Source organism: Synchiropus splendidus, chromosome 13 (assembly GCF_027744825.2).
Source record: "Synchiropus splendidus isolate RoL2022-P1 chromosome 13, RoL_Sspl_1.0, whole genome shotgun sequence".
NCBI classification, from domain to species: domain Eukaryota; kingdom Metazoa; phylum Chordata; class Actinopteri; order Syngnathiformes; family Callionymidae; genus Synchiropus; species Synchiropus splendidus.
In genome coordinates this window covers 12,522,226-12,734,562 of record NC_071346.1, presented here as the reverse complement: position 1 = coordinate 12,734,562, position 212,337 = coordinate 12,522,226, and the positions used below count along the sequence as shown (strand labels likewise).

The 212,337-nt window shown below is 43.4% G+C and overlaps 4 protein-coding genes across 6 annotated transcripts; 2 read left to right on the top strand and 2 right to left on the bottom strand.

Moving 5' to 3' along the window:
• Positions 1-13,117: 13,117 nt before the first annotated feature.
• Positions 13,118-29,197, bottom strand: LOC128769777 (collagen alpha-5(IV) chain-like). The gene is made up of 48 exons (XM_053883751.1): positions 29,059-29,197; positions 26,863-26,916; positions 26,566-26,655; positions 26,448-26,492; positions 25,619-25,663; positions 25,099-25,161; positions 24,958-25,011; positions 24,585-24,653; positions 23,843-23,920; positions 23,548-23,601; positions 23,405-23,467; positions 22,459-22,503; positions 22,348-22,401; positions 22,233-22,274; positions 21,824-21,908; positions 21,635-21,670; positions 21,394-21,561; positions 21,226-21,315; positions 21,025-21,108; positions 20,865-20,935; positions 20,603-20,791; positions 20,365-20,536; positions 20,184-20,273; positions 20,003-20,110; positions 19,793-19,887; positions 19,413-19,563; positions 19,217-19,330; positions 18,977-19,141; positions 18,763-18,849; positions 18,541-18,678; positions 18,369-18,467; positions 18,185-18,274; positions 17,973-18,112; positions 17,736-17,862; positions 17,588-17,668; positions 17,407-17,505; positions 17,135-17,182; positions 16,874-17,056; positions 16,503-16,633; positions 16,263-16,335; positions 15,931-16,005; positions 15,715-15,843; positions 15,520-15,615; positions 14,741-14,950; positions 14,489-14,666; positions 14,296-14,410; positions 13,859-14,028; positions 13,118-13,790 (listed from the first exon to the last, which is right to left on the bottom strand). Exons 1-48 carry the CDS (start codon positions 29,128-29,130, stop codon positions 13,676-13,678), a joined length of 4,830 nt encoding a protein of 1,609 aa, XP_053739726.1. The 5' UTR covers positions 29,131-29,197; the 3' UTR covers positions 13,118-13,675.
• A 449-nt stretch (positions 29,198-29,646) lies between these two features.
• LOC128769776 (collagen alpha-4(IV) chain-like) lies at positions 29,647-44,066 on the top strand. Its single transcript, XM_053883750.1, is given in 43 exon segments — positions 29,647-29,687; positions 30,660-30,702; positions 32,881-32,952; positions 33,043-33,177; positions 33,253-33,297; positions 33,940-34,050; positions 34,239-34,304; positions 34,385-34,420; positions 34,484-34,546; positions 34,626-34,661; positions 34,730-34,771; positions 34,850-34,933; positions 35,027-35,071; positions 35,144-35,212; positions 36,045-36,108; positions 36,282-36,386; positions 36,747-36,899; positions 36,985-36,993; positions 37,068-37,157; positions 38,069-38,220; positions 38,294-38,330; positions 38,445-38,551; positions 38,628-38,811; positions 38,889-38,951; positions 39,047-39,154; positions 39,244-39,462; positions 39,544-39,696; positions 39,794-39,961; positions 40,047-40,190; positions 40,501-40,609; positions 40,905-40,996; positions 41,079-41,186; positions 41,253-41,360; positions 41,453-41,524; positions 41,667-41,795; positions 41,966-42,073; positions 42,157-42,312; positions 42,383-42,490; positions 42,777-42,923; positions 43,007-43,109; positions 43,195-43,379; positions 43,451-43,734; positions 43,809-44,066. Coding segments are annotated over 43 exon segments (4,611 nt in total).
• A 2,393-nt stretch (positions 44,067-46,459) lies between these two features.
• nyap2b (neuronal tyrosine-phosphorylated phosphoinositide-3-kinase adaptor 2b) lies at positions 46,460-67,772 on the bottom strand. Of its 2 annotated transcripts, XM_053883801.1 has the most exons (7): positions 66,974-67,772; positions 63,851-64,045; positions 59,044-59,357; positions 53,074-54,135; positions 48,979-50,223; positions 48,783-48,886; positions 46,460-47,200 (listed from the first exon to the last, which is right to left on the bottom strand). In XM_053883801.1, the coding sequence occupies exons 2-7, from the start codon at positions 64,027-64,029 to the stop codon at positions 46,913-46,915; spliced, it is 3,192 nt and encodes a 1,063-aa protein (XP_053739776.1). In that variant the 5' UTR covers positions 64,030-64,045; positions 66,974-67,772; the 3' UTR covers positions 46,460-46,912. The 2 variants fall into 2 exon arrangements, with proteins under 2 accessions (XP_053739776.1, XP_053739778.1); XM_053883803.1 differs by lacking the exon at positions 63,851-64,045.
• An 8,429-nt stretch (positions 67,773-76,201) lies between these two features.
• On the top strand, positions 76,202-198,871 carry LOC128769411 (glypican-5-like). 2 transcript variants are annotated; one of them, XM_053883102.1, is made up of 9 exons: positions 76,202-76,621; positions 88,253-88,414; positions 112,933-113,636; positions 129,208-129,371; positions 130,917-130,973; positions 132,327-132,449; positions 159,095-159,215; positions 177,116-177,257; positions 197,866-198,870. In XM_053883102.1, exons 1-9 carry the CDS (start codon positions 76,444-76,446, stop codon positions 198,051-198,053), a joined length of 1,839 nt encoding a protein of 612 aa, XP_053739077.1. In that variant the 5' UTR covers positions 76,202-76,443; the 3' UTR covers positions 198,054-198,870. The 2 variants fall into 2 exon arrangements, with proteins under 2 accessions (XP_053739077.1, XP_053739078.1); XM_053883103.1 differs by lacking the exon at positions 130,917-130,973 and having other exon boundaries at positions 197,866-198,871.
• The last annotated feature ends 13,466 nt before the right edge of the window (positions 198,872-212,337 follow it).

Here is a 212,337-nt window from a genome sequence, read left to right as displayed (position 1 = left end):
CTTTTAGATTCCACATCGCCTGTTTTCGTAGCTGCCGAGATGAAGATGTCACCGAAGTAAAGAACCGTTTTTATCTCATTCTCTTTAAGCCACTGTAAAAGCGAACCATTTTTTATGTGGCACATTTTTAAATCACCGTGAAGGAAACAAAGAACCTTTATTTACAAGTGAAGGCAGTATTCCGCTCACGTCGCCACTCTAACACTGGAGGCACCACAGTCTTGGGGCCCAGGATGAAAAATGAATGACCCCTATCTTGTCTAGTCAGTTGTCCCAGTCAGCAGACATGATTGAGTAGTGTTAGTGTGAGGGCTCTGTCGGTGGTTTTCCACACAAGCTGTCTGACAGCGCAGAGGATTCATCGCTGGCTTCTGTTGAGTGAATCACTGAAGTGGACAGGAAAGTTTCCATGACTTTTTCAAGGTCCCACAGGCTGGCTGACATTTTGGTGATGGCCTGGAGCTGACAGAAACTTGTTATTGAAGAGACTAAGCCTGTTTAATGGGTTTAGGATGCTGCCAGGGTTCTCCCGAGCAAATCACCAAATCCTTCAAATGTGCTGAATGTGGGAGATGTTCCATGTGTGCACGCTGCACTTCCCAGACGTGACCCAGCAAATTTTCAAAGTGAGAATTGAAAGCGTCATATTGCTTTTGTCTTGACACCCGACACACCACCTTCTCTCCCCTCAGGTTTCAGACCTTCCGCGAAGCCCGACCCAATAAACCCCAATAATCCTTGTACTGCTGGATTGGAATTCTCTTTGGTTCATAGCAGGCCTTCGATGTGGCGCTGCGACTCGCTCCGACAGGGCTTGTCATCTGCAAACCCTCCACTCCAATTAGCATGGTCAGCAGCCATCTTGAAGGCGCGATTAATGCCGGACGCTTCCGTCAGATTCGGTTGCAACTTCTCAGTTGCAAGGTCATGGCGGGTAATGAATCTTCCTTCTGTGTCGGATGGCAGCGAGTCGAAACCAGAATGCCTTCTGCAAGGACAGGAGGCGTTTGGCTTCATGACAGTGTACTTTTACACAATATCCCATCCCCGCTGTAACAGTGCCACCATTAAACTACTTTGACCACTTTCTGAAGTGGCGTTCATGTGATGTCATCTTGTTCTAATGGCATGTGAACTGCAGTCCTCTGCTCACACTTGTGTGTCACCCTCTTACCCTTAAGGCACCATCGCTGCAACGGGCAACATCGTGACATTTAAACAAGAAAATCGTTCCGGTAGTGGGGAAAAAGGAGGTTATAGTTACGCTGTCAAGGACTAGCAGGAGCAAATTTGAATGTCTCAAGATTCAGCAGAGTAACATCCACCCTCTGATGAAGGTCGTACAGTGAGACAGAAAGTGTAGTCTGGCTTTGCTTCATTCCACCTCAGCTTAACATTGTCTCATAGCTTGGAATCGCTTAGCATCGCTTAGCATCGCTTAGCATCGCTTAGCATCGCATAGCTTCGCTTAGCATAGCATCGCATAGCATCGCATAGCATCACATATCATCACATAGCATCGCTTAGCATAGCATCGCATAGCATCACATAGGATCACATAGCATGGCATAGCATCGCTTAGCATTGCATCGCATTGCATAGCATCGCATTGCATAGCATCGCATTGCATAGCATCGCATTGCATAGCATCGCATTGCATAGCATCGCATTGCCTAGCATCGCATAGCATGGCATAGCATCGCATATCATCACATAGCATCACATAGCATCGCTTAGCATAGCATTGCATAGCATCACATAGCATCACATAGCATCGCATAGCATCGCATAGCATCGCATAGCATCGCTTAGCATTGCATCGCATTGCATAGCATCGCATTGCCTAGCATCGCATAGCATCACATAGCATGGCATAGCATCGCATATCATCACATAGCATCACATAGCATCGCTTAGCATAGCATTGCATAGCATCGCATAGCATCGCATAGCATCGCATAGCATCGCATAGCATCGCTTAGCATTGCATCGCATTGCATAGCATTGCATAGCATCGCTTAGCATCGCTTAGCATTGCATAGCATTGCATAGCATTGCATAGCATTGCATAGCATAGCATCGCTCAAAGCACAAACACATTAAGTAGAGACCGGATCAAGGGCGTTCCTCATACCAGATACACATTGTCACGTACATGCCTACATTTGGCCTCCAGGCTGAGTCCCCGAGACAAGACAAAACAGGCATTCCATGTCTTCACCCCAAGGAAGACATCTCACTTGCACTTGTCCCTTATGACACACGTCAAATTATTCGACAACAAAAGCGACGAGAGCGTGTGCATTCACTGGGAGAGGCCGCCAGTAGAGCAATCTCAGACCATACAGGGGCTGATTCATGGTTAAAAAAACCCCACTGTGACAGAGGTTACGGTGTGAAAAAATGCTGAAAACGTGGGTGAGTGAGAATCGCGGCAGTGGTGTTGATGGTCCCACTGTAAACAACAGTATACGACGACAACATCATGACCATTGATGTGTGGGAGGTGAGGAAGTCACGAACACACACCACCATTTTCATATAAAATTCCATCCACACAGCTACAACTACTCTGTCCAATAAGAGCAGGCAGCTTCATCTTGATGTCATAGCACCAAATGTGAAACTCAGTGCCAGATGGTTCAGTCAGAGTGCATGACCCCACCCAATGTCTTTGGAAGCCACACCTCTCTGTGAAGGCTTTTTCAATGTCAAAACAAGATATCAGTGAAAGGCTGTAGGTCGACTGGTCTATTACGACGTTTTGGATCCCATTGCCAAACCTGTCCTACTGCAGTCTTCTATCCTTTAGCTGGTGCTGAACTAGATACTGAACATACAGTATCTATGAGCAAAAAAACAAAATGTCAACGCAGGATTTAGCATCTGACTTTTGGCTCAAGGTAACTTTGAGCAAGTATAATTTTCTCCAACTATCTATTGCTGTATGTGTGATGTTTTAAAGACCTTTAAGCCCTCACAGGTTTACATGTGAATAGTTCCTCCACACAGTTCAATATGCTGTCCATGTCACGACCTTTACCTCCCGATCGATGTTGTTCGGCGAGCAGGTACTAAAAGTGCAAATATGGATTGAAAACATACATTGTTGACAGAGGCAGGAGTGAACTGTGGTGGGGAGAAAAAAGTGCAATTATAAATGTGTGTGCTTCAGCATCATGGATTATCAATACTCGGCACGGAATACTGATATCTCCTGACTGCTGTGAGAGATTTAGGCTCACTTTTTCGCATGTCTCCACACAGGAAGTGCTGACTCAGCAAGGCTGTTGACTTAAATATTCAATGGAAAAGTTTCAAAAGGGAAACAGCAGGGCAAAAGTTGGGAATACACATGACCCCGGCTTACGTTGGTGCAGCGGAAGTGCTTCAGTCGCTCCAATATTCTGCTGCTTAAAAAACGAAATTGAACTTTAATCAGGAATAAAAATCTGATCAATAGTGCAAACAACTTGAGGAGGTGAGGTCTGCAATATGGTGATGTTTCATACAATACTAGCTACGTTGCAATGGAAGTATTTAATAAAAGGACTTGTGTTGTTTTTTTTTTTTTTCTCATCTTATTTTGAACCTCAAAACTCACAGTGCCAGTGTGACAAAACCACTTTAAGGGAAAAATTCACAGAGGTTCCAATATGCTGAGCCCCGAAAATCAAGCTCTTGCGGCTACGTCAACACCAACCGACGTGGCAACGTGAGTTGTGCTACTTGCATCTCTCAAGTTGCGAATAAAGTAAGTGGGTCACTCTGCTGGGGTGAGGGGTCTTCAGTTAATGGAAAGGCAAAATGGCGGATCGAAGAAGTGTTACCTTGTGAGGGAGTCTATTAAAACCGTCTTATTGTCCATCAGATCCTTCATCGGCTGGTTGAATGGCAGCCACCACTATGATTCTTTTCCATGTCAACTCTTTGAGAATTTTCCATCTACTTGTCACTGTAAAATCTAGGCTCGTAGTAGTTAAGGTGCCACAGCTTGTTTCCAAACTTGAGCAACCCAACCAGCACTTGATCCTGATCATTTGAATTCTGCCTGACACATGTTGCTTTTATTTTGTTACTGTCCCGGTTCCATGTTTCCTGTTCTGCATCTTACTCTCTCCAGCCTAGTGGCAACGCAGCTGGTGCTCATTCCACTCATTCCACCGGCAAGGATTTCTACACTCGACTTCCAGTCAGTTTGCCAGAGGGTCATTTCGTGTCCCATGGTAAAGTCCTCTCACGATGCTCCGTTCTCTTGCGACTCTGTTTATATCTCAGTTTCTCCGCGTTCTCCTCCTCATTCTCTCTTCTGTCAACTTTCTATTCTCGCTGATTGTGTCTCCTTGACTTGTGTGTGCGTGTTTGTCTCCTCGCCTTTTTAGTTCTACCATGTGGTATTTATTTCCTCGGGTGTGTGCGTGTGTTTAACCACGACCGAGCGCTTGCTGTTCATAAAAGCCTCCTGAGAATTGTTTTTCTGAGCGCGTCTTTCTGTTGTCCCCGTTCTCAGGCTTTGCATTCATTCCCCTCCCTTTGTGTTTGTCCTCCTCGCTCTGCTTCCGGTGTCGCATTCAGTTTCCAGTATTGTTCTTGAATTATTTGTGTTTTTTTGTATTAAACCTCTTAACTGCTCACCTCGTCTTCTGTTCATTGACAACTGTCCTGCACTTGGGTCAGGCTCCTTCGGCAAACATGACAGTTGCTAAAAAGACATCAAAACATAGATCTTTAGACCAAAAAACATGTTGTAAATACCTCACTCCCATATTGTAGCGTCTGCGTTGATATTACATATAAATCAGTAGCCTTTGTTGGAAAGATCGCGTTTCTGGTGAACGTTCCTTTCAATGTTTTAGTGAATTTGTCTAACAGCATTTAGGGCCTCGAACAGCACTTCTGCAAAACAGCACTGATGAAACCCAGCCGTAGCTGCTTTGAGCTGGAACTTTATATCATTACATAGATTTCAACATAAATGGTTTATTGCTCAAACATACATTAAAACATGGAATGAATGAATGTTCCATTGTCACCCGACTGGGGATGGCAGCGACTTTCTGGGTCAATACTTGGCGCAGCAAGTGTTTTAGCTCCGATCCTTCCGCACCCTAACAGTACTATCATCCCTGAAGAAGTTGCAGATGATCTCTCGCTCCATGCTTCCCCCACTCGTAAACCAAACCCCAGCGTAGTCCAACATTTTTCAGACATGCTGAATTTGTCATGTAGTGGCTGTGAGCAGCAGCATCACAGCACTAACTTCAAACCTGCTTCCTGGTGACTGATAATAAACCTGCTGCGCGCACGTGAGCGAGTCAACTGCGTGGGCAGGTAGAGCAGAAACACAAATCAGAGCTGCAGCGGAGAAGAACAGCATTAAATGTCACAGAAGATTTTAAACACTCACGATCATGTCAGATTTGGAAAAAATACAAGGCCAAGCCAGCGCCGCCGCCTGAGGGGAACTTCAGTGCTTTGTAACAAAGTCAACATCGAACACACGCTCTGTTTTGTCGCCGAGCTATTGTGTTATAAGCTCGCACCATCGGGACTGGGCTGGTTTCACGTTTCACTGCAGGAGACTGAGGAAAGACCTCAGCAGAAGTAGGCCAGTCACTCCTACTCATTAAAAATAATTGGTCTCAGTTCAATTTAAGCACAGTGATGCGTCTTTGATCTGGCGACTTCATTAGCCTGTGTGCATCATTTGCTTTCTTAGCAGCTGTTTAGCCGACACATAAGTAGATTTTGATCTGTGTTGACACGTGGATGAAGAGCGAGGAAGGAAGATTGGAGACGCAGCGATGGACGAAACGGGTTCCGATCTGCAGCGCGAGCGATGAGACCGCTGTTTCATATTTAAAGCAGTAAGAGAAAGGTTCACACACACACACACATACATGCATGGACACACACACGTGAGCTTCCGTTCAGTCGCCCACACACTTGCTTTTCTCACACTCCCCATCACTTATTCAGCAACCTCTGCTGCGTAAGAATGGAAATGGTACCAAGTTCTGTCAGCAGCCCTGGGACATTAAACGTCTCGCTGCAGATACTCTGCTGGTAAATGCATCACTACGTTGTCATTTCTCCGAATCCGTGTTTTGTTTCAGGCAGCATCTGCTGGCCACTAGACCACAGTCGGTCTGCGACACTGTTCACTGCATCGCTTTATTAGAGCGGTGATGTCTTTGTTATAAACACGATCAAATGTCTTGATAATGTCACAATGACTGAAAGGTCTGGCTCTCAGTCTCTGTTTTAATTCATCCCAACGCTCTTCTATCAGGTTCAGGTCAGGCCAGTTAAGTCCATGTCTTTATGGACCTTTCTTTGTGCACTGGTGCAGAGTCATGTTGGAAGAGGAAGGGGCCGCTCCAAACTGTTCCCTCAAGGTTGGCAGCATGGAATTGTCCGAAATGTTTCGCTATCCTAAAGCATCCAAAGTTCCTTTCACTGGAACAAAGCCCAACTCCTTTTGTTATAATTCCTCCTCCACCCAATTTCACACTTGTCCGAAATGTACCGTTCTGCTGACAACCTCCAAACCCAGACTGGTCCATCAGACTGCCAGATGGAAAAGCGTGAATCATCACTCCAGAGAAGGTGTCTCAACCACTCTATAGTCCAGTGGCAGCTGCTTTACACCACTGCATCCTGTGCTTTGCATTACACTTGGTGATGGATGGCTTGGATGCAGCTACTCGGCCATGGAAACACATTCCATGAAGCTCTCTACGTACTGTACTTGGGCTATTCTGAAGGCCACAAGAAGTTTGGAGCTCTGTAGCAATTGACTGTACAGAAAGTTGGTGACCTCTTTGCACTATGCACCTCAGCATCCGCTGACCCCTCTGCGTCAGTTTACATGGCCGACCACTTGGTGACTGACTTGCTGTTGTTCCCAAACTCTTCCATCCACACACACACATCTCCTCCTCTGCCTGTAGAGGCCCCTGCTTTTCACTGGATAAACTATGTGGACCTTTATTTTTCATGACTTGGCTTCTGAAGCTATTGTTACTGGTTATTGTTCTGGTCCTGGAAAATGTCTTTATTACTATCTTGACTTTCATTGATGAATAAAACTTGTTTTATCGTCTATATAAGGACTGACATTTCCTACTGGATATGTTGTGTGTTTTCATGTTAAATATAGGGTTGGTGAGTTGACAGATTAACTCCAAAATGGACAGATGTAATAAATTTTCATTCAACTTTCGTGTTTGGTTGGAAAGAGGAAACTTAGAAATGTTTTCATTTTGGTGATCTTCTGCTCCGTTTGGATGTACGAATTTCACCGTCATTTCTATTACAACTGGTCATGCGACTTTCCCCAGGTTAAAAAAACAAGCTCAAGCCATCTGCCATGACAAAATGTGCACTTATTTTCTTTAATATTTTGAAAGTTTATGTGGCGTTGACAGCCCTCCCGAACACCACTGACCCCTATTGCCACCTGAGCATGTTGCACTTGGCGTATATATAACCAGAAATACTGTGTATAGATTTTTAAAAATCTTGGGGGATAATCGAAATCGCAGGCGGAGGTATGTTCTGTCCCAGTGCCTTTCTAAATGACTTTTAATAAATGCTGTACAATCATTAAAATACAGACATGTAATCTGTCTGCCAATACTGTAGATGAAACTGAAATAGAATACTACATTTTTATTGAATAGCAAGATTTCTGTGGTTAAATAACAACATCATTGAGTCAACAAGAAGTCCAGGATTTCCAGTAGAAGACTCGACAGCCGACTCGGCGAGTGGTAGGCCACAACCTCAGCTCACTGCGCTTCTTCTCCAGTTTCTCCGTGGCCTCAGGATCATGGTGGAGGGCTTCATTTGCGTATTTGGAAAGCAGACTCAGGAACTGGAACAAGTTCTTTTTCTCTTCCTGCTGATGACAGAAGACAGTAGAATCAATGAGGACTATTTTTGAATGAACCTTACAATAATGTCTCGTGCTTTCAATGCTTTACCGAATGACTGAACATGGTGCAGGTGTAAAAATATATATTTTATTTTACAGGGAACTTTAGTATCCCATTTTTACTTTTTCGGTTGTGATTTCTTTCTAAGACAAATATTTATATTTAAAGCTTTTGTGGGTCAGTTTTTGGACTGTGGGAGGAAACCAGAGCATTCAATCCCTTTTCAGTCAAAGCATGTATCAACATGTTTGCGAGACAAAATGTTGGGTTGCTAACTAATGAAGATGTTGCTGTATTTCAGATTGAATACAATATATAAGGGATGCCATTTCCATCATGCATCTCACCTGTGTAGCTGTTCCTCTGTCGACTTCCTCACGCTGTTGCTCTTTAAACAGAGTCTCCAGACTCTCCACTGCAGTCATTGTCAGCAACAAAAAGGCCAAAAAATGAGCATTTAATGCCATTTTCGTGAGATTTCCCAGCTGATTCGCCTTGTTTTACACCCACCCACAATGAGCTCCTTTGATGGTCCACACTGCGACGGCGTCCGCTTTTAAAGTCTTCCTCGGGGCCCGAAAAAAGGGAGGGAGTTTATGTGCATCGGAGTTTTATGTCCCCCCAATTAAAGCAGCGTACCGTGTAATGACGCTGGCAGGAAGCGAGACGCATCTCCGGTGAGTCCTGCTGTCAACTTTCAGACGCTTGGAAAGCTTGAACAAGTCGCCGGTGTAAATGAAAAATATATATGTATGTCGGCGTCACTCTGACTAAAAGCAGAACCCTGTAACGGACGATGTTGAGCAAAGTAAGACATGGGCGTCGCTGAAGGATGGAAACAAAGATGTCATGAATCCCAAAGCACCCTGGGACGTCCAGAGGCCATAAAGGTCAACTGGTCATTTGTTACACCCGTGCGGTTTCCTTCTGTGCATCTCTTTAATGGGGTTTCTGCTCCAGTGAACTTAACAGTTCTACTGCATCTGAATCAGGACGCAACTGTAATGAACAAGGGAGCAAATGTGCTGTAATATATATGAATGTGCGAGCTATAAAAAAAGTCTTTTTACTGTTTCATTTACTCTGTAATCCAGACAATAAAGCTACAAATTAGCCACACGTAATCAGGAGAATAACAACTGCAGAGTGGATAAAATAACATTCTGCTGATTTACATCAGAGTCTGAAGGGCAGGGAGTCAATTCAAATCTCATTTTTTTGTTGCTCCAGCTTTTGCTATGAGAAAAGTGAAAAATAATTGACATTTTGTTATTTCGTTGTCACAGAAAAAATACATGTAGGTATCATTTTGAGGCTATTTCATCTCTTGAACACCACAAAAAAGTAAAGTAGATCTAGCTTTGGTGCAAGTATCAACCTCTGTCGCTGCATGTCATAGTAGACACTTTTAATCATTATTTGTTCATTTGTTTGATAAAAATGCACAAAAGCACAAATCAATTCAACATACTCACTAAGGAGAGTTTTGTCTGACCAGCACTGAATATATTTCAACCTACAAAAAGTATTTAAAACCAGAAAAGCACTGAGAACACAGACCCCTGCCAAGCAGCTCATTCAAACCCACCTTTAGATTTTTTAAAATGTATTTTATTTCTGCCTTACAGTATGTGCACCTGAGAGGTGCATGTAATTTTGTGCTTTTAGAGTTTTTTTTTTTTTTTTTTTTTAACCAGTAACATCCGACTTATGACCCACTCGACTTACGTCCACCCGTACTTACGACCACGGCCAGCAGATGCTTTTTTTTTTTTTTTAATTTTTGTATTCAATGTCTGGTACCGCATCATGTAGCAGCCCGGCATCGTGTACGACAGTTACAGCAGCACAGTATCCCAGGATCTCTCTCTCACACAGCCATCTATCACTACAGTAGTAGCTATAACCCTCGCGTCTGCTATTTTGAATGGTACGACTTACGACCAATCTGACTTAGGACCGGTTGGTTGGAACCGATCCCAGTCGTAAGTCGGATGTTACTTGTAATTACTAGAAATGAGTTAAATGGGACAACAGGTGGCAGTGCACAGCACACTCAGTTCCAGCAAGCAAGACAGTACAGCAAGCTCCCACTGCACTATATGCATGTCCTATCACAGACTGAAACGCTCACATGAATGATCACATGACCCCACTGGTGATGGTCATAAATGTAGTATTGTCAATTGACAAAATGACAACTCAAGGACAGGAAGTTGAAATATGTCTGAAGACTTAAAAAGATATTACAGATACACTAAAACATCATTTATAAAGAAAAATTAATAATGCTACGAACTTGTGCTTCACTAAATGGTAAATAAGGTATTATCAAAGTCATTTCCCCCGTATGCTTACATTAAATTATTATAAAAATATTTGTATTGACTTCTTCCACAAATGAGGTAACTGGTCTTTTGACGAAACAGTTGAACGCTGCTTTGTTTTCCCCTCACTCATTGCATGTTTTTCCAATGAGACTGAATGGTGAAGTAGGGTTACGAATGATCGACAGTGCTCGCACAGCTGGCGCAGAGGAGACTTGGCGGGTCTTCACAACGTTCGTAAATCCCGCCGAAAACACAAAATCTATTCAGAATCTAAACAAAAATTCGATCTTGATGGGTGTTCCCTGTACAAGTGAGTCACCTCAAACGCTGCATTTCACTCTGGCCCAAGACAGAGTGGATTCAAATGAATGTTAACCAAGCGTCCTTCAAACTAACATGAAAAAGCTCAGACCATATCATGGCTGGTATCAACATCTGACTTGGGATTCACACAGTGTACTGGGTGCATACAGGATGTGCTGTAAACTTAAGGTCCACGTCTCCCTGAGTCGACCTTGAGGCACATCAACCTTTCAACAAGTCGCCTCTAATGTAATTACAGAGGTGTCGGCGGCTAACACGGCTGCCTGAACAATCGGGGAGGAAGCTGCTGGGAGCAGATAATCCTGTTACTAAAGCGCCGCAGAGCGCGAGCGCTGCAGCCCGCACAGACGACTAGCTGTCTGGCTTTGAGAGACACTTCTAATTCAAGGTGGCGTTCGTGCTCCGCAACTAGAGTTTTAATTAGAAGCTCGTAAGGTGTCAAGGATGGAAACATGACAGAAACATGGCAACTTAAAAACATTTCCCTTCATATTTGATGTCCCAGCTACATAAAGCAGCTTAGGGTGATTTGAATGCCCAAAATAGGATTTAGATTTCAAAGGGATTCTCTTCAATTGATCCAACTGCCTGGTGCCTTCAGGTGTTTTCACTCACGCCTTGAATAAGACATTAGCTGTCACAATATGGGGAGGACGGGAGGAAGGAGTCAGCAGAGACTGGGATAAGAGCAAGACAGCTGCCAAGACAAATGGAGAACAACGTGAATGAATAGATCTGAGTTGGACTTCACCAACAACAAAAGTAAGTCGACTGAAGGTCCATTTATGCTCCCGACCAACAATGTTGGAAACAGGACAGGATCACATCCTTCTGTGCGTTCTTTATGTTCGTATTGCTGTTCACCAATATATCCACCAGGGGGAGCAGCCCACAGTCTAAAGTTTATGACTAGAACAAACTCCATTACCAACATGGTGACTGCAGCAGAGATATCGGTGATGTACCTCTTGCACAAAAGATGAAAATGGAGGTAGCGTTGTAGGAGGCAGTGAGCAACACTGCCCACACAGTTTCCGGTGGCACTGCCCCGTTTGCGTTGTAGAAACGTGCAGAAATACGGACAAAATGAATGCAGAGCACGGACAGAAGAATGGGCCCGAATACTGACCAGAAGTCGAAATTGAGAGACATAAAATCTTACCCACTGCATCCAGTTATATTTTTGGGATTTCAGTTCATTTTTTCTGAGCCGAACCTAGTATTTTTACGAACTAGATTATTCTAGCTAGCTGTTAAATATCAGAATGATATTTAATGCTTGGGCAGACACAAACTTCCTCTTGCTTAACCTGAAACATTCCAGCGTAATCCAAGTTCTAGTTTAAATATGTGTTGATTTCTTTTTTCCCCCATGTCTTCTTTGACTGTTCTTGGGCCACCAACCGAAGTTTTTGTGATTTCATTGTCGTAAGATGACATGCTGACGATTCCTTCTATTGTTGCTGTATGTCGGTCACAATCTTCTCCAGCTATATCTGTGATTTTTCCAGGAGCGTTATGCAACACATACGTTGGTCAAACTTGGGATCAAATTTGACGAAACATGCTTCTCCAAGTCCATGTGTGTCGGGAATCAGGAAGAAAAACAAATGACACGGACGACAGTCTCAGCAGACCTTCATAAGAACCGCACTCTGATGTGTGAAAAGTTGAGGCAAAGATAAAGGTATAAAATAAATGACTGCTTTGGTCTTATTATTAAAACAACAAAATATTTTCATATTAACGGCTACAGTGAAAAAAATATTTGGAACAGTGCCCCGCACAGAATTCTCCAAAAGGGGAAAAAAAAAAGACAGCAATGTACCCCTTAACGGTGTTTTTTTTTTTTTTTGTTCCAACCAATAAGGGACACCTTTTTACCAAACAATCGCTGTCTGCTTTGTGGTTGGGTTGGAGCTAAAACCTGCACCCATGTGGCCCTCTGAAGACCAGTTTGAGATCCTGTCTTGAAGAGATATGCAGATTTTTTTTAATGCTTGACGGAAGTGAAGGGGATGGCACGGCCCTCTGAGGAGCAATGATCAGATAATAGCGACAGTGTTGGGGTAAAACTGAAAAATAGCTGTGTGGTTCTCAAGTGCACAACAAAGGACAGAAAGAAAAAGAGGGGCAGGAAATCTCTTCTTGTCTGCCGACTGCCTTGTCTCGCCAGTGCTTAGAGTGACGGAACGTTCTATTACAAAGTGGAAAAGGAATGGAAAAAGGTCACCCAAAAGCAGCACAGGACCGGAGGTTAAAGTACAGTGAAAATATTGAGAAAGAAAGAAAAGTGAGACCGACAACCAAAAAGGACATTCTCGCATCAACCTTCAGTGTCTGACTCAATCTCTTTATTTGGTGCCTGGACTGAGGTTGGCACTGGACAGCATTGACTTTCTAAAATCTAAACTTGCAAACTGAAGAAGCAAAAAAAACTCTATTCACCACTGAGACAACATCCGTCATGGAGTCACTTTCCAAAACACTTTATTATTATTTATTGTAGCCGTGATTTATTAGTGGAAATATTTTCACACTCAATTTAACAATTGGTAGTCGCTGGAAACAATGTAGCGTCGACAAGTGAGTCACTTCTAGGATGCGAAGCATGACAACTAAAGAATGAGCGGGAAGCCTGCTGTGTTTTTTTTTCATTCTCAAGCGAGTCATAGAGGAACATGTCACGTCATTTACAACGGGTCACACTGACGTGACTGGTACGTGAATGGAAAGTTGACTCTATAAAAATGAAAGGGCAACATGACAGTGACACACATTGCTAGGTGGCAACACAGGTATCCTCACTTAGCCTTCAAACATATTAGTTAGCATATCACAATTGTTTATTGTCACATTTCATTTGGCGCTGGCTGCAGTCAACTCTTTAACTAGTGATCAAATACTCATTTTAGTTTCAACATTTTTGTGCTACTTGACTTGCTTCATGTGATTCGCTGCAAGAAGTGAATCACATTTCAATAGTGCTTGTACTAGTATGGACATGAATACTCTGTGTAGGGAAGTCTCAGTGCAGGGTCTGGAACTTACGTTTGATACCTAAAAATGCCTATTTTCCCTTCAGTTGTCTCCGCGATTGTCGTCTGTATCTGACTGCCAGGTTTTCCTGCAGACTCTACACCGACTAATGATGCTCCGAAGAGAAGGCCCCTTCACCGTCTGAGGAGTTGGTTTGCTGTTCAGAAGTAAAGAAAGCATGAATCCCTCATGCTGTTCCTCTCGAAAGGCAAAGGAATGGTTTACCTGAACATTATGGGGTTGACAGACGCCAGCCAGTAACTGTAGGAGTCGGGGTAATAGTTACACGTTCCCCTGCCGTGGCACTCGATGAAAGGGACTTGACGGAAATGTTCAAGACAAGAACCTGGAGAAATGAGAGGCTGGGCTGATCCCTCTGCTCCAGCTCCCGTTTGCTAAAATGAAAATTTGAATCATGAAGTTCAATGAATAAGACACACAAAAGTGCCTTCTATCCTGCCTTCTTTATCTTCACTGACCTTGATTCCTATGGAAAACTAACATTTCTCTCTGCGTACTCTTCTTTTCTCCACCACTCTTCTCCTCATCTACCCCCAACTCTGTCCTCACCTCACCGCCATTCCAAACTACCCAGCTTTGTCCTCCTCTCGCCTCCTGCGACTCGCACCTCTCATGTTGAATAGTTCTATTCATTCATTTACCATGACAAATGAGTAACCAGCCCAGAGTGACTCCCATCCTTGCGGGCATACTGGAACCAGAGTTGTCTGACTGTGGACCGCAATGACATTTGAGGTAGCTTCGCACACTGAGCATCTGAAACATAAACATATGGGAGATTATTTCATGTTTATCTTCCAACTTTTTTCGTCATCCATATCAGTGCATTCCCACCTGCTGATGTAACTGGCTAACCCCGCCCCTGAGATGGACACCATGTTGGGAGGCAGGGGCGCCTCGGTCGACAACCAGTAGGAGTAGTCGTTGCGGGAAGCATAGCGACAGTTGGATTCCGTGTCACAGAACAGATAGGGCATGGTGGAAAATCTGGCCAGGCAGCTCCCCATGGCTCCTAAGAGACAGTTAATATAACATCACCAGCAACTGTCACAGAGACACTAACATCTGGAGACGGTGCTTCCTTACCGAGGTCCTGACCGTGCGCTCTCTCGTTCCCGTTTATGAAGAGGAGGGAATAGCCCGAGTACAGGAGGCTTGTGCCCTGAGGGCAGACAGGAACGTGCACGCTTTGGCTGTGACGGGCGATCAAGAAGGTGCCGACATGACCATGACCTCCTCTACCAGGCAAGCCTGGAGGGCCTTTAGTGCCGGGGGCTCCGGGACGTCCTGGTATACCTGCAAAATCCCAACAAACACAAGGATTAACCTGACCTGACAAATATGAACAGATACATTTCCAGGATCTCTTCTCTTCTTGAATCCCACACAACTGGAAAAAGATGGGCAGATTTTTCCTACCGTACTGTGCAGTTCTCTGTTTCTTTTCAATTTCTTTAACTATGTTCATATGTGTTATTCATCTCCATGTGTGTTGTGGTTCAGGTTTTGTTCATCAGTTCTGATCATGTTCTGATGATCACTGCCGGTTCAGTGAGTTCCTCAAGTTCTCCTTCCTTTCTTTTTCATATCTAGTCTATTTTTGTAAAATTTTACTCTCTGTGCTTCCAGTCACCGCCCTTACTGTTCACCTCACTCACTTATGTTACATAACATAAATAGGTTTGACTTCATTTAAATGTGACCATGATGAGTTGTCATTCCTTGGATTTATTTATGTATTTTTTTATTTACAGTAAATAGCCTTAAAGAGTGAGTCTATACAGCGCACATGACAACCACAGACAATCCGGCAAACAACAAAACACATGACATTAGTCTGGACTTTATGATTAACATGCATATACCTGGTAGCCCTGGTGTTCCTTTGTTTCCTTTGTGGCCTGTGAATCCTGGAGGTCCACCTGGACTTCCACCTTGAACACCTTTCAAACCTGGTGAGCCTAAAACACAAGCACTCCACTTTAAGAAATGAGCAAATGAATGAATAGTTTCCATTTCAGCATCCCGTAACAAAAAAAATACAGTGTATATCAACTGACCTGGTCGGCCTGGTGGTCCTGGTGATCCAATTGCACCAGGGGGTCCTCGAACCCCAGTGGGTCCTCGATTACCAATGGAAGTCCCATTTTCATATATCACTTCCCCATATGTCGGTTCACCTTTCCGCCCTGTTGGTATGACGTACAGATGACACACTCTGAATATTGTATTCATGGAACAGAATTCATTTTAAGCATAAAATGGCTCCGGCATACCTGGTGGTCCTGGAAAACCTTTTATACCCGGCCTCCCTGGAGAGCCAAAACCAAATCCAGGGTCTCCTTTCTCCCCTGAAATAGAGCGCTAAATGGTGATCGAATATCTGGTAGACCCTCATAACACATTCCAGCCCTGCTCCTCTCCAACCTCTGTCGTCAAAAGACATTCCTATATATCTGCCTTGTCTTCCCATTCCAATAAATCTCAGTTAAAGGAGCATAAATCACTTTTGCAGGGCTTTTTTCTCTGCTGTGAATGATGTGCCTCTCTCTCAGAGATGGCGCCTAATCTATAGGCGATAGTAGGGTGATTTATGACTATAGATTACCAGGGGGTCCATGGAATCCAGGGGGACCCGTATCACCGACTGGTCCTGGATCTCCAAGTTGGCCTCGTCCACCCTTGAAGAAGCAAATCAGACATGAAGGTCCAATATCAGATATAAATGCATGAAGTAAAGTGTTAAGTATGATTAAAATACTCGCGCTACACAAGAGTGTCTCTTTGCTCACCGCTGGTTGAGAAGTCTTATGTCTGAACTACTTAGCTTATTTGTTAGAATACTTACAGGTTGTCCTGAAAAACCTGGATCTCCTCGCGCTCCTTCGTATCCTGGACTTCCCGGGAGCCCTGGATCACCTACATTTCCCTTCAGTCCAGAAACAGTGGGTCCTGGTGGTCCAGGAGGTCCAGGATTACCTGCACAAGGAAATGGAGTTGAAGTCTGCTGAGGCAGCAAGCGATGCCAAAACCGAAACAAAACATTGATTCCAATGCAGAGAAAATGGGCCTAACATGGCATTTACATTTATCTTAAGACTATGCTACTATATGAGACATAAGGCAATTGAGAATTACTGTACATTTTTTTTTTACATCTGTACCATTTTATTTTGCCAGCAAAACACAGCAAAATATGATTATTTGGCGCATCCTCACCTCGCCTGCCAAGATTCCCAGGTGGGCCACGATCTCCTTTTAACCCAGGAGCGCATCGACCTTCCCTACCAGGTGGTCCTCTTGGACCGGCCACTCCAGGTGGGCCGTATGATCCCTTATCACCTGTTGGACCAGGGCTACCGATGCTAATGTAGCCTGGAGGACCGGGAGTCCCTTGGGGTCCTGAAAGTGGAGAATGATGTGTATATAGTGGATAACATTGGTAAAAGGTTGAAGTAATGCCATTGACATTTGATTTACCTGGTGCACCTGGTGGCCCTCGGTCCCCAGGTGTTCCGCCAGTCACATCTGGTTTGGAAATGAATGGTATTTTTTATTAGTTGAGGTACAGAGGAGAATGTGTTGGATGTGAACCTTCACAAGCCACTAGCCTAGTCACACTTGAAGTACAAAGCACTGATACTGACTTTATTTAACAAAGTGGTTTAGGTCACCTTGGCAAGGTATGGACGTGCTTCACAACGTGACCATGTCATTGAACTGTACTTCAAACAGCTTAATCTATTTCTTACATGTGTCTCCTTTCTGCCCAGGGGGTCCTGGAATTCCATCTCTGCCTTGGTTTCCTTTGGGACCTGGATAACCAGGGCCACCGCTTGGGCCTTGGTTACCTGAGGGAAGTAGCAATGTTTACAAAGAGCATGTTCTGTACGTTGCGGATTGAATTTGTTCAAATGCAACAGTCTAGTTTACCTGGTGGGCCAGGAGGTCCTGGGTACCCTTTTGGTCCTTGAGGCCCATTTGAACCTTTAGGACCTCCATAGCCAGGTAGTCCTGAAAATGTGTTGGTATGGAGATATAGAACATTCGTAGGTAAAGAACATGAATCTGCAAAGCTAACCGTTTGGCCCAACTGGTCCTCGGTTTCCCTTTGCTCCTTCATATCCAGGGGGACCTGCGCCCCCACCATAGCCAGGTTGGCCCTTCTCACCCTTCATGGCATTTGTGTCACTTGAGCCTGGTTCTCCCTGAGAACAAGGAGCAACAGAATATTTCTCAAAATCAGCCGCAGAAAAATAATGAATTTATCTATCTATGACTTTCTCTATCGCTCTATAATTTATCAATTTCTCAAAACCTTTTGACCAGGGGGTCCAGGAAGTCCATATCCACTGTAATTTGGCCCTCCCTTTTCTCCTTTGAGACCAGGCAGCCCAAATGAACCGGGTGAACCGGGGTCTCCTGGCCTGCCGGGGTCTCCTTTGTGTCCTTTATGCCCTATTTAGCTTGAAATGGTTAATCTCACAAGTCACAACTGTACATTCATGTCCTTGTTTGTATAGCTTGTACCTGGATGTCCTCTGAAACCTGGGTCCCCTGGAGCCCCAGGAGGACCTGTTGTTCCTTCTGATTCATCGAAACATGGATCTCCTGGTGGGCCTTTAAACAAAAACATCCGGCAATTCAGCACGTGTGGACTAACCTTTATTTGTAGTGTATTTGTTGTGTAAAGAGATAAAAGATCTGACCACACCTCTATGTCCAGGCAACCCTGGTGTTCCTGCTCTCCCTCCACCTCCCTTTAACCCACTATTTCCAGGGTTTCCAATTGGTCCGTCATGACCATGGGAGCCTAGACAGTGGAATATATCAACTCAAGAACAAAAAAGACGAGACACAGTGAAGTATTTTAGACGTTAGCTTACCTGGTGTACCTGCATCGCCTGGGGGCCCCTCAATCACCAGTGCTTCTGAGTAAGGGCCGGGCGGTCCCCTTGGACCTGGATCTCCAGTTGATCCTGGCAATCCAATCAAACCACTGACCCCATCTCGGCCAGGGTCACCTGAAACAACCAACATTTAGTTTTTGACTTGATACCTAACTCCAGAAGTTACTATTGGCGTCCATGGAATCTTTCTTTTATCACCTCTGGGGCCTGGTGGTCCAGGACTCCCAGGCAAGCCCTCTGAGCCATATCCTGGTAGTCCATCAGGACCAGGGTCTCCTCTCGACCCTGGAAATTAAAACACTGGTTACTGGACATCCCTGATGTTGTGAATGTGAATGACAGTAAATATGTATGAGCTCTGATTTGTTATCTATCCCATTTAAATAAGGTATCATTTTGGTTCAGGAGAAACCTGATCTGCCAGGAATCCCACGTTGTCCTTTCTGGCCTTTCTGTCCATGGGTTCCGCGTGCACCTTTCAGTGAGGCCCCTGGGGGACCGATTTCGCCAGTCGGGCCCATCTGACCCAACCCAGGTGGCCCTCGGATTCCCTTCTCACCGGGCTGCCCCTTTTCTCCTGGTTGAATATTGAAACTCAAATGAATTCAAAAGGAAATATTCAAATGTTGCAACTTATATCAGCCACACCAACCTGGAAGTCCAGAACATCCTGCAGGTCCTGCTAACCCAGGCGCTCCAGGAATAGCCCCTTCACATGAGCCTTCATCACCAGGCAGTCCACGGGGACCAATGAATCCCTTTGAACCTGAGTAGTTTCAAATGAAATGATCAAAAAAAAAAGAAAAGAATTGGTGGTCGATTATTTCAGTGATCATGAGTAATAGTACCTTTCTCTCCTGGTGGACCAGCTATCCCGGGAAATCCTGGTGTTCCAGGCAGACCGGGCTTGCCAGCATCACCAACTGGCCCGCGCACACCAACTTCACCAGGACTTCCTTCAGGTCCTGGTGGTCCACCCCCACCAGCCCCTCCATCACCCTTAAATTGAGGTAAAGTTGATGCTGTTGTGTATATAACAACACAGCCAAATACACTCATTCTCACTACACTGAATGCCATGGAGCACTGCGGTGAATTGTGAATAAGAGGAGTAAGTTTTAACACATTTGTTTCTGAAAACCTATTTATTGGACCTTGAACTATGTGTGCCATTTCTTTTTATCATGATCCAAATTGGACGTAGTAACAGCAAAAAGTCATGGAAAACCTTTAATCCTGGAGGCCCTGGAAGCCCGGGCTGACCTGGCCGTCCAGGTGGACCTCGACCAGGTTGTCCCGGTTGACCTGGTTGGCCCTTTTCACCTACAGAAAAGGTATTTTTTAATGTTCATCTTCACATAACCATAGAAACACAGACTGCACCTTTCTCAAATGAAAGTTAGAAACACACAAAGGCTCAATGAAAACAAAAGGCTACCTTTATCCCCCGGGAGTCCAGGTCTTCCAATTGATGAAGTGCCGCCTCTGTCTCCCTTATAACCTGGAAAACCTGGCCGGCCTGGGGTACCTGGTACTCCGTCATTGCCTGAATGGTTATGGCCGACACCAATAATGAAACACTATTTACTAAACATTGCACACACTCTATGAGGACATACCTGGTCTTCCCGGTAAACCAGGCAAACCTGGAAATCCTTTAGGTCCTGGTATTCCTACTGAATGAACGTGACCTGGCTCTCCCTTCTGGCCTATCCAGTGATGAGAGAATGAGAAATGGAGGCTAGTCTGAGCCATTCCAAGTCATTATACTCCCATATCTGTAAACAGGATTTTGTTTACCCGGAACTCCAGGGCTGCCAGGGAAGCCAGGAACACCTAAATCTCCTTTACGTCCTTGCGTTCCCACAGGTCCATATCCCACTGGCCCAGGGTGACCAATGGCACCCTCACTGCCTGGGCGCCCAGGGGGACCTGGAAATCCTGGGTCTCCCACCGCACCAGGTTGGGAATACTGCAAAGCAATTTCCTTTTGAAGTCGCGTCTTGTTGACAATAATAGAAAACAAAAAACTACTCACAGCATCTCCAGGTAGACCTCGATTACCTTTTGGACCTGCTAAACCAGGTGACCCAGGAAGTCCTGGGAATCCAGGTCTACCAGGCTGGCCTTGGTCTCCTTTCACCCCCTTGATACCTGGCGTGTGAAATGAAAAGGAGTCTCCTTTTGGTCCAGGTGCACCTGGAACTCCTGGAATTCCAGTTTGACCCTTCACAAAAACAAAGCATCTGTTTTCATATCAAAGGCCCTCAGTAGAGATAAATAAATATGAGGATATCTACCGGGGTTCCAGGGGGACCAGTCTGTCCTGGATACCCTCGATCGCCTTTTCCTCCTGGTCCTCCATTATGTCCTGTACAAGATTTGTTTTCAACATCATAATACTGTATATTAAAAAACAAAAACTAAAAACAAGAAGTTTTCCATGAGTGGGTGCTGTACCAGGGATGCCAGGTGGACCAGGGGGGCCCGGCAGTCCAGGTACACCTGGTCCAGAGCAATGATAACAAGGTTCTCCTTTTTCCCCTGCAGACAGTACAATTCAGAGCTGAAAATAAAGGACTGACCAAGACTGCAAAAAGAACGTGAAATTAAAGAAATTGCCGCCATTCATTTTGAGTTCTCCCGTGGTCAATTCCAAACCTTTAACTCCGAAGGTTCCATCATACCCCATCGGGCCAACGGTACCCCTCACGCCCTTCAAGCCAGGCACACCTTTGGTGACCCTGTTACCTAAAAGAATATTTAAAAAATGTGACTGATCACAGTCATGGTTGTCACTCTTTCACAGGTTTAGATGATTCCTCATACTCCTGTCTTCAGGTGGTCCTGGTGGCCCGATGTCTCCTTGAGGCCCAGGATCGCCAGGATCCCCATCTAATCCTCTGATTCCTGAGAAGACGTCACCCGGTTCCCCAGGGTCTCCTTTTGGGCCTGGGAAGCCAGTGGGGCCTGGCAAATAAATGCCAGTTCCATCGCCTGCACGTTACAAAGCAAGGCATGCTGAGAACGGATGAGATTTGTTTTGAAAATGAGCATGTTTTCTTCAAACCTGGTGGTCCATCAGGCCCCGGATACCCCACTTCACCTGAAACCACCAAGGAAAAACTTGAAATTTAACATGAATGTTTTGCATCTTCATATGATTTCTAATGAAGAAAGAAAAGTGCTATCAACTCCACCAAGTCATTTGTACACACATTGTACTTTAACAGCTTCATACTCCCAATACTTCATCTACCTTGTGGTCCAGGTCGACCGGGTGGACCTGGGCGACCTGGATCTCCTTTGTATCCTTTAAGTGGTTCAGTCAAAGCATCCAATATCTAAACAAAAAGCAAGTTTACAGTAGTTGTATGAAGTCATTTCAACTTCTAAACAAACCATTCAGATTTCATTGGATTCGGTAAGATGCCCTTTATCGGTCCTACTCTTAAAACTGTTGTTTTCTGCCTCAGGTTGGCTGGGTTTTAGTCCCAGTTGACAAAACGTTCTGTGAGGAGTTCATTGACAGCCATAGCTTTCAGTAGCAAGTTCTTTAAAGTTCAATATATATTGACATTGCTCATGATTCATGTGGAGATGGAATGGAAGTGAGTGCACCTGATCAGCGGTGATAATGGCCATCAAAGCCAAGAGAAGATACTCACTTCTCCCGGGGGCCCAGGGATACCAGGGTTACCCTTCTCCCCCTAAATAACAACACACATTTATGATGAAAATAAGTGATTCTTCTTGATCTTGATCTTGAGGTGCTTCCCAGACCATCACTCCTGGTGGCCCTTGATATCCCGGTTCCCCTCTGTGCCCTGGTCTTCCCTAAAGAGAGCTTTTGTGAGCTGGACCTCCTCACCAAGTCAGCAACAGACTGCATACCCTGTATCCGTGTTGACCAAGGTCGCCGTCCTTTCCTTCCTTTCCCTGCATGCAGAGTAAAGGACGGCTGTTAGGACATTCTACTGGGAGTCCATTTACTTGGTTGTACTTTCCAGGAGAGGACATGGGCCCCGGGTGATCACTCATTTATTTTCCCATTATAAGGTCCTTTGTGTTGGGCCACATTACAAGCCAGTCATCAGAAAAGCAGCTTGGACTGAAGGGGAAAAGACATTCCAAAACCTATTATCCCTGCAAGGAATGTGACCGAGACGATAATAAATAAATAATCTGAACTACTCATCGCATTTATTTGAAAGGGAATGAGGAAATGCGAAAAGAAAACTAATATATTTTTATATATATTTAGAAAATCCCAAAAGCTAAAACCCTGAATTGGCTATTGATCATGGCCTATGACTAATGCGTGTTAAACCCGAAGCCCGTGTGCTGATTCTGGCACGCCACATTCTGTAATATGCTCATGCGAGTTTTAAATTCGTTTCAGTTAAAAGTCCACAAATCTCCCAATGCATCCGATGTTGCAGCCTCTCAATTTTAACAGGCTGTTTTCCACACGCGTTCCTCACAAAACAAACTGTTAAAAGAGTGAAGGACTGTTATGTAAATATTAGTTTTCATTTAGTTTGAATGTATATTGAATGCTGGTTCTGGATCAATTCGATCCATAGTTGACCATATTCATGTTTCTTAAATGACTAAAATGTTTATATTTATTTATTTTGTTTCTCATTATTGACACACGAAAAAGATGATAGAATTTAATTCCAATTCTGCTGCTCTTTCTCTCCATTCAAGGGACGTTTTAGTATTTTTTTTTCGCGAATGCTGCCACCTGCTGGTCATCTCTTTTATTCATTTATGTGGTCGGTTATAAAGACAATAAGGGATGCTGCATTTTTCAGAGAGTATTTCCTCTTCTCACCTCTGGACCTGGGACTCCTCGCTCGCCCTTTTGACCTTTTATTTGACCACCATAGCTCTCTCCCTGAGGAGAACAGAGGGAAGACCCAGACTGCGTCATGGACCAATAAAAAACCCACAAAAATATGTAGTTACAAAACTCACTGGGGCGCCTTTGCAGCCTTTTTCGCCGAAATCGCCTTGTTCTCCTTTAACTCCCTGCACAGCAGAGAGACAGAGATTTTCAAGTAGTTATGGATCAGTAGCTGTGAAGATTGAAGTTCCCCTTGTCAGCCTTTTGAAATGCATTGCATTCAACTTCTAACTGAAGGTTTCATTTCAGCGACGCATCAAGTAGAAGGTGGTGTGTTTGGATCGAAACAAACACCAGCTCAGTCTCATGATGGATGAGAGACGGATGAAAAATGTGAATTCCATCTGTTGTTGTGTAGTGTTTGACCTTCAACAAAAGGCTGTCTGAGAAGTAGTCCTTGACCCGGCCTGGTGGCCCAGGTGGCCCTCGTGGTCCTTCATGGCCCTGCAGCAAAAATACATTCTTCAATACATTTTTAAAAAAAATAGTGATTGTTCAGGTCAACAGATATAGCAGATTACATTTTTTTTGTTTTGTTTTTTGAATTTCATACAGTACTGAAATTGGTTCAGGTAAATACTTTCTTGTGTGGAATATTTACATCACTCATGTTAGGTAATCCTGAACATGTTCACCTTTCTTCCCTGAGGTCCAGGTAGGGCATTGAAGCCTTCTCCACCCTGTGTGAAGAAATATTGCACAATATTTCTCATCACTATAGCAACGAATGTGATATGATCACAACACAGAGTGGTACTAATACAAGCCTTTGATCCAGGAAATCCTGGGTCACCATGATGTCCCTGTCAACAGAACATGAGCAAAAGTGAGCAGGAGGTTGGAGGGAGACCCATGCACTTCAGAGTTGGTACCAGCATTTCTGACTTCACTATTCCAAATCGCTGTCCAATAAACCATATACGGTCAAATTTATTAGCTATGTGTTTTCAATAGAGTTCAGTATTTAAATGTAAAACTTACAGCTGCGCCTCTTGGTCCTCTTTCTCCTTGTTGACCAGGCTCTCCAGGAACTCCCAGAGACCCCTAAAACCAAAGTGAAATCTCATTTTTTTTAGTTTGAAGAAGTGAGATTTTAATGCTGGTGTACCGTTCTTCCCCGTTTTCCAGGAGGGCCTGGTGGGCCTGGTGTTGCAATCTCTGATGGCCAAGAATCCCCCTAGATTTCAGGAGCGAAGGTTTGACATGTATGTTACAACATTGTGGTCAGAACTCTATCGTTCTCTTTTCACTGTCGGTTCATGAAGACAAAAAATATGGGGTTTGTGTGTTAACTTGGTGAATACGCTGGTGTCCATGCCTCCATAAGATGGTGGGAATTAAGTTGAAAATATCATTTCTTCCAATACGTTTCTGAAAAAATATCAATTACCCTCAGTCCTGCTGGTCCTGGTATGCCCTTTAAATTAAAAATAAATCAATCAATAAAGAAACAAGAGTCGAAATTCATGTTTACAACTTACAGGGAATCCATCAAGACCATACTTTCCAGGAGCACCACGAGGTCCGTCATCTCCCTGATGTTCGATACATAGATTTTTTTTAAAGACCAACTGCCAGGGAATCAATGTTTTAAAAAAAAGAAAAACGTGAGAAGGACTTACATGAGTTCCATTGCAGCCTGGAGCTCCAGGGAGTCCTGGGGGGCCTTGTATTCCTGGCTGACCCTATAGAAAGCACAATAGAGTTTCCTGTGCTGCGTGAGGTGTTTAGCATGTAGCTGGTTAAAACACAGCCTCACAGTCGTTTCAACAAACTACGCTACATCCCCCATAGAAATGTAGTTTAAATGTTGCTTTAGCAAATCCTGATACCGACAAATTATGACTGCAAAGTAGCTGCATTGACATTCAACATGACATATTGCTCAAAGGCAGCCAGTATTTGATTTAAGGAACGTATTTCAAGACATGAGTTGGAGTCATTATAGTTATTATTTTAGTTATGCAATGAAAAAAAAAAAAAGAAATTTATGAGAAAATATGTCATGTTCCTCAAGAAAATGATAGTTACTAGTTTATAGTAGTTTAACTACAAACATACGACTGCAGTGTAGACTGCAATGAATGCAGTTATGGCAAATTGTTGTGAGAATCTTGTACTGTAAATACAAATGCATCTCACCGGGAAACCATGAGAGCCAGCAAATCCGTCTTTTCCTTCAGGACCCTGTTAGAAGAGATGAGAACAGACGTCAACAGGGAGGGAAGTCCTACTTCTAATCACGTGACCTTCCACCAGCGATGAGGCCAATATGTAACCCTGAAGCTCACCCTGAGGAAACGTTCCGTGACTGAACGCGCACAATTTAGGTTTTCAGTCTCTAAATCTGAATCACTTGGTCACAAAAAATCTTGGTTTATTTGAGCAGCAAACTTATGTATTTATATAAAATAAACCAGCACATAAAATATGGCAGACGCTAATTCATTTGCTCTGAAATATTGACTTGTTACTATCATGACGTAACACAATGCTGACTTGTCAATTTATTTATTTATTTTCTTATTTTGCATCGGTTTCTACTTTGCGACGCAGCTCAGCAACCTCATAAGGTGATCGGATTATTATACGGCACAGATATGAAACACCCAGGTGTCAGTATTCTAATGGCTTCAAGTGACCATCCTACTTCTGACACCACATTGTGAAGTGGGATAACTCTGATTTTAGATGGGAAAAACCTGAACACAGACCTCATCACTATCAAGCTGCCGCTTTGCTTTGGAATTAGGTTCCTGTCCTCAGCCTTGTGAGAGTTCGATTTCCTGTCTAATACAGTGCTGTACCATATGTATACATCACAGGCTGTTGCGCTACATACTTTAAAATCAGAAGTCAACATGTTTCCTTGTCTAAACGGTTACGTTTTCACATGTCATATACTTTTTTAAGTGTTACTTCTAAAGTGTTGCACATCAGGTTTTGCAGTTTTGTCAGAGCTTTTTGTTACCGGATCCCCTGCTGCTCCTGGAGGTCCTGCAGGCCCGATGTTCCCCTTTTGAAAGCAAATTCACGATGAATATTGATCCTTATGTAGTTCTGAATACTCTTTGCTGACGGTTCCGTACCTGTAGCCCTTTTGGGCCGGCATGGCCATCAGGTCCAGGTCTGCCCTGTGGTCCAGGTGGACCCTGAGATCCTGGAAAACCCCTGTCTCCCTGCACATGAGGGAGAGACCCAGGATCACATCCATGTATTTCCCTGTACATTACAGTGTCAGACAGTATAGCAGTGGTTTGATAGGCCTCAATGACGTGTCACGTCCTCACAATATCAGTGCAAATTCTATTGTCACACGCTGTGGATGACCTGAACAATTCGAATGCTGAGCGAACCTGAATCCCCCTGCAGGCTGATGCACTCACCTTGCTGCCTTTTACTCCAGCACAATGACATCTCGATCGCCCGTTGCAAACACACTGAGAAAGAATAGTGTCCGTCAGAAATACGAAACATTATTCTGACTAAATATCTTTCATCAAAAACAAATCAATTCAGAGTGAACTGCAGAGTGAACTGAAATAGATGATCAAAGCTAAAAAGCAAAAAAGTTTCAAACAGACCTTAGGAGGACTTAAAACTGCTTTTTTTGTGCTGGAGGTGAGGAACCAAAGCTTCATGACTTCATTTTTTATATCATTTTGTCATTTAGTATATTTCTATTTTTTTTAAATTTACAATATTTTTATTATCCTTTATATTTGCTCATCTTGCTTGTGTCATGTGAGTTCAAAGTGTTGAAGATTAATGCAACTTGGAAATTAACAATGTGATTTTTGAGCGTCGGAGCTCAAGTTTTCCTCTGTTTTCACAGTTTTATTTATCCACAACAAGCAGGGAATTTGTGTTTTTGCTGCGATGACTTTTTTCCACTGATGGTCTGCAGACTGGGTCACCAAATAGAGTTCAGTTTAAATTCAAGTCATTGGTTTGTGATTCATCTGGAGCGTGCAACAAATTCAGCACCTGTTCTTAAGTTTATCTGAGCCACTTGCTGACGTTCCACCTTGCCATATTTGTCTGCAGCTGGCAGTGTTTTATTCTTGTGCCTCTGGAAACCTGCTGCTGCTGCTGCCTCTCCTCCTCTCCACTCTTCTTCCACTCTCCCCTCACCTTGCCTGAACTCCTCATCCTCAGCTAACCCGCATCTGTCTTCAATAATCCATCATAATCTGTCTGGAGTTGAGAGCATTTCATTTCTGTTCTTCACAGAACTGAGCAGGGAAACTATATATAAGGGGCCACACGATGTTGTGAGTGTTGAACAATAGGCTTTAAACAAGGAGATCATCAGAAAAAGTGGAATAACTCCATGCCATTACTCAAAGATTCTCTCTATAAATCATAAAAAACTTTTCAAGTGATGAATATCCTGGGAATAGAACTGTGGATAAATCATGTGACTATGATATGACAGATTTATGTTCTTCATTCATCCCACTAAATCTGAGTTAATGCCAAATTAATCGCATGTATTGCATCTGTTGTGAATGTAACTTAAAAGTAGATGTCAACACATTGTTTTCCTCTTGCAAACAGTTGTTTACCACAACAATCCAACATCACAGACGCTGTCAAGAACAGTCTTTAGAATAAACTCAGAGGCTCTGAAGAGGCTCAAAAACATGATAAAAGCACAACATTGTCAACATTAATATCCACTCTGGTGCTGATAAAATCCCTCCTTTAAGTTAAACTTCCTTTAAATGAAACTTCCTTTAAGTTAAAATTGAGAACCAATGTGTGATTAATTTGCTCTTAATCGTGAGTTTATTTTAGTTTTGCGCGATTCATTGAGATGAATAATTTCACTCTATTGACAACCATGATCAAGGCACATGTTTTCACCCCAATATCTTTATATTATTCACTTGTTTTGATGGACAGGGAATCATGGTAAATTGAGTGTTACACATTAAAATAAACATTTTAAATTTTTTAAAACTCAAATTTAACTATCAATAACTGTGGAGTAAAAGACTCAAAATGGGCAAAAGTGTATATATTGTGCATTTCTTTTAAAATGGTGTTAAATAGCAAAGACTGGTGGGAAAAAAAATTGCAATATCTTTTGAGCTCATGAGGCAAGCGAGCTTTTGGAAACCTCTGGATTCTTCCTCCACTTCCACTAACAAACTCAGTCAAGACCTTTTACTCCCACCTTTTTTCCGGACCTCCTATTAAAGGCCCACCAACAGTGCAACACACTGTACACACTTGACTGCAGCTTTAAACAAACCCTTCCTGGATGCAAGATGTTTGAAGAGCCCTGCAGTTACAAACACACGCCTCTATTTATAAAGTTTAATCCGCAAAGGCATTAGACCCAAATATGCTTTTCATTATGATAAACAATGTTTGCCTTCTTCTTTATTTTCACTTTATTTTAATGAGGTTTAAACAGCGTAAGCTGCTGTCCACAGCTTTGCAGAAGTCAAACTGCAAAAAGAACAGAATGGAAAAAACAGTTTTTGCATTTCAGGTCACAGCAGAAAGTGATGTTGAGGAAGTAATGCTGTGCCTGTGTTTGGTCGTCTAAAATGAGGAGAAAAATGTCTTACGTTTTTGGCTTCACAGCCCATCAGCGCCGCAGCAGCCACCAGCAGAGCAACAAGAATCACTCCTCTCGCCATGATCTCCCCGTCACATAGTCTGCATCCTTATCATCCGCCGGCCGCGCTGGATGATGCTAAACTGTCCGCATCCTCAGCCGAGTCCCCAGCTGTGACCAAGCATCTTAATGGAATGGAAAGCAAAAAGTTGTTTAACTTGACCCCAGAGAGGACGGCGTCCGCCAGCATCCAATCATTTCCTCCTTCCTGAATCTCTTGACTGTGACACAAACAGATACTAAAGAGCTCATGTGGCTTTTTACGGACCCAGATGAGATGGAGGAGAATGGGTTTCGATCTCGCCGGTGGAAATCCTGCTGAGGATCAGTCTTCATGAGGAGCCGTCCGATCATCTGAGTTTGGGTGAGTTGTAAAACCTCCTGTGAATATTAGGTGTCATGTCATGTTTTTGTTGTATGAGAAAAATCATATTTTCTTTCTCAGTTTTTAAGTGTTTTTAAAATTTGTAATGATATTTAAGTGATATTTTTGTCACCACAGGGGGTAGCAGTGAGGCTGAACTTTCTGCCTATGAAGATGGGGTCCATAATTCCTGCAGTGGTTAGTTTCATCCTCAGGTAAGACAAGTGCACGATAAGCTTTAAACCACACTCATTCCTTTATCTTCCATTCTTTGGTTATATTATCACTCCTCAATACTTTCATGGCTGTGAGAAGTTCGTTCAGAGCTTAAGAGTTTTCAGAGTCAACTACTTTGACTTTTGGGTCAAAGTGAGAGACAATGTTTTAACATGTTTCAGCTGCTTCTATTGTTTGAATTATGGCTCTGTCCCTCAGTAGTAAGTGGGTCTCCTGTATCCACCCTGCACGTCACTGGTTGTCCAGCTCTTTCCAACAGCATCACTCTCTCTACATGTCCAAAAGTCCAACCTTCTGCTTCTGGAAAAGGCAGAATCTAGGTGGACTCAATGAATAGTGAATCCAGTCCAACTGAAGACCAACTTGCTTACAATCAAAAACCAGGGCGCAAACCATCCTCAGTTGTTGCAGTGCATTCTGGGACTTCTATGTTTTCTACTGTACATGAAGACACTTTTTAACCACTGTTAAGATTTTCAGTTCATCTATCGTGCCCTGCCCAGTGGAGACTTCACATCCCAGCTCTTGTAAATCTGTTTAGAGGATTACAAACACCCTTTTAGTGTGTTTACGCACATTTCCAACACATCTGGATGTGCACATTCCAATCAGGCAGATGATGATCATAAACACACAGATTTATTTTCACAGTTTTTTTGTTGAGCAAAGGAATATACTTGGCAAAAAAAAAAAGTTTTGACTGACTAGATAGAAAGAGTGGAGCATGAGGCTTCATTCATGGCCACCATTGAAACCCATTCAGCAACTTTGGGATGTGCTGGAGAAGGCAGTGACTCAGGCTCTTCGTCGTCTGTAAAAGATCTGGGTGAAAACCAAATGCAAGAAGATAAATCTCAAGATGTTGCAAGAGCTCACTGACACAATGCCACAGTGAAAGTGTTAAAGTAATATTCATCAGATAAAAGACCTGATTCATCTTCTTTTCCCAGGTGGAGTCTGGTCCTTCTCATCTTTGTTCAAAGTCTACAGACTGTAAGATCCGTCTCTCAATCACACATCACCACCATTGTGCTAAGCGGTAGATTTGCATTTGTCTTTTCTATTTTTCTTCCATGTCCTTTCAACACTGTTGCTGTTACTTTTAATAACAACGCATTGTGTGTGTAAGTCATGATGGGGTGTTAACCGTTGCTCTCGGGGCAGTAGCTCATTTGTTATTTACAAATATGCGGCTGGGACGCGATAAATACTCGAACCCAAGATGTCACACGTACAGACGGTTTTGGCTTCGGTTCTCCAAGCAAATCCTTGAATCCACTTGATGCACCTGGGAGATATATGGTTGGATTACACGGTGTTTACTTCTCTGCAGGCAACATTTACTGAGAAAAATCGTCAGAGGTTTCCTAAATACTTAAAATATGCTGCGTGCTTGCCAGTGGTGTCTGGATGGAATCCTGGTCCAGTCACTCAGGGACAAGTGTGAGGACGTCCGGGGGTCCACACTCAGCAATCCTTCTCTAGGTCCTCGGAATTAGGATGGAAAGCACTCTGAGAGCGCAGACCTCTGCCAAGCACCATTTGCATTGTAGTCTATTGTTGTAGTCTAGACCAGGGGTTCTTAACCTTTTTGATCTTGGGACTCACCTTTTCCAGAACAAATGGGTCCATGGCCCACTGAAGGAATAGAACTGATTCATAACTGTGACTACTGATTTCTGGTTTCGCAATGACTGATTTCATTTGTGTTCAACAACCAGACATGTAAACAAAACCAAACCTAGTCAAATGACCTGAAACCTTCATCAGCACACAGATATTTGTCACTGAAAAGTCCAACCAGCAGCAGAACCAGGTGCAAGTCGTGTTCATCAAATTTACTAAAGAAAAAAACAGAAGAAAAAAATATCCTTGATGCAAACTGTTGAGTAAATTTGAAAAACTGTACATCATGAATAAAATTCGGAATAAAATAAATACAGTGGTAACTCGGTTTTCGAACGTCTCGGAATTCGAACAAATCGGAGTTCGAACCAAAATTTCGAGATTTCTTTGCTTCGGATTTCGAACGAAAATCCAGAACTCGAACGCCCCTGAAAAAAGTCGGAAAAATCATAGCGTGTGCAGACCGATCAGCTGACCCACGACGCACTTTGTTATTGTGTATAACGCAGCCTCTGTATGCAGACGTGTCCCGTTAGCTACATTTACTGACTGTTTTTTCTTCATATTGAGGTGTAAAACCTTTCCTGTCTCCGCACTGGACCGTGGTAGAGTGTCACAGGGGAGGTGCTCGCTCTCGACACTCTACATTCACATTCATTGTGGTCGAGAACCGAGGAGCCACTGTATAATAAAACGTCTAAATATCATAAAACATTTTCTTTTTCTTCAATAAACTCTAAAGAAGCGAAGCAAAGTGTAAATGAAAGTATTGCTATTTAATGTTTTACTTTTAGTTTTCAAAACTGCTCCAACAGGTCATGAACAGTGTTTACTGTTGGGGGCGCCATCACTTTCTTTATCATTTTTTTCTTTTCAAGAACTTCTCCATAGTTGGTAACGCTCACAGATTTGCAGCTGTCAAGTCAGTTCAGTGACACACTACTGCCACCACATGTGGCTCATGTATTAAAACTGAGCGTCTCATGACCCAGAGGTGTAAAACAAAAACGTCTAGGGGCCCTCAAGGGGCCCAACCATGGGCCTTGGCCCTGTAGTTAAGAATCACTGGTCTAGACCACACCACATGAGGCCAAGACAATATAGAGACTGGAACGTATCAAGACAAGATAAGACCAAGATATTTGAAGGTCAAAACTGAGATAAAACCAAGTCTAGACTGATCCACAAATGAGCCGCAGTGGATGCAGGTTCACATTGGTTAACCAAGCAGGTGTCAACTAAAACAGGCATCATCTAAATGTTGAATTGCTTCAGCTTCATAATCTCCAAGTCCTATTCGTAGGAGGCCTCAGTGCAACTCGATCACCCCTGAAAACAAGGCAACTCGACTTGGTTGTTGTTTTTAAATGTTCCACCCAGTTGAGGTTCTGATGGAAGTGTGTCCCTGGGAACTTCTTTTCTGGATCTACAATTTCACCTGAGCTGTCTTCCTGTTTCTCTCACACTCCTCATTCATTTTATGAACATTATTTATGAATCAAACATGATATTTTAATAGTTTGTAAGGCTCTTTTATTGCTTCAGGGTGAAATCAATGAGCCATGCCATGGAAGGAACTGCAGTGTTTGCCAGTGTCTTCCTGCTAAAGGTGCACGGGTAGGAATCAGGTTCCTTCTTTCAGTTTTTGTCGTGAAAAAAAAAAAAGGAAAAAATGTGAATAGTACAAACACCTTCTTCCATCTGCAGGGGGCTCCCGGGAAGACCGGGTCTCAAGGACCCCGCGGGGTGATGGGTCCGTGGGGACGTGCAGGACCTCCAGGGGAGAAAGGTAGAAGAGGAGCAGAAGGATCCCCAGGTCCAGAGGGGCCGAAGGGTGACCGTGTAAGAACATCATAAGCCTGAAATGATCATGTTTAAATGTTTTGATCTTGACAAAGGTCTTTTCTTGTTTTCAAGGGTCCATCTGGTGTCTCCGGCTTTGTTGGTAATGATGGGCTGCCGGTGAGTGAAATCCTGGTCATTTCTCCAGTGTATGTTGAACATCATATTTACAATCTATAACTTAGGATTTTATTTTTATTTCAATTTTGTTTTGTCTTAATTATATAATAATAATAATAATAATAATAATAATAATAATAATAATAATAATCCCCCTCTTGTGTACAATGTGCCACACTTCTACAGTGTTTGTTTTTCAGTGGAATGTTCAGTCTAATATTGCAAACATTTTACACTGTCACTTTCTGATCGTCTGGGGATTCAACGTTTTATGACTGTCAACGGAAGCTTTTCGACAAGAGCGATGGCTCAGGACACATGTGAATAGTTGAGTCGCACTCCCTCTAGCGGCCTTGACTTGAAACATAAAGGGGTTGGACAAAACAATGGAAACATCTTAAAGCTAAAAAAGCTTTAAGGTGTTTCCATTGTGTTGTCCAACCCCCCTTATGTGTTGCACGGACGGCATGAAAAAGAGACAAGGCTTGACCATTGAATTCAGTCAAATATAATGATCCAAATAAGCCATGTAAACCACAAGGAGTGAAGACAAAAACATTGCAGTCTAATCTGACCATTGCTGTCTTCATGCTTTGTTCATTTCCAACATTATTTAAAACAATAAATGTTTTTCAGGGCCACCCTGGACCAGGTGGAGAGCCCGGTCTCCCTGGGGTGGATGGATGTAATGGGACAAGGGGGAAGCCTGGGCCTCCTGGTCTTCCTGGTTTGGATGGTCTTCATGGTCAACCAGTCAGTTCCGATCAGTTGTTCATTCATTCCACATATTCCTGTCATAACAACTATGACGCTGCACTAAAAACCAGTTAAAATGAATCCTCATAAGTGAAGCGCTTCCCAAGTTTTTCACAGAGGTGGAATATAACTCACAAAAATCAAAGAAGTAACCTTTAACCTTCATCCAATGTTATTCATTTCAGGGCTTACGTGGAGCTAAAGGTATTAAAGGAGAGCCGGTGTTCAACACTGGAATACCAGGGCCACGCGTACGTTCAAAACAATCCTTCTGCAAAACATTCCCTGAGTTTTGTTTCTGATACGAAGGTTGTCTCTTATCTACTTTAAGGGCCCTCCTGGTCCAGAGGGAGCCCAGGGTCTGCCCGTAAGTTGAAGGTCTTAACTGTTGTCTATAGCAAATCCAACAGTCTGTACTTTCTAAATTTAGGGACCAAAGGGAGTTGTTGGTCCAAAGGGCTACTTTGGCCTTCCAGGACCTCATGGACTCAAGGTGATCACCATAAATATTCACTGCTAAATACACATGTCCAGATATCCTTATTATAAAACATGAATATGTTTGTGATCAGGGCTTCAAAGGAGCTGACGGCGTGAGGGGAATTCCAGTAGGTCACACTCCAGAACACCCGTCACTGTCTAGAGCACTAATGCTAATCCAGGGTTTTTGCTGCAGGGAGATCCTGGACGTTCGCTGCCTGGTCTTCCAGGTGAAGATGTAAGTGTTCCAACTTCACGTTAGACAACAGCTGCAGTATGATGCCGGTGCCAAGAGTCACTTTTATACCTCTCCTAGGGGGAGCAAGGCTCACCAGGCCCACAGGGACCTGAGGAGGTGGTAGAGTACCCCATCGGTGTTCTTCCACCTAAAGGTTACAAGGTAGATGCCCCACTTTCATTTTCAAATCATTCCATTTCACACGATTATATTCATTCTTGCATTAAGATCTTTCTGCTCTCATGCGCCCACTAGGGAGAACAAGGGTCTCCAGGACCATGTGGACCGAAAGGCTTAAGTGTGAGTTGATTTTTAAAAAATAAAAACATCCTCAGTGCATTCAAACAACTTTAGCAAAGTTACCTTTTACAGGGGCCAAACCTGGGCTTCATCCAAGGGATGAAAGGAGAGCAAGGGATTCCAGGATTGCCAGGGAGGAGAGTAAGTGACACTGACATATGTGACCGATGTATGAGAATCGTCAATGACATACATAGAAATTCTCTTCACGGAAGTGGAAAGACAGATCCATTATGAATTCAAAGCACATGTTTGCAGACCATGTATTGCCTGCTGTCCTTCAGGATGCACAACCTCTCGACACCTGAGACACATCTTCCATAATTGTAGAATATTTTTTTTGTTTTTATTTCGCATCTTTATGGTAGCTTGATGTATTATTATTATTATTTTTCTAGTTTAGTTTAGCATCCTTACAGTTAATCCTCAAATGTGGAATTTCATACAAAGACTAATTCAAGTTTCAACTCCAACATTTATAATTCAACATGTACATATATTTAAATGGCACTTTGCAGGGATGTGAGTCATGTAGATGTTTTTTATTAATAGCCAGTGACATTGAAAATATCTTGAATATACAGGATATGGCTTAGCTCTATGTTTTATAAAACATTAGTTTGTGAAAAAAAAAAAAAAAAATGTATTCACTGTTTTCCCATTTTGAAGGGTGACCAAGGAGTTCCTGGACGTGATGGTGCTTTTGGCCTGGAGGTAACATAATATATGATTTATTGCAAGATTTGATCATGATTTTTTAAATATGTATTTAAGGGACCAACTGGTGACAGAGGACATCCGGGGTTTCCTGGAGGACGGGGGTTAAAGGTGATACACATAGAAAATATTTTTCCTCTAGCTGTATTAAAGAAAGAATGTGTTTTTTTTAATATTAAATCGAAAATGTTTTTTTTTTAAATATATTTTTCATCAGGACACATACTTCATCTTGTGTATCTGCTGTCTGTTACAGGGTTACCAAGGGGAGCCTGGACTTCCTGGACCTCATCTATTCATGAAAGGCGGCGATTTAAGAGGCAAGAGTGGAAAGGATCAACGTTCTGTCCTTCTTTTTGCTTTTCTTTTTTTTCTCTAAAAACTCAAAATGTGATTCATTGTCGGTGGCGTACCAGGTGTCATATACCTGGTAAACAGTTTGGATGAACACCTTCTACTTTTTCTGCTCCATGACTTGTTAATGTTATGATAGGTGCTCGAGGAGACATGGGTGACCCTGGTCCACCTGGATCTCCTGGTGATCCTGGCTACAGAGGCCCACCCGGGCCCCGAGGGTCCCCTGGATTATCAATAGCAGGTATCAGTTGATCATTTTACTTCGTAGATAAATCAATGACAGATCATGTGATCAATTCCTGGTGACAGATCGACTACATTTCAGTAGTCGATAACATGGCACTACAATGCTCGTTCTGTTCCGACGCATCGCATCACACTTATCCTCGTGTTTGAATCGTAAAGAAAATAATGATGAGTGATTGTCGATTTGGTCTCACTGGCAGCATCTAGAGGGCAAAAACTACTTTAGCTACTAACCATCAAATATGTATTACAATAATCATGTTGCATTTTAAATATACATTTTAATCGGGTATGTAAATGCATATATGAAATAGCTGTTGATATCTGTTCAACTCGGATGTTGTATTCTTTCTAGGTCAGCCGGGTCCCCGGGGCCCACCCGGCCCTAAAGGTCTTAAGGGAGAGCCAGGATATTTTCACAACTTAATAGATAATCCACTGCCTGGACTGAAGGGAAACAAAGGTCTTCCTGGACACAAAGGAGTCACAGGCCTCCCCGGTGCTCCAGGTGATCTTTGCATGCACGGAATACTGACATGTTTATCAAACTCCCTGACACCTTCTTTTACTATTTCCTCATGGGCTCCGCATAGGATGTGGAGGTGAGTCTTACGAATGGTTTAACAAAAGAGTCTGAAGAAAAGAAGTCGAAACTGTCAACTTCTGGATCCCATAGATTACATCTGTGAGCCTGGTTACCCTGGTGATCCTGGGGACAGGGGGCCCAAAGGTTCTAAAGGCAGCAAGGGACTTATGGGAGTCAAAGGTAATGTTGATCTGTTCTGTGTTACTTTTAAAGTAACACAGAACAGTAACAGTGTCTTCTTCTTCTTTTCCTTTCGGCTTCTCCCTTCAGTGGTGGCCACAGCGGATCATCCTCCTCCATCTCACCCTGTCCTCTGCTTCCTCTTCTCTCAAACCTACAGACCTCATGTCCTCCTTCACCACCTCCATCAATCTCCTCTTTGGCCTTCCTCTCCACCTTCTGCCTGGCAGTTCCAACCTCAACATCTTCCTACCAATGTACTGGCTATCTCTCCTCTGTACACGTCCAAACCATCTCTTTCTGACTTTGTCTCCTAAACACCTGACATGTGCTGTCCCTCTGACATACTACTTCCTGATCTTATCCATCCTGCTCACTCCCAGAGAGAACCTTAGCATCTTCACCTCTGCTACCTCCAGCTTTGCCTCCTGTCTTTTCCTCCACAAAAGACCTGGGGAAGCCTTGTTAAATGTCAACAAGTCTACTGCCACCTCTCCTAAACACTTCCACACCTGCACAGATACATCATCAGGATCCACTGCTTTTCCACTCTTCATCCTCTTCAACACCCTTTTCACTTAAGCCTTACTAATCTTTGCTATGCCCTGCTCTACGATGGCCACTCCTTCTACTGTTTGTTCTCACTCATTTTCCTCATTCATCAGCTCTTCAAAGTGCTCTTTCCATCTCACCAACACACTTCTGTTATCAGTCGAAATGAACATAACACTTTTTTCACCTTGAAAAACTGGCCTGGCTATCCACCTTTTTTCTGAGCATCCTTCCATCTGCATCATTTTTCGTCTGGACAGATAAAGTGCTGAGGTTGGCAGATTCTCAAACGCAGTGAAACCATGAAGAAGAGACACGTCCATATCTCACAGCTTGACTTAAACTTGTCTTTTTCACAGGCTGTCATGGGGAGTGTCATTGCAGCTCTGCTGGTGCACCCCCTGGGCCACCCGGTCCTCCTGGATACCCAGGATCTCCAGGGATACCTGGGCAGAAAGGAGTAATGGGGGATCCTGGATTAAATGGAGGAGATGGACCGACAGGGCCACACGTGAGAACATTCTAATGTCTAGTTAATTATAGTCACCAACTGCAAATTCAGGTAAGATTTTCATTGGTCACAGGGCTTCAGGGGACCCCCTGGCTTGAAAGGTCGCAAGGGTCATAAAGGGGACTCTTATGTTACTGATGCTAAAGGTAAATGGAAGATGATTTTGTTTTTCCACGAAGATTGTGTGTGGTTGATTTGTTGGTAAAATCATTTCACTTCTTTAGGGAACAAGGGTGACCCTGGAGATTCAGGATACCCTGGATCACCAGGCTCTAAAGGACGACCGGGACCAGATGGACCGCCAGGCCTTGTTGGAGATCGTGGAGTGCCAGTAAGTTTTTTTTTTTCTTCATTCATTTTACTTCAGTCAGCAGGAAATTGCCCATTAATATCAATCCGTGTATCAGGGGTCTGGATATTCTGGAGTGCCAGGTCCTAAAGGTGTTTATGGCTTGCCTGGACCAAAAGGGCGTCCAGGCCCAACAGGACCACCAGGTCCAGGTCTACCAGGCCCTCCAGGACTGCATGGTATGCAAGGAAGTCCTGGCTATCCCGGCCCTCCGGGTATTCCAGGAAGACCAGGTCCTCCAGGTAGGAGAGAATTTTGACACTTAGATGCTGCAATGGTTTATTGTGAAATTGAAAATGTCATTATCTTTACTGAACAGGTGAAACTGATGTCTGCTGCGATGACCCTGTTGTTGGATTACCTGGTTCGCAGGGAGACCCAGGTGCACCAGGTGAAATACATCTATCTATCTCTCTTGTGATATTATTTTGGAAAAACGAGTATTCCTTTCGAGTTTATTATCTATGTCTAATGCAGGGAATCCAGGTGCACCTGGCAGACCTGGTCATTCTGGAAACCCAGGGCCACCAGGACGAAAAGGCATGAAAGGCGATGATGGTGAAATTGGGGGAACAGGAATACCAGGTTAAAGAGAAAAATATTCAGGTTTTCAAGTTTGAGCTAGAAATGAAACAGTCCTTTTCCTTCTTTCACTCACATTCTGATATGATCAGGACCACGGGGAATAACTGGGGATCCAGGAAATATTGGTCCCGATGGAATTAGTATAGAGGGACCTGGAGGATCCCCTGGACTTCCTGGACCACCTGGATTGAAGGGCATCAGAGGAGATGTATATAGTTCCTTGCCTGGTGTACCTGGTCCCCCAGGTCCGCCAGGTGCGGTCGGTTGGAAAGGATTTCCAGGCAGTTCGGGAAATCCTGGATACCCAGGTAACTATCCATGACATTTTGATGGTAGTAGTACAAATAAACCCATCAAAAATGTAAATCTTGGAACTGAAGGCACACCAGGACAACCAGGTCAGCCAGGCAGAAAAGGAGGACGAGGTGACAGTGGTGATCCAGGCGTCACTGGTATTCCAGGACCACCATGCACAACATATCTTAAAGGACTTCCTGGTCCACCTGGGCCCCCAGGACATCCAGGACCAGGAGGACCACCAGGTGACAGCATGGTTAAACTGAAACTAAATTGTTTCTTACAGGACAGTAGCCTGATTCATGAGTCACCCAAAACACGCCATTACATGATGTGTTTCAGGTGTTATTGGTCAGAAGGGTTTAAAGGGAGATATTGGTCAACCTGGTTATGGACAAAAGGGCCCTAGTGGTTATCCAGGTCCTCCAGGAGAGCCTGGGGTACCTGGTGACAATGGATATTTTGGCCCACCCGGAGATCCTGGTGACGCTGGCTGGCCTGGACAAAAAGGTGAATCCAAGTCACCTGCAAGAGCAGATTATTTTTTAGTTGACTTCATGCACATTTAGGTTTAAGACTGTGTTCTTGTCTTCAGGTGAACTGGGATACCATGGTAAAGGTGGATCCAGAGGGTTACCAGGCTTTCCTGGACCTCCAGGACGTGAGGGAAGAAAGGGAGGACTGGGTATTGATGGGAATCCCGGTCTCCCAGGACAACCAGGATATCCTGGCAACAAAGGTATTTATCCAGTCCACATATAAACTTGCGTGGTTCACTATCTTCACCTTACTGATGGGAATAAGTAAGAGACCAAGTAAATAAAATAAGTAAATAGAAATTAAATTCCATCTCACTCTGTCCATTCAGGGGTACGTGGTCCAATCGGCATTGAAGGTCCATTAAGAATTGTAAATGCTACAAAAGGAAAACCAGGACCACCAGGAAGAAGAGGACAGCCTGGCAAAGATGGACCTCGAGGTACTACTACTGTCCTCTGAAGATCAAAATGTAGTATTGTAATGACCAGGGCATTTATTTTTCACCAAAGGTTTCAAGGGCCAGAGAGGGTTGCCTGGCGATCAAGGAACTGACGGTTGGCCGGGTCCTCCAGGATCAAAAGGCATTGCTGGGAGTTCATGCATTAGAGCAAAGCCTGGGTATCCAGGAACACGTGGACCTAAAGGATTCTCTGGTCCACCGGGATATGCTGGGCAATACGGGGAACCAGTAATTTCTATTGCTTTTTGCTTCAATGAAATTTGAGTCAAAGTTAATCTGGCTCTTCCCTGCAGTTGAGAAGTTTGTATCAATATTCCACTGTCTTACATAGGGGGACGTTGGACTTACTGGACCACCAGGAAACTATGGCCCAAAAGGATATCCTGGTGCTAAAGGTATGACAGTATAATGGAAAGTATGATAGAAGAATTGTCTACCTGTGTGACTGAGAAGTGAGAAAACCTTTTTAGGTGAGCCAGGAGAATCATTTGGAGGACCTGGACCTCCAGGACCTAAGGGATTGCCAGGGGAAAATGGACATTGGGGTGAGTTCATTAAGTTCGGGTTGGGAATTGGGGTTGGGGTGCGATTATGTTTCCTCTAATATCATCTCTTTCCTTTACTCAGTTCCAAGAGGGGTACCAGGAGATCCAGGTGATCCAGGACCAACAGGAAGACCTGGGCAACCTGGACGGCCGGGTAATTCCGGAGATCCAGGAAGAAATGGAGGGCCAGGTCAGGACAGGCCAGAAACTATAAATTGATAGCATTTTGATAGCCTTTCATTCATGCCATCGACAGGGTTTCCTGGACCACCTGGTCCACCAGGACAACCAGGCCATCCAGGGATTAAAGGTGATCTAGGGGGTGTGGGATCACAAGGACCACCTGGGCCATATGGACCCACAGGTACTGGAATCGTTGTTTGAAATATTGGAATGATCCATAGTTATCATATTTATTTATTTAATACTTCAATATTCCAATTTTCCCAATTTCAGGCCCCCCTGGTCCTCCTGGTATCGATGGTCTGGATGGTCTAAGGGGTCCTCAGGGGATGAAAGGAGCAAGTGGTAAAAGGAACTCTAATAATAATAATCATAATAAAAATAATACCTCCATAATATTTCATTAGTTATCACTTTTATATGTCAAAAATAAGTGTGTTTCAGTTCTGTCCATACTGAGTTAATGTGCCAGTTTGACCACTTTTAGGAAGCATCATTCCAGGCCCTCCTGGACCAGATGGTTTCCCTGGAAGAAAAGGTTCTAGGGGTCACCCTGGATCACCTGGAGGCAGTCTGCCTGGACCAAAAGGCATACGTGGCCCAGATGGAGAGCCAGGTATCTTTCTCCTTTTATAGAAATATAAACTTTAGATGTCTTCATGCACAAGCTGGTGGAGAAATCAAAATGCCACCTATAATTACATGTGACTATCCAGGTGCTCTCAAGTCACATGACACCAATGAGAAGTGTCAGTTGTCACATTGTAAACCTCAAATTTTCTTCAGGTCTTCCAGGCATCCCAGGTGAACCCGGTTACCCAAGCCAGCAATGCCATTTTCCAAGTCCAGGACCTCCGGGGGATGTTGGAATAGAAGGTTATCCTGGTCCTGAAGGTGCACCTGTCTAGGATATTTGAGAATTCAACTTTAGGATATAGCACCATACAATTTTGCAGCATGTCTTTGCTTCCGTGTAGGTCCTCCTGGGGCTCCAGGCCCTCCAGGTGGTTTATATTTCTCAAAAGGGGACCCTGGACCAAATGGCGCTCCGGGATATCCAGGCCGCAAAGGGGAGAAGGGCCTTTTAGGACCACCTGGATCTCAAGGCTATCCAGGGTTTCGTGGGCCAAAAGGTAATTCTAACATATGTTACTGTTAGGGTTTTGAAATTCTCTCTGAAAGATTAGACATGTTTTTTTGCAGGTGTGAGAGGCTTTGATGGCCCCAGAGGTCCTCAAGGTCATCGTGGTCAGAATGGTGATCCTGGGCCAAGTGGTCGAAAAGGAGCAACTGGGCCACGTGGGGACACTGGTGAGTATCATTGTGATGTCACAGAAGTCCTGCCAGGGAAAGACCTCAGATGATGCCATAACAAGCTGGGTTGACCTTGGATGTCATACTGGAAGTCTTGGTTTATAGTTATGGCTAAATAAAATGATCCGTACATTGTCCCTGCCTTTAAAATGAGGCATGCTGCCACATATGCCTTGAAGTTGTATGTACAAAGAACCTTGGTAGGATTCGAAATTCCAAAAATAATATGGTGTGTGGTTACTTCTTTGTTTTGTGATACAATCTCACCTTTCAACTTGCGCAGGAGCTAGAGGTGCACGTGGTGATTCCATACCCGGAATCCCTCAGCTAACTCCCTTTGGAAGTCCAGGACCTCCCGGTTTACCAGGACCTTTAGGATTTCCTGGTAATGTTGGTCCACCGGGATCCCCTGGACCAAAAGGCAAGAAATGTTTAATGTAGTTCTTATGTGGTGATTCAGGTGTTGTGTGATTTCATACTTACATGCTTCTCCAGGATTAAAGGGTCCAGTAGGATCTACGGGCCCCCCTGGCCCACCTGGCCCTGATGGTCGTGATGGCCCTCGAGGCGACCAGGGCAATGGTGGGCAGCCCGGCTTCATTGGACCTCAGGGTTAGTTATCAAGTCATTTAACCTTTGCTCTTTCAATAAGATACCCATTTATTTTTAATATTCATTTCACGCCGCCTCTATCCAGGTAGTCCTGGTCCACCAGGTGACCCCGGTGCACCAGGCCATGGATCTGTGCCCAGCTCAGGTTTCCTATTAGTGATACACAGTCAGTCAGTGACGGTGCCACTTTGTCCTGTTGGTACAAGTCTACTGTGGGTGGGTTACAGTTTAGTCTACCTCGAGGGTCAAGAGAATGCTCATATCCAAGACCTTGGTACGTGTTCTTCCTCATATGTTAATTTCTGTTTCTCAAGAAAAAAAAAACATTGCATCCCTCCCTGACAGGTCAAGCTGGCTCCTGCTTGCCTGTGTTTTCCACAATGCCGTTCTCCTATTGCAACAAGGCTGCGTGTCACTACTCTGGGCGGAATGACAAATCTTGCTGGCTTTCCACCACTGCTGCCATACCCATGATGCCTCTCTTCGGACAAGAGATCAGTTCCCACATCAGCCGCTGTGTTGTGTGTGAAACACGCTCACCTGCCGTGGCTTTTCATAGTCAGGATCACAGAGTTCCTGCGTGTCCCTTTGGCTGGCGGAGCCTTTGGACGGGATACTCTTTTCTCATGGTTCGTATTTATATATTTTGAGCATTTAAAATGAAGCCTTATCTGATCTGCTCCTGTTCGGTTTCTATCCCTAGAACACTGGAGCCGGTGACAACGGTGGCGGCCAGTCTCTTGCTTCCACTGGGAGCTGTCTGACAGACTTCCGAACTCACCCTTTCGTAGAGTGTCAGGGAGCACGTGGTTCATGCCATTACTTTGCAAACCTCTTCAGTTTTTGGCTCACCACAGTAAATGAGTCAGAGCAGTTCAGAACCCCAGTGTCCAGCACTATTAAAGCGGCTGAGCAGCAGCGGCGCAAGGCCAGCCAGTGCCATGTCTGCCTCAAAAACTGACCCTGTAGAACATGACTGTGAGACAGTCAGGAAGCGTCTTGGCCATGGTCCATTCCGAGTGGCTTGCACTGGTCACAGGGCTCCATATGCAACACCCTCCGTCATAGTCATGGTTGGTGCCTAGCTAGCTAGTCAGCTGTCAATTTGAGAACATAAAAGCAAAACACACAGCTGTGTAATATTTAATGTTTGCTCCGTAATTGTAAGTTACAGTTATATTTGTCATATTTCGCTCACTTCTTCATCTTTAAACTTGACCCCAAGGTTTATTTTGGTTGTATGAGCTTTATGTGTTGAGTAATTTCAATAAAGGCAAGTGGACTTTCTTCAGAATCTCTTCAGATACAACTATATGACCTGTGAAGAGCACAAACATCTGAGAGTGTCATGTAGACAGGATAAGAAAGTGCCTCTACAATAGCACTTGTATGAAGTACATCATCGAATGGAGTAAAATAACAGGCTGCAAGATGAACAGAACAGAATCTTGTGTCATTTTGTTAAAATATTTACTAACTTTTTGCATTGCCTTCTGTTACGCCCCAAGATAAATAGTGTTAGGGATACCCAGAACAGGTTGCTAGTTCTTCACAGACCATCACTTAAATACAGCTTTCTTAGTCACTTATTGATTTCTGTTTGGACTGGACCACATTTATTTCCTCATTAGTTTTGGTACAGCTGGTATTCCATAATTCAAATGGTGCATATAGAAGTATTTCTATGTGCCCTTTCAAATCGACGCAGGTCTGGATTCTATCCATCCAGCCCGTTTGTCTGAGCTCATGTAGATGCCTCACAACAGAGTAAAGTACTTTCTCGAGTTTCTTCTCATTTTGTAAACACAGAATACGACACACCCTCTGATGATGTCATGTATTCAAAAGCTCAAACCAACTTCTGGTGGTTCCAGCTGTTTCCAAGTTCTGAATCAGTTCTTCTCCTGGACTGAACGCGCCGGCTTGTTCAAAATTGCCTTTGGGAACCTGAACATCCCGGTGTGAAAGACCTCTACAGTGACTGAGAACATCAAGAATGAAAGCTATCAACAACATTTCAAATGCTAATGGATGGATTAAATACTGTACAGGGGAATAAGCTGAGTTTTAAGTTGTGGATAGAGAACTGAACTCAACACACGTCGGATGTTTCAACTTCATATTTATTTACTTTCTCCACGGAACCCAAGTGACAATCAGAATACATTACTCTTTTCCGCAAACTTGTTTTTCCCTTTTCCATTTTTTGTTACACAAAACAAGAGAACACTCAGTGCAATAAGACAGAGGACTCTGACGGTGTGGTGCTCTCTCTAACTTTTTCACAGTGCACATTTATACACAAGAAAGATTGTACATCATCATTGTTACATTTTCAAGCTTCACCCACCAAGAATGTGGCTCGAGCAAAGTGAATATCTTCAAACAATCATATATTTTTTTTTCACTATTAAACTTGCATACAGTGTCGCTTGGCACACACTCTTTCTCCCTGACGCACACGCACGCACTCACACACAGACTTACAAACAGGTACAACACAAACAGACCTCTGTAGCGTTGACTCTCACCAGAGTGGGGGTACTGCACTTGCGCTGGGTGAGCTCATGCGTCAAGCCCAGCCTATTTTGGCAATGTGGACATTGCATTTCATTGTGCAAAAAGGAAACTGATTTCGGTGAAATAAGTAAGAGGCTGAGGTAGAGGGGAAGCGCAGCGGGGCGGGACGTCTGGTGGATGATTGTTGCTAGTGCAGATTTTATTCCTCAAAGCCAAAGCAGATTTATTTCCAGGCTCTGGTGCAACCCCCTTACTTCTGTTGCAATGTTGTAGGTCCTTATACAAATTAAACTTTACAAACTAAATCTGGATAATCATCAAATGTGTTTTGTTTTTGTTTGAACTCCCTACAAGCTGTTAAAAACTACAAAGCTCTCACTTTGTTAAATTCCATTTCAAAAATATATATCTAAAGCATAATCATGGATCAAGTGAATATGGCTCTTATAATCTGCTGTTAAAATGAAGAAAGGTTGTAAAAGCTCGGGTGTTGATTGTACAGGCTGGATGTTGGCGTCAAGTATTTACACGGTGTAATGGTGCTTGCAGTGTGCAGGGGCAAGGTAAGGTCACTGGTGTTCACCAGTTATTGCCACCGAGCCCGTATGTAACATGTGCAACCGCACCATTTGCTTCCTGTAGCATGCTTTGGCTAGTTTGGGAACCGTCATTGTGGTGTGCTGTACGTTCTCATGTACGACCCCATCCCACCCACTTTGTGTACATCGGTATACTCCTCCAAATACGACTCCAAGAAGACAACAACACATCTCACGATTCAAATTACACAGCATCGGATCCAGAATGCGAACAGCTTTGACTCCTTCACTGGTGAAAATGTCACACGGAATACACTGTCGGTTTATGTGACGTTGGCGTGGCGAGTTTTTTTTTTTTTTTTTTTTTTTTTTTTTAGAAGTATGCTACAGGACTTGTATTTGATTGGTGATGCTAAATAAACCCAAAGAAATACATTAGATTGAATCTACGTCTACTATACATCATTTATGCTGCTTGTAATTCCCATGTGATTTAGAAAATATCTATTCATCAAATATCTATTCTACTAATTATATTACAAGAATCCAGTCACGGGAAATATAAAAATATCAAATATCACCAGCAATGATAAGAAAACATGAACACCTGAACAAGCAGATATATTGCTATGGTCACCACCATTGTCCTTTGACATCAGCGAGCGTCGCCCCCTCTTGTGCTGACAAAAAAAACGGGGCAAGGGGAGCATGATTTTTTCGGATTCTGTGGCAGGGTGCTGAAGACGTGTTAGATAGCTGTGTCCCAAAATACGGTTTTCTGCGTGGGGTAAGGAGGAGGTCGGATCTTCTTGGCCCCGCTGTTCTTGCTCCAAGGTGGGAGCACGGCGGCGCTCTCCAGCTTGCACTGGCTCCTCTCCTGCTGTCGCTCTTCATGCTTGTCTGTCGGAGAAGGCCTCTCCTGGAATTTCTGCAGGTGGGGATGTTGTCTGGAGCATATCTCCATGCAGAGGGTGCGCTTCCTCTCAATCTGCTCCAACATGGTTGTGTCGCCGCACATCCAGGGCATCTGAGGCATCTGTGGATGGCAGATGTTGTTGTTAGAAGACCGTTCACAAGCATATTGCTTTCACTTGAAGAAGACTTTTTCGTGCCCTTGTTTTTGCGGTGACTAGAATAAACCACAAATAGTTAAAGTATAAAAACATTATATAAAACAAGTATATTCTATATAAAAAGTATACATTAACAATATTATTATTGTTATTTAATGTAATTTATTTTCCCATTTTCTGAGGTATTTCTTTCATACCATTTTTATTACATTTTACTTTGTATTTATTTAATTTAGTTTTTTGGTTTGGACTTCTCTATTTCCCCATTTCCATTCATTCCAGAAGTCAGTCAACATGACACACTTGTTTTGACTGATCAATTTTGACTTCAACTTTGAGTCAAGACACTGGGAGAAACTGTACTCCAGTCTCCAAGTAGTTTAGACGGTCTTACTGTGAGAATGTCAACTTCACAGAGACTCCTTAAAATAAGCAAGCAAGCAAGGAAATCCCTTTCAGAATAGACATTGCAATATTCCTCCAGATCAGGTCGACATATGTGGCATGCTCTTTGGCTTTAAGATATTGCACTTCAAATGCATTCAGGTTGGCTTACTGGAGATAAAGGGTCGAGGAAAAACAGCGTTAAAAAATAGTTTTTCTTCTTCATTCGGCGGACAAAACACCAAAACGACGTTCTTTTATTTTCCACTTGAATGTTGTAGTAGCAGCTCTCGGACTGCGGGTGGCGCTGTTGACAAGGCTTATTAGATAACTCTCCGAGTGCAGCCATGGACGACAGGTAAATAAAGAACGGTGCTTTTATTGATATTTTTTTTTTAATCTAAAAAATACATCTTTGTGCATTTTAGTGTATTGGTGAAGTGTGTGCTTTTACTTGTTTAGGGATGCTAGCTGCCTCAGCTAGCTTAATAGTGACGTTACCTTTTATGAAATCAAACAACTTAAACTTGACTTTTTTTCTAGACTTACTTTCGTCAATATTACACTTAATTTCCTTTTTCTGTTCACTACTGCCTTTAATCCTACTTGAAATATTTGCTCTTGGGTCTCAGTTTTTAATTTGTGGTTCACGCAAAACCGTAGGTTTTTATGTAAGCCACATCGTGTTTTGTTTCAATGTATCACTTTTGTATTTTCAATTCATCTTTAAAAGTGAAACACTTTGTTGGGTTGCATGTTTGAAATGTGTGAAAGATTTAAATTAAGTTTGGTTGTTTGATAGGTGGTTTACAGTGATCTTTTGCAATCAATAATTTAATTATTTTGCCACATTATAACACTTGATGAAACAACAGAGTGTCATGCTTTATTTTCTAGTTTATTTTGCAATTTATTCTAATATATACTCTTTTATATATTTGACTTGCCATTCTTACATGTGCATTTATTTCCCTATTCCTTAATACTGTCGATATTTATTGATTCATGTCTTGTCTCTAGTATATTTGCCTCAAAATATAAATAAAAATGAATTTAATATATTTATTTATCAGGATTATTCCCTCTATTTCTTCCCAAATACCTCTCCTTGTAATTGTATTGTTGTCAGTCTGAGTCAATAATTCATGTGCGTTTCAGTACCTGGCTGTGATGTGATTCTGTAGCTCTTCTTTGTGGTGTTCCCTTCGGGGACGGATTGGCTGGCATTGAAGGCGAGCGAACATACTTTGGTGCTGTTTTCAAATCTGCAGGAAGAAAAAGACACTAACAGTTCAAGGCAGAACTGCAACTGACTTCACTTTACACCGTGAAGTATGTTTTGACTTCAAACACTCACCACTTCCAGCTCCCACAGTCATCGGAGGACTGCCGGAAGATCTGTGGTGCGTAGGCGTTGTGGTAGAAGAATGGTGGCCTGACACTGTGCTTCCGTTTCTGTCATGCGTTTTTGATTGGTCTGTGCTGAAGCTTGGCTTCTTGTCTCGACGGGGCGTGCCGTCAGACCGGTATCCTCGCTCTTTATCACCTGCGTACTCCTTCGCGGTTGGGCTTCTGGTGTTTTTGACATCGTAGTGATGATTATCAGAGCCGTTAAGGCTTCGGTCTTTACTGTCTCTCCGGACTTCCAGACCTGTACGACTCAGGTCTTTACTATCCTGCCTGGGGAGCAGTGGAGGAGGGTGGTCCCCGCTGCTTCGATCTCTTCCGTCATGCTTGGACTCAGAGATAAATCCTCCCCTGTCCTTGCTGCTCCTGGATGTTTCTTGCCTGGGAATGATCTCTGGGGGTTGGTCTATCCTCCCGTTATGCCTGTGCTCGCTTTCATTCCTGGCTCTTTCTTTGCTGTCCTGCCTGGGCAGTAAGTCGGGGTGATGCTCTTTACTATCGTACCTAAATTCCACCCCAGCCCTCGCTCTGTCCTTGCTATCTTGCCGGGGGAGAAGCTCCGGAGGTCTGTCTCTGCTTTCATGTTTTGAGTCCAAGCCATTCCTGACTCTCTCTTTACTGTCCTGCCGAGGTATAAGTTCTGGCGGCTGCTCCAGAAGCCTCTCCCTGCTATCATGTCTGTTTTCTAAACCATTCCGGGACCTCTCTCTGCTCTCTTGTCTCGGCAACAGCTCCGGGGGTTGATCCAGAAGTCTGTCTTTGCTGTCTTGTTTCAGCAAAGGCTCCATACCGTGACCTGTTCTGTCCTTGCTATCTCTCCTCGGCATCAGCTCCCCGTTGCTAATCCCTCTGTCCTTAGAGTCTCTCCTTGCCAATGGGATGGGATCTGCTGAGCTCCTGTCCTTTGAATCCCGCCTCACAAGGATGGGTTCCACGCCGCCGCATCCCTGGTCCCTGCTTTCCTTCCGGAGAGACGGCCCTTCTATGTCACCCTTCTGTTCTTTGCTGTTACGCCTGTGAGAGAGTGACTCTGCAGTGCCGGATCGCTCCTTGTCTTTTTCTCTGTCCCTGCGGTGCGAGGACTCCTTGCTGTGCCGATCCTTTGACTCCCGCTTCGACTCCTTGCTGTGGCTGTGACTGTGGCGGTCTTTGCCTTCGCGCCTTGACTCACTGTGAGACTTGCTTTTGGCTTCAGCTGTAAAAATAAAACGACACCCATCAATAAATATTGGACAAAAATAGTGAACAACCATGTGTATAACTGATCTATTCTAAATGTACAGTACTTGGTTCAATGTGAAGTGGGAGATGTGCGTTACTCAAACTGTCCACTAGATGTCCTCCGCCTCTGCTATACTGGCATTCTCTTCTTTGGACGCTGAGCAGTTGTTGGAACACATGAATTATCTGCTGCTCAGTGCCATCGTGTCTGACCCGCGGCAAATCTTGGCTGTCATTTGACTGAGGCTAAGACACCGTCAATGGATCTCACTCACTCACTCCTTCCATGGCAAGCATGCAGAGACCGACTTACAGTGACTGTATGTGCCACTGACCTTCATGTTAACTTGCATTAATAATGACTGAACTATGAATGTATATTAAGCCTGAATTACACTGTGTCAGGATGTACAGTGGGATGTAACCTCAAGACCAGTTGGTGAGACCAAGTGGTGAAAAGGAATGGAGATAAATTGATATGGTTTATCACTTTTTGAGTGGTATAGTTCGGGGTTTTGTGGTACTAAATGAGCTTCTACCTCTTCTCACGTTGTAATTGCATCTATATTTTTTCCCAAGTTTTAAATTCCCTGCATAAAACAGGCAATTCCACCACACATTCACATCCTTTGACATTTTTCTGTTGGAGAAAATCTTCCTTATAGAGTCAAAGTGATCTTGTACATGGAAAAAGCATTAGGAGATCTATAGTATTTATCTGTCTATATGAGGCACCGTGTGGGCGTGTGTTTATTTTCGACCCAGTATTTCCCGTATACGTGGTTCAACATACAGGATCTCCCCTGTCAAGCCGCGCATGAGTCATACATGTTATTAGAATCCGTGCTCCTGTATGTGTGAACGAGCGTGAGCCGGTTGAGCAGCTACCCACTAGGTAAGTGGGTCAAGCTCGGCTGTTGCCGTTTCCGCCCGCTGAAAAAATCTTTCAGGTGCATGTATTAAGTATTTACCACGTGAGGTGTGAACATCTTACTACAACACTAATAAGCAGCAGCCGACCCAAGGGTGGGATAAAAGTGTGAAGTGCCATATGGGTCATGCATATTTCATTGAAAAGCCTTGTTATTAGAGGCTCTGTACAGAGCACGTATACAAATTGTTGACATAAGAACGTCTCACCGCTGGGATTTTGACAGAGATGCAAGATTCAGTTACCATTACAACTCACATCCAAGTCGGCCAATTCACTTCCAGCTTCTGCTCTTCCCGTCTGCTACAGCTATGCGATTGGCTTTGTCACTAGTGGAGTGCAGGCCGATTGGACAGAAAAAGGAGCGTGTGAATCTGTGATCAGGTGCGGGTATGAGCGCAGTGCTCATCAGGAGCTCATTGCTCAGTCTGACATGCCGCCGTGTTCTCATTGGCTGCGCAATCCAAAGGGAGGAAAACTGCAAATAAGAAACAAGGATTTCCTCTTCTTCTGCTGTTGCTATGTTGTAGTTGCTAAGAGGACTCGGATGCACTTTTGTAAATTAGCTTCAAAAGGCACTTGGATGGGATTTTCTTTTTTATTTCATATGCGTAAATGATCCCTCGGCATCATTACTATAGATATGAAATCTCCTTTTTTAAATCGTGAAAATGGAAGACCTTTATCAAAAGTAAACTTTATGTCTGGATTCCCATTATCATCTTATTTGTATTGAAGAAACTATAAGTTTATGTGTGCAACATTAAATCAACGTATGTTTTTATAAATCTAAATAACGTAGTGAGCACAAATCTAAATACAATGTGCTATGTAACGCAGTGACAAATCTGTATTTAAAACGGGATTGTTAATCCTGCTGGATTGAAAGTGAACCGTTAATGTGTGTTTAAACCCGACAATTTCACTTTCTATTGATTCTGGCTGGGCGCAGGGGCGCTCAGTATTTAAAGATGGTGTTTACATATTTAGAAATAATGCTGTCGGGTGGACTAATGCCACGAGAGGGTTTGACAGGACTGCTGTCTGCTCAGGCCTCTAATCTCCTCAGATTTAACGATAGGATCTGTATCAGACTTGGCTCCCCGGGTCCAGATTAAACCAGCACAAGGGTGTAGACGGAGACACCAACATGGGCACGCCGCTGTTGAAAGTGATTCATTTGGCGTATAGCCTCCTAATTTACTCGCCACTCTGCGCACTGATGCAAATAGAGCTGGGTTACGACTGATAAGGAAAGAAAGATACTTTGTTTGCATGGGCTTCTTTGTCTGTAGCAATTTGGAAAGCATTTCATTTGCAGTGTCCACTGAATACTGAACCGTTCTGTCCTCTAAGTTCTTTTACTCTGACTGTCCCCCAGTAATTTTGTACAAGTTAAACCCAACTGCTGTTATTTTGTATGAGCTACTTTCTTTGCTGACATTTTTTTGGACCTAAAACACATTACGCCAGATGAGTCAGATGCTTATAAATCTTAAAACCTACTGACTATAGGACAATGGATGCAGGGGATGTCTGCGTCACATTTAAATCTTGTGTGTACTTCTAGATAATTCCAGATGTGCCTCATAACAGATCGCTTGTTGATGCCTGAGGCTTTCAGTTGAGTCCAACATGTTAAATAACAGAAAAATACAATCACTCATGAAGGACCGACCCACATCCTCAAGTTCAACTGAAAACAGTCTGTTTTTGAACGTCACAAAATGGAGAGAAAACACCTTGCTTGCTAGCCTTGGACTCTGAAGTTCATTTGGACAATAGTCAATTTGAGACACCTTTAGAGTGAGTGTGTGTTGTAGGCTGTGATTTCAAACCTTTGACCAAACTGGTCTTAACAAAATTCAATTGCATCGGTGTGAAATAACTTACTCTCTCCAGGCTCTTTGGATTTCCGTCCACTGCTGTTTTTCTTCAACATGTTCCTGCCTGTTGTGAACAGATTGGTCAGTTCGTCCAGTGGACTGGTGGGTGTTCGTGAACGTCCAGTTGACACATTCTGCATTGACCCGTGTAGACGTCCCACACCGTCATGGGGTGGGGAACCTTTCCCGTGCGGTGTGGCAGAGGCACTCCGGGGTAGACCTCCAGGGAATGGCATCGAAGCATCGAATGGAGGTGTGCGCATAAGGCTCAACGGGGTGAGACAACGTCCCATGCTGACCGGCGACGGGCAAGCGGAGTGGCTGCGCTGATATGATGAGGATGAGGAAGATTTGTAGAGTGTGCAGGGTAAAGGGGGAGCTGAGGAGCGTCCGGAGACAGTTAGGGTCGGGGTGGCGGTGAGCTCCCTGCGGAGGTGTGCTGAACTCGGGGGCTCATTTGAAGAAGTGGGGGACTTGCTGTATGATTGGTTCTCCAGCATGGGAAGTTTGGTGACATCTAGAGGGGTGAGGGGTGACTCGTCTGAGTTGGGCGAGCACTGAGCAGGTGCTGGAGGGAAGACCAGCAGTGGAGGTCGGTGCGTGAGCAAATTTGGAAAAGGTGCCGGAATGTCGCAGAGAGGAATGTTTCGAGGCGTGGAGCAACGGCTCAGAGGTTCAGGGTCGTATGGTGCAGGAGTGGGGCACGCCGAGCGACATCCAACAGGGTCAGTCCGGTACTCCATGTCGTCGAGCGCTGGGTACTTCATCTCTTCATACACAGACTCTCCCGGCTCTTCGTCCTCACTCTTTAAAATTTCCCTGGAGCCGACGTCGATGCCGCCCATCTCTATGTAGACGGGCTCATCTTCACAGTCGTCCGTCGGGCTCTCGTCACTTTGCGGCGGAGAGGAGTTGCGTTCAAGGGGTGATGTGACGTGGTGAAGAGGTTTTGGTGGGCCTCCGTGGGTCTTGATGTAGGACTCATCGAAGGAAACACTGAGCTGTGTGTTGGGGTTCCTTTTGGGTTTGGGCGGCGGCACCCTCCTGCAGTCCTCGCTGCAATCTTGAGCTGAAAAAAATCAGTCACACAGTTATTTTAAAGGGTATATTGCATGTCTTGTAATATTTTGCTTTCTATATATTTGGTTCAAAACTAGAGGGATACATTTTGACTCATTGTTCACAACGTATAGGGCGAGAGATTATAGCCGACGCTATGGATTTTGTCTGACTTTTGGTCCGCTGTCATCAGTTTTCCCTTCCTCACACACAGGTGTGACAGGCGGTGTGGACAACTATCGATGAAGTTTTCACTCTATCCCAATGGCTGCTAGAAGATGGCGAGGGAGTCCATCTTCTCCTTGACTCAAAATGTCTGGCTATCCTTTTGATTTGGATTAGCTCCATTGCTCGAGGAAGTGAGGCAATCCTTGTGAACTGAAACAAATATAGTCATCAGCACATATAACTCTCATGGTCTCAATGTGGCTTAATGTGGCCATGTAGGTCAGATGTAGGTCACGGTGTTTTGCTGAGAGCAGTATCTTGAGTCAGAAATGTGGGAATAGTTGAGGCATATGCATGTTTGTAGGTCACATATACGGCAGTAGAGTATTGTATCTAGGTCACACACACACACAGTGTGGAGCTTCTTTCTGATAGTGGTGACGTAGCACTGCAGAGCGAATCTCTTTAGATGTGGTGCATTGACGTTGGTTTGCAGCCGTATACAGTGGAAGGGGGTATTATAATAAATTCCTGCTCTAATAACGGTTTACGTGTTCTCTGTGAATTTGTGGGTCAGGGAATCAGATGTGTTTTGTCCGTGTCCCGGTACGTGGTTGGTCGTAGTGAGGAGTTAAGCGACAGACCTCGTCTGAAATCTGCAGGCGGCAGGTTTTACACTTTTAATAATTCAGCCCACAGATGGCCCAGACGTACGCATCGACTTCCCGTAACTGTATGACTCACCAACATCCAGACATGCTTGCGTGCTCATTCACACACACCACCGTCCACGTCTCAGCACGTTGTTGTAGCAGAATTAGGACAAGCATATGCGCATTTCATGCCACGCAGTCAAATGAATTGAATCGGTATCGGTCTAAACGTTGACTATGACGCTTTTGTTATGATTTCACAACATTATTTCATGCACCTAGCTCAAGGAGGAATGGCCAAGGAGCTATCTGGTGGCTTGTCTAATAAAGTTGAATTTGTGCTGTGGTCCGTAACTCCTGGGAAATATATGTCTTATGAGGGGCTTGGATGATATTGAACAATGGCTGCTTTGCTGGATTTGGAAAGACAAGAAGAAGAAGTTTGTAGCCTTTGCTCTTTAGTGTCAAATGTGGAAGTAGTACACTGAAAACAGTGAATGCATTTACACCACATCACAACATACTTTTAGTGTCTACTTGGTGGTAAGTTTGTGAGCCAGTACCATGTTCTGCAAACACGTACAATACACTTTGTGAGAAGATGGAATCTACAGGCAAATCGCAACTGTTTGTGGACTTCAGCTCTGCTTTTTAACACGGTTCTTCCTGCTCTGCTTGAACACAAGCTTCGCCATCTCAACGTGCCTGACTGTCTCTGACACTCGGACCCTCAACATCGGGTCTCCACAGGGCTGTGTTCTCTCTCCATGCCTCTTCTACACCAACTGCTGCACCTCCAGCCACAAGTTTGTGAAGCTTGTCAAGTTTGCAGATGACACCACCATCATGGGGCTCATCTCAGATGGAGATGAGTCGGCTTACAGGAGGGAGGTGGAGCGGCTGGTGTCCTGGTGAAGCCACAACAACCTGGAGCTGGACACCCAGAAGACAGTGGAGATGATCATGGACTTCAGGAGAATCACAGCTCCTCCGTCCCCTCTCATGTTAGCTGGTTCGCCCATTCCTATTGTGGACTCCTCCTACTTCCTGGGAACCACCATCACCAAGGACCTCAAATGGGAGCTCGCCATCAGGTCCCTCATCAGGAAGGTCCAGCAGAGAATGTTCTTCTTGCGGCAGTTACGGAAACTACGACTGCCGACAAGTTGCTGCTGGAGTTCTACAGAGCCATCATCCAGTCCATCCTCACCTCCTCTATCACCGTCTGGTACAACAGCGCCACCTCCAGGGACACGAGCAGACTGCAGCACATCGTACGTTCTGCTGAGAAGGTGATGGGTTGCAGCCTGCCACCTCTTCAGGACCTGTATGTCTCCAGGACCCAGAGACGTGCAGGTCGGATCAGAGCCGATCTTTCTCACCCTGGACATGGACTGTTTGTTCCTCTTCCCTCTGGCAGGAGGCTGTGGCCAATTCAGACAAGAACCTCCCGTCACAGGAGCAGCTTCTTCCCCTGGACTTTGTGATCAGCCTTTGTTGTCTATATTTTACTTTTTTATTTTATTTTATTGTTGTTTTTGTTTATGACAGCACTTCAGTCCAAAGCACTTTCCTAGTTGCTGGGATGACCTTGGCAATAAAGCTGATTTTGGTTCTTCTTCTGATTCTGAACTGCGTCGTGCTTCCATTGTAGCTGGGAGGTGATCTGAATAGTCGTCATTAAGTTATGGAGCACAAAAGCTCCCGTGTGAGCATTTCTCTTCCATGAGACGCTGTTCTAAACAGCCATTTGCACATGTGAGGAGCATAAAAGCTCAACTTCCAACAACATGTGTAGGTGTGCTGTGAAACCTTCTTTCACAGTGCTTCTCCTGCATTGCAGAAGCAACGTGGGCCAAGTTCCATGCTCTGTCACTAATCCCAATTTAAGACTGCAGCACAATCCCAGCTTCCGTTACGTAATTCACATTGCCTTTTCTCACGTTTGTATGATAAATGTTTTTCTCAGTCAAACTTGAGAACGGTTGTACTTTTGTGGAAACATGAATTCTCTTACAACCCTTGGTGTGAATGCAGTTAGCTGAAAACAGTTGCACTGACTCAAAATTCCAATCCCAAGTGGCGTGTGCTGGGATTTCCTCGTTTTCTTTCTCTCATTCGTGTACTTTTATATTCAAGTTACTGCAGTGGGTGGGTTTCATTGTTATTTACTAGTTGTCATGGTCACGAGATTTAAAAAAAAGTCTGCATTGTTTTTTTTTTTTCTGTGCCTCTTCATTTGCAAGGCTCCACAGATTTGTGGTGCAGATCCGTTTCAGCACCACTGTTGCTTCCATCCAAACATCTTGTACACCTCATCTCTTCCCTCACTACTGCTCCCTCCCCCCTCTCCCCTTGCGTTGAATGTGTTTACCCGCAGCAGCCCCCCCCCCCTTCTCTTGGGGAGGCAGAATCTAGGTCAATCACTCCTCCTGAATGAATTCTACTCAGACAAGCTCCTCCCCTTCCCGCTACCGCACCAGCTACACCGCATGCAGCCCTCCTCTCATGCAGGGACACCCCCACAGTCGCGCTCCGATTGGCTGCGAGGCCTCAGACTCGACCATCTCCTCACTGCCATTGGCTGGTGCTGCTGACATGTGTTGTGATTGGCTGTGCTACAGGGGGTCTTGTTTCTGTGGGATGGTTGCCGTGGTGCCCAGGAAGATCTGTGCGCACGTAAAAAAAAAGAGCCCCACCAATCTGAGTCAGGCTCGGCGACTCCCTACACATCACGGCTGCAGCCATGCATGTGAGGCAAGCAGGAGTCAGAGTCCACATCTCCATAAACCATAGTTATCATGAACATCAACATACCTCTTCCCCCCCTCGTGGTCAGCTCACTGAAACTGATTTTCTTATCATAAACAATCTAGTTTTTTAATACTCCGAGGCTGTTCAGGGACGCAGCTCTCTGCTCAATTAAATTCAGTTATATTCATCAAAGGATGTATTCCGCTAAATTAATGGACTTTAATGATGCCCTCATTTCCTTCCATCTCCAAATAGGCATGCGATGTTTGTACCCTCAAACAGGCCGCGATCGCTGCAGGGGGGGGTGCCTTTATTTTGGCATCTCCTAATCTAGTCTAAAGAGTTTGGCCACAATTACTGTACATTACATGAACATTTCTTTCACAGTGTTTGAAGGTCTAATGAGTGTTAACATATGCAAAATTCCTCTTTTCCAGTTGTAAAAAAGAGGCTTGTGACCGACAAATTGTTGAGCTGTTTCAACAAGTGACCTGAGAATGAAGTGGCTTTTATGGGTTTTTTTCTATAGTACTATTTAAAAGTGATTTTCCACACTTAAATTACTTTGAAGGAATTCATTTTGTATGTGTTTTTCAGTGTGTACATTCTATGGTTGCAGTCTTGTTGGACGGATGATATTTTTGGATGCCTGCAGTCAGTAGTTGGGTCAGTTGACAGTGTTCATATATGGTCAGTTATCAACTGGAATCTATAATATAGTCAGGAAAATGAGTCAATATAATCTTATTTGTCACAGTGCCTCACGCCTCCTTACCATAAACGCTTTTCCATATTGAAAAAATGACATCTTGCTAATTTGACAACATCGTCGTACGTTGCTGAACCACGATATAAAACCCTTATTTTAGGCATGCAACTGTGTGGAGCCAAACAGCCAAACAGTTGGGGGTTTACTTTATAAAAATCATCTATAACTCTGTCCACTTTTGTCCTGGAACATGTTGTGTTTACATCCTCTAGTTTCTTCATCCTTTGTTGTTTTTATATTGGAATATGTGTCGTATTGAAGTATATATATATATATATATATATATATATATATATATATATATATATATATATATATATATATATATATATTTCATCATCATCAAGATATATATGCAAATCTAGATTCTTCGGCAGCGTTGTGTTTTTGGAGTTTGTTAAATTCCTTCGATGAGAAAGGGTCGAATCTAACGTCAGGACTGGACCAGCGGTGTGGCGTTCGGACTGAGCAGCAGTTGTCATGTCATTGTCGGAGCACCAGTGTTGAAGAGGGCACTGCAGAGGGAAGCTATTTATAGCCCAGCAGTCGGGTGTGAAGTGCCACCATCACTCACCATCACATCTCTCCCCTCGGCAGGTGGACACGGGACTGTGGTCCACCGCCTCAGACGACATGCTCAGCTTGGTGGCCGGGTCCCTCCTGGGCTTGGGTGGAGGTTGCTTCCTCGAGGTTGGACTTCCCACCTCCTCCTCTCCTCCCCCACTGTTCCCACCACCCACGGAGTGGAGGGACTGGGAGCGTACGGAGAAGCCCTGCCCACAAGCCAGAGCGTGCGGGTGCGGTATGGGCATGCGTTCCTGCGGGTCCGGCATGGTGATGGAACCCATACGTAGGTGCTTGCCTTCAATAGCTATGTCCTCACCCGTCCTGGAAACATTAAAAAAAAAACAACTTAATTTTTTCTTCAGCATCACAGACACTCACTTGCTAGTTTCACAGTTTCAAATAAATATATAACTCCACTGGCAGACGTTTCTTTGTGCGACAGATAGCAGAACAGTTGCTCATCAGAATTCATGCTTAATGAAGCACTGCTGCATTTGCACATCCCTCCAGACGTCAGAAAATATTTTGACAGCCACAGACGTGCAGTCAATGAGAGGCTGGCTTGGTGTGTGAAACCATGTGTGCGAGTGTGTTCAGTCCTTAAAAGATTTCTATTAGCAGCAGCAACAGACGTGTCCTAGAATGGGGCTAAAGTCATCGATTTGCATTTAACCCCTGACGGGGGCAGGGACGTGTAAGGTCATACACACACTGTGACAACACGGAAGTCAGCCCGTGCACGATCAATCTCTATAAATGGATGAATGGATTGTTAATGTCTGAAAGCAGGGGAGGAAAACGGGGCCAGCGAGTGTGTGTGTGTTAGATCTGTGACACTTCTCTGGAAAGTTTTTGACTTCCTAGTCCAGCAGGTCGTGTTTCTTGCGTGCCAGCTCCACACTTGCATGTCGACTTGCAAACTTACATATTCACAATGCATGTGAACACATGGGCTTCCATATGCATGCGTGTCAGAAGCGTGCGACTTTGCTGACAGTGACTCCCCCCTGGCCGGCTGCTGGGCAGAAGGTGGTGGGACTTGAGTTTGCCTAGCAACAGTTGGACCCAGCAACAATAACAAAGCACACGTGCAGCTTGTGAAAATGTGTGCAACAACCCACTCTGTGAGTCCACGTACGACTGTGGTTTGCTGGAAAGGGTGCGGTTTATTAGTGGTTAATATCATTGCGGAATCAAAATGATAACATCACGAGTGCATTACTACGGTTTTGTGTTACTGCTCAGTGGGGAGAATGGTGATGAGAGTGGTTTCAGATTTCAACAACTTGAGCTCCACAAAGTGGAATGAGGAAGAATGAGAAGAGACAAGCCGTTTTTTTTTTTTTTTATGTGGCTGACATGGACTGTGTGGGTGAGACTGGAATGGTGGTGACTTGGTTATTTATAGTGTGCTTGCCCAGTGATTGGCCAGAAGACAGACCATAGGTGGACCGGGACCACTTGGCTCCTGTTCTTCGTCTGAGCCAGCATAACAAACACACGCTATAGTCTGAGTTTTCCTTTGAATATATTTGGAGAATTTAATGAAGCAACTGGTCTTTTAAAATGTCATTTGCTTTACATTCATTTCTATATTATTTGTTCCTTTTGTTTATCGAGTATTTCTTACAACTGCTCAACATCCATTCGCTTCATAAAAAAAATAAAATCTCCTGTAAATATAAAATATTAAGTAAAAAGCACAAATGGGCTCACAATCTTCTAGGCAACTGTCTATGCTGCTGCTGTAATATATATTTTTTAAGAATGAACAAAAGCTTCATGCATGATGATAACTCAATAAAAAAAGTAAAAATTGAAAAAAAAACAAACATTTTCTTTAATTCAGAAATGTTGCTTGGTATTTATCCTGTAAAATACACAAATAGATAATTTATATATGTAGATGGTAAATGTACTCTTAATTAATATTATGAATTTGTTTGAATACCTGTTAAAAAACAACAATTCTGAGATTGTATCTATTTACTTTACTTTCAATCTGAGTTCAAAATAAAAGATGTATGAAGCATTAGAAGTAAAATATTGACATCCTGTAAGTGATGTTGTAGCTTATTTCAGGAAAAAAAACAAACCTTTTTTTTAAATTGGAAATGCTTTTAATTTATCAAGATTAAATCACTGAATGTTATTGCCTCAGCAACTTCAGGAACTGAAGCGCACAGACAGAGATTCAACCGCAGACAGGAAGACCCGCCTCACTCAAACCTGATTCACTGTTCCGATTGGCTGATGGCCTCCCCAGCTGTCACCAGGCAGAACACATCTTCTGCAATAGAGCTCCCACTTAATCTCCCTCTAAAAGCTTTTTTTTCTTTTCTTTCCCCTGACTCTTAAACACATTTGCTCCACGAATCTGTCTGCCTAACACAATCACACAGTCAATTTGTTCTTTCACGCCCTTTTCTCATCTTCCTCATATTTCCTGCTCCCACAAGTCCTTTCTCGCACTTGGATATTGCAATATGTATTTCCATAGAGCTGCCCACATGAGTCCTTCTGTTCACTGTCATCCACAAGCTGGAAAAAAGAAAAAAAAATGGGGGGGGGAAGGGGTCATCTCATTGACCTACTTACTTATGGACCTCATGAAAAATCAAGCTATTTTTCCGTCCATTCCTCTAGTGGCGGTATTAATATTTCAGCTTTGGCAAGAGCTCACATTTTGTGTCGGGAGAGCAGGACGGATGGAGGTCGCCACTTTCCGTGGACATGGTCCTATATTTGGAACCATCCCAAAGTAGCATTAATAAACAGTTGTCCTGTCAGCAGTTCCGCTTGGGGCAACTTGGACATGTGGAATCTTATGAAGTTTGACATTTGAGCTGTCGGTTTGATTCCTGCGAAGCCCAAATCATTGGTCTTCTCTTTCTTCAGTCGGCATCACAGTACTCATCCGACCACACCTTAACCCCTCATGTCCTTATTCACCACATCCACAAACCTCATTGGCCGCCTTCCTCTTCTCCTGTTCCCTCCATCTCTAACTTTCTTTCTGCAAGTGTCTCTCCTCTTTACATGTCAGAGTGTCCGCCCTCCCTCACTGTCTCTCCAACCTGCTTCACATCTCTGCCAGCTTTCACTCTTGCTGACACTGAAGCGTAGTTCTCGACTACTCTCACTCCGTATTATGTGGTGCCTATTTATGGCCACTATAAATCTATGATAGCTTGTTTATTGCAGACAACCGATTTGACTCTGAGCGCACACCAAGCATTGAGTTTTCCAGCAGTGTGTGCAAATGAGAACAAACGTAGTCACTTGTGTGACCATCTTTAATGAAGTGTGAGTGGAAGCTCTCAGATGAATGCATTTGTCAACACATACATTTCTTTGTATATTTAGAGCTCTGCATCCATCAAAGCTGGATTCAGAAAAAAAGTACGTTTTTGCTTGTGTTGCATCAAGAGTATACATAAGCTGCTTCCATAGATTTTTGAACCAACGTTTCACTCAAGGCGTTAAGATGCCCTGCAGTGCGTCTGACCACAGACTGCGGTCTGTCTGACTTAACAACTGCTTACTAGCGTCTGCGTGAGCAAAGGAGTTGGTGAAGCACAGTGGCTAGAATTCCATTTAATCACACGCGTGTCACATCTGCTCGCTATTCCAGAGCTCATCCCTCAAATCTTCATCCAGTAGTCACCGCTCCGAACAAGCTCGACAGAACGATGAGTAAGAGATTTCAGAGTGACCTCGACTTACCTCGGATAGCGCACTTCAATATTTCATATGTTTGTTTTAAACCAAATGCGTGTCTGTTACATCACAGAGCTAAGGCTGCCAGGCAACACATCTCGGGGTGTGATTCCCAGTCGGAGCAAATGAATAATGGAAATCATAAAAAAGGCTTTTGGGTGAATCTTGTGCTGGAATGCAAATGTTCACAACCTCTACTGTCACCCCAAGAAACCCCATAGTACCCTTGTGCTCTATCTCTTCTCTTCTTTGCCCTTTGGAATTACAAATATTCAAGATTCTTCCCGGCTTTTAGAACCTTTTACTTCGCCTTGTTCAATCTCAACAAAAGCCCAATGCGATGTCCTTATTTTACCACCCCAGCGTGGTACAACTGGTTTACCGTCTTTGCTCTTACTCTTACTTTCCCAAACATTTGTGTTTATTCTTTATAAAGTGCATTAAGCAAAAAAGGATGTCGATGTAGTATTTTTTAAAAGACAAAAGAAGCAGCTGATGCTGTAATGTGTGATTTATTTTGAGCTTCTCCCACTAGATTCATAAACCGCTGTGCAGTGTCTGGTTATTAAAGTCACAGCCTAATTTTACTGTAGTTGCTCAATGTTTGCGGGGAAAAAAACGGGGGGTTTGGAAACCGTTTCTCCTGTGGTGGCTTCAACTTATCGCAATGCTGATAAATCTAAATCCTGATGCGCATGCTAAGCCCATCCATTGTCTTCGTGTATTTTTTAATCTTCTGTGTCCCAAAAAAAAAAAAAAAAAAGGAGCAGCGGTGGCCTAAATCCAAGGACAAGTCCCAAAAAAAGACTGAAAGTGAAAATTTAATTATCCTCGATAGATCATGTGGTGTGCCAGTCTAAACTTCTCAAAAATATGGCATCCAGCCCCCGCTACAGGGACCTGCTGGCCACTTGTCCCAATTCCTTATAACCTCTTTCTGAAGTGAACTTGTCCACGTTATTTATATTTTTAGAACCAAATCCTCCAGGGGCTTTTCAAAGACGCCTCCGTTTTTATTCATAAAAAAAAATCCTCGCTGTCTGTCACCATGCTGATGAGATCTAAGGCTCTGCTTGCCGCTCTCTGCAACTCACCGTTTTATTGCTTCCTCTTGTTTTCTCTTCTTGTCGTTTTTCTCCAGCAGGAATAACTTGTTTTTCTCATTCCTGGCGTGGTCCAAGTTCTGAGTTACAAGGCCATTATAGGCTCGTAGCCCATTCTCCTCGACATACTGGAAAAAACGAAGCGTTTCCTCTTCTCGAGAGCTCTTCATTCTTCAGGTTGATCAACTGGGCAAAATAAGAGTGTTGGGTCAGTCCAAACTTTTACGTCAAACTCAATAATTCCTGATGTTATTACTAGTGATTTAGAAGTCTAGATCCATCTCACAAAAGAGCCCAAACCCTCCAAGACGATACTCTTGTCCGGCCAAACTCAAGTCTTGGAGTCTGACAAATGAATCCATTCCAAACAAACAGGCAGCGCCTCAACTTCCACAATTCCCTAAACAAAGCCGATAAACAAAGCTAAACACCACAGTGTGATGGTGATTGGTGTGGAACAATCTCATTAAACTATATAAGCAAATCCATTAAGTAGTGTTCTCATCACGCAAACCCCTTACCTGCCTCTTCTCATGCTTTGATCTGATTTAAAGGAAGGGTGTAAATAAGTGGCATTTATCACGAGTCGGTTTGTTAAAACTCAAACATGAAACTGTTACTGTCGCTAAAGTTTCTGGATGAGCTGTCTATTTAAAAATCTCAGCACTTCTACTTTCGATTCACTAAGGCTTATGACATATTCTTTAACCCTTGAATTGGATCCTTGAATTGACCCTTAAAACGTCTTCCCCAGCTTGTTCTTAACTCCAAAAGTCTTGGTGTGATGTTCAAGACATTAAAGTCCAATGAAAAGTCTTAAATTTTCTTTCTTTTTCACTGTCTCTGCTTATTGTTTGGCGAGAGTGTTGACCTTCACTCCTGAAAGTCCTTGGCTTGACCCATGATAGTCAGTTTCCTTGACTCTAGTCTTTTCACTTCTTGGTTTGGTCATTTCAAATCCTTGTTCACTCATTGGATCAATTTCTGCTGACGTCATCACCATACAGGTTTCAATATTGGCGAACGCACCCAGTCAATGATTGTTTTCCGACCTTCATTTGTCAAGGCCGACCTTCCGAGAGATAAAAACACGGATACACCAGCGCTGTTATGTTGCATGTTTGTGAAATTGTCTGCTTCTCCTGTGAAGCCCAGAGGCCTTGGAATGTTGATGTGGCAAGTGATTCTTGCATCATGTCCATGTCCACAAGAGTAAGCTTCCTGCCTTGGGCTTTGCGACTCGCCATTTTACACACATAAAAACACAAAATTCTCTCGGTCCTTTTTTGAATGGATTCAGACGTTATTTTGCAGCATGTAGGCACATTGTGGCTACCCCCGTGGGGAAGGTGAACTTCGCTTTGAGGGGCAAGGAACATTGAAAAAAAACCTCCTCTACTTTGTCATAGAAGTGCATTCAATTGGAATGGAATATAAACTGACAAATAATAGAAAAACTCACTTTTAAATCCCTTTTTTATGCTATTATTGTTGTGATTTTCGCAATAATGCCCTCTTCTTGTCTTTATACAACAAATAAAACCCTCTATTGTCATGTCGCTGCTCGCCTATTTACACTAAAATTACCATTGAAATATTAAAAATAAATGTGGAGGTCTACTAAAATGCAAAATTAATAGTCTAGCATTGCATATTGGTACAACTGAGCTAGGACCATTGAGAAGACTTGTCCACTGGCGTGCAGCATGAGCCATGCTTCTTAAGGGAGCGTGGATTTGCATGATAGAAATCGGTGATTTGTAGATTCAATGTCGACTATGTTAATAAGAAGCATACACGCATTCAATCCCTTAAATAACAAGACGATTGTGCCACCTCCGATTCACTGTGGACCGGGCAGTTAATGTGCGCACGAATGTACAGTCCAAGAAGTAGTAATGGGGGTGAAAAAAAGAGCCGGCATTGTTGTGCAACTACCCATTGTGAATTTTGGAGAGGGCAGTCGTAGACGAGAAGGAAGACCGCTCTTGCTTTTATGTAGGTCAGTGTTTTCAGATCAGCCTAAGACTCACGCTTGTTTATGTGCAACGCACTGGGTGTAATTGTGCATATGGAGGGGGAAGGGAGGGGGTCTGCTATAGCCGTCTGTATGTACGTTGGAGTGTGTGTGTATTTGGGCAAGGGCACGTCGCATTGCATGGTCTGTGTGGGAGGGGGCGCTTGGAGGGCAGCCAGAGAGAGATTGAAGGGCCAGCGAAGAGGCCGGTCATTGTCTGGACATCCCATGTGCTGGTCTGCGAGCAGGTCCGCGCGGGGTCCAAGGTTAATGGGTTTATCTGCTGTTTCTGATTTATTATTTATTTTGCAAAAGGCTGATAGGAACTCGGAGACGGAGTTCAAATGAGGCAAAGCGCCCGGCTGCTGCAGGGATTTCTTTGCCGTTCTTACAGAGCGTACCGGAATGAATGTTTCGATTTTAATGCCAATGAGGCGCCTCCGTGCGATGTGTGAATATTGCGGCAATAGCAAGGTGCAGTTCAGTGTTGGAGCTGAATTAAGCCTGTCTGCCTAATCCCTGTAAGCCTGCGGCAGCACTCTGCACTGGCATCAGCTTGTTTATCACACTGTTTTGTCGGCTGTCACTGTGGATTGTCCTCCCGAAACTCATCAACGTGAAATACTGCTCCTCCACAGAACGCAAGTCATTTCCCCATCCTGTTCAATCTCAAATAAATTTCCGTCGCCGATCCCTGCTTTACAATGCGCCTTCTTCTCCTTCCCTTGTTTACTGCCTCAGTGCCCTTTAGCTGCAACAGTTGGGTCACAGATGTGCAATTGGCCTTAAAAGTAAATCAAGATGACACACTGTTTCTGTTTCCAGGCAACGCTGTCTTGGGAGAGGGGCAGCGTGGACATTCTCCTGTCACAAAGTCAGGAAGATTGCAAGGCCACCGCTCAGATCGGTGGGCGCTCACATGCAGACACACACTGCAGTATGACACGCCGGGTAGCTGCAAAATACATGAGCGCCTGTTGTGCAAGCTGCTTGCATTCATTTGCTTTCTGTATAAATAAGTGGGTCAAAGTCAGTAAATGAGGAAACTGCGAGTGGGTTTGTGGGTCACGGTTCTGATCTTGAGGAGGCATACTTACAATAGTGCTGTGTCCCTGCCAATGTGTCTTCGGTCTTCTCCTGACGGCTCCCGCTTGTGAACTCTGACCTTTGCTGGAGCACCGGTTCACTTTTCCGCATAAATCCCCAGACACCTTCATCCATGGTAAAGATTAGCATGCTAGAAATCAGAGCACCTGTGACCCGGGATTAGGCTGTTCGAAACCGGTGCCATTGAATGCCCAGTTCGGTTCTCCCTGGGGATGCAAGTCCCTCCGATCTTGAATCTTCCGAGCTCCCGCTTCCACTTCCTGCGCCACGCATCAGCTCATTTTAGAAGTGGAAATTCTGAGCAGAAGGCAACGCCACCGAAGTCAGACTTGAATCGACACTTCAGCGTGCAGTCTCCTCCATCACTCCACCCGTTGAATATTTCCTCCAAAACAAGTCCAAAATGCGTGCAAGGGTTCCTCATCCACAGTGTGTTCGGTGAATCATTCCGTGCCGACTCTTTCTCTGTCCTGCTCGTCCACGCCGGTCTGTACAGTCACTCGGCGCTTAAGCAGATGACACCGGGCTTCCCAACTACAGATCACAGCAAGAACACGCCCACTGCTTACTGTAGCCACCTTCCACTACAACGTCAGCTCCTCTCATCTTCCACTCCTTAGCCTGACACTACTTCCCCGCCATGAGATTTTTAAGTACCTCGTCCATCTCCCTGCAGTGTGTGCTTTTATCCCTCCTGAGTGTCTCGTCTGCTTTTCCTGCCGCTGCCGCTTCACTGTATCTGAAGGATGTTTTTCCCCTTCCAGCACCATGGAGAGCTCTCTCTGTCAGCGAAGGGAAGGAGGGGGGGAGGCGGTGGGCACACGCGGAGACGGCTGAGTGGAGAGATGGGGGTCTAAGTAGGAGGAGTCAATGGGTTGCCAGGGTGTGACCTCATTAGACTCAGCCTCCTCTTCGCCTGGCAACCACCAACCCCCCCCTACCCTCACGCCTCGATATCCCCCCTTCCCCACCCTCCCTTCTCCCTCAGAGCACGTAAACAAGTCCACGACACAAAAATACTTGGTGTTGCTCTACTGTGCATTTTAGCAAAAAAAAAAAAAGCTACAAAGAGAATCAAATGGGCATAAAGCACCAAATATTGTGTGCATGTGTGCGCACATAATGATCAAAGCATGTTGCCTCCTGAAAAAAAAAAAAAATGGTATTCCCCCTGTGGCAGGGAATGTTTACCAGATGAAAACAGAGTTGAACCAGAGTCTGTCACTGGGAATCTGCCGCCACTTTGCACTGCAGTTTCACAGCAGGGGGATAGAATCTAGCAATGCCGGTTTGTTTACCTGACTGCAGAAAGGTGAACAGTCTGACTTGGTGTCAGTGGAGGTGGGGGGGTCGGGGGCTGGTTTTTGCACTGTTGGATTAACACAGTCGCCACAAAAGGATTAGAGCCGAGATCTGTTGTTTTCATCAACCATTCCCGCCATATCTTTTAACCCCCACCCTTCACTTTCCCCCTCCCTCTGCTGCCTCACACTTGGTGGAGGGGAAAAAGGTGCAAAAATGTCAGACCCCAATAAGGTCACTGTGGGGTGCTTCTGCCACAAGAAAAGACCACCAATAGCACACATTGCTATGATATCATTGGGATCAAATGATCCGTCAAAAAGGTACTGGCCCCCCCTTTTCTTGCCCATTGTGCCGGTTTTGGTCGAGTGGCCATGCACAAAGCCCATAAGTCTATCTGGACCAAATCGGTGCACATGCACACAAATACAAAGGCTGAAGTCTGACCTTGCTGCAGCGACTCTCAAAGGAAGTGTTTAGATCTCATCAAACTCAGTGAACACAAACAGTGAAGGGATCTCAGGGGTGACTGGGTTAAACAAATGTTTCCACCTTCACGGACAACAGCGCTCGTACACAGAGGAGGCCTTTCCCCACGGGGCCAATAGAGCACGGATTATACCGCTTATATCTACTGTGGTTCGGTTACATTATTTGTCTGTCTGCATTAAGTGGACTTTCAATGTGTCTAGTTTCAAGATTGTCTCAATATGTCACTCCCTCCCGGACTTTTTTATTGATTGTTGCCGCCGGCCATGTTTGTTTAAGTCCACCCCACATAGTTTGTGTGTAAAGGCGCGGTGCACTAGTGAGCTATTAGAGCTCTATTATACATTAAGTCATCAGAAATATTTGTGGTCAAATGACTTCACTTCATCTTGATAAGGTGGGAGGGAAAATGCTTCTAGATGCTGGCATTGGTTGTAATTTCATTAAGAGTTACAAGAGCAAAAAGGTGGTTTCTTGAAGGGACGGATATGTTAGAGGTTTCCTCAGATTTGTGCTGGATGGTCTAAGGTCTCAATTTATTAGGAACACACATTCAAGCAAGCAATATTTTTACCTCGCGCACATGGCAAATATGCATGTCTTCTCATAAAACAAACAGTCCAAGAGGCTATATTTTTACAGTGGTACCTCGGTTCTCCACCACAATCCGTTCCAGACGGCCGTTCGAGAAGCAAATTGTTGGAAATCTGAATCTATTTTTCCCATGACAAAAAGAAAGAATGCGTTCCAAGCCTTCAAATAGGCTTTTGTGGGAGTGAATGTAGAGTGTCTGCTGCAGGTGCACTGTTCCTCTATGTGTGTGGCCGCTGCATGTGGGAGGGGTTGCCGAGTGAGTGACGTCTCTCCAGAAGTGAAGAGGTGCCCGGTGCGTGTCCAGCTCTGAATGTGCGCTTCTGTGCAGTTTGGCTGTGACAAAGTCATAAACCAAGTCACGCTCTGTCCCAGACTCGCCTCATCCCTGTCCCAGCTCCAGCCCACAACAGGACATCAAACCCTGGAGTGAGCGCTCCAGCCTCGGAGGTGTGGAGAGCGACACTCTACCACGGTCCAGTGTGGAGACAGGAAAGGTTTTACACCTCAGTATGAAGAAAAAACAGCCAGTAAATGTAGCTAACGGGACACGTCTGCATACAGAGGCTGCGTTATACACAATAACAAAGCGCGTCGTGGGTCAGCTGATCGGTCCGCTCACGTTATGTTTTTTCTGGCTTTTTTCGGGGGCGTTCGAGTTCTGGATTTTCGTTCGAAATACGAAGCAGAAAAACCTCGACATTTTTGTTCAAACTCCAATTTGTTCGAATTCCGGGACGTTTCCTCACGCAGGCAAACTTTAGTTTCAGTCTTGTGTTCACGTTTAAACACTCACAAAATCAATTGCAAATCTTGCAAATATATTCACGGTTGGAAATGTTTTTCTTTCCTGCGTGGGGGAAAATTTGTCAGCACTACCACATCCCATAACCAATATACCTCAAGTCTTTAAAACCAAACATCATTGCTTTTCAGTCCCGCACAGGCATATAGTTGTACTGTGCAGTATATTGGGCATCAACACTTGACAACAAAAGAGCATGTTTGCATGAATCATGTTAAATGTACTTCATTTAGTATTGTGACTTGTGACTGAACATTCACAAGCACATTTGCACATAAAACTGAAGCAACAATGTCGAAACATGTCTAAACCACATTGTCTTTAAACCTTGTGCACCCTCACCTTGATGCACACAGAGCTCCGCTTTCGACACTATATCCTGCATATGTTTTACTTGCAAACACAAAGGATTTTATGTCGAGGCACGTACTGAAGATTGGTATCCCACAGTGCTATATTTTTAGCTCATAAAAACACAGTACCGATTTACGTCCTTGACTAGTAAAACCCACACCCATCCCATTTAATGCCTTAACATCCCACAAAGAGAGCAGATTCGACATGACCTTATTTGGCCTGCACACACAGCTCATTTGGTGCCAACATGAAAAGCCTACTGCTGACACCACATGACACAACTCAATGGCTCCAATTGAAGCAACCTCCAATCCAACGTCTCCCGGGTGTTTATGACAACTGTTTCTGTTACTGATGGTAATTGATCAGCGTAATGGCTTTTATAGACTCCTCATTAGTGCGTTACACTGCTGGATCGATCAGTGCAACAAGTCATTTCACGCATGATCGCTACCAGCTACACCCCCGCGGACTATTGCGCACGTCGCCCCGCGCCATTAATGCCAGTGTGTTCTATGAGACTCCGAAAAGGAATTGTTGCCTTTCGAAAATGGGGTTCATGTTTTTGTTGCTGCTTAACACTCCAACTCCGACTAGCTTGCGCCAGCAGCCTCGCCGTTTTCAGAGACAGTAGTGAACCGCGTCGGTCAGATGTTTGCTAATTACTTGACATGGACTCTTGACTTTCTCTGTGGTGGGACAGATGGCAAATCCTCAATGTTGACGGGATGTTTACTGGCTTGTTTTGCACTCACTGGAAATCATTCTCGTACTGTCAGGTAATCCACTTGTAAGATTTCTGATTTAAGCTCAAGATAGTCCAGGCACGGTATTTTGGACAGGCCGCACGCAAGACTCTCAACCTGCAACACGGTCGGGTTTTTCTCCGATGTCGTGCGTCCCATTCGTAATCCTCCATGTTTGACCTGTGAGTCTCCTCTTCATTTTTTCCCCCCTTTTGAAATAGACTTTCGTCTTTGCTGTTTTGAGTGTCAAGTGGGCTTCAGAGTCCAGCAAGCATTTACAAATGAACATTCTGGTGCTGTGGAAGACCATTAAAGTTTCAGCGAGAATCCTCATCTCCACTTCTGAGAAATGGAGCAGAAGGTTCTCCGGTCACTACTAAGCAAACACCTCCTGACCGCAATTACATTAACCCGCCGAGGGCACCGTCAGTGCAACTTTCAAGTCTCGCTCAAACACTCCAAGGGCAAGTTTCGTTTGCGCTCACGGCTCCAGGTAATGTGTTCAGTCAGGCTTCGCAGCGCCGGTCAGGCCGCGTCATGTCTGAAACGCCGGCGCTTCCTGCTGTTCCACCGAGACACGGAGGTGAAAATGAGAGACTGGAAAGCATAATCTGTTAAAGAGGCGGGAGATGGCTCAGATCTTGAGGATTTAACCCTCTGTAAGCCCTTTAAATCCCCAGTTTACAGGGCCAGAACTGATGGGACTAAGGCCCCGTGGATCGAGGGAGGACTGGACAGTCTGATAGCATCAAACAACATAAGCATGCAGTGAATCCAGCTGTCGCATCGTGACACTCAAGATACCAAATTGGCTTCCATGATATCATACTGTGTTGTCGAGGAGTCTAGAACTGCATTCCAGTTGCCTCGGAAGTGGGAGCTCAGAACTGGGAATAGAGTCAGAGGCGAGTTCTGAAGTGGCGTCCATCAGAGCTATTGTCAACTTCTTGATAAAAAGATGCTCGCTTTACAATTTGAAAACCTGTCGGATGGAGGAAAAACTAATTTGTGTTTCTTACCATCTACGGTGGCACCTCGGTTTTTGAACGTCTCGGAATTTGATGAAAATCAGAGTTCGAACTAAAATTTAGAGATTTTTTTCCTTCGGATTTCGAACGAAAATCCAGAACTCGAACGTCCCTGAAAAAAAGCATAACGTACGCGGACCGATCCGCTGGCCCACGACACGCTTTGTTATTGTGTATAACGCAGCCTCTGTATGCAGACGTGTCCCGTTAGCTACATTTACTGGCTGTTTTTTCTTCATATTGAGGTATAAAACCTTTCCTGTCTCCGCACTGGACCGTGGTAGAGTGTCACAGGGGAGGTGCTCGCTCTCCACACCTCCGAGGCTGGAGCGCTCACTCCAGGGTTTGATGTCCTGTTGTGGGCTGGAGCTGGGACAGGGATGAGGCGAGTCTGGGACAGAGCTAAGTTACTTGGTTTATGACTTTGTCACAGCCAAACTGCACAGAAGCGCACATTCAGAGCTGGACACGCACCGGGCACCTCTTCACTTCTGGAGAGACCTCACTCACTCGGCAACCCCTCCCACATGCAGCGGCCACACACATAGAGGAACAGCGCACCTGCAGCAGACACTCTACATTCACTCCTACAAAAGCCTGTTTTAAGGCTTGGAACGCATTATTGCTTTTTCCATTCATTGTAATGGGAAAAGTCGATTCAGATTTCGAACAAATTGCTTCTCGAACGGCCGTCTGGAACGGATTGTGGTCGAGAACCGAGGTACCACTGCATTTCATTGATTCAAAAGTTCTACTTCCTGTTTACGGTTGGGAAGCCATCTTGGATTGCATTCCTGGGTTAGTTAGGATTCTCCGGCTTTTTCCTTATTGGTCATGAGGGAAAATGTGCAGTATGTGCTCAGTGCTGCAGGCCACGCACAGGCTTCAGCAGTGGTCACCAAGTAATGTGAGAGTTTGGGGAGTTTTGACCCCCAATGAACCACCTCTCTCTCGCTGAGCTAACTGCTAACACGACACCTAGCTACACATCTCCGCTGTTGATATCAGAGGAGGAACAGTGATGTATTTCTTCATTTTGTTTGACAAGAACATCTTTGAAAATTGAATGAAGATGAGTGAACAGTGTTAATGTATGTTAGGGTCTAGTTGTGTATCACTGCAAATGTGTTTTTTCTTATTTTCGCTGAGGGAATAATAAAGCATGGTGAAATGACTTGCACTGATTTGTCGGTTGCAAGTTGGAAAATGTTTTGAATGGCACTTTCTGAAAGACATTTAGGCATTTGCGAGCATGATTTTCATTCTGTGCACAGCTTGATGAACTAATGAACAACATCGATGTTAGGGTATTTTAAAACCCGCCGTTAGCCCTGCTTATAAAAGCGAGCTAAACGGCGCCATCTGCTGTTTACATAAAAGACTTACAATGATAAATGTGACGGGAGTAAATAATGGGCACTCAAGTGCAATTTGTGGATTCAAAAAAAAAGACATCACACCATAAGATTTAGTACCAATCCAAGACTGTTTTTCTTGTATTGGCGTCGGACGATATGAGTCTCAGAGTGGCCCCTTCAACGCCTCCCTTCAGAGTAAGCTGAGGTTGAACACCTCTAAGAAAGAGTTTTCTTTCAATCTTATCTCCTCATTTTTGTCTTCATCATCTCCCCCTTCAATCATCCTATTGTCATTTTTGTAATGCCTTGTCTTTTCCTGTAGCATGGACTAGAGGGGTTTGGTTGAGCGGTGAGATGTTGTCCACGCAGTATTCCTTTCCTTGCTATCATCTGCATATTGCACTTGATCACTTGTCTGTGTGTTCTGCTTCAGGACTTCAGGACGCGTTCTGGTCGTGTGCTTGAAGCGAATATTCTATGATCTCTCGATCCCATTCACTCTCCCGAGGAGACCTTCTCACCTTTTTCACCTGGACTCTTTAGTTTAGGGTTTAATGTCAGAATCAGAATAGAATTTATTGCCATGGTCAGTGGGGGTTCCACCAACTGGGAGAGTGCTTCGAAATAAACTGCTGTTATTAAATAAAATAAAATAAAATAAAATAAAATAAAATAAAATAATACAATAAAAATAATAAAATAAATGTATTCATAAAATAATGTACAGTTGATCTTCAGGCGGTCCCGACTGTTATAATTCCGCAGCTACACACTTCAGCTTTTGAGAACGAAGAGACCCTGTGTTATCTAGTTTAGTTAGTTTCTAGCCCCAAAATACAGGCGTCACTTGCCCTCCGAACTGAGTACTGCCGGTCGTGGTTCATTATCACCAGTAGATGGCAGCATTGTGCAACAGCTGACAGTTGACTGTGACGCTCCTCTTCCCAAACTGGACCCCCGGATTATGCGTCAGTATCTGCTTGGCTATATTTACACACACTCATTGCATAGTTCTGATTATGAAACATCGCAGTGGTAACTATGAACTAGTTTTGATTGCGAGGTTCGGTTTTGTCAGTCAATAAATATGTCGCTGTTTTACACGGTTTAGACTCAAAATAACCCAACAAATACTGAAACAAACAAATACTAAAGATTCATGAAGTTGTTGTTTTATTGAACGAGAATCTTTGGTATTCAGTACATTTCCTTTTGTGGTTCATGTGATGCATGTTCAGATCAATTCCCGTAATATTTTATAAACTTCTGTCAGCTTGACTGGATTCTGATTATATATATTCATAGCTACATTTCTCAACATTTTATTTATGGTGACTGTGCAGCAACACAACTAGGATTTAATTTCATACTTAATTTGTAGCTTGGAACTGTTGCAGCCAGATACACATATTTATTGTGTTTATTGTTACAAGCCTGGGTATAAAAACAGACTGCTCTGAGAGCTGCATGGTACTGACAAGAAAGTCCTGTTCACATGTTGCATGCATACCATATATCGACATTCTATTTAACATACTGTTTTGCCTTTGTATTTCAGAAAATAAAAATACTTTAAATTTAATTTAAAAAAAGATACATTTATGTTATCATGCCTGCTGATGATCCATTGTCAATACTATGTTGTGTTACATGTATATTTTGCTGACACTTTAGAGAAGGGAACAAGCTACTTGTTCATATGTGTATTGAGAGCATATTAGCTCGCAATTTTAAATTTTAAATGTCAATAAATTTTAAATATTTTCGAGATAATTCAATACCTTTTGACTTGAAAATATAACTATGTCAATAGAGCAGCAGGTGAACTCGGCTGTACAATAGCCACTGTGGATGCCAAGGAAATAAAGCCTCAGAAAGTAGCCCCACACATAAGACCATAATTTATTCCTTAATTCTTTGGTCCACCATCATTTTTTTTTTCTTTTCTGAAAATCCCATATGAGACAGTCAGATATTCATGATCATATGACCCTTTTCCTTGAAGTATAACTCGCATTTATGATATTCTGAGATAGTTTAATGTAGATTTTTTTTAACAACTGGCCTACGTTATTATTTTAATGTAAATATGCCTAAACAATTAATGTTTTACACAAAAAAAGTCAGGTGGCATAAGTGAAATATTAAGCATTTTGGTCGTCAAGTAAGTATTTTTAATGATTTTGTGTCCATATGTGATATTAAATATTCACTCCTATGAAGTTTATCTAATTACAAACTATTTTCCAGATTAAAAAATGAAAAGGAAAACCGGTCTGATGTGCACTAACATAATATAAACATGTAAAAACAACATAGTTTGACAGTGTTTATTCGAAGTGAACGGTGGGACGATATTGATATTTCCTGCTGTCACTTTTGTTTAGTCCATCATATGTGTGGGTTAGATATTCAAGTGGAATGGTTCGGTAGCTGCAGGCTTCCAAAAGTTCCTGCAGGCGCGTAGTCGTGAGCTCCAGTTGGGCACTTGGCTGCGCGCGGAGTGAGGGAGGGGAGAGTCACAGCGTGCAGACAGACGACCACTGCAAAGTGCCGAGGACTGACTGGCGCAGACCACCGCACGCACTCCTCCTCTGTCAGAGAGAAGCCCCCCGAAACCCGCACCGTGAGCAGCTCGCACTCATCCCCGCCAATAATGTGAAAGTCAGTGGCAAGTCAGATGTTTGAACTCCTCGTCGCTGCAGTGAACTTCAGTGTCGCCAGGTCCCAAACAGTCAGAGGATCCAGATCCGCGCGCCAGGACACTCGGTGTGAGATGCGGCAATGTCCCGAGGACTGGACCCACGTGTAACTTCTCTCGGTCCTTTTTGGATTTTGCCGGTGCTCATTCTCGCGGCCAACGTGGTGGACGTGGACACGTACAGTTGTCATGAAGTGAGAACCGCGTTCCAGCTGCGCCAGGTCGGACCCCTGCACCGAGTCCCGGAGACACCTGGGACAGGTGAGGCGCACCAAACTCGCTTCAGTCGCGCACGTCTGTGCTGTCGTAATGGTAGCAGCTGAACCTGAGAACTTGGATCACTCGACTGCTCATGGACTATTTTGACAGTATGAAAACACGTTATCATCATTGCTGCATGATGTCACGCTGACGCAAAACTAACGTTTTCGCTTTCACGTTTACCTTCCCAGTCTCAACAAGTCAGGTTTTCTAAAGCAAACATTCAGGTATTAGACCATGGTTTTCAGTCAAAAACAACTTGATGAAGTCAGATAGGATTTAGGTTCTGTGCACATCACCAGACAGCAGAAGCTCTGAATCTGGTATTGATAGTCAGTTGATATTGATAACTTTATGTCTCTGGAAAGTCTGCCATGAAAGTTGGGCAGAGGGGGCGTGTCATCCACCAGAGCCTCAGAGTGGAACCACAGCTTCTTGACAGTCTACAAGTTCAGATGATAGTCAGAAATTTGGTGAGAAGTGCTGAAGGACAGACATTTCCATACATGATCTTGATCACAGTGATCGATCAGGTCATCAATCCAACACTGTTTTGCACCTTATCTGAATAATGACGTCGACTCTTTGTAAAGTCTTGGATTTAAACACTCTGAAAATGTCATCTTTACTGTTTAAATCTCACCCATGACAAGATATTGAAACCTTTTCAGTCCTGCATCATCTGACCAGACTTACCTGAATGTCATTGAAACAGCTGCAGATGTAGTTGGACCTAAGATTTAACGCCACACACATCCTCTCAGTCAGTCGTAAATCCATCTGTATCCTGCTTCAGTTACACAAGACGCCACTGGATGCACCTGATTTATGAGCATCTTCATTTTTCCTCCATGACTCGAAGCTTCACATATCAATTAGTCTCTTCAGATAGAGGTGTCTGTTTAGATTTATTGGCTGGTCACCCCGCAGTTTTAAGGAATTCCCATATGAATGAGAATTTCTTTGAGTGTGAACATATATTGTCGAGCTTTTTTTTTCTGTGCTGTGGCATGAAGTCATATTCCCAGGCCAAGTAGTTTGCAGGGAGACTGCTGTGGCTTGGGAACAGTGTGGCTGTCCTTTATCTAGTCATCCAAGTCCATAAACTATAATAACAAAACAAACTCTGTTACTTCAGCATCTTTGAACAACTATTCAAGCTTGATGTTTGCTGTTGCCTCCAACTGTGCTACCTGTTTATCAAAGCTAATAGTGTTGCAGTTATCAGTACAGTAAATTTGCACACCCAATAATGATGCCCCAGAACAATGGTGCGTAGTTAGTTGTCGTGGGAACAGGTTTTTGTTCCAACCAATGAGGTGGACACCTGTTCACCGATGAGATGTTTCAACACTGTGATCACTTCATTGTCAGGCTGGTGCTGCTTGTTTCAGCTGGAACCTCATTGGTTAAACTGTGTGAGCTTGATCTGACGGAACAAAAACCTCGACCACTCCTGGCGCTTTGAGAACCGGGTTGCCCACCACTGTTCGAGAAGATAGAACAGTTTTGATACTGTAGGACGACTAGTGACAAAGGCTAAACTTATTGATATGAAAAAATAGATAGTTCTGTTCATCTTTTAAGCAGCACGAGACTCAAGATCTGATTTGAGTTGTTTTTCTGACAGCAGGGGTAGAGTCCCTCCTTCTTCCTCTAGGTTTAGTTGCAAGTGGACTTCAGGCTGCGTCTTTAATGGCAAAAAACATTTCAGTCATGTTAGCGCACAAAAGGGTGCTAGCCTTAGCTAATGGCTAATAACCGAACAAACAGCATTCAATGAGCAGCAAGCTGAACCCAGCTAGCACCAGATAAATCAAACATGTTACGAACATAGTTTCCCTTGGGATTAATAAAGTTATTTGCTTCTGATATGATGAATGGGAGCCTTACTAACTTGTGTCGATGTCTACTGAGGACACTCACTTGAGTATCAATTCTTTTGCGAGTATCCTTTTTGACAGCGTTGTTTGTAGTGCATTGTGGGAGAGGTCGTACTATTGTGACGTCAGATATCAGTAGTTGACGTGATGAAGGTATGTCATAGGCCATATGGATTTTATATCAAGGGCCGAATGAGGCCCACAGACCCTGAGTTTGACATTCCTGTTTTGATGACTTTGATGCATTTGGATTTCATCCCCAAAGGTGTCTTTAGTTTGGTAAATAGGACAGGTGAGACTATTTCAAAATCCAAACCGAACGTCTCTGATCTTCATTGTAATTTTTTTTTTTTTCAGCAGTGATGCTTAAGATGCTTAAGTTATTAAATCAATTTGCGCATGGCTTCATCTGCCGTCATCACTCCTCCTTTTGTCGGATTACTGGCTGAAGAAGGTTCGAATGCCTGTCAGCTTTTGTGGTATGTGCTTCCCTCTTGCACATTTATAAAGATAGACATTTGTTCCAGATCTGTTTTGGAGCCAATAGACATTTTCAGCGAGTTTAGGCTTCGGTTCAAGTATGCAGCCAAGCACCGTTAGACCCTTCAACAGATATTTCATCCATGTTTATCCATTTATTCCAGCTGCCCCGTGCAATGCACTCCGCGAAACCCGATACTGAACAACCTATTTCATATTTCCATCCATGTTTTATCATGATAGCCATTTAAAGTGTAAAGGTAGCTCAAGGTCCTTAGCTGTATTTGCTTTGCTCCGATTCAAATATGTGCAATCTGTAAATCAATTTGCTGGTGTCGTGTGTTGGATGGTAGCAGCGAAAGTATCATCTAGTCTGACTCTGCATGCTGTCACAGTGAGAAGAGCAACAGATAGCTGAGTGGGAAACATACCTGGAGGTGCATCCGAACCATCTGATATGTTTGTTTGGCATTCTGTCGCTACTAGCAACAGATGATGTCAACTTTATTACAAGCAGTAGTTAGGTGTTTGCTCCATGAAAACGACGTGAGGATCTGATCGGAGGAAGACGTCAGGCTGTTGGAAATGGTTTTTATAGTGCTTCAGTGAGTCATTGCCTGCTTTGGGAGGACTGGGCGACCAAAGACAACTTTAATACACGTCACTCGCCAAAACATTTTTTTTTGTGCAGGTCGTTTGACGGATAAACAAATTCCATTTGGGTTTGAAAATGTAATTTCATTTCATGATTTGATCCCCGTGCGTGTCATTTTTGAGCCATTGCGATCCACTTGAACATGTCCTGAAGTTTACTTTAATAGGAAGTGTATTTTGCCAATCTCGCAGCAGGGTGTGTTCGTCTTGTTCAACTTCTGGGCGAGCTGTTTAAAAGACGTTTTTCCAAGTTTGTGCGATAAAAATCTGTTGGCATTACAGTTTGTCATTCATTTGCTTCCTCGGGGTTCTGACAAGTGTTATCTTGTTCCCCAATCTCTCTTCTCTCCTCCGCCTTCCTCTGCACTTGGGATTAGGAGAAGTGCAGTCAACATCACGAGCCACCTTCTACTTAAAAGACTGTCTGTGCGAGTTCCCTACAGGGCCTTTTCCACCTTACAGAACTGTGTTCACTGTCTTGATGTGCTTCGTACAGGGAGCAATGAGCAAAGAGTTATGAGGGCGAAGGTTGGCAAGGCTCTCTGTGCTTCCCTGGACATGCCCAGCACATTCTCACTCCTAAGCAGGGCTGCAACTAATGACTATTTTAATAGTCGACTAGACACCGATCATCGTAATGGTGAGTGAACTTGCCGGCGTATGATCGGCGGTTTGATGAACGTAGTGTGGTTATTATCTTGGAAATAGTCATTAGAAAATGAAAAAAAATGTGTGTGAATTGTCGTTACAACCATATTGACTTTTAGTCGGCATGTGATGTGCACAGTTTGACAAAAGTGACTCATCCGATTGTAGTGTTGTAAATAGTAAGCACTTGTACAGTATAATCTTCAGTGCTTGATGTAACTTGACATTTTTGAGGTTTGAAGAGTTTGTTGTCCCATGGGAACCGGAGCCTCAGCAGTTGAAAACGCACCGATTATATCGACAAGTTGTTGTAGCCTAAGGCTTAAGGCAGCCTTTTCTATTGCATGTTGACACATTGGTGCTTCAGTTGAATCAAATCTGCACTTCATTGGGTGTTAAAAGGTGGGGGGTAAGGTTCTGCTGTGTCCACCACATGATCATGATCTTGACAAGACAGTTCAAGCCAAGGTCACATACGGTGCTATTTATGCCAAGCAACATTGGGAACAATGAAACTATGAGAGCTAACAATCGCACGTCCCCATCCTCACCCCATCCTCTTTTTATGAACGTCAAACATTGGATGCAAAAGCCCACTCAGTGATCATGAATTTGTGACTCATAAAGAGTGAGAATGTGTTGACCAGCCGGGCTGGGATAGGTCCATGCTGAATTTCACAGTTAAGTTGATGTCCTAAATGTAATACGTTGGTACCTTGGTTCTCAACCACAATCCATTCCAGACGGCCGTTCGAGAAGCGATTTGTTCGAAATCTGAATCGATTTTTCCCGTTAAGAAAGAATGCGTTCCGAGCCTTAAAATAGTCTTTTGTAGGAGTGAATGTAGAGTGTCTGCTGCAGGTGCGCTGTTCCTCTATGTGTGTGGCCGCTGCATGTGGGAGGGGTTGCTGAGTGAGTGAGGTCTCTCCAGAAGTGAAGAGGTGCCCGGTGCGTGTCCAGCTCTGAATGTGCGCTTCTGTGCAGTTTGGCTGTGACAAAGTCATAAACCAAGTAACTTAGCTCTGTCCCAGACTCGCCTCATCCCTGTCCCAGCTCCAGCCCACAACAGGACATCAAACCCTGGAGTGCACGCTCCAGCCTCAGAGGTGTGGAGAGCGAGCACCTCCCCTGTGACACTCTACCACGGTCCAGTGTGGAGACAGGAAAGGTTTTACACCTCAATATGAAGAAAAAACAGTCAGTAAATGTAGCTAACGGGACACGTCTGCATACAGAGGCTGCGTTTTTCACAATAACAAAGCACGTCGTGGGTCAGCTGATCGGTCCGCGCACGTTGTTTTTTCTGGCTTTTTTCGGGGGCGTTCGAGTTTTGGGTTTTTGTTCAAAATCAGAAGCAAAAAAATCTCGAAATTTGTTGTTCAAACTCCAATTTGTTCGAATTCCGGGACGTTCGAAAACCGAGCTACCACTGTATTTATAAATAGCGATGTGTGTTAGAAAGTCCTTATGGGTAGTAAAGTATGGGTCCTATACTATCCGTGTCTCCGGTCATCATACTGCATATTCCTTAAACCACCCATTTCCACCCGTATATCCTACATATTCCTTTCAGCTCAAAACGTCTTTGCAAAGCAGTAGTATCAGTTAAAACTCAGTATGAATGTTGAGCAAGTATCCAAAAGTTCTCCCCTTTTTCTCTCCCTCCAAAGCCACACCTCCTGATCCACTTACACTACGATAAGAAAATACCCGATAACATTATAAATGTATTTAAATATTATTTAAACAATGATCGTTATTTCAAGTTATATTTAGGATTGTAGAAGTTGGACCATCAAAAGAAGAAGGGATTGCAGTGAGATTGTGAGGTGAAGTTGCAGTTTAATTTGATAGACATGTTGTCATCCATTCTGTCCATTCAACAGCTGACTTCACTGTCCATGCTGGAGGAACATATTGAACGCTGCTCCAGGAACCTTTAACCTGATGTAACTGCAGTGAAACATTCTCTTTGAAAAGATGGCGTCAGCTTTAAATATCCATCAACATTCTCCAATTCTAAAATAGAAAACACAAAGCTGGGCATGTTTCTACTCCGACTCCTGTGGACAAAGTTGATCCTAACTAGCGTTTTTCCGTTGGCACGGCACAGTGGACATTCCTCTTTCTAAAGCTGGATTTGTAAAATTCCCGTTGACATAACTTTATAGCGCAAAGACAAACATGGACCAGAAATATTCAAGCTTGTTTCTTTAAGAGAGAATTCTGTGAATTCTTTAACCCTCTTCTGATGCCAGTCGACAAGGCAGCACATAGAGAACACAGTGGGACCGGATTCTGTTAGCGCCAGCTCTGGTGTCTTTGCAGCTGACCCGAACACTGTCAACCCGTAACCTCAAGTGGCTGACTGGAACTCGAATAGAAATAAACCTTTTTTTTTTGCTTTATGTTGAGGAATTCCAAATAAAAAAAGGTGAGATTAGTCATGGAGAAATGATGTCTGTCTGGTTGGTGAGGAAAGAGCCGATTTGAAAGACCACACTCTTTCGCAAAAGGTTGTCTCCTCCATGGTGAGGTGTTCTGGGCAACTGGAGGTGGAGAGTTTGTCCTGAGAAGAGCTGGAGAAGGCTCCTGAGATAGGGAAGTGTGGGCCTCTTTGCTGACTCAGCTCCCTCTAGAGTGAAAGAACATGTATGGATGCATGAAACAAAAAACCCGCCATGGATAATCTGTCATGAAATTCTTTGACATATACTGATGCAACCATGTTTAGACAAGTAAAATGCAGCTTCTCCGTCCAGCTGATAAAATAAGTCTGGAACATCCTCCTTTTAAATGTATTTTTTTTACAGTTTCGGGAGGTTGTTTTGGGTCAGGCCCGTCCCCGTCTTCAAAGCGTTGACCGGTGGACAGGGATGTTGAAGTGGGAGATTTGGTGTGTAACTGAGTGTGTCCACACGATTATGCGACTCAGCTTCAGGTCTCAGATCGAATGCCAATAAAAGCAGGGCCTGAAATCTGAAGTGGCCAAACTTCAGCTCTTTTCACAGCTCTGATGTTTGCTTTCAGATACAGACCAGCGTTTCATTCATGTGGAGGTCAAGGATTTTTTTTTTTACTTTTGCTTCAGAAGTGTGGCAGGGCAACCTCGGGGTTGCAGAGTGAACATGATGCCAGTTATTCAGAAGCTCAGATAACAGAGTGTGTGTTGTAGGTCCAGTTGGAAAAATGGAATCTGTTTCAAGAGCTGTTGTTTTCAATTGTTTGAGCCATTGAGTGTGAATCATTCAAGCTAAAAACACACTATCAGGTCAAGTGCTGATTTTTGCTGGTGAAGAAAAGTGCTGAAAAAAGTTCCAGTACTGTCAGGGATTCTTGTTAACCACAGTGGAAAGCCACGCTAAATGCTGAGCGCGGTGAACGTGAGGGTCGTGAGAGTTAAACATTTCACTTGTATGCAAAATGCAAATACAATTATAATGTTGCTGGTCCTCAGAAAATATTATTAAAATTTGTTGGTAGTGCAGTTGTTTAGAATTTCAGATCAGTTTGCTTTCAGTCAGAGCTTTTACATAAAACCAAAAGGGTTTCATCCACTTTATTCCTTTCATACGCCGCCAAACTGAGATCAGGATGTAGTGCTGAGGTAGCTGTTTCGAGCAGCTCAGACAAGATGAGCTCATCGCACGGTTCCATTATAAAGATCTAATTTGGTGGAGCGTAACAAGTCCGAACACAGAGAAGTTGCTCGCTCGCTTTTTAAAAAACGTTTTGAATTAAAACGGAAAGGGGCTACAAGGCGTGAAGATCATGTGTTAATACCAGAGGAAAGGCAACACTGTATGTTGTCACATGCCACCACATCCTTAACCAGCACAAGCCTCCAAAGACTTGGCAAACACTCCAAGCCCAACATGGTCTGTGACTGGCTGCTGTTATTTTGCTTCTCCTTTTAACTTCAGGAGGGAGCAAACACATGGCACACACCTCTGACTTCACACGTACTGGATATAATTTTACCTCCATGTTTACCTCCATCAATCCAGTGTAGACTATAGCAAAGCCATTACACTCATGCTACTAATAGATGAAGCATGTTTCTAACCTTCAATTGTTGAACAATGTTACTTAAATCTCGCGATCCGCAGGTATCCAACACATGGCCTCGGGGCCATATTCAGCCCATCACGTTGTTATATGGTACCCGAAGAAGAGTATTCTCTCATTTTAAGTAGCGCTGTTTATTGCCTGGTATCTTGCGATACAATATGTATCCTGATATACATCGCAATGTATTGTGATGCTGTCAATTCAAAAAAATATTGTATTAAGAACCATCATTTTAAGGGGAATCAGCTAATGCAGTACAATGTCATGTGCATGAAAACATTGAAATGACACCAGTCCAGTTAGACTTTCAGTTAAATTTCACAGTCCAACAGAGGAATGAATACGTCACGTCACAAATGCAGAAGCATATCCAATTTTCTATGTTTTAAATATCGGTACAGACAACGTAGAATATCAAGATGATGCCACACGATCACGTGTTACAATATTTCAGCAAAAATATCGATACAATATGGTGGAATCAAGTGTGCTATTTCACCATATCGATATTTTCGTACACCCCTAATTTAAAGCCTTACAAAAACACTTTCACGTACACATCAATTTGTGTATCCATTTGTTGGGATAAAGCGCTGTCTGTGGTGAAAAAGAACATTTCAACTCCGTCCAAACAATGCTAACAAATGAGTACAAATTAACCCAAATGTCAAGACTGAAAATGGACTGTCGAATTTTACGTTTTGTGGCAGTGACATTTATATCCTTACAGGTGTACATGTGTGTACTGAGCCATATTTCTCCTCTAATTGTCCTTTTATACTTCTATTAAACCTTCAGTGTTATCACTCCTTTGCAACCAAAACTAGCTTGTACTTAAATAAAGCTGTTGCTGGTTTCCTCCTTCTTAAACAATATGCATGAGACAGTGCATTAAGTTTCTCACATGCAGAGAAGTGTATATGTAGTAACAGACCACGGAGGGAGTTACCCCACTGTCAGTGGCAGAGGTGCCAACAATGGTTATGTGATCTTCAAGACAACAAGGGCCACAACTTCTGGATCGCCTGTCGCTCCGAGTCTAATGCTCCCATGCAAACGTGGCCTCGCAGTACTCTCTATTCCCATGCTGCGACCCTGTGTTTGCATTCTAGACAGATATAGCTTTAACAGTGGATTTATTGCCGCCGTTCGCTGCTTCTATTCTTGGCCACTGAGAGGCATTTGCGTTTGGGTGGTAGGTGGTGTTGCTCAGTTTAGTAATTGTTATTGTTTGAATTATTCGCCTGAAGCTGAAGCTGAATTGATTTGAATATCCTCTATGGTCGCATCCTGTTTTCAGCAGTCAGGATGCAAATCCATCTTGGCGTCGAACGCTTGCTCATTCAATGGATATGAATCCTCAAATGTTTGGGTTTAAAAGGCCTGTAAAGTATTACACTTCATTTTCACCGTGACACATCCAAATGCCCATTAGTGTTCCACTCTCTCACACTCCGTTTGATCCCCCCACCCTCCTCCTCAGTCCTGCCACGGCTCAGTAGCACGTGCCAGTCACTGACGGCCGTTCCAGCTCTGGGACTAGGAAAGGTAAACATCACCGTTTAGTTTCAAGGTTTTCCAAAAATGTGGCTACGCGCTGGAGACCTTTTGAACTGTGTTTTCATTCAGCGTGCTCCATCCCGACCGCAGCCAATCGGCAAATGCGCATGTCCTGCATGTCAAGTGGATCGGAGGAGTTCAAAAGTATCCCGCTTCTTGACTGACTACTCACTAACAAACATGCATTTGTATATAAGAAGATGTATATATATACATATATAAACACACCGTTAGACAACCAGAGCTCTTCTGGCGTGTCTTTCAAGCTTTTAAGCAGGCTCTTTATTTATAAAAAGAAGGTTCACTATTTCCCACTTTTGTCCGCTGTGTTCCACAATCTTCGACGTTGGAGCTTTATTGTCACTGGCCACAGCTGCCGCAAGGTTTTGGAGCATCGTGTGACAAGGAAAACTAGCAACTAATCCAGTGGAAGAATATCCCAATTACAAGTTCAGTCAAGGTCACCTGTTGAAAATCGGTGTCAGGGGAAGTCGAACATTTGAGAGGTCCTTGGGGAGATTTGCGTAAAGTGAACATTTGTGTCCCGAAGTAGTCGACTCAGCTGTTTTCTTTTTTTTTTTTTTTGATCAGAAAATAATCAGATTGCTTTGAAACCTGAGGCGGGTGGGCGCGCAATTCCATTAGCTGATGCTCAGGTGGAAACACAATGACATATTCAGATGACATGCTTTGGTATTTCGGATTAATATCCGCTACCATCAGCAGTTTTTAGCTGAAGTCAAAGCTTTTGTGTCCCCCATTAATGCACACCTTACAATAGTGCGTCCTATAACTACAACCCAATTCAACGAAATAACTGGCGTTGTTTAAAATTCCACATCCATTCATTTGATGCTACTCACGTGTCCTCCGCTGTGGCTATTGTTCTCAAGCCTGAGTGAGTCTATAATGATTTTTATCAGTGTTGGATAACATGGGAAAAGACTGTGCGGTAGAGACCAGGACAGTCTGCAGGCCTGACACCACCATTGGTGTGTACCAGAACAGTCCATTCTGCTGCATACTCCCCCACAACACCATTGGAATAGATCCTTTAATGTCACTGACAGGATATTTGTGCTCAGGTTAGCTAGCTAGTTAGTTAGTTAATGAAGCAACCCACTTTAGGTCAAAGCTGTGTGCGATGGGCTGCTGCTTTCCAGTCTGGCTTTTAGCTACGAGGGCGTCTGAAAAACATCCAATTCTTGACCGTATCTTGGCCACCAGATTACGCTGGTATATGGCGGCATCTGGCGGCCAAACTACGGTCGACTTGTATGTTTTGCAGACGCCCACACACCCTCCTAGTTAAAAGCCTGTCCAGCTGCGTGGTTTGGAAACAACAAACTGAAATAAAGTCCGAGGAATTTGAAGACAATTGAAGGCGACTTTTTTTTGGCGAGAGTTTGGAAATCAATAACACACAAAGAGACAAGACAGGAGTTTGACAGAGCGACGGTGTGGACGCACTGGACTCTGGAAGGGATGGAGATAATGAGCGCTCAGCGGCAGGACGGCCAGTCATGACTTCACTGCTCTGGCTCCGGGATGGGAACAAATGGAGCCTCGGCGGGTAATTAAGAGACACCCCGGCCTCACAAGGATATGCCAGGCAAATGGGAGCGAGGGGGCAGAAAGGGAAAGAGGGATTGAGAATGCAAGCCTATTGTGTTTCATGGAGGGATTTGGACAGTGAGGCACTGGTCTTGCGGTCTGTCCAAAGGCCGTGCTTTCGGGTCTTGTTACAACACCTGCCTCCAGCTCCTCCATTCCAGACCTTCCCCCCTCTAAAATGAGTTATCATATCAGACGACTGCATTATTGGATCGCTCACTCGGTTTGAGAGCCTTGTCAGAAGCAGTTTTATGGCATTGGTGATGTCATGAGAGTTATAAATGTAGCCCCAGCAAGAGGCAGGTGACACTGGCAGCACTCGGGTGTAATGGAGCCCGGTTGAGGTATTTTTTTGGACCACTGCGTTCACTCATGCGGTCATAGAGTACTGCGGCTCCTAATTGGTATGAACAGTCTGGTTGTGACATGCTGCAGCTTTTGTGCATGGATGCACCACATATATCAGTCTGACACTTCAGTGCAAGAGCATGAGCAGGAGATATTTATATATTGAGCGGCGACTGTATTTATAGCAGGAAACGTAGTTGGATTCTTGGTCTACTTTCTCACCCTCCCATGGATCCTTCACTGTCTCCCAGTGGAGTTATGTCCCGTCTATCTATGCACATACTCAGGACACTCAACATAGTCAGGTAGCAAAATATAAATGGACTTGTAGTTCAATATCGCATTTTGACTTCAATCTGTTGCTTTTCTCCAGATGTGGACTTGTTGGTATGCAAGCACCAGGGTCCGTCCTGCTGCACCCGCAAGATGGAGGAGAGCTACCAGCTTGCTGTGAAGCGGGAAACGGTGCACAACATTCACTCGTACAGCTACGAGTTGGAGCATCTCCTCTCCGGACACTCAGATGCCTTTCATGGTAAGTAAAGAGGGCGGGGCTATGTCTTTGGCCTAGAATGTAAACTTTTGGTCGATGATGTGGATTCACATCACTTCCTGTCTGAGCGGCTGGGTATTGGGAAATTAATCGTGACATTTCTCATGGTTCAAATGAACGTGGATGGTTGCAGGTAAAAGTTCACAGGTTTGAATCAAGCTTTCAGCAACTCCGGACACAACTAAGACGTGGAGTCTTTATCTCCTCCATGTGTTTGTGAGGGTTTCATCAGAGCCACCAAAAGCCTCGGTCAGTTGATGAGTCTGAACTCCATGGAGTGGAGTCTTGCGTGTGTGGGGGTCTGTGTGTTTGCGTTTAAGCTTATCTAGTGAGGACCAATTTTGCGGAAAACACATCCTTGTGCGTCCCTTATGCCTTCGTGGGGCTCTTTTGCCAGAGGAGGAAGTCTTGAAAATAACTGGGTCATAACTTTGGTTCACAGTCCTGGTTATGGTGAGTCATTTATTTTTGATGCTTAGGCTTAAGGTGTGAGGCTGGGGAAAGCAGTGTGGCAATGAATGAACCCTACAAAGAAGGTGCAACAAACCTGTGAGTGTGAGGGTCCCAGTCTTTTTGTCCATACTCATGCCTTCTGTGGCAAGTCTTAACTTTCTTTTCGTTGTTTTTGTTCACCTCGGATTTAAAACTAATAATAATAGGCAATTTTTAGCAACATATATAGTTTATGTAGGACACCATTTACCAATAGCAACATTATTTCACACCACTGGTGTCATCTCTGACACCCTGTGACGGACAAGAGTCATTCCATCTGGTACATAATGCATTTGTTTATTTCTAAACATTCAATATTTGTCTGTCTAAAATGTCAGTCTAAAATTTCTTCTCGCATTACACGAGTTGGACGACGGCAACAACACATTCCCGATGATGTTAGATGTTAATAATGTTAAGAATAAACTTGATGAAATGTAGTTGCTAATTCTGCAATAGCCCTTGGGATTTTTATTTGCAATGACCAACAGAAACAAAAGCTTATTTATTTATTCTATGAATCTCCAAAATGGGGAGAATGGGCTTTTAAATTAAAAAGTCATGCTATAGAGTGGTTAATGTTACTTGAGTTTCATCTTTTTAAATACATTTCGACGCACTCTTCGGAGCACATGAAATGGATCGGACAGAAAAGGCACCGGTTTCATAGAATGACTGTATTTACCATCACTCCCTCCATAATAAAGCTCGATATCAAGTCCATTTGAATTGATGAAAAAATTGTCATCTGTCATTTCATCAGAAAAGCTGCCAAGTTATTATTTTTTTAGTTAAAGAAACAACATAATCAACTTATGTTTCAGTCTCCTGCTCGAATATGGTGTTTATATTTCCAAGTCTTGGTTATGGTTTCCATGTTACCGAGCGCCTGTTGATCTTCTCCTGGGTTTGGCATAGCCACGAGTGTGGAGCAGGATCAGAGAGGGTACCAGAGGAAAGTAGGACATGGAGGCTCCCTTCACAGCCTCGTGTGTTTAACGGACGATGATCGACTTTGTCATCATCTGATCTTTCTTGGCAAACACTCAGTGGAACATTCTGTGCTATTAGGCTTTCCATTTTCCATGTTTGATTTTCATGTAGTCCTTTTCTGGATGGATTGTTCGGTTCTGATGGCTGAAAAGACTCTGCTGTCGATTCAAACGCTGCTCTCAGACGCACGTCGCCTGCCAAAGGGCTTTGTCCTCCACCCAAATGAATCCAACTGTGCACTTTAGTCGCCCAACCTTGTCCTCCCTTGTTCCTTAATTGTAGTGTCGTGCAGATTTATACTTGACTAAAATGACCACGTTTTCCTGCCTGGAACCGTGAGTGCACTCTCGCAGGGATGAAGAGATGTTTTGCATGTTTTCAGCGTTCCTGGAATTTTGGTACCATGCAATTTGTTTCCCTGGACAATGGCGAGTGCTGACGCCGGCCAAGACTTCTTTTATGATGGATGTAACTACTGGATCTGTCTATAACATGGAAAATTGACTTCATATGTCGACAAATCACAAGTCAGGGAGCCGGTTTTATACACTTGAATGAGTTGTGAACTTTTCTTGTCCCTGTCAGTAGGATTGAAAATGTGTCAACTGGCGTTGGAACACTGTGTTCTCCTACACCTGACTGCTAAGTAACCCTCCTTCAAACAATTCAGCGGGACCGTCTGGCAGCTGTTTTGCATGTAGATCACCAGAATCTTGTTGCTTTCATCATCATTAGAATGGTTTCCTTCTGAGCTCATGCTCCAGACTGTCTGGAGGATAAAGATCAGGTGTTCCGCTTATCCTGAAAAGGCCATGATGGAAAAATAACAATAGATACTGAGGTATAACGGCGCGGAGAATGGTGATGTCACCGATTCGCAAAGCCTTCTTTGGGCCGACTCTGCACTGCCAGAGCGTCTCAAGTGGAATGTGAAGTAGCAAGTGGCTCATATACCGCATGAAGTAATGAGAACATGATTTTGGCAGCTTCCGCTGGGATTGTTACTCGCATGCGAGATGATGGAAAATTGTTAGTGGGTTTCTCTCGTCTGCTGGCTGTACCGGTTTGTTTCTTTTCAATTGCATCCCATGAAATTCACCAGGAGTTGTCTGCAGGCAAAACCGCCGCTCTTCATCATTTTACCATCAATCTGTTTCTTATTCACTCCAGACTATATGTTTGGAGACCAAACTGCAGCATGTCTCACCGAGAAGCAACGCTCATATTCATCTCATTTAATGCTCAGTAAAGGATTCCTGTGTCAACGCTTTTCATTTGCTCAGTCACGACTGCGTTCTCTTGTAAACTTATTATTAGATACAACAACTGACTTCATCATTTATATTATTGCAAAAACATAATCCAATAAAGTCATTTGTAGAGACTGACAAGCAGTTGGGTTTCTCCTTGGAATTTGGCCATGGTTCTCACTCGGAAAGGGGTGTAATGTTCTGACCAGGTTGGAGGAGGGAGCGCTTCCCTTGGTGGAGGAGTGAGGTGAATGGAGCGTGACATGGCCTGTGTCCTCAGTCAGAAAGAGCTGGGCTGGTCTCAAATGGATCCACAAATGGGCAGCGCCAGGGGCAACACTTAACCAAGCAGTCTTGCAGTCTGGTGCTGCTTGTTTCATGTTGGTTAAACTCTGTGTGCTTGTTTGGTTGGAACAAAAACCTGCACCCACTGCGGCCCAAATAGGACCGGTTTGAGACCCCTGATCTTGTTTCTTTGGGCAGTGATGAAGGTGCAGTATAAACAGCTGAACTGTTGATGGGCTGGATAGCTCAGTTATCTGGGAATCCAGCCTCCCTGGTGAGGTACTCTGGGCGTGTCTGAATGGGTGGAGGTCATGGGGCAGACCTAAAATGTGTAGGAGAAATTTTGTCTGTCATTGGCCTGGGAAAGCCTTGGTATGGATGAGGTCTCCAGGGAAGTCTGGACTTCTTTGCTCCGACTGCTGCCGACGTGACCCAACCTCGGAAAAGCAGCAGAAGATGGATGGGTTAGTTTCTTATAAAATAGAGATATCATGAAACTCTTTCACGTTCCAGTGTGATATTGACATTATATGGGCCTTCAGTATACAGTTACTCGTGAAACTCTTGCTATATTGTGTCCTTGCCCTTTAGAGTTTTCTTCAGAAACAACTTGAATTGATGAGGATCGGACACTATAATCCATCTGGATGACTGACAGTGAAGATTCAAGGATATTTGCAACTAGAAGAAGCGAGGAGAAAGAGTAGAGGCACTGTAGGCCCAGTTGAGGACTTGGGAAATGGAGCAGCAAAGTATATCACCACTCTGTTACCATCTTAACATGTTGTTTAACTTGGTACTACTTTATTACATTCAGTAATAAAGTGTGTGTTTGAGAAATTTGCACCACTAAACCTGTAGAAGAAGAAGAAACTGCACTCAACTGGGCTAAACACAGACAAAGGTGAGCTTTTTTTCAACGTAAAAAGAATATGTTTTTCAATATTTAAGACATTATTTTGAAGTACTATGAACTGTGTCGTTCATTTATATAATAAAATATTAATAAATGAATGTGTAGACAAGCATTAAATGGGACTCTCACACAATCAAAACAAAAAAAAACATATTTAAGTGAACAAGGGTCATGTGACAATGTAAACATGAATCCGTGATATAATTTTTCAAAACAATAACATGATGAAAAATTGATGAGAGGTTGTATTTTTATAGTTTTCAACAAAACAGGTTTAAAATATATTTTATTTTCAATAAAGTTATTTAAAAAAATATATTAATTATAAAAGAGTCAACATTGAATCACAAGCTAAAATTGAAGATTTATTACAGTTTGCAATAGAAACATGAAGTGAAAAATAAAACAAAACAATAAAAACAAGAAGGCCTTGCTGACCTCCAGAGGCCTGTGAAGGCTGCTGCCCTGGGGCTGCACCACTTCACTTGTCTTCAATGCGTTTGTCTTGCTTCATGTATTGTAAACATAATAAAAACGTGATTCAACAATGTTCATTCATTCATGAAAAAAAAGCTCCAGGTAATGTGGCTAATAAACACATTCATCATCTGGCGCTTACATGTTTCAGCTGCGGGCTTTGTAAGCAGAGATGGTGAGCAGATGGGCGGCGCCTGTCGCTCAAAAGCCCAAATTGGTGCTGCGGTCCATTAATCTAATGTTGTAATGTGCCACCTTTTAACTCGGCCATTAAAACCCAGCAGGTAGCACTTACTTACTCAAAGTTCTTACACCCTTTTATGGACAGATGGATCAGGCTCTCAAAGAAAAAAAAAAAAAGTCAGCTAATGGCTTTTATTTTGCATAACTCTGAGGTACAAGTCTGAACCGTATACTTTGCTTTGAAGATCGATACACAGCACCTGAAGCTGTAATAACTTTTATATACATAAATCTGTCAGTGCCGATGAATGACTGTAAACAGTTTATTACGATTCTTTAAACAGTGGTTATTAATCTGAAACAAAGGAATCAGAGAGTGAACTTTTGATACATGCGACTTCACGCTGTTGGTGCTCCAAAGCGATGTTGCTATTGGTGAGCTGACATAGCCATCAGAAGGAGGTTGTTCGTGTCTGTTTTTGTTGGCCTGCCCTTGTTTTGACAGCCCTAAAGGCCTACTGTGCTTTGTCTGGTGTGGGAGTTGCCATGTCATGAATATGACCCCGAAAACACAAACCACATTTTCAAAATCTGCCCGGCTCTTTCTCCCCCATTTCTCTTTGAATGTGATATTTTATAAATATGTATGATTCAAGTCATTTTGTACGGGGTTGTAAAATGCAAAATAGAGGTCTGAGAATTTTCACCTATAAGGCCAAGTTATTTCAGTTGTTGCTGCACATGTGAGGTTCTTGGTCCTCAGCTTCTGCACTTCCTGTTGACAGCTGTGACACGTGTTACTTAATGTCGCAGAAGATAACCGTTTTTAACACTTTAAGTTCACGGACATCCAGTTCAGTAGCGATGACACAAGGTAACAACACCCTCCACCCTCCTCACCTATTCACTCGTCTCTCTCTCCTTGTACCTGGTACCACTATGGCCAGCAATTGTCCAACATGTCCACTATCTATCCTGCCCTTCTGTCCAAACCATCACTCATATACCTAAACAAATAGTCTCATCTAATCTAGTCTTGTCATCTAATCTAATCTAGTCCAGTCTAGTCTAGTCTAGTCTAGTCTAATATAATATAATCTCATCCAGTCTAGTCTCGACTTCTAATCTAGACGAGTCTGGTCTAGTCTTCTAGTCTAGTCTAGTCTAGTCTAGTCTTCTAATCTGGTCCAGTCTAGTCTGGTCTAGTCTTCTAGTCTAGTTTTCTAATGTAATCTAGTCTTGTCTAATCTTCTAATGTAATCTAGTTTTGTCTAGTCTTCGAATCTAGTCTAGTCTAGTCTAGTCTTCTAATCTAGTCTAGTCTAGTCTGGTCTAGTCTTTTAGTCTAGTCTAGTCTTCTAATCTAATCTAGTCTTCTAGTCTAGTCTAATATAATATAATCTTGTGCAATCTAGTCTAGTCTTCTAATCTGGTCTAGTCTAGTCTGGTCTAGTCTTCTAATCTGGTCCAGTCTAGTCTGGTCTAGTCTTCTAATCTAGTCTTCTAATGTAATCTAGTCTTTTCTAGTCTTGTAATCTAGTCTAGTCTGGTCTAGTCTTCTAGTCTAGTCTAGTCTTCTAATCTAATCTAATCTAATCTAATCTAATCTAATCTAATCTAATCTAGTCTAGTCTAGTCTAGTCTTCTAGTCTAGTCTAGTCTGGTCTGGTCTGGTCTGGTCTAGTCTTCTAGTCTAGTCTAGTCTAGTCTTCTAATCTGGTCCAGTCTAGTCTGGTCTAGTCTTCTAGTCTAGTTTTCTAATGTAATCTAGTCTAGTCTAGTCTTGTCTAGTCTTCTAATCTGGTCCAGTCTAGTCTGGTCTAGTCTTCTAGTCTAGTTTTCTAATGTAATCTAGTCTTGTCTAGTCTTCTAATGTAATCTAGTTTTGTCTAGTCTTCTAATCTAGTCTAGTCTAGTCTGGTCTAGTCTTTTAGTCTAGTCTAGTCTTCTAATCTAATCTAGTCTTCTAGTCTAGTCTAATATAATATAATCTTGTGCAATCTAGTCTAGTCTTCTAATCTGGTCTAGTCTAGTCTGGTCTAGTCTTCTAGTCTAGTCTTCTAATGTAATCTAGTCTTTTCTAGTCTTGTAATCTAGTCTAGTCTGGTCTAGTCTTCTTGTCTAGTCTAGTCTTCTAATCTAATCTAGTCTAGTCTAGTCTTCTAATCTAATCTAATCTAATCTAATCTAGTCTAGTCTAGTCTAGTCTAGTCTTCTAATCTAATCTAGTCTAGTCTAGTCTTCTAATCTAATCTAATCTAATATAATCTAATCTAATCTAATCTAATCTAGTCTAGTCTAGTCTAGTCTTCTAATCTAATCTAGTCTAGTCTAGTCTTCTAATCTAATCTAATCTAATCTAATCTAATCTAATCTAGTCTAGTCTAGTCTTCTAGTCTAGTCTAGTCTTCTAATCTAATCTAATCTAATCTAATCTAGTCTAGTCTAGTCTAGTCTAGTCTAGTCTAGCCTTCTAGTGTAATAAAGTCGAGTCGAGTCGAACCAAGTCCAAACCAATCCAAAGGGTTGTCCCAAGACGTGCTGGTGCCGTATGAGCACGGCGGTGAAGCTGGTGACTTACTTGGCTCAGATTACTACAGTTACTGCACTGCACTTGGGCTGCAACTGACTAACTATAAAATCGTTCTGTGTGTATTTTCATGGTCGGCTAGTACGAGTGCTGTTTTGAATCTTGATGTTTTCCTCAACAGTTGGCGACTGATCGATTGACTTATTGGAGTTGACCAGTCATTTTAAATTATGGTCAGTTAAGGCTCCACCATTGTGATAGTTTATTTATCCACTTGCTTCATATAACAGTTAGAGTCAATAATATCCATTTTATTGCTACTCTCAGCTCCACTGGGCTCAACCTGATCAACCACAACAATGTTTTTTTCTTTTTTAAGTATTTTATTGATTTTGATCTGAGGTGAACGGCAGCATCCATGAACACCTGTTGAAAGCATTAACCCTTCAGCCCACCACAAATGAGTCAAATTTCACATTGTAATATGTCAACATCAATATTTGTCTCACATTGGAATAAAAGTTTTATAATGCATGCTGCAGCTTAGGGGCGGACAAAACCCTCCGATGTCCAATAAACTGCATGTGCAAGCGATTTTCTGTGCAGGTTGGTTGCACGGCTCTAAGTGACAGGTGGAAGTGATGAGCCTGGAATGAAGTATCTCAGTGGACGCTCACACTGGTGCACAGCAGATGTCAGGAAAACGCTGACATGTGCAGTCTCGCTGTCATAGACAGAAGAGGGAGCCATGCTTAATAGCTGGAGTACATAAATGATATATCCGTGTGGCACTTTTGTACAGCTTGATCACGGTCAGGGCGTTCCAGTGTTACATGTCGTGTGTCTCTGACATGTGAGCGGCGGCGGTATAGCCTCCGCTTGCGAGTCGCTATGATCACATCGTGGCTCAAGTTGTCCTCACTGGAGTTGACAGATGCTTTTTAGAGAAATGCTTTCTACTGGCCCGGATGTCTTGCAGTCATCATGGAGGGTGTGCGTCATTTAAAACTGTCCTTCAATTAAAGGACGAGGGAGGCACAGCAGAAGAGGCACTTTGAAAGAGATGGATGCCGTGTAAAGCATGTGTCAAACTCAAGAACGACGGGCCAAATGTGGCCTGCAGTTTAATTTTATGTGGGCCCCTCGTGCAATAAATACACAGCGTTTTCAATGTGTCGCACTTTTTACTTGAGGGTGCAAAAATATAACTGTCAAATACAGCCTGGGTTTATAAGATGCGAAAGTCCACTTTCCCGGTGTCAACATATTATGCCATGAGCGTAAGGAAGGGTTGCTCTGTTAGCTTAGCAGTGGAGCCCACAGCATCAGGCGTTCTCATTGGTATTGGATCAATAATTTTACAGTTGCATTTCATGGTACAAGTAACTTACAACCGGGATCGGTTCCGACCAACCGGTCGTAAGTACGGGTGGACGTGAGTAGAATACCATTCAAAATAGCAGAGGCGAGGGTTATAGCTACTACTGTAGTGGTAGATGGCTGTGTGAGAGTGAGATCCTGGGATACAGTGCTGCCGTAACTGTCGTACGCGATGCCGACTGGCTGCCGTAACTGTCGTACGCGATGCCGGACTGCTACGTGCTGCGGTGCCAGACATTGAATACAAAAAAAACAAAGAAAAACATCTGCTGGCTGTGGTGGTAAGTACGAGTGGACGTAACTCGAACAGGTCGTAAGTCGGATGTTACTTGTAGTAGTAAGGAAATGCTACAATATAAAAGTACATATTGTAATCCTGGTAGGTTACATAGTTGAACTGCAGGCATGTAAAACATTCAGGTACAGGCGAATTTATCTCATGATGATGTGCTTGCAATTCTTCAAGAGCTTCAAAAATGAAACCAGTCTACCACAAAAATGTGTCAATTATTCAATTCTATCTGGATTAAGATACTTTTACTTCTTAAACGATGACATTTCCATTTTCCATTGTGTTCGGCCCCTGATTTTATCTGTGTTTGAAACTTCGGCCCTTGGTGGTCTAAAGTTTGACACCTCTGAAGGAGAGGCTTTCGCTCCCATATCTGCTGATGGTCTCCTTAGGTTTGGCACCTGATGCCCATTCATTCTTGGTAGTCTGTGTTGTACATTTTAACAACAGAAGACCTTATTGGGGTGAACAAAAACCTGAATCTCCCTGCTCCCCACCCATGTGCAGTACTCTGTAAGTGGTAGGTCCCCGGATCTTTGATCACTTTTCTGGTCCTCGGCGCTTGTCTGCCAAGACAATCATCCCAGGCATTTCTCATATAAAAAATGTGCAAGTTATCAAGCGATCGACATCAAAGACACTGTGCATTATGTATTCAAATACCAGAATTTGCCTTGACGTTCTCACGCTCATTCCACCTCTGATCTTTTTCGTCTAGCCTGTGCCTTGCCGTCGTTTTTTTTTTTTTTTTTTTCCTCGCTTACACTGAGTGTCTGCTTGTATTCCTCCCTGCAGATGTTTTGACCGACAGGGTTATTGCTCTGGAGGCTGGTGCTTGGACGCAGAATGACATCGCACTGCGCCATGAGCTCATGCTCAAATTAGGGAGGATATCCGGAATCCATCCCTACACGTCTCATTTAATCACACAGGGCGGAGAGAACGTGCGTTTATGGGTCTGCTACATTGCGTATTTGAGTGTGAATGTGCGTGGTGGTGTTTGTGCTGCAGTCATGCCTTGGTGGTGTCTTGAGACGGAGGTATGACACACAAGGGCAGGATGATTTTTCTTTGGTGTCCGTAGACGAAGAAGAAGAATCTGGAAGCAATGGAAGCTCAAACCCCCATAAGTCATAAAGTAGCACTTAAAGTGTCCCTAACTGCGACTGCTTTTCATCCTCCCCCCCCGCCCCCCTCTTCTGTATGGATGTGTGAAAACCTGAAGCAACGTGTCGCTGGGCCCAAACTGAGGTGAGAAGGATGGCTAGAGGGGAAGCTTAGAGTCAGAACTGATTGAAAGTGTACGCAGGTGTGTTTGAATGTGGTTCTGTCAGGTTGGTGCGTGTGGTAAAGAATGCTGATTCGACAAGCATTTCCCCCTGGTGTCGTCCAGGATGTTGATAAAAGCTCCCAGTCAGTTCTCCGCATGCTTGTAAACATTGTCTCCCCAGTATTAAGTTTGACCTGCCAACACAGGAGGAAGCCATGGACTATAGTATGTGAACGATTTATTGTCGTATACAAGGTTATTGCAATGCTGTTGGCTGGTCATATCCTCAATGCGAGATATGTGAAAGGCTTTACCGACGTGTCTTTGCTCCACTTTCCAAACACCAGTACCCTTTCACAAGAGATGTCAAGCTTTGTTTCCAGCACTGAACAGCAAATCACTTTCATTCTCTTCTCAAACTTGACAAAGTCACCTCAGTCCATCTCATATTCTACGACATATTTTGCTTTCTTCCACCTTGTTTTATCACCATGGACAGGTGGCATCTTTTGTATCTGAATGATTATTTGAAGTTGCTCTTAAACTTTGCATACGTATGTTACTTATAACCATGTCCTTCACCAAAGCTCCCAGACAACCGCGAAACAAACTGGCCCTCAGGACGAGAATCAATGTGATGGTTTGTTTTGAGAGCTGGGTATTGATTCAGATTTCCTCAGTCGATGTGTGAATCAATTCAGTTTTGATTTAGCAGGGGATATTTTGCTGAATTTTGCTTAAAATTGGTATGGATTCTCAGAGAACCAGCGTGGTAAACAGCAGTGGTACCCTTTAACTTGGCTGGTTAGTAGAAATGTTTACTTTCTGGTTCAAACTACAGCCTGTCGTACGCACGGTAGAAAAACGTTTCGTATGCAACTAAAGCATTTTTGTCAGTATTGAGGTATAGTCCGAGAAATAAGGAATGGCGGTCAGGCACCAGAGTCATGGGTGATGAAGGTCCATCGCCCGATTAAACAGATGACTGGAATTCCTGACATGGTTCACACTGTTCCTGATAGAAAGGTGTCAGAACACACAGTTCTTTGTCTGTGCTCGTGTATGGGGCAGTGTAACAGCCCATGCTTTCCCCTGTCTTCTAAACCACCAACCACCCCTTCTATGTTTTTTAGATTTATAATGCGTGCATGCTCATGTTTGAAATGTGAAGCAGGTGGTCATAATGGTATGCTTTACTAGTGTAAACCATCTAAATCAATAAGGCTTGCTGGGATCATTGGCTCTGTTCAATTCCTTAGTGGCCAATAGTCTTCCAAGTCCCTTCAGTGACGCCACAATATCTGCCTCATTTTAACACTGTTGTTCAATGGGTCACCTAGTTTGCAATCCATACTGTTGTTTTCAGCCGTTTTCCTAGATCAATATCATGATCTGCGACGATAGTGAAGTAGAAATGTGGCACTTTGTACCTGATAAACACATGAAAATTCTGTGAGCGTTTTGTGAACATTTTGATATCCGGGACGTTCCTTGGCAGCAGATCGTCATTTTTCTCCTGAGGCTTGTTCCCTGTCCAAGAGATTTGAGCTTTTCTGGAACCGAGTCTGTTTGCCTGACTGATGGGATTTGTCCTCTTACTGCTTCTGATTAGTTCAGTCTGGCCTTTTCCTGTGTCCCGTCTCACTGCTGCACCCGTCCTTCCTCTCTGGTTCCCAAAAGACAGGCATGTGTTTCAATGCTGTCGAAGGACTTTGTCTCAAATCTAACTTGGACTATGAAGTGCTGGTAATTCGAAGACAAGAGGAAGTCGAGATTCCAAGCTGTCGAGTATTGCATGTCAGTGAGTGAGACCGGGTCCTTCAGACAGCTTTGGGAATTCCGGGTATTGTGTTTTTAATGCATAAGTCGATGAGCTGTGTGATATACGCGCCTCTGCAGTGACTCACACGCTCGGTTCGACCCAAACTAGGTCGGATTTGGCCGTCGTTCTGTCTTCCTCCCTGGTTTCCACACCAACTCACTTCATCACCCGTGCATTCATGTCCACTCACTTTGCTCATTACGCCCAGTGTTGGAAGCTCCTCCGCTTCCTCTCTCCTTCTTAATCCTCGCCTCCGTGGCTCCTAGCACGCCATTACAGCGTCCCCATGGTATTCACCGATTCTTCACTTAGTCATCGCCTTTGTTTTCCTCTGTGCGAGGAGAGAAAGGCCTGTGACAAAATGATCGGAAAGAAGGTAAAACGCTAATATGGTCCTTTATATTATCGTTCACCGTGTATGATCAATAAAGGTTCATGATGGAAATGTCCTATATTTCAGTTCTCCTACACACACACTCAACTATCTTCTTCTCACCATGACTGTAGTCCACATCGACGTATGCTTGTTGGTTATTAAAAACTGGAACAAACCACATTGGACCCCAGTTATGAAGTGGGCGATACCTATCGAAAGCTGCAGGATTATAGGTTTCCTGGGTTCGTGGAAGATCGGGCAACGTGTGGTCCAGTTCCAACGGACAAGCCGCAGTAGCTCAAATAACACAAAATGTAATGGCGGTCCTGAAAATATGGTTTGAAAACAGCAAGATTTTCTGCATTATTTAAAACATTGTCTTCTTCAGAGTCAACTGTTCAAGAGCTTTAAGTGTTGTAGTGCATTATGGGACTTGTGAGAAGGTAGTATTCATTCACTGTGTGTGCCAAGTCTCTAAGTTTCATTCAGTTTGTCAAACCATCCCAAACCTCTTCAGTTTTCTCTTTTGACTACCGTGTTTCCCTTTAAAAGCCTGTTTTGTGTTCATTTCCTATCTGCTGAAAATGACCCTTCTGGCTTTCATTAAAGTCTCCACACATTCGGTGGTTTTCCTCTGTTTACAAGAAATGCCCTTATTTGATTTAATCGGCAAGATAAACCTTTAGTAGCTGTTTTAAATCAAAGCTGACGCTATAATAGCCGCGGTCAAATAATCAACACCAACGGACATTAATCTTGAACTGTGGAACTTGGCTTCCACTCAGAGCGAAGCTGTTTTTCATCAAGATTTTCTACGGCGTTTTCAGATTACGTCAGAATTGCCGACCACATATCTGTGCAGTCTTTACCTTACCAGGAAGTGTCTTGTTAAACACGGTGCTTCCCAGTGGAGGCTCAGCTGAGGCCGTGAAGTGTGGTTTATTGACAGATCCGGGGACGGATTTTTGTGTTTTTTTTGTCCGCTTTTTGGATGTAAATTACAACGAATAAAGTAGAACATATTTTCCAGTCATTACCAGGAAACTCCATATTATATATTATTATTATGTTTGAGTTTTATAATCATTGCCCGCCGCTTACTTCGATCATGCGGGCCACAGTAGTCTGGTGTGTAGCCCAGCACCATTGCAAGGTCACCAGTCTGCCACAGAGTATATCTAGATTCAGAGTCATCCATTAACCTCTCCGTATGTTTGGGAAACATGGAGTTCTTGGAGTAAACCATTGACGCTTGGAACGAAGAATGTACATACATTTTTAAAATAACGGATGCTTTGTAATATATATTACAAATTCCTCCGAATTTTATCTGTATTTTGTAGATTATTTTGCCCGCAACAAAACAGCTGAAGCACTTTATTTAAACTGCGTGAATGAGAGCGATGAAAATGACGGCTTATTAATTTTTAAACATCATGAAAAATGCCCGAGTCTCGCCCATTAGTCCTGGATTATATATCAAAATGACATCTTGATTTATGCCTCTGAACAAGAAAAATGGTGAATTGTTGTGGACCCATGGCCCCATTATTGCTGTGGACCAGAGGTGCTGTCCATCAGTCTGTCGGCGACCTGCCCCTGGGGTGGCCTTTACATGTGCCCTCCCCCCCTCCCGCTCTGTCAGCTCTCCCACCCTTTGCCCCAGTGCTCTGTCTCCTCTGTCCCTGTCCTTCTCTCATCTGCTCGTTCACCAACCTTCGATCATGTTTCGCACTTTAGCTAGAGTGGAGTGGGGTAGTCCAGTCCGCCCTCCCCCTCATGCTTCAATCTCCATCAACCTCCCTGCAACCCCAGTCCACCCTTAACACTTCTGGCACCCACGGAACCGTTTATGTTTCGACATTGTCTTATTGCCAGACTGTCCCTTTTAAACATCGCATTGCTGGCATCGACATCAACCCTAGTTTTGTTCCTACTCATCTTCCCTCTATCGTTCTTCATGAACCCAAGGAAACATTTGGAAAGATGGTTGGTGCCACGAGCATCAATAAAAAATATCACAGCCATTGTCAAGCTATTCTTCAGGCAGTTCTTCTAGCCGAGGCTCAGTTTCGCTGCGGCATCACAACCAGGTCCGGCAGTAGTAGGAGTTCTCGACACATGTAGGATGGAAGTGATGGGAGAAGCTCTTGGACAAGGAACCAGAGATTACAGAAGACCCTCGCAACCATCTGGATGAGGCTGGAATCTGAGACCAGGCCTCATCCAGTGGCTACTCACCTCAACCTCTAACCATTTCAGAGCTGACCGTGCCCTGGGAGGGAGGAATGGAGTCAGCTAGTGAAAGAAAGAGGGAGGACATTTCCAAGTGACGGTCTTTTGCCCTGTAGCGATTGGCTGCAGGGTCATCCACAGGCCAAACCGAGGAATACATTTAAGGAATTGATGGAGGACACGGAAAGCAAGCTTGGATGAAATGGATGGACATGTGGGAAAATGAGGGTCCAAAGAAGATGTCCCTACTTTTGCTCCTCTACTGTAGATGATTCTGGTGCCATTGATGGGTGGCTCCTGGCTGAAGGTGCCACGGCAACCCTATTGATGCAGTTTTCAGGTAGCCTTTATATGTGCTGATATAAAAATATGACACGACCACAAACATTTATTGGTCACCGTTGGTTGGTTTGACATTATTTGACACACAGATGAAATATATGTACACACTAATGGCGATAAGATGCTGGCTTTGTCGTGATCCAAACTACAGTGCCTTGCTTTATCTGATCCTCTCCCTCCATCTGTTGGACTCATTCTGACTCAGGAGCATTGTTTACAAGAGGGTTGTTCTTGTTAGAGTTTGTTTTCAAATGGCAAATGAGGAAACTTGAAGTTTTCACTTGCAACCCAAGTGGTGGCCCTGCTGTCCCCTGGAGATGCCTTGCAATTCTGGAGGTGAAGGTTACGTTCCCTCAAATATCTCTGAGCTGGACAAGCAAGGGCTCCACCCAGAGTCTCTGGAAGCTTATTTCCTCATGTTGTGAACCCCAATGTTGCAGTTACTGCCCACAGGTTATGAACATTGGGTAGAGGATACTGATACTTGACACCATCAGCTTGTTGTTTTCTGTGCTTCTACCATCTTGACCTCCACTGTAGTTAACCTGTTATACCTGATGACTAACTCTGCCCTCTCATCATTTTTCATTTTCTTCTTTCCTTCTGACACTGAACCACTGCACAAACATTTCTCACCCAGCTTTTTTGCTTGTAAATTTGCACCTACATGGGTATGTACTGAAAGCAGTGACTGAGTTGTTTATGAAACTCACCATTGCTCTCACCAGAGAACATGGTTACGTATTCCAATAGTCATCTTGTCAGCATGAAGTGATCCAGTCTTTGCAGGTCAGATTTGTGTATCATTGCCTGCAAGATGAGTCATGCTCCTTGTTTAGAACGCAGACATCGGTTACAGCCACGCAAGTAGTGAATCAACAGATTCAAGCTATGACACACTGTATTAATAGTTTATCGCCATTAAACTTTTTGCCGAAAGATAAGAAGCTGATGGATTGTGTGACAGCGCAGGTCTCACCTGTAACTTGAGTCGAGGAGGGAGGTGATTCGTTGTACTGTATTTCGACTAATTAGAACAAGGATATGTAATCCACACACATGTCACTATCTCACATATGTGTCTGGTGAGCGCTCTGAAACAGAATCCTGTGGCGGGGATTAAAATGTGTTGCCTGAGAAGGTGCCGTCGGGAGTGATGGGCAAGACTGGAATGGCTCACAGCTCCGTGGTATTAGATGAGTGTCTCCAACCTCATTATCGCAGTATTAAAGGCATCTCCAAGTATGTGCAAGCATAAACAGACCTTATATAAACACAGCCACAATTACAGTTTCCCTGTCATTCCTTCTCCATTTAAACACTACACTGTTGGGCCTCTTCTGTCCGCGTCATTTAAATAAAGCTGTGTATTAATAAACTACTTTAAATGAAGTGGCAAAAGTGTCTCGAGTTGGGAATGATAAAAATATGCAAGCTAGATTTTGTCCTGACTCAACAGGTTTATATGGATATGTAGGGCATAGAACCAGTGCGTTAATAATGCTTCACTTTTAGAAGTCCTGTGGTATCTCAGCCGTCCACAAGGGCTCACTTAACTGATGTTGCGCTTGTCTTAGCCCTACTTTTGAGGCCAAAAAACAAATAGTCCACTAGACAACTATCAATATTTGACACCTTAAGAATGAGAAAGAGTGTCGTCTAGTGAGTTTGTAAGGTTTTAAGATTGTAGTTGTCTTTAGACGTTGGGACAGGGGGACAGGGTTCTCAAAGCAATCCTCGAAAGGGCGGAAGTGGGTCCTAGTCTTTGTTCCGACCAATCGAGAAGACACATTGTCACCAATCTGAAGTGTACGTGTGCGTTTTTGGTTGGAATAAAACCCCCACTTACTGCTGCCCTTTGAGGACCAGTGTGATATGAGTGATTTAGAAAGTTTTGTGTTGTCGTTGAGACCATCTGACCCGAGACTGAGTCAAGACAGAGACAAGCGCACATAGAGAGGAAGTCCCAGACCCAGACTCGGAATAGTTGGGACCAAGATACCAATGATGGGGTGAGACAAAGACCAGGATTGAAACCAGACCGAGTCCAGAATACAAATGTTAAGTCTATTTGTCATATTGCCACGTACAGATGCACACACACACTCAAGTTCGAATTGCTATCCTTGTTCGGACTTTTGGAGTTCCCCAGCCTCTCACCCTCATTCTAACCATCCAAAACAAATGGCCAACATTAGCCAGGAGTCTATACCAAACATAAACCCAACTATAATGAGCCAGTTATTTTCAAGATAACTATGTTGGGGACCAGCAAACCGGCCCTAACTCAGCCAAATGTCAACACACACTCTCTCACAAACACATTTCTTCCTGAAAATGCAACTGAATTTTATCCAAAAAAAAGCAAGAATTAAAATGCTTTCATTGGAACAAACTACTTTTTTGTTCTGTATTCATTTTGACCCTGGCCTTGGTCTCTCTCCTTATCGGTTTCAAGTCGGTCACGTTCTTGTTTTCCGTATGTGGTGGTCGATCTTGGGTCAGGTCCACTACAACACTAGTGTGTCATCCATCTGTTATTGGTATTACCAATTTGTGGTGTCATTTTCAGCTTGTGTGAATAAGACTGACCTCTCGAGAAGAAAAATGTATGAAAATTATGTCGATAAAATATATATGTTTTTGTTATTATTGTGTCCCAGGCATGAATGAAGTTATCGACCAAGAACTTGACCAAATACATTTTTTTTTCTTTACCGATCGATCTACGTTCCCACCCTCACCTATGGTCACGAGCTTTCGTGACCGAAAGGATGAGATCGCGGATACAAGCGGCTGAGATGAGTTTCCTCCGCAGGGTGGCTGGGCGCACCCTTAGAGATAGGGTGAGGAGTTCGGTCATCCGGGAGGAGCTCGGGGTGGAGCCGCTGCTCCTCCACATCGAGAGGAACCAGCTGAGGTGGCTCGGGCATCTGATCCGGATGCCCCCTGGACGCCTCCCTGGGGAGGTGTTCCGGACATGTCCTACCGGGAGGAGACCCCGGGGAAGACCCAGGACTCGCTGGAGAGATGATGTCTCCGGTCTGGCCTGGGAACGCCTCGGGATCCCCCGGGAGGAGCTGGAGGAGGTTTGTGCGGACCGGGAAGTTTGGGCTTCCTTGCTCCGAATGCTGCCTCCACGACCCGACCCCGGATAAGCGGTAGAAGAAGGTTCAAAGGAAACAAAAAATGAATGAGCTAGATGGTATTTTGCTCTGACTCTTGAAGGAAATGGGCTGCCCTTTTTGAAGACGTTTCCATTTATTTATTATATTTCCTCACTAAATATACTCTGCTATAAATTGGTATTATTGGAGATATGATTGATCCTGTTCATCACTTCTTTTGTCTTTGCCTTTTCATTTCACTGCTTTATAGTCAATGAGGTTCAGCCGTCTGCACCTCCCATGTGATAAAGCCTTTGCTCATACAAGTCCAGTTAAATCCGTAGACTCTTACTCACCGGATTAAGCAATGCTGTAATGCGCAAGGAGGAAATGACACGCTGTTTAAAATAATAAAGTTTAATTGCTTGGCGTTTTAGCACATTAACGTTATCTGATTCTGTCGAGTTTTGACAGCGAATAGCCGGATCATGATCACATGCTTCAGGGAATGCGAGTTCTACACTGTATTTATTGCGTTGATAACAGAGACATCTGTCGCCCGAATATGTGTGAGAGTTTTTGCAACCCCAGAATAAGACATTGGCCCTTTATTTATTCCGCTGGAAGTGCACAGACGTGCAGGCATCTCTCACAAGGCTGGAGAGGATTGAAAGTTTACACTTAAATCATGGAGCTGAAGGCTCCTATTTTGACTTCTGAGACGGTTTCTCCATGGTGACAATTTAACTTAGATTCTGCCAGAAAAACACTGAGTTGCCAGGCAGAACGTAAAGTGGAAATAACTCCTTATGATGTAAAACTCTGAGCTCAGCGAGCAGCCTTGGCATGGTATAGCTGGAATGAGATACAGTAGCTTCAGATCCAAACACCGGACTGAAGCAGGTTGAGTTTCATTGCATTCAAGAGTGTCTGCTTAAGAGACCCAAATGTTACTCATCCCTTACGATCTGTGTCTCGAGGGACACGTTTCAATTCCCTTTTGAGTGGTGAGACAGAAGTGCAGTGGTTTTTAATATGCTGCTCCCCACCCATTTCCCAGTACTGGTAATTGCTGCGAAACCTCTGGAGAAGCCTCTAAAATTTCTATTGATTTATCATTGTTGAGAAACGTGTGAGTAAGTGGGAGAGCCTTTGATAGAGAACAGATCAAATCTGAAGAGGAATCCATCATCACATCCATTTTTTTCCACGACCGGAGCATTTCTGGGCGACTTTGTGTCTTCTTTGCGCTTGACACTTTTCTGCGATGGAAGAAATTGAATGGTTCCCGAGTGGCCGAATGGTTCCAGATGTCACAGCCCCCTTTTACAGGAGTTGTTTCGCCTTGTCACATAACACGGAATAACTGAGGAAAATACAGCTTTATTCTCTTGTAATATTCCTTATTTCCCAGTCAGGACTATTGCCAATGCCCTGTCAACATGTCTCACAGAACGTCTTCAAGGCTCGCTGAAAGACCTCAAATTGGCACGGTAATCCCGGAGGCTTCAAGTCTGGCAATGGCTGCAACTTTTTGGGCAGTTGAAACAAAGTAACATCATTTTACAGGGAAAATCTGAATATATCTTTGGTCTTGGCTCATTTCTGAGACACGACACGATACTGCAAGTCCAGTTCAAAGAAAACTGTGAGGGTTGGAATACCTGGCAGTGCTGTCAAAGTATATTGTTTTTTAAGCAAAAGTTGAAAAGTCTAATGCTTTGCTCTGAGTCACTATATTGTGAGTGATCCGGCGCCTTTATTCCTACTATTACACAGGAAATCATTTGTTTGCAAGCTCAAATTGGCAATGATGGTTTCCTCTGTCTGTTGAGCAAATTGAGAATTAAAAGGTCATTTAGTGAACCTGCCAAACAGTAGGTTTGGGTTGCAAAATTTTACTTCTCCTGCCATTGTACTGATTTACTGCTGCACATTTCTTCTTCCTCGTGAACAGTGTTAACACTGTGAGAGGCTAGTTTGGGCTATGACCTGACACGAGGAATGTTCAATCCGACAAATGAAAAACTTCAGAACATTAAACCCATCACAATATCTTCTGTTATTTCTGGACTAGGAATTGAAAAATATGCCTTCAGATTACATGCATTGTCAAGACTCCTCTGAATTGTATGGAAAGGTACTCAGCATTTTATTATTGTTAATGCATTTTTCTTTCATAGAAATGAAACTTATTCAGTCAAAGTCAAAATCCATCAATAGCACTCTCAACAAAGTTCATTCATTTTCTACCGTATCCCAGATTTGGGCGAGAGGTGGGCAGCGCCCTAAACTGGCTGCCATCCTTTCACATCACGATACACAGAGCCTAACAACCATTCACACACAGACTCACACCTACAGACCGCTTGGACTGTTTCATCAAGCTCTGTATGTTTTTGGACCGTGGGAGGAAACCAGAGTGCCGAGTGTACGCCCATGCTCGCTCAAACTAACAATGCAACTCAGTCATGAATTTGCACTTTTCGCGCTTGTTCTAATCCTCACTCTCATGCTGTAATATATTGATGTTTGGAAATAACTGACAACGGAGGCAGCCTTCAGCGTTGGATGTTGCATGTCAGTTGCCATTTATGACTCCTTAAGTGTGTCCTCCTTTCTGACCGAGCCACTGCTACAGTGACTGAAAGGCGGGGTCGACTGAGAGGCTTTACAGAGCAATTGACACATTGTTACATGTAGGAAAGGACCGAACCCCAACTTCCGTTCTTCCTTGTTTTTTTTTTTTGTTTTTTTTTTCACATGACGCATTTCCCACGGCGCCCCATGTTGCATAAGACATAACATATGCTTCAGTTGAAAGCCTAATGTGTCAACATGAAACACTGAAGGCTTCCTTTGGCGTCACCATAGGACGCAAAAGTTCACTTCCCCAACATGAATATTTTCCGCCAGACCTGGGCAAAGTGCGGCCCGGGGGCCAAATGCAGACCGTTGACTGTATTTATGTGGCCCTCCTGGAGTAACTATAATATAAAACTAACATTGTCTCTGACATTTTTGTCTTGTGCATTGTTTTTTTTGTTTTTGTTTTTTTTTTTTATTATGATGCAACTGAAACGTAACTTTCTCGTTCCGATTATTTTTCTTTTCTGTTGGCTTTTTTTATTGTCCCTTAAAATACATCAGAATTGAAAGTAGATTTTGAAATGCATGAGACACATCAGTATTCTTTAATGGAACGTGGTTTAAAGTAAATAAAACACAACAAACAATCAAACAAATTTTCTGTGCATTTTCAAAGTGTAATTTCAGAATCACACATGGTGCCGTCACTCCATTTTTATTTTCAGTTTTCTCTTGCCCTCCTTTCTTTGGGTTTTGACAGCCCCTCTCAACAGTATATAACTTTAGGACATTCAATTGCCCGCCTGTGTTGTTTTAAACCGTACTGTTTAGCTAGAGACTACATTTTATTTTTGATCCAGTGTTAGTCTTTGATATCTCCTGAACATAGCAGAAATATTTGTAGCCATGTCGTGTTCATTCATCGGTCGTTCTGGTCATTTGAAGCATCAAGTAAATCTTTCAGATATTAAGTGGGAAACTGATATCATACAGACATGAAGATGAAACATCAGAGTTGGAGCAGAACTTCTCATCCCTCACTTTTATTTCCCCCAGTAGGCCGATAATCATCACGCCTGTTTCCTGTCACGCACTCTCAGGGTCTGAATTGATACTGACTGAGGGTTACGTATTTGGGAGCTGCTGAAAATGACGGAGTTGTTTGCAGGTCAATGACAAGCGAACTGTGCTTTTCACTGGTCAGTCGGGAGGCCGTGTGTGTTATAGACAGCAGTCGTATTAGTGCAGCTGTTGAGCAGGACTGTTGTTCTCCTTCTGTCTGTGACACATGCGCACACACGTATATAAGTTGGAATCACTCTATATATAATGCAGGGGATACTATTACCAGCTCTGAATGTGTGTGTGTGTGTGTGATAACATCAAGCAAATTGATTTCTATAACGTTAACCCCGTGCTACATTAATAATGTGGACCACTGCCAAGGCCATAAGAGTAAGGGGGGGCGGCCCCCGCTCTCCATTTCTGTACAGTTGCTACCGCTCCTTCATGTCCTGGCATGCTTATACGCTGACATCACCGTCCAGACCGAGCGCCGTGTCCATGCTATAGACATATGCACGCGCTCCACATGAAAAAATCCCTTCGAAACTTTATCTTCCGATGTCAAATATCGTAAAATCAATTTCAATCTAGCCTTCGGAGAATAACAATTCATCCATAAATCCTGCTGAGCTTTCACCTGTAAATAACTTTTGAGCATTAAAGTGAGATCCGTCTGGCATCGGCCGGGCAGGTAGATGGATTGAAGGCCTTAATGGACGACAGGTGTGCGTTCTTTTGAATTTTTCAATTTTGGCTTTGGGCTTTAGCCACGTCTGACCTTCATCCACTTGGCTGCTGTGCTGAAGGTGGAGCAGATGCTTAAAGAAGCTCAGTATAACCAAGGAATAAAGACCTCAAATCATTTTTATGATCCGCGCTGATTTATTGTATCAAGGACTCTGTTGTTCTAATGCGGCGCATTTGATATAGAGCCAAGCCTGGAGCATGACAGAAAAGAAACAATGAAACGTGAGACTGGCCTTGATGTTGTTGGCCTGCAGAGTCGTGCGTTACTTTATGCCTTGTCATGTTGGTTCATGAGTATGATACTTGCTTCCTTCACTCTGAAGAGGGAGTGTATCTACTGTATCCCCATGTACAACAAACAAACATGAAACTCACTTGAGTGTGTCACTCTCCATCAGAACCCTTTATGGACCATGAAAATTTAGGGACATTTTTATGTGCTCAGCAGGCTGCACAGCACAAGTCTTCATGTGTAGTAATCCAAGGATTATTGCAGGATTATTTCTTGGAAACAGTTTGCTGTTACAGCAACGAAACTGTGTTGGGTGAAAGAGCATGGAGGTCCGCTCAGCTCCGACTTGCAACAGCTGGGTTCTGACATATAAGGCCGGGGGTCTCCCTTGTTAATCCTGCCAGTGTCTTGTCTCGAAGAAGAAGCCAGGCAAGTCTTAGTTCTTTTCTTCCTCCGCGAGGACTCATATTTCTTCTTCTTTGTTTTATTGTTATTTAAATTGCTACTAAATTTCAGAAATAAATGGATGTGAAGATCAATAACAACAGTGAAATAACCTTTATTTGTTTGTTTCTGACTTGTCAGAGGTCGCAGGAAACATATTTTACTGAAAAAAAATACACTTTTTTTTTTTATGAAACAGGTCAATACAGTTCAATTCAATTGCAAAACAATGTAGGGATAACCACCGTCACCTGGATTTTTTTAAACAGAAATTATTTTTGACTCTTGGAAATAAGTTGATTTTGATTCAGTTGTGTTCCTCTTTCAGTCATGTTGCGATTTGAGTGCTGTACTCCACAGTGCGCTGTTTAATCATCTGTCCTTATAGTCACATGGACTAAAACAATGGAAACATTTAATAAATTATTTGTTTTTTTGGCATGGGTAAATCCTAAAGACAAGTGTGTGAACTTCTTCTTTGCATTAACAAACAGACTTCCCTGTTTTTTTTCATTCTTGTCTTCAGAATAGTTTGGAAAATGTTCAGCATAAATTCTTACACAAATGCACCTTTTCGATGTCATTCAAAAACATTAGATTTATCCTTGAAGGAAAAAAAAAAAAAAAAAAAAAAAAAAAAAAAAAATATATATATATATATATATATATATATATATATATATATATATATATATATATATATATATATATATATATATATATATTCTTGTTGCATCAATGTTTGCCTTTTCAGACAACTGAAGCACTGCCACCTAGTGACAGGAGGCCGGTTCTTCATGGGCTGCCAGTGTGACATGCAATGACCGAGAACTAGTTTGATGAAATTTAATTTCACTTTAACACTTAAAGCATTGACTGGTAAAGTTTCACGAAACGGTGTCCTAGTTTTCAGAGGCCACTAGAGGGCACTCTCAGTTGTATGATCTTCATCTTTGTGAAACTATTTCGTTTCATTTCTAAATGAAGAGCACCACCAATATTCAGGCCATGAAACCTCATCACCCACTAATATGTGGCAGCAATGAAACAACTGAAACAACAAGTCAATGAAATAAACACTACAGTTCAACAATCATCACAATAAAATTTAGACTTCTTTTTAAAATTTTAAAAATTGTGTGAAAAAGGCACGAGAACACCCAAGACTGAAACCTTTACCAAACATATGAGCTGGCATTTTCATCGTTTTTGGTCTCATTTTTAAGTTCTATTACTGTTATGTTTTGTAACCTTCTGAAGTCTGACAGCTTTTTTTTTAATGAGAAACCAATGCATGAATATTTATCAGTGGCCTCCAACAAGATGAATTGTGCTTTCATTGGAGCACTCCCTGGAGGTTTTGTTCATCGAGTAATAATTTTGAAAATTCCATATGCCATATTTGATCATGAAAACCATCTGGAGTGGAAGCATTGGTTTTATTCCTGTTTCTCTTTGCTCTGCTTCCAGACATGTTCCAGTACCTACTGTCCTTCTCACAAGGGCATCTGAGTTCTCTCCTCGAGGGAAGCTACACGTCTCTCTCCCGCCAAGCTCTTCCCCACGTAAACCAGCTTTTCTCTTCGCTCTCCCTCTATCTCCGTGGTGCCAACGTCTCCGTGGAAGCGTCGGTCAACCAGTTTTTCAACCACTTATTTCCGCTGGTTTACACTCGGCTGATCAACCCTGGTATCGAAGGCAGCATGATGTCCGTCAGCCAAATGAGCGACTGTCTTCGTATGATCAGGCAGGACGTCAACCCCTTTGGACCTCACCCGGCCGTCATGGCCCAGGAGCTCGCCGGGGCCATGGGAGTGGGCCGGCAGCTGGGCCTTGCGTTGGATGAAGGTGTGGAGGTGATGAACGCCACGGAAAACGTGCTTCTGAGTAAAGAGTGCGTGAAGGGGCTGGTGAAAATGGTGTACTGCTCGCACTGCCGAGGGTTGACTCTCATCAAACCCTGCGTGGGTTACTGCCTGAACGTGATGCGAGGCTGCTTGGCCAGCGTGTCAGAACTGGATCAGCCCTGGAGGAGATACACCAGCCTTCTGGAGCAGCTGACGCACGGCATGGCCGGCCACCACAGCTTGGAGTTAGCCCTGCTGGGCGTCAGGGGCCATGTCAACGAAGCCTTGCTCTACGCGCAGCTTCACGGTCCGCTCGTCACTGCCACGGTAAGTTCACCCCGTACAAACACACATCAGCAAGTCAAATCCAACATACCGACTTCTTTGTGGTAAACATATGCCTTGGCAACTTCATGTATTGATTGGAACCGTTTAACAGCCTGCTTGTGGTCCATGACCGACTTTTTTCCAACAAAGAACCCGCACACTACATTAATGTTTGCACAGTGTCAAAATTATTCAGTGAAAATATTGTTTATACTGAAAAAAAAAATCCTCATCCTGCACGTATAAAGCGCAGACAGCACCGAGGTTAGAGGAGTCGTTTTCCGAAACGTCAAGGCAGCTAAACATCAGTATTGCAGTTAAGCTTGTGACTGGGGAGGAATATTAAAAATTCCTTATTGACTTAGTGGATAGAATGGGGGATTGGGAGCACCTTCACACTGTGAGTGCTACCACATGCCCGATGTTATGTGCACTCATAAATTGTGCGTTTGAAAGACGAAGACAGTTTCTTGAACAACTGCCAGGTCGGCTGCGGTCGCACCCAGAGTGGAGAGGTTAGACTTAAGTGAATTAAAATCAACGCTGGAGTCTTGGATTTCAAGCCAAAACAAATGATTAAATGTATGAAATGTCTCTTCTTCTGATGACTAATACGCACAGAATGTTTGGCCTTGTCAGGATAATGCACAGCAGCAAAGAAGGGATTGACACTCTTGAGGAATAGAACTGAAGCACCTCCATTGACTCAATTGCTACCATGGAAATGTGGGTCTTGTGCATGAATCATTTTCTTCGGCAAAATGATTCATGTAACCCACAACCTGTTGTTGACCTTGATGTAGGAAGATTCCCGACATTGATGTTTTTCTTTTTCATGGAAGTCCGTAAACACTCTTTCAGTTAACTAACCGTTACAGTAAGACTGCTCATCCGATCACGGTGACAGTTCACATGCGGCACATACTGGAGGTGATGCTTTGCTTCACAGTGTCTGGGGACGTGGTGACGTCATCGTCAAAACAAAACACAGCTGACTGGGAATGTGAAAAAAACTGAGAAATAATGGGGGAAGCTACGGGAAATACAGTGCAAATACATGATCATTGTCATTTTTGTTGCTTGGGAGACTAGGACGAGTGTCACTAGTGGACCAGATAAACATCTGTAGAAGTCATGCATTTCACCAGAAGACTTTTTTCTCTAACCGTTTTCAAGTTAGAGTCTTGAAATCACAACATCAAATTTGAATGTTTTATCGCACGACTCCATAAAACAACCGAATCATCTCCATCTCTGGTTGTTCCTCACTGACCTTTTAAGACGTGACAACCATCCTTACTGACTATTTTTCTATGACTTTGGTTTATTACCTGCTAAGACTTCTGGAATAAAGATTCCAGTGGGATTGAGGAGGTCTTCAAATATCCTCCTTCCAGCTTCCAACATTATCTGTGGTCCACAAATAGGGCGCCCCCTATCACCTGTTTTACCTTGCACTGTTCCTCCTTCCTGAGCCATCATACGGTGGTCCTGCATCTCTTTGAAGCTGAACCTACGTGCTACTTCTTCACACGTCTAGGTCGTAGACGCAGCAGGACACCACTTAGCTTGTTGGTACGAGTCCTCCCACAAGCCAACAGCACAAGATACACCTCCTGCTTTAACTTGATGGCACCCATCACCTCGAGGGCATGAGGACAGCGAAGAGGAAAGATGCAGATTTTCCCCAAGTTTTTCCCTATTTCCTTGTAAAATTACTTTTGGCTGAGAAACGCCACATTCTGTTGCAGCCGTCAGGTCAGTACCGCGGTGAGGACGACTCGTAATGTTAAGAAGTGGCAGAGAAATTAGGTTAAGTCGGTGGTGGTTAATAGGTTGTCGTGGCTGATGACAACTTCTGTTGCTTCATCGTGGGTCACAAACCAGCTATTTTGCGCAGGGCGCCGCCAGCCAAGGAGAAAAAAAAGGACTTCGCCTGAGGCGCAGAGGTGCGCCGCTGCACAGCAAGGGGCGAATTGAACTCAGGCCACCCAAGACAGAACATGCAGTGGGAAAAGCCCCTCAGTATATGGTTCAAGCACTCCTAAGGGTGGTAGTTGAGGATCTCTCTCACAAGAGATTCTGCAAAATGGATCCCTTTTAGCATGCCTCTACTATGTCTACGAAGTGAGGTATTCTGGACACGTCCAACTGGGAAGTATTGGATGGACTACGTCCGGCAACACCATGGTATTCCTCCAGAAGAAAAGTCTGAGCCTCAATGCTTTTGCTCCTCCTTGTCTGACCCTGGGAATGTGGTGGAAAACGGATGGAATAATAATAATAACAAGAATAATTTTATAAATTATCCTGCGAGGAAAGAGCATTACAAAGAGCATTTGCAGCACTCTGGAGACAATAAATGATAAGGAATAAATGTCAAGTGACAGACATCAATCAAATGTTTTGTTTATTGTTAATGTTTTGATTTATATATATATATATATATATATATATATATATATATATATATATATATATATATATATATATATATATATTTTTTTTTTTTTTTTTTTGGCTTTTGGAGTCAGACTGTCTGTGAACCCTGCCTTCTCTTCGGGATGTTCACTGTGTTCGATGGCTTTCAATTGGGTCAAAGTTTCCAAGTGTGATGCTCAGTGCCTGAGTGAAAGGCAGGCAGGAACCTCTCGGCTGCTCAGAACAGTGAGTCAAACCTAATTTGTATGTCGTGTGTGGATGATTGTGCGCATGTTGGCCTGTTTAGAATTCATAGCGTGGCAGTCAGGGACAAAGCAAAGATCCTCTTCCTGCTGGGAAACACAAGCATCCACTTGGAAAGAAACAACACCAGACACTTAGTGACCCCTCTTCTCTCCCTTCAGCAATACGTTTCAACCAAACCGAAGCGCTCTGACTCTGTCTGTCACACACCTACACACGCATATAAAAGTGTTACCAATAACCCCTGGCCTTTTTCAATCGCGGTGCGGTTTTATGAAGCCTCTGTGGCCCATCAAGGAAAACTGTAAAGCATTCAATGAACAAGTACAACTACTGTTTCAGTGTTAGACCCTCTGACCTATATGCTTCTGTATCCTTCTACAGCCTCCTGAAAAAGCCAAGAGTTTCTATTTCTATTTGGTTTATATAGTGTAGCGTGAGAATATAGCTGTCCTGATTCCCTTTGTCGAGGTAAAGTAACCATTTATCTTTGTATAACCCAGTACAAGAAATCTGACTCTGGTCAAGTCTAAATTGACTAAGAAAACAACAGTTGTGTCAACCAAATGAGTAGCACAATTGAAGATTGTAAATTGTTCAGAGCAGCTTGTGCTGTGGAGTGATCTGTGGGTTTTGGCGCTTAGTACTCTCTCTTCCATCAGGAGATGAGTCGGGCTGTTCTTGTCCTTCTTGGTATGTTTGTGTGTGTAAGGCATATCCCTCAAATATTACAGGTCTTTTAAGATCTTGCTTCGCTTTCCCTGGAGCAATGGCGGAAAGGAGCTGCCCAGCAAATATTCATCTGTAAATAAATACCAGTATCACTTTTCACGTCACATGCAGAGAGACGTGAGAGACAGAGATTGTCTGCGTATAGCGATGTCAGATGTCCGAGTGGAAGTTCTCAAACGCCATATTGGCGTCCTTAAATCAATACAATATCCGTGCTTGAAACAATAGAAAAATATGAATTTCCATTTTACCAACCAGCACGACGATGACCATATCACTTGCAACTGTCATTTTAAGATTGTACTTGGACTTGTGATCATCACCTGTTTTTTTTAATAGTCTATTGTTTTTATATTTTTTATTTTTATTTTTTTTTCGCTGACTAGAGTCTGACAGTGATCACTGCGTTGATGAATTGAATGAGGTGCAAGCAATCTCTTTCTGAAACAACTAGGCTTTCTACCTATCCTTTCATGCAATTCTTGTTTTTTGTTCGCGTGGAATTGCCACTATTTGCTCTCATCAGAACCATGAATGTGAATTTGTTCAACATCTACTGTACCTTTTGGACTGTATACATTTGGTTTAGCCGTCTCTCCTCAGTAGTCCAACCTCATTTACCACTGCCTGGTAGTTCACGTATGTTTCCCTGAAACAACAGAGATCCAGAACAATCGGCAAGGTGACATCAAAATTTAAAGCCAGCCTGCCTCATAATGTAGAGTTAAATGATCTTTCAATGTGAAATAATTTGCCATGTGCTCCTCAGTTACTCAGGATGCCCACAAATGCACTCACACCATCCCAAGCAATTTATGAGCTGGCCACATGAAGCATTGTAAAGCAATGTAGCTTTGAGAACCTGCAGGGATTTCAGTTGTTATTTGGATATATATATATATTAGTGCTTTTGCTCCAGCCATTTTGACAGGGCGCTGTGGTGTGATGTTCTCTAAACGGCTGGTTTTATTATACCAAAGTTCTTGGGCTGTGACAGCCCGTGTCATTGCTCTGTCTGAATGCAGCCACTGGTTCTGTTCAAATGGAAAGCCGTGCGAGCAACTTCTTCAACAACATACTTCGCCATTTTCATTCTTTATTTTGGGCATTCGCTGGAATCGGATGAGCTGAATTTAAGATTCACCCGCAGGACTTGTCAAAAACTGACAATGTGGTTCCGTACCATCTGAGCCTCATTTGTCTTCAAGTTGCTATTAAAGGAATTATTGTGAATATGTGGTTTTACACTGGGGTGTTATCCCAATCCGCCCTGGGCACGTATCCCTCCCATGGCTCCCCCCCCACCTCCCGCTTCACGCGCCTCTCAGACAAGTCAATGCTTAGTGCTATTGTACGTCATCGGGTAGGACTCAGGTCACCAAACCAACAGGGCTTTACACACACACACACACACACACACACACACGCTCCGTTTACAGGTATCAGGTTTTTTAAAATTCTACAAGGAGCAGAGATGTGCGGGTCCACCCAGTGCGACAATACTGCGGAGGGCTGAAAGGCTGTTATTGATGGTCGTGTGGGCTGGCAGTCGGAAAGATTTATTTTTTGACACATTCCTCTACATACTTGAATGAAGCGTAGAGGTTGGGGAGGTGTAGCAGGCTGGATCTCATTACGTTACACAGTTAAGAGTACTGTAGTCATACACTTATGTGCATGTTCTTAACTATGACTGAAGTCTGGTGAAATCAGTTTTACCGTTTTTTGGCTTCAACATTGCTTCACATTCCTGACAAAGTGTGTCAAAGACGTGTCAAGGAATGTGACTTATTGAAAGCTTTATTTGGCCGCTGAGAAAGGAGCGGTGATCCACATTAGAGCTGTTTAAATGTCGGCCCAACGTCGGGTTTTACCTCAGCTTTTCATTGCGGTCTTTATGGAGGAATGATAATAGCCATCTGGGGCCTTTAGATAATGGAAATAAGGTCTCGTGGGTTCACTGGACGGTTTCCATTCACCAACTTAATAAACTTCTGAGGCATTTATCTCCAACACCGTTTTATTTTCTTGAGTTTTCAGCGAAACAGGAAAAGCATAATTGGATGAAATATAATTATACTCATATTTTACAGAGCCAGTGAAGAATATTGCTTGACATTTATACCCATTACATCATTACATATTGACACCATCATTTTTTTTTCTCTTTCATCTCAAGGAAGGAAATTACATGTGGCATAAATTCAGCGTTTTTTTTTTTTTTTTTTTTATCTGAACATGGAGCTTGGAAACTTCTTTGGAATTGAAATAATGTACATTTTAATAGACAACAGTGATGGTGTCAGGGCAACTGTCCAATTTCACCCTCAGTTAATAAGATGGATTTAGCGTTTAGCATTAGCATCATGAGTCCTTAAATCCGAGGTGTCGCATGTAATAACGTAAGGGGGTTAAGCAAAGTTCCAAACTGTACAATTCTTATTACCTTACTTTACTCCAAAATTTATTTTATTTTATTTTTTGAAAAAAAAAACCGAATTTTAAACAAAATTTGATGTCAATGTCAATTTGAATATCATGTGACTAACTTTAAAATACTTGTCTCCACTCACAATACACTAGACTGTTTCAAGTCCCCTTTACCTGCATCAATTTAACGCGTTTCACTCTTGGCATTCATACAGTAGCTCTACTGACTAGCCTGAAGACGGGCGGTGGGTGACCTCTGATCTTTGCTTTGTTCGTAATTCAAGTTTTTGGCACACTTTGTTTGGAAATTGATTCCAAATTTCTGTGTTTATTGGTCTTGGCCGCATAAATGAGTTGAAGGACCCGATCTGGCCCCTGGGCCTTGAGTTTAACTTGTGCGTTTGACACAATTTCACATTGTTCTAGACAGAATTAGAAAGCTTTAATAATCCAGAGGGAAATGTTATGATTCATCTCAGAGGTTACATTGAAAATGTAACTTAAACATGAGATAAAGCAACATTCATGTGTCTCATGAGGCCTTTCGCTCCGAGGATTTCTGTTTGAATTGTTATCCGATGATTTGTATGTGAAATGAACATGGTTTTAAGACAAATATTTTCGTCAATGATTTTGACGTGTTGGATTTCCACGGCTTCTGACAGGAGCTGCACTGCAGATCTGGAGCGCCGGTGACCACGTTTGTGTTCTTTGGCCGATCCATACACTTATATCATCTTTATAAGCCTAGCACGCCTCTGGCACCGGCGCCCGCCCCTGACGCTGCTGCTGCTGCTGCTGCTGTCTGACTCACTCAGCAGTGCATTAGCTAATGACAGTTGGTGCAGCCCCTCTTCTTCTTCCCTCTCGACCTCACGTGCGCCTTTCCATCTTGTCATATTTGCTTCTCCTCAACACGCAACAATGATATTTCTCAGCTGAATTCTGAGACGGATTTATTTATTCACGTGTCAATATGCGTCCTGCAATGGAAGTAGTTCTCCAAAATACTTATTGTATTATCACTAGTTATTGGTTGGATTCATTTTTATATAATTTAATCTCAGGATCGTTTTTGAAGATTGTCTTCTCTCTGCCAAAATTACTATCCCAAACACACAGTTGCTTGAAGTAATAGCTGCGTGTTTTGATGCTTTGAAAGCGACCTGTGATGTCAGAACTAGCAAAACCACCTAGAATTTAGTGGCATCTACATTCCAGAAAACATTGGGGCACTCAAATATCACGATAGTTTATGGTACAATGCTGTATCGATATTTTAAGACCAGCGTATTGATATTTATGAAATGAATACGCGTTGTGGTTTGTGGTTATTTAAACGCACATAAGATGTGCCGCTCTACAGTCAAGCACCCATGGAACACCATAAACAAACCCACCGTGTCGATTTAGTGTTACAGCCAATGTGGACCGCGTGGTTGCTGTTATGTTTTCCCTTAAAATAAGGGCTCTGCTTGACAAATAACGCAATATATCGCTGTACTTACAGCATCACAATATGTCGTGGAATATGATATTGGCACGGGATACATATTGTTTCACCAGATTCCTGCCAATACACAGCCTGTCATCTCCATCTGTGAGGGAAGTATTGAGCATGTTGAACACTGCCACACATTTTTTCCTTATGTTCACATCTGTGCTTTGTCAAGATCCCAACCAATGTTTGGGCTCAACGTTTGAGTGGATTTGTGTTTGATTCTCCGAGCATGAAACAAATCATATAGATGAGTTGTATTCTGCTCTATGGAATTTGTTGAAAAGGCTTCGAAAACCCTGCAAATGTTGCTCATAGTTGAAGACATCGTGAGCGCACGGCACCACCTGACAGCAGCCGTCTTCTTCGTGATCCTGACCATTTTCTCTCGTCATCCATACCCACGACGAATGCATGTATAAAGAAGTAGAATCAACACTGAAGTCATTTGGAAAGACAAACAATGAGGGATTTTGGTGAAAGTAAACATGCCTCACTTTGGTGTGAGAAGCGTTGTGTTGACTTTATCCCAGTTATCAGTGACATCATTCAAATGAGAGTGAAGCAAAACAAGCTGAAAGTGAAATGGGCAGATGGACTGATATCCTGTGGTTGATACGGCGAGCTAGAGTGCGAAAGAATGCTTTTACATGAGCTAAACAGAAACAAGTGTAAGCGTTTGTCTTTGTATGACTTGGGTGGGAAAGCTACAGTAGATATTTTGATCCTCTTTGTCATGAGTGGTTCGGTTTGTGCCTTTGTTTATGTCGGGAAATTAGGGATAAGACCTATTATTCACTTCCTTTTCAATACCTTTGAAATGTAAGAAGAAACGTTGAGTGCGTATGTAATATGTCAATAATAATAATAATAATAATAATCTCTTTCTTTTTGTTTCGGCTTCTCCCACCACAGCGGATCATCTTCTTATAATAATAATAATAATAATAATGTCAGGAGGTGTAGGTAAAACAAATGTCACATGTATATACATTGTATTAGAGGAGATTAAACATTTATTTATAATAATAATAATATTGTGAAATGAACTTCCTGATATTACTGTTTCATTTTGCATTTATAGAAGTGTTTATTTCCTTCTGGCATATTTGTTTTGTTGGTAACACTGACACAACTCTCACTACTTACTTGCTTATATAGGTTATTATACAGTAATAAACCCGAGCCCTTTCCATCCACAGGTGTAATATAGTGATGCTGAACAGGATGCTAATTCATACTCTAACATGGTTAATATCTGCCTCCTATCATGCCAATCCATCGATGAATATGTAGTTTATTAGTGGTAATCCGAAGTTTTTCAGTTATGTTTCAAATTTCCGAACTTGAATTGATGCCTTTGTCATTGTTGTAGGTCCTGCAGTAAAGGTTTAGCTGTCTCTTAACCCGGAAATAGGCAAACACATAAATAAAAATAATAAAAAAAACACAGCGTACATAGGCAAATTAAATCAATGTTACTTTGGAAAACGTCTTGGCCACTGTACATGTTTACGTCAACACACTGCCTGAAAGGAGCTTAAATATTGTTGCATCACATTGTTTATTGCATTACATTTCTATATCCATATAAATATTGGAAGTGAATACATCTGCGTGTGGATAGGATGAGAGTGGTGCATCCTCAATGATGACTTTTAAATGTGAGGAATACTTTATAGACTCTGTCGATGCAACAGTTCGGGCTGCAATAAAACTATTGTTCAGTATGGAATTTTAATAAATCAGTAGCTTAACAGTTCATTCGCTGACATTTAGAGCAGGAGTGGGAAAAGAAGCTCCTCTTGGAGAAGTGGGCTAGCGCAGTTGCTGCATCCTGCACACCGCTGAGCTGTGGGGGTGAAAGGGGGCTGAGAAAGTTCCTTTCGCTTTACTCTGTAATCCCATGATAAATAAACCGGGAAGACAAGACCACCACTGGTATCTGTAAGGCAATACTCCCAGAGAGCAGGGATGGCCAGGGGCTGGCCTAACTGAAGCCTTTTCACTGTCACAATTTTTGTTTTTCACTCTCTTCACCCAGGGTGAGACAGAGAGAGACATGCGCCATGATCACTTTTGAAGCTCAACACCACAAAGCCCAACTTCAGAGATGCATAGAGTTATAAAACTTCATGATAGTCTTATGATAGTCATCTTTCATTTCACCAGTTGACAATGAGAAGTCAAAGAATAATAGTTTCAAATGAATCTTCTCTTTAGATCATAAATCATAGCAAGTCAAACTTGTTTGAACCTGATGGGAAATGGTCCCGATTTCACACTTGCATACATCAGTCGAGCAATCCAATAAGTTATTGGACTAACTGCTAGTGATGGCTAGATGAGGTATCATGAAACAGTACTGCAGGGTTGGTGAAACAGTGACCCGATTTGCAGGGGCCACTAGATGGAGCTCTTGGTTTTTGAAATGGTGTGAGGTGTGAAACTAGCACATGTACTTATAATAGTGCACATATACAACTACAGTCAGATCGAATATTCCAAACTATTTAGTCCTGTTATGGACTGTGATTGTCCATGAGTTTCATAAGTTGCTTTCGCCAGTCAAAACTTCTCATGGATGTTAGCGTTATGACTGCACACTCATGGCTACATTGATAACGTAAAGCACGTATAGATTTTTGAATTCCATTCTCGGTTTAGACTCAGCTAGTATGAAGCAAGTTCCGGCACCTTTCTCATTCCAAGTGTGCTCATGACCGAGCTGTCGAAATGTTGATCCACCCCGGCTAAAGCTGTGGGAGTCATATATCCTGGCGCAGATCAAATGTACTCAGAGTCTATGACTTTCCCATCCAGACATTGTGTGTCCCGGCTTCTCTCCTGGTCATCAGTCTCTGTCCTGAAGCAATCACATAAGGAATGCTCCACGAAATAGCTGAAATGGTGAAGGTATAACAAGGACAAACAGGTGGTCTGACACACGTACTCGCGTACGCGCTTGCGCACAAAGCAGGGGAGGACTCGTGCTGTGCCCCATTGGGATTTCCATTCTCACGCCATCATCAGGTCAAAAGATAATTGATTCCTGGCCGTGTTGTCATCCTTGCAGGCCGTGATCCGATTGGCTGTGAGGACACAGTCATAAGATCTGACCTACAAGGGCATGCGTGTTGGGACCAAAACAAGAGGGCTGTTTGTTTTCCCTGCAGTGACTTAATGCTACATGTTTATTTAGGCACGAGAGCAATTCTTGTCATTGTCTTCTCTCTGTGCAGAGCGTTTTTCAATCGCTCCAGTCCACTTTCCTTCCAAGAGTGAAAGGAGTCTTTTTGTACTTCTGAATGTGGGAACAATTCAGGACTTTTTTTTTTTTTTTTACCAACTGGAATGCAACCAAGCTGAAATTTACAGCGAAGCATTATATAAAAAGCAGCTTATCCTTGAAAGGTCTGGAGTTTGGAAGTGCTGACCGTCACTTTCTGCAGAACTCATCTGACGTGTTCCCACTCAGGCAGCTTCAGAAAGAGTTAAGAGCCGTCCCTCTCACCTGATCAGTGTACCTTTCCTGTCGGTGGACGACCCACTTTTCTTCCTACGGCATTTTTTAGTTGACCTGTCTTGTAAGATGAGCCTGATGACAAGAAAGTGACCACGTTAAACCGTTCCTCCTCGCTGGTGCTGCAGTTCAAAATGTTACCCAACCCTTGTATGCATTTGCTCCAGTCCTGAAGAGCATTGCAACAGTTGTATGTATCTAACCTATGGTTTTGTCTTTCTTATTTATTTTGGTTTTCAACAAAATGTCATCATTGTAGGCCCTAGACTCACAATATTTCGCCTTTCATCCATCCAATTTTGGCCGCTTATCTTGGTCACGAGAGGCGACTGTCTCTGCAGGTAAGCAAGACACTCCTCTTCTGGGCCACGCCCACTAGCTATCAGAGGATTGCCAGGCTCATCTGGTTCTGCATGTCCCGGGTCTCCTGAGTGGCCTCCTCAAAGATGAACATACCTATAACACCTAATGTCTGAGAGGCATCCTTGCCAGATACCCAAATGTTCGTGATCCTGGAGAAGACGCCCTGTGGAAAAAGCTTCTTTTGGTGGCTTGAATGCACAACCTTGTCCGTCCAGTCATCCCCAGAGCTTGCGATCACACTGTAGGGTGGATCGTAGATTGACCATTTCATTCACATATCAAACCCTTTTATCGCAACCAAGCCCGAAGGGTATCCCAAACTTTATATGTAATCTTCCTATTCCAATGATTGTGTCTCTATATATTATTTGGTCTCATTTTTCGATGAGCAAACTGTCAATTGAATTACCCCTCGACATGTATCTGATGTACAACATATCCATAGATCCCTTATCGGGACAGCAGAGAAATGTAGAATGAATGTAAAGAATGTAGTTGTTGTTCCATGAAGAATGAAAGGAGTGCCGCCCCAAGCCTTACCTAACCCCAACCTCCTTCCTTAGTTTTACATAAGGCGTCAGGATATGCCGTGTAACGCGGTACATGTGCTTCACTTGAAAGGCTACCATGAAATACTGAAGGCTGCTTTCACTGCAGATGTCGCACAAGTTGCCGATATGTATTTTGATGCCCTGAAATCCGATGTCGGAATATAGCCAGATGGCACCCACATTGAGGCCGTCAGTACTCCAGTGATTGCTAGCACATTGCATTGGTCAAGCAAATTCAGCTCCATTTCTTGTCCATTTTCCCACGGAAACCACATGTTGACGCTTCTTTACTTCAGACTCAGTGTGTCATACGCTTGGTTTGTGCCAGGTAGCTTACAGTATATACTGGTATTTAGAGTGGACACTGCCAATATGAAGGAAGGTTATGCTTGGTTTATTTTGTATTATGCCTCTTATTGAATTAAATGTATTGTTTTAAGGCTCTCTTTACCTTGTTATTTAATATATTTTGTCAAGTACTTAACTGGCCAGACAAACTTCCTCTATTTAATAGTTCTTGGGATCTTTATTTTTGTAATCATTAACTTCCACAACAAATAATTTGCCTCTTGTAGCCAATAAACCTTGGTTTATTTTCTTGGGTGCGCAGTGTTGTGCCAACAGAAAGTCAAACAAATGAGCGCATGTGAGATGCATTTGTCTAAACACAGATTTAGCCGGCGCTCGGCCCTGCAGTTGCTATCTCCCCTCACCACAGTGTGACGTGTGAGTGGAATGTTAGCATGTACATGTGTGGCATTAGCATGTGTGGCGGCGCGGCAGCTCCACCACATGTGAGCCTGTTTTATGGGTCCACTGGGGGTGAAGGTTAATGCAATAAAACAACCTTCCCCCGTGCCGTGCGTCTCCCATCAGAGGATTTAAGAGCAGAAACGAAAAGAAGAGCGGGAGAGTTAATGACCACTAGTGTTACGCTGCCTCGGCATTTTTTCATGTTCTACTTGATCTGTATGTGAATAAGGGACACACAATGACTTATCTCCTCCCCGACTGGCGAGGTGGAAATATTTTTAGAGGTCTGGCGTGACACGTTTTCACACCATTAACACATTTTCAGCTGCTTATTGTCGACACACCCGACCATTACAACACAACGTGTTTTCCACTTCCCGATGTAGGGCATTCCATTGTTTTGGACCACTCGGGTGTTACTGCAAATGCACCCGGCAGTACGTGTGTCCAACTACTTTTGTACTTCAAGTCAATTTATTGATAACCGTGATAGTTATTTATTCAAATTATTTTTGTGTGTGAGCCTCTCAGTGACTTCTAGATTGGTCAATAAAATAACTGCAAGTATCCCAAATTGTTCAACAAAAAAAAGTATATTATGTATAGTATATACAGTGGTACAATACGTTCCAGATGGCCGTTCGAGAAGCGATTTGTTCGAAATCCGAATCAATTTTTCCCATTACAATGAATGGAAAAAGAAACAACACGTTCCAAGCCTTAAAATAGTCTTTTGTAGGAGTGAATGTAGAGTGTCTGCTGCAGGTGCGCTGTTCCTCTATGTGTGTGGCCGCTGCATGTGGGAGGGGTTGCCGAGTGAGTGACGTCTCTCCAGAAGTGAAGAGGTGCCCGGTGCGTGTCCAGCTCTGAATGTGCGCTTCTGTGCAGTTTGGCTGTGACAAAGTCATAAACCAAGTAACTTAGCTCTGTCCCAGACTCGCCTCATCCCTGTCCCAGCTCCAGCCCACAACAGGACATCAAACCCTGGAGTGAGCGCTCCAGCCTCGGAGGTGTGGAGAGCGAGCACCTCCCCTGTGACACTCTACCACGGTCCAGTGTGGAGACAGGAAAGGTTTTACACCTCAATATGAAGAAAAAACAGTCAGTAAATGTAGCTAACGCAGAGGTGGGCAGTTAAATTTCCTAAAGGGCCACATTATAAACTGTGACAGTAGTGAGGGGCCATCATGCCAAAAGGAAGGCGGCGATGACTAAGAAACATGACGGGACAAAAAAAATCTTACGTAACAAAGAACGAACCATTCAATGGAAGCAAAGATATTAAGTGCAAATATGGCATGAAACCTATAAAAATATTGCATTTATTAGGCAATTATGCAATTTAAGTTGAATATAAATAATGAAACTAGAGCAAAAATATCTATGAAATATTAAAAGGAAATTAGAATATATATTTTCAATTTTCTTTTCATGAATTTTGAGGAACAAAAAATACTCACTAAAATAGCAGATGAAAAGAAATTTAAGTCCTGAACATGTTATAATCATTCTTGAAATAGTAATGCTAAGAAAGAAACAAGACAAAAAATAGTCCGAAAAATGACTACTTATCAGTTGTATAGTTTCAGTCCGACCTCATGAGGGCCGCAAAAACACAGGAAAAGGGCCGCATATGGCCCCCGGGCCGCACTTTGCCCAGGTCTGAGCTAACGGGACACGTCTGCATACAGAGATTATACACAATAACAAAGTGTGGCGTGGGTCAGCTGATCAGTCTGCACGTGTTATGTTTTTTTCGGCTTTTGTTGGGGACGTTCCAGTTCTGGATTTTCGTTCGAAATCAGAAGCAAAAAAAATATCTTTGTTCGAAAACCGAGGTACCACTATATATATATTAATGTATAAATGTATATATATATATATATATATATATATATATATATATATATATATATATATAGTATATAAAATTCAGGTATAATGGTTTTTCACTCTGGGGCCTCCTCCAAATGGTCTTGGGTTGCAGGGTCTCCAGCTTATCCCAGCTACACAGGGCGAGAGGAAACCATTACACCACTACTGTAGACAGAATTGCTCACAATGAGGGACAATTTGGAGTCGCCAATGAGTTTTTGTGGGAGGAAACCAGAGTGTGGAATGACGATAAATATTAAAAAAATAAGGTGGAGTTCCTGTTTTTTTTATGGATTGTACCCTTTACCAGCCTTTTTTCTTGGGGCCGTGAGAGACAACATGGTATTTTCTATCAGGGTGTGAATGATATGGCCCCTATTTTTGCAAAGCCAAAAACGCTGCTGTCTAAAAAAAAAAAAAAAAAACTCCTTTGCTTGCTAACTTAATATTTCTTTCAGCCACACAAGCGAACGACTGACTTCACCGCTAACATCACCACTTCATCAGCGCGCCCCGCTGGTGTTGGATTCACTTCCACACCGGAGTGACTCATCTCAGCAGACGGGAGCAGCACTCAGACATCGATCGCGCTGGAGATTTACTCAGCTCAGATACATTATACTCTGGCTAATTGAGAGCCGCTAAATAACGCTACCCCGAGGCTTTTACGCCAATGAAACGTCATTGATTTTGCCTCTTGGTTTGAAGAGCCTCACAAGCCTGCTTTCTCCTCCTCCTCCCGGCTGCTGCCGGCTTTAATAGCCCACTGGAGAGTCTTGCCAACTGCCAACACGTGCGCTCACTTCCATGAGGTAGTGGAATGTTCTGCATTCACAGTCGGCCCTGCTCGCAATAACTCACTCATCGCAACTTGACTTCCATCGTGTCGCTTTACTTCGACAGTTTTCCTGCAGGATTTCTCTTGCGTAATTCCTCGCACCTCCCTGGGAGTCAGTTCTCCGCTCAATTGTGGTTTCAACGCTCCAGTCAGGATGAGGAATTTGACCTTGAGTAATGTGCGTGTCCATATGCTTTCAAGTAAACAGGTGTCAACTGGTTTATGGAAGTCACTCACCTCTGCACCGACACCCTTCATGTTTTTCTTGCCTAACAGGAGTGTGTTTATATATCTATGTGTGTGTCTGTGTGTGTTTCCCGCAGGTAGACAAGGTGTGTGGCCTGTCTACTGGAGAACCTACTGGCATGCAGCCTCCTGCTCCTGAGGTCACAACCTCTGCCATGACCTCATCCACTCCGTTTCCATCTGCTGCCCCCTCCCAACCTTTACCGGAGCAGTGGCTCGGCCAGCTGGCCCATTTAAGGAGGTAAGAGCGGGATCACCGTGTGATGTACGAGTGGTATTGATCCAGCAAATATCATTGGTAAGAGTACAACAACATTAGAAAGGAGCTCCACTGGAGTTTCTTTCTAACGTTGTAATGAATTAAAGTTGTATTCAGTCAACAGGAGCTCAACAAAATTCAACTTTTTGTCGCATTTGTAGTGTGAAACAGACCTATACTGTATCATTTAGAGGCCATAATAAAGATAATTGTTGTTATTATTATTAGTGTAAATAAATTTTAGTTCCAGTAAAATCCAAATTGTTTTATTGCCACAAACCCTACGACAACGCTGGACCATTAAACGCCATTTTTAAGTCTCTCCGCGTTCACATTCAGACACTCTCAATTTCCCGGCAGATGATCGTGATTTCTAAACAAAAGTCAGATGTCTGGACCCAACGTTCAAATAAATCCGGCCGTGGTCTCCGTCTGAGGTCGGCCGGTCTTTCTTTTATAGGGGTAAGAAAGTATTTCAGACGGTTTCCTGGACGACACGCCTCCCCTGCACACATGTTGAAGATGAAGGCGCCTCAGTAGGGCACTATGCCCTCCACCTGGTCTTCCAGGCAGTCGGCCCGCGCCCACAGACGCTGGCAGTGGTGGAGTGGGTGAGGGGGGAATTTGTAAACTTTAATCTTGACACACCAACAATTTCCTGTTTACCCAGACGTCTATACCACCAAAGATGAAGCCCAGCCCACCTCAACTTACATAGTGCCACACACTTGGGGCGCGCTCGGCCGTGCCAGTTACTATGAATAACTGCGTTTGTGCCAGCTTCGCCTGGCATTGCCTTCGCCATTCATGTCCACATGACCCATCTGTGAAACCAGGAGTTGTGAGGATTGATGACTTCTGTCACCTGGCAACAACACGTCATGCAGCGCAAGTGCAAATGGCGTATTAGTGGAGGGGGGGGAAATTGTCGTACACATCTTGAAATCGGAGAAAGTTAGGGGGTCAATAAACAAAGCAAAAATATCAAGGAGTGTATTTATTTGAGGCAGTATAATAAATCAATGCATCGTTGTATATTGTTCATTGTTGTGTTATCCTGATTATTAGAAATATTTCTAATGTTTACGATGCATGTGTGAAGTTTGAACTAATTTGGAAAATAAGTCGCCGCCTCGAGCCACGGAGAAAGTTTCCCATGTGAATGTTTGGGGAAATAAGTTTTCCTCCTTTGCTTGAGTAAACAAATGAATAAAACACCACACAACTCTGGATGATGTGTTTTGTCTGTGTCAACAAACGATTGTGTGTAATGTTTGCTCGTGAGGACCGTACTGACACAATGTTGTGTTGCTGTGGTGCACAGAGAGATGACCGTTGGGTTCCAGGCGCCGCATGTGCATGATTGACCATTCTCTTCCAGGGTCCGACTGACTTTGTGTCTTTTTCCTCCTCCCCACATGACGTCCTTTTTGTTTCTTTGTTCTTTCTCTCACCCCTCCTCTCACCTCACTGCATCCTCCCTGCTTGCAACAATGTTCCCCGGACTCCAACTCCCATCATTCCCAGCTCGCTCCCCCTGAAACCCTCCAAGAACAATAAACATAGTCTGAGAACGCTCTCTAGGTAAGCATGCTCCCGGGGGAGACATCACTGCGCACGTCTCACACTCACACACACACGCAAACACACTCACGTTGGAGCTAGCTGTGTCTCTCCTGGGACTGGAGAATTTCATTTTCACCTCAACATTTGTGATGAGTCAGCATGTTGCAACTGTTCAACTGGGTGTTCAATACCTTTTTGCAAATATTATTCATTTGAATTGAAATTGTGTTTTTGCCAATTGTATCACATAAAGTGCATTTCAAGAGCAGGACACTCACTATGTGTCCTCTGTGCTCTGACCAATATGCCTCGCTGAAATTATGTGAGAATCTGCTCTCAAGTTTTGCTGAACAGATCATCTTTTTCTCACAATAGACTGCGTTACATTGTGTTTTATAATGGCAAATTTTACAATATTTATCAATAACTTCATGTTGACAAAAAACAAGAGAGTTCAGTGGGACCCCCCCCCCCCATGTAAGCGGTACCTTTGCTGCTGAAACGCTGGGGAGAACCTGCCACTGTGTTGTTTGCCTCTGCTGAAATGACTGGTTTTAGGGTTCCACTAAAACTTGTATGAACGCAGACTTGGTTCTGAGAATCTACAACAGCACAGGTTCCAAAACTGTGTTGGTGTGAAAGGCCTCACAATGGTAGACAGACGAAGTTAGGGAGGAGTCTCCTTGGACTATGATGTGTTCGGATGAGATAGTGATATACAGTGAGAGGAGAGGTTTGAGAGGTGGCAGGTTGAACTGGAGGGATTAAGAGTGAAGGTCAGTTGAAGCTTGACAGCACATTTGTGTAAACAAGTGGAAGGCAGAATGAAGTGTCGGAAGTAGTGAAAACTGATTTCATCTGGTGTCATGGACTGAGGTGACAGAAGATGAAGAGTGGGAGAGGGTGGAACAGATGGAGATGGCTGACTCAGGAGCAACATCTAGAGAGAAAAAGAACCTTTATATCAGGGGTAAACAGTTAGTTCCACAAAGGACTGCAGTGGGTGCGATTAGCTTGTGAGACTAGGAAGGACGAGATAAGAGACACATATCAGAGTGAAGAGTCAAGGTTTGGAGACAAAGGTAGAAAGGCCACATGTCGAGAGGAGAGACAGGGAACACGCAGGGTGACTACCAATCTATGTGATAAAGGAGGATATGACTTGATAATATTTTGTCAAAGAAGGTGACTAAAAGCCAAACCAGAGGTTATAGAATGTCAGGTCATTGTTAAAAGTACACAGCATATCACTGAGTGTCACGGTCACACAGCATGCAAGAGGATTGTGTGTTTTCTAACATTTGTTTCCCATTCTTGCTGATTCAAGTGTTGCATGCCACATGGTGTTCACTGGCATGGGTTTCTTCTCAGGGAGTTCTTGGTTCACCTGCATCGCTACAAGTCCTTCTTCGCCGTGCTGCCGGAGATGCTGTGCGAAGGTGAGAACGTGGTGGACGACGCCACGTGCTGGAGTGGAGACGGCGTGGTGGAGAGGTAGGATCTGCTCGGATGGAAGTGGATGTTTGATAAAGTCATATTTATGACACGGTGAATGGCTGTTGAGACCCAATAGATCATTGCAAATGATTTGAAACAAGAGATGAGTGATTATTAACAAAGAGAAAGTTGCTAGAATTGAAGAGCGACAAGCGAAGATGAGCTCTCAACTTTCCCCTGAAGAAGTTGGGAACTTGAGTTGTGTGTTTGTTCTTTCTTGACATGACCATTTATTATCCCAACGCTTTTCTGGCAGTGCTTTCAATAGCTATTTTGTTGCAATCAAACAAGATCCGTATTTGAACAGTTTGTTCAGCCAAGTTTCTCCTGATCGACTGGAACTCTTTATACACTACGGATCAGCGCATCCATTGCTTCTAGCTTGAGGATTCACTTTTAAAGACTGAAGCCAAGGGTGAATCTGCAGCCTGAGATTCATCAGAGAAGTGCTCTGACCAATACGCCTCACTGAAATTGCTTGAGAATTGATGCTGAATAAACGTGGACCACATCTTTTTCTCACTATAGACAGCTGATATTAGAATATTTAAGAATAGCTTCATGATGAATACACATTACGTTACTAGTTGTCCATCGTAGTTGCAGGTGCGTACGCTGACAAATAGATATGGAGCAAACAACAGCTGGGTTTCCATCACAGCTGGAAAAAAAAGCAGTATTTCAAAAATGTCGACCAAGTTCTAGTTTGCTCCAAACATGTTTCCTGTTTTCGGCAGGAACTCTTGGGAAGTCTCGTCCCAGGAGACTCCGGCGCAGCCTCTTGCTGCTGCAGACTTGTCATAGCCTCCGGAGCTGTGCTGACTTGTATTGCAGGAAAAGTGTTATACTTCATTAAAGTGCAAAAACACGACAATTTTTTAAGAAGTAAATGGACACTCAGTTACTGAAGATTTATTTGATGCAGTTTTAGCTACCATTAGTCAGGGTAGTTGTCTTTTCCATACAGGCAACTGAGATGAATTTGTTTAGTGTTCTGTCGGTCCAAACACTTTTCTATTGATCCATCTGTACTCGCCGCTCAAAAAACATCAAAAAACACTTTCAAGTTTGACTTTCCAAAACACAGCATTTCACCAAATCACAAAATAAACCAACTTGCATGTGACTATACTGACAAACTGTCTTTGGAGTGTGTGTTCAACACTGCTTGAAGACTGTAAGTGGAGATATTATATAGATAGAATTGCGGTTTAGCAGAGCACATTGTTGTATTAGTAGGTCATGGGTTCAAATCCGGTGGAGGGATTTTATTATTATTCATTTTTCCATGAGATTATACAAGTTTTAAGTCCCAGAATTTGTTTTTGTTATTTAATTGTTGTCCCGGAGGAGCTCTTTGACCACATCAACTGTCAATGGCGAAGATTTAGCAGCTGTACTCTGAGTGTCCCCCGGATGACTTGGCCTTTCTCCCTGTCTCTGAAACTGCGACATACAGTAACCGTTGTGTTGTTTGTGTGTCTGTGATCTTGTTCAGCTGGTCACTACACAAAGCTCATGGTCTCCATTGGAAGTAGATACTAGTGATGGGTAGATGTGGTATCATGAAACACTATTGCAGGGTTGATGAAACAGTGTCTGCATTTTCAGAGGCCACTAGATGGCGCTCTTGGTTTGAAAGTGATGTGAAGTTTCATTGAAGTAGTTGTTCAGGTCCAAAATATTTACAGCAGACAGTGCCATCTGGTGGCCTCTGAAAATCAGGTCACTGTTTCATGAAACCTCATCGACCCATCGCTAGTAGAAACAGCGCATCTGGGGTCTCATCTCCAACCAGGTTCAGCTCTAACTGGACAAAGACAGGCGGCCTTTTTTTGATCTGAGGCTCCAGCACTAACCTCATGCACAAATATGACATTTTTATTTGTATTTTTTATGTGATATTATATATCTAGTATGGAGCAACCAGACACAGACAAACCCAGTGTTTTACACAACCATGAAAAGTGCTTATAAATGTCACAAAGAAATGCTTCACTGCTTTTATTCTCGATCGTCTTTGTTTCTGCCGACTCCCTCATAAAATATAAAACCTAGCTCTCAGCATCTTTTTTGACAGATTCTGCCCTGAAATCACAGTTTGAAAAAAAAAAGATAGCTATTCCATTTAACCATAAATTAAAATCAGTTCAATGACGAAGCACTTGACAGATGACGGGCTCTTGTGGACCCCATTATTTTCCATTTCTTCTCTTGCCCAGTGCTCCTTGACCCTCTCAGTAGCCCAAAGACTCCAACAATGAGTCATCCATATTAAAGAGACCATTTATTATCGCCGGTGACAGTCAGTGAGTGTTCGATTTTTATGGTGGACGGTCAATAATACACTTTTACAACAGGGTTTTGTGTCTATTTAGCACAATAAATATGATAATCCAATTGTCAGTGCAATGCTTTAGAGGAGTTTTGAAGATACTTCACAAAGGCTCTCCATTCTGCCTTTTAGTTGTCTTGAGAAAGAAAGCACTGCGAGGCTGTTTAACGCAGGAGCGCGCCTAGCTGCAGGAACGTTCTGTATTTGAACCTGAGGACCAGCTGGAGAAAGCATGTGGGCTCCTCTGGGCGCTCCAATTTCCTCATAGGGACAAAAACAGACGCTTTGGTAAATTGGTTGCTCCAAACTGCCCACAGGTGTGAATAAGAAATGTGGCCATCTGTTTATCCACGGTGCAAGGCGACTCGCCAGACCTTGGCTGGAGTGGTGACAGGGAACGGCTCCCAGTCTCTGGTCGACCATCGTAAGAGTTGACCTCCGAAGGCCTCAGAGCACCTGTGAAGATGTTCTCAGGTATTCAGAACAATGAAGAGTCAGGATGCTGTTGTTTGTAGACCTAACACGATTATGAAAAACGGCACCTTTGAGGATGGGCATGTATCACATATTACATGTTATGTCACTGGAAAGGTAAGAAGTTAAAAAGTACATCCTGCTCACCACAGGTTTATATGTCCAGGAGACATTGGACCGACAGGGATTCAATCTAATGTACAGTAGTCAGCATTTTTTATGCCCCAACACAGCTTTATATTATAATATTTCACAGCATAAATCGAGTACAGACAAGGACACCTACAGGCAGGCATTTCTACGTGATGTCAAAGAATAAATCTGCATTTGATGTGCAATATACAGGGCTATATATTATATTCCTTTCTGTCAAGGACCACATAAAGTTTTTTTTGTTGTTGTTGTTGAATGGAGGTTTGTGTAAACATATTAGTATGAGAGGAGAGGAGAAATATTCCATGCCTCATATTTTGCTTCCCATAACAACCATGATGAAGTCTTTCTGACTTATACTACTACTACTACTACTACTACTACTACTACAAAATAGTAATCATATTTATGTACATCACTCCAAACTGCGCTGTCCAAGTCACACTGTAGACAGTAAAGGGAATTTATTAGTGACTGAGCTCAGGTGACGTTGATGTTTTTGTTATTTTACCACTCCGTATTTATCATTCCTTCATATTGCGTGGTTTGTCATGTGCCACTAGAAGGTAGTACATTGTATTCAAGTGTGAATTCAATATATCATTCCCTGTATATCTTACAGTTCTGGGTTTAGTACCACAAGAGAGAGTCATGTTTAAGTGTTAAGGTTTTTTTTTTGTTTTGTTTTCATTCCCTTCATATTTTCTCTGATGAGTGGCACTCTAGCGCCTCCTATACTTTCAACAGTGTTGAAGCACCCAGACTGCTTGACTTCCTCACTACTACCCTCAGGACGGGCCGAGACCAGACGAAGTTCTGACGCCCCGTTTACTCTGAGCCGCTGTTTCAGAGTTTGTGAGTTCACCTTCACGACAGCAGCTTTACCACTTGTACTTTCCGAGTCAGGTTGTACATCAAACATTGCAGTTGAATCCATGGTAAAACATTGAAATTTTGTTGACTGAAAGGTTGAAGAACACAGCTATGTTTATGCTTGGTAAAGGTCATTTCATGGTAGTGGTTTCAGCACTTTGGAAAGTTCTCTGAGCTCCATATAGATGTCAGAACATTGTTAGATGATTCATATACATCAGCCAGAAGATGATGTCTCAACTTCCTCTAACCAGTTTCAGCTGTCCGGTGCGACTCCCTGGCAGCCAGTTAGCCAGTTGGCAAAGTTGCAGTTGATAATGTGTGATAATGTGATAATGGCATCATGTGCACTTCCTGTTTTCGGCCCCATTTGGGTGGATTTAAATCTCCCTTGTTGTTCTTGTCCTTGCGTGAGTGAGAGTATTTGAGCGCTGAGGGCACTTGTTTTCAGCATCAGGGCTAATGGGCCGCATGGTTGTGTTGTCACACACTCTCTAATGAGAGCCAGGTATTTGCTTGTGGAGTCAAGTGTTCTCGGGTTGAATAAGAAAACAGATTATGGTAGGAGTCATAAACTGCCGGGGCTGGACTGTGGTGAGCCAACGGGAGAGAGAGGAGGGCATTGAAAGAAGCGCTGTTCCAGCGCTGTAGTGCCCCCTTTGCCTCTCCATGCCCCTGATGAGGGAAGCGGAGTGGTGTGACTGGGGGAAGGGGACCTTGGCAGCATAAAGACCTATTGTGGAGTCAGTGGAGTGGGGCACTGCCCAGCCATGGGGACCCCAAAAGCCTTGCAGGGAGAACAAAGACCCTCCTATGAAGTTGCATGGGAAAGATTTGGACGTCACTGCTGCCCCGACTGCCACTGTCCACGCTGCGCCTGGGAAAGTCGAGCCGCAGCAGTGATGGCTGGGACCAAAATATGAGATGTCAGCAGAGATAGTGAGAGGAGAAGTTTGCCAGGGATTGGAAATGCCCAGCTGCTTAAGTGTCAGGCTCTGTAACAGTCACACTTCCTGTACTGTGGGGACACAAAGTCCGTGTCGGGTTTCAGGCCAACAAGCGAGCGCTGATCAATCCGCACTGTAACCACATGCTATTCAACAGCTGGAGGCTTTCGATTTATTTAGAAACAATCACACTGCCGGGACAATAGAGGCGCATACTTCGTGCTCTCTCACCTAGAAGCACATTGCAGATGGAATTCCTGTGCGATTCATTTGGTGTCTGATGACAGGATTTGGACAGTGGGTGAAGAAGATGAAGGATTTGAATTTCCTCTGGTGTGGTTTTTAGCTCTATAGAGGAGGACATGTCCGGGGAAAAGAGGACTCCTGGTGTGGGCCTTTCTTGGGACGTTTTTTGAGAAGAAATAAAGAATTCATCTTGTTTCACTCGAATTCCGGTCAGATAAACACTCCCAAAAAACTCAGGGAAACAGTAAAGTTTGATGGGACTTTTGTGAACTGAAATAACAAACAAAAATATCAGTCATGACGGGACACGTCTGCATACAGAATAACAAAGTGCGTTGTGGGTCAGCTGATCGGTTCGCGTGCGTTATGTTTTTTCCGGCTTTTTTCGGGGGCGTTCCAGTTCTGGATTTTCGTTCGAAATCCGAAGTAAAAAAATCTTGTTCAAACTCCGATTTGTTTTGAAGTCCGGGACGTTCAAAAACTGAGGTACCACTGTAGTTACAAGACGCTGCATTAGCATGGGAAGAGAAACGAAAAGAGCGGTTACATCCGTCTGAACCTCGCTGTGCGACGTCATCACGTGAGCGTTACAGGACGTTGTTTAGACAAGACATCATCACGTTGGCATGCAAGGACGTCGGGTTGCCGTAACAACCAAGCTAACAGAACGCTGCAACAGAATGTTAAGAAAAACTGTGAATATAACACTTGCAGTGTTTTGGCTGTTGACAAAAACATCTGCCGACATATCCACACGAGGAATAAAGAGTGCACCCGAGTTGGCCAGATACTCTCCTACTAAGCTTCTTCCGTAGTCTGAGCATTCATCGATAAGCGCCATTGACCAGTGTTAACAACCACAACTGTGAGTCTTTATCTTTTTTAGTGTCGTAGTCAAGACCACCTAACCTGAGGTCAAGTGGAGCCCGAGACCTGAGTATACTTCGGCCGCGGCCTTTGGTCTCAGTCTTGGTCTCACCTTGCTCAACTGCCCCTCAAAGTCTCTGTGTGCTCTGCTCTTGGTGTCCGGTCAGGTGGCCTCACACTCACCGATGTTCTGGACGTATTAATTGTTGCACCTTGATCTTGGCGGCCTTTCTTTCTGCCAATGGAAACACACATATGATGATCAACAACAAGTGCTCAGAAGACGACCCTCCCACAAACCTGAGTAGCTTCCAAGTGAGTGAAGAATAAAGTGTTGCATGTCACTGCCCAGCATTCTCCAGGCTTCCTGTGTGTGTGTCCTTGCTGCAGACTGGAACACAAGACGAGTCATATAAATGCAGAAGCTGCCAGACATTAAATTCCCCCCTCTTTTATTGTTTATAGTGTACGAGTCTCAAATATGCCGTTTACAGAGCGCAGCATTGTTGGCTAGCTCGGCAAGTATTTGCCAATTTGGGACTTAGCATGACTTTGACTGAGGAGTGTTTATGTGCATCAGGCTCTGCAAGTTTTGATTTTATGAAGTGCCATGTAAACAGTGGCTTGTTCTGGACTCTCCTGCCAACTTTTTTTGCTTTTCCCTTTTTTTTTTGGTGCACATTGTTTGTGGCGAGGGCAGCACAGCAGAGGCCTGTTATGTAGTTGGTGCTTCTGCTTGTGTTCCACTGGAGAACATGGATGATGGTAAGTCGATGGCTCCAGAGTGTTGCTTGAACAGACTTCTGTCCCCTGTGACATCGAAAAGGGAGCGTAATGTCCGTTATTTAGGGAAAGCAGTAAACAGTTCATCAAACATTGTGCTTGTTCAACCACAAAACACAATTCTGAGGTTAAAAAATGTCTCATTTTTTTCTTTTGTTTTGTCGTAAATTGGTGAGAATATTGATTTATTCTGAAAGCTTCTAAACAAGAAAAGCCTTTTGTAAACAACAAATTGATGGTTTTTCTTGGAGTGAAAAAGTGAAAAAGAATCTCTTTTGTTTAAACCTCGGATACGTCAGTGAATTCAGGAGTGTTGAAACTTCCCTTAAAGGAAGTTTTTCTGGCTTAAGATTGAAGTAGTTTGAAGAATATTCAGTAAACTCTACAGTCATTCTCCTTTCCGGACATTGTTACAGTGTTATTACATGTTATTACACTGTAATGTTGTGGAAGTGGTTGTGACTAATGATGCTTGGGCTTCTCAACTATCTAGCTATCTTCAGCTGGGTCTAGTTCTGTGGTCAGTTTTGTTCAGTACCTGGTTAGTGATGAACCCCAAGGCCGGTAAAGTCGTAGCATGTGAAGGTGAACATACGCATGAGTTGAAATTCTGACCTACATTTTCGTTTTTCGGACGTGCCGACTGTCCTCATGAGGTCACCACGATGTTCTCTATCACTCCCGAAACTTTGCTCGTTCAACTCAGGGCGATGGGAAATGTGGGTGCTGTATCGCGGCAGGGAAAAGAATGAATAGAAGAAGGGAAGACATGATGCTGGACGAAGAGGAAAGGAGGGATGTGGGTCAGTAGCAGCAGGAAGCGGCGGCTTTAGAAGAGCCGCGGACTCACACGGGCTTAATAGACACGATGGGGCCGTTTGAAGTCCTCACGGTTAGCGTGTCTGGGAGCCGGCCAATAGGGCCTCTGCACCAATTTGCTGGACAACTGTGTTTGCATGAGTGGACAGTGTCAGGTATTGGTCTGAGCAAGTGTGACACACGTTACTTCTCGTGCTCCTGTTTTCTTGAATATCCATCACGGGCCAAAAGGTGGATGGAAAAGCAGCAAGGAGCAGTGAAGTGAGTCTGTTTTAGTCACTTACTTATTCTGTTCTCATTTAATATAAACTTGGATGACTTGAATAAAATATTTTTACTCAATTCAATGAGAGAATAAACTGAATAATGTTCAGATATTCAAAGAACTTTGCAGTATTTTCCACTCAAGCTTCTTGTGAACAAACCTTTGACCTCTGACCTACTGCAAAACAGCAGCAAGAAAGTTTACTTAAGAATGATGGATTATTTTCTCAAAACAAACTGACTGATCATTTTACAATATCCCGAACAAATGATCAGAATAGGATCCAGTTAATGTGAGATTTGAAATCGTAAGAAAAAGTGAGTGATCCGAAAGTAAAAGAAAAAATCTTGAGTGCAATGTAAAAATGCAGAATAAGCAACTGGTTCGAAGGAATCAAAGGGTGAACGTGTTATTCCACCGTGACTTGATTTTCCCCAGGACAGACTCTCACTTGTGTTCCATCATAAGTAGTAATATTGTGCGTTTCACTTCAAACCTCTTTCCTGGGTTTCAGGCTCATGGTATCGGTTTCTTTTTAGCACCTTTCAAAGGCAGCGAAAATCCACCTTCTAACCGCCGCTTTGATCCAAACACACAGTTTATAACCGTGCAGACACGGGATTACAGCCTTATAGACATCCCACTATTTATGTGTGCCACAGTATACACTCTGTACACAACAGTTGCACGCTCTGGCACAGCGTGATCCCATCTGACTTGGAGAGCTGAGCCCCTCTCCATGGCGACTATTTTTAGGGTCCCTGTTATCCTTTTTCCCGGGGGGAGCCTGAACAAATGTCATCTATAGGAGCACAGTCGGGTATGGAGGGTTTTGTCTGATTTTCAAGATTTCCTGTGGAGTGCTGGTGCGAACGCATGCAGAATCCGATGTGGTATTTAGCGCCGGAGTGATCCTCGGATCTCCCTCAGAGGCAGAATGAATGACAGGCTTGGGAGGAGGACAGCTAACCGAATCATCTCTGTGCAAACAACCAAAGTACAGTACGGTACTGTGAGTGTGTGATCCACAGTGTGTGTGTGTGCGGTAACCTGAAACCACAAGGAAAAACGTTCCGAGAATTCCGGGTGGGTTTGGTGTCGTGGCTCTCTGGCTGGAGCCCCTGAGTGGTGCGGGGAATGCAGGCCTCCGCACGGAACAGCCAGAGAAGCAGAGGGGAAGCCCCCTTCTCTCCACTCGGTCCCCGGCCATCATCACACGCACACGTCCACCAAGGCAAACACACATTCCTCACTGACTCCCCAATGTTCGCGTATCTAGGTGAAATCATTGGACGACACCTTCTAACCACCTTCTACTTCCTGTTATTTGAACCTTGACCCCAATGGCCACATCCAATTTAATCCAGGGGAGTCGGCTGGAGACTCCAACCTAAACATGTATTCCACTAAATCCTCAACTGCTCAGTCATAACACATGAACCGTGGTACTATTACACTGCTTACTTGGGTGTCCTCTGGCACTCTGGTTTCCTCCCACAGTCCATCCGGCGTATGGCACGACACTGCACAGGAAATGAATGAACAGTCATTGACAAAAGAAAAGAACAGTGAGTCAAACTAGGACAGTTTTGTACGTTTTTTTCACCGAATTTTATTGCGCTACTTCCATGGTGTTTATGCAGTTCGCATTCAATTGGGCAGCAGTTTGCCACAGCGCTGCAAAGCTGATCGTAGCAGTCTTCAGCTTTTAGCTGGTTCTGTTAGCGCACAAGCCTGGGACTCGATGGTACCGCTGCGATCATGACTGAATGATGCTGGAATCCGCTGATTCACTTCGCTGTCTCTGAACGTACCATGGCTCACGCTGTTGTCACCCTCATCTCTGCCTTGATTTTTATTCGAACGAACAAACAAAACATCGCAAATATCAAATAATTTCCCAAGTTGCTATAGAAATTTTTTGCCTTAAATTTGTCCGTAAGTTTCCCGAGTTTTTCTATTTATAAATGAACAAGCCGACCCTTCAAACATAACCTCGCAGTAATAGAACTTGCTTTGTCGATTTGTGAGTGTCATTGACGTTTCACTTGCGCTCGTGACAGAGACATTGATGTAGTCCCGATAAATCTCCACACATTTGAACATCACAGTGCGGTTTCTTCACTCAACGCTAACATGACTTGAAGTCAAATCATTTTTCAGACGAGTGACTTTTATGAGATTGTTTGGACGACTTGCTACCAGAAGAACTCTGGCGGTCCACGCCTAGTGCAGATCAAAAGTCAGCTCCAAAGTATGCTAGAGACTGATATTGAGAAAACTGGGTTCAGGCGGACTCCAGCCAGCGAGCACAGTCCCACTGTTTTAAATTACACTGGCCGTTGGATGTTTTCTTTCTCAAGTGCCCTAAAAGGCTTTTTCACAAACTGAAATCGTTGGAAAAGAAATACGACAAACCTCAATGTTTTTAAATAAAAATGTGGATTTTTTTCATGATACAGTTCTGCCTTGCGTTGAGCTATTTTACTTGGGTTTTTGGATCCAATGAGAAGCAGGTGAACATATTTAAAATTTCTTGTTCAGCATCGGAGTTGGACTGGTTCCAAAAAAAAAAAAGTGAAAGGAAAAAAAAGTCAATGAATGATGGATATTGTTTATATTCTGAGAGCAAATGTCAATTTAAAATAAGGTTCAGCAACAACATTTTATCTTATTTCACTTCCAAATGATTTTAAATTTTATTTCTGTGGTGCTGAATTTTATCCAAGCTACATAACAAACGGACCCTCCTCCAACCCCCTCCCCAGGAAAGGTCACCAGTCCTCCCCGCTTTATAAAAATAAAGTTGTTTACTTTTGAGTTCAAGTAGTGCGAATAAAACCAAGGGACTTAACCACTTGTCGTCATTCAGGCCAGTGATTTCACAGCGTTCCCCTTCGTACGGACCAGTCAGCTCCTACTGTGCCTCCGACATGAGGCTGTGATCACCCTATTTTTGACCACCAAACAGCCACTTGTTTCTTCCTTTATCCATACTTCATATTAAATAGCAAAAACATTTAGCATGTCACAGTCAGTTTTCTCTCTCACTATAAATGTGTTTAAACAGAAAAAAACATTTGGTTGCTATTACCATTTGTCAATAAGCTTCGACAGTGTAGTGATATTGCACATGATTTTTATCATATTTTATGCGAACCTGCGTCATAATCCTTTCTGATGGTTGAAGCATGACACTTAATAATGAAGCATCTTTCATATCTAAACTTCTAGAACTGTGTGCTGACAGTACGGTAGGAGCCTCCTGGCTCATATAAATGGCTCGATGTCTTATGAACGCAGCCATTCTCTGGGTGGATTTGACTGAGCAAAGGAACAACAGGAGAGCTGTTTATGTTTAGAACTAAAAAAATGTTTTAATAATGAAAACTGAAACTTATAGTTTTGGGAAAATTTGTTTTTCTTGACCTTTACTGAGACATGTTGGTTCTTGTCGTCATGATATTCAATATGTTTTGTTTGTTGAGATTTGAGGGAGCAAATTGGAGCTTGTTTTATGTGTGAAGAAACATTTGAATCTGCTGCTCTCCAACATCACCTCATTCCAGAGCCTGTCCTTCATATCCAACTGTCGACTGCAGTCGGTACATGGATGCTGAAGCTCTGCTGCGAGCTCACTCCCCAGAAACCAACCACACGGCGTCTTCCGGTGAAAAAGATTCCCTGACAATGTTCGATTTGTCTCCTTCATTCATCAGCTTCTAGCTTCTATACACAGACTCTAAAAGAAAATACTTGGGTTTGCATTGCAAAGCTTGTTACAAAGCCACCGAAACCAGCCTGTTGCTAAACCCGAGGTTGCACGTGGTCATGCGGAGCCTTCTTTGGACAATATTTCCCCGAAACAAATCCACACGCTGATTGATAGAGCAAAATGTTATCAGTAAAAAACAATTTATTTATTCTTTCGCTCACCAAAACACAAGAGAAATGCCTGCCTGCACAGAAACCCCAAACCGTTGCACAATAGAAGCCTTGAGAATTGAGGAATGGGTGGAGAGGACATTGGACCATTGAGGTAAATGTTTGGGAACTTTCACCGACAATGCGTCCAATTTTTCAATCTGTGGCTGTTTTGACAAATAAGTGCGATCAGGACAAAAATGATAGTTATGGCTGGATTCTGACCAGCAAAGCCATTTGGCCTCGCCGTGGCAACCAGCTGCCGGACTTTATTTTGGTAATTGCTTCTTTACTTCTGCTGCTATTGTCTGGAACAACGTTGACTCTGTTTTGAAACTGGAAGAAGACTCGAACCCCAAAGTTCTGGATTTTGTCGTTGTTTTTTTAAAGCAAATATTGTCATGGGAAAACAAGAAATGCTTTCACCACATTGGAAATACAGTGTATCTTGCTTGTAAAAACATTAAATATGGTCAGCATTCCAGTTGTTTTTCCTAAATAAATCACATCTCCGATATGGAGTTTTACGTTTGAACATTACGCTACCATGGAAACCTGCAATCTGAAACGCATGAGCTGGGTTTGTGGGACTCCTCCGAAAGTGTCTCAGTCCCTTCACTGTTTTCTTATTGTTAAAATAGTAGGAAGCATGTTTCAAGGTGACTTGTTGGTGCACAACCAATAAGAGGATGAGTGGAAAAAGAGAAAAAGAATCATCGGACTGTTGAATGGAGACACTGCAAAACTTTATTTGGGAAAAAAAGTGGAAGCTAGCAAGTTTTAATAGGAGGAAAAGTGATTTGGCCGACGCACAAAGCCCCACATTGGCATGGCTTGCGCCGCCTTGTGTGTCCGTCTGCGTTCCGCCCTCTCCAACTCTCAGCCAGAACGTTCACCTTCATGACATGTATGCAGAAGCACGCGGGGGGCTTTCTCCATGCCGAGCCCCGCGCGACTGGCTTTAGTTTACACTTAGCTGTCACCCTTAAGCACTAGATCATGCCACTGCGTGCTGGATCAGACAGACAGACAAACAGGTGGTGGTACCACACCAGAGGATCACGGCTCGCTTCGCCCGTCTGCCCTCCGCTGCATACTCCACCGTCCTGACTCTGCCCCTGCCTGCCCTTGTCTGCTTTCCATTCAGCAGCTCCCCCTCCACCCCCCCAGACCTCTAACCTCAGCTATCCCTGCCCTCCTCGGCATGTCCGCGTGCTGCGCTGTGGAAGTTGAGATTCTTATCTCTGGGATTCTTCTCTGTCGGTTGGCAGTGTTTGCATGGCACTGTGAAAAGAAGTATTTATAAAATGCCTCTAGTCTCATTCTGTATAGTCTGTGTTTTATTGATTTCACTTGTGTTTTGATGGAGATTCACTTAAATGGATTTTTTTTTAGACAAAAGTCACTTCCTTTTTCTTGTTGGTATTTTCTCGTCATTGACTGCAGACTAAGTTTCAGTTTTTGTGGCCGAAACTGTCATTTGAAACAAATCACGAATGAAACCGTTATCATCACTTTCATCATAATCTTCTTTTTTTTAATCAGATAAATATTTTTTTTACATTTTTACATTTTAATCAATACTTTCCATTGTAGCCGTTTAACTAAAATAATATTTTATTAAAAATAATCTAAAAATTCGAACACCTCCATTCTTAAAAAAAATCCATCCATCCATCCATCCATCCATCCATCACCACCACTTCCCTGTGGCACTGTTGGGTCACATGGGCAGCAGCTATTGCAAAGAGGCGCAGTCTTCTTTCTCAGCAAAAGCTCCGTTGGATGAGTTCAACACAATAACAAATATACAAAAAGCAAACAAACAAGCAAACTTTTTTTGTTAGTTTTCCTTTTTTTTTAGCCAAATTATCTTGGAGAAACTAAAAAGTACATTGATACTATCAATATTTTATATTAATATTTTAATATATTTTTTTAAATATTACGTGAAAATGATCTGTTGAAATATTTTGTAAATATTTTAGAGCATTGTCCAGCAAGAAAGAGGCGAATTAAATAAAATATGTAAAATAATAAGGCAACACATGTATTATTTTGTCTGATTAAAGGTAACTTAAAAGGTATGTTTATGAAATTCTTTGATTGTTTTTCTAAACATATGATGTCTTATTTTAACTTAATCTAACAGTTTGCTCTCCAGACAACAGGGAACCTTTGTCAGTGCAGGAGTTCCTGCTCCACCGATCACTCTGATGCACAAGACACGTGGCAGCTAGGATGATAACAACAACAACAAACATGGAGGAATCCCTGAACAAAAGCAAACAAAAGCATCTGTTTGCTTTTGTTCAGGGAGGTTTTTCACTACACAAATGGCCAGAGTTTCCACTACTCTGAGTGGACTTGAAATTCTTATACAAATATTGTCAAGACATTAAAAGAGCTTTAGTTTAAATAAGGTGATATAAAAACTTGAATATAGCCACCATCCTGATTTATTGTGCTATTGCAAAATAAACAATATTTTGTTGTTTTAATGTATGTATGGCTCCATCATTTGATTCAGTAATATACCACATTCATTCAAATGGAAAAAAGTGGCTTCTTGTGGTAAATATTCTTATACCATTAAACTGCGATTAATTGAGATTAATTCATCACAAATTTTCTAATTAACTAGATGTATTTTTTAATCGAATCCCACCCTGCTTATTTGCTAAGTAGAATGAGGTTTTATGTATATTTATTTTTCATTCTCTTCTGTCGAGGTTGAGCTGCAGTGCTGTTTTATTTGAGCAATGCTGCCACTTACTGGCTGATATACGTCACTAGAGAAGTGACTCGTCGATGCCCGATACTGAATGAAATGTGAAATTTATGACAGTGTCGTCTTTCTGAGTGAACATGAATTTTATGTTTAAAATTATCACATCAGAAAAACATGTTCTGTCCCTTAAACGTGGGTGGAAAATAAACCTGGAGTGCAGCCGCTGCATGGTGGCGTTTAGTGTTGAGTTGCCAGGAAGTGTCGCCTGTCTCTCTGGGGTTTGCATGTGCGGTCAAAAACAAAAAAGAAAAGAAAGTCTTGTTGCTTGAGGGGCACGGCGGTTTGCTTCCCATAAGTCTGTGTGGTCTGCTGAATCAGCCAGCAGTGAGTCTGCTGTGCTGCAGGAGCTGTGGGGGAAAGTTACACCCAGTGACAGATCGTCCAGACAATGGGGCCCTGGGAATAGACTCCAACCCGACCGCAAGCCAGTTACACTGGTAATCCATGTAAGCAGCACCAGACGCTACCGAACCTCTAAACACGATACTTCTCATATTTGTTTGTCCCCTCGTGAGCTCCATACATGATGCTGCGTGTCTTGACACATGATCTGAACGTCATTTCTTTGGTTTCTGTCGTGCCACAGTTGACTGCATGTGGTCCTCTGAAATGCTTCTGAAGTCCGCCGGTGAACATGAACATGATGCCACCACACACAAGTGGAGACGTTATTTCTCCTGCCCACGTTCCGAGTCAGAAATTGGTATATCGTCCTTCTGAATATTATATTTGGATGTAAAAGTATAAAAGTAAGGTTCCTGGGCTCCGTCAAATGAAAGGTGCTTCATCTGAGTTACACTGTCTAAAACAAACTTTTGATATGTTCAGGATCAGACGGATTCAGCGAGTGCTCTGCCAACAGCTAAAACTAAAAAAAAAAAATCATGTTGGCTTTGAAGTGACTTTGAGTGATGATATTGATGTTTTGGCGAAGCAAAAATCCATGAACGCTCAAACTATTTTTTTAGATATTACTTTTAGTTGGCATTGCCTACAGTATATACTGATTTAAAACGTCAAGTGACAGACGAGGTCAGGGTCATGAGGTCATTTAAGTCCCCTCCAACGCCCTCATAGTCCTGCAGTAAGACGCTCTCACCACACGGGGGCAGTGTAGACTCATGTTAGTCTTTCCCTTACTTCCATGGTGTGTTCTAAACTGGGGGTCACACTTTCTGTATATATAATATTGCCAACAGAGATGTACAACGTGTTTATTCATGGCAGTGCGGTCGCCACATTGGTCCCATTTCATGAAAGCGGGGTGACAGGAAAGCGAAACGTTCAGGTCTGCGTGTGGGCCAATAACAGGCAGGCGCTGAGGAAAATTAGATATTGTCGACATAAAGTCGCCTGAAGACGTAATTAGAAAAAGACGGATAGGTTATCGTCAGTGATGTGTATCAAACACCTCCTGGCAGCGAGGTAATCACAGCCACACAGAAGTGTGCGCATGTGACGTCAATCACACACACACACACACACACACAACTCCCACTTCACTTTCGGTGTTAGTTCAGGTCACTGTTGCCTGGAGGCCTGAGCAGGAACGGAGCGATGCAAAACTCCTCGCAGGTGACTGTTTCGAAATCTGAGACTGCTCATATGTGGCGGCTTAAAAGTATGTACTGTGTACTTATCATGAGTACCTTTATGTGAGCTAGATAAATGGGTGAGGTTAGGGCGGAGTCTCCACGGACGATGATGTTCACCGATGATATAGTGATTTATGTCTTGGTGATGGTGAGATGGAGTTAGGAGAAGAAACGGGGAAGTGAAAAGTAATGACTTGAAGTATTGTTTAAAGTAATGGGCAGAGACTGAGGCAACAGCAGAGTAGTTTTTTTTATTTTTTTTTCTGTTGACATTTTTTCATACATTCCTCTGAGTCTTTTCGCGGCCTCACGTTAGGTCATATGTACAGTGGTACCTCGGTTCTCGACCACAATCCATTCCAGAAGCGAATTATTCGAAATCTGAATCGATTTTTCCCATTAGAATGAATAGAAAAAGAAATATAGTGAATGTAGAGTGTCTGCTGCAGGTGCGCTGTTCCTCTATGTGTGTGGCCGCTGCATGTGGGAGGGGTTGCCGAGTGAGTGAGGTCTCTCCAGAAGTGAAGAGGTGCCCGGTGCGTGTCCAGCTCTGAATGTGCGCTTCTGTGCAGTTTGGCTGTGACAAAGTCATAAACCAAGTCACGCTCTGTCCCAGACTCGCCTCATCCCTGTCCCAGCTCCAGCCCACAACAGGACATCAAACCCTGGAGTGAGCGCTCCAGCCTCGGAGGTGTGGAGAGCGAGCTCCTCCCCTGTGACACTCTACCACGGTCCAGTGTGGAGACAGGAAAGGTTTTACACCTCAATATGAAGAAAAAACAGTCAGTAAATGTAGCTAACGGGACACGTCTGCATACAGAGGCTGCGTTATACACAATAACAAAGCGCGTCGTGGGTCAGCTGATCGGCCCGCGCATGTTTTTTTGTTCAAACTCCGATTTGTTTTGAAGTCCGGGACATTCGGAGGTACCACTGTATTATGGGATGCAATATTAGGAAAGTTGTAATCCATTAAACTAGGTGTAGAAGCACCCGATGGTATTACATTTGTAACAGAATAAACAGACTATGAAAAGCTCCATTCATGAGGGCAGTGACACCTTTATTGCGGCGTGTAATAGCTGTGAGTAATTCAAGCCAGCGGGATCTTCAAGCGTATCACGGTTGCAGCTAAAGTAGTCCGTGTCGCTGACTGGTCCCGTGGGACGGTCCACCTCCCAGTGTGTAATTCCAGCATGGTCATAAACAGCTATATTTCACGGGGTTTTGAGCATCTCCGTGCAGGTGTCGGGCCTCAGGTGACGTCCAAGACAAAACATGTAAAGAGTGGATGGATATAAATCTGCTGCTCAGACACCTCTGATCCCGGCTAAAGTGACATCTGGCCTGCAGTGATGCGAGCATGAGTGGGACATAGTGAGAGCTAAGTGTCCAGGACGGCCAACGACTGCTACTCCTTGCAATTGTGTGTGGTCTGGCTGTTTTCTATGCTCGAATAACAAAGGCAGAAAGCAGTAAAAAGTCATAATAACTGATAAAGAACAATAAAATATATCATAACATGCAAGATGTTAACATAATTCGGGACATAACCTATTTTTAAATAGGATTTCGGAATCGTTTGAGATGAGAAACAACATACGAGTATGAATATGGCCTCTCCGTTCCGACTGGTGGGTTATTCCGTAACACTTCAAATTTAAGCATAATTTACTATACAGGAAACATTATTATTGTATATTTTTTTTTATTCAGTGTCTGGCACCGCAGCACGTAGCAGCCTGGCATCGCGTACGACAGTTACGGCAGCACAGCATCCCAGCATCTCACTCTCACACAGCCATCTACCACTACAGTAGTAGCTATAACCCTCGCGTCAGCTATTTTGAATGGCATTCGACTTACGTCCAATCCGACTTACAACTGGTTGGTCGGAACCGATCCCGGTCGTAAGTCAGATGATACTTCTACTGAATTGCTGAAAAAAACTTTTTGGATTGGTTGTTTTGACTGCGTGCTTCGGAGGGTTTTAGAACTTAAATGAGTTTTTCAGAGCCAAAAAAAAAAGAATAAATCCCAGCACAACACTTCATAGCACTGAGTCACTCTGGTCACTATTGTGAAGAATCAATAGTAGGATGAATGTAGTAGAAGACCGTCAATTACCATCCTACTGCCAAAGGTGAATTAGCCAATATCAAATCAACGCATAGCGCCCCCAGTTGGCCAAAGAGGGTACTGAAAAAGTGGGACGGCAAGTGCCTTGCTCAGAGGCACATCAACAGAGCAATTGTGTCCCGAGCTGGGATCAGAGTGGAACCCTTCAGGACAGAGAGCAGCAGTCTGCAGTGCTGACCACGCCACTACATTACACCAGAGCAAGACACACTAGTCCATAGCCTCAAGACAAGGGGGCCCACACTTTCCCATCCTGCTTGCTGTTGAAACTACCATGTTGCCTGGAGATCATTGCCCACCCATTGCCGAAATAGGCGCCTGTGTTCTAAGACTTTCAGCCAATAGTATATAAGTAGCCACAGGTTTAGCATTTAAAACTGCTCATGTAGTTCGACCGTGAATATCACTCTTTAGCTGTCAGGGGAGGAGCCTGCGACCAACACGACCTCAACCAAAGGCTTGAAACGTCTAGCCACAGCAAGTTTTGATAAGTCAGAGAAATACTTCAGGGCGAAACATTTTTGTCGAGCCCAAACCTTCTCTTTTTGTGACAAGCCGGTGTGCAAAACAGCTTCTGCATCTGAAGAGGAAAGCACCGGTACATGGGGTTGTCAGATTCACACCCAAAAAACAAATGAAAAATGGTATCAAAAATACTGATAGTAAACTAGTATTGATGAAAACTGACTCATTGGATTGACATCTTATAGGTTTTCTGAAACCTGCCCTGTTTAACCAGGATTTCTGCAGTGCATTATGGGCACTAATATGACACTACATCGCAGGGCGTTTGTAACTGGATTGTGGGTGTTAAATGTGATGTGTTTTTCCTGGAGGATTTCGCTGTTTGAAGGTGATCCAGACTCAGAAACATCTGAGCATCCCTCAGTCACAGCAAACCAACTCATCTGGGTCATTCAATTATAGAAAGAGTGCGTAAGCCGAAGCAGACGGCGTGACCTCAGTGGAGACTTTACCCTTCACAGGATTGCTGTTTGTGTTTTCCTCAAAGAGAGTAACAAGTGTGTCAGTCCTGATAGCGAAGGCCTCGTGGCAGTGGCCAGGGAATCAAACAAGCCAGCAAGAGCTTGGCCTCTTGTGCAGATCGTCTGAGAACAGAGGGGGAGATGAAGGCGGGAGAGGAACACCAGGCTCCCGAGGCCTGGAGATGACCTCTCCTCTGCTGTAATAACCCACGGCATATTGCAAGCCATCAGGTTTTTAAAAACCTGTCATAGTGTATTGAGTCTCTTTCACAAATAATGGTGTCACGCAAGAGGCCGTCTCAGAAGTTCAGTGTACACAAGCCAAGCGGCATGTTGACGTTCCATTAGCGAGACTTGAGCAACATTTGCTCGCACACGTTGGTGTTTATTGTGTGCGAGACAGCAGCAGCGCATAAATCTTGGTGATGAAATGTTTGCAAAGTGGCTTTTGACCGCTCGCCTCTTGGTGCACTTGGTGTTGGTACACGGCAGAGCTGCGTGTGAGAACAGCCTGGCCTTTCCCAACAAAACCTCCTGTTCTGACTATTTCAACATGTCCAAGCTCATAAAGATCGCTCACCACAGAGATCCACTCGCTCCCTCCCTCCGCTTTGATGGCCACCATATTGTGTTTTTTAAGGTGCATAAAACTTGTGATGTGTTCAAATTATTAGTATACACAAGTATCTGGATTGTTATGTGCTGAATATCTGAAGCTGAATAACAAAGAACGGCTCTAAGTCCCTTGTAAAACTTTCAATAAATCCAATGGCTGCCCGTCTTACTGACCGTCTCAAGGATAAACACGATGTCCACATTACTGTCCAGAGACAGTAAACATCATGTTTTATAAGAGCGCGACACAGACATGACACATGAATAAACTGTTGGAATGCAGCGTGGCTGTGTCTAACAACATGCAAAGGTCAATATTCAGGCTTTGAGGAAATAAAAACTTGACTGTTGTTTTGCCTGGATCACATTGTCTGCAACGCTGCAGTCGCGTTGAATGTGGAACGCTGTGACTCTGAACTGACACAGAAGATGGACAGTTTGGTGTTGGCTTCTCATCTTTATTTCCTTCTAAGAAAAAAAAAAGACATGTTCTCAACAAATAGTTTACATTATTATTATTATTGTATATACATTTCCTGAAAGGGGCATTTATTGTCACCTCTTTAACAACCAAAATGTGCCATAGTTTAATTCAGGGTGGGACTTGAATAGATTAATTACTACTGTCAAAAAGTATCAAGCCAAAAATATCCCAGATTATTATTGCTTATAAACTTTTTTTTTGTACAGAGGAACAATTCCAGGGGCTTCACAGTGTACAATGTGATGTCACCAAAACATCCAAGCAATGCAATGAATTGCGATAGATTCATTTTAGACCTTGAATTATTATATATTTTTTTTTTTTTTTAATTGACACTCACACATAATTTTAACTCTATTTTCCAAGGCTGTTGGTTTTTTTTTTCCTCCAATGAGTCTCAGTGCACCACTGTTCTCATCAAAACTATCAGGTACTTGTCGTCCTGAAGATGCCAATTTGAACTTATTTTTCATGGAATATAAGTGAATATTCCGATGAATGAACTATCAAGATGTTTTTAAAAAGCTAAATGTGTCTTGCAGACTTGGGAGTCCTTATGGGCCAAAGTAGTCATTGCAGTCAGGGTGGAGTGGGTCTTTGGTTTGGTTCCTTCAGGACCTCTTCACTGCTTTCTTCCAGGTTATGTGGTGCCAAACCGAAACATTGGATATCAAACTGGAATGTTTTGTAGCTGACTGTGCTGCGGCTTTGTTCTTGAGTGAAGGATTGAGCCAGTGCTCATCTGACAGATTGCTGAACCTGGATCGGTCTTTTGTGGCGAAGGAGATCTGACCATCTACTCTCACTCTTGGTCACAAACTTTGGGTTACGACTGGAAGAACAGGCAGTCTGTATGTTGGGGAAGAGCTCTGCTCCTTCTGACGGAGAGAGGTCAGTTGAGACCACTCCATCAGCTAGCCAGGGTGCCGCCTGAGTGAGGTAGCCTGGGCAGATCCAACAGTGAGGAGGCTCTAGTCGTATTCACTGGTACTTAAACGCCCCTTGGATGATGTCGTGTAACACAACCGCAATTGTCCTTTTACCTTCCTCGCACTCTTCATTCCGATCATCATCTTTTACCTGAATATTCAGAAGATTCATAAGAGTCTGAATGATAACAGACTTCCAACAGCCCCTTTGCTCCATGTCCGTACAGATATGAATAAAGCAATGTATTCCGGATCAGTCTGCAGTGAAGCCCTGAATGTGATGGCGAACAAACAGCCGACGATAAAACATCCTGATGGACTGCCAAACCCAACATATGTGTCTGGTGAGCTCATCTCCGCACCGTAGCCATCAGCCAAGCCTGGAGACACATGCTCCCTCCTTCAAACCCTCGCCAACTCTTAACTGTTGCTCTGGGAACTTTTTTGATCCATCCATTTGACGTCCGTCTCAAAGGGGTGGGGGGACAGCGTGAACGCCTCGAAATCCTGGATCTGCAGGAGAAAGCTTTATTGGTGGTCAGTAGCTCTGGGATGTCCTGGGGCTTATGGTCATTTTGAACTTACAGAAAGGGCAACAACATGTGATGGGAGGTGAGATCTGATTCTGATTTTAAGTGAGAATTCAGACTTTTTTTTCCTCAGATTTCTGACTTTAAAGTGAGAATTCTGACTTTTTTTTAACTCAGATTACTGACTTTAAGGTGAGAATTCTGACTTTTTTTCTCAGAATTATGACTTTAAAGACTTTTTTTTCTCAGAATTATGACTTTAAAGTGAGAATTTTGCCTTTTTTCCCCTCAGAATTCTGACTTTAAAGTGAGAATTCTGACTTTTTTTCCCTCAGATTACTGACTTTAAGGTGAGAATTCTGACTTTTTTTCTCAGAATTATGACTTTAAAGTGAGAATTCTGACTTTTTTTTTCTCATAATTAAGAATATAAAGTGAGAATACTGACTTTTTTTTCTCAGAATTATGACTTTAAAGACTTTTTTCCCCTCAGAATTATGACTTTAAAGTGAGAATTCTGACTTTTTTTCCTCAGAATTATGACTTTAAAGACTTTTTGTTCTCAGAATTATTACTTTAAAGTGAGAATTCTGACTTTTTTTTCCCTCAGAATTAAGAATTTAAAGTGAGAATACTGACTTTTTTTTTCCTCAGATTACTGACTTCAAGGTGAGAATTCTGATTTTTTTTCTCAGAATTATGACTTTAAAGTGAGAATTCGGACTTTTTTTCCTCATAATTCTGACTTTAAAGACTTTTTGTTCTCAGAATTATTACTTTAAAGTGAGAATTCTGACTTTTTTTTCCCTCAGAATTAAGAATTTAAAGTGAGAATACTGACTTTTTTTTTCCTCAGATTACTGACTTCAAGGTGAGAATTCTGATTTTTTTTCTCAGAATTATGACTTTAAAGACTTTTCTTTTCTCAGAATTATGACTTTAAAGTGACAATTCTGACTTTTTTTCCACAGATTACTGACTTTAAAGTGAGAATTCTGACTTTTTTCTCCGAATTATGACTTTAAAGACTTTTTTTTCTCCGAATTATGACTTTAAAGTGAGAATTATGACTTTTTTTTCTCCGAATTATGACTTTAAAGTGAGAATTCTGACTTTTTTTTCCCTCAGATTACTGACTTTAAGGTGAGCATTCTGACTTTTTTTCTCTGAATTATGACTTTAAAGTGAGAATTCGGACTTTTTTTCCTCATAATTCTGACTTTAAAGACTTTTTGTTCTCAGAATTATGACTTTAAAGTGAGAATTCTGACTTTTTTTTCCCTCAGATTACTGACTTTAAGGTGAGCATTCTGACTTTTTTTCTCTGAATTTTGACTTTAAAGTGAGAATTCTGACTTTTTTTCCTCAGATTACTGATATTAAGGTGAGAATTTGGACTTTTTTTCTCAGAATACTGACTTTAAAGACTTTTTGTTCTCAGAATTCTGACTTTAAAGTGAGAATTCTGACTTTTTTCTCAGAATGTTGACTTTAATATCTGAGAAAAAAAGTCAGAATTTTCACTTTAAAGTCAGAATTCTGACTTAAAACATTAAGTCAGAATTCTGATATTAAACTCAGAATTTAGCCTTTTTTTTCTTCACTGACCCTAAACCTCTTCCGTAGATCATTTATTCTTGTTTCAATAGATTTCTAAAAGCGTGGTGTCAGCACGACAAGGGAGCAAGGGGCCCACGGTGATGTGGCTTCACTCCGCTGTGCTTCAGCACTTTTATGATTGCTCCTGTTCGATCTATGACTCTCTATATGTGATGGACTCACACGAAGATCTTTCACGCATATTCTTTATGACGGCTTGCATGATGCTCTAATGCAGCACTCATGGATTTATGCTGGACGTTCTTCCATCCTTCATAAAGAGCCACCGCTGAAGAAAGTGCAACTTTAGTCCTCACTTTTCTGGGGCTTCCAATTTTGCTGTACTTGTTTACGAGTAATGTACTGCACTTAATAACAATGACGTTATTGTCAGACAGTTGAACTCATCCTTTAAGTTGGTATAGTATCATGTGCTGTGTATTTAAGGTGGAACACCCATTTGTTGATGAGTACAATTTCAGCAAATGTGTGTGCGGTTGCCCATTTCCATAAACAGTTTTTATGGCTTCAACCATAAAATAAATAAATAAAAAAAATAAACTTCCGATCAATTACAAGGGCTGTGGTTTGCCAAGTGATCATGCTTATTTGTTGCGGTTATAACACAATTACTCAACGCTGGAGGAGGAAGGCAGCCAGAAACACTGGCCCGCCTGACACTGGGTCAGCAGCAGCGCCGCTCCTCTGCTGAGCGTGAAGCTCCATCAGGAATTAGGGCTCATCATTTCTCTCAATATCCATTTTAAAAAGAAGCGTAAATCATTTCAATCAAGACTCTGGAAGGCCGCCCACGAGCAAGGCTGCAGAATGGGAGCGGTCTCTTGAATTCATCGCTGTCATCGTCTCCAAGAGCAGACAGAATGGAGAGAAGTACTTGGTCTTTTGGTGTCTCTCATCAGCCCCCTCCATTCTCTCCACGAGTCCAAACCATTGCACTTCCCAAACTATGTCCCCAAGCTTTTCCACATGAGACAAATGACTGCTGCAGTCAATAGAAAAGTGGGGTTTGTCACTGAGAAAAATAATTTAATTCTTGAAACTTCATGGGGTAATCCAAAACCAAACCAGTTCAAAGATATTTTGTCACAATGTTCAACTTTGAAGCATTTGAAAGGCAACACTAACAGCTGCGGTGTTTCCCTTTAACTGTGGTTTGTTGAACTGCTCTGTTATTGGGCAGAAATTGGCAAAATATATATACAGTGGTACCTCGATTCTCGACCACAATCCATTCCAGACGGCCGTTCGAGAAGCGATTTGTTCGAAATCTGAATCGATTTTTCCCATTACAATGAATGGAAAAAGAAATAATGCGTTCCAAGCCTTAAAATAGTCTTTTGTAGGAGTGAATGTAGAGTGTCTGCTGCAGGTGCGCTGTTCCTCTATGTGTGTGGCCGCTGCATGTGGGAGGGGTTGCCGAGTGAGTGACGTCTCTCCAGAAGTGAAGAGGTGCCCGGTGCGTGTCCAGCTCTGAATGTGCGCTTCTGTGCAGTTTGGCTGTGACAAAGTCATAAACCAAGTAGCGCTCTGTCCCAGACTCGCCTCATCCCTGTCCCAGCTCCAGCCCACAACAGGACATCAAACCCTGGAGTGAGCGCTCCAGCCTCGGAGGTGTGGAGAGCGAGCACCTCCCCTGTGACACTCTACCACGGTCCAGTGCGGAGACAGGAAAGGTTTTACACCTCAATATGAAGAAAAAACAGTCAGTAAATGTCGCTAACGGGACACGTCTGCATACAGAGGCTGCGTTATACACAATAACAAAGCGCGTCATGGGTCAGCTGTCGACATCCGAAGCAAAAAAATCTCGAAATTTTTGTTCGAACTCTGATTTGTTCGAATTCTGGGACGTTCAAAAACCAAGGTACCACTGTATATATATATATATATATATATATATATATATATATATATATATATATATATATATATATATATATATATATATATATATATATATATATATATATATGTTTGTGTGTGTGTGTCTTTTTTGTGATCACTTTCATTCATACATACAAGTTATTCATGATTCACATCTTTTTTTCCTGTAACATTTCAAAAAATCGTGGCAGTCATTGAACTCTTTCAGGAAATGCTTCTTTTTTCTGACTCCTGTTATGTGTCATACAAAGTCACGAACGGAAGCTTGAAGAGTTTTTTGTGCTTCTCAGAGTTTCCTCTTTTTGAAAATGAATAATGTGAATGTTTTCATTCATTTTAATGGGGTCACAAGTCCTCTGACTCATCAAACCGACCTGCTTTATCGGTTTTCACGAATCATATTCTGTCTGAGGACGTAGTCTGTTTCGCAAGATGTGAACACAAACCAGACTTGAGCCTACTGGAAGGGTGGTTTTCAGCCTGTGATGCGTTCAGGACGGGGTGGGCTCTGGACTACAGTGTCGCCTTGCCGATTTGCTTCTTTGTGGATCACAAACCAGCTACTCTGCACATTCTGCTCCTAAGTGCAAGGAGAGTGGGAATCCGATTGTGGCCAAATGGATCAAAATCCATAGTTTGAAAGCCCCCACAGGTTCACCTCTCTATGTGAGTTCTGGTCTAGACAGTGGACTTCTGAGCATAAGACTGTGTCCGTGGTCTGAAATCCCCCTGTTTCTTGACACATGCTACTGTAGCAATAGGTCAGGCACAGACTCGATAGATAAAGGATCCTGCTTCCCTCTAAACCCTCATTTGCTCAACCTTCATTCCAACCTGCGACATGCTTCTTTCTTTTCCCCTTTGAAGAAGTGAAGTTCCTGTGATGGGAGGTTCTGGTCTGGATGGACCGTAGCCTCCTGCCAGAGGGAAGAGGAACAACCAGGGTGAGACCAGGGTGAGAAGGGTCGGCTCTGATCCGACCTGAACGTCTCTGGGTCCTGGAGACATACAGGTCCTGAAGAGGTGGTAGGCTACAACCCATCACCTTCTTAGCAGAACGTACGATGTGCTGCAGTCTGCTCTTGTCCCTGGAGGTGACATGTAAAAGGCTGAAATAGAACAGTCTAGATGCACAGTTTTTGGTGTCAAAGACTCTTCCTTTTCATCAACTCTTGACCTCCTCTTGTAAACAGCACCACCTCAGCTTGACACTGGTGAAAGCTCTGTCACGCTTGTCGTATCGAGATCAGGCCAGTCGTGGGGTTTAGCTTTATGGAGTCTGTGTCTCGTGTCCCGCCTCCCTAAGAAGCTGCTCTTTTATATTCTTGAAGTGCTCTACAACATGTCTCCAAAATGTCTCACCCTGGCTTCTGCCTTTGGCAGGTATGTTGGCAAAGTTGTGGGAAGTGGCCTGCACGCTCAAAGACACAATCCAGAGGTCAAAGTGCGCAGCACGGATCTCACCCTCGTGGACGTGAAGGAGAGATTGGAGAGCTTCAACCAGGTAAGAAAGGGCTCTTGCAACATGAATGTGTGTCAAGATGAGAGTGTCAGCGATGGCTGAGTCACTGGCACAAATACCGAGGATGAAATGATGAACAAAAAACCTTGCTAGCTGAGAGACCATTATTTGATTTACTTGTTTCATTGTTTTTTTTTTTTTATAAGAGAAAATCAGCGGTGCTGCAGAAATGCCCTTGACATTTAATTCAGAGGGGTTTTTAACAGAAACATGGATGAAAGCATCAAAGATTGAGGAAAAAAATAGCATAAAAAAGTGAATTACCATGGAAAGGAGGAAAAGACGAAGGGAGCAAAAGGTCAGGGATGAGTGACGGATAGGCAGAGATGACACAGGCAGCTTGAAAGTGCCACTGTTTGTCATGTAGATGGGCTCCCCAGCTGAATGGGACCAAAAAGAAAAGTGCCATTTCGCACAGTCCCTAGAGGCCATTTGAGGAGACAAACGGACCAGGATCCGGTTCCCTTCTGCCTGTCTGCCCTTTTGTTGCACTGGAAATTACGACCACTGCAACAGACTTTCACTCCGTCTCACCTTTTCCGCCCCTGTCTTTTTTACATGATGGTGCTCTTTTGTTTCTATGGCTACCCTCAGAAATGCATGGAGCCCGGCACCCAACTTGTCCTCTCCAGTTCATGGAATGCTTTTGTTATCAGCTCTGAAGCACACACCGTCCCTCTGTCTATTTTCCATCACGGGGTCACTTGACCCCAGTGGCTGGGGATGGCCTGGACTTTATGAAATCACTGAAACGTTCTATGAGAATTTTTGCACCGAGTAAGTCCAAAGTTGGCCGTCGACACACTGATCCCAGTGGTGCTGAAACTCACTGGTTGACATTCTTCTCACGCCACTGTGAAGGAAGAACTCAACAGTCACCTGTTATTCTGCTCCTGTTTGTCTTTTTATCCGACGTCTGACGTCGCCTGAAGGTGGCAGAACATACAGTGTTGTTGTCAAGCTGCACATCATCTGTAAGTTAAAAAATAATAATAAAAAAAATCCTTTGATGGCAGTGCCACTAAGTACACACACACACTCACACACACACACACACACACACACACACAACTGTCTTCCCTACTTCTTGACGCTGAGTAAATTACTGAATAATGATATTTATTATCCATCTAAAATAACCTTTTTCTACTTGCTTTTCTCAAATTATTGTGGCATACTTGCACTTGACATTTGTGCACTAATACTGAACACTTTAAACAGGCCGATATACAGTGAGTCACTTCACACAACCACATTATGTTGTTGGTGAACATTCTGGCCTTTTTTTTGTACTTTTTATACTCATGTCCTATATCTACCTCTTCTGTCACCTCTCGGCTGATCTTGCATAGCGGACAAAAACTACCTGTTGTGCATTGAAGCTCTTGTCAGGTTGTCATGGCTACGATGCAGAGCATGACAATCCTGTTGCCAAAATTTCAAGACTTTCAAAAGTTCAAGTTGAACACAGCTAATGTGAGGGTGTCTGACCTGAGGTTGAAATATCATCGCTCTCACAGAGGCGCATCCACACATCGTGTCAGGTGTGATACTATTCTAAAGGTTCTATTCCAGGCTGCAGAATTGGCCACATCTTCCCCAGACATAAATACATTTTTAGCTACCAACAACCCTGGATAGTTTAGTAAGGTCCAGCTTCTCTTTCAACCGAATATACTGCATGCTATGTCTGCACTGAAGATAGAATTCACCTTGCATTCCTTGCAATATGCCCATCTTTATTCCACGTTTTTATCCTCTCTATCACATGGCAGTTGAACTTTCCTGGCTGAAGAAAAATACCCGGTTTTGCTCAGAATCCTTCAAGCATCACGTTGTCACGGTGACGGTGCACGAGGACCACGTTTGTTTTCTCCCAAGTCCAATTTGGAGAAATGAATATCGAGTAGAGCAGAGGTGAAAGCGGATACTGTGCTGAGAATACCTGATGGTGCGCTGATCGTGATGTAAAGGTCACAGATACAAAATTGCGTGTATCAAAGTTACATTGAAACAGAAGTGGAGCACATTATAAGTGTCCTATTAAGAGAGGGCGACCTCACCGCAGCATGTTTCCCATAATAATCCCTCACACCCCATTGGAGTCCGTGAAGGGGTTATTGTGACCAAAGTTCAGATGGATTCCCATGACCCTCTGCTACTTGGTAAGAACAAGAAAGAAAAAAAAGATCTTTTGAATCTTGCAACCATCTTCCATATATCAACACCACCTTGAGCAACGTTTGACACAAATAAAATATTAACAGAAAAGATCACAGTCCTCTACCAAGCAGTTGTTTTCCATCGATATTGTGTTGTTTTCCACTCGGTATTATTGTCCTACATGGATTTATTATATAGAATTAGATACCCTCTTCAATAGTGGAATTCCATGTTTAGCTCACTGGGACATCATGTGTTCTGGCTAATCCAGAACACCAGGAAAATGCAGTCATAAATTCCTTGTCCCATTATCAACCGCACCCCAAAATGGAGTTGGAAATCCCTTCAGTTATTTTGCTACCAGACAGATGGACACAGACGAAAACATAACCTCCCTTTGGCGGTGGCAAAAAAAACAGTATCACGCTCTGCCAGGAGTTGCGGCGCAACTCCAGGTCTACGGTTTTTGACAACTCATTACTCTTCCTGCAAGATCAATGCCAGTGGCTTAGGAAAAGTCTTTACTGCTGCTTGTTTACGGCCATGTCCTCCCACAGTGTATCGTGCCACAGGTGAGGAAAGACAAGCTGTGCTCTGGCGTTTTATGAAGTGTTTATGGGAGCTTTCAGTGAAGACACCTTGTGCTCAAAACAGGGACATCACTGCAATAGTCTTGGGCCTGAAGTATGATTTTATTCCCCACAACCCAGAGCTTATTATCATATTAAATCTGTGCCTCAACACCATTTCAAGTCAAAAAAAAAATATTTGAACATATTTGGATTATTTGGATGAACTAAACCTTTTTATTATTATTATTAGATTGAACGCGCTTCAGGTATTTGATTGAAATCTCTAATCTGAGCTTTTGCCTGATACGAATAACCTCCATTTCCGGGATTACTGCGGTTCAGATGAGTGTGTTTTCACCACGCGGGGAGCAGTCAGACGCAGCACTAAGCCGATTTGAACATTGCTGCTGGTGCATCACAGACTCTGACCGGTGATCAACCCATTTATTTGATTCATTCCTCCAGAGTCATTAGAATTTGAGTGCGTGGTTGAACAATCGGGTAGATGGGGGGCTGCTTTGCGAGGTCCAAAACATCAGCGTTAAATCAAGAGCGCACCAGCCAAGTCCTTTGACCCGTCGTAAAATGGACTGTTAAGGGCTGCAGCCAAGTCCCAGCCCACCATTGTGTATCCCTCCTCCCTCGCTCTGCCTCTGTAAATATTGCTAAAGTGGATAATAAATGTTTCAAAGTGGATTCTTGAGTCTCAGCCATCCGTCCGGCTGGGATTGAGAATAAATTCCTTGCTAATAGCTGTGTTTGTTGCCATGTGCGTATTAGAAACAGATCAACCGCCGCTTTTATTCCTCCCTGCATCTCGGTTCCTGAAGCGCAGACAGAGAATGGGCCGCTGTCCAAAATGGAGACCTGATACATGGAGGTCAGTCGTATGTGTGATTGATGAGGCCGACCGCTGCTCGGGTGTCTGGCTTGGCCGCTCGCCCGGCAAAGTCCCACATCCAAGGAGTATGCTTAACTCCCCGCATCCCTCTTGTGCATCCAGTCAATTCCTCAGATCTATGAGCCGCCGCAGGGGTTTGGAGTTGCCGCGTAAATGTGTTGATCAGCACTGTTTGTTCATGCTATGAAAGGAGTGCGAATGACATTTGTTCCGTTCCTGCCTTCAGCTTGGATAGTTTTCCTTCTGAACGCTGTGACTTTGCGGAGTTTGGCGCTGTCGTGTTTTTACAGTGCCTGCAGAAGTCAGTGGGGATTTGGCTTGAAAGACGTGGAGGCTGAGGATGAAGAAGGAGTTTGGGCTGAGTTGGTAGCTCCTCACAGGGTGGAGACACATTCTTTCCGCTTGAAGAAAACGATGGAAGTGGGTCCTCGCCAGACGTTTGCTGCTCTCTGTTGCTGTAGCAACAAGGAAATCTTCAAAGCCAGAGGCTACAAATAAAAAAAGTTTAATGTCCCTTATTATGCAGGTTTAACTAAGTCAAGTGTGGATGCCGGAAAACTGGTGAGCAGCTTTACACCCAACAAACAGGCGGGAATGCCCTCGACGTAATGTGGGAATCAGGTTTATCCTCCCCTCTTTCTGTCTGAGCACCTAGTTGAGGAGGGCTGTATTGGATATTTGGATAGATGCAGGAGTGACAGAGGTAATGTGGTGACGGGAGGGAGGGAATTCAGCCAAGCGTGGTGTAAAGCAATGCAGACATAACACTCAGGACAGCGTCCATCCAGTGGCCTCCTTCACCATCTCAACACACTTGTGCTTTCACACCTTTCAACAAATTCACTTTGATCAGAACGGCCTGTCGCACGGCAAAGCTTGACCATCCTTTGTAGCAGAGGAAGTGATGCAGTTCTTGCTATACGCCTAGTATTAGCTGTAGGCCTTGACCAAGCCAGATTTCAAATCTCTTGCGGGCCATGCAGAATGACTTACTGGACTGGATATGGCCTCCAGGCCTTGGGTTTGACACATGGTAGTTTGGATTGTTTGTGGGGGAGGTTAAAGTGTAAGGCAGCCAATGAGGTTCACAGGGTTGTTCAATGAGAAAATGAAGAGGACAGGATTGAGTAAGAGGAGAGGTCGATAAAGGTGGAGGAGGTTGACCGGTTGCAGCCCAAACTCTCAAAAGTGATGCGATGTTGTCTTTTAAAACTAGTTAAAAATGTTGGTTATGTATAACTTAATGGGTCGCAAAGTGGATTTCAATGGGTTATGGGGCGTTTCCTGGATTAAACTATACTAAACTATACTATACTGAGAGTTTGTGCAGAAGTGAAATGCAGGCTGGATTGGATGTGGGAAGGAAAACAACCAGCTTCTGGACCTGTCTTCAACATCCTCTTCTTCAAGAGTTTTTCGATGTTAGGGTTATAGGTTTTGCCCTTGTCGGAACCTGTAACTCCTGAAGAGGCGCTCAGTTCATGGAGAGGCAGATGCCAGCAGCTAATCTCTCTCCCTGAGGATCAAATACTCTGCTCCAGACTTTTCTGAAAATTGATGGTAGTGTCTGAAATGGTGAAGGAGAAGGTGAGGATGGTTTCTATCAGCCAGTACACTGGAAGTGCAACGTTGTCTCCCATTGTTTTGTCTTGAAATTGAGTTGCAATAGATGGTCACAGGCGTGATGTGCCTCACCATGTCCCCCATTCTACATCCAACCAATTCTTTGTGAGACAGCCATGAGTCGCTTCTGAGATTCTATCAGATACAAGAGCTGGAACTGGACAAGCCTGTTCTAAAGAGGCTCATTCATCCCCCATTTAGGTAGGAAAATCTACACGTCCTTTTCAAACAATGTCACACTGATAACATACTTTGACTTGTTCTTTAAGTTGGTCCTGCTAAAAAAAAACACAGTATCCACCAGGGGGCGCAGCCTAGAGTCAAAAGTTTATGACGACTACAACAAACTCCTAAACCAACATGGCGACTATGGAAGAAGTATTGATCATGTACCTCTTGAGCAAAAGAGGAAACAGATGCAGCGTGAAGGAAGCCGTGGTCAGTGACTGGGGGACAGGAATTTCACCATTATTGTGTCTTCTTCATGTCTTGACATACTACATTTTCAATTGTCAAATGTCCCGCCCAATAAACACATCTCAAACATGGCTTTGCTTTGGGAAAAACAACAACGTAATTTTCTGCATGAAGGCATAAATCTGGCGTGTGTCGGAGACTTTTATTCCCCATCTGGCTTAGCCTTGGGATTTTTTTTATTTTATTTAGTTTTTGCACGTCCCCTTTTATTAGTTATACAGGCAGCACATATCCTGAAAAACAAAAGCTCTCTCTGTCAGTCTCAGATGTGTTTGTGCCGTCTGTGGCGACAGAATTGACTTGCTGTCTTGTTTGCGCTGCAGAAGCAAATTCATTATTTTGAATTAGTTTTGTTTTTCACGTTGCGAGGGGCAGACGCATTCTGTCGTCTATGAATGTCCACCTCCAGAACGGGTCAATCGTCCCCTATAAAATTCTTGACCGCGGGCTTCAATTTCATTCTGTCGTCTGTTCTTATCCACCACAGTTTCCGGTGGTACTGCTCTGGTGTTGGTCCGTATGTAAGGTTGAGCATAAATAAGACAGAGGGCGAATCATATTGCAGTGTTGAGCTAAGAAGCTATCGAACAAATCCTAGTAACCTGCTTCGACATGCTTTCCTCTGCAATGGCTGCACCTCAGCTTTGGATCAATGGGGCTAGCCACGGGTAGCTTGTTAACAAAGCAGCTTCTTATTGACCCTGCGGCATTAACAATTAACTGATGGTCTTAGTCAATAACCCGTTGACTGCTAGATTAATTAGGCACTTTAGCTTGAGACTCCTCCCAAACCCGTTCTTGTTTTAAGTGCATGAAAGCAAAGACACGTGGCCATATGTGTGGATCTATTTCAACATTTTGGGGAGTGATATCTTCACGCACAAGAGGAGCGGCTCTTGACAGCCTCCGTTCCTCGGGTGAAGGCTAAACACAAGCTACCTGCCATAATTCCTCCGCAGATCACCGCTGACCTTGCACCAAGGTCGGAGGCTCTGACTCCCGAGTCGGAGTTTAACATGACAGCAGCATTAAAAAGAGAATCAACCCATATATCAACTGGCTGCGGGGGGTTATTTTAGGACATCACCGTCTTCGGCTCCGACTCATAATGTAGCTGACGGAAATAATTCTGCATTTGCAGCAAACTCCCACAATCCTCCTGCTTCGTTGATCACTAATTCAGTCTTTTAATCGGAGGAGCCGACTGTGTTTTTTTTTTTTTTTTTTTTTCCGGAGGTTGCCCTCTGCAGTTCACGGCTATTAAACATCTCTCTGCCTCTGCACCCGCATGTATAATCAACCTTTTTATTTTGACAAACTGTGAATCAAATTAATTCTGTTCAACGTTTGTGTAATGACTCGACCGTGAATCAGCGATTCAAATCGGTTGCTTGTCACCCGAACCCCATTTGGATTTGCTGCGGACAGAAGCAGAAGCAGTGTTTTCTCCTTCACTTTTTTTCAACCTGAAAGTTAATTTAGAGGCAGTAAAAACAAAGCAATTCTCAATGGTAATGGATAAGGAGATGCATCACTACAACATGTTGACTACCCTCTTACATGGGATAATGCTCTGAAAGTACTGCAACAATTGAAGCTGCGGCTTGAGTTTGACAATTGCGGTGTTGGACATTTTCATCCAGACAGTAAGACAAGATCAGGCTCTCCTTAAAATGTTCGCTCACATCAGGAGCAAGATGCTTTTTGTCGACCCCGATTGCTGTGTTTTGACAACGAGAGAACGGAGGGTTGAAGGAGTGTTTACAGTGAGGACGTGAAGCAACCATCTGGCAGCGCAGACTGGAACCCATGATCAGCGGAATGGGATCTAGCTGCGCTGCTGTGAAGCTGGAGAAAGCGAAGGAAACGGAAACAGGAAACAACAAAATAAAAGCACAAGTGAAATGAAACATGACACTATGTTTACAGGCTGTTTTGCCAAAAAAATCTCTTTGGTGCTGCAACTTTGTTTTGTCATGGTTTATGTGTGCAATAACGTTCATATTTCATAAGGAAAAGAACTGTGGCAGAGAATCGTGATTTCAATTCTTAGCTAAAAATATTGTGATTCAGATTTCCTTAAACTACCTTGCTGACCATTCACTTGCAAACAAGATACAAGTAACACCTGACTTACGACTTACCACTACAGTAGCACCTTTAACCCTCGGGTCAGCTATTTTGAATGGCATTCGACTTACGTCCAATCCAATTTACGACCAGTTGGTCAGAACCTTTCCTTGTCGGATTAATGTCAATGAAATTTTGAACGGAAATGTTTATATTTTGCAGTTGAGCTATTTTTTTATCCTGAGAAGGGTCATGTGGTTCGCAGCAGATTTGTCGGGGCGGGAAATCAGCTGACAAACTGAGCGCCTCCTGACTGAAAATGGCAGCTCTCAGCTGGTGCCGCTCGCGAAAATGTTGATTGGGGCATGTGAATTGAGCCCGGCAGGTCTTTTCCCACACTGCGCTCTCGTGTTGAGTCACACATCTTCGCTGCGAGACTGTGGCAGCCTTCAGTGCGATTTGGCCAAAACATCAAACACCGAACGCTTCCGAGCGAGGCAGCTGTTCATACACGCTCCGAGGAGAATGATGTCACCAGAACTGTCAAGGTTTTTTTTTTTTCCTTCTTTTTCACCTGTCGGACTGAAGCCAAGGTTTATCCATGTGTTTTAATCCCAAAACACACACTCGCACAGAAGGCTGTCAGGAGGTGTGATGAGGCAAACCTTGTGACTGACGCTTGAAGTGTCACAAAAGGTCGTGTTGTTGATGTGCAGAAACACTTGTAGTGGCTTGTACTTGTGCAGGTGTGTTCCTCTAAGTCACTGAGAAACATTTCCACCTTTCCCTCTGGAAAATCGTCTTCCGACTATAAGCTCGCATTAGAGTTTTGCCGCCATATTGCCGCCAGATGACACCGGCGAAGACAAATCCGCCAAGTAATTTGTGCAGACAGCGCTTTTGTTGAATCAGATGTTTCAATTTGACATGTGTGAATTATAGTCCAAAGAAAACAACATGTTGCTTTGAGATGATGGTGGACTGAAAACAAACATTATCAAGGCCTTTGTGATTCGGAATATTTCAGTCAAAATGAATAGTCAGTGTTTTGGGCGCGTTGGCTTCATTGGAATCTAAGAAAATCTGTCAATAACTAATTGTTTTTTTATTTTATTTTTATGCAGCATGTGGTGATTGGCTTTGTTTCCGGGTTTATTATGTTCTCTCTCACAGATGGCTTTTGTTAAAGTTGCAATAATTCTCTTTCTTTGGAAAAGGAGTGGTCTTTTTCTTATCACTTTCAGTTCCCCGAAGGGAGGAGTGACTTTATTGTGAGGACGGAGCAGTTTCGCAACAGGCCGTGTATATCCTCCAAATAACTGTACTTAATGAAGTCAAGCCTGAATACAAATATTTTTCCTTGACTGACTGCAAACTAATAATGGTTATATAGAGGGCGCCACACACATAGTCAGGCTGTTTCTGCCTCTGAGGACAAGCTTGCCGCACTTTCCTCACACACCACAGACATAACACTGAACGCAGGCCTTTCATCTTCATATGCACCGGTCTGGCATTAAAAAATGTCTTAAACTGTTAGTCGATCATGAGGTTTTACGGCTCTCACAGCACCAATGACCCCCTTACTTGCATCCCAGTCGCTACCCACGATCAGCTCTCTTGAGAGGACCATCATCCTCCAGTGCCTGCACCTTCAATCCACTGTGTGGCTCCAGGTTTGTTTCCTCTCATTGGGTTCCATAGTTTGCTATCCCCGCTGCACTCTGAGTCGGGAGCTTTGAAGCCTTTTGTGCCCGGCTGGAGAGATGCTTTTGCAGAGTGCTGAGGGATCTGTTGTCTTCAGCTGCCAGTCAGGGACTGTTGCTGTCGGTGGATTCACCTGGGGGATTTTTGGGCCTGCTGTTGTTTGCCAGAGCTGAAGACTGAGCCTTGGCTCTCAGCGTCTCTCTAACTTTATTTAACTCCAGCCACACCGCAAGGATTGTCCTTGAACAACACGACACACAATTGCTATCAAGTTTTGTTTTTCTTTCTCCTATGCATCAGAGTTTTTGGTGCTTTACATTTGGAAGTGATTTTACTGTCTGTTTCACTTCAGTCATGTTCATAACCACAGCAAACAAGTTGATCTGCCAGTTCACTTCTGCAGCAGTTAATGACGCTGTAGTTTGACGTACAATAGGAGTTTAAATCCTTGAACTCTGTGAGTCACTTGAGTCATTATTTAAGTGCCTTGTCAACACTACGACGTCATTCTATATGTGAGTAGCTGATCTCAGGGGCACAATTCTTTTACGAAACTAACCACCAATGCACTGTGCACAACTTTAAACTTAGTTAGAAATGAATATGTTTATTATTTTCATTCGTGTTACAACTCAATACATAAATATTAATGTTGTTAACATCTGGAAAATAGCATTAAACATGCATTAAAGCTAGAGTGGGAGATTTAACAACCATTTATTTAATGCTCTAACACTAAAATAAAGTGTTTCCGTCACACATGGAACGTAGTACAGTGTTAAAACACCGTCCAGTTTTGCTCTGCCTTGGAGCCTAAAAAGACTTGCTCTGCTGCACTGAGTGTCTGGCTTCGAGTGATTTTTTTTCATTCAAATGTAGCTCACGCTAACTTTCGTCAATCGCTTACTCCAATTCTTTATGAGAGAACTATTCAAATAAATGTCGCAAAATGGGAGTCAAAACACAGGTTTCAGTCATCAGGTCCAGGGTCAATACGCAGTAAGAGAGTCTCAGCAGGCAAGAGACAAGGAGCTGAAGACAATAGTGCTGGAGTCCAGACGCCCAGGTCAACAACTGGTGACGCATCTGAGACAGAGACATAGGTTAGTGCTTTTAAAATATACAGATAAAACACATTAGGTCATAGCAATTGCAATAATAATGTGGTTTCCATTTTGGAAATGTTTGTTTTCATTGCTTGTGCATTTTTTTAAAAATCCTGAAAAAAACAACAAGGTAATTTTCTACATGAAGGCCATAAATCTGGTGTGTGTTGGTGACTTTTATTCCCCATCTGTCTTTGCCTTGTGAATTTTTATTTTATTTAGTTTTTGCACGTGCCCTTCCCTTAGTTATACAGGCAGCACATATCCTGAAAAACAAAAGCTCTCTCTGTCAGTCTCAGATGTGTTTGTGCCGTCTGTGGCGACAGAATTGACTTGCTGTCTTGTTTGCGCTGCAGAAGCAAATTCATTATTTTGAATTAGTTTTGTTTTTCACGATGCGAGGGGCAGACGCATTTTGTCGTCCATGAATATCCACCTCCAGAACGGGTCAATCGTCCCTACACTGTGGAAAACTCTATAGAATTCTTGACTGCGGGCTTCATTCATATACAAATATAATCTTTATTGTTCCACTCCAGGCTGCTAAAGCCGAACATATTGGCTGCTGCTTATCGTGTGGAGCTGCTGTCTCTGTCCTCAGCTCTGTTTCTGTCGCTTCTCATTTGTGGAATTGACTTCTTTTCATATGGAAAGAAACGATGATTGCCTCTAACGCTCTGTGTATTAAACAGGCACTTGAGTGCACACAAGCCTAAATTAGCTTATTATTTTTGACAGATAAATCTTTCACTTGAACTTCGTTCTGGACCAAGATTTTAAAGCACAGTTACTGGTTTTATACTTATAGCTACAGCAGTCATCCGAGCAACTTCCTGAGCTTTGTCGCTGAAACAGAGCAAGATTGTGGACACAATGGCTACAAATGAAATATACCTATAGGAAGGACTAATATAAGTACTGAAAAGGTCATGAAAAGCCCAATTATTCTTGTTTTTAGCATGTCTCACCTGGGCTTTTCTTGTGTAACAAGTTGAACAGCAACTACAGTAGGTGCTGCCGTCCCACTTGGACATGTGATGTCTGTGAAAGATGTACAACGTGCTCTGTTTTTGCCTTCTTCCTTCCCCACTCCGTGTTGGAGACCCCATCTATTCCGGGCAAAAAATCTGGGGGAGAACCCTGGGACTTATATTGATGGCTCAGGAGCAGGAAGAAGTGAACGTTTCGCGCCCCTCCAACTCTCCACCGCCTCTGTATATATATATATATATATATATATATATATATATATATATATATATATATATATATATATATATATATATATATATATAGTATAATTGTCTTCAGAATTACTTTAGGTACACCTCTACATAACATTGGATCCTTGTTAACATTAAAGAAAAGAAAGAAAGTAATATAGATCAGCTTAACTTTATGAACATTGTTTTTGTCTGTCACAGAAAAGACTTCAAGTGCATCAATTTGTCTGAAATAAAAAAAAAAAATGTTGTTGTTATTACACTTTTTTCTAGTACGGCAAATAAGTTTGTTTCCCCACTATTGGAGAAGGACTGGTCTAACCCAAAGCTTTTGGACCTAATACAGCATTTTTTGTGGACAAGCACAAAATCAAATTACGCAGGGATTCAAAGTCCCATGTTGAATTTTAATGCCCATTTAAGCTCAACGTTATGTACGGCTCCGGATTATTATATATCATGTATAATAATCCAGATATTTCTGCAAGCTTCCACAAAGCTTGCGGATATGGACCAAACAGAGCAGTACCTCTGGAAACCTTGGGGGGCAGTGTTGCTGTTACTACCCCATACATACCTCTGCGACACAAAGAAGACATGACAATAGCGGAAATTCTCCATCCTCCAGTGGAAATATATTCGGAGGCCTCATCGACCAGCGCCTCCTACAACGCTGCCTCCTTTTCCTCTTTTGGGCAAGAGATTCAATACTTCTTCCACAGTTGCCATGTTGGTTTTGGAGTTTTTCAGCGGCATATAGATATATAGGTGATCAACAACCCCAACGTGAAGAACGTGACGGTAACATCATTTGAAACGGACGGGTAAGGAGCATAAACTGGTCTTTAGACATTTTTTTTATCCTACTTTGTAGGGACCAATTCTTGACACAACACTGTCCTTGTGAGGACGATTTAAGTTTGGTTCAGAGTCATGGCTTTGGATGGTTAGGTTTAGGGTGAGAGGCTGGGGAAAGGGTTATGGCAATGAGACACCTCCTAATGTTCCCACAAGGATAGAAATACAAACACAGTGTCACAAGACAGTGGTAAAAGTGGTTAGTTGATATACAGTGTATCCTGGGCGCAGAGACGCTTTGTGCCTTCTGTAAATAAAAGGGAGGCTGGAACATTCTGTTAAGACGTGAAAGGTTTTCTGCCTGTGTCAGTCCCAGGTGATGACCTGTCTAGTGACCGGTTAAGCAGAGCAAGTTTAGTCACCAAATGACAAAGACAGTTCGTACGATCTGAAACGCTTGCCATGATAACAACATCGTTCGGATTTGACTCCTCAAGACCCAAAACCTAATTGATACAGCTTAGTTAAATGTCTGAAAGAAACAAGAGGAAAGTACCTGAAGAACTTCCCCAGAGCTGCCACAGCTACTTCATGTTTGATCAATACGGATGATGAATTGCGAGTTTCATTCTTGACACTCGGGGTCCGAAGAGAATGATCTTTTTTCTATTACGCTGCCTGTTACATTCAGAATCGATACCAGGAAAGCCGGGGACATTTTTCAACCGGCCAAGCAGATGAGCTCGTAAACTTTGGCTATTACACCACTCATGAATCTTGGAGCTCACTCTGGATGACTTTGCCTCTTCAGCCGACCCAAAAAATTCCAGCATTTGGTCACATCCTTTGTCATATAAGTCTTGGTAGTCTAGATGCATCTCAACTTACTTTATAATTACTGAAGTAAAACTGGAAAAGAACTCAGGGAGTGTAAACTTCAACGAATAGAGAATATTTTAAAAATTCCAAATCTTAATTCTCTGACTAGGAATCGAACCCGAGACACAGTGGCGAGAGCACTGCATTCTTTTCATGTAAATGTGTACATGTATATATTGTGTACTGGAGGCCTGAAGTGATGGAAAAAAAGTATTATATATTTCACACATTTCCTGAAAATCTAATCCAAACTTCCCATGTTATTTTGAACACAGGCACACAAACCAACGGTATCGAAAACATGAGATAAGTTGACCATTTTGGGGAGATGTTAGCCTGCCTGAGTTTATATGACTCTGACTCTGAGGCTTTGTCCCGCCCCAATACTTTCAAGCACAGGAGAACAACTTCACATCATTGTGCACCAGTTATTGTTTGGACTGTTTTAACCCTCTGGCAGTGGCTACAATAACAGACCTTGGAAAGAAGTATAATGGGCAACGTTTCTGAGACATATTTTTACAGAGGGTTTTGAAATTATGGACATTAAAGATGGAAGTTGTGTGAGTTTTGAGCAAAGTTTCTTTCATCCCTAGAATTTCCAGGCCATTGACTGGCATCAAATTTTGGAGTCATACCAGTGCAGTCGGCCTGTTCTCTTAACTGTTAGGTGCAGTGACTTCCACACAGCTGTATCTGTCTTCTTACTATTGTTTTACAGTTGTTTCAGGGCAGTGGTCATTTTACTTTATGTAACTTACCTCGTGACGCTTGAAGATGATGTCACACTTTGAGGTAGAAATGTTTGTGGAAACTTGTCTTTTGACTTGCGAATAGTTTGTTGCAATGGCGCTTTGAGTCAAGAGACTTTGTCAGGCAGGTTGCTAGTGATGGGTTGATGAAGCTTCATGAAACAGTGTCCCCAGTAGGTGGCGCTCTTTGTTTAAAGATTATGTGAGGTTTCATTGGAATGGTTGGAGCCAAAGAATGTACAGCAAAGAAGTTTCATCCAGCGGCTTCTGAAAATGAGTGCAGTGTTTCATGAAACTTCATTGAAACTGCATGTCTTCCTAACAGGAAGTGGGCCTTAAGTTAGCAATACTGCGTCCCATTTTTTCATTTAGCTGCTGGTAATGGAGTAGCTTGAAGCAGTGTAAGGAGTCGACATGAGCTTCAGGAAGGAACATTTTCAAACCTAAACATGCCAGCTACTGACCTCTGAATGTAATGACACTGTTCCTTGAAAACCCATTTGCAAGACGTGGCAAATGTAACTTGACCAACCTCAGCAACCTCGACTGATGCTGAAAATGTTGATCCAAGTGGTGCAACACAGATTCCTTTTTGAGGGTTGTTTGCATTTCTCTCAGTGCGATGGCTGTGCAAAGGTGCTTTGGGACACTTTAAATGTTAATTAGACTGTAATTACCGCCATAAATGTCAGCGGATTTTACACTTCAATTCAGCGTAATCTGATGCCGAGAATTCCATTAGAGGAGAAGCTGTGTTGGATTCACATTGCACTGATGTTTATGTGTTTTGGGGAATAAGCCGGAGAGAAATGTGTTTGTAGGTTGAAGTTGAAAAATAGAAGGGATTGACTTTCCCAAAGAAAACAGGGCTGGATGGCAGCCAAGTGACAATTCTCCAGCAGCATGTCTCTGGTTTCCACAGCAGCGACGCTTTCATTGATTCTCACTCCGTCTTAAAAAGCTTTCTGGGGGCCGCCGGGCTCCGAAGTCCCTCCTCTCTCCTCATCCTCAGCTTTCTATCCCGGTGTCTGTCCTCGCGGTGGCGCTAAACTGATGGAGTTATACATGAAATCACCTTGTTTTAAAAAGCAGGGTGGACCCTTCTTCATGTCTGATGTTGCTTTACTTGTTCCCTTCAAGTGCCAGTGAGGCTGACTGAATCCTGCCAACGCAAGAGGCGTCGAGCCAACTCGACGTAGGCAAAGTTGGATTTGTGTGAATGAGCATGCAAAGCTAAATGAACTTAAGCGAGCAGATCTGAAGTAGAAAATGAAGTGCTACGATTCAGTTTTATTAAAAGAGCAAAGGCAGGCCAAGTTTTTTTTTATTGCAAGAGAGAGGAAGTGGGTTTATACTGACTCAAAACTTACTTCAGAAGTGTCGAAACTCAGTTTCTCCGAGTCATAAAGGGGTACAGAATGGAATTAGTTCAGCCTTGTCTGTTATAGACGCTTGCGATGCATCATGGAACAGTGGACTAGTCAGTCTTAACAAGACACTATGAATAACCACTCTCCAATTTATATATAGCAGACCTGGGCAAGGTGCGGCCCGGGGGCCATTTGCGGCCCTTTGCCTGTGTTTTTGCGGCCCTCATGAGGTCACACTAAAACTATATAACTGTTGCAGTATTTTCTGTCTTTTTTTTAAAATCCTGTTTCCGTTTCAGCCAATACTAGTTCAACAGTAAATACAACAAATTCATGACTGTATTTTTGTGTCTTCTATTTGTCATTTTAGTATTTTCCTCAATTTTTTTTTTTTTAAATAATTGCCTTTTCATCCTCTTCAATGTTTGGTCCATAGTTGGTAAATGTTTTTATAGGGTTTATGCCATATTTACACTACTTAATATCCTTGCTTCTTTGAACATTTTGTGGTTCATTTCAAGATTATTTTTCCTTCACATTTCGTAGTCATCGCCACTTTTACTTTGCCTTGATGGCCCCTCTCATCAGTCACAGTTTGTAATGTGGCCCTTTAGGAAATTTAACTGCCCACCTCTACACTATAGTCATTGAACATTACAGGTGTAGATTTTCTGTCCTCCTTCATAATGTAGCAAACAAAATTCATCAAAAATTGATCTAAGAGTCTGTAAATGGCAGTTACGGATTCCGATGTCAGTGTCCCTTTTCATTCTCATCCACTTTATTCACTGTTATTACACATCATATTTTGCAAATAACAGAATCTATTGTTCAGATAATGCTCTCCTTTTGGTGCTTTTACAGAAAAGAGCCTGGATTTAGTCCTCGAGCCTTGAGTTGCCCACATGTGCATAAAGGGGTGAAACCTAGAAAGTTACTATGGTAGTTGTCTCACTCTATGTCCAGCTGACTGCTACTTTCCGTTGATCTTTTTTTTTTGTAATTCCACAGTTGTTCATAGTTATGTTCCACATGAGCTCCTTCTTTTGGTATTTTTCATGAAGAGGTTGCCAAACCAAGTCAGCATCCCCCGCTCCCTCCAATTCAATTTGACCGGAACACTTTGATTTCAGAAGAGTTTGGTCCGACACATCGAATGACAATAAAGGCTGAGATCAAATATGGTTCATCTAGTTATGAAGGAATTAAAACAGGGTCACTGTCTGGGTCTCCGACTTCTGTCTAGAGTGCAGAAGCTTTCTGGACGGTGACTGCAGTCTGATCTGATCTGGCCTTATTTGTAAGCCCGTCCAGACTGCTGCTCAGTTCCACTGAGGAAACTCTAAATGGATGTTGACTCTTCTGTGAAGAAAAGGTGTGTGCGTGCGTGCGTGTGTGTGTGTGTGTGTGTGTGTGTGTGTGTGTGTGTGTGTGTGTGTGTGTGTGTGTGTGTGTGTGTGTGTGTGTGTGTGTGAGAAGTGAGCTGCTAATTTGCCTCTTAGCCTGAAAAGTTTTATTCACTTTGAACCAGTGTGAAGAATAAAAAAAACACAGTGTTATTTCGACAATTTCGCACCACAGAAAAAAAAAGATTTTTTTTTTATATATAAAGACTTAGGCCTTGTATAGTAATCTCAAGGGAGAGTGCATGGAATCACAAAAATCATCAAGACTCCATGAAATCATCTGTTGTATTACGGGTTACATTCGTTGCACCCACCTTTTTATTTGACTGCAAAACTGTTTTCACTTCCAGTGTTGTTCAGTGTTTCAGTCGAGCTTCTAGACGCTCCTTTTTACGACTTGTGTTAGGACTGTGTTGTCGATGACTGCGTATTTATGATCTCATTTAATTGCTGTTCATGACTCACACTGAGATCTGGCGTTCACTCAGAAGCGGACTGACGTATACTTGGCAAAGATGAATATTTAAAAAATGAAACGGCAGCAGCATAAAACTGATTAAAAGCTGGCAGCAACAGAAGTCTTCTCTGTAGTTCAATCCAACTTATCAGACTCAAGGCAACAACTTTGAAATGAGGGCTGCGAAACACGGATTCCGCAATACGCCCCGAGGTCAAGTTCATCCGAAAAAAAAAAAAAAAGGGAAATGTATGTGACAAGATGATGCCGGAAAGTGCGTTTGCTGGCACTTTGAGTGTGAACATAGAATGTATAGAAGCTGGCTCAATGAACGAGAGACAGCAATGTTCATCTCTCTGTGTGTTCTCTGGTCGCCAGGAGACCCATGACAGATTTCCAAAACTGGGCCAAGTGGAGGCCTGGGAGGAGCTGGGCAGCGGCGAAACACAAGAGGGCAGCACCACGGATTGCGACGACGAAGACGGATGTCAAGCCTCGGGAGACGGTCAAGACCAGACGTGTGAGTGAACTCTGAACGGAATTTCTCTCGGCTTTCCTCCCTCCGTACAAGCAGGATTTATGTTGTCATAAACACCAGTGTAAACCCAACATGTCGGCTCTTGTTATTGTGGGCCATATTCAACATCCCTTTTCCTACCTGTTTTATGAGATCACTAATGGAATAATGTGAATGATCTTCCCCTATTATTATGTGTCACTCACTTATTCGAGGGCTGCGATTAGCGGGTCAGTTTTATACATCACTTGGGGCGAAATGACTCAAACTATTAACTTTAAATCATCAAAAGGAGTCTGACATGCGGGTGGCTTTTTTGTTGGCCTTAAAACTGTCAGTCATACTTTGCAACAAAGTTATTCTGTTGCCCTCATTGTTCTCTCTTTTAACTCATCTTGACAAAACATGTTTGGGAAGCACGCAGGTTTTTGGAAGCAACAAAAAGAATGAAAAAATCCATTTCAGTAGCAGTGACTCGTGCATGGCCTTCCTTCAGGGTGTGGTGCTCCTGTTGCCAAAGTCTTGAGGCGACGTACCCGCTTCAAGTCATTGCTAGATTAGTGTTCGAAAAAACACAACAACAAAAAACATTTAGCATCTGAAAGATACATTTTAAGTCACTGAATGAGATGAAAAATCACTGCCTCAGACACTGATATGTGACTGAATAAAATGTGTTGGAAATGAAGCCGGTTTTGCTTAGACTCCAGGTCAGGGGTCTATGACTCACATCTTTCCTGCACAGTATGTGTGAATGCACGTTATTATGAATGACCCAATAGCAAACGGACAGTTGGGGCTCTGGGACAGCTGCCTTTCTGGGTCTGGGCTCCAAGTGTGAAAGCGGTCTGAAGTGTAGGCCAGAGTCGGGGACCTTTCCGACTGAGACTGCCAAAAAAAAAATGCATATTTTAAAATGCAATTCCTTAGGAGTCATAGATTTTTTTTAAATACCGAATACAACTGAATTGGCAAGGAAGACCAACAGTTTTAGAATATGATAAGACTTTTATATAATGACAGTGTCAACAAACATTGGAGGAACATTGCTCGACTGAAGTGGAACCTTTATGTGGCAGGTTGGCAGTAAAGTCTCAACGGTAAACTCAGCAGAAGTGATGGGTAGATGAGGTTTCATGACACAGTGTCCTGTTTTTCAGAGGCCAGCAGATGGCACTGTCTGCTGTAAAATGTTTCGGCTTGAACAACTTCTCCAACCCTGCAGTACTGTTTCATGATACCTCATATACCCATCACTACTCAGCAGTGCACTGCACTCGTCCCCAGTGAAATAAAGTGGCAGAGCTTGCATTGAAAAACATCAGGTTGGAAAGGAATAATGTGCAAAAATATGCGTCTGGTTGGAGAATCCATTGCAGAAACTCAGCAAAGGTCACGTCATTCCGGTCCGACCACAGAGGAAATGCTCCATGATGAACATCCAAAGTGACAACCGACTGTATCTCCGAGTCCCAGACTGAGGCACTGGGTTCTCAGTTAAAGGGGGCGACAAATTTGACCGAGTACAAATGAACTAAAGCAGCGTAGTGTTCGTCTTTAAGTAAAAGACTGACATCGCCAGCATATTAATCATATAAAAATGAATGATCCCCAGGAAGATCAGAGCCAGAAAAAGCTCCTTTTCCTTGGGTTGGAATGAGTCATCATGTTTCCCCCAATATCATGATCATGAATAAATGTTTAATTCAAACTCTATAAATAAAAGTTTAGATCCTCGGGAGAGCGGCCCGCCAACACCACCAAGTGCCACGAAGAATAAAACACAATTCAATGCAACATTCTCCTGAACTGGAGGGAACTGAGTCAGCACCGCACGACTCTTCCCTCATCCCTTCCTCCGAGCTTTTGACAGCTCTCTGGGAGATGAAGCGCCACAATAACTTTGCATAATCGCAAATAGCTCTGATGACGCTTCCACTTGAGTAAAGTGCCGTGGCGTTTTCCGCAACTGAGTCGGGAGAGTTTGCGCAGTGTTTAATGGTTGACCGCACAACAAGATGGACATAGCTTTTACACAAGTGTTCAAACGGTTCAAGCATATTATGTGGCACTTGATATTTTCATTTAAAAAAAAGAGTCAGTGAAAACCTCAACTATTAAACTAAATGGAGTCTGGTTGTATGATGTCACGGATGCTTGACTCGGTTTCAGCCCCTGTCTCGCCTGAAGACATGTCAGAGGCCTCTCAGTGCCGTCGACAAAAAGCCCGGTCATGTAAGAACTGAGGCCACCACAGAGATCATGTGTGAATAAATCAATGAGTCTCTAATCGGCCGTGTCTCCTCTCGTCCCCGCAGCTATTTGTCGCATTTTGTGGCGTGATTATGGCGTATTAAGCCCTTTTTACTTGGAGCTGCTTCACATAAATCTCAGCGTCTTGATCTCATTGTTACAAAGATCTGAAAAGGAGAATTGAATTGGGTTGTGGCCACTCTTGAGAGTGTTTTGCTTGTGCTGGTAATGTGGTGTTAAAACAGTAAAAGAGCAGGTGAGCTCTGCCTCAGACGCAGGAGAAGTAACCGCATGGGTAAACAAACACATCCTGTGATCGGGCTGCAGGGGCGCGCAGCGAGGAAATGTGAGTCTCGCGGGCATGGAAGCGCAATCCTCTTTTGGTAACAAACACCATCTGTCAGGTGAAGACACTGGCGGGGCGGCTCGCGCTATTCACTTTAGTGGTGAGCGTTTGGTTGCCTGTCACAGGGAAGAAGTGTCTCAACGTGGCAGCAACAGATGTTCATGTGCGTATGAGCTGAGTCAAGTCAGTGAAGTAGACATTGGAAAATGCTACTTGCTAATCACCTGAAGGTAAAGTTGCACCAACAAATATATGCATATGGATCCATGGAAATATCAGGAGAAATTCACCTGACACTTTAGTACTTTCCAAAAACTTTCCATTTATCTTTTCCCCCACAGTGTCAGCATAGACTCCCAGGACTGTTACCCTTGTCCGAAGAGTCTTGGGGAATTGCCTGACTGTGAATGGACCAGCAGTTAACATGAGTTGCTTTAACAGATTTACCGGCAAATTCTGTGCTTGTGAACCATGACATTGAATTGTATCTGACCTCAGAAGTCAGGATTGTACCGCATCAGAACCGCTCACTTTGGCCAGTGTGACTGAACATTTGACATATGAGGATGTAGCATAGCACTACACTAGCACAGTGCAGCCCGGGGGCCAAATGTGGTCCTTTGACTGTATTTATGTGGCCCTCCTGGAGTCAGAGTAAAACTACAAAACTGATATTGTTGTACATTGTTGTTTTGTTTATTTTAGTAGTATTTCTTGTCCCTTAAAATACATCAGAATTGAAAGAATGTATGAGACACATCGAGAATCTTTAAATGGAATGTGGTTTAAATTCAATAAAAAGCATTTTCAAAGTGTAATTTCATAGCCACACATGATGTCATTACTTGAATTTTAGTTTCCATTTTTTGTTCCCCTCCTCTTTTTGGGTTTGACGGCCCCTCTCAATGGTCACATGATATATGGCCCCTTTGGAAATTTTATTGCCCACCTTTGTACACACACACGCACACACACACACACACACACACACACACAGGTTTGTTTTTCTTACCTTGTGAGGACAGGGGAGGTTTCTCATTGCCATAATGTTTTCCCCAGCCTCTCTCCCTAAACCTAACCATCCAAAAGAAATGAACCAAACCCAAGTATAATGACTTTACTTTTGAAGTCTCCATCCTCAAATTGAGGCTTAACCTCGTGGGGTCCATTCAAATAACCCCACAACCTCATATGGTCCTCACAAAGATAGTGTTTTGTCAAGAATTGGTCCCCACAAAGTTGGATAAACAAGCCTACACACACATAGACACATAGACACAAAGATTTTTGGTGGTAAATATTGAACATGTTTAGCATTCACCAGTGTCAGGAAGGTGCTGAACACTACAGGCCAGTGATGCTGGAAATACGGACGTCGGTCAGTCTTCTGCTTTTTTCCTTCAGTCGGAAACATTAGGTGCAACACTGAATATTTTAGTGCTTTTTCTCTGTCGCTGTAGAAATGTGATTTGACCTCTGACCTGACGTGGAAACTCTCACCTCTGGACACTTTCAATAGCTCTAATGGTTTTCCCTACAAAGAGACTTGCAGGCGCCCCCAAAATGAAAGGAGCAGAAAGGTTGTCATTAAAAGTGAGTTGCCATAGCAACTTCGCCTCCCATTAATATTCCAAGTCAATAAGCATGAATTGTGAAATGTAAGTGTTGGATCTGTTTGTAATGCAGCAACTTAAATGAAACTCAGCTCCAGCATTTGTATGAGCATCAAGGTTGTGGACGCGGCGCTTCCCTCCCAAAGCCTTTAAGGTCATAAAGGTGTTCAGCAGCTGTTTAACCTGGCAGAGGAGGTGCATTCCTCCTGCGAAGGGCTGCTGGGGCAGGATATGGCCGACCGACTGGATTACACTGGATTGGCCTGGAGCACATCGCAGCCCGCTGCCGCCCCGGACCGACAACGCTTCCTTTCATGTCGGGAGACTTGCGAGGCGGCGCAAAGGAGCTGAGATTAAGGGTGGATGATGAAGGTTGGGTTCTGTAGGAGCATGGAAGGTTGAGCTAAGAGGAGGGTGCGGAATTAGAAGTAGCGTTGATGTGGATGATTCCGGAGACGAAAGAGGATTTGAAGTGTTTGTTTGTGTTGTGGGGGAATAAACGCACAAAACCTGCAATTGATGTTTTTTCATTGTTTATCTACCAGATCCAAAAATCCATTTATTTCTATAACTACTGAGCTCACTGGGCTTATGTTGTCGAAGTGCCATGTAAATAAATGTGTAACCATTCTTGTTCCGCTCATATCTCTGACACTTTCACTAAAGTCCTGTGGATCAAGCCCAAATGTTGGGTGATCACCATCTTCTCAACTTTCCTGTTGTCACTCCGATAAGATGGGAGTCGATGCTTCTGCACATCAATATTCTGGTCCCTGGTCCTCGATCCGAATGTGCCCCCGGCTGTCGTGCGGAGAGGTCAGCTGGCTTGCAGATGTAGTAGCTGTGTCCTGATGCGGATATTACCATCATGGCTGCTATTTCCCTTTTCTTTTTCTCTGAAGTGCAGTGAACTCTGCGGGGCAGGGAAGGGTTGATACTGAAGCAGGGTGAACTTTGCTTCTGGAGTGAGATGGGAATGTAAAGAAAAGGCTTTACTTTGATTCCTCTGTGTTCCACCAGACATGGATAAAATGGGAATATAGGTTTTGTTTTGAGGCTTTCTGCACAGTTTATACATGATAAATAACACACACAAATAAAATAGCTGTTTTAATTCACATGTATTGTGAATTTAGCCAAAAATAAAGAAAATAAAAAGAAAGAAGAAAAGCGTCTCAAAAATAATACCTCAAAGATTTCCATTATTCAGTATGCATTTTGGAACATGTAAATATCATAACTCATAAAACACATTTTCATCGCAAACACTTAGTCACTTCCTTAATGAATCAATAAATCTTTAGTCCTCAATTTTTAGTATTTTTTTTCTGCTATTTATTTAATGGCTTTATTCATTTTGTAAGTCTAGGAATCACATCCAGTATTTTTAAGCAAAATAAAATGACGCTCATGTTAAATAAATGTTCTTTTGTTACCCTCTTAAGATTTACTCCATTGTTTTCCCTTCTGGACAGCTGATAAATATTAACTTGCCACTGACATAAAGGGAGTTAAATGTTAACCAAACTCCACTTGCACAATGTGTCATATGTCGTGTCTTAAGTTTTATTAAGTACATACATGTAGTCATATTTAAATAAAAAAAAACACAAAATATTGCTCTTGCATAAGTCTGTCAACATGTTTACAGGCACTGAGGCTGCCATGATCCGGGGGTTGTATTTCATTCATGAGATGGGTAACATTTCATATTCCTGTTTGAAATGTGCATGCTGGAAAATAATGTTAAAAACAAACGGAATCGGATGTATGGGGTGATGGAAGTGCTTGTAAGGCAGACTGCGGTCTGGCGGGAAACGGTTCTTAATATTTGGAGGCTGTAGGTAAAAAATTTGGGGGGTCAAAAGTGAGAATGGCTGGCTGGGATCCTACCTAAATGTCTCAGTGTTTCGGAGAGGTATCTGCCTAAGAGGTTCACCTCTGTTGCCACCAACTACCATGCAGTGATGGAGGAGGCGATGGTGTCCGTTGCATGAAGGTGAAACCCCCTCCACCCAAACCAGCTGAGGGAGGTGGAAGGTCCATAGGTCGGTGACCATTCTGGGCCTTCAAGTGCTCTGATGTTCAGCTGATACCTCAGTGTGGCAGAGTGTTCCCACTGACTTGACAGTCAGGTTGATGACTAGAGTTGCAGGAAAGAGTTTCGGTAGCATGCTTCTTGCCTCCTGGAAAGTCTATGATCCATCTAGTGAGAGAGTCTATCGAGCTCAGCTGGCCTTCAAGTTTTGAGAGGGGAGTCTATGAAGGATACTATCCAGAAAAGTCATTCCCATTCCTTGTATCCGTCCCTGACTCAACACATTCCTCAGACATGTTACTGGTCATCTCCTCAGTCAGGGTGATCTCCTCCTTCTGCTCTCACTTGCTGTTGGCTGTCGACCCAATCCGTTGGTCAAATTCCGAGTGCCTGCGTGTTCCCTGCCTGACAAGACAGGCAGGTCCTGCTCCTCAGTGAGTGACCTTGCAAAACATTTCTACTTGGACATGAGGAACTAGAGGAAACTAGAGGAACTGTCTGCTGCTGTTTTAGGTGAGAATCTAAATAAAGGCAACATCTTTGTGACGCATTACGTATGCCATCTTTCTCTCCTCCGCCCGATTGCCGCTCCTCCTCCTCCCCAACATCTTCTCCCTTGCGGTTTTCGAACACCAGCGAGAGAGGAATTGAGCTCCAAGGGCTCAATGGGAGCGCGGTCATCGGAGGTGACTGGTTCTCATTATCCGGCATCATCATTTCCTTCCTGAGCACTTTTACTCAATTCTTTATGGCTGAAGCTCTGCAGCGCAGCTTTAGGTGCCTGAAAAGTCGACAAACAAAGAGGGATTGAGTGTGACAACACGTCGTATCCAAGAGGAAGTGGCGGGACTGTTAGCGAAAATGATACGGTGCGCACGGTTTACTAGCAGTGAAATGAGGGAGGGTCGAGTCTGGGCACTAGCAGAGCTGGAACATGAAAGCCTTTGAAAGTGACCGACAGAGGAAACTATCACTCTTTGAGTCATTAGAACGCTCCATAACATGTTCAGTTCATAAAAATAAAGGAATAAAGAGTGTCTAGACTTGTTAACTGTGACGTCTTTAGATTCATTGGCCTTGGCTTCCATTTCATTGAAAGGGCAGTCTGAGAGCGAGCGCTGAACCAGAGCCAGTTATTGCACCTTCCCAAGGCCGCATGCTTTGACTCACCTGACTGAAGTCAATATGAAACGGCGAGTGTTCTCCTTAACATCTGTTATTCCCTGCTAAATATATATTTGTATAACCTCAATATTCCCTCCATATTAACTGATGTTTTTCTTTTAAACCATTATTGCAGCTTATTTTCTCTCTACTTTTCACCTGTACTAAAGAATGTGGCTGTTTTAACTTCACTCCTTCCCCTTCCTTTTCCTTTTCAAACAAGCATTTCCGCAGCCTCTCCTCTTTCATTTTGACATCAGCTTTCTGACCACACCGTTTTCAAAAAGGTCCCTCAAAATCTGACTCCTCTGAGGAAAGAGATTGACATTTGTTGTTCAGTCATTTGATCAAAGATCTCTCTGACACAAATGTTACCCTCTGACCCTCAACTAAGCCAAATATGGAGGTGAAATGAAACATAGTTGGTTGGTCATGAATGCCTGTGGTGCCCTTCTCCACTTCCTGCCTAGGCCAGATCCCAGTTCTCCCCAGAAACTTTCATACCGCTTGTAACGGGGCGCTGAAAAAATAAAGCCAGACATTCCATTGATATTGAAAAATTCAGCAGAAGGATAACCGAAGATGTGTCTGATCCTTTTAGTCTCAGATCAGCTTGGTATGCAGGTGGAAATAACCAACTAGTTCAGGAGGGAAGCTGGAGCCCCAGATGATGTTATGCGGGGAGAATATCTCTTTACGTCCTGGTATCTTTACGATTTCTTGGTTGAGAACATTTGAAATTGTAAGTAAGTAGCTGCATATTCAGGCCTCTCCGGGAGAAGCTGATGGTTGTTGGTTCGATTCCTCCTTAGGTGCATTCTGTATGGTGCTAAATGTTTTCTAGGTGTGAGTTGCTGGTCGTCTATATGTGATGGACTGGCAATTTCCAACCGACCCACATTACTGATAGAGGCTCCACCCCAGACTTTTAGCTAGGACGGCGTCCGGGCGTCTGCAAAACATGAAAAAATGGACGTCCGATTCTCGACCGTAGCTTGGCCGCCAGATGCCGCCATACACCAGTGTAATCTAGCAGCCAAGCTACGGTGGAGAACCGGGCGTCCATATTTCTCATGTTTTGCAGATGCCCTCCTAGCTAAAGGTCTGCTCCACCCCCTTGCTACTAGCCAAGCACAGATGAGATCTCATGAAGCAGCACCCTCATTTTCCTATGACACTCTCTGCGTTGTCATCTTTGAGCAGCTATTTCAATGAAACCTCACATCATTTGTAAATAAACAGCGCCACCTACTGAGCTCTGAAGAAGCGGATACTGTTTCACGGTGTTTCATTGATCCGTTACTACTAGCAAAGGCCGAGGTCTCAAACTTCACTGGCCTCAACATGCAGTCAGTTCTGTATAGTCTGCTAAACATGGGAGTGGCCCCATTCGGCCCGCACGCCATGAGTTTGAGAATCCAGCATATACATCTCGTGGAGACAGTTTTTAAATGCAAGTTGTAGGTTGGACCAGCCGATGTAACATGACCTCAATAGTTAATGGCGTGTGAATGTGAGTCGTGCTGCTCTGGTTCTCAATAAACCTGCGAGGACTATTTTGCTTTCAAAACTTCCAAAGCAACACAACTGCACTTGAACCTCACAGTCGATGCCAGGAAACCGATGACAACTCAGACATCGGCGAGTGCTGCAGTGGGAGGTCATCACTGTCAGATCAGCCGGAGCGAGGCCTCGACTCGTGCTTGAATTCTGTACTGGAGCTGCACTCGGCTCCACCAGCAGCAGTCGACATCAAAGACTCGCCTCCACAAAAATCCAACATTTATAACACCCCGCCACAACTTTCTCCCCCGAACCCTCGTGATTTATCAAGAGACTTTGATGTGCAAAGTACCAGGATCTGACAAGACCCAAGTGTTGATGAATTTGGCCAGCATTTTGATTTTGTGCTCAGAATAAAACACTAAGGTTGTACATCAGGGATCACACTTTTCCTAACTGAAGATGTTAGACTCTGGACTTATTTACTGCTGCTCCTTGAGGTTCGGCAGCTCATTTTCTTTCATCGCCGTGCAACCAACTTCAATACAGGAAACTTGGGGGACTGGCACAACAAAGTGTTATTGAATTGACCTTTTATTTTGCCCTCTTTTGAGTTGAATAAAGGATAATAACAAGCATCTCCAGATAGATGTATTGATATTGAAAGCAGAGTAAGATGACTCCATTATGACCAATAAATTCAGTTTCTTCAGCAAATTCTTTTTTTCATTCCATTCACATGAGGGCATGTGGATGCCTCACTCAAATCAGAGAGGCCAGCGTAGAACACTGTTGTGATGGAGACAGAGCTGAGCCAAAAGCCAAAGTTCTCAATGTTCCAACCTTTGCCTTTAGTTCATGGGGCAGTGGTCAAAAGGAGGCATGAGTTTTCTCCTCGAGGTGTCTGGCCTCAGCCGTAGGGATAAGGACGTTCGGGAGAGACTCAAAGTAGAACCACCGCTTGTTCGCATCGAGAGGCAACAGTTGTTCCTGGCATGTCCGTCATGGAGGATGCCATGGGACACACCAAGGAGTGTTTCTAATCTCCCAGCTAGCAGGTGAACGCCTTGGAATCCTCCCAGAGTCTCTGGGCTTCCCTGCTGGGCCCTGGAAGCATGAACACGACATCCTCGGCGCCTCTTTGGTAAACATTCCCTCATCACACTCTGGCCTTTTTCAGTGACGTGATTTTTATAAAGCACCAGTCTTGTTTCAATGTCTCTCAAGCTTTTATGCTAGCCTCCCTTTCCAAGGGCCGCATTCCCAATGTGTGACTTTTGTAAAGTTCACCATCCTCCCCTCTTTATTTCGATGTAGAAACAGGGATGTCTTAAATCTGCCAAGACAAAATCACAAAGCAGATTCCACCCTATTGTTCTCATCCCCTTGTTGCCTTGTTTCTGTGCCCATTACCAAGGGAACCGATGTGTGAGCCCCATTTGTGCCCCTGTACCCCTGCCTCTTTCACCCCTCGGGTCACCTGCTACGGCTTCACCCCCAGTCCTGGATTCCTTATCAGGTTGCCTGTGAACCAGTCCAACGGTTCCCAGAGGCCGGAACTGCGCGAGCATGTTGAAAATAAGTGAGTTACTTGGCAAAGAAAACAGCGAGTCGGGGGACCCTTCAAGGCCATGTCATGAAAGAAAAATTGAGGTGGAGAGAAATAACAGTGATGGATGACCGGGCAGCGGCCGTGTGAACGTATCCATCTACATCTCACCTCACACCCCTAAAGGAGATGCAGAAACATTTACTGTACGTGCTCAGGGAAGTTAATGTCTGAGTGCGAGGGAGTTTTTACATTCCACAAGTCTTGCGCAAATTAGTCTGAGGACAGCGGTGATCCATTACTACCAAGAGCAGCATCAGTCTTCTACTGGCCGCCAAAGGTCAGCGCAGCGGCAGACTGATGGCCCTGTGTCCCAGCCATTGTGGCTTCGCCCCGCAGTGAAACGGACTTGTCAGTATCATTGCCTGGGTGAGCTTCAATTTAGTCCGAGCCATTTTGAAGTGCCTTGACGAATAGTTATCGCTCTCCAGAATGGATCAGTATGATGCAGGTAATCGGCACTGACAACCTTCAGTTCACTTCAAGTAGTTGTTACTCCGTCGTGTTTTAGCTCTTTATATTTTTCATTGAAATTCCACAATGGTAGTATACAGCACCTTATTATTAGAATTGATGAAACAACAATGAAACAACCACAGACGGACCATAAAAAGTAGATGACATCACATACTGAACAGTACTAAAATGTGCTTTTCATGTTCGGTTGATTCCATCCTTCCATGACGCTTAGTTGGCTGGTTTCCTTGACGGTTGCTAAGGTAGCTTACACTTACTACGTCGAACCTTAGTACAGGGGTTCCTAACCTTTTTGATCTCGGGGCCCACCTTTTCCAGAACAAATGGGTCCGGGGCCCATTCAAGGAATAGAACTGATTCATTCCTGTGATTTCATTTGTGTCCAATAACCAGACATGCAAACAAACCAAAACCTTGTGAAATGACCTGAAACCATGTGATCAGCCCAAAGATATTTGTCATTGAAAAGTCCAACCAGCAGCAGAACCAGGTACACGTCATGTTCTGTTGAGAAAGCTGGAAAAACTGAACGTCATGAATAACATTCTCAATGAAATAAAAATAATAAAACATCTAAATACCATAACATATTTTCTTTTTCATAAATAATCTCTAAAGAAGAAAAGTATAGTGTAAATAAAAGAATCACCACAAAATGTTGCTCCAACAGTTGAACAGTTTTTCCTGTTGGGGGCGCCGTCACTTTCTTTATCATTTTCAACAACTTCTCCATAGTTGGTTTCTATGACAAATTTGCAGCTGTCAAGCCAATTCAATGACACACTACTAACACTAACTAACTAACTACTAACACTACTAACTAACAAATCATTCAAACGTGGGTAAAACAAAGTAGATAGGAGGTGTCACAGAGTGTTCCACATTCAATGAGCGTACTCTTTGGAGCCACTGTTCTGGATATGGTGCGTTCCAGTTGTGCTTGGATGTGGGTAATTCCCGGTAGCGGCCCCTCGTAACATCACCTGCTGTAGGATGTCCAAGTGAGAAAGTGGAGATCCAACATGGCGTCCTTGAACAGAAACTCAGAATGACTCAATGAAATACATGACCAAGAGGAAACACAGCGAATGTGTGTTTCATCTGGTGGGTTTTCTCGCGTCAAACAGAGAGCAAATTTATCAAGAGGTTTTTCTCCTGATCATATAGTGTTTCCCGAAAACTATGAATACAACACACTCAACTCGGCTGCAACGTCATTCTCAGGTCTGACTTCCGAGGTAACTGAGACGCAGCAGTCCAAACAAGACCACCCCCTGTCTTACTCATACCTCATTGTTTAGAAATGTAGACCTGATTTTCCCTGCAGTTCCCTAAAATGAATCCAACATCCCACCTCCAACACCATTTCTACTGAACAGAGGGAGATTAGTGAGTGTCAATGCACAACAAAGTCATGCTGTAAGTTTGTTTGCAAGCGTGCTGTTGCTCATCGCATGTCTGAAATTGTAGCAACAACTGTGTACATGGGGAAAAACAAAAACAGACGTTGAAACATGCACATCTTCTTGGCTTACAGGATTTGCCATGCTAAGGCTCGGAATGTGGCTGCACGCTTCCTATTCATGTTCAATGTAATGCACTGATCCAAACAACACCATGTACATTATCGATGTGACTACGGTGCGGCACTGGAGAGGTTTCAGCAGCACATGCAAGATTACTTCTCCTACACAGGCTTTCCACTGCATTGCATGTATGTAACTTTTATGTTGCTGTATTTCCAGATTAGACAGCGAGACACAGATAAATGAATGTACGTGTGTGGCTCTGCATCATGGGATGAATCACTGGAATTTATTCCTCAATAAAGTCTTTCCTGTTGTTGCCGCACCACTCCTCTGGGTGTGTGCGCAGGCTTTTATGTACCCTGGTGTGTTGACATAGTTAAGGCATTATTTTCCACAGAATCAGTGGTGTCCAGGGGACGTGACAGAATGCTGTATCTGCACAAGGCGGATGAAGAAGTCGCTTCTTCCTTGTAAATAGAGGGAATAACCTGTGCGTGGGGTCACTGAGGGTGAAACCACTGTTGTGTGCTATTGAATGACAAGGAAGTAATGTTGCCTCTACGTTGCAAATACTGACCATCTCCAGTTGTCCATCTCTGGGCTTCGAGATAATGGCAGCTGCCTTTTCATTTTGAAGTAAAAACAAAAGGAGAAACAAGTGTCCAGTGATGCGTCTGTGGCACATAAACTCTGATGTTTGTCCAGCACCAAGGTGAAAACAATGACAAGTAAATCAAATGTTGCGATGAAAGGGCTTATTTTCATCTCATATTAGAAGCCAGGCTTATCAGAGTCTCCCCTTATTAGTCGTCACTATACGCACACAGAGAAAAAGGGTCCGACTGGTCCAGAAATGTGTGTTTTCATTGAAGCCACTGAAACATGATGTCCTGAAAGAGCAGCCTTAACCTTGGAATGTGACGATGGGTGATGCTTTAGAGGTGGAGGGAAGTATGTCAGTGTCCAGATACAGTGGAAGGAACAAACCTATTGATATGCAACGGTACCTTGGTTCTCCACCACAATCCGTTCCAGATGGCCGTTCGAGAAGCGATTTGTTCAAAATCTGAATCGATTTTCCCATGACAATGAATGGAAAAAGAAACAATGTGTTCCAAGCCTTAAAATAGTCTTTTGTAGGAGTGAATGTAGAGTGTCTGCTGCAGGTGCGCTGTTCCTCTATGTGTGTGGCCGCTGCATGTGGGAGGGGTTGCCGAGTGAGTGAGGTCTCTCCAGAAGTGAAGAGGTGCCCGGTGCGTGTCCAGCTCTGAATGTGCGCTTCTGTGCAGTTTGGCTGTGACAAAGTCATAAACCAAGTAACTTAGCTCTGTCCCAGACTCGCCTCATCCCTGTCCCAGCTCCAGCCCACAACAGGACATCAAACCCTGGAGTGAGAGCGAGCACCTCCCCTGTGACACTCTACCACGGTCCAGTGCGGAGACAGGAAAGGTTTTACACCTCAATATGAAGAAAAAACTGTCAGTAAATGTAGCTAACGGGACACGTCTGCATACAGAGACTACGTTATACACGATAACAAAGCACGTTATGGGTCAGCTGATCGGTCCGTGCATGTTAGGTTTGTTCTGGTTTTTTTTCAGCGGCGTTTGGGTTCTGGATTTTTGTTCAAAAATAGCAAGTAGTAAAAAAATCTGAAAATTTTTGCTCAAACTTCGATTTGTTCGAAAACTGAGGCACCACTGTAAGTGGAAATGAACTACTTGGCCGTGGTCTGCTGTGGCTTTGCTACTTCACTATTTTCATCAGCATCGCAGAAAAGTGTCACACAGAGCAGCACTTTTTTTCACTCCGACTATGTGACGTATTGACTTCATTTTTTCGTCCCCCAGTGACGCAGTAGTCAGCAACCGTTGTTGCATTTTGACTTTCTCTTGCATCACACGTTTCCCCTCCCACAGTGTTACCCGATGCTGCTGACTGCACTTCCCTGGATTTAGGGTGAAGACTTGGGGTGGCACTTCTTAGTGCTGGTTTACGGTTTTCATATTGCAACACGACTTAAGTGTCACTTGGTATAAGTTGTATTTCATGTGACCAAGTGACTTCAAAACTTCAAAAGTCTTGTAACTGCGAGAGCTTCTGATCATCTCATCCTAACCCCAACCATCCATCTTGAACGCCAAGTGCTTAGGAATTTCATACTGAAATCCTTTGCTGTTATTGACAGGTGCATGGGGGGAGCACAGAAGCGGTATTTGCATGGCTCCTTCATCTCTTCTGGAGGCATTCCCAGGCTTAGCATGGGTCTTTGTCCTCCAGTGATTCTTAACCATAGGGCCCATGGTTGGGCCGCGAGCGCCTCCTAGAGGGCCGCTAGAAGTTTTTTTGTTTTACGCCTTTGGGCTGTGAGTCTCTCAGTTTTAATACATTAGCCAAACAACCCGCTTGTGTCTGTTAGTGCTATTCAAGCGCATCCTGTCTTAAAGAGTCGACTGTTGAAAGATCAGCCTTTTTTTTCAACTCCACCTATCGACAAATGTCTCCCTATTACTGGCAGGGAGCTCGAGTGATGAAGTGTTTTGATGTGAGACACATGTTGATGTGTCATAACAGAGCCGCCCAGGATGATTGACTCCATCTGCCTTGACAAGAGTGATGGTGTTTGTTTAATGCCGAAGAGCTGAGTGTCCTCCCCCTCCACCCCCCCATAACCTTTCCTATCATCTCTGCCTCTCTTGCAGTCACTGTTATTTATTCCTTCATTTGCATTGCAGTATTCCAAGTCCTCACACGTGGTGCGTGAGTTTATGGAGACAGTGTCGATGCTAATGTTCTCACATTCATGCCATGCAACAGGAAATGCCATTTTTCATGTTCATATCGTCACACATCTTTGTGTCGCATTTATTTATTCACTTTAGATAAGATAGATAAGATTATTCTCAAAACGTAACATCGGTAACATCCGACTTACGACTGGGATCGGTTCCGACAAACCGGACGTAAGTCAAACGCGAAGGTTATAGGTACTACTGTAGTGGTAGATGGCTGTGTGAGAGTGAGATGCTGGGAATCTGTGCGGCCGTAACTGTCGTACGAGATGCCAGACATTGAATAAAAATAAATAAATAAAGAAATAAATAAGCATCTGCTGGCATCTGCAGGCTGTGGTCGTAAGGTTATGTGTATGTATCCTCCTGCTCCTCAATGGGTTCCAACCGGGAGGAATTCTGCCCCTGGACATCCTCCTGGGTGGCATAACCCAGCGGTATCTCACCGAGAAAGTGTCCAGGCTGGATCCACAAAAGGTGCCTTAGCCACCGCAACTTGTGTCTCTCACGGATGGCTGAGCTTCAGTCAAGCCTGTGGGGAAAAGTCATCTCAGCTTTTTTCACCAGTACCAGTCTTTATGACTGAAAACGCTTCACATATCTGTTCATCTCACGCTTAAGCTGTCACTTGTGACCTCAAGGTTCTTGAACTCCTCCACCTGAGGCATGAGGTCCCTCCACCCTCTTCCTCCTGGTTTCAGAATTGGAGGAGCAGACTGTCCCATGAGCTGCTTTACATTCAGCTGCTGATGTTCCGAGTGAGAAGTGAAAGTCTGAGGGACCCAACAGAACAAAGTTGTCTCCATAAAGCCAGTGCTGCAAACTCCTCAGCAATGGCTCTCCAGGAGGCACTGGTCTCTGACTGTAGCGGGGCTGGTCTCTGACACTTCAGTGACGGTGAGTCTGACTTGGCCTGAGAGAGGAGGAGAGTGAGAGTGAGAATGTTTTGGTTACTTCAGCGTCTTCACTGTAAAGCCGGTGGAAGATGATGTGCATTGCAGTGGTGAGGTCCATAAAACATTCAGAGATCCTGGCTGCATCTCAGACCATGAAACTATGTATGAGTTTCCTGAAATGAATTTAAGATTTAAGGTTCACTGTATGAGTTAAAAGGGAAAGCTTGAGTCATTTCGCTATTACGTCTTACTGAGAGCACATGAGGAGAAGTGCCAACTTCAAACAAGTCACTGTGATGTGGAAGCAACTGAATATGGATTAATCTTAAACACTTCAACAGGCTGAAGAATTTGCCAAGTGTTTCTCGGTTGGCACCATATTAAAAAGGTGTGTTTTTACCTGATCTGCAAAAAGACACTCGCATTGAAAGGAACAAAATGTCCAGTTTTGGTCGGAAGCGTCAGGAGAGTTTGGAAAAGAACAGCATGAGATTCCTGGCTCAGAGTTAAAAATCTGAATACTCACACCTTTCAAAGCTGTTAGAACTGTTTAATGGGTAGTCGAAAAAATTCACCCCCAAAAGATCCAACAAAAAAGACATGTTTATTCGCTTTAGTGTTTCATAAAACGTCTTTCCTGCACCTGCTTATGTTATTCCCTTGTATTTGACTCAACAGTGTTTGGTGGATAAATGACCTTTCCAGGGCTAGTTTCCGAATATGCCATTGTTGGCCGTAACATGTTGTGTTGTTTCAGACATGACTTCCTCTGCTCCGCTGGTGCCTTTCTTCATGGCGGTTATGGCAGATCTTTCTATCACGCTGCCTGTTGTGATCAACAGTCGCACCTTCTCCGCTGCGGCGACCGTCTGAGATGCCAACGCTCACTCGCTGGGAGGATTTACGCTCCCATGTAATTGGCGGTTCTGGCCCGAACTGTCTCCTCTAATTAGCCAGTGTGTTAGCATGCGGTGAAGCGGGCCACTGTTGGCTCCTTCCACTCGTGCTGTTGGCCACCGCCCTGATGAGAGCGAAACAATGCCGGCAATCTGATTTGGGATAAGTGATGTCTTTGTCTATTGTCAACCGCGGCAACAAAAGCTATTGGCAGCGCCGCTCCTCCAGAGCTTTGCTGAGCGCAGTCCCAATGTAAAAATAAAAATTGCTCAGTGGGGCTGGGCTTCAGTGAACAGTGATGGCTTTCTATCAGAGGACTGCTATTGACAGGTACCTCGCAAAACAGTTGAGTTCTGACTAGCAGACTTTGCTGGACTGAAGCACGGATGCACCCCTGCGTGGAAGTACTTCAGTCTGTGTGTGGGCTTCTCTCAACCACACGATTAATAATGTATCCATCCGCATAAGAACTCCATCATGAAGTGAGAAATAAGAGTAAAATATAGTATAAACAAGTGGTGGGACTTTAACTTTTTTATTTTTTTTTAAATAAAACAACATTAAATTTAACAGTTTGCTCTCCAGACAACAGGGAACCTTTGTAAGTGCAGGAGTTCCTGCTCCACTGGTCACACTGATGCACAAGACACGTGGCAGCTGGGATGATAACAACAACAACAAACATGGAGGAATCCCTGAACAAAAGCAAACAAAAGCATCTGTTTGCTTTGGTTCAGGGATGCTTTTCACTACACAATGGCCAGGGTTTCCACTACTCTGAATGGACTTGAAATTCTCATAAAATTGAAATTTTCAAATCCACAATATTAATACATGGCTGTGCCTCTCATCACAACGCGAGGGAAACTGAAGGATAAATAACAGATCAAGGAAATCCATGAATGTCCCTGGAACTATGTTCTTTAGATGTTTTTCTACGTATTTTACTTTTATAAATATAGAATAATGAACTAGACATTCATATGCAAGGTCTCTTGTCTGTTAAATGTTGTTTGTCTTGCATGTCAGAGATGGAAACTGCACATTGTTTTGGAGATGCTTCACCCTGTAATAGAAAGTGAAAGTATTAACGTTACACGTGTATGTCTGTTGGATGGTGTGGAAATGCCTTCTTATTCCCATGGAATGGGGCTGGAGTCTTCTTGGCTGAGCGTAGTCTCGGCCTATTCGCTCCAGCTGCTGCCTCTCGACCTGACGCTGGATAAGCACTGGAGGAATGGTTGGAAAGGAGGATGGATGGATGCTCTTCCAGTTACTTTTGTGAAACTGTAGTCTGCATTACCCTGAAGACGGTGAAATCGTGGTCCTATTTTGGACCAAAAGTTCCTCCCGAATAACTGCAGAATAGTACTGTATTTGAGTGTGGGACTGAAGTAGTATATTCAAGTTTTTTGGCGAGTCATGTCGTCTAAAATGGTATGGTGAGGGTATCAGAATGATTGGATTTTCATTTATAAATCATAGCAGATGAAAACATCATGAGTCTTCGCCGGCCAGAAGGTGTCTGTTTTTGTGGTAGTCCTCACAAGTAGGAGGAGGAGAGTGACTCAATATTCATGGCGTTTGCTTTTGGATAATGGGACAAAACCTCTTCTTTTCTGACTGGAGCTCACCACTCCTCTGCTGGGAAGACGACACACACACACTCACACACACACTTCTCTGGCCTGTGTTTGCCTGTCTTCCATGGAAGTCAGCACTCCTTGATTCCCACTGTGCCGAGAGCGAGCGTGTATTTGACTTTTCTTGGGATGGGCCGGACAGAGGTTGTCAGAAGGGCAGGGCAGGGACCTGAATGATCCCATTTTGCACGTACGCAGAAACAACAAGGGGGAAATGACCGTGACGTTTGTTCTGGAGAAAGCAAAGCATGTTTGTGTTTTATCAGGAGAGATTAGGGGTGATGGAATTCTATTTTAGGGGGGCAGTCCTGCCTTGCCGAGACGTTTTAAATCAACGCAGATTAAATGTGTCTGTGTTCGACTTTCAATTTTATCAAAGTGAGGATTCCATAGTATCATTTCTGGAGACATTTTTGGGGGATGATCATCGAAAATACTGAGCGATGTTTGGTACATTGTTTGACAGTGTGTAGTATATGGTTTATTAACGTGCTTTTAGAAAACATGTTTTTTGTTTTGATATTGGACATGTACAGAGGAGAGATAGCCAGTACATTAGGAAGATGTTGAGGTTGGAACTGCCAGACAGAAGGTGGAGAGGAAGGCCAAAGAGGAGGTTTGTGGAGGTGGTGAAGGAGGACATGAGGTTTGTAGGTTTGAGAGAAGGGGAAGCAGAGGACAGGGGGAGATGGAGGAAGATGATCCACTGTGGCCACCACTGAAGAGAGAAGCTGAAAGAGAAAGAAGAAGTTTTTTGTTTTGATATATCACTGATTTTATTAGTATTTTCTGTGTCCTTATTTTGTTTATTGTGTTTATTTCTATTGTGTCTCCCACATATTTCTTTGGTACAGTTCTTTTGTAAAAAGTGAGCAAATTCAACATCTTTCTACAATGGAGGAGTGAGGCTATTACTTTCGGTTGCGTTCAGATCAAAGGTGGGTCCATTCTGTGTAGAGATCACTGGAGGTGTTCACCCTGGGTTTCCTCTGGGCACTCTGGCTTCTTCCCGCAGCCCAAAAACAAACACATCCCCTGCCTCTCACCCTTAGATTGCTTTGCTTTTTACTCAGTATTTTCTGATACAGATAAAATCTTTTAGTTTTACTGTTCACAAACAGTGGCAAATAGTCGTAGTAAGACCAAGACCACTGCATACAGAGACTATGTATAAGACATGAGGGCCTGGGAGTCGGGGTCAAAAAAAACAATGAGGGGCGAGACCAAGACGAATAGTCTGTTCCAACGGCAGCATTTACGTGCATGGTTTATTTTGAAAAGAATGACCCCAGTTTCTTTTGCAGTGAGAAAGAAATGTGTGCGTCTGTATGACCAATAGACTTCAGTTTGGAATCAGTTTGGAATCAGGTCTCACCCCCTTCATTGGTCTTGCTCTCAACTCCTCCTCTAAGTTTCGGCCCTGGACCTGGTCTCCATATTCTCTAGTCTCAACTCCTGGTCCGGACTCCAACACCTGCAAATAATAACAATGGACTGAAACTATTTCAGCATCTCACTGCTGTAGAAAGTCCAGGACATGGATTGTGATCTTGTTGTTGATCTGATCTCTCACATATTCCCTCTGTTCTACACCTACTGCCTGCTGTCCTCAGTGTTTTCCACCTAATTGCTTCATGAATCACTGTTTTGAGAAACAAAAGCAATGATCCTTTTCTCATGTGTCGAATCTAGAGTCAATTGCCTTTGTTCAGAGTCGTATTGACCAAACCCAACAAGTTCATTTTCAGCCCTTCAGGCTTTGTTTGCCACCTTGCTGCTTAAGACATCAAAGGAATCTGCAGACCTTTAATGAATGCCAGTGTTAAGTTTCTCTCTCTCTGCTTCTTCCAGCACACACTGTCGTCTCCAGTGAAGGGAAGTCCATCGGGAGACATCCCGGAGGTGCCAGCCCGCACGAGAACCCAGCCAAGCCCCCCTTCGTCAGGGTGTTTTCGGGCTCGCCATCTGCCAGCTGGCCGCGACCTTCCAGCCTTGCACTGCTCCTCGCCGCACTTTCCCTGCACTGGACCTCGGTCTGACAGCGGCGCCCTGTGAATTATACCCCGCTAGACACGTGCACACTGACACTCGTACACATTCTGCACGTCGCTCCTTTACTCCAATGTGGGAGAGAAGACATTGGAGGAGACTGTCAGATGTGGCTTCTGCCGCATCGCCATCTGTAAGCACCCGATCCCTCGCACACTCATCTGCAAAGACAAGCCCTGCTGCGTCTCCTCGGCTGTTCTTAATAAAGGGCCGGACATGCGTGTATTTATCCACCAGCACCGCCCGTACCGCTTCATGCTTTTAACCGGCTCTTCCCGAGTGTGAAGAGGACTGACTGCTGATGTTCTTACAGAAAGGCTTAAGCATATACCAAATCACATACACACTACATGGCCTACTTATCCTTTCAGAATAAAACGTAATCGCAGTGCCGTTTCCAGACAGAAGAATTCAACTTGTTTGAAAAAAAAAAAAAAGAATCTAATTTCCTTTTTCAGGATTGTAGAATGCATGACAGGTAGATGAATCAACTCCAGGTGCCTGGCCCAGAGCAGCAGTTTGAACAAACTCACATTGACTGTGTGTTCTGGCACAGATTAGAATGTAATGCGTTCACAAGTGAAGCACCAGCACCCTTGCACGAACAGACCCGCCCAAGCAAAAACCTAGACGTGTATAGTGTTTAAATGTATATAAGTGGGACGACTCGACGGTCCGTATGATGTGCTGACAAAGCAAAAAGCAGACTAAAGGGAGGGGGCGCTGTTCGTCGAATCCAAACTTTAGAAATGTAATTTCTCATCAAATAAACAGGAATGAACGGTTTGGTTGTCGAAAAAATGTCTGTTCGTATTTGAGTGTGTTTGTTTTGAGAAACGTTATCTCCTTCACCTGACATCGTGTCACCGTCCACCGCTCACATGACTTTTCATCAGCGTCCTGAGCGACATGCCTCCGCTTCATTCATCCCCAAATGGGCCATTAGTCATGCAGAAAATGGGTCGGAAAACCAAACATTGTGGTTTTGGACCGGGACATGTGGTGCTTCTGGATGTCTTGAAAATTGAAAGAGAGATTTATTTCCACAAATCCATGAGAGATTGAAGCTACCTGCCTCATATTGAGAGTGGTGAAGGGGATTATAGTCCAAGGATGAAGAGAAGAGCGATGACCATGATCACAGTGAGGTTGCTAATCAGCTCAGCAGCAGGAGAATGTTCCCAAAAAAGACCCTTGAGTCGAGGATTGTTCTCTGATCCGTCGTTGAACTGAACCCTTGAAGAGTTTTTGCTTGTGAATACACATCTTGGCCAAAGAGCGAAGGAAAGTCAACAGTGTACCCTTAAAATATTTCTATGAGTCAGTTCAATGTATTTATCATATTTGTTCCACAACTTCAATTACTTCAATTTAAAGGACTCAATCTAACACTATTCTATTTCTATTCCCCTTTGAAATGAGTCTGGAAAGCAAACACTGTCTTATATATGGAAAAGATCTACCGCATTCATGGTTGCTAGGCTTTCTGTTTTTCCAATAGAAAAAAATGGGAATTGCAAATGGAAGACCCTTTTCCTCCGATCATTTACAAAATCCCTTAAAGGTGGGTCTTGTCTCCCAACTATCGTCCGCTGTTCCAAACTCTCAAAGGAACCTCTGCAGGTACGGTATAATGTCAGATTGTGAGTGTCCGTCTTCCTGGATCAGTGTTATCCTGTCCAAGACCTTTATTGAAAACATGTTCGACTTTTTCTAAATGTTTCAAATACAGTGGTACCTCGGTTTTCGAACGTCCCGGAATTCGAACACATCAGAGTTCGAACAAAAATTTGGAGATTTTTTTGCTTCGGATTTCGAATGAAAATCTAGAACTCGAACGCCCCTGAAAAAAGCTGGAGAAAAACATAACGTGCGCGGACCGATCAGCGCACTCCAGGGTTTGATGTCCTGTTGTGGGCTGGAGCAGACAGGGATGAGGCGAGTCTGGGACAGAGCTAAGTTACTTGGTTTATGACTTTGTCACAGCCAAACTGCATAGAAGCGCACATTCAGAGCTGGACACGCACCGGGCACCTCTTCACTTCTGGAGAGACCTCACTCACTCAGCAACCCCTCCCACATGCAGCGGCCACACACATAGAGGAACAGTGCACCTGCAGCAGACACTCTACATTCACTCCTACAAAAGACTATTTTAAGGCTTGGAACGGACTTACCTCCTTCCTCCAAATACCTCTTAAACTCAATAAGATTTTTCTGCAGTCATGTGTCATTGGAGGGGTGTGGCTTCAAGGGATCCACGCACCAAAGAGTCAAGGATATAGGAGCCTACCGTCATGGGTGCGGTGAAAATGGCCATCCTTTGTTCTGAAATACTGGAATCCCAACCACAGTTAATCGTGAAAGATCACAAGCTCTTCTGTGATGGCAGTTCCTTTGATTTCCCGAATGAGAAATGAGCTGTCAACCTTCCGTTCCCAGACCACAAGCCAAGCCCTGCTATTGCCGGACCAGTGGGTCACAGACCGCATGCACTGCTCACATCTTCGCAGTCCATTTTCACTTCCACTGTGCCCCAACTTGTGGTGAGACGGGTGTAAAGGGTTAGCTTTAGTCTGGAGGCACCATCGAGTGTGACCCTTGTTTTCTTTTCTTAGAACTACCCACGGACAGGCGAAGAATATTTGCTGCCTTCTCACGACTGTGCCTCCTTATTTTCAACAAGAAATGAAAGATGGCCTCCATATGAGCATGAATATTAATTTGCGGGAATTCACCCGCAACTCTGCAGAGAGACAGCTTTGTGAAAGCTGTGGAATAGAGAAACGCTCTCGTATTTAGTCAAAACTAATTGCGGAGATGGAATGTCGGAGGGTTTTTCAAAAACTTTAAAGTTAGTTTGGAATATTTTTGCATCAGTCAACTATGTCGGGTTGAATTTATCTTATGTGTTGTGGCAGAAGAGTAAAGCTTGGATGCCTCACCAGTGTTAAGACTGTATTCCAGATATTGATAACCGTGATTCAGAGTCATGAATGATGCGATAAAACTTCACTTATGGCTGCTACAGTACGGAAAAAATGGAACTTTGTGTGGCTCAGGAACATGAGGTGAAAGTGTCATGTCACTCTGCAACATGTCAGTTCCGTCCACAGAGCACAAGCCCAGGCGTGAAACTCCAGGATCAGCGAGTCACAGTATGGAGTCTGGCCCTCAGAAGGCTGCAGAACCACATGCTGATAGTGGCAGACTTTCCCGAGATCACACCAGCCTTCTTTTGTTACAACATTAAGTGTGAGTGAGCGACGGGCTCCACATGGACATGAATATTAATTTGCTGGAATCCAATTAAGTCCTGCTGAGAGCACTTTTTCCGAGTTGAAATACTGACTTTTTGTGTTTTGTCAAAGCCTCTTAAGATCAAATGTCGGAGGGCGGTCCTGAAATGTGAGTTGAATTCTTTGCTCTTCTGCGTATGGTTCCCTTGAAAGGTGCATCCAATGGAATATAGCGGGATACAGAGGTGAGCGCTGCCATTTCATGCAGCAGAGCGTTGAGCCGCCGAGGAAGCTGCTCACAAAGAGCTCTTTGTGCTCAACCTTCTCTTCCATCATTTCACCATCATCTCGCAGTTGCTCCCCTCTGCTGCTTGCAAACACTGGATAAACAGTTTGCCCTGTGCGAATGAAGAACAAAACATGTGGCTTCTTTAATGACTTCCTCTGCTGGCTTCCGCAGATGAGCAGAAGATAAATGGAGGGAGATTATCTATCTATTGTAAGGACAATATCCAGATCGGGAAAGAAGCAGGGAAATATATTGAATCAACCCTATGAACAAAGATGGCCATTAAGAACGAGTATCTTCCTGAACAAACACTAAAAGTGCAGTGTACATTAGCAGGGTTTGTTCAAAGTCCTTATGAAATATGAGCGTCGTGGGAGAGGAGCTTTTTCTGCAGCAAATGAGAAGCCATCCGTCGTCCTGATTTTGGACTTTGTTTTGTATTTGCTGTTTCATCAACATATCTCAAACCCTTCCTTCCAGCCCTTCAGTGTAACCATTCGTATCGAAGATCATATATGGTCACAAAGCCACCTCAGAAGTAGCTTTAGCGAACAAGATACACTTAAGAAAGTTGTGCTCTTTATAGACAGACATATTGACTCATCGGAATTTGCATTTTGCTACTTTCTTGGGTGTCCTGTATTACCTCAAATGTTTGTCAAAGCTGGACTCGTAATAAAAGAGTCAGCACCTCAGGGTGTAATTTTGAACAGCTGTTAAAACGTAAACATGCAGATTAGGACTTGATGGCTTTGCTCCTGTTTAACACAATAGAGGAGCCACTTTGTTGCCATTTTGGGGCCATCAAAACACAGCTGGATCCCAGGCAGACAGACAGCTCTGTTATTTCACCGACGCTCAGCGGAAGAATAAACCACCAGACGTCGTATTGCCCCCGACAGCATTCATGATCGGTGACTACGGCGGCTCATTATTGTTGCTTGTTAGCGTGATCACCGCAATATGGGTGGATGTATTTCATGTGCTTCATAAACTCGTCCATATTGCTTATACGAAGAGTTGCATGTCCAGATGTTTGTTTTTATATCTATCTAGCAGGGGTCATGTGATCGTCCTGGTTATGTCTCTCACAGCAAAGCAGCTCCAAAGCTGAATTTTGGATTGAATGCTCCTGCCACCTGCTGCTGCAATACACCAGCAAGTCGTAATATTGCTCAGATTTTATCTGACAACAACATATCTATTTTTATACAGTTGATAAACTTGTCATGTCCGCACTTAAATCCGTCTGTTTTTGTACTGTTTGTATATCCTCCACGTTCCTTCCTTGTGCGTTTATTTTGCAACTCCCTCTCGTTTCCGTTACCTCTCTCCTTGTCCAACTTTACCGGCAAACGCAGCTGGCGCTCAACGTCTCATCAATCCCTCCTCGGATATTTTCCTCCCGACGCCAGCTACATTTTCCAGATGGTAGATTGCCACTCTCCACTCAGGTAAGACTCCCGTGTTCTCGCTCTAGCCCTCCACTTTTCTAAATTCCTCCTATTCTGTCACAACCCTTTGTTTTCACGTCCGTCCTCGTTCTTCCTCAGCTCGTTCCCCAAACTTCCATTCATTCCGCGTGTGAGCAGTTATTGGTCTCACTTTTCAGTTAAAGATAGATCCGCCTAGTTTACCCCTCGTGTGCGTGTGAATAGCCACCACCACCAAGCGCTTTTAGTTTATTGCCGCCTTGTCGATCTTAACTCCGGGTGTGTTTTCTGTTATCCCAGTTATCAGGCTTGAGATTTTAATCCGCCTCTCTTGTGTTCCAGATTCTTTCCCGTTCCCTGCCTTCATCCCGGTCCGCATTTGGTTCCATAGTTACTTCTCTGTCGATTTATTTATTTTGTCTCCATCTATTAAATTGTTAAATTGAATCTGTCGACCAGCATTGACCGCACTCGCACGTGTGTCCATTCCTCCACCAGTCATGACAAAACTAAATGTAGGACATTGGTACTGTATTCATGTCGCAGTGCGGTTGGGAATGAGCTGCTTGGCTGAGGTCTGCTCTCTCTCAAATAAAGCAGTGAGAGAAATGTCATACTCATCATGAGACAATCAGTTTTCAAAATGTTGACACCATTTTTGACTCCTTGGATGAATGATAGCAAAATGAGTCTTTGATATTGAGTTCAGAAGAAAATGATTCATGTGCTTGTTTTAAAAGAGAATACAACACAGTTACTGCACACAGACATAGGGCTTCATGGTTTATGTTTTTAAAAAGTGAGCCAGCATTTGACCTCTGACAAGGTCACAGTCACAAAATGTACATCTCAATATATATGTAAATATATCTGTAAACATATATATTTTAATACTTTTTGTGATAGCCAATGCTTCCAATGCAAATTGTGTCAACATTGGCTGAAAAACGTGTTATGAGTGAAACATACTGGTCCATTCTGACATCTTACTTTGTAATAACAAGATTGTTATGAAACAATGACCCCGATTTATTACGTTAGATGAACTGAAAAGAGGCCATCTTCTTTTTTTCTGACGTTTCTTTGATAAAATTGCCCGTACTGAAACAGCAGCAGAGAAAATGCGACGCTTGTTTTTTTGCCACTGGATGGATAAACTCGATGAATCCATGTTGGTCACTGAGATGCTACGTGGTTCTGTCAATTTTCAGGCTAAGACTCCATGTCCTCCACAGAGGTGAGCTGTCCCCCTGTGTGGACACATGGTTCGCGCGCTCATCTCTTTCTTAAAATACCAATTGGGTGTTCAGCAGCTTAAAAAAAAAAACGCCCATTGACAGAAATTGGGGCGCACGTTTTCCTTAAGGAGTAATATGTATCACAAGATGGAGACGGTGGTGAGGAGTGCAAATGAGATATTTTGGAACAAACTGGAGCGACGCTTTATGTGAGGATCAGCCTTCAACGATTGAAGGGGAACCCACATTCACAGTTCAATCTGTTACGTTCACTTGCAGACGGTTCAATGCTTATGACTTTGGTGCAGACTGTGACCTGCACTGAGCTTAAAGGTTTAGCCCCCGGTGTGAACTTGACTTTGACACCTTGCCTTATTTCATGCCTGTGAAAGTCCTTTCAGCCGGCGCTTTCAGGACCACTGTCAATCATAAATCTTGAATCCTTTCATGCCTTCTTCATTTTCTACTGCTTCCTGTTTGCGGGAGTCCTAAATCATTTCCTTTTTTTTTTTTTTTTTGTTTATGCGCACGTCACCCCACGTTGTCACTGTTTAAGGAACAAGCAGCCAACAAGGTTTTATCTGTAAATTATGCTGCACGAATGAATAGATATTTATCTGACTGATAAAGTAATGTAACGCTCTCTCAACTGTCGCTTTGCTGACTGAATATATTAACACTTATTGAGTTACATTCGCTTATAACACAATCCGAGATCCTTTTATAGGAGTGCGATGGCAGGAAACAGAAGGTGTGAGAAATGAATCGGGCCACATGAAGCTTTTATAATCTGTCAGGAGGTGGATGCGTGAGGCAGAGTTGTAGACACGACATAAAGGAGGACACTGGGAGAGAAATGGTAATCTTCAACGGAGACTAAGTCAACACTGTCCTGCCAAAATGTATTCACTGTCAGCTGCAACAAAGACAGATTTAAAAAAGAGAAGCCACGTCTCTGAGCTATTATTAGACCAAACAAGTAGCACACAGACTTCTGCTGCTTCATACTGCACATCCCTAACAGTGTGAAAAATGTATAAGAATATACATTACTTTGCATTGCGTCAGCTGGCAGTCAGCTTCAACATTATTTATCAATAGAGCTGTGCAGTACGAAAACCACCAAAAGCAACTTTCAAGAAAGTGTGTCGTGCTTTCAGTTTTAGAGTCTGAGGTACAGTGTGTGGAAGTGGGTCAGCTTAAAAGGGAGTTGCTTTTGTATCATTTTATTGGAGTGCCGGGTGTTGCATAAACTGTACACATTTGTTGTAGAATAGATGAAGTGCAGTCACTGGCTGGTGTGAAAGTTTGACAGCAGTATAGGTGTTGTGTCAAACCGATGGCCCCGGGGCAAAATCTCGCCCAGCAAGTCAACTTTATTGTGGCCGGCAAGAGCTTCAGACCTTCAGGCAGCCAACACCGTGCAGGCAGGCCATATCATCTGACAACCTTTTTTTCTGGATAGTGAAGCTGCGCCTCATGAGGAAAACACCATCCTATGAATCAGTCTGAACAGTCTCCAGCTGTGAGCACCTGCTGGTCTGAAACAACAAGCCAATAACAGGATGTGGACTTGACACAATGCAGACATTTCATAGAGGTTTCAAAAGAAGTGAATCTTAATGTCAATATTCATGTGGGAACTTAAAAAATAAAAATGAACGCAGATGAAAGTAAGTCTATTGAAAGATAGTAAAGTGGATGTGCATTTGTGGTTCACGGAAAAAAGGCTGCTGTGCCTCCTCTGCGATGAGGCGCGGAACAATTTACGCTATTTGATGCTAACCACCAAGACCAAGATTTCATACAGAGACTGATATTGCATTTTGTTTATACTTTTGCTTTCTCTCAAGTACTTCCTCTGAAAGACGTGTGGAATTGGATTTGACCCGCCTGGTTTAGATCATGTTTTGTGGCCTTAAAGAATCCTTCATTTGCCCAAAATAAAAAACTGCAAAAGGAATCTTTAAAACATGTCAGGGGTGAGTCTTGTAAACCCATGTTTACATCATTGTCATTTACCGTAAAGCGGCCACCAGTAGCAACTCAATGGAGAGCAGTTATGGCCATGATCTACTCGGGACGTCACGTGTGGATTATTTGGTGCCAAGGTCTCGCAAGTGTAAGTGCCGGTGAGTGGAGTTCAAGTCATGAAAATGGTTGTCCAAGTTAAGGGACTGAGATCAAAGCAGTTGAAGAGGAGAGTGCAGGCGGGGCAGACTGGGTGGAGACGTCTGTGAGAGAGAAGAATGTACAATACTTTGCATTGCATCAGTTGGCAGTTAGTTTTAACAGTAGTGTGGCAGCCAGTGCGACCTCAAGAGACTGTGGCTGTTGGTCAAGCATACAGCAGATAGAGGGATCAAACACATTCCCACTCTTCAAGAGTCAAACCCCAACTATTTTCTAATGGTCATTTGCTTCCAGTGTTGACGCCGAAGTCAGCCATTTGCGTTGGTGAGCAGCTCCCGGTTGAATGGGGGAGAGGAACACACCCATGATAGCTGATATGAGGGCATGTAGATCCAAAGTGTGACCTTCAGAGGCTCAAGATAGACTGAGGTGTAAGCATCTGATTTGCAGTGGCAGTTCCTGATGCGAAACACGGCTTACTACGCTCTCCCCAAATAGGCTTCTAAGGACCTGGCCGGCCACTAGAGGGAGCAACACCTGATCAGCAGGTAAGAGACTGCAGTAGTCGGGCCCAAACACAGCTGTAACCCAGAGAGATGAAACGGAATAAAACAAATCAGTTTGCTCCAGTGGGCGAAGCTCTGGAGCCAGCACACATGCTGAGGCAGGTTTAAAGGTTGTCGGGGGAAATCCAAATAAAGTCAGCCGCGCACGTATCCTTAGCACATGCAGAATAACAAATTAAGCAGAACAGGTCGAGTCAGTTTGGGGAGAAAAACACAACGGTTCATTTTTCTGGCTGACTACCGATTTCCCACCGACACCGAGGGAAGGCGTCCGTGTGCTTACAAACAGAGAAAGCGACTTTTCTGGCTGTTAAGTGATGTGAGGGCAGCGAGGACAACGTGGAGCTAAGGCGATACAAGAGCAGGTTAGAGATGCTGAGACACTGTTGCAACCAACCAGCCTGTCTCTCAAGATAAAGGGTGGTGTAGCGCCTACCTTTGGCCAGGTGATGAACCAGCAGTAAGAAGGAGCGGATCCGATTTTACATCCCCTTCTTTGGCACTTCCCATCAAGTAACCTAATGTGTCTTGTGCATCCTTTCTTGTCACAGCGATCCTTTTCATATCCTCCTTCATCACATCCATAAGGGTAGTTTTATTATTTAAATTACTTGACTTCCTCTCCGTCTTTTGTCAGCTATTTCCCCCATTTTTCATCGACGTGTTCCTTGTCTCTCCATCTGGTCTCTGTAACTTGGTCTCCAAACCTCTCCACATGACCTGTCCCTCCAATGTACTTGTGTTTACTCTTATTCTTGCGAGTGACTCCCTACGGGAACCTGAGCATCTTCAACTCTAACTTCAAACTGTTCTCCTTGTTGTTGTCTCAGAGCTACTGCATGTAAACCATCCATCATGGCAGATCTCACCTGTGAAACTTTCTTCCATAACTCAGGAATTGTGTTAGCTAGTCCCCTGCTTCATAATGTCGTCCCCAAAATAAAGCGTTAAGACAATAAAGAAACACAATTTCATAGTGTGTTGGTCGATTGTTCTCATACCTCCAACCATCTATGAATCATTCTAATTTTTTTCTTTTCTTTTCTTCCATTAACACAATTGTTAGATTTTCCTGTGTGCACGGAAAAGTTAACTAGAATTCTTTATCCAACTTTTATTCAATACTTCTAGTCGCAACATTTTCAGCAACTTGAATGTGGATTTGACTGATAATATTGATACAATATTAAAGCAATATTAAAGCTGTAATGATCGGCTCTCACCCCTGGCTCAGGCAAAAAACACAGCAATTTGAATGTATGAAAAAAACACAGAGGACTCACACACAACGGGCGAAGCCACCAAGCCGCACCGCACCACTATGTTACGAAATAGGATTCAGGTCTATGCTCAGGGTTTTGGTCAAGTTGCAGCGGACATGATCGTTCATACAGGAAATCAACAAAAAATAAAAGTATTCACCCCAAAAATAGTAAATTCAGCCTCAATAGGAGACTTTGAATAGCGTCTAACTTTGCAATACGCCACGACACACATGCACCAACACCTCTCCCTATGAAGACAGAGTCGCTTCACATGTTTTGGACTCTTTAAAGGCGGCATCAACATCGCTGCACTGCAACTCTGATGTGTTTTAGTGAACCGATGATGCTCTCCTTCTGGAACAAACAATAACAACACATTTGTTGAAAGAATCACATGAAAGTTGGCACATATTTTTCATAGTTTAAATGTTAATCTAGTTTAATTTCACAGTTAACTTGGGATTAATGTAACTTTAAGTTGTATTTATAGCATCATAAGACTTGACTTAATTCTGCATTGACAACCCTTACAAGGGTCTAATGACTTTTTCAAACCTTCCTGCAGCCACCACCAAAACCACCAGTGACTTTGGGCGGTTACTTTGTTTGCAAAGTTTTCTATGGAAGCCCATTTCCACCAGGTAAAAAATGAATAAATAAACACGCAGAAAGAAAAATCCGGTTGGCGATTTTTTTTTTTTTCTGTTTTTTTTTCTTTTATTTTACCTGGTGGAAATGGAGACACAGGACCAGTGGAAGTGCTGCAACAGTGATCCAAAAGTTTAACTGCTGAACAGTGAATGAGAGGTGAGTTCAGGACAGCACACCAACTGGATGGCTCAGCTCTACGCCTCAACGCTGAGTAATGTAGGATATCAAAGTCAACTCAGTCTTTGATCCTGGAAAACTTCCAGAGCATGTAAGCACGCTGGTGCGTTTTGCTAGCGTGTGGCAAACATGCTTCTGATCTGCGTAAGCAGACAGTATTTTGATGGTGTCAGCAGGGCAAGTCTGACCTTCTATATTTAAATCCTGCTAAAGATGTTGGTGTGCGAGCAGAAATAGAGGAGGAGAAGGGATGAGACGGCATGAATTGGTTTAGCGCTGGCAGACAGTCAGGCGCGATTACAGCAGCCGATCATGGCGGTCCACTGATGTTTCGCTGCTTCTGTACAGGAAGCTTGGATTGTTTTAAGGGTTTGGTTGTTTGGCTGAGGCCAGCTGAACGTTGACTCAGAGTAAACAGGTGGCGGCTGCGATGTGATGTGTTGTAATCCCGAGGAAGTCGTCCAGTTGGACCAAACAAAAGCGGATTATTAATAAAGTGACCACGAGGCATATTTTCCTCAGCTGCAACCACACCTTCCACTGCTTTCACCATCGGTAATGACACTTTCCTGGACACAATGTCTGCCGTCTCTTTGTCTCACTCGCGCGCGCAGATTTTTCCATCAAACCTCATCGCAGACTCAAACCAATGACCTCCTTTTCACAACCTGTCCCACAGTTAGACGCTTCCAATTGCTTGCAGACTGTATTTGATCCTCCGAGTCTATTTCATGCTCGTTGCTGTGAAACTAAGTGCCTGGCAACTGCAGACGACAGCCGAGACGGAGCGAGCGTCCAGTCCGAAAACATCAAGTCTCCGCTTCCCCGAGCGGTAATTGGAATGCATTGTCTGACAAAACCGTGGCTGCTCTTGTGCTCTAATAACTGTAACTGACACCTGGCTTTCTAATATGAACCATAATGTTGGGGGGGTGAGTTAACCTAAAAACGACTTTGCATTGGTGTGGCTTTAAAGCCGTCACTCTCAAAGACTGGCTAATGTTTTTTTATCGCAAAGGACGACTGAGCGTCCGTGGCCTCAGACGCTAATGTTTTCGTTCGAAGCCTCGGAGTGTAACTGAGAGTTGAGGGGACCTGAGGTCAGAGCAGCTCAGCTGTCTGTCTGGGCTATTTTAAATGGTGGAACACATCAGCGCTTCTCGACCATTTGCCCAGCTCGAAGGCATCAGTCGGAGTTCACCAGGTCCAAATCTGGATTTGAACATAAATAAGACAGATCATGCTTGATGTTTGCAGATGGACCCCCAAGACCAACTGTGACCTGACCTGAAGAACAGAAGCAGAAAACGCTTTTATACACCAGAGTTTGAATCTTGGATCTTTCCACCAAAATAGATATGTCTCTCATTTATTTTCTTCCTCTACAAAGCAGGAGCTGACAGAGACTTTTTGCCATATTTGGAGGAGGAGTGACAGGCTGTGTGCAGGACAAAGAATTTTAGAAATGGAGGGAGCAGGTTAAATGAAACTAGAAGGGGTTCATGAATGTGGTTCATGAGGATATGAAGGCGTGACAAGGGAGAATGATGTACTGCCGTGTTACATTCAGGGACTGAAAATGTAAACCCGATCCAAGTCAGGGGCAGAACAATATGTAAATATTGTCATATCAATGTATGATTCAGAGAAGAACTAGACTAAGATGTGACACACCAAGAGCGTTTCTGTCACTTTACTCAATAACTGACAACAGCGCAAGATCGTGGACGCATTTAAAGAGACCGATGTCCTAAATGCAGGAGAAGGTAACAGGAGTTCAAGAAAGGTTTATTCCAGATAAAACGATTAAAAGAAGGAGCACCATAAAAAGAGGGCGACGTAAGAAACTCAGTCCAACTTAAATCCACAATAATCCAACAAAGGCTCTTCAAAGCTAACAGACTTGACTTGACCTGACTTGACTTGATTTGACTCGACATGACACAGACTTGACAACAAGACCATACACACAATGAACACAGAAGCAGAGGGGCAGATAAGGGCAACAAAGCAAGACACCAGGTGCCATCAATGGCTGGGCTGGGTGTAGATACAGAGAAAATTGCACACAGGAAGACGAGACCTCACCAAAATAAAGCAGGAAGTGGACGATAGAAAGCACGAAATTAACTAACCCTATCAAAACATAACTGGCGACGCGTAACAACCTGACCAGTCTGATGCAGACCTTTGCCAGGTTTGTTTGTTAAATATTGTTCTTATATTTCCCTGCACTATATGTAAGGATTTAAAATCTCGCCATGTAGCGCACTTTCCTTTGTGTGTATTCATCGAGATCGCCTTTGATCCTGGCACATTTGTTTCCAGCTCCGCTGTCATGTTGACAAATCGAGACACGATCGACAAAAAGTGCTTTATTAGTTACCAGATGTGCTTTTTATTTTTTATTTTTTCGTCCATCTACAATCCTGTCAAATCCAATTTTACCAGCTCCGAAAAAATTAGAACAGGATCCTCTTGCAGAGCAGTGTAGCACTGAGGCGGCAGCAGAGATTTGGCTTGAGTGCTGTGACTGACTTGCATTCATCCTATTTTCCAGGCAACAAAACATTGTGCCACCTCCTCATTTGGTGTGAATCCGGGAAAGAGGCAAATTCTCAAATAACTATGTGTATTTAAAGCTCTGGTGGGCTGCACAACATTTCAAAAAAGGTTTGGTCCCCAGGCTTCGACTCATCCCCCATTCCACTATGAGAAAAAGCTAGAAAACCAATGCCGCACTGCTTTGGAGGCGTGACTCCATGGAAGGAGCAAAGGAAAGGGGTTTGGACTTTGAATTCAAATTGCATCTAGCACAAGTTTATCGTTATAAGTTATGTTACACGTTTTTAAAACTATAGTCATGTCTGGGTAGAGTTGAAGACGAGATGTCCGTAGGGGGTGACGTTGTCAGTGTATGCTAATAAATGGGAACATAGTAGTAGTTTGAACAAAGATTTCAAAAATGTTTTGCTTCGGATTTCGAACGAAAATCCAGAACTCGAACACCCCAAAAGACAGAAAAACATAACATGCGCGGACCGATCAGCTGACCCGCGACGCGCTTTTTTTATTGTGTATAACGCAGCCTCTGTATGCAGACGTGTCCTGTTAGCTACATTTACTGACTGTTTTTTCTTCATATTGAGGTGTAAAACCTTTCCTGTCTCCACACTGGACCGTGGTAGAGTGTCACAGGGGAGGTGCTCGCTCTCCACTCCAGGGTTTGATGTCCTGTTGTGGGCTGGAGCTGGGACAGGGATGAGGCGAGTCTGGGACAGAG

Bases quoted from the DNA above. Each gene is read 5' to 3' on its own strand.
- LOC128769777 (XM_053883751.1), bottom strand. From the start codon at position 29,130: ATGGCGAGAGGAGTGATTCTTGTTGCTCTGCTGGTGGCTGCTGCGGCG. The intron at 26,656-26,862 runs GTGAGTGCATCA...CCTCATGTGCAG, and splicing joins CTGGAGTAAAAGGCAGCAAG to GGAGACAGGGGTTTTCCAGG. The intron at 17,057-17,134 runs GTAAATCAAATG...CTCCACTTTCAG, and splicing joins AGGGCCACCAGGTGCACCAG to GACCCCAAGGGACTCCCGGT.
- nyap2b (XM_053883801.1), bottom strand. From the start codon at position 64,029: ATGAAGAGCTCTCGAGAAGAGGAAACGCTTCGTTTTTTCCAGTATGTC. The intron at 59,358-63,850 runs GTGAGTTGCAGA...TAATGTTTCCAG, and splicing joins CAAGAGGAAGCAATAAAACG to GACGGGTGAGGACATAGCTA. The intron at 50,224-53,073 runs GTAAGTTATTTC...TTATTTTTACAG, and splicing joins ATCCAAAGAGCCTGGAGAGA to CTGAAGCCAAAAGCAAGTCT.
- LOC128769411 (XM_053883102.1), top strand. From the start codon at position 76,444: ATGTCCCGAGGACTGGACCCACGTGTAACTTCTCTCGGTCCTTTTTGG. The intron at 129,372-130,916 runs GTAAGAGCGGGA...CATCATTCCCAG, and splicing joins CAGCTGGCCCATTTAAGGAG to CTCGCTCCCCCTGAAACCCT. The intron at 177,258-197,865 runs GTGAGTGAACTC...TGCTTCTTCCAG, and splicing joins AGACGGTCAAGACCAGACGT to CACACACTGTCGTCTCCAGT.